At 32.8% G+C, this 227,338-nt stretch overlaps 3 protein-coding genes and 1 long non-coding RNA gene across 10 annotated transcripts; 3 read left to right on the forward strand and 1 right to left on the reverse strand.

The window, feature by feature from the left end:
- The first annotated feature begins 10,390 nt into the window (after positions 1–10,390).
- On the forward strand, positions 10,391–12,033 carry LOC130441468 (uncharacterized). The gene is made up of 3 exons (XM_056775169.1): positions 10,391–10,582; positions 10,645–10,734; positions 11,875–12,033. Exons 2-3 carry the CDS (start codon positions 10,648–10,650, stop codon positions 11,959–11,961), a joined length of 174 nt encoding a protein of 57 aa, XP_056631147.1. The 5' UTR covers positions 10,391–10,582; positions 10,645–10,647; the 3' UTR covers positions 11,962–12,033.
- A 3,883-nt stretch (positions 12,034–15,916) lies between these two features.
- LOC130442199 (E3 ubiquitin-protein ligase HERC2) lies at positions 15,917–116,684 on the reverse strand. Of its 4 annotated transcripts, XR_008909677.1 has the most exons (54): positions 116,250–116,282; positions 115,888–116,125; positions 115,467–115,635; positions 114,306–114,577; positions 113,965–114,182; positions 113,496–113,666; positions 111,868–112,123; positions 107,191–107,401; positions 105,245–105,361; positions 105,098–105,191; positions 104,768–104,949; positions 102,031–102,209; positions 101,385–101,734; positions 96,459–96,558; positions 96,166–96,394; positions 94,251–94,461; positions 91,946–92,247; positions 88,873–89,222; positions 85,939–86,241; positions 83,396–83,578; positions 80,321–80,498; positions 76,352–76,987; positions 76,047–76,183; positions 71,188–71,820; positions 67,766–67,955; positions 65,062–65,816; positions 64,618–64,849; positions 61,851–63,185; positions 59,608–59,987; positions 55,309–55,498; positions 52,791–53,343; positions 50,526–50,910; positions 49,985–50,470; positions 47,697–47,825; positions 44,563–44,875; positions 35,858–36,016; positions 35,465–35,632; positions 32,041–32,289; positions 31,764–31,987; positions 31,427–31,698; positions 29,791–30,002; positions 29,474–29,675; positions 29,241–29,418; positions 28,911–29,164; positions 28,591–28,825; positions 25,850–26,206; positions 24,560–24,701; positions 23,526–23,712; positions 23,167–23,418; positions 22,874–22,933; positions 21,857–22,020; positions 20,552–20,796; positions 18,099–18,680; positions 15,917–16,852 (listed from the first exon to the last, which is right to left on the reverse strand). XR_008909677.1 is itself a non-coding variant. In XM_056776322.1 (53 exons), the coding sequence occupies exons 2-53, from the start codon at positions 116,110–116,112 to the stop codon at positions 18,531–18,533; spliced, it is 14,364 nt and encodes a 4,787-aa protein (XP_056632300.1). In that variant the 5' UTR covers positions 116,113–116,125; positions 116,545–116,684; the 3' UTR covers positions 15,923–18,530. The 4 variants fall into 4 exon arrangements, 3 of the variants coding, with proteins under 3 accessions (XP_056632300.1, XP_056632302.1, XP_056632301.1); XM_056776322.1 differs by lacking the exon at positions 116,250–116,282 and adding an exon at positions 116,545–116,684 and having other exon boundaries at positions 15,923–18,680; XM_056776324.1 differs by having other exon boundaries at positions 15,923–18,680; positions 94,251–94,458; positions 116,250–116,296.
- On the forward strand, positions 34,117–42,349 carry LOC130442202 (uncharacterized). Its single transcript, XR_008909678.1, has 2 exons — positions 34,117–34,536; positions 39,441–42,349. It is a non-coding gene; the product is annotated as an uncharacterized LOC130442202 (long non-coding RNA).
- Positions 116,685–116,729: 45 nt separating the features above from the next.
- LOC130442200 (1-acyl-sn-glycerol-3-phosphate acyltransferase alpha) lies at positions 116,730–206,398 on the forward strand. 4 transcript variants are annotated; one of them, XM_056776328.1, is made up of 9 exons: positions 116,730–117,025; positions 117,096–117,229; positions 139,876–140,057; positions 183,941–184,106; positions 195,863–196,070; positions 196,690–196,866; positions 197,230–197,363; positions 197,428–197,526; positions 204,568–206,398. In XM_056776328.1, exons 1-5 carry the CDS (start codon positions 116,841–116,843, stop codon positions 196,030–196,032), a joined length of 837 nt encoding a protein of 278 aa, XP_056632306.1. In that variant the 5' UTR covers positions 116,730–116,840; the 3' UTR covers positions 196,033–196,070; positions 196,690–196,866; positions 197,230–197,363; positions 197,428–197,526; positions 204,568–206,398. The 4 variants fall into 4 exon arrangements, with proteins under 4 accessions (XP_056632306.1, XP_056632304.1, XP_056632305.1 ...); XM_056776326.1 differs by having other exon boundaries at positions 195,863–196,866; XM_056776327.1 differs by lacking the exons at positions 197,230–197,363; positions 197,428–197,526.
- The last annotated feature ends 20,940 nt before the right edge of the window (positions 206,399–227,338 follow it).

Raw genomic sequence — 227,338 nt, forward strand, 5'->3', positions numbered from 1 at the left:
GTTTTGGAAGCTGATACATCCAATGAATTTGTTTTTATTTTTAAATATTTTTCAATATTATATTTATTAAGCAAAATTTCAAGTGAACTTAAACATTATTTAATTCTACACTGTACATTTTACTCTGTACCGTTTTCGGAATATTGTGATTTGAAAATTATGAAGTAATAACCGATGCTGGTATAAAGTATTGATAAAGTTCGGGATCCGTAATACATGATCATCAAATTGTTGTTTGTTTCATACTGAGGCCTCCAATAGCTCAATGCCCATACTTATTCAACTTTTAAAAACAAGATCCTATACTGATAAAACTGGATTTTTGTGAAACGTTACAAGAAATGAAAGCTCTCAGTCCCAATTTTTTTAAATGTATCCGTTTTATCGAACGGGGTCTCATTTACGCGACAAAAAATTAAACAAACAAGAAATCACACGATGAAAATTTAAAAAATGGCTAATAACATAAAATAAAATTCAATTAGAGTGAGTGATCAAAATGGCCTCCGTTTTCACGAATACACAATATATCCTTTTTTCTAAAGAATCCGTTAATCTTCTAAACGGTTGGAAATCAGCTATGAGGTGATTAGAGTGACATTGAATTCTGTCTTTTAATTCTTGAGATGAATTTACCTCTTTAACATAAACTTTTTCTTTAAGATACGACCAAACTATGTAATTCAAGGGTTTAAAATCGCATAACCGACGAGGCCAATGAATCGGAGCTTCTGCACCTCTACCAATCCATCGATTCGGAAAATCATTCCTCAACCAATTACGACACCTTCTATATCAAAGTGCGTTGGAGCTCCATCGTGTATAAATAATAGAGATCTTCGCTCGTTTAGAGTTAAATCTTCTAATATCTCGATTTCTTGAAAAATCCAGGTACATATCACCATTTAAATTTCCAGGTAAAATATGATAACCTAGTAATACCTAAAATTTTCAATTCACATAATGCTTACTAATTAATCATAATTAATAACTTTATCAATATTTTATGCCAGCATCATTTTCAAATCAATATATACCGAAAACAGTACACAGTCTCCAGTTCATTAAAAGTTAATGTTTAGGCAGCAATTTTAGGTAGTAAATTAATAGGTTATCACATTCTACCTGGAAATTTAAATGGATTTTTTATGCAATCACTTATTCGAGGTATTAGAAGATTTAATTTTTATGCACAATGGAGCTCCATCGCACTTTGATAGAAGGTGTCGTATTTGGTTGAGAAAGGATTTTCCGAATCTATGGATTGGTAGAGGTGCAGAAGCTCCGATTCATTGGCCTCCTCGGTCTTGCGATATTAATGCCTTGGATTACACAGTTTAGTCATATCTTAAAGAAAAAGTTTATGTTACAGAGATAAATTCCCCTCAAGAATTGAGAGACAAAGCAAACCCCAAATATTTTTCAGTTTTCTATCTATTCTAGAGAAGGGATCACTTTTTTAACACCCTGTTTTTGAATGTTCACTGGCATGTATAAATGAGCCTGTCGTTTCTGTCTCTTTATAACTTCTGTGGCAGTTCTGTTAGAAGTAATTAATTTATTGGTTAGGTTTACTTTTTAAATTAATCTGTCATTTTGTGTACGTCTTTTTCCCTTTTTAAATTTCTTACTGCGTGAGAATTTATTTTTAATTCCGATAAATCATACTAACTATGAGTGAAAGTGGAAATAGAATTAATCAATGTTATAAGGGAATTCAAAAAATTTTTAACAATCAAACTATTCAAGGACGCGCTAATGTAAGTCACAGCTGTTATATAATATCCATTTAACCGTAATGAGATATGATTTCTCATCAATTTTAGGTTTCATTGGTTACTATATTTGCTATTCTGATCACATTGTTGGGATTCCGAATTTTAAAGAAAAAACGGGGGTCTACATAAAGAGAAAATTTCTTCGTATAATACCTAATATATAATGACAGAGAAGAAAACTACTTTAACAAAATTTATCGTACAAATTGTAAGTAAAGTGTTAATTAAGAATGATCTACTAGTACTAAAGCTCTACAGCTTACAATATTGATTAAAGCCCCTTTCCTACGACAGAAGCGGTACGATAAGAAGTGAAACCAGCTGAACGCTTGAACGTTGTATCCTATATGGACTAGCAACACGAGCGACATGGGAGTCGGTAAACATTTTTGAGTAATTTTGTACTTTCGCGGTCCCCTCGTTTTTTGGCTCTAGAAAATCGAAAAATCATCCAATTTCGATGATTTTTTTTAAATCTTCGTTTTTACGGCGGATTTATGAAAAAAAAATGGGAATAAAAAAATGAAAATTCATATTGGTTAGGTTAGGTTAGGGGGGATCTGGTTTTGAAACAACGCCCCCCTAACCTAACCTAACCAATATGAATTTTCATTTTTTTATTCCCATATTTTTTAAACTCCCAATTCTCTCTCTAATAGTCACCCTTAGTAAGACACCATTTTTTTAATGGTGAAAATTTTCAATTTTTTTCATTGTTAACTTTTAATATTGTACACTTGATCACCATAAATGATTTTAAAAATATAACTTTAATAATTAGTTAATAAAAAAGATAAAAACGATTATATGTGAGAAAAGTTCAATTTTAAGAGAAATTGTTATTATTTTTAATTGTAAAAATATGATACATCAACATTTTTGTATGAATTTTTTTTCAATTTGTACTTTTTTTGTGTAGATCATGAAAAAAAAAATATAAGAATTTCGTTTGATTATTTGGAAAGTGTTATCAACAATTATACGTGAATGAGTGTATTTTCATGAACATTTAAAGCCCTGAAACCAATATAAGTTATTATTTCTTTTATTCCCATGATTTTTTCGTAAATCCGCCGTAAAAACTAAGATTTTTAAAAAAATAATCGAAATCGGATGGTTTTTCAATTTTCTAGAGCCAAAAAAAGAGGGAGCCGCGAAAGTATAAAATTATCCATTTTTATATGATCACCTTGAATAGGAGTATTTTGGGAAATTACTTCATTTATTACAACGGCGCGACCATTCTACATAAAAGTGTCTCACAATGATTATTACTAACAATAATAATTCCAATTCAAAATAAGTTATTAAATTTGGAAAAAATTTTAATAATTAAACCAATCATTACGACAAAATAAATTATAGTTTGAGAAAACAAAAAATCAAAAATCAAACTAAAAGGCTAAAAATAATTCTTGGTATAAGAATAAATTTACTGATGAGAAAATTAAAGTCACTATTATAAAAGCGTGAAGTGACATTTCTAAATTAACTTTGCGTTTTGTAACAATAGATCTCATTCTCAGTCCGGGGACTGTCCAAATGAGTTTTTCGATTATTGAAAATTATTCACTAAGAAGGACTTCCCTTTCCAGTATTTCTTTTTTTCCCCATTTTTTTAATAAGCTCGAAATAGCTCTTTACCGTTAGTTGGACGGGTTGGATGGGTTTTCTTTAGAATATAAATGTGGTACGTGTCTCTAGGATGGCTTAACTGGTATAACTTCTAGCGTGTAACCAATAATTACGGGTTCGATTCCTATTCCGGGTCGTCTGAATTATTTTTCCGTTACCGAAATAATTATTCTCTTTCCTTCATTCTCCATTTCCTCTTTTATCTAACTCGTTTAAAATAATCTTCTTCTTCTTTCTCCCATAATAGATCTATCGTCCATTCCTTCTTCAATATCTTTCGATTCGTCATCTTGTGGTCGTAAAAAGTGATGATAGATCTCTAGAACTCTTCTAGAGATATTTCTCAAAAATTTTGACTGTCGTATAAGTGTTGCCAATATTTTTTCCAACCGATTTCACTTTTCAGATACTCTAAAATCATCACGCATTTTTTTAACGTTGTCATTTTCCACGAGTATGAAGTTTGCTGCAAATCACGAGTGGGAAATTAGCATTTCCACGGCTTTAATAGATAATAGTGAAATGATATAACAAACAACATGACCTTCACAATCAATTTCATTCAAAATTTTCATTTAGGCACAATAAAAATATCAATTACTATTGTGTACGAGAGTTGCTACTTGAGTTTTGAGATGGACAAGATAAACAAATAAATACAAATATTCATAATTGGATATGGCTTTACGGTTTTTCAAAATATTCTCCAATAAGATCAATATACTTTCGCATGCGTTTGAACCAATTGTCGAAGCATTTTTTCCATTCCGATTGAGGTACCTCCAAAATATGTAATTTGAACGCATCAACCGCTTCTTTCGATGTAGAATAACGTTGATCTCGCAATTTTATTTTGATCTGTGGAAATAAGAAGAAAGGTTGTTTCTACTAATGTGTGGTGGAGAATGATTGCTGGTACACCATTCAGAATTAACCATTCTACGTTGCTCTAGTAATGGAACCTTGGCGACATGTCCAGTTATTCCGAAATTGCAGAAGAATTACTTCGTGTGCAAACAACTTTTCTTGGATTTGGCTCGTCTTTTAAGACTCATGCAGTCGATTGTTTCGGGTTCATATGCATAGATCCATGTTACCTATCATCATCTTATAGACGTCTTTTGAAATACCGCGATTCAATTTCTTCAGCATTTCTTTGCACCAATTGACTCGAGCTTTTTTGAGCGATTGTAAATCATGTATCTAATGCGAACAAATCTTTTTGACAGTCAAATACTCATGCGAATTGAATGTATGCGAGTGGAACTATTTTGGACGATTTTGCAATATCTGTTTATGCACCGCATCGATATTTTCTGGCACAACAGCCGATTTTGGACGACTTCACGAAATATATCCTGTAGAGAAGTACAACCACGATTGGAAAACCAGCGAAACGGTGGCTTGAGATCAGGCGCATAACACCAAATGTCGAAGCGAGTTGATCTAAAGTCATAGAGTATTTGTAAACAGCTCTTATAGCACTCGTATGAGTGCGTTCACCGTTAAAAATGTCAAACTGTATGATGGCAGTGTCAAATTTCACATATTCATATCTCAAAACTAAATTAGCAGCCCTCATAGTAATAATGAAGAAATTAAATTGAAAACATCTTCTTTCAAAATATGTACAACAAACTAATCAAAACGTCGTGAATCTACGAAACGTACATGCTATTATAATCATCTGAGATTATTTTGTCGAGGCATATGGTAGTGTGGGGACGGCCCTAGAGGATTAAAATATAGAGAAGAATGAGAAGAAATTAAAGATGCGGAATGGTAAAAACACAGTTCTCAGCTGCTGTACACTCCAGTGTTATTAATGGTTTTAGCTACATTATATTTTTCCTCAGACCTTGAAGACTTTCCTTCCAAATAAAAAAATTAATGAAATATCCACTTTTCTCCATGTATTTAACCTATTTTTTTTAATCTGACTCGCTACAGTTTTTCTAAGAATCGTTTTTGCAATAATCTGATCGGCTACCCTTAAAGCACACCTTTATGTTAAGGTTAATATATTGAGGGGATACATTACGGGTTTTCAACTCAAAATTCATAATTGGGCTCCACTTCTATAATCATCAATATTTATATCTAAGAGCTAGAGGGATGTAAGTCCAATTTTCATCAAAATGAATTCTTACTGATAATGTTTTTTTTTTCGAACTTTATAAAGCCATAACAAACTACATAAGTCCTCTAAAAAATATAGAACTTGAGTTCTGTTAATAAAAAACGCAACTCCATTTTCTATCCAACCTGAAAAACTTACAGAGCTTACATATTTAGAAGATCGGGACTTTAAACTGCATCAACCATAAGTTAACTGTATGGTCGGGTAGCTTACTTACCTTACTATGCGACGCTACAGCTCTGTGAGGGCCTTGGCCCCCTCATGAATGAACCTCCATAGTATTTTGTCCCTTGAGTTGGAGCACCATCCTGTGATTCGCATAGATTGGAGATAATTCGTGACATCATCCAATCATCTCATTTTTGATCTCCTTCCACTCTTCCTATTTTACACTTCAACAATCAGAGCTTTTTTGGCATTTGGGAGTCTTCCATAACAATGTCTTGGTTTTGTAAGATATCTCTTATCTCAAATTTCCATCCGATTCTCCACTCATCTCCCACTTTCACGCCTCCATATATTTTCTCGATGACTTTTCCTACAATTCATTTTAATCTTTCTTTAATGTTTTCTGTGAACATCCATGTTTCATGACCATATTAGACCACTGTGGGCGTAAGTGTTTTGTAGACCTGTTTCATGGCGGTGGGGTTTAGAAGTTTGCTCTTTAGTAGACTCAGATTGGTATAGAAGGTGCTGAATCAAGCTCCTTCATGGATAACTGCAGTGGCTTGAATATGTATGGTATTTATGTACATTTTACTTCTAAAAACATTTTCTAACCTCACCGAAAACAACCACAAATATCTCTTGGTTGGCTATACACAAATGATAGTCCACGGACGAGACTGCATCGTAGAAAGTGCAAAAAGAGCCAATGGTCCCACTCAATGTTTACATGAAACCATTGAGAAATTGTATAGCTAGCTGTGAGAAAAAGAACCCATTCATCGTTACAAAAACTAGATCATCACCCTAAATTTCAACACTGATGAAGAGTCCTTTTTCATATCAATAACACTGTGTGGCTTGAAACAAAGTATGGAGTGCAGCTCTACAAAACCAGTTTTGAAAAAGATTTCAAAATTTTTGATCTCTATCATGCACAATGATGAAACGGACTAATTTTTTTGCTACTGGCCATTCCTCCAATTCGACTGATAATAGTATTAAATAAAAATACCTCATGGCACTGCTCCAATGGGTATCAGATGAGTACCTCACTGAGTAGAAAACGTTCACGAGCTAAAGAACATCTTGCTATGTTCTTCATTTATAGGTATAACAAGCTAGCAACGAGTTAATAATTATATTAGTAGGTAAAATGCATCAGAGAACAGTAAACAGACTTAATCCGATCTCAGAAATGATTAAATCTGGGATATGCTTCAGGATAAAATTTGCTTTATAACTAAGCTGAAAACGAAGGTAGACCAGTTACCAGAACAATCTAAAGGGATTGAGACAGGCAAAGGTCCTCCTGGGCTACTATAACCAGGGAAGATCTGTTAATTGCATCAACCTAGGCAAAAACAATCTAAGAATACTAATAGGAGTCTTGTAACGAAATCTCTATTCATATTGTATTGAAGTGTAAGATACAATGGAAATCTGGAACAAGACATTTGGGACTATACGAAATTGAAGACGAAGATTATTGGTAACTACAGCCATCCTATTTTCTGGATTTACTAAGAGGAGTGGGAGTAATAGATCAGCTGTAAACCTTGAAGGCACAGTATACATGATACTCTGAAATACGTGCATATATAAAATTTTCTTTTCACCACAAACTACAATAATGAAGTCTGATCATTTCCAATTTTTGAAGGAAATCGTATTTTTCATAATTGTGGTACAACAGAATTAAAACTATTAAAAAAGACTACCGTCCACATTGTTCTATGTTTGTGTTATGAATTTTGAAAATAACGAGTCTTAAGGGGTTTGAAGTTTCTTGTAAAACTGGTAATTTGTGACTTACGTTCCTCTAGCTCTCATATACAGGTATTAGATACAATGAATATGAAAAAAAATTAGAGGAAACAGTATTTAACGTAGTTGATAACCGATATCACGTTAAAGTATATCAATTTATTATTTATCCCTTCATTTCAGGTTGCAAGCGGAGTTGCACTTGGTACTGGGTCATACTTACTCTTCGAATCTCTTTTGAAAAGATATTTTATCGAATGTAAAGCTACAAAAAAGAAATAAACTAGCTCTCTTTTTTTTTGTTTACTTCACCTTCAATTTAAACCTAAACAATTTATCACAAACGAAGCAACCATCTTTTGCTGCAAATGGTTATTTTCATAATTTAGACATTTATTTTTTTGGTCGCTCACAAGGGCCGCACGTTCCTGGTTCGCTGAAGTAGCAATACAAAGCAATTCCTCCTATTATTACAGCTGTTGCTGCTAGAGCCTAAAAATTAAGCAACTTTAAAGAATAAATACCTACACTATAGGTAAATGTCAAGCTTTTTTCCAATTTTCTTTTTAATTTAAAATGTATTATTTGATCTTCTAACCTTTTTCAAGACCCCAAATTTTGGTTTCTGACACGATCCGGACATTTTGCAAGAATTTTAACAGCAATAAAAATTCAATTTATGAAGTCAAATAAACATGTATGACATTTTATAAACAAGATTCAGTCAAATAACAAAGGAAGCAAAAACTGTATAGATTGAATACTATCCAATATCCAATCAAAATTCTATTTTTTTAATACCTATCTTCGTTTATGAAAAAGCTCAAAATATTATTTCTTATTTTGAAATTTGTTAATTTGCTCTACACAATTGTGTTCATACTAAATTATCAGTGGTATTTAATCAAACTGAAATGTTACAAAAAAAAACTTGGGCAACTGGACTTAATAATAGAGATGGCAACAGAGCAATTTGCCATTGTACCAAAATTCAACATAGGAAAGAATAGCAAATCATCTCCAACTTCAAACATTCCTCAAATCAAATTTGCTTTGCACCAAATATTTTCGTCGCTTAACTATTCAGAAAGCATCCATTGGAGGCACCGTAGATCCGACGACGACGTATTAAGAACTAGCAATGTCACTATGAATAATCTAATCTAAAAGTTTATAAGCGAATTTCATCCAATTTTGACGATTTCCAGTTTTAAAATAAAAAACAAGTTTATTATTGTGCCAATAGAGAGAAAAAAGAGAAGGTGCACTAAATTGAAAAAACTTAAAATTATTAAAAAGTATTTTTTTGGTAGTACAAATAAAACTGAAGCTAACCATGAGAGACTTTTCTATAAAATCAATCATTATACTGCCAGGGTAGAAAGGATCATATCAATCAAGCTACCTCTCTATATCCAAGGTTGAAACAACTTTTTAACTGAAGTTCAGAGCCCCAGATGTATCTGCCAACATAAGTAAATATCAAGTTAGCGAATTTGACACAAGACTGATGAATCCTTATCAATGGATTGTGCTCACAGACCTAATAATACAAGAAACCAAATTGTTAACTTTTCTAGAGTGAGCCATCATTGATCCTTCCTCTTTCTATCACATCACTCGTTAAGTCTTGTGACTAACGAAGAAAAACACATTTTTTGCCAAAAATCGATTTTATTCATCAATGTAATCTACTTCAAGAGCAATACAATCATACCAACTGTATTTTTTCGATGCCGTGCTTGTAGAAGGCTTCCGTTTCGGCAATTGCTTCTTCATTTGAGCTGAATTTCTTATCGTCGAGCATATTTTTTAAGATCAGCGAATAGCCAGTAGTCACTGGGGCCATATCTGTTCAATTTAAGCATGTGAATCGATGCATTGTCTTGGTGAAACAGTGATTTTTTCTTCGACATATGAGGCCAAATTTTTTGCATTAAAACGATCCAACAACTTTATGTAGTATTCGCTATTGATTGTCTCTTCCTTTTTGGAGGTAGTCGATGAACAATATTCCATGCGCATCCCAAAATACTGGAGCCATAACCTTCTCCTTTGGACGCGTCGGACATGGTTCATTGGCTGCAGTCCACTCAGTTAATGAACGTTTTGATTCCGGAGTGACGTGATGGACCCATGTTTCTTTCATCCATTGTCACATATCGACGCAAAAAATCTGATTTATCATGTGTGAACAGGACTAAACACTGCTCTAAATAATCAACTCGTTGTTATTTTTGATCGACTGTGAGTAAACGCGGCACCTACTTTGAAAAAAGCTTACTCATGGTCAAATGTTCATGCATGCATGAGGTACAACCAATTTGTGGACTTTGTGGACCAGAATGTTCACCATCATCGTGTCTGTATAACCACGTTTAAATTCAGCAAACCAATAACAAATTAACACTCGATATTCTTTTGAATCCGTTTTGAAAATAACAAAAATAGCTTCACTTAAATGTCTGTCACATTTTCTGACTAATCTAAATGTCGTGAAATTTCACGCATAGTCTTTTGAAAGCTAGCACTTCATGAACATCATATGGATTTGACAATGGCAGCGTCATCTGTGTGTCAGTCACACGACTTATTGAATAATGATATATGCTAGAACAACTGTTGTCACAGTGTAGCCAAATTTACAAACAATATAGTTCTCAAAATTTCATCTTTTGTGTTATTGTATCTTGAAAATATACCAAAAAAACACATAAATTTGAAAGTTGACTAGTTCTGAGATAACAGTATGAACTACATTCATATGATTTAAATTCCGCGCCATTAATAAATTTTAAATTTGCCAGTATTTTATGGCTATGATCCGTCACTGAACGGGATTCGGATTACTTGCCGCACACTCAGAACATGATCACAATAACTTGATATGATTTCCTTAAGCCCTTCAAGCGAATAAATCGCAAAACATTGGAATATTCTATACTATCAATATAAGACTATCAATTTTCAGCTATAAATTCTTCTTTTTTATCTGATATCACATGTTTGAAAATTGATTTGTATCACTAGCCATCAGTGATACTTCGAACTAGAATAGTAGTCTTTTGATTTTGGATTCAACTTAAAAGGCAGAGTAAGTTATTTTTTCAATATCGTAATAATTGAATAATATAAAGTTTATTTGAATAATTATAGATAATGGCTGGAGCCGAAAATGTCGATGCTTCAAAGCTAACTGGGATAAGCAAAATTTTCAATGGACAAACTATGCGAGGAAGGGCAAATGTAAGTAATGATTATTGGTTATGTAATTTGTAAATGCAATTTCAATGTATTATTATATTATATTTACATTAAATATGCAGTTGTAATTGAAGAAAGGTTAATAGGAACATGTAACAACTTTTTTTGGTTAAAATTAATTTAGAAAATAGTTAAAATAACCTAGATATAACTTTCAGAAATAAACTTATACGAGCTCTACAGACATTTTATTGGTTTAACATTTAACATTTTCTTTTCTATAGTTGTGTCTTTATATTTCCATATTGAAAACTGATATTTTTATTGAATATCTCTAATGCTGCATTTAAATTTTGTGTTGAACTAGCCTTAGTGTTCATTGAAGTTATTTTCATACTATACCAATTATTGTTTATACAAATAAGTTTATTATTTTACTTTGTGTTTGTGCCGTTGGAAACACCTGAAATCAGTTACAATTTACCTCCAGGTGGGATGTTAGATTGAATTTCTAACCACAATAAAAATTTCAATATATTAACGAGTTGTACCAGTAAGAAATCATAAGGAATTCTGTTATTTCATAATTTTGCGCACATATCTGTTAGTTTAACTATAACAATGGAATTCTCAAGTTTAGTTTGAGAGTTTCATCTAAACATACTTCTCATAGTCACTTTTCTCTATATAATTTTTTGTACAAAGATTACAGTAATTTATTTACCAAAGAAGAAAATAATAATTAAATCATGATAATCTGAACTAACTGATTTTGAGGCAAATAATAAACTGGTAGATCCCATAGTTTTAGCGTATAAAACAAAAAAATGTTCACCAATATTCTATGCAGATACGTCATTTACATATTATCCGCCTTTTTCTTGGTATTATTGCTGATATTTTCTCCTTTTATTTTAATACACTATGATTTTGAATTAATTTTAATTGGTTGGGCAAATTTCCATTATGTAGCTTATTTTCTGCAATATGAAAAAATTTGGTTATAGTATTGCTAACTCATGTATTCTCTCATAATAAAGAACAAACTTGGTGGCATATTATTGCAGGACACACAAATATGTATGTACCAAATTATCATTCTAATTGATTTTCCTCTTTTCAAGCAAATAGTAACTATGATAGAGATTTGAATAATTTTAAATATTTTTATTTTTGTTTCAGGTGGCTTTAGCTACTTATGTCAGTGTTGGACTTATTATTAGTTACTTCACTCTAAAACCAAAAAAACCGAAACAACCAAAATCCTAATAAATCGATAGTTTAAGTAGCATTTGTTTGTTATTTTTAAGTATCAATCAATAAATTTTAAAACCAAATGAAGTTTGAACAATAAATTTTAATTAATTTCCTAGATATATGAGAAACCTCTGGTTTTGATAATTACATTGAGGCTCTGGCTGTTTATATTAAAATATACAGGGTGTTGGGGACTTGATGCAAAAAATGCAGAAGTGAGTAGATGATGTGAAAGTAATGCTGTGACATAGAAAAATTTTCTCATATGTCCATGTAGTGTGTTTGACAGAATAAATAACTCTGCACTACTATCTGAAGGGCGAGGGGGTCAATTATTAAATTATTAGATCTATTATCAAACCACATAATTGGTAATAAATGTATGTAGTTATAAGATTCCTTATCTTTTAATACATGTCTCATAGCATTTTCCTAATTATTGCTTGTTAAGTGGACTCCACACTTATACATCTCGCACGGTGCGATCAGCATTTTTGGTGCCAGTATCACATAGGTTAGCGTTCGAGCTGCAAGCTAGTAGCAAGAAAAATGCTAGTCACAAAGTCACTTTTTAAAAAGATACTTCATTCAGCAAAACGACACTATTAACAATTAAAATTTAGTGTACATTATTATTGATTGGTCTTATATACAAAAAAATAAATGAAACTATGAACTAAAAAATATGTAATTCAGCAACTTTTGTTTGTTATGATGGCTTGAAGTTCAATACCATGTGTGACCCAGGGGTAGCAAACTGTAACTTCTCCATTTCCCAGAGAAGTTTTGTAAGGGGCGAACACAACTGGTTGTGATGGTGGTGTATCTTGTTAGCTAGAGTAAAATTGTGTAGTTACTTTAGTAATATTGAATAGGTGGGACAGAATTGAGAAGATTATCGATGCCTATGTTATGTCCTCCTCCAGTCTGGCTTTCTCTGCAACAACAACAGCTTCCTTTATAATTTCATCTGTCACTTTTTCCGAATTCTCACGGTGGTTTTTAATTAAAAGTAAAATCCTTTTACCGTGTTCCGAGGGTTTGACTACGTCCAAAGCTACAGATTGTAGTACGTTTACAATGGGTTCCATCAAAGCCGAGTATTTGGCTACCAACATAATCCCGACAATGAAAGAAATTCTGGAGGATCTTCTTTAAAAACTCTGATGGTTTTGCGTCTCTCACTCCATCTTGCGTCGCAAAGTCTGGAATCAACTTCCGCCTCAAAACTGAATCCCGAAAAAAGTTTATAGTATCTTTGGTGGTTCCCATGGCATTTCTAATTTCAGGAAGTGAATTTAGTTAATTGAGAACTAGATTCAGTAAGATCGCTTGTACCCCTTCGTCCTTTCCTGACATCGTTGAACAACCATCAAAACCAAAAGCATTTTAAAAACGGATGTCAAAATCTTAATGTTATTCTGAATATTTCAATACTTTTTACAATATACATTTAACCTTAATTTGTCATGCGATGCAGAATTTATTGAAAGGTAACGAAGTCAATTGCTCGTACGGCCTTAGGACTTTGGTCGCTTTGCAGCTAGCTAAATTTGATCTCTAGGGAGGGGAGGCAATTGCCCCCCTATCCCCTCTTGGCGACGCACTTGAACTGATGAAACATTTACCTAAATTCCTCCATAATTAGTGGCGTATGACTATTATTTAATATACACTGCGCGACCGTTATTTTTTATTCTTCTAAACTTTACATCATAAAATATTCTTAGAATAATTGCAGTGGATACGTGAATGAATTGAAATTTACAACCATGTTTTTTTTTGCTTTCATTGTGTTATCTTTTCGATGAATAAATGTGGGCTGAAAATGAAAGCGTTTTACTTTCAATGCAGTACTTTTACTGGCTTTACTACCATTATTGTTAGTAATAACGCAATAAGTTGTAAAAATGATGCCTTTACGACGATTAGAAATAGATCAGCTGGATCAATTGGAGACATGAATGGTTGCGGCTCAAATAGAAGTCCCTATGTGACTGAATGTGTCGCACAATAATGTAAGTCTGGCTTGGGATTGATATATAGAAACGGTATCTGTAGTACGCTAAATATCATTCAACAGTCCTGACTGCGAAAAGAAATAGAACATCCACCGAGTCAAAGATTCATAGCTTCCTCAGACAAGCTACTGGAAGGGTGATCTCCTGTTAAACTGTCAGAAGATGGTCGACGGCGGAGCATCGTACATGTTTTTAAAATATTGTTACGAACGCGTATCCGCCCTGGAGCCGGTCCTGTCTAGATGTATTGGAATTCTAAAATTCCACGAAGGCGCATATGGGGCCTTTGACATAGTTTAAATAAAGCGCAGAATCCGTTTGATGTTTGCTTTATATAAGTTTTATATTATAGCAGGCAGTTTATTGTCGTTGTTTCTTTTAAATAATTTCTAGGGATGTCTATTTACTTATTTGTTTTGTTCCTTTATTTTCTAGAAGTTTTGAGAATTCTTTTGGGATGTATATAAGGGATTTGTGTAGCTCAGTTTAGTTATTTTATAATATTCATAGTTAACAGACCGAAATAGAAAGTAATCGAGAATTTAAGTTAGTTAAGTAATAGTGATAAGTGAATTATATTAAAGTGAGACAGTGTTTATTAATTTACCCCATAAATAGAAATCGTATAAATAAAGGAGAAAAACATTAGAATATTTATAAAATATTAATTATATTTATTAGAAATTGATTTTTCATTTTTTTAAACTGTCAAATAAGGTCAATGAATTGATACATCTGCCTTTTATTTATTTAAATTATTCACATAAATAATTTCAATATTTTAATATCAATTGTGGAGGAGTGTATATTAATATCTGTTTTTCGTTTTTACTCGTTAAGTGAATTCACGTTTACATGCATTCTTACATTTTGGTGCAAATTTTAATGTCTGTGGTTATGATAATTTTAATCCAGCAGCCGTAAAAAAATTCTACAAATTATTTAAAAATAAAAATTTAAATAATAAATAACTACTTAGTACTTTCAAGATGTTACAAAAAATGAAATAGTGGTGATAACATTGTTGACAATAGAAAATCTGCAGTTGAAAAATTGGATACTTGGTATCCTTAAAAGGTTAATTTTGGATTTAAAAAACGAATTTAATTTGAAAAAAATTGAAAAGTAACAATATAAACTGTAACTTAAGCTCTTCATCAGATACTCTTTCCTCCTACGAGGCTTGTCAATAAAATAAGGTTTCCAACGGATACTCACAATAATAACATTTTTATTGGCATTGAATGACACGTGTTTGGAAAGCTTAGACTTTCCTATATTTTTGGACATAATCGCCTTTTAGATTTTTACATCTTTTTTATACCTAGTCATAGAAGTGTGCCACCGCGCAGCAAATATAACTTAAAACCTTTTCTTTTAGTTTTTCGTCAGTTGTAAATTGCGTCCCTCCCAAATATTTCTTTATTTCAGAGAAGAGATGGTAATCATTGGTCTGGCTGTAAGGGAGTATGAGACTGTATTCTATCCAAATATGTACGTTCCTATTTGAATTATCTACACCATTTGCGCGTACGTTGCAAAATTATTCATTTTCCCCATACACCTCACACAGTTAATTGTAATGTTTTTTGCCCACAAAAAATGAATCACAGTGCGTCATTCGCACCTGGCGTTAGAATCAAACGGAAGCTCCATCATTTACGGCTACCAAGACAAGGATGAATATTGTAGATAGCTCACCTGGGCGGAAACAGGGAGAAAGAGAGCCAAGCTACACGTCAATCTCACCAAAATCTGCCTAACAGTAATTTTAGCGCCCGAAGACAGAGGTTCTGTAAAATGAATTGTCAGCTACATCGCTGGACCTTATGCTGTTAGATTTTTTATATGGAGTTCCTTCAAGCACCAAAGAATATTTCACTGGGTCAACTAGCACTGTATATCTTCAAACAATTTTATTGGTGATGGGGGAAATAAAAGTAAAATAAATTCTATAATTTTTATTAGATAACTGACTAGTACGATACATCCAGAAAATAATACAATTAAGAAAAATGCACATAAATATTTGTGTAGCGATCCAAAAAATACACTCGGATCTGTAGCAAAATTTGTGTTTGTAGCAAAATATACAATAGCTTTGAAGATATAGTGAGTAAAAATGTCAATTGACAGTTATTAAATTCGAGGAATGTCAACATAATTTATTGGGAATCGATAACAATAAAAATAATGTATTTCAAGCTCTATAACAAAATAATCTCTCAATATAGAAAATAATACTTTATTTTAAAACAAATAAAGCCCAGTTTTGCAAAAAAATTTCGTTCGTTTTTCTCTAAAATATATAATATTTCTAGCCAATAGAAATATTTCAGTATTTCTTTAATAACTGGTAAATATATAGAAAAACGTATAATTGTTAAATTTGCTTTCTTTTATTATAGATCAAAGCTTTGAAAGGTTTTCAGAAGACTAATATCGACAAATCTCTTAGCTTTACAGAAAAATTTCCAATAATTTATTATTTCAGATGAAAAAAAAAATGTTATAAACAACAACTGTTATGGAAAATTTTGTTTGTTTTCATCAAATTTCATTAAAAAAAATGAAAATAAGGTAAAAAACAGACCAAAATTGTTGACCTTTATCTGTACCATCAGTACCTGCATATCAGTTTGTCGTTGTGTGTGTATTTGAGTTTTTGAACTATTTTAATTTTGGTCTGAGGCCAGGGTTCACGTTTTTGTTTTAACATCAGGCTTGTTTTATTTTTCTACGGTAAGGTTAGTTATTTCTCACGATCAATTTCATTTTCTTCTATGATGCCTTCGTTTCGACGATTTGACAACAAGAGAAGAAAGGAGACATTGTAACAAAATAGCTCCAATCAGAAGCCAATTTGACCTTTTTGTTGAAAACTGTAAAAACACATATACAATTGGAGCAAACACAATGATTGATGAAAAGCTCGAGGCATTTAGAGTGCGAAGTGATTTCAAGCAGTATATTCCAAGTAAGCCTAATAGATAAGGAATAAAAATATTTGCCCTAGTCGATTTCTCTACATCTTATGCTTCCAATCTGGAGGTATATGTTGGAAATCAGCCTAAGGGTCCATATGAACGACCTAATAACCCACAAAATATAGTATTGAGTCTAATAGAACCTATATCTGGAACTAATAACATATGTAGGAACGATAAAAAAATAAAAAAATTTTCAGAAAAGAAGATCAAATACCTTTTATTGTTCCAAAACGTTTCGGTGATATAGGAAAATACTCCAGGAGTTTTGGAAAAGGGAGGTAACCGAAGAAGAAGCATTCTTGACGGGTCTTCCAGAGTTGAAACAATCTGTTACTATAACATCCAAAAATATTTGGATCTTAGCACGAATGTTTGTTATTAGCTCGAAACCTTTTTGTCATGTAGTTCCTTAGAACTTTCATATTGCTCGATTCAAAAAGTATTAGAGTTTAGAAAGAAGGAGCACAAACGCATTTTATTGACCTGTAATCTTCTTTTAATTTAGGAAGATACTATAGGAGTTTTGGAAAATGGAGGTAATTGACAAAGAAGCACTCTGTTACTATCACATCCAAAAGTGTTTGGATCTAAGAAAAAAGCACAAATGTCTGTTATCTGTCCGGAGCCTTTTTGAGATGTAGGAAAATGTTCCTGTAAGAAGTTTCAGGTAAAGGGAGAAACTATCACGGTGCCTTCTAGGCTACATCACTTCAAACGTTCCTAAGACCTTTGATACTCCTTTTGATTTAGGAAAATTTTTCTAGGTCATCCAAAAAGTTTCTGCAGAACTTTAATATTTCTGAATCCAGATAGTATTTGAATCTACTGCTCCTTTGGAAGCATCTGATAAGTGCCAGTGAAATTCAACTCCTAATTAAATTTATCTATTTAAACGAAGGAAATATAAAGAAACCTAACATCCATTCCATAAGCTCAAGCTTTAATACAATTCGGTACAGAGATTGAGTAAAAAACAGAAATTTAATGAAAATAAATCCTTTTACTGACAGTAATAATGGTTAAAGAGAATCGACAATTTTACTGATTCTGTACAATTTTATAAAATAGTAGATCCCAAATTAACACATATTTATGAAATACCAAAAATGATTGCTCAAGGAATAAAATGTTTACATACCACTAAGCCAACACTCTCTGAGTATTATCGTCTCCAGAGGCTAAAAATGATAACGCGCGTCAGACAATGTAATGGTGAGTGTTGGTGTAGTGGTATTGCAAACATTGTGGTCAGTTTGCATATCACCAACGGTTCCAGAAATTCCAACTTAACCCCTATCAAAATCTTGTTTTTTTTCTTGTTAACTTTTTATACAGTATATTCAGTGGTTAGTGCGCCGGTAAAAAAAAACCTTTCAATGACAGCTGCGTCATTAATTGTAACACATAAAAAATTCTATCTCTAATTTCGCAAAACCGGTTGAAGATAAAAAAGGAGCAGTGCCATTTGTAAAATTGTCGAAAAAATTTTTTGATAGCGCTGCAAATTAAAACTACTCTTTTTATTAAAAATTAAAACAATAAAGTTTGGACGGGAAATTGGCTTCTTATTTCAATGACTGCTATCCATTTCCGGATCGCTTTCTGCATCTGAACTTGAACTGACAGCCAAATCACCTGTCATAGCCACTCGTGCGTATTCGTCCTTGTCAATGGATTTGCAAAAGTGAATAGCATACTTTAATTTTTGATGCAAAACATGCTGTAACAAAAGAATAAATAGTTAATTAATTTGGACCACATAATTCAAGATGGTTCAGAATTATGTATGTTAATTTCTGAAGCTATAGTACCAAGGTCAAGAAATTATTTCTTTTGGGTGTAATACTTCTATTGTTACTGTTATATAATATTTTATATATTTTTTCATTTAACCCTAAGCCAGATTAGATTTTTTTTCTTATTCTACCAATTGGTCTCAATAGGCCCTATTATTAAGCAAAGGTAAACTAAGGAGAGTTAATGTTATTCTCACTGGACACTATCCGGTGAACTATCTTCTGAAGAACATTGGAGAAACTTCCGGCAGTTCTAGTTTTTTCTGCAAGGAACCAAAAGAAACCCCAGAACACCTCCTCCGTGAGTGCAAGGCTATCCATAGACAAAAGTTACGGTACTTACATTCATCTTTTCAAAGTCAGAAGAGGTAAGCATAATACTTTGCAAAGTCGTTGCTGCCTAACTGGTAGACAATCCGGGGTACACAATAGTTCAAAGCATCAGTGGGGAAGATTCACGGCCTTTACACCCTATCTCATCTAATCTAAGCCAGATGTTTTTTTTTTAAATTAATTTTAGTTTAATAAAAATTACTAATGTAAATCCATAAAGATTATCGCTATATTATTCAATTATTCTTTCAGTAAATGGCGACTTTTTTACTAAATTTTCGATTTATTTTTTAATTTTAGTCTATTATATTGGGGTGTAGTTCATGTTTTTTAGTACCTATGGCCGTCTGAAAAGTTTACGAAATTTCCCTTCATGTCACTTCATTAAACGTTTCGGATTATTAGTGGAAATTGGAGATAATTTTGGTTTGTATAACACATAATGTATGTTCATGCCCGGATTTAGCATTTTGACGTCTCTAGGCCCAATAATTTTTTCCGGCCTTAGTCTGGTTAAATTCACTTTTCTAAAAACCTTCATTAAAAAAAAATAAATCCACGATGCAATTTTATCATTGCAAGTTACTTGAGCAATATATTTGGTTCTGGTCTTAACAAAATGCCTTCTTAAAACACTTTTAGCAATTTTATGTATTAAAGTTAAATAGCGAGCTCACGTTCGTGGAACTGAAAAAAAAACAATTTCAGGCCCACAAACATGAAATCCGTTGATTTTGAGTTATGGCTATTTATTTTTATTTCTAGATATTTTTTTCTCTTGGTCGTGCGCTTCCTGAGAGCTTACGCCCATAGACTAGGGCCTATCGGGCGTATGTTTGCTTTTTGTTGAAAATTAACAAAGGTTTGGGTACATATTCAAACTCTGGGTTGAATGGATATCAACTCTTCAGAAAAAATATTTACCACTGTTTAAACATTTTGACAAAAACCACTATTCATAAAAATGATCTACTAGTGTTTAAACATTTTGACAACATGCACTAAACAGTACAAAAGTTATGATTATTTTATAGTCAGTTTTCCCTAGCAGTTATTAGAAAATAAGGCAAATTTATTTAAAAGCATGACAAAATTACGTATATTTGAGTTAGTATAGCGCCCTATAGCGTTGAAATGGTAAATTTTGGTAATATCCAGCAGTTTATCTTTTAAGACTTATTATATTTCAGCTAGACTGTATTTGGCAGAGCCTAATCAATTATTTTAATCGGAATCTACAAATTCTGTTTCTAATTATTCTCAAGATTTTTCAAGTTCTATTGCATTAATTTTAGGAGAACTGCTATTGTTGAGCTTTGGATAATGTTTTTCTTCATTATTTTTCCCAGAGTATGTGAATATTTTGGTTGAATGTGATATACTTTTATCTCATAAGAAGAGTTAACAATAATTTTGGATCAAGATATAATCAAGAATTGTATCAGTAAAAATGTGAACTTACCTTACACGAATATCTAGGCATTTTAAGCAAAAAGAAGCAAGTGTAGCTTTCAGGTAGAAAGTTGTCAGGAGGGGTATACTTATCAAGTATCTGTATTACAAAATCTCTGCCTCTAAAATCTGCAATAGTTCTTGGTAGACGTGTTCGTCCCCAAACAAATCGTAAAAATAATGATCGTTCTTGATTGGTGAATTCTTCCATTACTTCCCAAAACCATTGTATCAGAGGAGCGCTACCGTCAATACCTGAAATCAATTACATAAAATAAAAAATTAGTCAATATATGATAGAGATAATCTCATTAGCTATGAAATTAACACTCTACAGGATAGGAGACGAATTTGGGAGACAGAATTTAAAAAAACATTAACGTTAAAAGTAATGAGCCTTAAATTTTGTAAAATCCTCTTTAAAAAACATGGATGACCAACAATAAATTAAGATGTCGATGTCGGAGTACGGAAGGTACCAGTGGACATAAGAAAATGGTTCCTGTTTTAAAAACTGCTGGATGGAGGTATGGAATATCTTTTTCTAAGATTTATTAGACAATGTTGCTATTATATATATATATATATATATATATATATATATATATATATATATATATATATATATATATATATATATATAGACCATAGAGACAATCTATACAAAACATCAAGATAAAACAACAGCCACGACGATTCCTAAAAGGGTATAAAGCAGGATTTCTTTACAGAACAATGTATTTATAATGGACAGTAAGAAGTGGCGTATGTTCCATAAAATGCCACAAAGAATCGTTGTGAGGACGATTCTTAGATAGGTAAAAGAAGCATCGATACTAATATGGACCATCTTGAAGAACATATATTTTGATAGTTTATCAGGCCAGACACCTATCTTGTTCCGTAGTAGCATAAACCTACAGTGGATTTGACGATTGGCTGCAATGAGGTTCAGTAAAATATAAAGCAGTAGAGGTCTTCTTATATTTCTGTTTTATTCATATCCATATCACCCCACAGTTTTGACAATTATGAAGAACAAAGTTCCCCTACAGTTGCCAAGATATAATTGCATAATAACGTGGAAAACGTCTAACCCAATTCGGCCCTGTTTTTTATGTAACTTGTCCAGTAAACTTAATAAGTAAAGTTTTCTGGAAATTTCGAGAAGCAATATCAGTGCTAGGTCTAGAGGAATTGGAAAGAATCTAGAATATTTGAGTCCGATCTGGAGCAATTTTAATATAAACAGCACAATGTTGCAAAATGGACATCATTAATATTACATCTAAATAGTTTGAATTTTACTATTTACCTTTGTATGTAGCAACTGATTTCAGTAGCGTCAAAGGTATATCTGGAGATCCACATACCATTGTCTCTAATTCATACCCACTGAACAGTGACAATAATGGCACTGGTACCACCCTAGACATACCATCTCTTACAGCTTTAACTTGTTCATCAAATTCGTGTAATCTGAAAATAAAGAAAGTTGAAGTCAAATCAACTTAATGTCTAGAGTATATGATCAGATTTTATTCATTTATAAGCTCTATATACCATTAAGACAGGTTAGATTTAAGTTGGCCTTCTATTCAATCGATGATACTTTTTACTATATTGTGACACTTTCCATAATAAAAACTGATTGAATCAAAATTGGTAAAATAACTTCTATTTATAATCAATTTCAGGTGTAATATCTTCGATTGGAGTGTAAAGGTTAAATGTTATCTGGTTGGTACAATTTAGAAAAGAATAATTGTAGACAGGAGATCAGCTCAATCTTCAGGGATTGAGATAGATAAAGAAGATCTGATGAATCTGTAACCTAGGTAAGAACAATATACAAATACTAACAGGAGTCTTCTTGGGAGATTGCCGCCTCAATGGACACCTGACGACGCTAGGTTTAGCAGAGAGCGCAACATGCAGATTCTGCCATGTAAATGAAATCTCTATCCTCATTCTTTCGAAGTACGAGAGACTACAGAACTCTAGATCATTACATTACACAGGGACACAATAGATTCTTTGGGTCGCAGTGTACATGAAACCTAAATCACGGTACTTTCTACAAACTCCATCCAAAATCTTCAAAATTTGAGCTGTTTCTAAAGAACGTCCGTTTGCTTTGACGTGAATATATGGCGAAACGCAAACAGAAAAATAACGGAAAAAAATGTTAGTTAAGGAGAAATCAGTGATCCAGGAAAAATTTAAAATTCAAAATAATTCGAGCACATGTCTTAAACTAATTGAAATATATCTAAAGGCAAGGTACTAATACTAGCTGATTTTCCATATATAAGGATCTACATATGCTTACCTAAAATTTAAAGCCAGTCTAACGTATTCGAGTCGATTTTCGTAGGTAATCCTTTTGTATCTGAAAAAATGTATGATTGTTATGTGATTGTGGTTAAAACTGAATATACTTTTCAAAATAACCCTGGCACTGTCATTAAGTTGGAATTTTTGGAATCGTTGGTGAACTACACTGGTACTGTAAAGGTCGCCAAGACAATGTTGTAGAATGAGTATTTCAATCAGACAATAACAAATCTGCCATAATCAGGATAGGAACAATGGACAAATAATTAAAACTAAAAAAATACTAACCTTGTACTCAAATGAACATCAGTTCCACAAGAAGATGGTGTCGAAAATGGCATTTCTAAATTCTGAAAAAGAGGTTCTTCTGGCGCCATGTCTCTAATACATAATAAGCCTGGCACATAATCCCGATCGATTTCAGTTAGATCTGCGGGTGTCAATTCTATTCCCGCTAATTGTTTCCATACGGGCTCGGCTAAATTTAAACTCAAAGGTGATCCGGTACGAATCGCTATGCCCATTAAAACTCCAAGAAATCTAAAATGTTATAATTGTTCATAATATTGAAACGGATAGAGTGAAGAAGTTCCATTTTGCAATTGCATAATTGATTTGTAAATATATCAGTTGAGCATATGGTATACCTGAACATGTTCAAGTGCAAACATGTTTTAGCCTGTGGGTTCAAAATAAAACAGTCTCTGTTTGCTCCAGCGTCATCTCTACCGTTTGGAGTGGGAATAAGCAATGGTAGTGAACCATTTTGAAGTTCATCGCACATTTCTGCTATACTTTCACTATAACCTCCTCCACAATCATCAACACTTTCACCTAAAAAAAATTATATAAAGTATGGTATCAAAAACATTATTTCAGTTATTACTATTTAGGTCAGCCTTAGTAGCCTGGGTAATGAGACACCAATGTTCTAAGGGCAATGAATAGGTAGACGAAATGGCCTTAAAAACGTGTGGAGTATAACTCCAGGTTATGATGAACGAACTCACTGTGGAGTAAATTCTATATCACTTCAACAGTTCATCGTAAGTGTGATTCCCCAAACTTAACTTAGAAAAGTCACCAGCAAGGAACTAAATGACACATTCAGTCTCTAAGTTGAAAGACTCCATAAGAAGAAGGTTGGAGTATGTAATGTAACGATAGATATGATTAGGCGGCAGTGGAATAAGTGACAAGCCACCAAAATAAAATCTATCTAACTAATCAAGTTGGCTACTAATTAAATGAGCCAAATAACAATGAATACTGTTTAAGATGAGAAAAATTGATAAAGGCTGAATGATTATGATTTTTGAGGGGATATTCACTTCGATGGTGCATACAGTGGAATTACACTCAAGTATAAACTATTTGTAAATGATACTTTACTTTTTATAAAATCAAATGAATAATCCAATGCGTTTAAATATTTTCCGAGGTCGGGGACATTATTGAGTGTATTAAGAAACAATAGATCTTCAAAAATGTTCTACTACCTAATTTAAAAAGTCCATGGATTAAATAATCCACACCAATCTTTGGATTAAGAATTTGATAGCAATAAAAATGAGTGTTTTGGATCAACTAGAAATTATACTATTAATAAAGTTTCACAATGATATGATTGAATAGCATATTTAAAAGATATATATCATTCCAATATCGTTCTAATACTAACCTACAAATTCAACTTTCCAAACTCTGTGAGGTAAAGCAAGCGTTTCTGATGTAAGTAGTGGGAGTTTAGAGACCATTTGTCCAAAAACTGATTTCATGCCATCTATACCTGCTAGGCCACCTCGGGATCTTGATCGCTTAACCTTAAACAATTTACATAGGTAAGTACAAACATTCTAAAAAAATCAGTGGTGTGATTTAGTTGTATATCAGTCGCAAAATTATCCAAAACAACTCCTTGTTAATTGGAGAATTATAAGTCCACTTCAATAAATTGTCTAAATCATTTATAATTTAATCCAGAGCTGCATTTTGAAATTAGAAACTTTCTTTATCAGTGAGTTTTAATTGGTATACACCATACCATAGAAATTTCTTTGCACAATAGAGTACTTGCATTTTTCAAAAAGTATGTATTTTGATGTTTATTTTTTAAGTTGTTGATATGAAATATTATCAGGAAGTAAAATATTTAATCAAAAGTGAAAAAATAATATTCAAACATTTAATTGAAAATCGCAAAAATTTCAAATATTCAACTACATAAGAAAACGATTCTCTTTGTTTTTCAGTTGTGACATCATATGTAATGAAAACATTGAGCAATTGTCTGCTTGATAATCACGAGGTTATCGTTGCCGGTAACGTAGCGTGTGCTGTTATAATACGGTTTTTATTTGAATGAATAAAACGTTTTTCTATATATAGGAATAAACTGCATAATCTTTTTAAAAGTTAAGTTCTCACATTATTACATAATAGCGTTAGAAATAGAAGGTGTTTTAGCCGTGGTATTTTTATATCCTGGCATAAAACTCGATTTATTTATCATTTTTCAGATTAATCAAGGTTTAATAATAACGCATAATTTAGAATAACTGTCGTATTTACTTTGTATCATATGTTCAGAGCTTATTTTATACAAAGGTCAGTTTTGCTCAAATGTCCAGTTGAGTACAATACAGGAAGATTTCTGTGATTTTAATGAAGAGACCAATGACTCAGCCACATTTGAACAATTTATGAATATCTGTCAAGATCCAAAAATCCTCAAATTTTGACCATTGATCCCGAATAACTTTGATAGAAAACATACGCTCGATGGGGATTTTTTAAACTTCATTTGTATAAATAATATATAATCGGCACTAGTCCCTTAATATACTTTTTTATATTCACATCTCATGATTATGATTACCTTTTCTTTCTTTTTGCTCCACAAATATTTCATGTTACATTATTTTATAAGATATAATACTTTATTTCTAATATAAGCTCTAAATCACCTTACCTGTATTCTATTAAGTTCAATTACAGGCCCATGGTGTTTGTCTCTAACCATTGTAGCTTGAATAACTTTCCTAAACGTAGCTTCCTTTATAGAATAAATCAAAATATTCCTCAATTCGTGCAAAGAATCTGGACCTGTGATCGGGAACATAGTTATACAAGGACAAATTAATTCTGCAAAATGATGCAGAAGAATCAAACGGCAATGTAAAACTAAAGAAGGAATGTCTTGAAGGAGATCATATTCTAACGGAGCTACAGTGGGTAAACGAGCACAGGCACTGCTGGCATTACTAGTAGACCAAGCCAACGTATGGGCGGATCCGCAAGCGACGTTAGTAATTTTTTTGACGTTCGCCTGAAAGAAAAAACATTACCTTAACTTATTAAAGGGTAGGTGAATTAATATTAAACAAATTTACAAATATTGATATTTAAATATTTTAACATTTATTACCTTAAAAATACCTGTAGTTAATAGGAACTGAAAATATAGGCTCACTGTTTAGTGTAATTGATAGTACAATTATATATGATTAAATTAAATTTAATACAAATTATTTATTTTATTTTATAAATAAATTACTATAATGATTATCATATTCCGTTTCATTGTCAGACAGATTTGATTAAATCTCATTAGTTTGTTTTTCATCTACTATTAATGCTTGCCCCTCATACTCTCTTTCAATACATTTCTGTTAAACTTTTTCTACATAATATGCACGATTAAAATTATGTATTTGTTACCAGTTTAGATCAGCTAATTATAGGTGATAAACTCTGAGTTAAAATATCAGATCACACTAGAATAGTATCACCAATATAACTTTATAAGCTAGACTAATGATGCATATAATTAAAGGTTTGGCTTCATAAAAATGTCTTGTTCCGTTAGCCAATGCTTCATGGTTGTTTTTGATGAAAAATTTGAAATGAGATCAATTTGTACATTGTAGCAGGAGGGTCTATCACATATAAAATTTGTGTTTTAACTATTGGGTAAGATTTTAATAGTTCATTTTGTTGGGGTAAGCTCCTATTTTACTTTCCAATTTGAATATATTTAATGCAATCCAAAATGTAAGATGATAAGACTTATTCCTTTGAATATTAGAGATCTATTTCTAACATTTTATTTGCCATTATCCTCTTTTTTGTACAGTACGAAGTTGTAGTTGTAGGGTTCATCGCAATATATTATTGCTCATCCTCACTGTTAAAAGTTATTATTATTGAATAGGTTTCGATTTAATGTAAATTTTTTTCTATTTTCTATTATATTTTACTTTTCTTAACCCCAAACTCTATTTTTTGTACTAATTTTATAAAAGAATATATATTGTCTATAAGAGGGTTGCTACTTAAGTTTTGAGATAAGGCAACCCTGATGTGAATATGTCAATTCTGACATTGCCATCATAATTTTTAATAGTGAAGTACTCTGAACTTGTTGTAATACGAGTGCTGTTTGTGTTATTTGCAGATACTTGTAACATTTATCATGTTAAAAAAATGAAATTAAACCGCGAACATTCTCGGGCGATGATTTTTATGACTTTCGACGTGGATAAACCAACAGTGGTGTGCCAGTAAATTCGCTTTTGATGATGAAGCACCATATTGAGCCACCATGTTTCGCTCCATTAGAGCAATGTAGAACAGTTAATTCTGAATGGTACAGAAGTGTTCGAAAAAATCAGGAAAATCAATCGCAGAAGACGAATCATTCTCCACCACGACAATTTGAGCACTCACACATCAGTTCAAATAAAAACGTTTTTGAACAGTCAAAACATCGAATTTATGGTTCATGGCACTCAATTATTTCTTCATATTCCCTCAGATCAAAAATAAATTGAGATACCAACGATTTTCTACAAATGAAGAAGCGGTTGATGCGTTCAAATCACATGTTTTAGAGGTACTTTAATCAGAATGGAAAAAATGCTTGGACAATTGGTCCATGCAAAAGGGTATTAATCTTAATTGAGAATATTTTCAAAAACAATAAAGCTTTAACCAATTATAAATATTTGTTTTTATTTCCCTATTTCAGAACTTAAGTAGCTACCACCATATAATTAATTCCCTCTAGATTTTGTGACAGCTTCAAAAAATTATTTCTGGTAGGCCTTCTATTCTGAAAAGTGAAAGCTTATTCATGGATTTCTTCTTTGGTGACTTGAAAGTAGGTTTTTCTCATTTTTATTAATTATACTTTTCACGTTGATGGGAAATCCACTAACCAAATCTCATTTAAGAGTCGATTGGAAGAATTGTTGAAGCTTTTTGTTCTTTTTTGGTTTGCCTAAACATTATTATATTATTTCTCAACTTTACAATAAATTACTTTTTGAATTTGATATTTGAAAATAGTGTAATTATCCAACTAAATTGCTTATCTTGCATGTAAAACTCTCATTTATGACTTATGACTTAGATAATTTCATTAAATGAATCATTGATAATAAATTAAAACTAGAACAGTATAGACGTTGATTTTCATTTTATACTCCTACAAATTGAGTGCAAAACTTAATAAATATTTAGTAGAAAACATTCAAAAATTAAAATGTGTATTTTGTACTTATATGAGTCGTATAGGTAAGAAAATAGGTGTCAAGTAGTCAACTTGCGTTTTTGGGCTTATTGTGCCTATATATTTATAAGTATAGTACGTGGTTTTAGGATACAAAAATCAGCTCAAGCATTATAACTTCTAGTCTTCTGTAAACATACCTGAAGGTGTGTTACAAGTCTTGGTCGATGAATAGCATTGGTAGTACCATCTCCTAATTGTCCCTCATCATTATCTCCCCAAGTATAAACTTCTCCCTCATCTGAACAAGCGACGCAATGTAGAGATCCAGTTGCAATGTTAATAATCTTTTTTCCCTGTAGAGCTGCGATTTTTTTAGGTCTTCTAACATGGTCTCCCGTACCATGCCCCAATCTATGGTAATCACCTTTGCCCCTAAAAAACGTTTCATCATATACAACTTGGTAAAACGTTTCTTAACCATATATAAATAAAAAGGAAAATTTATTTAACCACTTACCAAGTATATACGCTGCCGGATCTAGTTAAAGCGACCGAAAATTGGGAGCCACATTCAACTTTAATAACACCTAATCCAGCCAAACTTTCGATTTTCATTGGTACCTTACAACCATCAGATCCCCCTCTTCCCAATTTCCCATAGTCTCCATCTCCCCAAGACCATACATTATCATCGTCAGTTATACAGAGTGTTTGAGCATCACCAGAACCACAGGCAACATCTATTACTTTGTATCCCAATAAAGCTTCAACCTACAAAAAAAAATCAAAGAATAAACATCTTTTTTTCTCTTTCTCTGAATTATTTCTAATAATATTTTTTCCTTACCAGTTTAGGTTTAAATTGATCTTCACTATCTCCATGTCCGAGTCTACCGTACCGTCCTTTACCCCAAGTATACAGACGCCCTGAAGAGGTAATAGCAGCAGAATGGGCTCCACCACAAGCCACATCAATAATTTCATATCCTTGAAGAGCTTCTACAAGCTTGGGTATTTCATAAGCTCTACAAAAATCATATTAAGCATGCTGTTTTTCAAAAAAAGTACCACAATACTTACAATCGATTGCCGTGACCAAGTTTTCCATCATCGCCTTCTCCCCAAGAATAGACGTCATTATCAGCGGATAATGCTAAACAATGTTTCCCTCCAGAATTGACAGCTATTTTCTTAATGTAAACATGTTGGATACTTTCTAATAGTGTTGGTACTAACACTGAATCTGTTCCTCCAATGCCAAGTCTACCTCCTGCCCCATAACCTAAAACGTCGACAACGGAATTAATTAAATATATTGTAGAAAAATTGCTTGGAATTGAAATAAACCTAAATTTTTTTGACCAAAACAAACGAATTGTGTGATTATAAATTTTTACCAGTAGCATAAACTTTTCCATCTGCTGTTACTGCAAACAGAGTTTGTTCACCACCAACAAGTTGTACGGGTCTTAATGTAGAAAGAGCTTCGCATGCAGTGGGAATTTTAACTTTACATCCTTCTACGCCCCCTAACTGTCCTCGATGATTGTGTCCCCATCCATAAATGGTACCAGACCCGCCCCAACTCAAAGTCCAATCATCAGGTCGCCTATAAATAAAATAATTGAAATATATATATATATATATATATATATATATATATATATATATATATATATATATATATATATATATATTTCAAAGTATAGTAGGAAGTTTGAAGGAAATTAGGGTGGGTCATAATCAATATGATGAGAAGAAATGGGAAGTGCAAGGGGAAAAGCAAGAGATCAAGATGCTTAAGAATCTGGAGGAAAACCACAGAGTAGGTTTGAAAGGCGCCAGAAAAAAAATAGTAACTGTAGAATGAAATATTTAAGAAAAAGTTAGAAGCAGAAGCGGTGATAGGGTAGGGCGCGGAATTTGTTATCTTCGGAACCATAAAATGGAACATATTATCTAATCGCTATACTGCATGTAGCTCATTTTAACGGGTATATCCTATTATAGAGGAACACATTACCTATTTCTTTTAACATAAACTTTCGAAAAGAGAGATGGGCAGGAAGGGCGGGAATCCGCAACTAGAAATAAACACAAGACTGTTTCAAAAAAATCTATGAGTGTTTGTTTTCTTTATTATAACGAAAAGGTTTTTGAAAAAATACCGTGCAAATTAGAGTTCTTAAAATTAATTTTAAGAGATACCGAATCGCAAATTTCCAATTTCAATGAACAACGTTTTTTTAGAATTTGAAATTTTGTAACACACGATGGGCGCAAGATTTTGGAATTGTCAGATGTATTCTTGTAAAAAATTTAACGCTCTACGAAAATTTTTTTGATATATTCAATCATGTTCCAAAGTTATCCAAGGTTGAATTGGATCCATATTAAATTTCGACATTCTTCTATTTTCTAATAACTTTGTCAATCGAAAATAAAATTGCTGAAAACGTCAACTTTGATAACTTAATAAAAGATCTCGACGAGGCTAATAAAGTCAAATGGTTATTTTGATAAACGCTTTGCATTTTTTTCCTATAGATTTGAATAGCAGTTGCGAGGGGCTAAAACCGGCACCGAGTAAATGTGCTTAAAAACAACAGAATTAGTTGGGAGCTCAGAAAGCAAATTGTATCAACGGATGAGTAGAAGTCACCAGAATGGCAGAAACATAATAGAAGTGGGCAAAAGAAGGATAGAAAATTGTCAAAACAGATCAGAAGAGTAGAGGAAGCAAGTTTATTTAAAGACAAAGCTAGATTAGAAGAAAATAAAAAATTAGAAAACTTTCACAAAAAGGCAAAAACAGAAATTGAGTACGAATATACCAGAAAAGTATAAAATCTTTTTGAAATAGTGCAGAGGGTTTTGAATAAGACGGAAAGTTTATTATGTTATATAAATGTAGTGATTTAATAGTGAGTGTTGAGAAAATTACAATAATTATACTGCAGAATGAATTCAACTAAAAGCTACTGTATCAATCATGTTAATCCCAGTTGATCTTTAATTAGTATTTTACCTCACCTGTTCAACCAAATTAATAGCTGTTCGTCGTGTTCTTTTTTAAACAGAGTATGGTTTTCATGTTCCCAAATATCATTAGGCCCTTCTCCATTGGTATCTGCTAGTTTTTTTCTGACTTCTTGACAAAAACTCGAAGGCAATTGGGTTCTATGAATTAACGCCTTGGCGACTCTTTCTGCATGACAGTATCTCCTAAACCACGACCATTTGTGATTATCTACTATATTAGCCATTTTGTCCATTTCCAAATCGCAAGCGAGTGATACTAATACCTAAAATTTAACATTAAATAAAAATAGAATATTTAAAATAAAAAAGTCATTTTCACTATCCTTACCTTAAAAAAGTCAGAATGCATCAAATGTAAACCAGCTCTAACAGACCCGTCTTCATATTCGTATTGTCTTAATAAAGCTTGAGGTAGCTCTTCAAGAAGTAACCCTAACGCACTATCGGGTGCCTTAAGTTCTTGTAATTGTAAAGGAATTATCTTTCCTCTCTCGTCTTCTCCCACGAGAAGTCTATGTAGACGCTGGAGTGACCACATTCTTTGAGTTGGAGCTATAGAACAAAAATTTGAATTTCTATTCATGAATATCTGATTAAATACTTACAGAGAAAACTAAGTTGTGAACATGCAGCCAAAGCTGCAGCTAATCTCGACATCAACGCTGAATCGGCAGATTCGTACAAGCTGGGATCCAAAAGACACATTACCATATCCATAGACGGTTGGCTCAGAACGGCTCTATCAGAACCTAATTCACTTAAACCATGACTGGACATAACTGGATAGACGGTAAATCGCCATCCCCAACCATTAACTGAACTGTCTGTAGTAAAGGTCCATCTTAATTCGTCACCTTAAACAAAAGGCATCTATGTTCAGATTGCAGATTACAAGTTAATAATATGGTTATTTTATTAGATCTCATATAGGCTATGAAGAACAGACGAACGAACATAGAAACACGATTTTCGTAGCTACAGAGATATACAATACAGGTTATTTCCCTAAATAATCGCTTTGATGAGTTTATCATATATGTGAACAAGCTCTGGAATGCCTTTTTCATAAAATGTTCGCGCCAACTAGAAATGAAATGTGGTGGTTTCTTTGCTGCACCCTAAGCTAGGTCGGTTTCATATGATGGGTGTATCAAAATTTCCCATATAACACAACTTTTTTCTAGCAATAAACATTTGCCATAATCTTAGGGTTGTTTTGAACTTTTTGTTTGGATTTTTTAGGGGAATGTGTGTTGTGCTTGTTGTCTCATTATGTCATTTTGGCACCGATATATTATCACCTGACACAATTTTGACAGATGATATCATGGCGGAAACTAACAATATAATTATTGAAGTCCAAGTATATCGCTCGACCGAACCAATGGTGCCAAATTAAATGTTTTCGATAAATGAACAGTAAGCACTACAAGTTTTGGATCGTTTATTTCCAGCATCCTTTTTTGGTATACACAGTGGTGTGAGGTTATGTGTTATACTATGAATTACTACACTTCTTTCTTTTACATGTTAACATTTCGTTTAAATAACAATGGTTTGAGAAAAAAATAGTTTTATTTACTACGTTTGTTACATTTTTTTTGAATTCTTCGATCAATGTTAACAGAGAAAAAAATTATTGAAAATGAAAAAATTTTTCCAGGTAGGTAGTTTAAACATTTCAGTAAGGCCGCCATAATTTTTACAATTTTCAATTGAATATTTAGATATCATTTTTTCACTATCAATTAAATATTTTACTTTCTGACAATATTTCATATCAAGAATTTTTAAAATATAAAATATAAAATATATAACCCTATTAGCATATGTATATGCTTATCTACATTAATAGAAAATATCCTGGAAGTGCATATTAAGCACGTAGTCGTCTCTTAATAGACACCTCAAAGAAGTTCAGGATTTAGCTCATGAATTTGGATTTGAAGGAAATGAATGAACGAAATTGTAATAATTTATTTCAATATCTGAATATTTGTCATCCCTGTCAAATTCCTTGAATTTACAAAACTTAAAATCCAGTAACAATCTAGAGAACATTAAAGATATAATTTCTAAATTGGAAAGTTTAGACTTTAGCTGTCTTCGTGATGCAACAATAAGTAAAATTTACAACCATTTGTTAATTGTAAATAATCTGTCATGTTGTCCGAAGCTTTGGAATAATAAACAGAATGACTTTGAAATTGAAAATCCATAAAACGAGATATTACTCATTAGATCAGATTTGAATCAATTGAAAAGAAGAAAATTCATTCAAAAAACAACCCTTAAATGTCACTTACGGGAGGAAACTAACATTATCCAAAATCAAATTTTAGCATACTCAAATGTCGATTTTAAAGGACCGTCACTATATAATGTTCAAAGTTTAGAGCACGTAAATAATATATTTGAAATATACAAAGAACGTTTAGAGTTAATAGAGATCGTCCTAATAACTATGTGATGGTTGATACACGAGAAAGGTGTTAAAAACAATGAGGTTAACTGTAGGCCAGAATAAATCAATATAAGTGCATTTCGACTCAAACAACACACAATTAGAATTTAACAATATAATAATTCTTGTATCTATGTATATAACGTTCACCTTATAAACAATAATATTAATATTTGTATAAATAAATTTAAGAATCAGCAAACTAGACAGAAAGAAACATGAGGTGGTCGATAGTGACATTGCTATCAATGTACTAACTGATTAACGTGATGTCAGAGGTCGCTAAAGATAATATAGTGTAAGCGTTATTAAATGTGTAAGTTGAAAATATACCAGTGATTTGAAGATGTGGTTTTATTAAGTTTCTACTGATTGGAGGCCCTTGCCCTTTTACAACAGATGGCGATCCTTCAATCATCACATGGAGATTCTGCAAAGTTTTAACGGTTAATGTAACTACAACAGCTGCATCGTTCCACGATGGAAATTAGTTCGATCAACGTGTGTGATTTATGGTAAAGGACGATTTTTGTACAACACAGACAACAGTGTTATTATACATCATAACAGTTGTCGTGATAATTAAACTATTACCAGAAGTATAAGAGTACAGAACACCTTAAGTATTTTAAAAACTGTAAGTACCAATATAATGTGTTTTATAAATGAATTTATTGTATAATTTTGACATGTACCTAGACATAATCTTTTTAAATGTAAATTACGTGGAATAATTTGAAGATACATTAAAATTAATTCTTGAGGAAACTAATAAAGAAGAGAAAAGGATTTTAAAGAAGGAAATAGGTTTATATAATTAGCAAGTAAAAATTGGAATAATTTAGTTATAGTACAATGAAAAAATTAGAGATAAAACCTCTGGATGCACTAGTTTTATTACAACTAAACGCATCGGGAAACTAAGAAAATGCAGTATTGATAATTAGAATCAGATTAACAAGCAAGGCCAGAAGACGAAGAAAATATAATTGTAGACATTAGAAATAAACTCAAGTCTAGAATAAGAGGAGTTAGTCCTAGTCTTCTTTTTGTTAAACTAAACAAAGTACGTCAAAAGGGTAAGGATGTAACAAGATATTCGACTGAAGTGTAGAAGTTGGCACAGGCACTACAGGCAGTATACACAAAATACACAACAGAGGTGACAGTTAAAGTAGTGACAATGAACACTACAGCAAATCGACTCGATCAAAACACACTTACCATTAGAATTTAACAGCATAAAAATATAACAATCCTTGTGTCTATATAACGTTCAACAACTAAGATGGTACATCTGTCAGTTAAAAAAAATAAACAATGGAACAAGTTACAGATTACTAGATGTAAAACTTGTTATTATCCATTATAATTTATTATTATATTTAGAATAATGTTTTCAAGTATGTATTGAGTATATCTTATACGTTCATACGTTCATTTTAATAAATTTAATTAAAAAATGTTATATTACGAAAAACTCTTTTTGAAAACTCTGACAGGTGTTGAGATTAATTCACATAAAGAATCTAGATTTTAAAAAGTGTATTTCGGTCTAACTATACCTGGTACTCTTAATTCAGAAGACCAATCGCTCCATTCTCTTCCTGACATTGTTGCTACAATTCTGCCGGACCCATCCATAATCTGCAAAGGATCGTGTCTTCTTTCTGTGGAGCATCGTCTATCAAATTCTACTCTCAGTGCATCTGCTCCCGGTAACCGAACGTGACCTGAAATATTTTTATCCTAAAGATGAGGAGTTCGTTAAGAGTTAAATTAAGTATCAGAAGCAGTAAGAGTTACTTCTGAATAAGACTTCAGTAAGAACTAAAAGAGGATGAGTTCTTGAATGTTTTTATTACAGAAGTAAAATGTGATTTTTTTTTATTTAGATCGACATGAAGTAGATAAGGTATGATAGTTATTCGATATAGAAAGAATAAAATGGTAATTACCTCTTAATGTAACATCATCCACATAAGGATGGCTAGATTCCTGTACAACTGGATGCGGCGTTGTAGTTAGACTTTGTGTACTATTGTTAGTGTCTTCCAATTCGGTAACGCACAGTTCTAATAACATAGCTCCTATAGTGGGATTTGAACTACCCATAGCTAGAAAATAATTTAAGAATTATGATTTGTGACATTTCTTGATCTCTAGATAGATAGGTATAATTAGGAATTGTATTACACTGCAACTGAATAGAGATGAGAAAAGTATAAGTGAAACGATAACAATAAAAGAAAAAAGCGAAGAGACTATGTAGGATGAAACAAAGAGAATCTTTAGGAGAATAAATAAAAACTATAGAGGAAAAATATCAAAGAAAATAATTAAAAACTTTTACAAAGATGTTGAAACATATAGAAAAACAAAACGAGATAAAAGACAAAGAAGGAAACCTTGTAGGTGACGAAGAAGAAGAAATCAGAAGATGGAAAGTAAATTTCGAAGAAATATTTAATGTCAAAAATGACAGAAACGTAAAAGCACTCGACGAAATAGCAAATGAAGAAAACCTTGGAAATCAACTTTACGGCTTTACCGAACAGAGAAGAAGTTGAAGAAGTGAAAAATAAGATGAAAAACAATAAAACTCCTGGAGATAATGAAGTAATAAAAAAACGAATAATACATGGTGGAGAACAGGGTAAAAAAGAAATTTTCAATTCGCTTTATCAAATTTGGAAAACCGAGAAAATGCCAGAAGCATGAAGAAAAGCTATTATATTACCCATTCACAAGAAGGATGACAAAAAACTGTGTGAAAATTATAGAAGAATAGCCTTCAGACATTGCATACAAAATCAATTTTGAAGAGATTGGAATTATACGCAGAAAAATTGTTAGGAGAATACCAAGGAGGGTTTAGAAAAGGCAGAATAAATTTTTATGATAAAACAGCTAATTACTGGCTATTATGAATATGAGATACCTCTTTTTGTTGATTTCAAAAGAGCTTATGATAAAATATTACGATAATTAGAAATTCTAAACAAACTAATTATTCAACTAGTTAAGAGGACAAGATGTCAAGAAAAGTGAACCTTTCAAAACACAAGAAGAATAAGAAGAGCCAGTATCAACAGAAAGGGCATGATATATGATGTGACGTTGATAGCAAGAAACAGAAGAAAGCTTGAAGAAACCACAAAAGAACTATTAACAGCAGCAGAAGAGATAGGCCTGCACTTCTATAATGACAAAAAATTTATAGAAAAAAAGAATAAAAGTGGAAGCAAGACAAAAAAACAATTTCAAAGTACATGAACATGATTGGACGTTAATAGAATTCGAGGAAGTGGAGTATTCCATGTATTTGAGTATATTACTGGATAGACAATAAGGTTATAATGGCTAGGTCACTTCGAACGAATGGACGAAGACAAATTCATGAAACGAATTGTATGAAAGATACCAGAGGGCAAGAGGAGAGGAAAAGAGGTAGACCAAAAAAACGGTGAAGGGAAGTAGTTGAAAAATACCTTAGAGAGAAAAACATCCAGAGCTGGAGAGAAAAAGCAAGGGACCGAAAGAAGTGGAGAGAAATTACAGGGCTATGGACCTTAATGGTCTTCATATAAGCCTATATATATATATATATATATATATATATATATATATATATATATATATATATATATATATATATATATATATATATATATATATATACAGTGCTTTTCAGATAAAAGTATCCACCTTTAATAACTTTTGTAATACTGGTATTTAGAAAAAATCCAAAAACACGTCAATTTATGTTGGAAGGGGCAAGCATTATGGCTTATTTGAACTTACTGGAAAAGCCACCCCCTCACCCCTAGCAGCATCCCCTTTATTTTTTTAAATTACTTGTCATATTTTTTATGTAAAATTTGGATACTCCTCTTTGAGCTGATTTCATAAATATATAATACTTGTAGGTTAAAGTGGTTAGTTTATGAGATAAACAATTTTTCTTTTGAGAGCACAAATTTTACTTATTATTTACTTTCACCTTATTTGCCTGTACTAAAATGGGTTGTACAACAGTTCAAACTCTTTAATCTTTTTAACTGTGCTATTTATTATGAAGTTACAATAAGTGTTCAAAATGAGTACCATTCACTTCCATACAATGGTATAATCTATTTTGAAATGCCTCTCTGACATTGCTTAATACGGCTGGATTTAATTGTCGACATTCATTTTCTATCCTCTCTCGTAAATCATCCAGAGATTCTGGTTGGGTAGCATAAACTTTTGTTTTTAAATACCCCCATAAAAAGAAGTCATGGGGTGTTAAATCCGGTGACCTAGGTGGCCACTCCATCATCTGTCCCCTTCTACCTATCCAACGAGCGGGGAATGTTTCGTTTAAAAATTGTCGGACAGGCATAGCATAGTGTGGGGGAGCTCCGTCTTGTTGAAAAACCAGTAAATCTTCGGAAAGGTTATCATCATTTTCTATTATTGTTGCAATACGTGGGTCAACCCCTTCCCTGAGTAACTCAAGATATGATTCAGCATTTAAATTTCCGTTGATGAAGAAAGGTCCGACAATGTGGTCACCTAGGATACCACACCAAACGTTTAACTTTTGGGGATGTTGTGTATGGAATTCACGCATAATATGTGGATCACTTTCAGCCCAATATCTACAATTATGCCTACTTACTAAGCTATTTAATGACAATGAGCATTCATCAGAAAAGCAAATATTGTTTAACAATTGTGGATTGTTATTGATAATTTGCGACATTGATTCGCAAAACTCTAGACGACGATCAAAATCATCTTCATTCAACTCGTGCACCAACTTAACTTTGTATGGGTGGTACTTGAATTTATGTAGAACTCGGAAAACTGTAGAAGATGAAACACCGATCGCTCTACTTATTGTTGACAACGATTGGGGTTGTTGAGCCTCTGTCAAACTTTAATAAAAAGTAGAGTTTTTTGTTGTTTGGATTTTTTAAGTAGAATAAATAGCACAGTTAAAAAGATTAAAGAGTTTGAACTGTTGTACAACCCATTTTAGTACAGGCAAATAAGGTGAAAGTAAATAATAAGTAAAATTTGTGCTCTTAAAAGAAAAATTGTTTATCTCATAAACTAACCACTTTAACCTACAAGTATTATACATTTTTGAAATCAGCTCAAAGAGGAGTATCCAAATTTTACATAAAAAATATGAAAAGTAATTTAAAAAAATAAAGGGGATGCTGCTAGGGGTGAGGGGGTGGCTTTTCCAGTAAGTTTAAATAAGCCATAATGCTTGCCCCTTCCAACATAAATTGACGTGTTTTTGGATTTTTTCTAAATACCAGTATTACAAAAGTTATTAAAGGTGGATACTTTTATCTGAAAAGCACTGTATATATATATATATATATATATATATATATATATATATATATATATATATATATATATATATATATATATATATATATATATATATATATATATATATATATATTACACTGCAATTTCATAGTTTCATAGTTCTCTACTATATGTTCTGGTTTTAAGGTTAAATATTTGCTCCTATAGGTACGCTTGCAATGACTAAGCATTTCAGAACTAGGTGAACTGAAGCTCAACCCTCCCCGCACAGAATCTACACTTATCAGTATCTGTTAGACCTAATCTCATCAGGTGTTTCCTGAAGCCTGCAAGGAGCATAGATTTAGACATTTTTGGGGATTAAGTAAGTATGGTAGCAACATCTTCATATACCACAGAAAGACTACCAACCGGTGTTTGTATTCCTCTTTGCTTAGATCGAAATACTTGAAAGAACTGAAACTAAGAAGTAGATACAGTATAACTTACAGGCACGTTATTTTCATTCATTTTCAATTTGTGATAGATTCATTATTTATACTAATGTTAAGCGTGCAATTTTGAGCAGTGGTTATTTGAATACCACTAGAAGTGAGAGCTGGAGCCAACGCAGTTTTAGTGTTATTTTTAATAACATTATTATTCAGCTGGTATCCCCCGGATGTACTCGTACTTAATTGATTGCAATCAATTAGTTCAAAATTTTTCGCTTTTTTGCAAGAGATTGCTACAGATATCCTTCAGCGGTGTTCGTAGAGTTCCAACTTACGTGTTGTTTTAAAGCAAGAATGTCTCCTCCAAAATTTACAAGTTAACTTGCCGAGGTTCTTCTGAAACTATGACCAGATAATTTATGGCATTAGGAAGTTTTAGAAATTTTGCAATTTTTTTAGGAATTGTAGCAATAGTATTTTTTCCAACCATTTAGTTGATACATTTTCCTGCTCTATAGCAGACAAATAAATGTGTCTGATCTGTTTTAGAGCGTAGCGATATATATTTTCGATAAATGTCAATATAATTAGAGCCATCCATGATGTTACTTTTACCTTTTCTCCCTAAAGAGGAAAAGTACGAGGCCAGAAATATTCTGGGAAGTGTATTTCTTTCTTTGGATTAGAGTCTCTGTTAGTTTTTCCATTTCATAAGTTTGTTCCAACACACTTGCTGAATCGATGACTTCGGAGCAATTTGCTTGACTATCGGAATAAATCCCTGTGTTATTTCTGATCTAGCGTTATTTTAGTGTATATTTTAATTGAAAACATTTTTGCCCAAGCCAGCTTTTGTGGTGAATTTTCTACCATTTGCGTACCATTTATTGATATATCTCCTTAAAGTTTGGATGGACTATTTTTTCCCAGTCTTACTTCTTACTTGGTATCATCGTAAAGTATTTTTTGATATTTATTTTCTCAATCATATCTTTAATAGTAAAAAGCATTTTAACATTAAATGTACACAGAGGGATAATAACTGATATCATATATTTTTTAAATTCTTTTAAAAATCACTATTATTGGAGTAACAAATATAAATTAACATCCTAATAGTAGTAACACATCCCTATCCATTTATAGGGTGTTTTCAATAAATATTCGTTTCTGAGCAAAACTATTTATGGAAATTGATCATCCAAATAACTGTTTTAATGGGATTTTTTTAATTTGAAACGCCGAAACACTAACACCTAACCTAATCAAATTGTACCAACAATTCAACCTCAACTCTAACATCTAGAAATTCAGTTGAGGACTGCAACCATCCCGGAATTCCATAGATAAACTCCCAGTTTTATCTTTAATATATAAATAAATCTGAGTCGTTTTTAATTTATATCTGCTTTTATTCATTGTGCTCTTTTTGATACGCAATTAATGCGAATTTACTATTTTTTCATTAAATTTATTTGTTGCTAACACTTTTTTTATTGTTCATAGCAATAAATATTAATTTGGATGACCGTGTCCGAGGATAGTTTTATATTGTTTAATTTTTATTTTTGTTTACGGGGCTGACCGTTCATTTAAGTGTGACTTAAATTTAGCCTTGCTATATTTGAAATTCACTAAAATAGAAAAAATAATGACTAAAAATTGACTCCATGTCAGAGTTTCTGTGTCAGATAAATCAATCAGTACGACAAACAATCATTTGGAAAACAGAGCACAACATAATAAAAACTTTTTACTTCTTACGGCTGGTTTCATAATCTCATCCTAATTGGCATTTAACTAAAGGTTCCTTTAAATTAAAGTTCTTTAACTTAGTTTTTGAAGTGAAGTGGTCCCATAACCGATTTGTAACGGTCTGTTAATTAAAGGCTCTTTTAAGGCGTTAAAAGAAGGTCGTAGTTCAAAAGGTACTAAGACATATTTTATACTTTTTCAATATATGTTGTTAGAAAAAAGAAACAAAATGAAACGTAGAAGTGTGTGTTAAAGAAAGTTTGTTTTGCCACTAACATTTATTTTGGCTCGAACTTTGATGGCGTGCTGTTGTGCCTATTTAAATTCTTCAATTCAATTATTCGATTCAACAATTATTTTTATTATTTATAATCGTAGGTATTGAAAGTTTCACATGATTGATGCACAATTATTATTTTTGATTGTAATAATTTTTTTATTCAAGTTTATTCTTGACAATGATTGCAAAAAGAGTTCGTATTACCAATTTTGGGAAAGAAGAATACCTAATATTAATTGAGGGCGTGAAGAAATATAAGGATATTATTGAAAATAAAGTAACATTTTTTTGGAAAGAAAAGGTTAGACTTGAAATGGATCTTGATACTAGTGTTACATCGAGTTAATTCACATTCATTCACTTTTAGAAAGAGGCATGGAAAAAAGTGGATTCAACGCGAAGGTCTCCAAGCTAAGTACGAAAACTTGTAGAGAGATGCAAAGACTAAGTTAAATGAGGTTTTGTATGTGATACTTTGTGTTTAGCAAAGTACATCTATTATACTACAACTAAAATCTGTTTTAACATAAAAAAAAAATAATTTTTCCTTAGATTTTTCATTTCAAAAATTTGTAGCAGCTATCAGTCAAATTATTCGTAGTTGTATTGAAATTTATGAAATAGAAACATAAATTTTACTTGATTTATTTAGATCTTTTTTATTGTTACGAACAAGTTTGCAAAATGGTTTCCTAGGCCGGCCCTGTCCAGCTACTATGGAATTTCAAAAATTCGGCGAATTCGCGTGGCGTCTTTCACATTTTTTTATAAATGGCGGAACCGCCTTTGATGTTTCTTTTTAGAACTTTTTATTATAGCGGTATTTATTATTTATTTGTTTCTTCTTGTACTAAAACTTTGTAGAATTCTATTTGTTGTATATAAATAATTTCATTTCTTAGACCTTTTAATGTTTTTCGTGATAATTTTTCTTGACTTTCTTTTCTATGAGAATCAGTTTGAACATGTTAAATTGACATTTCGACTTATTTCCGTCAATTTGAATAATTATATTAATCAATAGATCACCTACATCATGAATATCAAAATAGAAATCTGTTTTGACATAAAAAATTAATTTTTCCTTAGTTTCTACATCTCAAAAAATTATAGCAGCTATATGTCAAATTATTCGTAGTTATATTGAAATTTATGAAACAGAACTAAAAAGTTGACTTGATTTATTTAGGTCTTTTTTATTGTTACGAACAAGTTTGCAAAATGGTTCCCTAGGCCGCCCCAGTCCAGCTATTATGGAATTTTAAAAATTCGGCGAATTCGCGCGGCGTCTTTCACATTTTTTTATAAATGGCGGAAGGGCCTTTGATGTTTCCTTTTAAAACTTTCTAATTTAGCGGGTGGTATATTTCCAGTATTGTTTAAAAATAATTTCCAAAAAAGTCTATTTATTTATTACTTTTATTTCTTCTTGAACTAGAACTTTGTAGAATTCTATTTGTGGTATATAAATAAGTTTATGTATCGCAGTTAGTTTAGTTTAGTTTTAAATAAATAGTCGTAATGAAAAGAACGTAAAAGTAATAGCGGAAGTTATTAAATTAAATTAAATTTATAAGTAAATTATTAAAGTTAAGTGTATTGTATAGTGTGTAAAGAAATTAAGAACATGAGAGACAGTGTTTATTTTATTAATTCATCCCACGAATAGAAAGAGTATAAAAAATACAAAAAATGTTACATTATCATTGACAGTTTTCTCATTTGTATATGAACAACTGAAAGAATTTTCCAATATTTTAATTGAATGTATGCTTAATCATAGAAAAAGAGAATTTCTAGAAATTGTTTACAAACAAGAAAGCTATCAATGATGAAAAAAGATTATGGATAAGATAAGGGTGTATTTGTGAAAATACTTAAAGATGTTAATAGCCGGAAAATTTTCTTTTATTTGATCTAGACTTTTGGAACTATGTCTTTACAATGTTAAGGATCATAGAGAACGAACTACTTACAATAATTTTATTATGGTTGTCCCTTCAATCTTGGGTCTGTATGATATATTCTATATTTAAAAATATACCCGGTTTTGAGACTCAAAAACCTTTATCTTTACTTCTAGGATTTACTAAAATAAATTCTTTTACAAGACAATGTGTTTTTACCAAATAGAAAACTTACACTTGCAAGTTGTAGTGAACTAAAAATATGAAAAGTATAATATCTTAAAAAATGAGGACTCATCCCGAATTGGATTCAATATTGCCGTAAATGTGGGCTTAGTTTTCGAAACCCTTCGAAAAAATCTATGTCTTAGTATGTTTCCAAATAATTATTTCTGTCATTATATTTTTCGTCTTCGGACAATATTTTCTTCTTCGGATGAGCTTGGGCTCGATCTTAATATATGCAGGGTGTTATATTTAAAATAACAAAGTTACAGTGGTCTTCCGGTAGAACTGGAAGTCGGCTATCTTTGAAAATATTTTAGTTAAAAACATAGTATCTGAAAACACAAACATAGAAATTTTCATGATTTTACTATGAGTATTTTGAGATATATACAGATAGTTTTAACTCGTTGTGGGACAACCTGTATACTAGTGTATAATAATATGTTTATTTTTTCAATAAATAAATGTTTCACAACAACACCCAACAAAAATAACATCATAATCAATGCTTAGATAAAAGTGTTATGTTGGAGAGCAACTCAATGAATGTTTGTTTGAAAATCTGTTGCTAAGCTGATGTTTTGTTAGTAATGGTTTGCTTTATCACCTCAGATAAATTGTGGAAGATGGCAAAATCATTTTAGCAACTAATTAACTATTTATGTAGTTGTAAAAATGTATCACGAAATAATTATTTTACATTACTATCATATGAACTAACTTACTTATAAGAACAGACGATAATATATCTTTAGCTTGTTCGTCCTCGATTCTATCAGTGACTGCCAATTTTAACAGGTCCACCAATAATCTAGCATCGTTTTCCGATAATAAAGAAGTAAACTCATCTAGGCCTGAAAGCCCACCGTCGCCTATTACTTCAGCGTGTGAAGTTAGAGTAGCAGCAATTACAGACATTGCACTTGTAGACATAAGAGAATGCTTTGACGACATGCTTGCTGAACAACTACTCGCTGTCATGGATTGCAGTAATGCTACAGGAATCTCTTCTGTTTCTGGTGATATGGGATTGGGATTCTAAAACATAATTTTAAATGTGGAATTTTAGATTCTCATATATATAAATTTCAAAACTTGAAATTGAAACTACGTAGTCATATACTTTGATTCAAAACTCAACTGTAAAATATATACAGAGTCAGTTTTATGTATGGAACGCCTCAATTATCTCAGAAACGGCTTGTACGATTTTTCTAAATGGTGGTATTTACGTTGTTGTCAGATCTTTTTTTTTCCGGAAAAATAATGAACATCTACTGTCAGTAAATTCGTAAAAAAGTTGAACGAAACTGGTTCAGTAAATGATTTATCCAAATAAAGACTGAGAAAAACTGCATCAACTGAAAACATATCTTTAGATGTTTGTGTCCTGTTAGAAGACGATCCACACTTGAATACTAGACAAATATTCAGGAAACTTGATATTTCGCAATTAAGCATAATTATAGATACTGGTCACGTAACAATCCTCGTTGGATGCGTGATCCCACACCAGATATCCCGAAAAAATGAATGTATGGGCTGGAATAATAGGCCACAAAATAATTGGTCTTTTTTTCATTGAAGTAACTTAAATGGTCCGCCGTATTTAGATTTATTGGAAAATAGTATTATATCTAAATTGTCTCTGATATTTTCAAATCTAAGTAAGTATCTTCAATATTACATTTAAAAAAACTTCAATATTAGAAATTTTAAGTCAATAACAATATCCCAAACGACAATATTTGGCTACAAGATTGTGATCATTATTCGCTTGTGCTGAGGCAATACCTAAATAATGTGTTTCCCAGAAGATGGATTGAAAGGCCTGGTTTTATCAAATGGCCCCCGCGATTGCTCGACATGAATCCTTTAGATTATTTCATGTGGCGTCACTTTAAAAACATCGTTTGTAAAACAAAACCTGCCAATATTCAGGAACTAAAAGATAGGATTCCCACAGAGATAAGAAGAATTGAGCAGTCAGAGATGTTGCAAAATTTTTTGCAAAGTTGTATGAGCATCTATTGTAATCGCCTTTAGTGTTTGTTTTCTAAAATTCACAATTTTTCTACTTCACAAATGTGGATCTACTTCTAACAGGACACAAACATTTAAAGATTTGTTTTCATTTTTCAGTAGGTTTTTGCGCCATGATTTGGATAATTATTTTACTGCACTAGATTTCTTGAACTTTTCACAATATTCAAATTAAACGAGTTTATTTAATCGTACATGTACAATATTTATCGTAACTTTGGTGGAGAATATTACATGAAAAATAATCAGTATTTCTTAAGGATATCTAGAAATACAAAATATATAGGGTGATCCATTTGAAATAATAAAGATATTATTTTTCTGGGAAAAGGAAAGATCTGACAACAATGTAAACACTACTATAATACCGGCCGTATCACAAGACACAAAAATTTATAAAAATCGTAAAAGCCGTTTCCGAGATAATTGAAACGTTCCATACATAAAATTGACTCTGTATATTGAAGAAAAGAAAACTGTATTAACAATGGAAGGTATACTCGTATTTATAGGTAGAAATCAATTTTGACTTTAGAAAACCAAAACTCTACTCCAAAAAGTTATGATGACTTAATTGAATACATGGAAGACAGTAACCCTTCTACATCTACATGTACAGTAACAAGTTTTCATATTAAATCGGGCATTTATATCACAAATAATTCGAAAAGGGTCATTTTTTATGTAGGGTAGTTTAAATATCTCACAAATTCATCTTTCTATTACAAAGAAATGTTAAATTGTCTTGCCATATTTATAAAAATGTTTGTAACCAATGATAAAGTGGTTCAAATGTCCTAAATATATTTACTGTAACATTTTCTCATTCAAATTTATTCATAATTCCAAGGTGATGTTAAATGATATCATTCTGAACCCTTTTTTCAATTTATTTACTTAATGAACCATGAGAGCACATTTGTGCTCTGAGGTATCGATATACAGGGTGTTCCGGGACTTGTAAAAAATTCAGGGAGTGAGTAGATGACGTAAAAATAATGCTGTGACATAAAAAAACTTTTATACGTTCCAATTTTTTTTATTATGAAAGTAACACGATGTTCGACAGTATGCAGTTCAATTAGAAATGTTTGATTGTGTTTTAACACCTCCTGTTAGTATTTTCAATAAATAATTACAATTTATGATAATTTTTTTCAGAATGTCTTTTTATGGTGAACTGTTTCGTTGGAAATGTACAACCATGTAAAAATCTACATATCTCCTAAACCATAAATTTTATGAAGTTAAATAAAGAGTACCTTTTTGTCACAAAATCTATTGAATAATTAATTTCGAATTTTTTGCATCAACATCCTATTAATGCTTCAACTTCATAATACGCTTCAAGCCAAACAGTTTAAATAACACAACTATTGTTTAAAAAAAACTGTTTGAAATGTATACAGGAACAGTAGTTTATATCTGGTCAGCACTATTATTGAAAAAACCTACTACTATTTTCAACAAGTTTCAAATTACCCCCTATAATGACTGAGCTATTAGGTTATAATTGATGAAAGTTTTATTCAATCCACCCCACAGCTTAAGCTTAGACTTGACTGATTTTTCAACTTCTTTACTTACACACATATTAAATGATACATAAATACAAAAAAAATTGCATATGAGGGTGTACATCGATATACATCATACAAAAATTGTATAAAATAGACTTAACAGATGCTGTTAAGCTGTAATTGATATTAGAGGAGAAAATAAGTGCTATTAAAATAGTTTTTTTTAGTTTTATTTCAAATTCCTTCTCATACTTTTATCATCAATTTTCAAACACATATGCGTTGATCGTACTTACATTTACCGAAGTAATTTCGGTAATGGAAACAGGAGCTTCTCCTCCGCCAAAAGCAATTTCACCATCTTTGTTCAATGATGATGCGTTGATCACCGATCGATCCAAGGGCGTATCAGATGAGCATGTCTCCTACAATAAATTATGATGTTTATATTTATCAAATTTTATAAATCCACATGACATTTTTCAGTACAAATGGAACTGTATAAATACGAGTACATACATATACTGAATTACTTTAAAAAACATATCACGTAAGTTACTAATTTAGGTTTCAAAAGTGTAAGCTGCATACTGTTCCTTTGTTTCTCATTTGTGTTAAATCCTTTTAGTTTCATTTGACTGATGTTAGTGTTCGATAGTCACTTTCTAATATACAGTCAGTGTTTTTCGTTAAATATTTTTTCAGTCGCCACTATATTAACCACTTTCAAGTTTTTAAATAAATTAATTTGTTTGAGATCTCACCATTCGAAAAGTTTAATAAGGTTTTAGTGTCGATATCAAAACGTCTTTTAGATATATAACGCTTACCAGAGGCAGAATTTTTAGTATATATTAGGTGAAAATGTTTCTTATATTCGCCACATCACCTATATATAAAAGAATTGATGTGATTTGACCTCAATTGAAGTCGATAAACATGAGAAGCCATCAATCAACATGAAGTATCAATTAACCTCAAGTTAGTCGACAATACCTGACAAAAGTTGACGCCAGTTCACTTGAATATATAGGAATTGATGTGACTCGACCTCAATCGACGTCATAGACATCAGAATCAGTTTTTATAATATCTTTTTAACATTGATTTTTATATATAATGCTTACCAAATTTCTTTTTAATTATTGTTGGTGATCTTTTATAATATCCTTACCTAACCTAACCAAAAAATTATTTCAAACAAATTTTGTAAATTCGAAATGTGTATTTGTTTGGAAAACAAAACGAATAGATTGAACAATTTTCTGAGCGGTTATATTTATGCCAGGATAGTACATAAGAAGCAGAAAACTAAGCAACCAACAGCTATACCACTACATCGTCATGTCCACTACTTGGGCAACATTTGAGGGATGGAGCCATCCCGGTTTTCCTCAGATACGTTCCAGTTCTCATCTCTGTCATATATAAGACATGTTTTAATTTTTAATTAATTTGTATTCGTTGTGCTCTCTTGAATACGGGGGTATGCGAACTTTATTTCCTTTTTCATTAATATATTAGGGCTGAGACCTTTTTTATTGTATATTAATTGGGATAATAGTTTTCGAGGAAAGTTTTATTTGTTTTAATTAATTCGATTATTTCGGAAGTGTTTCCAGCTTTTCACCTTTTTTAATTTAATTTCGTTTTGTTGAAAAGCTGATATTAAAGTTAATTGATCACCCCACCTAAGTACCAGTTTTTTAACTGGGGCCGAATACCATTTCCTGGGGAAGAGTCTTCAGTCAGGGGCCTTGAAGTCACAACTTGATGCCAAATGCTCAAAGACTATCTAAGTATCATCAATAAACCGATTTTGAGAAAGGCCGAATTATTGGTCAGCACGAGAACAAGTTTTTCTTAAAGGGAAGTCGCTCAACGACTGAACAAGATCGTCGCTAGCTTTGTCCTAGTTGTGGGCAGCCAATTTCGAAAGAAAGAGGATCCATACAATGGGCAACAAAATATAAGAAACATTGGGCAAGGATACTAGCCATACGACAAATGTGAACTTTTTTTCTGAACATTACACAAGCTTGGTCTTTCCGTTGGAAATATGAGTGGAATATGGTCATTTTCGACATAAATCTAGATTTTGTTTATGATGAATCCATCGTCACGTCACCGTAAGAAAATACGAGGATCATAATATGTTTTGAACCACAATTCTACATTTACCAAAATTTAACTTCTAGAGATTGCATGGATAGTGTCTTGAAATCAGTTTATCCACGTTACTTACTGATATTAAATAATGTACTCTTCCAGCAAGGCAATGTCTTAATACGACAACTGTTTCATTACAGTACGTAGAGGAAACCTATATCAGTCTACTCCCTTGTTTGGTTCAAAAAAATCCATTGGTTATAGAGAGCATGTTTGAGATATGATCAACCAAAGCATGCTCTTGTATAGCTATCAATGCCATACAAACAGCATGCAATTGATGCAAATATACTTGGATAAGGAGCGAAATGTACTTAACTTCTATATATCAGGTAAGAAACAATCGAAATTGTTAGAAATCACTTCTATATAAAAAAATTTTAATTGTTTTGTTTGCATTTAAAGTGTATCTTACCTTAACATTATTCTTAATGTAGGTATGACTACACAGAGCCTTCACTATCGCCTGTCTTAGTTGTTGTATATACATGGCATTTAAAATGTGTTGCAACGCCTGCTGTTTCGCAGTATTACTTTCCAAAGACATTACAATGCTGCTTAACGTTGGGGCATTTTTATCTTTTATTCTCATTTGAGATTTCTCGCCATCATATAATCCCAGAATAGAAGATCCTAAAGGATCTTTAGCGACAGGAAATATCACTGGTTCAACTTTTGATGTAGCTTGTGTATCTTGTAATGTCCATGCAATTGAATGTGAGCTACCACAAGCAACTCGGTTAATATGGACGTCTTCTAAACCATGAACGAGTGCCGGTTTTCTATTGACGACAGTAGTACCATTGCCTTGTTGACCGTGATCATTATCTCCCCAAGCATACACCTGACCGTTTTCAGTAACTGCTAAACAATGGAGAGCACCTACCGCTACATGGACAATCTGTGAAAATCAAATATTATTGTGAAATGAATTTTACGTGACAGATTATACTTGCCTTTTTATCTCTCAACGTATCTATGATAGTTGGCTTCCGAACATGTTGATCAGTCCCGTGCCCCAACCTAAAATAATCTCCTTTCCCCCATGTCCATATTTCTCCAGTTTTGGTTAATGCCAAAGAAAACTGAGCCCCGCATTCAATTTGTATAACTCCTAATGCATTCAGTCTTTCTATATTGTGAGGAACGTTGCATCCTTCAGATCCTCCTCTACCCAATTTACCAAAATCTCCATCGCCCCAAGAAAATACAAGACCTTCGTCAGATAAAGCTAATGTTTGGGCATCCCTGCTACCACAAGCGACTTGGATAATGCGGTGTCCTATCAAAGATTTTATTAGTTTTGGTTTCAGTTGGGTTACATTGTCTCCATGGCCTAACCTACAAAGGAATAATTAGTTTTACACAAGTATAATATTGCTTTGAATCAAATGAAGTAAGTTTGATTTAAAGGTTCTTAGTACTTGTAGTTTTCTGTTAATCTGACATGTACACATAGATAGTTTTTTCAGACCTTCTAAGGATTATGCAACTGATCACTAGCAAACTATGTTTGTGCTCTTCTACGTACTGGTGGATCACCTATTTATTATTATTTATGCCTTACAAAGACTTGGAGAAAGACATTATACGGGACAAATCTTTGTCTTGGTGTTTTAAATCGCAAAAACCAGCCTAATTTGCATTAGTTACGAACCCACTGTACTGACCTTGTTTTTTTCCATATTTTCCACCTCTAGGAATTTTCTTAATGCTTGAGAAAATGTTGACAGTGCAATATAGAATATTTCTGCTACCTGTACTTGTGAGAAGTCTTCTCCACCTTGTTAATGTTCTAGAAAACTTCGATTTTGTAATATAAAATCTTTGTATTACTTGTTCTTGTGAGAAGCCTTCTCCTTCTCCAGTACACTTTTCAGGAGTAACACTATGATTTTACCAAAAGATTTCGTTAATTTCAAAGCTTTAATAAAGGTATAGACCTAGGTGGTGTTCTTTGAGAAAATTTCATTGAATTAACAAATATGCATTATTTTTGCTGCAGAATGTATTTTGAGACAAAAATTCTACTTGTCTACCATACAATTTTCTAGTTTTTTCACTTTTATCATATATTGAGATCATGTTCTGAGATTTTTCTTTCCTGTCTATCGTTTTTCTTGTTTTATCCCATTTATATGGGATGGAAATATACTTTTAAAGTTCAATATTTTCCTGAATATAGATTTATCTTTGCAACTTTTACTCAATTACTGATTTTATAATTTTATATATAATATTGATTTGTCTTAGTGCTTAATGTGAGTGCGACTTCAACTGCCTTGAACTAAGAGTATCAAAACACCTGAAATCTTTTATCATCGCTTTATTACAATCTTACACTTATTTCCTTTTTTATCACGGCTTTGTACCTGTCTTATTTATAATTAAATATTTATCTGTATATGTTATTGATACAGCATTACATCTTTATGTTTATTTGCTAAATGTCAATTCTGTGTACTGAACACATTGTTTACACTACCACTACACCAAAACTCACAATTACACTGTCTGATATGCGTTTCGATAACCAAGTTATCGTCTTCAGAGACTGAAGGTAAATAGTTTACTTTGAATATCACCGGTTCCAAAAATTCCAACTTAGCTGAGTTCTGTGTACTCGAAACTGTTTCGTTTCAACAAATGTGTTAATTTATATTATAATTACATTTTATTTGTGGCAATCTAATTACACATGTTTGCTTTAGTCATAGTTCATGCTCGGTCGATTTTTATTGCATTGTTTTTTGTTCTTTCTTTTAACTTGCATACTTGCCATTGCATTTGCATTGATGATTATTTTGTTAATTCTAGTGGTTCAAAAAAGCCAGAGAAAATTCAGCAGATAACCCATTTGTAAAACTAGATGTAATAATGATTGATTGTGAAATATTGTAATTGAAAAGAATTATATATCAAGTTATTTGTAATGATGCGATATTAAACTGGTGGTCAGTCTTCTGACAGGTCACTGCCTAGTCAAACATCACCTTCGATGATAGGCATAGCATAGCATAGACAAAAACACCAAAAAATAGCCTCCTTTTGGGAGCAGAAGAATATTTAGAGGGTTGTACAAAATATCTTCTAGATATAGGCAGAGTGGCTGTAAAGCCAAAACGACTCTCTAAAGAATCTACAATCTATTTGCAATGGAAACTACATTTTAACTAAATCATTTATCAACTACTAGAATAATTATGAAACCATGAACCTACCTTCCATATTCTCCTAGGCCCCATGTATATAATTCTCCGCTACTTGTGATAGCGGCTGAGTGAGAACTGCCACAAGCTATATCTCTGATCTTCTTACTCTTTAAAGCTTCGATCATTCGTGGTTTATCCAAATTAAGTCTATTACCGTGTCCCAGTTTGCCATCTTCTCCTTCGCCCCACGAAAATACCTTACCGTCTAAAGTAAGAGCCATCGCATGTTTTCCACCAGAATGTACAGCTACTTTTTTTATCACATATTGACTTAAAAATGGTATAGGTCTTGGTGTTGGAACATTGTTATTATGTCCCAAACCCAATCTACCATTAGTACCTTCACCGCAGGCATATAATTTTCCTTCCTGTGATACTATAAAGAGAGACTTCGAACCACCGGCGATATGTGTCGGTTTTAGTTGACTGAGATAGTCTGAGAGAATTGGTAGTTTCACTTTCGAACCTTTCATTCCGCCAAGTTGGTCCTTATCATTTAAGCCCCATACATAAACCTTGCAACCATTCGTGTTCTGAGGAAATTCCCCGTTAGCTTCTTGAGCTAAAAAATAATAAAATAAATATGTACATTATGCTGACTTGTATTGAAATATTGTTATCTCATTTTCCAACGGTATTAATAAATAAACAAAAAAAATGAGATAATTTTCAATAAATCGATTAAAATGATAATAGCAAACGATATAGCAACAACGGTATGAAGACGACAAGAATCGGACAAAAATTTTTTAACATAATCTCTAATTATACAGAATCTAGTCGCATTAACTCAATCTTGTTGGAATTCATACTAGCAGAGTTTGCTGACAAGACAATAATATATAGTGATGGATCTAAGATGAGGGATGGAGTTGGATGTGCAGGGTACATTTAGAATAGAAAGCAATCTTTACGAATCAAATTACCCGCTATATCTAGAATATATACTGCGGAGCTTTATGCTATCTTATAGGGTTTTTCCTGGCTGAAGTCAAATAAAAAAGATGAGGATGATCTAGATTAGCACTGTGCGCCATAAAAAAACTCATCAAAGAATGAAATGTCCTATTTTATGTGACATCAGAACTATATTATTAAATTTGAATATAACATTCATTTGGGTTAAGGGACATATTGGAATTCATCGTAATGAAAAAGCTGATCGATTAGCAAAAGATTCAGTACTTAATGCAGTTTTATGGTACGTATATAAAGGAAGACATGCGATCAATTCTATAAAAGATGAAATATACATATCCTAACAGAACACTGGGATACCGCTTCACGATCCTCAAATAAAACCTATTTTCAAATTTATCCTACCTTACCCTCTATCCTACCTACCCAACTATATTTTGAGATACACAACTTCGAAATTTAACTCAGCAAGTTTACTTAGAATGAAGACTGGTCATGGGTATTATACAATCATCAGCCTGTACCTGCGAGGATAATTCTTGTGATGATCTAAATCACATTTTGTTCGATTGCAGCAATCACATTCATGAAACAAACAAGTTATTACAGTCACTTGTTAAACAAAACTACTCCCTACCTCTAAACCTCGCACACATTTTAAACATAGATAACAGACATACTTTAGATCTATTAGTAAATTTTGTCAACGATAATAACATTAATATTTAAATAGTATTATTGAAAAATTCGGTGGCTGATAGACTTGCTTCCAAGTTATTGTCTTACACACACACGCACACACCCGCACACGCACACACGCACACACACGCTCACACCCGCACACACGCGCACTCACACACACAAATAACTCGATACTACTAATACTAATAATATAAGATCAAACGGACGATAAAATGTAAGGTGGAAAGATCAGGAAAAATCGAACATCAAGAAATTATTATTTAAAAAAATGGAAACACCAGGCACCAGGGTCTATAGAAAGAAAGAAAGTGAAAGACCTTGGATGATAGTTTGCAAGACAAAACATGTAAATATTGAAAGATGAAAGAATTTAGATCGGAAATATAAATAAATGATAATCTAGACAAGATTCTTCAAATTAGCTCGTTGCCAGTTGCTTTTTACAAAATACCTTTTTCTTTGTGGAAGAAAACATAAAGTGATACCCATTAACGCCAATACCAATAACCAATAGCAATTATCTCGCAGATTGGCTTTAAATATTTCAATAATGGATTTGCAATAATGAAGTTACACAATTTAAAAATAATTATGTAAATGAAATGAAAACTTCATTCCTAAATACAAACGTTGCTGTTAATCGTTTGATCATAAAGATGTCTGAAAATAAGGTTAATTATACTTAATAAATATTAATAACACAAAATTATTGTTGGCATTAAATTTTGTATTTAACAATTTTATATTTTTTATATTTTTATTTTATTTTATACATCATACAAGACGAAAAATCTTTGAACAAACTATACCTAAGCCTTCCTAGTGAATCACTTGTATTTAGCGACTATTGTTTTACAATATGTAGTGATTAATTTATCACATTGTATAATATTAGAATAATACTTACTAATCGTAACCATTGAAGCTCCTGTACCAGAATCTTGGGTTAGATCCCAGTCGTTGGCCAAAAATGACACAGATGTTTTCAATTCACCATAAGATGGCCTTTTTATACCCACTATTGTAATTCCATGAATTTTACAGTCTATACCATTATTCCGACATTTTATTATGTTTATTTCTATCAAAGGATAATGCTACAATTGAGATGAGAATTAATTTTGGAAACAAATTTGTAACCATATTTATAATAGTCTTAAATTATGGACAAAATGGCATTATTTCGCTGTAATCAATGGTACAGTGTGGAATAGTGACATCAATTCAAAATTTTTATTAAAACCTACATTCTACTATCGGATATAGAAATATGGAACCTGTAAAACTGAAGATGTGATCTGAAGGCAAATTTTAAGTCAAAACATTCATAATATATATAGGTACTTCACGCAGGCCTTTTTGGCCCATAGTATGGAAGTGCTTCCCTTCTATTTTTTCCTATTTTTTGCTTTCGTTTTCCAGTCCTGAATTCTTCTCTCTCTTAGACCCTCCATCACTTCTGCGTATCATCTTTTCCTTGTTCTTCCTTTTTTTCTTGTTCCTCCTTGTCCATCATTTTTGTTGCTCTAAATTCTGGCATTCTCTATATGTGATCCAGCCACTCTATTCTAATTTTGCTTATCTTCCTATATCATTATTTCTTCTTCTCGGCCATATATTTCTTCTCCTCAACCACAAATCTTTCTCCTTTTTATCGCCTAGTATCTTTCCCATATATCTGACTGTTGGTCTTATTATTGTTTTGTATAGATGTAGCTTCGCCTTTCTGGAGATTTTTTGGAATCTTATTATCGCATTCAGCGCTCCCAGCTGTTTACTTCCCCTTGTCATTTTCTCTTCCAGATTTTCTCTCTCGTCACCCTCAACCGCCCCAAGATATACATAACTTTGAATTTGTTTCTTCGTTCAGTTGTATTGACAAACTTCTCATTGCTCTTTTCTATTGAGATTTTATCATTATAATGAACTTCGATTTATATTCGTTGACTCGTAGATTCACTGTCTCTGGCATTTCTATGAAGGCTCTGCGGGTTTCCTTAAGCTCGGTTTCCGATGTTGAAAGGATTACTACATCGTCTGCGTATACCAGTAGTTGCGTTATTCTTGTTTATAGTGTCCTTGTTCTGTTCAAACCGATTTCACGTACTATCCATTCTAATACTATATTGAACAGCGAGTGGATAAAAAATCTCCCTGTATTAGTCCTGTGTTGGTTTGGAAACATTTTGATATTCTTTGATTTGCCTTTACCTTCGTTTTTGTATGTTCGAGTGTCATTTTCGTTATCTTTATTGGAATACTAAGATCGTTCATAATGCTGTACAAATGGTTCCCGTTCACAATATCGTAAACTTTTTGGAAATCTATCCGAGTAAATAGGCATATGGTATTTTGCGTTTGCCTCAGAGTGAAAATGTGGTCTGTGCCTGATCTTCCAGATCTAAGTCCACATTAGTAGACTTAGAACAAGTTTTCTCCATATACTCTCAAACATTTATCTATGGCCTTGGTCAAAATTTTGTAGGTTGTATCTAGTAGCGCTGTACCTCTATAGTTTTTGCATTAATTTCTTTTACCTTTCTTGCATTGGTACCATTATTGCCATTTTCCACGTTTCTAGTATTGTCTTTTGTTTCCATATACTGCTTATCAAATGATATATTCTCGTCTTCAGTACAGTTCCACCATACTTGATTAATTCTGCTCTATTTCGTCCTCTCCCGTGGACTTGCCTTTTTTTAGCCACCGAATTATTTCTAGTATTTCCTCCTTTGTTGGTGGCAATATATTTTTCCCCTTTGTTATTTTTTATATAAATAGTATTTCAATCACCTTGCCCTTTATTGTATTTTATTTTGACAAATTCTTCATTTCTTTGTTTTGAAAACTTTCTTCAATACATTAAATTCTGGTCTTCATTCCTTTGTGTTTCATTGATCTACACGTTCTTCTTTGTTCTTTGCTCCTCATACAGTTTTTTATCTTTATCTGTTCAGGTCTCAGGTTCAGGTCTCAATTCCTTCTTTACATTTGGCATCAAACCATTCGTCCCTTTTTCCCTGCTTCTTTTTCTGTGGTATCATTTTACTTGCCGCCTTCTTTATGGTTTTCTCTTAATGTTTCAATTCTTCATTAATATTATAGCTCTGTTGTTCTATTAGGGCACTCTCCAGTGGTTCTTCGTATTTTTTCTTTGTTGTTTTATTATCTATGAGCTTTCCCACCTATAGTCTCTTTTGATTTTTCTTTTCTTGTTTACTATTAAGTGCTTTTTTGCAATTACTAAAAAATGGTCGCTGTCCGCATCTCCTCCTCTGTAGGTTCTTACATCTTCTACTATTTTCATTAATAGTTGGTCTATTAAGAAATGATTGATTGGATTAGAATAGTTCCTGCTTGGAATAATAAACTAGAATAAAAACAACAAAAAATAGGGTACTATTAGTAAGGATATACAAAAATCTCGTAAGTATACTAACATTAACGAAACAATTAGATAACAAGATAACAACATAACAAGAATGTGGTTTGCTTTTACAAAAGTGATACATGTTGTCATCCCTTCACATTAACCATCCTGGAGTCGTACATACTTGCTCCATCTCTCCTCTCACTTCTGTTAGCAAACCCGGAAGTCTGCTGGTGTTAAAATTTTATAAACGCAGTAGTCTGCTAGTAAATGGACTTAATCGACTCATACTAATTCCTTTTGATTGGCACTTTCATTTTAGGGAAATAGCCTTAAGTCCGTCAAAACCAGACTTGGTGTAGGAGCATTGTAATGTATCTACTGGCCAAAAACAACTGGAATTTAAAATAAGAATGCAAAGATCTCGGTCACTGTTTGTTCTTTTGGATATCAAAGAAGCGAGAGATTGAGAGATTGCAAAATTGTGGATTTTTGGAAACCTATTCTACTTTCCTCGTCACACTGCTTACACTGACGCCAGGTTTCTGGGTCATAAAGGTAGACACCGCCGGTCACTATAGTCCTCATCTATCGTTTGGAATGCGCTCAGGAAAATCCTCAAAAATTGTACGACGCAACTATTTTCCTTAGATGTTTTTGGCACACAGCTTATGTATCATTATGTAATTGTAAAGTATTTGGAGGGCGGTTTTCTTAGAGTTCGGTAGCCAACATGCGGATTGTTGAACGACGGTCAAAAAGGATTAACACTTGAAAAAGCTCAACATTACCTATTGTGTACACTATGCTTGTTTTCAAAACCTACCTACCTCCTCTAAATGACTGCCCATTTATACACACGAGAAGTCGATAAATATCTCTATCTGTAATTTATTGCAATTTTTGTACAATTACTGATGGCTTCTCCCCCAAATTTGTTAAAAATCACAATTCTTCTCTTTTGTCGCCACTCATTTTGCTGATATGCAATCTAAACACACTTACGGAATTTCTGTATAATAACGAACAAGTTCAAACTTGTAATGTGCCTTGAAAAACTGCAGTGGTTACCGTGGAGAGAAAGAAATTCTCATTATTTGATAGCCTCATATAGAGAATATAATCGGAAATTGACAACAGGCTAATAAATATAGGACGAAAATAAACACAATGGAAATTTGCTTATTGGGTGTTGAGCTTGGGAGCACTATGTCCTGGCATAGTCACGTGGCCCAATTAGCTTCACAAAAACTTGGAGCCCTCTTTGAGACCAAAAGCCTATACACTCCGAAATAGTTTCTTTTCCTCTACAAGGTCCAGATTCGTCCATCTTTGGAGTATTGCTGGCAAGTTTGGAGTTCGGCTCTTAAGCATACCTTTAGATGCTAGATTCAATACAAGAAAGAGCAACGACACGCAGTTCGCCTGCAGACGCCAAAAACGTTAATTTATCGGGATTCCTTTCTTTGGAGAAGTGTAATCCTGTGGAATCAGCTACCAAGGCACTTTTTTCCCGATTACTACAACCTGCAGAAGTTCAAGATCAATATCAACAGGCATCTCCCCACGGCAGGCACGGCTCCAGTGAAATAGGGAAGACCAAGAAAAAAAGATTAACCAAATAAAGGAAATAGAGATAATAAGAGAACAAACTGACAAAGGCAATGACAAAAATAAGTACACAGAAGACTTAAATCGTCATCTGACACCTGAAGAGATAAAAGAAAAAGAGAAGAAACATTACAAATGTGATGAAAAAGTAAGAGATGCCATCTTTTCCAAAATATTTTTGTTAATGAATAAAGTTAAAAATTATTAGTTATTATGTATACTAACCTTTTCCATATTAGACAATAGCAACACCGACGTATCGTGATTTTTGACATTAACAACATTCAGTACCGTCATAGAATTCATGGCATATCCTCCATTTACAACAATAACAGAAGGCATGTAGCTATTATCTCCTGGATCTACGCCAACTTTCAAACTCTTTACAGTAACATCTGGATAAACTTCCAATCTAATCCAATGTTTTCCTTGTGAACCGTTACTTTGCCAGATGGTTCCAGGTATTTCAAAACGAACAGCATATTTTGATGAAACTGTAACGTTTTTTACTATTCGTCCCCATTCTGTTATCAACTCTCCATCAAGATCAATGGTATCATGTCTATAGTATCGACCAGCTCTACCTGCATGGACTTCTGGTGACCCTATAAACAAAAAAAATGTTTTGTAGCAAACGGTAAAGAATAAAAACTGGATATTGTTTATTATGTTGGTAGCAAAATAAAAAAATTCTAAGAAATAATTTGACGCATTTAGAACAGCTTCGTGCTAATATCTAGGTAGGTATTTTCCTGTAAAAAGTTCTATTTAACCATCAGATTAGAAATTTAATGTTTGTAAAGCACTCTAAATTATTAAACTTTTTTTCTCCTAAATAAACATATGTGCTGGTACCCTGACAAGAAAAATTTTCTTTGTCTAGTTCATTTAGTGCCTCTAGAAATTCAAACACAAACTTCGAGTTGATTATTTGTGAGTTGATCGCTTTACAACCACTTGACTGTCGCATAACGTTCCTACATCTTATTTCTAATAGGTCTAAGTATTGCTATCCCCATTCCATATTGTTTCATTTTTTGATGTCTTCATTATCTTTAGACTCAACGTGCAGCGTTAGACATATCATGAGGCTTGTTCAATGTGAACAAAAAATTTGAACAATTCCATACTTTGGAGGGTGCTGCGACACCTTCTATTATTTTAAAAATGCATAGCTGTATATATTTTCGTTAAAGTGAAATAATCTGATTTCAAAGTAAGTTTAGTGAAATGGAATACAGATGAGTTTAATAGTTTTATTTTGAGACAAAGTTTTTTACAGATATGGATGATTTTATGTTTGGTTCTTATCATGATAACTTCTTCCGAGTTAGTTGAGAATAACTGAAGTGGTCTGGCAGAATTAGGGCTAATAAGGGTTTATCCACAGTATGAATATAATTTCCATAATCAACCAAAAAGAACAAAGATGGTTAGGTTAGGTTCAAGACTCCTAGAAATACGAATGCCAAAAATATATTGATGAACAAATAGTCCTGAGCGAGGGCTAGAATATTTGTACCTGCTACCAAATGTTCACTACCACTAGATTAATACGCAAGACATAGCAATCCATTATAATAGTAAGGATACTATCAAAGTATGCAAATTCCATGTCAACGATTCAAAGCTGATCTGGGAATACAGTAGGAGACCCAATGAGGAACATATGAAATGAAGAGCCAAAAAAATATTGCAAAAAATTTATACTAGCCCGGAACCCTTTTATAGTATCGAGAAAAGTACCTAAAAAATAGTTTCAGAAGAAGGAAGAATCTGAAAGAGAATTACTCTGTCGATTTTTTCCAGGGACTGCAAAAAGTTCTTTCGGATTTTTACTACTACGAAATCTAAGGAATATCTGGATTTTAGTAAAAATATGGTACACCCTTTCACTGAATTTTTGATCATTACCGTTTCAAGAACTATCTAATGAGACTAGGTCTAGCAGAAGCTAACAATTGCAGGCTCTGTTGGGAAGTGGAAGTAACAATGGATGATTTAGTTACATAATGGGTTGTCATCAAAAGCTTATAAAGACAAGGTTTTGAACGAGAATGAGATATGGAAACGTGATCTTGAAGTAACCACAAGTAGTTGAGGAAGAACTGTAGATGATTCTACGGAAAAAACTAGCTCTCATAGATTGTAATGTTATTCCTATACATAATCTAATTTCTTAGCCTGTGTAAAAATAAATATGTACTCCCTGTGGGCATGTTATTTATAATTGTACTACTATGGGAATAAGCTGAGTATAGTTCAGCAAGTACCATCTACAAATTTTGCCATTGAATTGTTATAAAGGATTACAGAAGAGTGGAGGAAATACGATCAAATTTAGAAAACATTCTGAAGAAAAGTTCACAACTTTATAACTACTTTCAAGAGACTGATATGAGCAGCCGGGGACGTTTTTCTGGCATAATCTATTACTTTTTATTGATATTAGTTTGCCGTCATCTTACCTGGTTCATCGATTCGTGAAAAGGGATGCCTGTGATTTTTCTTTGTGTAGAAGCAATTATCGCATAAATCGAAACTGTCGCAGGATTTACATTTAAATCTTGGTCCTCGTATCGGTATTATACAGCATCCGTTACAACTAACGCCATCGTGGCAAGATGGTACTATTTCCATTTCGGTGATCAATCCAGTCCAATTTTGTTGTTTGGGAAAATCGACGGTCAGATCGTGTCCGTTTGGAGAAATTGCTGAAACTACACCGACACTATCATGTGTGACATAACCCCATTTATATCTAGGAGTTGTAACATTGGGTTTCACACGAACTTTGTCTCCTACTTTAATTGTAGATGGTGCTGGTAAAGATGGTGGAAAACCCAGTAATTCTATATGAATAAATCGAACCCAATAGGTGCTGATCTTATGCTGCCAATTAACTTGCAAGTTCAAGTCGTGTAAACCTTCTCTGTCTATTTTAACGATTTTTCCAATGTCACCAAGTTGGACTTCTTCGTAACTTTTACAACACCTCACTAACATACCTACTTCGGCGTTATCTCTAACATACATAGCATATTCGTCGTTTGACAAAAACTGTGATCTTCTAGCGTAACTTTGGTGTTTCTCATCTCCGTAAGTATTCATGGATTGTGCCCCAAGGGCATTATCATATGATATCGATTCCGTTTCAGAGTCATAAACAGAAGATAATGAATCGCTATCTTCAGCGGCTACTTCGGGATGTTCTAGAAGCCAACTAACTATTGATTCTGGTGTGGTGTAGCTATCGGGGGTTATTGCTAATGATTTAATAGCCGCCTCGACAGCATTTTTCGTGAAGCCCATTTCTACTATTTGTGATACCATGGGATGAGGGGGAGTTTCGTCTTCTAATTCTCTTCTCTTGTTGGTACGCTCGCTTACTACACTGTTTACAGAGCATTCGCTATTTGGTGTGGCTAGTTCACTGTTACATCTAGTGCCGTTTTTAGGTGTTGGTTTTTCGTTATTAATGTTATTAGCGGGAGTTTCGAAACTTCCTTCTGCTGCTAAGAATTGGCTTAAATTTAAGGCAGCTAGTTGCATTTCTTCAATTGTAAAACCGGGTTTTAGCGGACTCGGTTGTATACATTTAGAAAGCAATTTTTGTATCAGCAGTATTGGTTGTTGATTCAATTCCTCTTCAATTGACTGTTGTTCTTGAGATTGATCCATACCATTTATTGGATATTTTAATACTTTGCGTAACTTGTATTGATTTGTATGTAGTATACTAGTGGCATTTAGCGCGTACAACATGTTCTGTTGAGTTCTCAAATAAGCCAAATTCACTTGACCTATAATAGAAAAGCAATTTAAAAATTTATTCCTTATTAATATTACTAATAAACAGTAAACTACACGAAACAGAATTATTTTGTATACAGGGTGTTTCAAAAAAAGGTGATCCCGTTTCTAGGATAGATAGAAAACTAAAAATATTTGGGGTTTGCTCAGTAAAAAATTTTCGTAACGCCATCCGTATTCAAATAAAGGATGTTTTGGAAGCTGATACATCCAATGAATTTGTTTTTATTTTTCAATATTAGATTTATTAAGCAAAATTTCAAGTGGCCTTAAACGTTATTTAATTGCTTGTACAACAAAAAGGTACTTTCGATAAAACTCGATGCTGTGTACCGTTTCCGGAGTATTTTGTTTTGAAAATTATGAAGTAATAACCGATGCTGGTAATGATAATTAAACAAAAAGAAAATTTCGAAAAAAGGCTAAGAACATAAAATATAAAGAATTCACTGTCCCCCATTTTCTAAACGATTGAAAGTCAGCTATGAGGTCATTAGAGTAGCGTTGAATTCTGTCTTTTAATTCTTGAGGTGAATTCACCTCTGTAACATAAAGTTTTTCTTTAAGATACGAAGAAACTGTGTAATCCAAGGGATTAAAATCGTATGACGAAGGAGGCCAATGAATCGGAGCTTCTGCACCTCTACCAGTCTATCGATTTGGAAAATCATTCCTCAACCAATTACGACACCTTCTATCAAAAAGCGACGGAGCTCTATCGTGCATAAAAAATAGATATCTTCGCTCGTTTAGAGTTAAATCTTCTAGTACATCGAATAAGTGATTGCCTAAAAAATCCAGGTATATGTCACCATTAAAATTTCCAGGTAGAATGTGATAACCTATTATTTTGTTACCTAAAGTTGCTGCCCAAACATTAACTTTAAATTAGTGCTTGTAATGTGATACCCTTTTGACATATGGATTCTCATCACACCAGTGATTGTGGAAGTTGAACATACCTTGTCGCGCAAAAGTGATATCGTCCATAAAATGAAAAACTCAGATATCTCTAAATTTTGTAGATTTTCCATGTTTTTACCAACTAATATAGTGAATATAAATTCCCCTATTTTTTAACTTAGAATCCACTGGCATTAAGGAAAAATAGAGCCGCTATTTGAAAAAATTGAGTTACCAAATTTTATATATAGTCCAAATCAGCACCAATTTTTGCCAATTAGTTTGTAAAAAATAGAATTTTTTTCTGAAGGTTACATCTGTCATGGAACTAGCATCTGAAACCTTTTAGTGACATAATAAGATTATATGTAAATTCTAAAAATTGCAATCCAATTTCGGTGGAACCAATAGTCTTAAATAACTGAAACAAGTTCCTTAAAAAAACTTTAGTTTCTAATATATATAACTCAGCTCAACTGTACTCAAAATGAAAATTTTAATTAACAGACTTAAGCTCACCATGAAGTGATTTCCTATCGTGATTATTAAAAGAATGTCTAAACATCAATAGATTTGCCCAGGTCTTGACGAAATTCTCTCCCAGTAGCATCCTATCAAAATTGAAGTCTGGTCCCTGTACTAATTTAATACTATTTATGGGAACTTTCTTAACTTCTCCGGATTCGTGAAGCTGCACCCACAGTTTTCCTTTCGGAGTTATTCTAACTACAGTTCCTTGAGATCCCTCGACCTAGAAAAATTACAAAATTTTTTAAACTTCATTAAAATTTTTACACATAAATTGTGCCTAATAACATCTAATGTACAATAACCTCTAAATATAAATTTCTAAAAGGGGATACTTGGTAACTTCTATCTGATTTTTGAAGAGCTACTCACTACATCAGAATGAGATAGATATTATGTTACAACAATGTTTTGTATTCTGATATATAAACTTACCTCCGCCAATGCTCCAATTCTAGGTCTAATATCCCAGGCGCCAATCACATTCAAACAAGCAACCACCATGTAATGTTGCTGATCACTAGCCGGTGTTTCAGAGAGCATGGACGTCGACAAGCAAGAGTCACTCAAAAAATATGCTGCTAAATTCAATTTTTGTATCAAAATAACATTCAAGATTTGATTCCAGCCGAGTATACCGTGCAACATCCTCAATAAATTTATAATTTCTTGTGCCAAAGTACCACTATGAGACTGTGTCAACAATACCGATGATTTAGTAATAGTCAGTGGTTTATTACAAGTGTCATATGAGCAGGTCAGAATAATTCTTCCCAATATATTTAGGAGTTTTTCTAAAAGTACAGGTATTTCTGGATTATCCATATCCCAGGATTTCAAAACAATTTGTAGCAATCTCACTGTCAGAATTTGTTTGAGAAGAATAGATTCGTTCACTCCCGTATTACTAGATGGCGACAAAAATCCTAGAAGCATTTTTATCCAAGGTTTTGTGCTAAACGCTCTACACAGTTGATCAGTTTGGCATATGCTACGGACCAATGTAAGATCCACCCATTCCGAGCAAGTAGAACTTAAAGACGAACAAAACAGACTACTTAAACCGTGTAAAGTATTGGGATGGAGATTGTTATTTGTTAAACCAGTACTTATCGCTATGTTTCTTAAAAAGTTTATACTAGCATCCCTCAATAGTCGAATCAGTTGATTATCTTTTACCAGTTGAGTTCCTAAAATAAAAATGTTGTTATTAAATTGAATAAGTACAATATTAATTACATCTATTTTACTTTTTATACAAAAAGAAAATTATAAACAAACAAATATTCAACGAACTTCAGTTAAAAAAATATAAATATATAACCAGTATTGGTCCAAATCTGATAACAAGAATATTGCTATGTAACAAAATATTTTTATTCAACACAAGTAGATTCATAACAATAATGTATCCTAAAAAAAGAAGTAAAGATGAAGATATTATGTTCGCACAGATGATGAATGTGACAATGAGATACAATAAAAATATGTTAAGCGAATACGAAGACAAAACAAGAATACTACCACATATATAAAAGACAAAGAAGGTAACCTTGTAGGCGACAAAGAAGAAAAAATTAGGAGATGGAAAGAATATTTCTTCGAAATATTTAATGTCGAAAATGAACGAAAATTCACTCGAAGAAATAGCAAATGAAGAAAACTTTGAAAATCAATTATACGGCTTTACCGAACAGAGAAGTTGAAGAAGTGATAATTAAGAAGAAAAACAATAAAAATCCCGGAGAATAACAAAAGAATAAATAAAATATGGCGGTGAACAGCTTGAAGAAAAAATTTTCAATTGACTTCGTCAGATTTGGGAAATCGAGATAATGCCAGAAGCATGGAGAAAAGCTATTATATTACCCATTTACAAGAAAGGAGACAAAACATTGTGTGAAAATTATAGAGGAATAGCCTTGCGTAGTTACATACGCCGCTGAAACAATGAGACTAACAAATATAAACAAAGAACAATTAAAGATATATGAGAGAAGAATAATTAGGAAAATTCATGGACCAGTGAAAGTTGGAAATAATACGTATAGAAGACTTATGAACTATGAAATTAAGAATATATTCGAAAATGACGATATAGTAAATACAATTAAAGCAAAAAAGAATACAATGGTACGGACACATTGAAAGAATGGAAAAACGGCAGAGTACAAGGATAATTACAGAATGGACACCAAAGGGAGAAAAAGATTGTCAGGTAGACCAAAAAAGAGATGGGAAGAACAGATTGCACAAGACAAGCAAAATCTAGGAGTACGTAACTGATTTTCAAAGATTTTCACATTCCAATCTAAATAAACTCAGACCGACACGATTTATGGTATTACAGAGTTTTTAATTACTTAGTGTTATTTTTTTATAAATCGCTCACCAAAAAATAATTTTTCACGGTATATACTCTTTTTCTCGTAGACCACTTTCAAAATTCTTATTACTAGTTTTAGTTGATACATTTACACCACTAAGTTGGAATTTTTGGAACCGTTGTGTAGTGGTGGTGTAAACAGTGTATTCAGTACATTTACACCACATTACCAACTCGGCAAAAAATCAGTTCTAACTATGGAAATGCAGGTACACTCCTTTGAGAATCACTGGATATTACAAACACTTGTTAAAAGATTAAATGAAAAAATAAATAGATGAATCAACAAAATCCATCAAATAGATAAAGAAAACGAAATCGATGCATTTGTACAAAGAATCTTCTATGTGTAAAATAATCCATATTGTGACTGGGACTCAGTCGTACGTCATCTGACGGTCATAAGTTGTAAAGAGGAGTAAAGGAAAGTATGAAAAAATTGATGGATCAATTGGGTAACCATTGAGATATGTTATATATTTTTGGATGAAAATGGATATTACGAGACACTCTGAAAAGTTTTTCTACAACGTTCTAAAGCATGGTAAAAGTAAATACAAGGCAGGGCTTCGCAGTATAGTAGGATTAACTTTTACATTTTTATTGATAAATCTTATTCGCATATTAACTATTGGTCCCCATCTTTTTATTGATAAAGGTAATTATTCAAATAAGAAAAAAAATGTTATAAATAATATTCAAAAAATATGAATTAAACCAAAAATTGAGTGGAAGTAACCACAAACATTTCACCTGGGTCACTGGGTTCCTCCGATTCTGATTCTGAAGTTACAGGTGATGGGGGCGAAGCTAAAGTTAGATCGTATTTTCCTTCTATGCCCATTCTATAGCTGTTTGTGGTACCGTTACTCCATTCCACTCGAACCCATCCGTCGTCTCCTAATTCTCCTATTACTCGACCTTCTCCAGGCGGGTTACCATCCTGAATTGCAAAATAATATAAATATAAATCATTAAAAATATTGTGAGGAAATGAGGCAAATGTTTTACCCTAAATATTGTGTATTATACAGGGCAGTCATGAGGAACTTTACATACTTCTTTCATATGTAGACCCTCGGGGAGGACATCATGAGGCTATTAATTGAGTGATTTGGGAAATTGATCATAAATTTGTGTGTTTACACAGCTTATTCATTTGAATGTTATCATGATGCAGTACACTATTATCAAATATTCGACTGGTATTAGCGAATTTTAGAGATTCCAGGACCGGTTTTAACAAAAACAATTTAGGTATACGTATTGAAAAATTTGCACATACATAATATTTTTTAAATGCAATAAGTGATTTTTTAACTACATAAATAACCAATGAAAACGCCATCTGTGACAATGTTGTAGCACTTTTATTCAATTTTTAGTGAACAATCAAATCTTACAATCAACTACATCTTTACTATCGCTTTTAGTACGGCAGCGACGGGAGGTCCCTAGCCGTTTCATATTCTCCTCAGTTTTAGAGCGTTTTCCTATGTTTTCTTATGCGCAGAATCGATTTTTCGAGGGTGCCGAGCCCAAATCTGATCAAGTAATTTGTTAAAAACAATTTAATAATTTAAAAAGCTATACCTCTTAAACAAAGAGAGATAAGATTTGTTTTAAGATCTACAGTTTTTTTGCAAAAAATCAATATTTAAGAATCTGTCGTCAATATAATGCAAAATTGACATTTTTCTCACTTTATCGGTCATTACTTGTTCCTTACATGATGTAGAAACATTTAAAGTAGCTCAGTTTAAACGTTAAAGTTTAAGCTTCAAAATGAGATGTGGTAGATTTTTTAAATATTATCTGTTAAAAAGTTACATAAGTTTGAATGTACAAATTTCACTTTTACTTCTTTATAGTTTCTTTTGTCATTGATACAATTGCCAAGCGTAATCAGTCATTGGTACACCCATGATTCAAGAAATAACTCCATATAAGAAGTTTGAAAAAACAGTATATCCATTTCAATGACAATTCTAATATACTCCCACGTAATGCAATGAAAGGTGACCGGCTTTTCAAAATAAGACCTGTCATAGAAACTTTGAATAGGACTTCTTTTAGTAGAGTTCCATTAAAAGCAACCTTTGGGTGGATGAACAGATTTATTCCACTAAAGCAAAAATTTGAAAAGGTATAATTCCAAAAAAGCATGCAAATGGAGCTATTGGATTGCGCCCATAAAATAAAACCTGAAACAGGTGCTCAAAATTTTGTACTCCCCAATGTACAACAGTTAGGAGCATCTTCAAACATAGTAGTCAGAATGGTACGGGGCATACCAAGACATAAGAAATATCAAATTTATTTTGATAATTACTTTACTTCCTTGGCATTACTGGAATACTTAGCTAAAGAGATTATATTGAGTCTTGGGACTGTACGACGCAATTGCCTTCCAGATTACAAACTATGCGCAACAATAAAGTAACGAAAAAAGAACGCGGATTTTCCGTTAAGTATTAATGGAATTGATGTGTTAAACATTATATGGAAAGACAACAATGTTGTAGCACTGGTGTCATATTTTGCTGGTGGATTGCCGAAGACCCAAGACAGACGTTATGATGAGGCCAGAAGTACATCGACATTGATCGCCCCCATATCGCCGAATAATATAATGGGCATAGGGGAGGCGTAGATTTGATTCACAGTATTAGGAGAAGGTATAAAATTTTGATATGAAGTAAAATATGGCATGTTTGGACGTTTTATTACTTATTGGACCTGTTAGTGATAAACAAGAATCTTTAGCAGATTTTCGACTGGAGATCGGTGAGACTAGGCTTGAATCTTAAGATCAATACCCGAAGTTCAAATGAAAATGTAATTCAAGCCAGAAAATACAAAGGCAGCGCAATAATTATACTTTTTTGTAATACTAGTGGAAACGATCCCCATAATATCCATGATTCAATGAAGCAACTAACATTTCGACAACAAAAATGTATAGATGCTGTTGGGTTTCATTTCGAGAATCTTGTTTAAATTATTTTATTCTTTTTACAATTATTGTACAGTATAGTATTGCACAGTTTACTTTTTAGTAGAAATACCTGAAATTTATAAAATTTATTTAAATTAATACCTTATTATGAGATATGTCATTATGGTTGTTTATTTTTGGTAAGATTTTATCGCTCACTAAATATTGAACAAAAATCACTTATTGGATTTGGCACAAATATTTTACAGGAGGCAATATTCAATACAAATCCCTAAATTGATTCCTCCAAAGCCGGTCCTGGAACTTTTAAGTTGAGCTAATACCCGTTGAATTTTTGGTAGTAGTGGACTACATAATAAAAAAATCAAAAAATCAAAAAATCAAATAAGCTGTGTAAAAACTATAGCCGATTAAAATTTATGGCCTATTTCACAAAATTAATAAAGAATAGGAGTTGACACTTTTAAGTAGCCACATTATATACTCCCTGAGGAAGCCATATGAAAAAAATTCTTTGGCCTGACAACCCTTTTCTTATGGGGTAAATGAAATTAAAGTTTTGAAACAAACAGCGGTTTCACATATAAACGAATTAAAAATTGAGATTGAAATAAATTCCATAGCCCAATTACAATTTTTTTTTGAAAAATTTTGGGACAACGATCAGTATTTTCAATAATAATTTTTTATTTAAATAGTGTACGAAAGATGTTCAAAATTGAAGATATGACGTTATATCAATGGCAACAATGAATTTGAACTATTGAATTTATCTCATATTGTATACATATTGTGACGAACGCGTGTCCTCCCTAGAGACCGTTCTGCCTGGATATGATGGGATTATAAAATTCGGCAACAACACGGCGCCTTTGATGTACGTTGGAAATACATTGTTTCTTTTGAATCATTTCTAGGAAGGTATATTTATTTATTTGTTTTGTTTCTTTATTTTCTAGAAGTTTTAAGAATTCTTTTAGGATATATAAGTAGTTTGTGTAGCGCAGTTTAGTTAGTTTATAATAAATAGTCGTAGGGAACAGACCGAAATAGAAAGTAATCGAAGAATTTGAATAAGTTATTAAAGTGTTAGTGATAAGTGAATTATTATACGTTAGTGTAGTGTGTGAAGTAATAAATTAAGAACGTAAGAGACAGTGTTTATTATTTCCCCCTCGAAATAAATAAATAAATAGGAAAACATTTCAATATTCACCTGATCTCCCCATTTCCAATCGGCTCCCCTTACCACCTTGGTTCCCAATTTCATTAAATTGGCCAATTCTTGTCCCGACAAACAGCTTGTTTTTGGTTTGTGGCTTTCTATCATATCGGCGTAAAGTACGTAAAATTCTGATACCTTCCTCACTATTTTCTGATCAGATCCAGCTTGTTTCAATAGACCTAATACTGAACTTATTACTCCACTATTGATAATCGGGCTGAGTTCCAAAGCATTATACCTATTACAGGATAGTATTCCTAGTATTGCTAATAACATTCTAGCTCTCGGTACGTCCCGCAACAAAGTGTAAGTACCCAGATTCAAATTAACTTTGGCGCTGGTGCTCTTAGCTTTGCTACTTTTGGATGGTACGTCTCTCAAAATCAAAGCTCTTAATGTTTCTATGCACCATTCTGTTACGGCTAATTGAGAGAGCAAAATGTCGGTTTTTAAAAATGGCGTTACCAAATCTATGTTATCTAAACAGTGATGACATTTCTCGTTTTTGTTTAAGGATAAGTAACCATTCATAATGGCATATTTGACGGAAGTTAGGAGGGTTGCTTCATTTAAAAGATTATGTATCATTTGAAGGCCTTCTTTTCTTGTTTTGCACCTTTTTACCTGGAAAATAAGAAAGTTTTAGGTATACGTAAACAACTTAAACTTACAATGCCTACACTTTACCAGAATGAAGTGGAAATGTGTAAGTGAGAATTTCTTTAGTTCGGTTTTCTTTTTGCTGATGAGTTTTACAGTAGCTATAATTTGAGTAGTATTAAAAAAAGTGTACAAAATATGAAGTTAACCATTGATTTTTAATACAAACAACTTTTTTCCAGTAAAAATATTAAGCGGATGAAAAGTAGTGAAATTATCGTTTAAAAGGATTTTTATTTTTAAATAAACTTACGATTGTCTGAAAAGTTTCCGAGCTCAATCTGAAGATGTCAGCACAAATCAATATAGTCCGGAAATATATTTGCAAACGCGTTGAAAGAGTATCACCAAAATATCAGCCATTTTAGACACTTTTCAATATGAAAATCGTAAAAGTGAGTCGTGAAGATTTTTTTGAAAATAAAAAAATTGTGTATCGAGCTGCTATTAAATATTTTCTTTTAAAGGGCAATAAGCCAACGAAAATAAAAGAGGATTTATAAACTGTTGGAGGCTTCGTACCATTATTTTGTTGCCAGGAAAGGGGGCCATGACAAGGACCCTGCGGCTGGTGGACATGTGGTGTCAGTCTGAAAGGCTAAGGATTAATCCAAGGAAAACCGACCTCCTTCTTTCACTAGGAGGCGCATAAGTGTCACGCTCCCAAATATAAATTTGGAAGACGTGTCTCTTACGTACTCTACAGTCGTCAATTATCTGAAAGTAACTCTGGATACAAAACTTCTCTGACACGAACAAAATAAAAAAGGCCACATGCGCCCTCTGGGCATACCGAAAGGCTTTCACTGGATTTATACCTCACAACGGGGACATCATGTGGTGGCCCTGTACGGAGAAAGCGAAAACAAGAGTACGACTGGACAAAGTTCAGCGCCTCGCGTATCTCAGTATCACAGGGTCATGTGTACGTCCCCAACTAGAGCCGTCGAAGTTCTACTGGGCCTCCCAACTTTAGATCTAGCGATAAAATTCGAGTCCATGAGGACGGCATCCATACACAAACGGCTCCAGGAGAAATAGCTTGGTCGAAGCAAGCTTCTGCTAATAATTTTCACTTGGGGAACAAGCTACAGTCTTCCAAATGGAGGTATTCGCTGTGATGGAATGCGGACGAGCGATACTCAATCAGATATATCAATCTGATCAGATAGGAGAGCTGCCATGCAAGCCATACCGACCGAAAAGGTTTGCTTTAGGCTAGTGCTGGAGTGCAAGAGAGTCCTACAGAATCTGGTGAGTGATGGCTGCAAGAATCAGCTCGTTTGGGTGCCCGGTCACTCGGGTAACAAAGGCAACGACGAAGTGGACTCACTCACCAGAGTGGGATCGGGGAACTCATCATTGGGTCCAAAATCCATCCTTGGTGTAGCTAAAAGTGTTACTATCACGTCTTTTAACGGTCTACTTGCAGGGCGGGCTCGGCAAAGATGGATACAGACACCTGGCATGAGACAATCAAAGGCACACTTAGATGGACATTGTACGTCTCACACCAAATAACTGCTCCAACTAAATAAGCGCAAAATCCTACTAATTACCGGACACGGTCATCGAAGACATCATATCACACCATGGGCATCACAGACGATCCGGAGTGCACGGAGAAGAATGAAGCTGCAGACTACATCATCTGCGAGTGCCTAGCACTCACATGAGCGCAGTTTGAATACTTGTGCAAGCCCCACATCTTGCCTAATGACATCAAAAGGTTCAAGCCAAAGCACCTGATTGGTTTCTCAAAGGAAATCGGCCTTTTGTTACGTCAAATTGGGCGCCAGACGAGCTTATATGAAGGACTATGTACTATGAACTATTAACCATTATTTTGGTTAGCTGAATGCAAAAGTGACTCTATCAGCTTAACTGACGACGAGCGTTCATGACGGCCAAAAGCTGCAACAACCAGCAATGTCATCGGAAAAATTGTTCAAATGCTATTGGATGATCGTCGAATTGAGGTTAAAGAAATAGAAGAGGCTGTACTTTCAATAATAGAATTACTCCCCAAGTGGTACATTCAAACGCCTCAAACATCACCAGACTCATCTCAAAATGATTTTTCTTTTTGAAATAATGAAAAATAAATTGTTTACTGACATGGCTTTAAAAGGGCAACAAATCTTTATGAATACGCCACATTAGTGTAATATAGAAAGTTAGAGTAGGTTGGTTTCAGGGTTCCAAACAAATAAAAAAAAGTATTCAAGACGACAAATATTTTAGATACTCAATCAAGTTAAGTAAACGGATTATCATTATATAATAATATAATAAAAATTATTTTATTTAAGCCGGAAACATCCAAGCATTTGGGTAATTATGTCAACTATTTTTAGTATTTTGGTTAAGTGAAATTTTTGAATAGTGCATTTCAATAAAAGAAGGTAGGTGTAGTGTGATTAGACATTTAGTGTTAAGAACTGGCAACAAGGTCAAGGGTAGACAACCTGCGTAAAAAGGACAAGCTGTCAGCAGTGATCTAGGGGAACAGAGGTTAGAAATGACAGACAGTAAAGTTATAATTCATAATTCAATTGTACATAGTGTAACTAAAACTAAAACAAAACCGAAACGTTTGATTCATTAATTGAAAAACCAACAAAAGTAGTAGTACTTAGAACAGAAAATATGGGTATAGTAAGGTATCCTTAAAAGGTACATGCCATTGTGGGAAGGAATGTTCTACCATCCATTGTTTCTGTTATATTCAAAGAAATGAGACAGATTACCCAAAAATCCCTCATGAATCATCCTGTTTATTGGTGTGAACTACATGAAAATTCGTTTAGAAGTGTATTAAGTTTATTGTGAACAGATATACAGACAGGCTCTACGGAATACTTTGTAATATGAAACGATTATGTTTAATCATCGTGTAAATATTGATGAACTAATTTGAGTTGTAAATTGAATTTTTCTTGGACATGAAAACTTTCAACTGAAAATCAATATTGTCGAATTAGGAAAATATATGGCCAATATATAAGTTTAACCATTTTTTTATTATAACAAATTCAGTAGTAATATATATATATATATATATATATATATATATATATATATATATATATATTATATATATATATAAAAATATATATAATAAAAATGGTATATAAGTAGCCAAGCAGCCATTAGAGTTTGGGATTGTCTACATAAATGAAACGAGCTAGGAAAGAATAATAAAATTACCCTACAATGAATTCCGGGAAACACCGGAGCGAAGGGCAGAACAATGGGAAAAGCGCTAGAAAAGAAGGTAGATAGGAGCAAAACCAATTATTGGGACAGCCTACAGGGGCTGAGACAGGCAAAGATTCTTCTAGACTACTATAACCAGTAGATCTGTTGAATGTATCAAGGAGCTACAGAGCACTACACCTGGGAACGCTTAAAATAGAAGACGAAGATCTCTGGCAACTACAACCATCCCACATTTTAGACTATATAAAAGGAGTGGGATTAATGGATGTAAACATTGAGTTTTCCAGTCTCGCAGCAAGAAAGGGGGACACAATAGATCCTTTGGGTCGCAGTGTATACGATATCCCAAATCTATATAACATACATACATGGACTATGGACAACAGAAGGGCGAGAGATAATAAAGATGAACCATGCAGGAGAAGTGGCGAAAATGTCAACAGAATCCGAGACCTTGTCTGTTGTTTGATGATCAAAATAATCGAGGATCAATTAATTTTGAGTCACACTACTGTTTATCAGGTTTTGACTAAAAAATTGAAGTTGATAATGATCTGCGCAATTTCAATAAATTGGTTTTTGGTAAAAAAACCTTTTGTGGATCCTGCACCTCCTCACTCACCTGATGTGAGTCCTATTTCCCTAAAATGAAAACTAGAGGCATTATTTTGGGTCAATAGAAAAAATTCAAATGGTTGTAACTGACTAACTGAAGCTATAAGGTATGGAAGAATCATTTTCAACGCTACGTGGTTTCCACAAGGGAATTACTTTGAAGTAGACAACATTAAATTGTGAGTTTACTATATTAAAACTAAGTTAAAAACACTCACTACTTTCATTTCTACCTCTCATGTATATATTTATGTTAATATGTTTTTACAAAACGTGTGACTTGTGTTTCAAACACAGTTATATAAAATTCAACATTTAATTGATTGAAATTATAATAAAATGATAATACTAACTTGGTTATACATGACTTTTCTCAAAATTTCCACATCACAAGATGAGTTTGTCACAAATTGTATAATAGAATGTATCATATCTAAATTTTCATTACTGACTCTCTTCATTTGCTTTTCATGTAGTTTGGTAACAATACCTGAAAAATAAGAACACAAATTTATCACAAAACGTAATCAAACCAAAATATTTTTAGAAATTATTCGATAATTGAAATTGATCGAGAGAGGGGAAGGATGAATGAAACAAATAAGAAGGGAGAAAAAACTTTTACTTTTTTTAGTTTCTAGTTTGAACTATACCACACCTGTTAGAATCATGTGGCTTTCCATTTTCTTTTCTTTTTCCTGTTGAGTAGGTTCAGAACGAGTCATAATCTCTGTTTTTTCTACATTCCATTTTTCCTCTAAATCGTTTTTAATATCGCCACAATTTTTACTCGGTTTTGGTGTATTCGAATTGAAGGTATCCACTGCTTTTTGAGTATTATTTTTAATTTCATTATTCACATCGTCTGTTTCGCTTTTTGACTCTGAAATTTTACCATCAGAACTCGTCTTGCGTATTTTTGTGATGTCTTCACTTGATTTGTGTTTTTCAATCGATTGCGATTGGATAGTGGCGTTTACTATATCTTCAGGTTTTTGTATTTCCGAAGTATGTCTGCCGCATTTTAGGTCTTTGATAACTTTTCTAACCAAAGTACGTACTCTAGGTTCTTTATATAGGACGTTGACTTTTTTGAAAGCTTCCATTTCCAAGCTTATTGCTGGCTTTACTTCGTACAGCAAGAAGCGACATTTTTCTAATAGGGGAATGCAAATTTCTTTGTACCCCTTATTCACTTCTTGACGTGTTTTTATCAGACTCCACTTTGTTTGATGAACGCATTTTATTACCTCTGCTACAGATTTAGGAATTTTCACTGTGGATTGAGTTGCATCTAAAAATGAATAGCTATTTATATTCATACAATATTCTCAACAATAAATGAAACAAATGTTGGCATTCTAATATATTTTAAGTAGTAATGGTCCAAGAAAATATATATATTATTTGGAGAGAATCTTGTGTCTTGCCCTTACAATTATATTCCAATAGATTTTGAACTACAACGGATGACGTACAAAAGATATGTAATTTGAACCATGCACTTGCAGGTATCTGTTGGAAATATTGAAAATATGATAACAGATCACTATATTTTGTGTACCTCCGACGATCTGGCCAATCTAGGAGCTACTCAATCACTGACAGACCCCGAATCTGCGGTAATAATCCTTTAATCGCAGATTAAAGAACATTTTTAGCTGTGGGAAAGAGAAAACACAAAGAAGAATGGCTCCAGGATACGGACATGCCACAACCTTCATAAGTGAAACAAACACCTCAGACTGGACGGCAAATATACTGCAGTTAATCAGAGGGGAAACAAAGACTCTGGTAGGACTAATCACATAACAAGCAGGTGTGGATATCACAGATACAACACTGCTGGTTCTGTGGAATAGAGGAAAAACTATGATAGACATCTTCTGCAGTTGTCAAGCTCTTATTATAGGAGGAAAATCCTGGGATTTGATCAAATGGAAGCAAAGCACAAAGGATTCCAATGGACTAAGGGAAGATAGAAACTTGCAAAGGGACTACTCTGGTAATTAAAATCGACAATGCCTCCCCGTCCTTAATATTAGTTCTGGTACTTTCTGACTTTAGTGTTTTGATTCAATCGTTAAGAAAACAATTTAACAGATTAGGTGAAGTCACTTTACCCCTGAATTTTACTAAAGATCCAATACTGCGCAACAGCCATGACAATAAAGTCGCTGAAATTTGTGCTAGTACGAATTTATGATATCATTGCTAAAAAAAGTAGGACACGTATATAGTATCAATTTCGAAATAGTATTAAAAATGAATACAGATTTTTGACACAAAAAATTTTTTACTACTGATGAACCAGAAGAGAAAAAAAGTCTTTTTTTTTAATTCTGGTACATTTATCAAAGTATTAGGTCTCATACATAGAAAGGTATTTAAAAAAGAATGAAAATTATATGAAAATTTGATACACTGGCTGATTAGTCTGGGATAATTTCCTTGATATTGTCTACCGAACTACAATTATTCCTTTATCGATTGTTCTACGAGGAAGGTCCCAGAAATACCCAACCTGATCTAGAGATGGATTGAAAAATACCATTGTATTAAAAAGTACACAATCTATAAAGCATATGTTTCAAGTTTGAAGAGGCCACGTTGTTTAGTATTTGTTTGGCAGCCATTAATAGTGAAAGTTTTCAGGGAATTTGTAAACATGAAAAAAATTTGTTGTCGTTATGTGATAAAATACTTTTATTTGAAATCAACCAATATATAAGCTGAATTAGATACTATTTCAGGTGAGACTACTCCTTCGTTATCAATAATATTATCAATAAAATATTGGGTAGCATAGTTTAAAAGAGGCCGTACGATCTGGGAAGACCAGCATCGGAGTGGTCGACCAAATGAGGTGACGACTAAAGAAATCCAGAATCGGTACTGGATGACGGAGAGTGAGCAAGCTAGCAGACATACTAGGCATTTCAAAATGTGCAGTACATCGCATATTAACTGAAAATTTAGGGCATGAGAAAACTGTGCGCAAGATAGGTGCCGCGTTTGCTCACTATGGAACAAAAACAGCGTCGTTAATGTTTTCATCAAAGATTTAGCAGAAATAAAGTCGAAATTTTTGTGCCGTAGATGAAACGTGGGTCCATCACTTCACACTTGAAACAAAAGAGCAATCAAATCAAAACAATTGACCGAAAAGGAAGAACCGGCTCCAAAGAAGGCAAAGACCGTTCCATCTGCAGGCAAGGTCTGGCGTCGGTTTTTTGGGATGCGCATGGGATAATTTTCACTTACTATTTTGAAAAAGGAAAAAACTATCAACGACGAGTAATATGCGAACTTATTGTAACGTTTGAGCGAAGAAATCAAGCAAAAACGGTCGCATTTGGCTAAGAGGAAAGTTTATTTCATCAAGACAATGCACCAGCTCACACATCCGTTACTGCAATGGCCAAATTATTATTATTTTCTGTTCTGAGACTAAAAAAAATGGCTCGGTGGTCAAAGATTTTCCAACAATGAAGAGGTGATCTCGGCAGTTAATGGCTATTTTGGGGAGCTTGACGATTCTAATTATAAATAGGGTATCCAGCTTACTGAACATCCAACATAAAACATCATCGATTTGGTACACGTCGTTTGAGATCGTAAACTGCTATGGCAGCCTGTTTTTTACAACGAGAAATATGCCGAAAAAAAGGTACACGCGTGAAAGTTTCTTCATATTACTGTAAGAACAGTAGTGCAATAGTTCCAGAAATGTATCTAGTTGAAAAATCCCTGCCAAAAGCGACTCAAAGTTCCGGAAAATCCATAACTTCAACAGGTTTTCACTTCCAGTAACTTAAGGATACATGGACCAGTATTGAGCGAGCAGAGCGTGTGGCGTACAAACACCGGGCTCTAGCGGCTCTATGAAGACCCCAACCCGGTGACAGAAGTCAATAGGGCCAGATGGCTGGGCGTGTAGTTGTTCGTTCGATTAACGAATAGAATAGTTAAAACAGCATTTACAGAAATGTCGAATCTTCTCAATTTCCACATCACTGTGCCTCAACCGTCCTAGTCTTAACACTCTCCGGGTCAAAGTTCCCTCCCAAATTCCTCGAATAAACCGTGCCAACCGTCCAGAGCCATCCTCAACTACAAGGAAATTCACAAACAAGCATCATGCCAATCAGTTGTTATGTACCTCTTGGAAGAACACTGCCTTCATTTCTCTAAACTCACACGCTGTTCACCACTTGCACCATTCCTATTGACCATCCTTCGCCTCATCCCTACCTTTCACTTGAATCGCTGTCAAATCCAGACTGGCCCTTTGACGTCGCCTCCCAGTTTTATATAGATGTCTCATTTAAAATTTTCGATTGGAAAAATCTCTATCATTCTTTTCGGCTACAACTATCAAACTAGACTAGACAAGATGCTGAGCTTGTCATGTCACAGCTAGAAAAGAAATAATAGTTTCCCATCTCGTCAAGAGATGGCGCCAGATACCTCTATTCTATATATGTCACAATTTTTTTACTACATAATAAATTTATTCCAAATTAGAGACTCATATTCTGTGCCTCTGGTGTCAATTAAGAGTATTACATGTTAAGGTAAAATATGGCATAACTACGGATAATTTCTAACAAAAATAGACACTTACATGCTTCTATTATAGGCAGCAATACATAACCAAGTCCTAAATGTTTTAATAAAACGGCGTAAAGCACTCTACCAATTTCTTCTACTGGATGTTCAAAAGAAAAATCCACTCTAGTTAAGAAATTATTTGCCTTAGAATGCTGTTCTACAATAGCCAAAAACGCTATCACATATGGATCCTATAAAAAATTACTAATTAAAATTGAGTAAAACTAAAAAAAACTTGAAAATATTCCTTATAGACATAATTTGCAGAATAAATTTTTTAACATATTTATGGGACATGGGACAATTATAAAAAATTAATTAATCTATTATTAATTATTTAGATTACTTTCTCTCTCTCTCTCTCTCTCTCTATATATATATATATATATATATATATATATATATATATATATATATATAGTCCACCAAAGTGGACTAACTTCAATATATTTTCCGAGCTTTCGAATACTTATGTATTCATCGTCTGTGGAATGATTAATTAAGATTTTTGGTGGTTTGGAATCGTATTATTGTAAAACATTTTAAATCTCATAGGTTTCAAAATTCAATATTCTAATTGACATTGATAGAATTAATGATTATTTATTTTGATATATCTTACACATCTCATTTACTAACGGAATCTATACTATCGGCGACTACGCTAGATTTCTAACCTTTCCAATGGTTCGCAGTTGAGAGTACGGATGGTGCCAGTTACCGTTCACTGGGGAATGTTTATCTACATGAACCAAATATCGTCACTTTTTGACGTTGTCTTCAGTTCGGCTCTCACGCCCGAACGAGGTTTGTTAAACCACTCTGATAAGACGTAATAACGTCGAAACTAGTCAGTAGTTACAAACCCCTTCTTGCAGCTACGAGCTATTGCGGATGTTAATAACGACAAAAAGGTCGATTGACATCACGTTCTTCAGAGAAGATTGAATTTCGAAATTATTTCAGAGGTGAATAGTAGATATTTTGATACATAGCAAAGCAAAACTTCAACTTTTTTATTGAAGATTTGTCAATTTTGGATAAATCGTCCTCAACGCATTAATGAAGCAATCCTTGGTCGGCGGAAATATCATTGTGATGGGATCATTCGAGGAGCATGGGTGTTTATCCAAAATTTTCCATTCCTTTTTTCAATTTTCCAAAATTGGAAAAAGTAATGTTTTATTGATTTTGCGAGTTTAATTACAAAGCACTTGATACATAAAATATATTAACCAAGTGCTAAAAAGAAAGATCAAGAATTTACTAGTTCGGAAAAGGTGGTTGAATAATTAAAAAAAAGGGTGATTTCTCAACGTCTATTTACTTTTGAGATTATTAGTGGTTGTACTTGTGCCCCGCTAGATAGTTGATGTGATTAAATTAAAAACAAGCCTACAAACTAACTACTTTAAAAAATTAATGTAATGGGGCTTCGCATGTTTTTTCTCTAAAGGGTTAATATATAAAGAGTGGTATGTTTTCAAATTAACTAACCATATACGAATAGTTTCTGATAAAATAAATATGAAAAGATTTGGTGAATTTAAAAATATTAGAAGTATTGGCATCTGCTATAAATGATCTATTTAAGTTTAATAATTAAAATTTAATAATGAAATAATTATATTGTATTTCGAAAAGACAATCTTTTTAATAAAGAATAATCATTCTGTATTTTGGAAACACGATATCAGTTTATCATTATCATATTTCATCTGATTTATTTCATTCAACTATTTGATGTTTCTGATTATGACAGAATACATGCAAAATACTGATAATACCATATTTTTGGAAACAGAATAACTTATTTTGGAAACGAACTAGAACGCATGCAAAAGTATAAATATTGAGTTGCTAAAGTAATTGACTGACTCATTTTCTACTAAATGCAGTCGAAAACTCCAAAAAACGGGTCAATTTTCATTCTTGGGGTTCACGAGTCATGAGGGTTGCTTTTTGCCCCCTGTAGCGCGAGCGCCACCTAGTAGTCAGATACGACAACTAGGCGTCTACCATATTGTTGATGCGTTTTTCGTAATCATAACACCATACCTTTGTCTTTTAATACTTTTAAAGAATAACTGAAAGATGGTGAACTGCGCTGTATTGATAGGACACATAAATGAGTCGTGGGGCGCTTGAAATTTCTATCAACTTCTTTTCAGAAGCCTAGACTGATGGAAAGAAGTGTTAAGGATGGTACCAAGGACTAATTACCCATATTGCTTTTTTTACATCTACTATACACGAATCATTAATCTGTATTCCTGATGAAAACGTTCAACGTTAATAGTGGGTTTTTCGCACAGGAAATAATGGGACTGAACAAGACTCCGTAAAATACTGGAAATATCGAAATGTTAAAGATGATCTGAGACTCTGAATTTATTAGTTATACTCAAAATCATATTAACATTTTAATACTTTAAGTTACAGAAATTATCATTTGAAAAGTTTAGTTTTAGAAATTCCGAAATAAATTTCCTTGAAAGATCCGATTTTTTGGTAAAAAAACTAATATTTAAGTCAACCTTGACAGGTATTTGACCAAGAGCTACTGTTTAATATATTTCAAGTATAGGGGCATTGGAATCAGTCAAAAAGGGATGATTCGTTGTGTGAAGCAGGTATTCTGACACCATTGGAGAATTACCTGAATAAAAGAAGAAATAACCAGCCTACTCGCTCTCTTCTCCTAAGAATGACCTTAAAGCGTAAGTCAAAATGGAGAGAAGCTCCAAAATTTCCCCATCTCAATATATGTGTATATATAAATCGGTATCACTCGGGATCTATTTTCTATTAATTTTTTTTTTTAGGATAAATTATTGTTTTTAGGAGGTTGAAGGAATAGATGAATATTTTTAAAGTGTATTTCCATATACAAAAATTAACCCGTTTAATAAGTTTTCAATCGCCTCCATAGTTAGTTATAAAATCAATTAATCCTTTACTGTAAAACCTCCCAGTATATGTTGAAAAGAGAATCGTTCTGTACTACATTATTTTTCTTTAATTTATACAAATCCTTAACTGGTTTTTAAATTCGCTATTTTATTAAAATTATATGACTAACACTTACTGATAATCTACTTTCTGCTAAGGCATTAATGAATGTTTTAATTCTCTCAGTTGGTTGCTGAAATACTTTCAAAGTCTTCTGAACCATATTGACTTTTGGTTCCGTTGGAGTGTTTTCTGCTGTCGAATTGGTACTCCTTGAATCTCCTTTTTCATCTTCATAAGGATTTGGAGGTTGGTCAATCTACAAAATAAAAAAATTAAAATAACGTGAAGCAAAGTTTTGGATTTAGACATAAAATATGACATCTATAAAAAAATCGTAACCATAAAGTAAAAGTCTATAATGAAAATGATTTATTATAGTTGAATTGAAATGCGTATTTTTCTTAAACACAATAACTTTCGTAGTTTTCTCTCTCATTCTAATTCTTTCCAGTGCGGATAACAAGAGAAGAAAACCAATTTAGATACGCTCTTCACAAGGAAGTAAACTGGAACAATATTATATAAGTGATATGAATAGTGAATTTGTATACTATAATTTGATTTGATATCATTGTAAACTGAAGACTGAATGGGTTCAAGAGTTGTAAAATATGCTATTTGATTGGATTTTTGTATGTTAAGACTACATACTCGTATGACTGATATGATGAGCCAATTAAGTATTTAAATAAAAAGTCCTCAACTTTTCTGCTTGAAATGTACAATTATCTCAAGAGCTTTACTTAAAACCAATTGCAGCCCTACCTACTTTTACGAAAAAATGACTTTACTGCGTTTTTTTATCAACTATCTTTTATTAAAAAAGAATTTTCCTTTTAAATTGTTTCAATAGAAAATTGATTTTTCTGATTTCAATTTGTTCAAAAATTGGCTTTTCTTTGTACAGTTTGTTTCGATCCACTGAAACAACAATTTTTTAGAGATAATTTTGTAAGAGAAGTTTTCCGAATTCAACTTTGTCTGACCTAGGAGGGAGATTGATAAAGGTTTTTTTAGATACTGTAAAGTAACAGTTCACACATGATTACAAGTAATTATCGAAAAACAATTAAAAAAACCTTGTTCAAAAAAAATACTGAATTCAAAATAATCAAATTATTCTGGATTGAGGATTTGCTGAATATCAAAACCCCAAATTAGCAAAATTTTATTTACCAAAACGTTTGTCTTAATATTTTTGGCACAAAATATTCAAACATATAGTTTTGTAATAAGTATCTTTAATGAACTTTTTTTTTAAGTGCTACAAATAACGGATTAGTAACTAATAAAGTTAATAACTTAAACTAAATGGAGATGCCCTTGCTCCTCAACTAGACATAATTTTATGTGAACGACTATTTCGCGTATTTTTCTAAAAATTCTACGCCATAAATGTTCCGCATTTTCAGATTGACACCCTCCATCATACAATTTTCGAGATAAAACTGCCCGTATCTTCAATTGGACACGCCTAAGGTGAATTATGGAGATTATCTTTTGTTTTGGAACAAAAGTAAGTTATTTTGAGATAGTCAATTTGACTTGCCCTTGCATAATAGCAGGAAGAAAAATCTGGCCTAAACATTATATCATCTCAAACTTGATGTTGACTACAAAATCAACTAATTTAGTCAGGCAGTTGTTAATATACCTTTCAGAATCTACAACTTCCCCCTTACTCAACCCACATAAGGTCTGGATATACCTCTTGTCAAACTTTAGCAGCGAATTTGGCTTTTTTTTTTCTATAATTCACATTGTTAAGGTACTTTTCTATATTGTCCATATAAAAACCATCGCTTCATTCCGAATAGACAAGTGTGAAGTATTTTGCATCGTCCATAACAATGACTCTCTCATTCGTAAAATTAGTTGACGACAGGGCAATTTTGTCTTTTTCGGTATTTTTGATCATTTCTTGCCTTTTCCTACGATACGGTATTTTTTTACTGAAACCCCGACTTGTCTTCTGTTCTTCTTACGGGTCTTTCTGCTTTGTCGAGTAAACATTTTTGGTTCTTCACTTTTAGGGAAGTTCAGACAGGATATTCCTTTTTCGTATTCAGCTATAGCACGTTAAATTCTTGGTTTTGAAAAATGGGAACTATGTCAGGCTTAAGGATCAGTCCAATCATATAAATGTTTTTTCTTAAATCCAATTTATAATACATTTTAATTCAACTCACATAAAAAAGGATTTTTTTTTTATTTACAAAGCCATTTTTTCAGTGTATTATTACAGCTAATTTTTGAACTCTTTAATTTTATGAAAAATTATTGGAACATACGTTACTTAATGAGGCATAAACAACTATTAATGTTTGTACGAACAAAAACAACCTAGCCTCAAAGAATTTTATGTACAAATAACTTTTGCTGGCTTTTTTAACTCAATTTGGTGAATTTTTAGCCAAGAAAGAATAGTGATATACGTTTCTTCTTATTACTGTAAACATGAGTATGGACATTATCTTATTGGAAGATTACGTTATATAATGCCTGTACAATAACTGATTACGAGACATTGAAGGGTATAATCTAACAAAATAAATTCTTTTGAAGAATATTTAGATTAAAAGGCTGTAACTTTTATATTTTAAAATGTAAAATTACCTGAAGGCCTGCACTTAAAAAGGAGGACTGTAACCATTGGCTATGGGATAATTCTTCTTGTGCCAAAGACATACTTTGTCTTAAATTGAACGAATGCAAACCTAATAAATAACCCAAGTTTCTTTCAGCATCTAACAACATTAGACACACATTTAAATTATTCAGATTATTTTGTTTAATTTCATTTTCTGGTTGACAAAAATTACCGACGACATAGTTTTCCATTTGTTGCATTAGCTGGCTACTTTGTGGGCTGTTATTCAAAATATGGCCTACATCTTTACCCGCATATTTCTGAAGAACCTGAAAAAATATTGGTAGGTCAATTATCTATCTATAAGGTTTCATTGGAAACAAAATAATCCGTTGAAATGTTATATTGCACCTTGAGTTTCTCAGAAGACGCAATTTCATTTTATAGATGTGTGGGGGTTAGCTTAACTCCAAGTTTGATAGAAAAAGGGGTGCAAACACCTTTTTCGTTGTATCTCGCGAACTATTCACCGTATGTAAAATTTGTTAAGACATAATTTATGGCAAATCGCTTTGCCTACAATTATTTTTTTAAAAGTTATAAACTAAATAGTGCAAAAACTTCCTTTTTTGTGCTACAACTTTTTTTTGATTTTACAAAACAATTACCTCAGTAAAATCATTTAGATCGTCTTCTGAGGATTATTTTTACCTATTTTTTTTTAATTTGAGTAATTTTTGAGGGACATAGAGCGCTCCAAAATTGTTGAGTCACTTCAATATTCAAACATTGCGGCAAAACAAGGCGTTTGCTTTAATTTTATTTGTTTTTTTTTCAACATACTTTTTCAGATTTTTTGCAACATTCCTATATTATTTATTATTTTTGTTGACTTTCGTTTTTACCATGCAACCTACGATATTTTTGTTACCATGAAGGTACAAAAAAAGTATTTTGGACTCGGTTTTGAAACGTTTTGACAATGAGGCAAAGATCATTGCTGATCGCATAGATAATGCCATCGAGGATATTTTTGCTTACCTGCACGATAATAGTGAAGAGTACCAATTTCTAATGACGGATTTAATGAAATAGATTGAAGGAGATTACATTATACAGAAACGTACGGTCTTATGACATTGTATTTTTTAATGAAAATGGACAAGGTAGTATTGTTTTCTTCAAAGGTTTTATACATAAAGTAGTAACTAAATCATTTTATGAAAAAAATGATTATCATGAAGAAAGACTACAGAAAGTCAGAGATGCAGCTGCAATTATTCTGGAAGATATCACAGCGTTATAAAACGAACCCATAACCACCTTCAGATGATTTTTTATCATCATACATTAATACCAGAAAATTATAGGTAAAATTAATCCTCAAAAGATGATCTAAATGATTGATCTGAGGTATTTTTTTGTAAAATCAAAAGAAGCAGAAAAGCAAATTTTCAACAAAATTTTGTAGGCAAAGCGATTTGCGACAAATGTCTGTAGAAATTTTTCAAACGATGAATAGTTCGCCAGATATAACGAAAAAGTTTTTACATCCCTTTTTCTAACATAGCGGACAAGGGTTGCAGTCCTACAAACTTGGAGTTAAGATCCGACTGAGCCCCACAGTGGAATAAGTAGCTACCATTAAAAACTAAGTTAGTAACGTTAACAAAATATTTATATTAAGGAACTACTATCTATATGGGGACTGAATGGTTAATTGATTCTCTTGGGTTAAATTAAAATTAAAAAAGAAAAAGAACTTTTGACAAGGTAATTAAAAATGACTACATATACTAATTGAGCGTCAATGTAAAAAAAATAAGTAGTTACAGAAACGTATCCGTGAAATCCATATTCCAACGTTAATCCATTATTGTTGTCTTGTGTTTGACCAAGTACGAGCCTTACTGCAAACTCAAGACTCCAATAGATTTCCTATTAGTTGAGAACGTAGGAGCAGAAAGACGGAGAGTAAACATATCGTCAAGTTGATGATGACTTGAAACGTGATCTGCTCATTCATGACTTTTTTCCATTCCAAGAAACCTATCCAAGGTGTCAATTGTAATCCTGAACTCAGTTCTTAATTTTGACAAAAACTGGTCCATTTAAGATCTATCCCCAATCAGAATCCTATCCGTTAGGCTACTGAGGGCTCTGTCTTGAGGGAGAGTTGACGAGTCCGCCCCATCAATATTAATTCGGACAGTTTAGCCTGATTCAGCCTCTTCAATTCGACATTGAAATCACGCTGAAGGAAGAAGAAGTGAGTTTCTCATTGGTAGCATTCAGTGTATTCGCCAAAAAGAGCTGAGCAAGCGAGTCCTTGGTTTCGAATTCATCCTTATTCGAACCATCAGCAGCCAATGTCAACTTACCATTTACGAAACATCCAAAACCTTTTAATGCTTCAGCAGTAAGGTGATTTGCCTTTTCCAACGCGACCAGTTGCTTTGTTCCTCCAGTTTCTCAATAGAAGCCTTGATATTAAATGATTCTGACGTGCTCATGATCAACTATCACACAGTCATACACCAGCTCACAAAACAAACTTGATTAAGGCACGTCCATGTATTCAACTCCTACAGTTCGCGTAAATCTGGGCCCATAATCTCTTGGGTTAAATTGAAAAAGGAATAGAACTTTTGACAGTGTAATTAAAAATGACTACACATACAATTTGAACGTCAATGTTAAAAAAAAATAATTACAGAAATCTTTTCGTGAAATCAATATTCAAGCTCTAAGTCCATTGTTGTCTTGTGTTTGGACAAGTACGAGTTAGGTAGCTCCGACAGATTTCAGTGAAATTATAAGAATGTACAGAGCAAATAAGAAAATAAGACTCATCGGATACTTCAGTGATAATACAAGAACAATTTCCAAATTATCTTTACAACATTTATAAAAGATTCATTCTAAGCACTTAAAAAATATATAATACATTGGAATCTTACCTCGTTCACTGAAGGATTATCACATCTAAAATCCTGTACATCATAAACTTTATTATTAATCACAACCCATCTACCACCATCCAAATTGTGATTCTCCAGATCAGCTTGTCTTATTAGAGGTAAATCATCATATATCTTGTGACCAGCGTTATTTGGTTTAGTTTGAATGATTCCCTGCCAAGCTATATCATCTGCATCATGTAATTCTATATCAGGCATTAATCTGCAGAATTTGTCTATGGATTTTAAAACGTCATTAAATACATTTAACCAGTTCATGGAACTCAGAAACATTTCCATCTCTTGCTCGAGTAAAATTAAGCATACTAATAATTCAGGAAGTAGTATACCTACGGAAATAAATCAAATTAGAAACGAAAAAAAAAATACATAATAAATGAGTTTTTTAGTATCAATAAACTTGCTTATTATAGTTAACACAGTTAGATATGTCATTTAACTGCGTAATTTGAATTACATGTATGAGGAAAAAGGGCGAGTCATATATTTTTTATAAATGAAATGGATAATAATAATTTCAATATAATAAATTGGCTACAAAAAATATTCAGTATCACAGACTTGCTCCTCATTTTTGATAATATAAAATTTATCTTGTATAATATCGTTCACTGAAATCTGTTACACAATTTAATTTTACCATAAAAAAACTATAACAAAAGAACAAGAGTAATCAACCCCAATAAAGGGATATGTAAGCTTCCTAAGTGCTAGGCATAATCCAAGAAATTAAACGGCATTATGATGATGATGATGAATATCATTCACTGAAATTTGGCACACAATATAATGTTTACAGCATATTTGACGATAGGTGATTGCACCATTACAATCACACTGCAGTCATATTAGCCAATTACGAGGTTTTCATAATTGTATCTGTGCATCTAATAGACACCGACAAAAGTATGGAAATGGAGGACAAGAAATAGAATCAAAACTGAGTTTTTAATTTTTCTATGCTTAAGGTTTCAAAATTTGATAGTTGGCGATACTTGCGCCGTTTGCATTAATGCTTGAGTCAACACTACTTAAGCTTCTACTTAAGATTTTAGTTTCTTTTTTTTTTTAAATGAAAACTGAAATTTTTTCACAACACACATGCTTATATCCTCAAAATCAAAGCATGATATCTTGTCATAGTAAAACACGGATTCCTATTATAGAATATTGATTCATGGAAAATAGATCAATGGAAACGAATCTCTGGTTTACTGTTGGAGCGTCTTGGTATCTTGGAATATTCCAAACTAGATGTTACACCATGAACTCCACATTCCGACAATGTAAGAAAAAAGCCACAAACACTACCAAAACTGGAAAAACACAACACCTTACTACTTGTACCAATCCACGAGGCAACAAAAAGGGTCTTGAAATTAAAAATAGAATGATGTATCCCTTGACTGTCTCCGGATTAAACTATTAGTTGGCAACTAAGTATTTTCACTTTTGACTGAGAGAGCCTTGCTTTATTTTTTGAATAACTTATGTTCGTGCTGTACTTTGACGTTTGTCACGTGATACTGGTCACATTGACGCAACTTTAGAAGCAAGTTACGTGTGATTTTTATTAAAGCTATTAGTTGTGATTTACACACAGAGTGCACGTGTCAGAATTGGTATAAAAAATTTCAAATTTCGTTTTTTCCTTCAAAGATGAGCAAAGTTCTGGTCGGCCTACTGAAGTTGATGACCAAATCAAAGTCATAATTGAAGGGGATGAAGAGGCTGCGAAGAGGTTACATGTATCGCACACAACAATTAAAATGTCTTGGACTAGTTAAGAAGCTTGATATTTGGGTTTATCAAAAATTGAAAGAAATTCATTTAACACAAAGAATCAATAGTTGCGATATGCAACTTAAACGAAATGAAATCGACCCTTTCTTGAAAAGAATCATCACTGGTGATGAATAATGGGTCCTATACAGTAACATAGTTTGAAAACGATCATTGAGTAAACAGGATGAGCCAGTACAAACCTCATCGAAAGCTGAAAAACAACAAGAAAAAATCTGCTGTCACTTTGGTGAGATTACAAAGGTGTTGTATTTTTTGAGCTGCTTCCAAGGACCCAAACGATTAATTCTTATATTTACTGTAATAATAATAATAAGCAATTAATGAAACTAAATGATATAATCAAAGAAAAACGGCCAGAATTGTCAAATAGGAAAGGTTTAGTGTTCCACCATACTAATGCAAGGCCTCACACATCTTTGCAACTCATGGGAAACTGTTGGAGCTTGGCTGGGAAGTGACGCCACATTCCCCATACAGCCTTGATCTAGTACTATCTGATGTCTATTCATATCAAAGTTTACAGAATGCTTTGAATGGTCAACTTTCAAAAATGACATTGACCTTCAATCGCAACTGGTTAGGTTATGTTTTTTACAGTATAGATAAGACTTGATCCTGTTAGAGTTAACAGATGATTTAAGTCTATAAAACTAAACAGTAATTATACCGACATTTATTAAAATAAATATTATCAACAAATTTTATCAACTGTTACATTGAACATAACTGTTTATATTAGTTTAAGTTACTTTTTAAGGTGAACAAACATGGCTAAGAGAATCTCGCCATGTTTGCTCGCGTCTCCAAACTGATGAACAGGTGTCAGATTACTTTGTGCTTTGTATTACTTTGTAATGTAATGTACTGGTAAATAAATAAATAAAATGTTCATTGAATATACTTTATAAAATTATGTCAGAAATATAATTACATACTACTTAAATTTCGAATACATTTATCAAAAAAGCGGCCTTTTTTAAACCCTGCATACATTAAAATAGTTTCTTTCTTGAAGAATTTAGAATGTATATTATTTAAAATAATTAATTAAGAAAGTAAGCTGATCTGTATTTTAGTTTATTATTTATTTTCCATAAGGAAGATAGTGAAAATGCAAACCTGTTTATTGGGTTACGTGGAAAAACAAAAATTGAGATGCTATTGTTCTTCAATATGAATTGAACTTTAAATGTTCGCAAAATATACCAACAAAACAATTAGAGATTTATTTTGTTTATAACATTACCAATAATATCTTCTTTCAATATCTGCAGGACTATCAAGAAGTTCTTGGGATTTGCCACGCAAACATCGTATGCTGTATTTAAAGTCATCGTTATGAAGCATGTGAAACAATCCAAATACTTAATTAACAACGTTTCAGCAGTATCTGCATATTCGGATGTTTTCAAGTGTAGTTTGCCAATTAACAACCTCTGAAATCGTTGTAAAAGCTTTAGACTTGGTGATGGTAAATATTTTTGAGATGGTAATTTGCCTGTTGCACCAATTTCTTTGATAGTTGACTGCGTAACGACACTAATGTTCCTAGAATAGAAAATAATAAAAACTGCATAATTAATTATTGCTTTAGATTTAATCTACATACATCATAGTTATCAAGGATGTTTATAGGTATAAGAACAAGAGTTAGGGCTTTAAAACAAAGGAAACTTTTCCATTAAACCTAACTAACACTACTATATGGGAAAAGTCTGAAAGTAGGACTGAAGACAATTCCCATTTTTACGGACCGCCATACCGCACTCTATTTGTAGAGATTAACTCAAGTTCCAATTTTGTGAAAAGTAGCCCAAATTATACTAATCCCTCTTGAAGACACTACATCTTACAGACCAATAAGCCTATTACCAGTTACGTCACAACTTCTTAAAAAACTACTGATTGAGAAAATAGAACCGATTCTAAAAGCTAGAAGACTAATACCTACCATAGAACAAGTTCATCGAGTGTCAAAAAAAGTATACCACAGGGAAGTGTACTTGGCCCGATCCTTTATCTTATGTACACAGCTGATATTCCCACAAACAACAACGTAACTACCGCAACATGCGCAGATGACACCGCCGCGCTAGCATCTCACCAGGACCCAGCTATGGCCCCTGATATATTGTAGACAAACTTGGAGACCATTGTGGCTAAAACCTTGAGGAATAAAAGTAAATTAAAATAAATCTGTACATGTTACCTACACCCAATGGAGAGGAACCCGTCCAACTGTAATATAAAACGGGCACCTTCTAAAACAAAATGAACGAGCAAAATACCTTGGAATTCATCTGGACCGACGACTAGCCTGGAGCACACACATACTAACCAAGAGAAAGCAATAAGGTCTAAAACTCAGCAAACTGTATTGGTTAATAGGTCGAAAATCCCAACTAACAATCGGAAACAAGCTGCTAATATACGAAGTTACACTAAAACCCATCCAGAGTTATGATATCAACTATGGGGCACTGTATCTAGCTCAAGTATAGCGATTCTAGAAAGATTTCAATCGAAAGTACTCAGAATTATTGTAAATGCTTCTTGGTATGTACCCAACAGTATTATTGCTTGTGATCTCCAAATTAAATCAGTTAAAGAAATATCTCCCTTCTCCCAAAAATATTCTTACCGCATCGAAACCCTTCCCAACACATTGGCTCAACCTCTAATGAGACTTCCCACCCACCGAAGGCATCTTCCGTGTGATCTGCCTAACAGATTTAAGTGTCATAGTGATGTATTGTGTGGTTATCCCTCAATCAAATGTTTTTTCAAGTGAAGGAAAATTAGCACTGAGTAATTCTCCTACGACTCAGTTTATATTTGCTCAATGTAAAATTTTACAGATTGCAAATAAAAAAAGGGGTTAAAAAAAACTTAAGTAGACATCGGTATTCTAAACATGTTGGGTAATTATAGTAGTCACAGTTAACTGGTTATTGGTACATCGAGGATTATGAGTGCAACGCCAAAGCAATCGAAACGACCAATAGACTGCAAGTGTCAATGCCTTATGTTAAACCAACCCCTTTTGCGACGTTGTACAATCAATAACTAATATGGTAATAATGGATGGGGAATTCCCCAAGTCAAAGAATTGCAAAAACAGTTAATATTATAATATCGTTAAAATACATGGAGGATCTGATAAGTAGAAACTATCAAAACTGTTTGTTAACTGCTCAAAAGGTATCTAAAATTGTAGGGGGTGTGAATTGTGGTAATTATTAGAATAAACTGCGGAGTACACTTTGCTCTAGTTCTCGGAACCACTGCGAAGGTTAGTGAGAGATCAGTAGACTAAATAAAAAGGAAAACATTGGTATTTACTTTCCAGTCCTTGATCATTAATAACTAGTTTAAAAAAATTGTAGAAAAAAATATATATCTTAAGATAGTTTAACAAATTTTAAAGTATCTAAATGACCACAACAGGTCTGAAATAGTAGCAGTGGATTAGGCAACAAGCCAACTCCATGAAATTGTTATATGTCTATATACAGTAGTTACCTTGAACTATACGAAGTTTAATTACTGACCTGACTAACTGCCTGACCAGGTATAATAACGGAATTGTTATATGAGAGGTCATTTGATCGAAATTGTCATCACTACCAGCCAATTCAGAAGATTCAGAAATTAAAGCTTCATTTAATGCCAATTCCAAGCCTCCATCTGCCATCAAACTCCAAACAAGTAAATCTGTCATAAACCGGTGACCTGACTTGCACATCTTTGGTTCCACATCTACTGTAAATTAATTATTGGTCAAAGATTAGAAAACATGCAGTGAAAATTTCTAGTAACCATACATCAAAAATATATTTGATGAAGGCTACAACATTTGAATATGTAACTATAAGCATTGATGGAGCGAATTCATGTCATGACAAATACTACTGTTTGGTTTAAATAATTTAATTGATAATTATTAGGGTTGAATTATTTTTTTACAAAAACACAAAGGTATTGAAGGGATATATTTGTCCCTGCCAATCTCTACATATAGGAAATGTATGTATGAAATGATTCTTATTTTAATGCGCGTTCTATTAAAGGTGTAATATACAGGGTATGGCATTAAAAGAAAGATTTTGATATTTACAAACTTCGAAACTCATACTGTGAAAAAAGACACACCCAGTATGATTCTAGCCTCGACAATCACGAAAATTCAATAAATCTAAGTTTTTTGTTTGAAAATTCATTTTGTAAATGATACCAGTTAGCTTCATTTTTATTTTGTGGAATTTTCCAAATACAATGATTTTGCAATAAAAATTCAAATATTTCCCAAGCCGTGCGAAAATCAAATAAGGTGTTCCAAGTTGTTGTCGATACTGAAGAATTAGGACACCCTGTACTTTACAACAAAAGTTTTAAAATAAGTTATGCAGTGGCTCGTCGATCAAAATCCAAGCTGAAGTGGTTTTTCGAGAATAAAATTTCAATTTTACATCACATTATTTTTATTTGCATAATGCCGTTGCTATTGTCGCAGCAGGGGCATCTAATAAGTAAGAGTTGTGAAAATTGAAAATCGATTATTTAGATAATTTAAATTCGGTATTACTGGTGAAATTAGGAAACGCCAAAATAAAGAAAACCAAGAATGTTCACTAGATGTGAATTTTATAATATATATAGAAAAATATGATGCTTTTGGATCATATTGGGAGAATTTAACATTTTTCGGCTATAATTTAAGTAAATGTAGGAGGGGACATATTAGCGCCATTAACTGTGGAAGTGCGGTACCATGGTAGAAAGAAAGAAATCTGGGAAGCCTATTAAAAATAAAATTCTTTAATTTCTTACTTTATCTACTTTTTGATATGTTTATGTTTCTAAATCTTCTTGATTTTAGGTCTCTTTGGATTTAAAATTAGTTTTTATTGTATGATTGAGAGGCGTGTAAAATTGAACCTGGAGAAACATCCTATTTCAGCAAAGAGTTCTAGTGATTCTTCAATAAAGTTGATAGCAAAATTAATTTTATTTTCAAGTTTCTAAGTCGTCTTGGGTCTCTTCTGATTTAAAATTCTTCTGAGACAGATAAAAATTTGACGTTGCGGCCTCTTGCAGTCTTTATCAAAATATGGTTTATTTTGATGTATATTTTGATAAAAATTACAACAAGCCGAAACGTCAAATTTGTACCTGTCTTAAAAAATATAATAATAATAATAATAATAATAATAATAAAAACTAATTTTAAATCAGTAGAGACCTAAAATCAAGACGATTTAGGAACTTTGCTTATAAAATTTTCAACTTTATTGAAGAATCACTAGAACTCTTTGTTGAAATGGGATGTTTATCCAGTTTCAAGAGATTTTACAAGCCTCTCCCAGAATCACATAAATGCGCTACATTTGGATTTAGAATTTGCGATGACACATAATTGTTGGTCTTTTTCATTAGAAACTTAATACTTCTCACAATGTTGCTGACCTGTATTTAATAGTAAAGATGATAAAGTTCTCGCTCTTCCATTAGCAGTAGGTAATAAAACGGACCAGCCCGTTTGTAAGGCTGCTTGAGCGGCAGCTTGTACTGTCGGTAGTATTTTTACGGCGCTAGCTAGATAAACAACTTGCGATTTTAAATTAGCTAGAAGTTTACTGTTAACACCCAAACCAGCTGTTTTCGGATCCAAATTATTGGATATAATGCTGTGCAACTAAAAAAATACAACAAAAACAAATAAAATCGTTAATCGGAAATTTGTAAATAAACTATATTACCTGTAATTGTAAAAGTTTTAAAATTGAAATAGCAAGACATTCTTTTTCTTGTGAAGATGGATTATGAACTATAACTAATTCCAGAATTTGATCCAGTAACCTAAAAAATACAATTAATAAATTTATACACAAAAATGTAAAGCGATAATTGGAAATATACAGTTTTAGAAAATATTTTATGTTATATAATGTACCCATTATACGTCTGTTAGCTCGACTTTAATAATACCCATTAATCACTGCAGTTATTGATGAATCAATTAATTTAACTATAATATTGTATATTTTGTTACAAAAAAACTGGCTTCTAAAAATTGTAAATCACTCAATATTTTCAATTCAGTTCTGTATACAAATAAAAAAAGTGATTTTTTCTAGATTAGATTCTAACCCGGGAGTCGCAGTTGGAATGCACTGAGCCATCAGCGACTTGGAATATATTTTTCGAAATAATGTATAAATCTGAGTATCTTTTGAAACTAATTAAATTTGACTCAAATCTTTAAAAATTATTGTTTGTAAGCGTTGATTTCTCAGATTTAAATGAGATAAGATGCTTCATTAAATTTATTGCCGGATAGTATATAATATAGCCTATGAATATTTCTTGAACTGGCAAAAGGAAAAAACCCACCTAATTTTCTGAATCGACTTTGTTTCAGTGCTATGGACCTATTATTCAACTTACATCAAGGTATAAATTTGGAAATTTATAAACATCAATAAGTTTTCAACTCTAGTATCTAATGATAAATACTTAGTAACAAAGATAAAATATTAAGTATATCTTCCACATAAAAACAGGCAGGGGTACACAGGGATCATGACAACCCCACCCCCTCCCGAAATTATCTTATTTTCAGGAAAAAATTTAGGGAAGCATCAAAGAATAGTTTGAACTAAGTGCCGAAATTGAATAATGGTAACTAAGTAATTGCCCAGGGCGTTATATGGATAAAAGGTCATAAAATAGATTTCTCATTGCCTTCTTATGTACCAAAGACATGTATCCATCAATTATCATTTTACTTCGCATCCTTGCTATTTTATCAGTACGCGTCGCTTGAAGTGAACAAAGCTTTTCAACTTTACAGCGGTTAATAAATTGGCTTCGAGTATCCATGGGAGAAGAACGCATTATAGGACTCACCTTCATTATGCAATTGTGAATAATATAATATTAATGAACATAAAATGTCTAACTTTCTAAAATTCAATCTACCACTATAAATTTCAATAGAACACCAAGATAATTTATAATTAATTGTTCCAATGAATTCCTATTTCATTATTGAATTACCTCACTTTCTGTAATTTATTAGCATAGATATCGATCAGTATCACAATAAGAGCCGGAAGGGTGTATCAACGTTGAGAGAATGGGAATTTTTTAAGCAATAAAATTTAACATATTAAAAAAAATTCTCTTCAAAACATGCCACTAGTAATTCAACTTGAATATAAAATGATTAGGAATATTGGAATGAAAATACAGTAGATTCTAAAACATAAATAACAAAGAAATGCTAAAAAGAATGAATTATTAGATTTTCCTCTTTAATTTGTGAATTATTTTACCCTTTCAAAGTTATATTGAGAAAAATTTTGTTGTAAAGAAAAAAATTATTTGGAAATAAACCTAATAATCTCAGAGGTCACTTAGCAGCACGAGAAGAAATAATTGTATTGAGGAAAGTATTTTCCAAATAATTTAAAACTCATTCAAACAATAATTGGTTTATAAAATTTTTATTTCGAATCAGAATTTGAAAAGCTTCTATCTGCTTGGTATTGTCCTCGATAAATAGTTCCTGGGTTATTTGTACTTTAAAGCGAAAATTTTATTTTTTGTATAAATTTTTTAGACTTAAAATATCTCTTTTCATGGCGTTTCATATTTGAAATTGATTAGTGATAATATGGGTTGGCGACAAAGTAATTTCGGTTTTGTACTATAAAATAAAACAAAGAATACTTTTTAATCAATTATATATTTTCCATTTTGGTCAAAGACCTTTTGCCAACTTTCTTTCAGCTTCATGATTCCGCGCTCATAAAATAAGAGTCAAAAACTTACGAGGATGTATTGATATCTAGTTAGCCTAGACCAGTTCCATGCATAAACAAAATATTGCGTTACCATAGCAACGAACAATAACTTATTAAAAGTGTGAGTGTAAAGTTTGACGTCAAAACAGTAAACCAGAGTTACGCAATAAATTAAATGAAAAAAGATATCCACCGAAATTGTGAAAATCGAAAAATTGGAGTATCAAGTACTTGTATTTAAAAGGATTAAGAGATAAGCAGATTTACGAAGATATGTTTAATACCCTTAGTGATTAATGTCCTTCGTATGCGACCGTGAAAAATTGGACTGTAAGCTTCAAAAGAGGTAAATTTTCCATTGAAGATGATGACCAATCGGGGAAGCCAGTTTCTGTGTCAGTCCCCAAAAATATTGATGCAGTTCATGACACGATATTATCAGACCGTCGAATTGTGCTAAAACGGATATCTGAAACACTGATTATTTCATACGAACGCGTTCATCATAAAGTTCACGTCAATTTGGACATGAGAAAAATTGCTGCAAAATGGATCCCCAAATGATTGATTGTTGACCAAAAGCGTAGAAGCATCGCGTTCGATCTGTGCTCGATTTGAAGACAATAAGGACTTCTTAAACCGTATTGTTACTATGGATGAGACTTGGTACATTTCTACGATCCAGTAACAAAGCAACACTCGATGGAATGCACTTTGGTCTTCCAAGACCTTAGAAGTTTCTTGTCTAAAAATCTGCTGGAAAAGTTCTTGCTTCAGTTTTTTGGGATTGCCATGGAGTAATTATGATTGATTTTTTGGATAAGGGTAGAACAATAACTGAAGATTACTATTAGACATTACTGACCACTCTACAGGAAAAAATTAAAGAGAAAAGACACTTAAAGCTATCCAAAGGTGTTTTGTTTTTGCAGGACAACGCCCCGCATACAAATCTCATGTTGCGTTGCTAAAAATTCGTGATTTAGGGTTTGAATTACTAGAACACCCCTCTTATTCACCAGATTTGGCTCCGTCCGACTATCATCTCTTTCCTCAACTAAAAAATAGGTCGTAAATTTTCTTCCAACGAGGAGGTAATGAAAGTTGTGGAGGTCTGGTTTGCAGAGCAAGAAGAAACATTTTTTGAGAGGTCTAGAGATATTGCAGGTTCGCTGTAATAAATGTATTCAATTAAGAGGAGAATATGTTGAGTAATGAAATATTTTGACATTGAAATTCTGTGTGGTTCTATAGTAGGCTAAGAATTTTTCAATATATCCTCATAAACTGAGAATCCAGATAAACAGTTTATTGTAAATTATTGTGACATTCGATTAAAGCTTTGGTAAATTGTAATTGAGATTTGTAAAATATTTTCCAATATTTGTTTATGTATTTAAGTGAATAATTTTCTATTATTTATTAATAACCATTCAATTTATAGATCCACCAATATTTTAGTTTGGGAGTAATTTCATGTTCTTCTCAAGTAAAAATTTCTTTTCACACATTTTTTAAGACAGTTGCTTTTCAGTTTTCTTATGTTTTGGTTTTTTCGCACACGAAAATTGTGGTGTTTTATAAAACACCTCCGAATTTTTTCTTATTTATATAAAGCTTAGAGATGATTAACTTTGTTAGATTATAGCTACATTTGTTTTATTGACTAAGTCCTATCAAATGATCTGTACAATATTGTGCATGGTAGAAGTATAAATCTCAGAATCACAGTTCATAATATATTTTTGAGTTAAGTGTTTTTTCCACATAAGCTCAGAGAGGAAATCTATTCCTAGATATTACGTACTTGTTTTTTAGAGTACTGAATATTATCTGCAAAAATGACAGTGAAATAATTTTTATACGCTTTTTTAATACTTGGAAATTATTATAGCCCCATGCAAATTGTAACTACATTTTCGTGCCTCACAAGTATGACAGTGTCAATGGCAAATGTTAATATTTTCATTTAGGCAGGACTATTGTTAAAAAGTAACCTCTAAGGTTTATCGTGATCTGCACTAGACTTCCTCCTTCTTCCTACTCCTGAAGGGGTAGGATTCTGTAATAAAATCAGTGAAGGAGTGAAGATTATTTTCACCAAATATTTCTTCTTGAAAGAATCCACCAGAGTAATTTTCTTTCATATTATCTCTTTGTTGCGTTTTCCTATTTTACAGAATGATTTTGGGGTAATAAAAACTTTTGTAGATGCCTTTTTTTGTCTCATCGTTTCCCTTGATTCTCCAATGACTGATCAGTTTACAACAGAATTTGGTTGCACAATGCTTTGATTGCAGCTGGACTATCAGAATAGATCGCTATATCATATTTTTGTTCATTTCTTTTAGGGTTAATTTCCAGGACTATTGTGCACAAAGTTGGATTCTATGAAAACCATTTCGAGAGATACCATGCCATCATTGAAAAAGTTTAAGATATTGAATGATTTTGTAAGTCAAGTACCAGACCTTGTTGGCTAACATTGAGAAATGTATTCTTTGTTGTTCAATAGTGAACAATTCTGTGGACTTGCCGCATTCCAGTTTTGAAAGAATTCTATTTGCATCCATTTTTCTATGCCTGAATATCATTTATCATTTCTATATCAGTGTACTAGTTATTGAAGAGATAATTGTTTGAAGACACGTCGTCTCAATTAAAATTATGTTGTCCAATCCAATGGCATTTTGGTCTGACAACATATTGATTTTCCTTGGAAAGTTGAAAAATAATATGGACGTTCTTCTATTTCAATTCTTCATAGAACAAAATGTTGAAGAATTTATTCCACTAATACAATGGGTGAGATACAAATTGAGAGTAAGTATGTACATTGGAAAGTCACAAAGTTTCATCCTATGTGAAAATACTTACTTAAAAGTATGCTCTGTTAGATCTATAACAAACGGCAAGGATGTTTTAGGTACAAAAGAATTAACGTCAGTCCAACAAAAACTTTGCGATGGGCCACAAGATATACCAACAATTTTTTGGCCTTTAAGAGCTTCCAGTAATTTTGGTTGTTGAATGTAAATATCAGGAGTGTCGAATAACTGTTTGTTTTCATTTTTACCCCAACCATAAATTTCTCCAGTATCCATTAAAGCCAAAATGTGCCCGGTGCCTACATCTACTGAAACTACTCGTTTGTCTTGCAAAACTTCTACGGGTTCGGGAATTCTTATGTGATCTTCGTTAGGATGCCCTAACCGCCAACCTTCACCCTTCAAATAAAATATATTAGTGCTAAATACTTTTCAACAATGAAAAAGCAAATAAATTTTACAAATTGAAAAACAAGTGATGTTTTAATGTTATCAGTTCAATTAGATACCCACCTTATTGGAAGTTGGAACTATCAAATTTAAAATGAAAAGTGGTTTGCTTCAAAATAACAATAACAGAAAAAATCAGTTTCAAGAGCCGCATAAATAAAAAGTATGCAAGATTGACATTTTTATTTGGGAGATATAAGTTTCTGATTTAATTGAATTACTTAGATATTAAATAATGTGCCTACCTTTCCCCAAGTAAAAAGTTTTCCTTCTTTGGAAAGTGCGACACTAAAGTGCGCACCACAGTAAACTTCCGAAATTTCGATGTCTTGTAATTTTTCTATCAGTCTAGGAATTTTCGAGCTTTCTGATCCACCTCTACCGAGTTTTCCATAATCTCCGTCTCCCCAGCTATAAACTTTACCTAAAATGAGTAAATAAATTGTAATATTCAATAAATTTATGCTAGATAGCACCGAAATAAATATATATGAGATCGAAAATTGTTCTTTACTCCCCACTTGTCTTGGTCCCTATCTCACTCTTTTTCAAGGGCGGATTTACAGATATGCTGCCTGTATGCTATTCATTTTTAGCCGCTTCCACTCACTTCTGAAATTCTATACCTTAGTACACAATTATTTAAATTACATTTTTTTATGAAAAGAATTTCAACTTTATAATTCTAAAATTAAGGTAAGTAAACCTCTCTCACCTGAACAATTTGTCGCTATTATAGACATATCAATACGTGTGCTATATCAAAGATGTATTCTGTTCGTGCAGAAACAAAGGTAGGCTTGAAGTATCAAAATTCTTTCAAGTAAAAGATAGCTTTGAAAGTATATTTTCCAGGAAACTAGCTTTTTCGCTAGAGCCAATGGTAATAAATCAATCAATTTTGTAAGAAATTTCTCGGTAAATCCGTTATAGGCCTCTTACCGGAAATGTATGAAACGAGAAACGTATGTTAGCAGCTGGCGTCGTGCCTAAGACCCTGCACTATAACATCGCCAAAAAACACCTTCGCCGATATCCAGAAGGTTGTAATATTGAATACTTGCCACACATTGCGCAAGTTTATTTTGTGAACTAAGCCTAATCCTTTTGATACTTTGTGTCCGGGATAGGTAACTAATACCGGCTCTAAGGGAACAATAACAAGGAGAGAAAATGTTATTGGCCCATTTACATTTAGGAATATTTTAACTGTGATATAACTTTTCAATACTCAATAATACAAAATCTAATCCCATAAAAACTAAATGTTGCTTAAGGGATTACATTCTGTTCATTTAAGTATCTATCTAGAATGTATAAGGTAGTAAATAAAAACCTAACAGCATCAATATTGCGAATTATTTTTTCCACTTTCTTCCCTTTCTACCTCTTAATCGATAATGTTTCAAAAGTTCACTTCAATCCGTATTTAAGAGAAGTTTTTCAAACACACATTTTATAAAATCTACATAATTAATATTTTTTTAAATTTGTCTTATACATTTTAGACGAGTAATTATATAGTTTTGCTTTGTTTTAATGTTTTCATTCTGTAGCTCGGTTTGGTAATAACATCGGAAGACCTCATCCTTTTACCTTCTTTGTTTCATTGTAGAGAACTATGTGCGTTTTTCCTAATGCCTAAGGAGCACAGTTCGACAGGTGTCCATATGAACTTATGCTCTTTTAGGTCAATTCAGAAAGATGGGAGTTGTTATAGATACAACAAAAGAAATTTTTTAGTATTAGTGAGTGATGGACTTATTGCGCTTTAGTAGTCTTCAGAAGAAAAAATATACTCCGCTGTATTTGTCAAGCATACCTTGTAATGAATACCTGAGTCAGTTGGATAATTATGGTATAATGAAAATTTTTTTGCAAATACCTAACATAACTTATATTGATAAACATTGCAATAAATGCCAAGTAAATTTACACAACTAAAAGATTGCAAAAATCTGTCCCAAGATACGTGTATGCTGTTTCAATGAACAGAAGTGTACTTGTAAGAAGTTGTCTCGAACCAATGCAATTTGGTTAATACAATGGCTCATTTCAAAGCTTTGAAAAAGTTGCAGTAGTAGATTGTATACTTAATAAAAGTATTATGGATCGATCTTTAAAACAATAAATTTTTATGTTCATGAAATAAACACAACTTTATTGAATATATAAATATTTATTGCACTCATCTGCCATTATAGTAAAGAGGTTTATGATGAAGACAAACATAAATATTCAAATGAGCGAAATATTTAGTCCTTTTTCTGTGAGATTGTAATACGTTTCAAAGAAATGCGGATTTTATTTTATTATCAATCATATTTATTATGGACTGGATTACGAAATTACTAAGCTTGGGCAGTTCTAGAAATGTCAGTCATTTTTTTTCATGAATGTAGAAAAATATTGTATGTAACTCGTGCAAAAAGTGTTTAATGCAATCGACGAGTTACCAAACTGAGCCTAAGGGCCTCGTTAGAAATATTCACGTCGCGTGCAATAAACACTTTTTGCACTTGTTGTAAAAATAACTGTTATTTGATGTAGACTTTTTGTAAAATGAAGCAAGTAAAAGTTTGAAGAAAATAACAGCGGTAATTTTTCAGCAGAGTGTATTTTGGAATAATAACAAATGACATTTATTGTAAAATCAAATGTGCATAGACTGAAGAAAATTTACTATTAATTGTATTCTAACTTTAATATTGATTAGTTTCGTTTCACTCTTTTCTATTGTTTTGTGTATTCTCGTTTAATGCTCAGTGCATTCATTACTTCTATATTCCACATGGAAAAAGTTTGTTCAGAGTTGATATTCTATTCTTGAGTGGCTGTACTTTTGTGGTTTAGAATAGTTGTGATAGATGCAAACAAATAACAATTACCCTGCAGCTATCTAACCAAAAAATTAGAATCTTTTAATAGAAAATGTCATTCGAGACAATCACTAACTTTACGATATTTTTCAACAGGATTTACCTTGACTAGTAACACAAAGAGTATGAGCATCTCCCGATCCACAAGCAACTTTAACGACATGCTGGCCAGATAACCCCGCTACCAAAGTGGGTACTAAACAATCATCACATGTGCCATGTCCTAATCTACCATAATATCCTTTGCCCCAAGTGTAAAGTGAACCATTGGCCGATATGGCAGCACTGTGAAAATATCAATAAAACATATGAAAAAATAATTGAAAAACTAAGTAATAAACGAATATCAAACAAAAATATACTAATAAGTTATTTATTTTATTAAAAAGAATTCTCAAATTTCTAGTTTGACTGCAAAAACTAGAAAAATTACCTGTAGGTAGCACCACATTTAATATCCACAATGTCTTTGTCCAAAAGTGCATATATTATTTGGGGTTCCTCTTTAAAACTCGTATCCCCGTGACCTAAAATGTATGAATAGTGATAATTGATTCAAATATTTAATATAAATACTTACCCAACCGCCCCCCATCGCCATTACCCCAAGAATATACTTCAGATTTTTTTGTAAGTGCCATAAAATGTTTTCCTTCAGTATGTGCAGCTATTTTTATTATTTCTATTTCCTTTAGAGCTAAAATATATATAATTATTATTATAACAATTTCATATAAAAGAAATTATCCTTAAAATGTTATTCGCCAATAATTCATACTTAACTGAAATATAGTAAAATAAATTGCTGCAAAAAGTATAAAGCTATCTCAAACTGAAGAAGCCTTGAAGGAAACTGAATGGGCGGAACAATTAACTGTACCAAATAAAGATAAAAATGGAGTAAGGACCAGAAAGTATCAATAAAAGAATCAATTTATTTAACTAGAGTCTCCAATTTCCAAACACATTGATTTAAAAAATAGACCGAATAAATTGAAGAAGTGGATAACAACTTAATTCTAAATGGATTATGCAATAAAAGCATCCAGATATCAAGAAGTCACAAATATGATGTTACATATTGTAAAAAAAAAATCTGAGATCCATCTCATTTAATGGAGAAATACTAAAAAAAATTGACTAAGTATGAAAGGATTTAAATTTGTTACATATATTCAATTCACTACTTAAGCATATCTACTTTCAGAAGCATTATGATTTTAAATTAAAGTGGTTTAAGAAGCGACAAATAAAAGCTAATGGGTCAAAGCTGATCAAAGTAACTCTTTGAACAATTATCAAATACCACAAGTATGCAGCTAAATCATACTTTAGGCACACGAAACTTGACTTTAGAAACACTTATTTAAAAAGAGGAAAAAGCTAGGTCTCAAACTACATAAACTTGAATAAACATAAAGCTAATCAGTAGAAAAACTAAATTATTACTCAAAATAAGCAGCTAGTAAAAACAATTTTCAAATCAGTATGAACCCAGAGTATACAATTATAGGAAACTGTAATTCACTCAAATATATAAAGATTTGAAAGTTATGAGAACAAGAATTACATTTCAAACAGAAAGATGGTACAGTTACACAAAACTTAAACAAAATTGGCACCCCAACTTGACTAAAACTAACTAGAAACTCTTCTAGAAGCAGTATTTATACATGCTTGCTCCATTGTTGAACAAAATTTTAAACAAATCGACGTTAAGCAATAGCCAATAGAAACGATGGAAAGTAAAAAAAAACCACAAAATAATTTAAATTTTCTCAACATATAATGATATAACTAGGGTTCACGCCAGCATGGCGACATAGCGACAATTGTCGCCAAATCATCAAGAAATGTCGCCAAAATCATACTCATCGACGACAAATTTGTCGCCCAAAATATTTTTAAAAAAACCTATGTTTTATATTTACTGTGCTGTTTTTGCATAAAAGAATTTATATATGCCGTAAAAATATGTATAAAAGTGTATGTAGCATGCATATGTTAATTTTTTTATATTTGTCTACCACGTTATATTTTTGGACCACTAAATCATAACTTAGGTGGTCCTTTTGGACCACTAAATTTTCATTGCTGGTGTGAACCCTAGATATAACTGACCTATATTTATTCATTTTGTGACTATACTTTAGGATTTTTACTGTAAAACTTAGACCACTATATTTTTTTTATTCCGTTATGATATACTTCAATATTGTTTGTTAATTAAATAAATATTATATTAGAAATCTACGTGCTGTGCTTAATTATATGTTAGATTCTATAAAATATGAATTCATGCATGAAAACAAGGACAAAAAAAATTTTTTTTGCAGACCAGTGCAACAGGTTAGACAAATGATTAAATTATAAATATAAAATATTTGACAGGAAAGCAAATAATTTAAAAAAAAACTGAACACAAAATTTACAGAAATTTGAATTTGTTACTAGTTCACATAATATATTTGTATGGTTGAGACTATCATACATCTTGCAGTTTATCACTTTGTAATCAACACTTACACTCTATTATTTGAGGGCACTGTGTCTCAGAAGAATAGTACATAAAGTACACTTTCCCAGAATGTGTTAATATTAAAATTCCCCTATCCGAGCAACACAATTCCTTGATTGTCAAATCGGCTATTGCATCGCAGTTCTGAGGTCCAGTCTCGGTAGCCCAAGGGAGCCAACCCCAGCCCCATACTCTCTGGCCATTATAGTATTGAGATGACTAAAAATAAATACGAAATTAGACATGCAAAAATATGTAAATTATGTATATCATATAAATAGAAGCTAGCTTGAAATGCACTAAGAAATCTATATTTATACTTCTACTACACTTGAGTTTGTCTTCAGACTTTTTAGTAGTAAAAGAAACTATTTTAGGTCTTTCCAATGACACCAATTATAGATAATTAGTTATCATTATACTCAGTAGGACTTTTCTAAAACAATAACCCGGGATCAATTAGATCACCTATCATCTGATTGTGGATTTAAACCAAGACCGAGATTTAGATCACAGTTTCCGAACATCGCGTTCAATTTTCGGTGGAAATTTCAAATTTAAGACATGATCTACAAGAACTTTTGATTTGTATCACGTTTTTGTACGTTAATTCTTTTATGATATTTATTTAGTTATATAATAGATTCTAGATGTTGTTATAGGGTAGTTATCAACGATTTACCCCCTCACACGGATTTTGTACCAATAATATATTTTTATGCTGAAATGTCGAAAAGTATAAAAACCTTAAACCTCAGTAATCTATCAATTGCACTGATGAATAAATGAATACATTTTGAAGATCAAATAGCCCACAGATAAAGAAACAACCCGTCAGCTGATCGCATTAACCCACTGGTCTACCAGGAAAAAAGGATCATGTCATATTACTAAGACGGGATTGAGTCGATAATTTTCCGAAAAAATAATGAACGTGATCCGGGTAAGTTTTCGAACATTCAGATCAAGATTATCATAGTTCCTGGAAAGTCCTAGTGTGATTCATAGTGTTGCAACCAGAATTTGCAGAAAATGTTATTAACATGTGCTCAGAAGAAAGTTGATATTATGTCTACCGACCCTGTAACTAAATAGGGTACTGTACATATTTAGGTATGAACAGAAGGATGTGGTTGTTGTCTGCTTGTGGCATCTCTTTCCAAACAACTTTTATTTATTTATTTTTTTATTTATTTACATAGCCCTACAGCCCAAGTGCCAATTAAAAGGTGGGAAAGACATACATAAAAGTTAATTGAATAATTAAAGTTGTAAAGTATAACTACACAATGGTAAATTTAGATGAAGTGTAAATATTATACACACAAAATTCGAAAAAAGTAGCAGTTCTAGAATTCCATGATAACTCTGCCAAATACGAATAATGAGAAAATTATAGAATGGAAAAAATTTTCTTTAGAATAGTGCCGCAAAAAATATCCAGTGAGTTCTGCATTTGACAGTGACATTAGTTCTAGCAACTGGAAAGTAGAATAAAGAGTGGGATCAGGTGACAACTCGAGGTGTATGTATCCTTAAAAGATACACATACGTCTAGTCGCCAGATCGCTAAGTTAAAGCGTTCTAACTGTGTATTTCTTTTGGTCGATAAGTATTGTCAGACCTGAACCATATATATTTAACATTCTATCTGTGAATATTATTTATTTTTCTCATATGAGTTTACTAGCTTGGGTCCCATAAAAGAGAAGCATATTCTAGTTTTGTAAGAACGAATGCATTAAAAAGTAAAGGTATGGTTTCAACTTCGGTAAGCAGCCTAGAGTTTCTCAGTACGAAACAGAAGTTCTTAAAGGCTCCAACAAGGATAATATTGATATGCTCAACAAAGTTTAATCTACTATCAAATGTAACACCAAGATCTTTGAATGCTGCAGACGTTTTAAACACATTATTAGAAATGCGATATTTGAAATGAAGAGGATAAAGTTTTCTATTGAAAGATAAGGTATTACACTTTGAAATAATGAGAGGAAGTGCATTTTTATCGCTCCAATTACAAATTTTATCTATATCAGATTGAAGTAAGTGGCAATCATCAATGTTCGATATGGAATGATACAATTTCAGATCATCAGCTTACAGGAGAACATTTGAGTTTAATCCTGAGATGATGTCTTTTATAAATATACAAAATAACAGTGGCCCAAGTACTGAGCCCTGGGGCACTCCAGAAGATGCGTCAATTTTTATGGAGTTGACACCATGGTAAGTAATTGTAAGTTTTCTAATTGTGAGGTATGACATAAAAAAGTTGGTAAATGAATCAGTTAAATCAATGTTGGATAGCTTAGTCAGAAGAATACCATGATCCAAGCGATCAAAAGCTTTATAAAAATCTGTATAAATGACACCAACCTGACCACCCCTATGCAATAGTGCAGCCGTATATTGCATTAAGCACATTAAATTGGAGACAGTAAATCTACCAGGATAAAAACCATGCTGTTCATAACATGGATAGTTTCATGTAGTGGAAAAGAACTTTATAAAACCGAGTTTCAAATACCTTAGAAAAGTTGGAAATAATTGTGATGGGTTGATAGTTCTCAATAACAACCTTATTATATTTTTTAAAAATAGAACAAATTCGTCCAGTTTTCCATATCAAGAACAGACGCAGTCTCATAATAGAAAGGCTGGTAACCTATTGGGACCAGATAAAAAGTTTGGTTTTAATTTTTTGAGGCTAGTTAAAAGTTCAGACTCGGTAAAATAGGGAGTAACACAAAGCAAATAATTTTTTCTTGGATCACTATAGTCAAAATAAGGTGTAGATGAGGTAATATATCCTGACTGAAAATAATAAGCAAGAGAATTTACAATGACATCTGGTTGGTTAAGAGGTTAGTTTTTTATAGAAGATGCTATTAGGTATGCTAGTAGTTTTCCTATTGGTATTTAAATAGGACCAAAACTTCGTAGGATCATTTGTTAGCTGTTGCTCTACATTTTTCATGTAGTTATAATGACTCCGACGTATCTCTCTCTTTATTTTGGCCCCAAATTACTAAATTCAATGTGGTCATCATTATTATCGGTAGTTTTAAATTTTTGTAACAAACGATATTTCACCTTAAGGTTACAAATAGTGTCATAAAACCATAAAGACTATTTTTTTAAAGATTTGGAAATTGTTTTGGTAACACAAGCAGAGACTGCTTCTTGAATTGACTAAAAATATTCGCAAGCTCTGTCAACTTTGTTTTCAAACAATAATTGATTCCAGTTGATATTGAACAAATCGCTGTAGAGTTGGGGGAAATTAGCCCTTTGAGAGCTGTACCTCGGATTCACTGGTGATGGAAATGACTCATTTGCATTTTTTAGCATGATAATGATTTCAAGGGAGGGGTGAAATCCATCCTCATGAGTTAACGGATCAACGCATCTACTTACTGAAAGTTGATTCCGACTGAAAACTAAATCAAGAGTACGATGGTGAGAGTTAATAATTTTGTTCAATTGTGTAACATTAAGAAAGTTGTTTAAGTCACAAACCTATTGTCATTAGTTGAGTCAGCATGCATCCTATAGTATTGGGGAATATTAAAATCGCCAATAATAACAATGCCATCATCATTCAACAAGTGAACATAGTTTGTGAGAGTTTTATAGAATGTATCATATACATCTGAGCTCAAATTTGCCCAGCAAAACAGTCCTGATTCCAATAACATCAACTATAGGAAGCACGTTAGTTATATCCGACACGTCGAAACAGTTAGCACTTCAGTGCTTTCTTAATGCAAACAAAACTCCACCACGATCTGACCTGAATATTACTAAATCGTCTGTAAAAAGTTCAGATTCAAGAACGGAGGGATTCAACTATGTTTGGGTAATAGCGATTAAATCAAAGGAACAGTCTATAGAAGCATTTCGAATATCAGGAAGTTTAGTATTCATGCCTCAAACATTTTGATAGTAGATAGTGAACCGTTTTTTTAAGTGAAAAATTGAATAGTTATGTCCGGTAATAAGCAGAGCCTCCGCTGGAGTCTACATGACCACTCAAATCCAGTTGTAATTAATATTCGATGCCAAACATTAGATTTGAATTTTTCGAGTTTATCTATAAACCATGGGCATGAAACATACATACAAACTTTCACTTTGTCTGTAGTGGATACGTCAATTGGATAGTCTCCTCTCCATTATATCCTCTCCTTCTTGGAGACACTCCATTATTCCACGTATAATATGTTGACATGTTTTCTTATAGTAAAAAGACATAGACAACATCAACATAATGCCCAGCTGTCATACTGCTTCGAATACACAGAAGGTGAGTGGCTACCATAAGAAATAGCCATCAAAACCATTACTACAATAGTCTCTCAGTTATACCATTCTCTGCACCAGCTCAAACATAAGCAGATGAATAACTTTCTTAAAAAATTATGTTTTTGCAAAAATAGTTAAACATTGTTATTATTATTGTTATAATAGTTAAACAGAATTTTCTTTAACCACAGTTGCAATACTTAAACAGTTTCTTTGGCCCATTGTAGGATTTTAATCTCACACAAGTATAAGCTTTTGAGAAATTTGTAATTTTCTTACAAAACCATTAGAGAGGCATAGATTGAGACTGAGCCAGGTCTATAGAACAGAATTTATTTTATACACATAGAATAAATGACAATGCAAACAATACTAACCTTATTGAAAGATACAGGAGGTATATGTGGATTTGCCAGTCTATCTAAATGTGCCATTATATAAACAGCAGCTTGTCTTAAATCTATTTCACAGTCTTCATTATCAGGCAGCTCAAGCAAATCTAAGTAAACTTTTGGAATACTATCCAATTGATCACTCTCATCTTTATTAATAAAAATAGTTTGGGAAGGTTCTATTTCGGCTAATCTTCTAATAAATGGCAATAGTGGGGCACTGGCTCCATCCTCAGTTGATCTAAACAATTTTTTTTTATTTACAAACACTTCAAATTTTATAAAAGAGTGGCCAAGAACTGACCGTAGTTATAATCAGATCAGACCATGAAATTTAACTAGAAAGTTTATACTTCTCTTTACATTAGTGAAACGAAAAATAGAAATAAGAATACCATTGCCATCGCCTACGCCCGAAAATGACATGCAAGATCTAGATACCTAAAAATGTTCCACAAAAATGTCAATTTTCAAAGAAGAATTAACAACAGTGAAAGCACAAGCATCAAGCTGATAGTATGTATGTATTTTATTGGGGTATCATATACAGCACGACTCAAAGAATCTATCGTGTCTCCCTTTCTTGCTGTGCCATTGGGGAACCTAGTGTTTACGGCTGATCTAATAATCCCACTCCTCTTAGAAATTTCAGAATGTGGGATGGCTGTAGCTGCCAGATATCTTCGTCTTCTATTTCATACACTCCCAGGTATAGTACTCTAGAGTCCCATGGTGTCTCAGGTTTTTTGTTGAGGCGACAGTGCCCTAATGGAACTTTTGTTAGTATTTGTAGATTGTTTTTACTTAGGTTGATACATTCAGCAAATCTACTCTGGTTATTGTTTCCAGAAGGGTCTTTGCCTGTCTCAGCCCCTGTAGGTTGTCCCAATAATTGGTTTTGCTCATATCTACCTTCTTTCCAGTGCTTTTTCCATTGTTCGTTTCCCTTCTCTCAAGTGTGTCCTGGAATACATTGTAGGGTAATTTTATTTTTATTGCTTAGCTCGTTTAATTTTTAAGGGCAATCCCAAACGAGTTTGAATTTTATGATATTGGAGTTTAGAGCTCTAATGGCTGTTTTATTATCGGACAGAATGATTATCTCCTGTTTGCAATAGTTCATCGATAGATTGAACAATTGCATAGGTTTCTGCTTGAAAAATGTTTGGTGCGCTATCCAGATAGAGTGTTTGGTTCTGGGTCCGTACACTTCAATTCCAGTTCCATCTGCTGTTTTTGATCCGTCAGTATACCATCTAATGGCACAGTTTAATGATGAACAATGAAATGTTGATTTTCCAATTGTAATTGTTTCCTATAAGAGAGATGCATTAGCCCGAAATATTCAGTGTATATATGTGGAATGCATTAAATAAGTTTTAGTTTACCTCTGGTTGCCTAGTTGTCAAAACGTACGTTAGACAGTGTAATTGTGACTGTTACTGTAGTGGTAGTAAACAGAGCGATTGTAGTATTGATGGCATAAAGAGATAAAAATGATTTAAATAGCACGAAATTATAAAAAATAGTAGCATTTAATTAAATATGAAATTAGTTGAGAAACTCGATATATCCAACCCTAGTGATCACCACATTAAAACAAAAGATCTCACCTGTTGTCCGTAATGTGAGTTTTTTTATTCCATAATGTCAGTAACAATAAAACTATGTCTAAAATGCTGCTTAAAGTTGCTTTTTGCAAAGCGAATTCTAACAGTAAATTTAAAGAAATATTTTGGTCTTCTATTGGTACATTACAGTGCTGCCTCTCACTAGATAAATCCCTAAAAATCAAATTCTATCAATAAATCAAATATTTACTCATTTCAATCGCTAAACTACCACAGGAATTCTCTTAATTTTCCAGTAGCATATCTAACTTCATGAAAGTGTCTATATAAACGTATTGAACTATTAATTTTTATCAAATTTTTATATACTCATAGATTAACTATAATAACAGGTCTCAGAGCACAAAAGTGAGTTTAAAATAAAAAATTTTACATTTCTCAAAATACTACAGAGGAAAGTTTAAATGACTAGTATATTTTGAACTGTCTTTTTATATGATATAAATCTTACCCTGTTACAACTTGTTTTAAAAATTTATTGGATCTTTCTACTACTTCTAACCAAATAGGTGAAACATTATTTTGTTCATATAAAGTAGCAATTGGTAACAGCCTAAGGGCCTCTAGAGATTCATTTAATAGTTCACTACAAAGGTCGACATCTTCCCCTAGTCTCCATGCTCTTTTCAAGAAGGCAAATGAGAAATTCAATGCTGCCCTGGATCCCACCTTTAAAATAAGTACAAAATAAAAAAGAGGAATAATAAAAATTAATTAAAAAATTGACGGTAATGCCTAATGTTAAAATGAAGCACAATAATAATTATTCATTTGAAGTTATAAGATACATACCCTAGCTAAACTAGCTGCTGGACCCAAACTAGACAATATAGTTTTACTTTTGGCTGTCAATTTGGGATCTAGCTGTTCTATACTCCTTGTTATAATTGAATGTTCTGATTCTAAAGGATGGGGAGTTCTATTTAATGCAATAAAATATCGTTTGAATATTAATAAACGGTAATAGAGTCGTATGGAAGATAATGTTGAATTGGCTGCTTCGGAACATAATGATTCTTGTTGTTGGTTCAAACTATAGATGCTCTGAGAAAGCTGTTCTGATGCTGTAATAAATAACAAAGTCAGATAGAACTGTTTATCCAGTTATTAAATAAATAAATTGTAGACTGCTACCATATTGATCTAAATCTTCAAAAATCAACAAGACAAGTTGTGACAAAAGATTGAAACTATTAAAAAAAAATAAAATATATTTCAGTTCAACAAAGTCGGATGACAGGTCCACACTTGTTCGAGAAAGTACAATGGTGTCAATCAATATAGTGAAGACGCAGCTTTAGGCCTTATTTATTATGATTTTAATTAATTTCACAAAACATAACAATCCATCTGCAATAGTGGTTACATATTGGTAGAAATATTGTGGTCTTCAGAACATCCTAACATTTAACATATTAATATTGTCTCTATTCAAAAGATGTCTGCTACTGTTTGACATCAATAATTTCTTTTGAACAATGTAAATCGCACAAATACATTGAAAAGCTCTACATGTACTTTATAGAAAGATATTTGTCCCAAAATCACTACAAATTGAAAATATAACTAGATCAGAGTTCACTTAATTACAATTGATTAAATATGTCCACCTACTGAGAGACTAAGGGTATATGCCCTGTTAAAAACCCAACGAGTTAATATAAAAGAAATAAACTGGACAAATTTTGAATTTCCAGGCTCAGCCAGTTCAAAAGTTTTTTAAAATTAAATGAAGGTTTATGCTTTCAAAATAATTTCATTGCCATCTCAATACCATTATTTGAATGAACTCAATAAAAGGATGGAAAATTTATTAATAGAAGGTCCTGGCCTTGAAATTACAAGCCATACCCAGTATATCTATTTACTAGGATTATATATTTACAATATTTTATTTTTGTACTAGTAATATGAAATATTTATATTATTTCTTAGATTTAAGCTACTACTTACTACACTGAGGTCCCCAATCCCATCTATAGAGTAACGTTTCAATGGATGGCAATTTTTCCTTGTTAGAAATGTTTTGTGTGGATTCTTCAGCATCAAGTTTCTGGCATGGTTGACAGTTACAACCACAATTTGGACCACAAATTCCATCACAACAGGCACAAGTTAGTACCTGAAATAAAGTTATGTACATTTTATATTTACTGACCACTGTAAACTCATAAAGGATCAATCTAACAAAATGAGGTATTCCAATTTTGAGTTTTATGGATTACTTTGAATGAATTCTACAATAAAAATAAATCACCTCCCTTTATTTTGAATCAGGCAAACTATTAAAACTGACTGAAAACAGTATGGCAATTTAATAGCATATTGTGGTATGTAATTAACCAATTAACTGTGAATTTAAAGAATCACTCACCCTTTGTCCACAGTAATATTTTCCGAATTCTCCTTGTCTTGCAGTTACCCCAGCACTATTTAATCTTCCAACAGAAAAATCCCCTGTTAATTCTCCATCAGTTATCAACCCATTCCAAGAATTTATTAAATTATCTTGAGAAGTAAATAATGTTTCTAAATTAGTTTTAAGCCATTTGATGTCCAATCGGGGCTGCGGTCTCAATGTAGTCTCACTATGAGACATTTTATATGAGTATCTAGAAATTAATATGAATTAACGTCACCATATATCTTGAATGTACCTTGAAAACGTTAGTATCGTAAAAGTAAATTGAATAATAAAACGACAATGTTTATTCAATAAATTAATGTTCAAAATACCTGGTAAATTGTAAACATTTTTGTCAAGGAAACATTTGACGTTTGACGTAATACTGTTGGATTTTGACAAATAAATAAAAATTTTGAGGTGTGTTCCAGCATATATGGTTCCAGCATCAATTATTGGTATTTAAATGCATAACTAAGAATAAGTCATAATTTTTGCTATTTGTATAAAATTGAACCATTGAATGATCCACTCCACTTGAGTTTATTAGTAATATATGGAAGCGAATAGAACGAGTAAATACTTCGATGGTGACTTATGAGCGTACGAGCAGCTGCTAGAGATTACCTTTATAATTTATAAAAACAAAAAATCAGCATTTTCTATACATTGCGCTAGTTTTTTAGTATCAAACGTTATATACCATAGTAATATATATCAAAAACTCTCCTTTGTCTCTACTGGTATTCTATGAAACTATACTGTATATGGAGGGGGGATTAATAAAGTAGGAAAATAAACAAATATTTGACATTGCGCAGGGAGATCCTATGGTTAATTATCGTTAAGCGCACAGCATTTGAAAAATTGATTTATTTCGTATTGTTTGGTATGTGTTGTGACTTATCAAGAAGGTTTTCAGCATGTCTGTAACATATACTGAAATACTTTTAACTAGTTGTATATTTATCATCCCTTTCTTATACGAATCAAGTCATGTATTCCGGTATTACTTAAAGTTTTTCCTTTATTATGCCATTGTGATGACAAATTCTGTAATTCTTATTCCTGCATACTGTTTCAAGCCTGGAAATGTAAGAAATCTACTGTAGGTATCTAACTTTTGGGAATTATTTACAAGTTTTGTTATAGTTAAGTTATAAGAAGTGTTATTTTAGAGTTGCAAGTGATTTCTGTGGTTGGATAACTACTCTTTTGGGACTTAGATGGATTTTGAAAGGAAAAGAAAACTTGGAGAAGGATCAAGCCTGTATAATTGTTGCCAATCATCAAAGTTCCTTAGATATTTTAGGCAAGTACCTACATTTTTTTTTCGTTTATTGAAAATTAAACAATGTCTGTGTTTGATAAGAAATATATCAAAAATAGTAATATCATGTCACTAAAAATTTTGTTAATATTTTATAGTAAATGTATGTTTAAGCAGTAGGTATTTAAAAATATGTATTGTTTTAAAGGAAATTAAATGTTCTCAGAATTCATCACAAACTGGAAAAAATTAATATACAAAGTCTAAAAACTACTTTTTTACTGAAAGTAAATATATTTCAATATATTTTATCATGCAATCTAGGTATAATTATTTGGAAATTATCTGCAATTTTACCACATCATTTTATATTTATTTATGAGATGTCCCCATTTGGACAGAAGTATACAGAAATCAACTAAGCTTGCAACCAAAACTAGATAAGAAACAACTAATAAATATTCTATTCTAGTAACAAGCAAGATACCTAAATTACATAAACAAATTACATTTTTATTCTAATCATTATTCATATATAGACTAAGACACTGTTTAAACTTAGCTAGATTAGTATCACTAATATATAAACAGATTAAATTCATATCCTCAAAACTGAATTTTTTCAAGAGGAGATCATATTTACCATAATTAGTGTAAAGTTGTATATTGGTATATTTCGAAGAACTCAATTAAATACTACACCTAAAATATATGAAACATAGTAAATCATGAAATTTATATTTTGTTAAAGATAAGTTTGGCATATTGATTTACAAACAGCAGTCCTTTCTAAATTTATTAATACAAATAGCAGTATACAAAAATCTGTATAAAATGATAACTGTCTTATTGAATGTCATTGCTACAACTGTTATTTTTTATCCAGAAAAACTTGTCATATGCTACAAAAATAAATAAAATTCTATGTAAAATAATCTTATTGACTAATTCTAATAGTTATATTATTGAGGAATTTGTATGTAAAGATGAAAATTATAAAATTCATAAAAATTATGAAAACCAATATTTGACATATTATTTTTATGAGTGATAAACGACACCAAACTAACAAATATTACCTCCATAACTTTGATTTCTGTGACTTTCAATAAAAAATGGTATTAATATGACAATACTACATCTTCCTATTTGGAAAATGAGATTGTAACGTTTTTCGTATTTATTTACACTCTTTCTATTCATGGAATGAATTAATAAACACTGTCTCATATGTTCTTAATTTATTTACATACTATACTCTATATCACTTTACGAATTCGTTCTATTCATTACACAAATCATTTATGTAGGTACCTAAATAAAATTCTACAAAGTTCTGGAACAAAAAGAACCGAAAGAAATAAATAAATAGACTTTCCTACAAATTATTTAGAAGAAATAAGGTAAATAAGCCGCCTGCTACAAATAAACATTTCGCTGTTTATAAAAAAATTTAAGAGACGCCTCCCGAAATACAAAACGCCGGGCGAATTCGCCTAATTTTTAAAATTCCATGGTAGGGGTATAGGGCCGGCCTAGGGAACAATTTTGCGAATTTGCTCGTAACAATATTGTAAACATTTGTTCTCATCAAGATTCCAATCATTAGAAATCTAACTCTTCCAAGATTCTCTAACAAGTAATTTCCTCACTTCACTTGTAGTTTTTCACTGCAGGACACTAGAATTGATTGCTGATATCAGATTTAAACATGAACACTCAACATTCACAGATTGTACTCTGTTCCTTAGATGACTTAGGAAACCTATTATATGCCACAAGCAAGACACAAGCACGGATCCATCTAAACCTTGATTAATTAACTTGGTTTTTTGTTTCAAAGTCGAAGAGGAATTGAGGTTTAAAGTAAAAATTCGTCATTATGCTGTCAAAAACAACGTAATTAACTCATATTTTATGGGTCTTCTTCTTCCAGTGCCTGCTTCATTCTAATGAAGGTTGGAAATTATCCTTTGGAATTCCTCACAATCTTCAGTCATGCTTATCAAATTTACGGCATCACGTACATGGTTTTTGAACCATGAAAATCTTTTTTTACCCAGGCCGCGCCTGCCTTCTACCTTTCCTTCCATGTTCAGCTGTAATAAGGCATATTTTTTATTTCTAAAAATGTAGCCAAAGTAAGAAGCTTTCCTTCTCTTTACAATGGCTAATAGTTCTCGTTCTCTGTTCATTCGTCTTAGCACCTCGTCGTTGGTCACCCGATCCGTCCATGGTATTTTAAGGATCCGTCTAAAGAGCCACACCTCAAAAGCTTCCACCTTACGCATGCTGGAGACCTTCAAAGTCCAGCTCTCAAGACCATAAAGTAGGGTAGAAAAAACATAGCATTGTCTTATTCTCCAGCGTTTTCTCAGGTTAAGGTCATTACTTGTGAGAAAAACGTGCTCCTGGCTACCTCTATTCTTGTCTTAATTCCTTCATCTGGGTCCCACTCGTCATTCTGCCAGCTTCCCAAATACTTAAAACGATGTACTCTCTCTATGGGTTGGTTATTAATTGACAGCGATACATTTTTAATACTAGTTTTCGATATCAACATGAATTTCGTTTTACTGTAGTTCATTTTAAGTACATAATTTTCACTGATAGTATTTACTCTGTTTAATAGCTGTTGAATATCTTGAATGGTGTGGGCTAGTATTACAGTGTCATCTGCATACCTAATATTGCTTAAGATTTTTCCATTAATTTTAATTCCAATTTCAATGTCTTCTAGAGCCTCCTGGAATTTTGTGAGTAAAAGGCTTAAAATGCCATGTCTTTCGTGGAGGATTCGTCCTAATACTTGTCAAGACCCTGGATCCGCCCTTAGCAAGACATGGCCGATAGTGTCAAAAGCCTCTGAGAAATCTATATAAATGAAATTCATCTCATATGCACATTTAAATGCCATGTAGTAAATTGTTTTTGATAGGGATAGGCAGCAGTATGATAGAGATTTGTTGAGAATTAATTTGAAGTAGGTAAAGCAGAATGCATAACCACAGGCTTGTAATTTATCATATGAATTCAATCGTCACAGTTGTAAACAAGAGTTATGTAGGAGGTGTGTAGAGTTAAAAGTGAATTAAATAATATTTGTGAAGGGTTTGAAAGGCTGTAGAAATATATCTTTTACAAATATATAGGAATTCTGTCAAGACTATAGGGTGGCTTTTCTTGAACTTTTGATACTTTCCAAAAGTTCAAAATTGATAAACGAAATATGTCGTAAGCTTATTAATGACACAATAGAGTTACTAAAGGCTACAATAACCTTGCAGTATACAAAGGAGAACCAATTAGCAAATAAGTTGCCTCTATTGTTACTTGAATCGGCTGATTTATGTAGCACTAGAATTTTATTCCAGGAATAAAAGTTATGTCAAAACTTTTTGGTGTAATAATTAATTGACTAAATTATATTAGCAATAAAAGCTATATATAGCAATAGTTCTATACTGTCTCAGAATATTGTAAAACAAAATATAATCAGCACCTGTTAAGTCGAGTTGTAATCTTGAAACAAGTATTTTTAGTACGGATTATAACTTTGTTTCTAAGTTCAGAAAGTTTAAAATTTTTCTTCGAGGATTCTAATTATTAAGCTAGTCTTTGTAATGCAGGTTTTAAAATCCACTTTCTGATTTACTTTATAGTCTGTTATTGAATTTTGTTGTTTCTGTAATATTAATTATTCGCGAAAATTACGAAGTGGGCGACATCTGCTGATTTTTGTTCAAACTTCATTAGAGGTGAACAATAAAACCAGAATGCGAACTAGTTTTGTTGTTTTATAAGGAATAGAAAGTGTTATTTGAAAGTCTAAATAGTAAAATAATTTATCTGTTTAAAGTGATTTTCTGAGATAAAAACAACCACACATCCATAAGGTGCACTTCGAAAACAATAAAAACGTCGTAAAAATTGTATTACAAATTTACTATTTGTTAATATCCTATTCTAGTGGCCAATAAAACTTTTGTGCACGTTTTTAGTAGTTTCTTGTAGATATTCAAGTCTCTTCCTCCCGTATTTACAAGAACAAATGCATTTCTAATCTTTAACTACACATTCAAATTAATTGTCATCTCATGAGGCTGGGAAGTTAAACCTGACGTCTGTAGACATAAATTTTTAACGCTTTTTGAATGTGTTCCTTCTAAGCCACACAATACTATATGTTCCACTTCAAAAATCACTTTCTTTTAGTGGTCAATTTCTGACTTCAACATTTTCCATCATGTTAAAAAGGGTTACTTCAATTTTCGTCATTTTTCGACCGATTCTTAATCACAACTTTTTGTTCTAACCACACAAACATGTTTAGGAAGTAACGGAAATTACAAAAATATAGAAAATTCTGTCAAAATCACTAAAAACACATAAAAAAACTGAATATCATCAAACACCCCTACAGTTTGTATTTTTTTATTAAAAAAAAGAGCCGCGTCAACCATGAAAGGTTATTGGGGGCGGGACACTGAGTAAAGTAAAGTAAAGTTCACAAAACAATTAAGCACTATATTAATTTGTACAGGTTAGTCAATTTTAGAAACTTAATCGTTTTTTCACTGTTGACATAGTCCAGCGCACGTGACATTTCAAGTGGAAGTTCACTTTCTAGTCGTTCCTAATGGTAGAGTGGACATTCGACAATAATATGTTCTACTGTTAAAGGAGTATCGCAGGCAAATCACAGTTTTGCAGCAGGCATGGAATCCACACGAACTCGACTTTCATATTCATATTGTCGAGTGCTTCAAGGTCGGCTTTAATTTGGAATAACATTGGGTGATTTGGGTATACCCTCGATATTCCTTGTATTGCACTTAAGGAATCAGTAAAAATTACTGTCTTTGATTTGCACTGTTGTAATATATGGTGCAAGGCGATTGCTACCAATTCAGCCGAATATATGGAATATTCCTTGGATTGGCCCCGGTTTTAGCTGCGTATTGTAGACTCAGTTTGTACCTTCGGATTGTAAGAGGGGGCTCGTTAGCTTCCACATAGAGGCTTTCCACTGGACTGGGTCTGTAAGCTCCAAGTACAAGTCTTAATGCAGTGTTTTGTATGACGTCCAGTTGCTTCAATAGGCAACCTTTGGCTGAAGAGTACACTATAGAACCAAAATCTAGCTTGCTTCGAAATTGTATTTTATAGACAGTTAGTAATTGTGTGGTATCGGCTCCCCAATTATGACTTGCTAATACATGTTCATGTTTTGCATGTAGTCTTTTTTAAGTTGTTGAATGTGACTGTTCCACGTGAGTTTTGTATCGAGAGTCATTCCCAGGAATCTTTGTTCTCTTATGTACTGCAAATTCTCTTTGTATAATGTCTAATTGGGCAGGTTTATTTGGTTTTTTACTGAGAAACACATTGATTTGGTCTTGTTTATAGAAAAACGTAGACCTGTTTTTTTACCATTCTAGATACTGGATGGATTGTTGTATTATAATTGCAGCCGTGTGAATATTTCTGTTACTAACATATATTACAACATCATCTGCGTATAAACCAGTTTGTACCGGAGTATTAATATGGTCTACTATTTGATTAATTCCTACTAAGAAAAGTGATGCACTGAGTGTTGATCCCTGGGGGGTTCCATTATCTTGACCATATAAGTTTGAAATATAACTCTAAAATTTCTCTCATAGACAAAGTTTTTTACGAATGCCAGGAAGTTTCCATCTATACCCTAATACAGTTTGTATTGTTCACCGCTATAGAAGCCTAATTCAGAGCCATCTGTATAATTCCAAGTTATCAAGAGTTCCCTAGAAAATCTCTTTATATTTTAAATTAAATCTATATATATATATATATAGTGCTAAGAGGTAGACCAAAAAAACGGTGAAGGGAAGTAGTTGAAAAATACCTTAGAGAGAAAAACATCCAGAGCTGGAGAGAAAAAGCAAGGGACCGAAAGAAGTGGAGAGAAATTACAGGGCTATGGACCTTAATGGTCTTCATATCAGCCTATATATATATATATATATATATATATATATATATATATATATATATATATATATATATATATATATATATATATATATATATATAGTGCTTTTCAGATAAAAGTATCCACCTTTAATAACTTTTGTAATACGGGTATTTAGAAAAAATCCAAAAACACGTCAATTTATGTTGGAAGGGGCAAGCATTATGGCTTATTTAAACTTACTGGAAAAGAGACCCCCTCACCCCTGGCAGCATCCCCTTTATTTTTGTAAATTACTTTTCATATTTTTTATGTAAAATTTGGATACTCCTCTTTGAGCTGATTTCAAAAATGTATAATACTTGTAGGTTAAAGTGGTTAGTTTATGAGATAAACAATTTTTCTTTTAAGAGCACAAATTTTACTTATTATTTACTTTCACCTTATTTGCCTGTACTAAAATGGGTTGTACAACAGTCCAAACTCTTTAATCTTTTTAACTGTGCTATTTATTATGAAGTTACAATAAGTGTTCAAAATGAGTACCATTCACTTCCATACAATGGTATAATCTATTTTGAAATGCCTCTCTGACATTGCTTAATACGGCTGGATTTAATTGTCGACATTCATTTTCTATCCTCTCTCGTAAATCATCCAGAGATTCTGGTTGGGTAGCATAAACTTTTGTTTTTAAATACCCCCATAAAAAGAAGTCTAGGGGTGTTAAATCCGGTGACCTAGGTGGCCACTCCATCATCTGCCCCCTTCTACCTATCCAACGAGCGGGGAATGTTTCGTTTAAAAATTGTCGGACAGGCATAGCATAGTGTGGGGGAGCTCCGTCTTGTTGAAATACCAGTAAATCTTCGGAAAGGTTATCATCATTTTCTATTATTGTTGTAATACGTGGGTCAACCCCTTCCCTGAGTAACTCAAGACATGATTCACCATTTAAATTTCCGTTGATGAAGAAAGGTCCGACAATGTGGTCACCTAGGATACCACACCAAACGTTTAACTTTTGGGGATGTTGTGTATGGAATTCACGCATAATATATGGATCACTTTCAGCCCAATACCTACAATTATGCCTACTTACTAAGCCATTTAATGACCATGAGCATTCATCAGAAAAGCAAATATTGTTTAACAATTGTGGATTGTTATTGATAATTTGCGTCATTGATTCGCAAAACTCTAGACGACGATCAAAATCATCTTCATTCAACTCGTGCACCAACTTAACTTTGTATGGGTGGTACTTTGAATTTATGTAGAACTCGGAAAACTGTAGAAGATGAAACACCGATCGCTCTACTTATTGTTGACAACGATTGGGGTTGTTGAGCCTCTAAGCTGACTTGCCCTAAAATTGCCACTTGGATTGCTTCGTTATTTACAAGTCCCTCTCGCTTATGCACTTTATTGCAAACAGACCCTGTTGTGGTAAATTTCTCCATCAGTTGAATTACATACTTATGAGTTGCATGTCTTCCGTCATGTAATTCGTTAAATATTCTAGCAGCAGCTCTTGCACAATTATTATTTTGGTAGTATAAACCTACAATTTCAATTCTTTCTTGCAAAGAGTAAACCATTTCAGAGAAACAAAATAAATAATGTATCAAATTACACTATCAATAGTGACTACAAATTCTAGTTGACAATGTCAAACTTTAATAAAAAGTAGAGTTTTTTGTTGTTTGGATTTTTTAAGTAGAATAAATAGCACAGTTAAAAAGATTAAAGAGTTTGAACTGTTGTACAACCCATTTTAGTACAGGCAAATAAGGTGAAAGTAAATAATAAGTAAATTTTGTGCTCTTAAAAGAAAAAAGTTATTAAAGGTGGATACTTTTATCTGAAAAGCACTGTATACATATTACGAAGTTTATGAAATATATATATATATATATATATATATATATATATATATATATATATATATATATATATATATATATATTTCATAAACTTCGTAATTCGAACGAAAAAATCAAGGATACACAATAAAACGACGCGTTAATTCGGCGTCAAACACTCTACAATTCGTAAAGAATAAGTCACTCGATCCTCTTATAAACAAGTCCGAGTAAAACAAATTGAAACTTGACATACACTTTCACACGAATAATAAATTTGATAGCTTTTTAAAACATTTATTTTTACAATCAATTGAAAACATGAAGAAAATTACAATAGAAATATATGTTACTGAACTGAAAGCGAATTTAAGACCGCCTCTTATATTATTGCTCTTGAGGCAATCTTCGATCCTGCTGGAGTTTCTGAAAAGACTGATTCGGGGAAATCGACTGTGGGATGCGTGCAGTCAGCATTTTCTTATGGAAAACTATGTTGGGTGACGACATAATTCACGAATTGGTTTGTTTAGTTAAGTTTCAGTTACTGTTCAGATTAAAAAAAAATCTGTGTTAGTTATGAGTCCTAAAAAGTATAAATGCTTGACGATTGCTGAAAAGAATCGAAAAGTAAAGTCGTAAAAGAATTTAAGATTTCTCTGAGTACTCTCTCAACCAAAATAATAAACAAGGAGTACATTTATGCTACTCTAACTGTTGAAGTACGGAAAAGAACTACTAAAGGTGAATTTCCTCGTCTGGAAGCAAGCCTGGTCATTTGGCTAAGACAGTGTAGAGGACAAAAAGTGTCCATTAGCGGAAACCTGTTAATAGAAAAAGTAAAAGAGGTAGCGTCTACTCTACGCATCGAAAATTTTACGGTAAGTGAAGGATGGCTTACAAATTTCAAAAAGAGAAATGAAGTTGTGTTTAAAAAAGTTTGTAGGGAAAGGGAAAGTGTTAACAATTGAAGTTTGCACAGATTGGCGCGGTATATTGAAGACTGATTGAAAACTATGATACCCGAGACATTTTTAATACTCATGAACTGCCCAATTTTTCAAATGTTTACCCGACAAGACGTTTACTTTGATGAAAAATGTCATGTAGGAAAACATAGTAAAGAGAGGTCGAGAGTTTTACTTGCAGTGAATAAGGGCTGATCAAAAAAACTTGAACCATTAATGATAAGAAAAGCAATGAAACTGCGATGTTTCAAAAGAATAAAATCATTTTCTACTGATTATCAAGCTAATTAAAAAACTTGGATGACGACAGAACTTTTTAATAATTATCTTTTAATTTTAACATTTATTGGAGACATGAAACGACAAAAGCGGAAAATGTTACTTACTTTAGATAATTGCGCTGTCCACAACAGTCCTCCTACATTGTCCAACGTAGAACTATACTTTTTTCCGCCGAATACAACTTCAAAATTGCAACCATTGGACTAAGGGATCGTCTATAATTTTAAGACGTTCTATCGTAAAGAAATTTACAAGCTCGTTTTAGAACCGCTCGACAAGCAACTAACTGCGAATGTCACGGTTCTGACGGCTATTTTACTGATTGACAAGGCATGGAGATCTGTAACACCCCAAACGATTTTGAACTGATTCGAAAAATCTGGTTTCATAAAAGAAAAACGGGAAAATCTTCCGATAATTACGGATGAGGAAGAACCAGCAATAGAACCATTGGTTTACATGAACGGTGTGAGTTTTTCCGATTTTGTTCGAGTAGATGAAGATGTTGTTCTCAGGTTTACTAAATGATGGCGAAATTTTATCTGCGACAGATACAAAAAAAAAAGAATCAACGCTGAAGATGAAGACGGTACATCAAAACCCAGAAGTGTCAGTTAAGGAAGCAAGAGGCTCATTAGACATTTTATAAAGAAATGAAAAAGCATTCCAGGCACTTTTTCTCTTAAGAAAAGTTATTGAGCAGTCTGAGCAGCACTATGTTTTGACGTAAACTAATATAACAGATTTCTTTAGAAATTTTAATTAATTCACATTATGAATATGTACACGTATGTACCTCTTAACTTTAGTCATAGTTAAAGAATAGCAATTGCTAAATAATATGTACTTGATTATAAACACTCAATAATTGGAAGTTTTATTTCTTTTCTGTAAAAAAATGTCGAACTATTTGATATTTCTAACACTAATTACATCGCCACACCTAATGGGAACCATTTAAGATCTGTTAAACATATAATAAGTTATACAATACGTCTCTTATTTTATTTAACGTATCGTCTCGAATTTTCTAATTTCTGCCTTACGATGATGTATTGATATCTTCTTAGCCTATACCATCATCTGTATTTAAAAGGGTTAAGAGGTAAGCAGATTTACGAAGATATACTTAATACCCTTGGTGATCAATGTTCTTAGTATGCGACCGTGAAAAATTGGACTGCAAGCTTCAAAAGAGGTTAATTTTCCATTGAAGATGATGACCATCGGGAAGGCCGGTTTCTGTGTCAGTACCCGAAAATATCGATGCAGTTCATGACCGTCTAATTGGGCTAAAACGGATATCTGAAGCACCGAATATTTCATGCGAACGCGTTTGGACATGAGAAAAATTCCTGCAGAATGGATCCCCAAATGTTTGAATGTTGACCAAAAGCGTGCAAGGCTAGATGCATTGCGTTCGATCTGTGCTCGATTTGGAAACAATGTAGACTTCTTAAACCGAATTGTTACTATGGATGAGACTTGGGTACATTTCTACGATCCAGAAACAATGGATGGAATGGCGACACTCTGGTTTTCCAAGACCTAAGAAGTTTCGTGTCCGAAAATCTGTTGGAAAAGTTCTGGCTTCAGTTTTTTGGGATTGCCATGGAGTAATCATGATTGATTTTTTGGATATGGGTAGAACAATAACTGGAGATTACTATTCGACATTACTGACCACTCAACGGGAAAAAATTAAAGAGAAAAGACGCGGAAAGCTATCCAATGGGGTTTTTTTGCAGGACAACGCCCCTGTATACAAATCTCATGTTGCCATGCAAAAAATTCGTGTTTTAGGGTTTCACCAGATTTGGCTTCGTCCGACTATCATCTCTTTCCTCAACTGAAAAAAAGTTTAAAAAGTCGTAAATTTCCTTCCAACGAGGAGGTAATAAAAGCTGTGGAGGTGTGGTTTGCAGAGCAAGAAGAAACATTTTTTTAAAGGTCTAGAGACGTTGCGGGTTCGATGTAATAAATGTATCCAATTAAGAGGAGAATATGTTGATTAATAAAATATTTTGACATTGAAATTTTGTTTGGTTCTGTAGTAGGCTAAGAATTTTTCAATATATCCTCGAATATTAATGTGACTGCGAAGAATCATAAATCTACCTATTTAACTTTTATTTACTATTGTATCCGTTAATATTTATTGTAAACTGAGCTTCCACAACATCTTATTTAAGCGGTTCTATATGTCTCTTAGACACTTGAAGTTCCATTCACTTATCAAATTACTTATTTTATTAATGTAACGTGACGCCCATAAATACAATTAATTATAGATTTTGTGTAGAATATAATTTGTCTACAAAGAAAATCCAAGAGGTGTATAAGTGATTAACTGGCATGATAAACGTGATGTTCTCGTTTTGTCCACTAAGCACACTGATAGCTTCTAAACCTCCGAAGTTATACAAGACCTATAAATGAACCAGATGCTCTAATTAATTATAATGCTGGAAAATCATCAATCGATTTGTCAGACAAGATGTTAAGTTTTAAGATGCTTTCCAATTCAAAATAAATTTCCAGTATAAATTGTCAATGACTTACTCAACGATGGACCAGTATGTAATTATGTTGAACAGGTCGAATGTGAAACAACAAGAAAGACTTTGAGAAAACGTGCATTAGTTAATAAAGATGGAATGGAGTAGTTCCCAATAAATCGAGAATCTCGTCCATTAATTTATCAAATTACTTACCCTTATTTTTGTATTGATATGATTCTAACGACAATAAATATAATTAATTATATCTTTAGTATTTAATCGGATTAGTATTTGAGAGAGTATAAACACGCATAGTTGTTCTTAATTGTTTGGACATCCAACGAGAACAGTAGTCAGAATATTGAAACCACTTTATTTATTTATATTTTATGTTAATAAATAGTTTTTCAAAGCTGTGAATTAAGTTATTTAACTGGCGCAGTCAGATTGGATCTCCATAATTGTCGCATATTGAACGTAACAATTTTGTTTCAACGATTAATTGGAAATCGAACCCGGTGTCGAGATTCGTACGTGGAGGCGTTCGGAGTGGAGTAGTTCCCAAGAAATCAAGAATCTAATCCATTAATTTATCAAATTATTAACCCTTATTTTTTGTTTTGATGTGACTCTAACAACCATAAATATATTTAATTATAATTTTTGTATACCGGGTGTTCCAATAAGAATGGCTCTCGGCCATATCTCCACCGCCAGAGGGCGTAATTAAATACCAAAAATTATAAAATGAATAATTTTCAAATTTTGCCTAATTAAGATGCACTTAAACTATTATTAACGTATTCTTCAAGAAATTCAGTGTATATTTGATTTTACAAGTTTTAGTCTTTCTCTTCAAATAAGAGGTGGGGGGAAGCGGGAACTTTATTATGAAAAAACGCCTGTAAGTTCAGTTTTACTTAATCTATCTATGCAAACTTAGTCTTTTTAAAGAAAGCTCCTTTCTACGTAAGTTATAATTTCGAAACAACCTAATGAGTAACGTATACGCTGGAGGGCGCTATTTATTTATTTTTTTAAATCTAGCTATCCTTGAAAAATGTTGAATGGAAATATGCAGTTTTAATCAAGGAATATAAAAGTAGACCAAATTAGCAACAGAATAGCGTAAACCGCATGTCGATATCTTTTTCGCATTACGAGATATCTTAAGAAATGTGTAAATTTTAAGCATTTTTCTTTAGACGTAAATTACTCCGGTTTGTGTGAACGGATTTTAATATTTGCTTGTTCTATTTCTATCAATGATAGCTCCAATTATAATGTCAATATTACTTATGCTGTCACCGGGAAACTGCGTTATGGAAGTTAAAATGGAAATATAACTTAAAGTATCTTGCTAGTGACGAACTAAATGTTCAAATTGTCGCCATCATTTTCGATACAAGCGTTTATTCTTTAAAAAGTATATTAAACAGCAGTCTCAATTTCTGCTCTCGAAATACTCTGAATGGCGTTTCGTATCCTCTCGATCATGTTATCTCTTATAAAGGGTCTAATTGGACAAACAACGTCTTTAATCTGGCCCCAGGGAGAGAAATCTAAGACGGTTAATTCTGGTGACCTGGCTGACCAAAAAAATTAGCCTCAACGTCCTATCCACCTATCAGGGTAAAGCATTATCTAAAAATTCTGGAGAACTTGTCTGGAGAAATGCGCCGTGCTGAAACAACATCTCTTATAAAATTTAGGTAGCGTTCCCCGTTAATTGCGTTGTCAAAAATAAAAGGTCCAATTATCTGACCATGTACAATACCACACCATACATTCACCGACCATCGCTCCTGATACTGAACATCCATACTCCATCCAGCGTGGATTATTCTGTGACCAATAGTGCATATTATGCCGGTTAACCGTACCAACTACCTAACCACTACTAAATGTAGCTTCGTCTGACCACAAAATACGTGACAGTAATTGAGGGTCGTCATATACCATATGTAGTAACCAGTTGTAATAATCCAACCTTCTGTCATAATCACGATCAACCAATTGTTGACGCAGTACTATAGGATATGGATGAAATCTAAAAGAAATATAATGTCCTATTAAATATCTTTCCGGAATGATAAATAAATTATTATGTTAACATATAACCATGCCCACAAATAATATGCGCGCATATTTTGTTTAAGAAATATATCTTTTTACATCATAATTCACCTGTGTCCTCTCAAAATACGTTGAACGGTGGTTCCCAAGTCTCTAATTTTTGCGGGTTAAATTGCACATATCCCTAAACATTTATTGTGTTTTCCTCTGAACGACCTCTGCCGCGTCTTCTAAATACAAGAAGATTAACATTTCCAGTCGTTCTAAAACAGTGTATGAGTCGACGAAAAACTGCTACTGGTATGACGTCTTTGGGGATATTGTATGGCATATACCCTAGCCGCAACAGTTGCATTTCTCATACATTCAAAGTAAATGCCTATCATATCAAATGCTTCTTCGTTTCTAAGAATCATCTTAGATATAACTTTTAAGTAAATTTTATATCGAATTTAGTGCACACAAATCGCAATGACACGTAATTGAACAAATTACTAGGTTTATTAATTTGACAAACGTCATAACTTTTTGTTTTGTTTTTTTTTTCATGGCCCACCACTTGTTTTTATAGCATAAGTAATATTAACATAATAATTGGAACTATTATTAATAGAACAAGGAAAGACAATTTTGAGGAGTCAAAAAATGTTAAAATCTGTTCACTCAAACCGGAGTAATTTATGTTCAAAAAATGCTTAAAAAAAACTAATAAATGTTCGAAGTGGATACCTAGACACTTCCGGAGTCTACGGAGGATATTTCTTTCCAATCGGAAGAGTATTCCAAAATTCCGTCTTATAGCGTCACAATGGAAGTTTATTCTATCGATCATTTCGTTCCTTATGCCTACAACCGGTGTTGCGTATACCAAGCTTTTAAGATATCTCCATAAAATATATCTATTGTATTTAATTGCGGGCAATATCATGACCATGCAAATAGACCTCCTCGACCAATCCACCTATTAGGAATAATGTTATTTTTTATATTTTAATTATTAATTTCTTTTAATAACTCCCTGTAAGTATTTTCAATAAATAATTACAATTTATGATAATTTTCTTTATAATCTCTCTTTATGGCGAATGGTTTCCTTGGATGTACCGGGTGTCCCATCTTCCAATTCGAGTGCATTAGATCCGATATAAAATTTACTTAAAAGTTATAGCTAAGATGATTCTTAGAAACGAAGAAGCATTGGATATGATAGGCATTTACTTTGAATGTATGAGAAATGCAACTGTTGCGGCTAGGGTATATGCCATACCATATCCCCAAAGATGTCATCCCGGTAGCAAAATTTTTCGACGACTCATACACCGTTTAAGAACGACTGGAAATGTAAAGATATGTTTCTTAAACAAAATATGCCCGCATAATATTATTTGTGGGCATGTTTATATGTTAACATAATAATTTATTTATCATATAGTACTGTATCAACAATTGGTTGATCGTGATTACGACAGAAGGTTGGATTTATATTCCTTAATTAAAACTGCATGTTTCCATTCAACATTTTCAAGGATAGATAGATTTAAAAAAATAAATAAATAGCGCCCTCTAGCGTATAATTAACTCATTAGGTTGTTTGTAATTATAACTCTCACATTGGTAGAAAGGAGCTCTCTTCAAAAAGACTAAGTTTGCATATATAGGTTAAGTAGAACTGAACTACAAGGCGTTTTTTCATAATAAAGTTTCCGCTTCCCCCATCTCTTATTTGAAGAGATAGACTAAAACTTGTAAAATGAAATATTCGCAGAATTTCTTGAAGAATACGATAATCATAGTTTAAATGCATCTTAATTAGGCAAAATTTGTAAATTATTCATTTTATAATTTTTGGTATTTAATTACGCCCTCTGGCGGTGGACCTACAACTCTGTAAATAATTTCCAGGTTTTTCTCGAGGTCACTTTTGTTATAAATTTTTGTTTCCTGAAGCTGTACTATAAACGGTTCCCGAGATATGGCCGAGAGCCATTATTATTGGGACACCCGGTACAATAGGATTACTATTTAAGATAGCATAAACATGCATTGTGTGTTCTTAATAGTCTTCACATCCAACAAGAACAATATTGAAACCATTCTATTTATTTATATTTTATGTTAATAAATAGTTTTTACATAGTCGTGAAAACTTTTTTAACTCACTCGATAATTTGTAACATTTTAAGACCCCTTCGAGTTTCGAATCAACGAAAATGTTTCTTGTAGACTATTAGATTTATTAGTCTTTTTGTTCAATGTAGCCTTTGAAGATTATTGTTTCCGCATATTTCGCAAAACTTTATTATGATTATTATTGACTCATTCAAATATAAAAATAATCAAATTCCATATAAATGGTGTATACATAATAGGGATAAAATGAAATTGGTGGGTGTATCGTTATGTTGATAAAATCTCTGAATACAATTTAGATTGATAAGTATCAATAAAAATAATATTTTAATTGCCTGATTGTCCCATTCTTTATGACTGTAATTCAGTTTCCTCTAAATTGGAAAATTGCTTCCGAAAGGCAGTACTAATTGTTTGTCCTTATATCAATAAATTTGTTGTTGGAACTGTTGTTGGAATTGTTTGATTAATTAATCATTAATTCTATAGGCTATTTTCTTACTAGAAAACTGATTCGTTTGGAATTATTTTGCCCTTTAGGGAATTTTTCCACAGAGAAATATTCTTTACTGTATTTCAGGTCTACAGTCCATTTTGATGTAGACTTTGTTGTCTTTATGGAACTATTAGTGATATTTATACTGAACACACTGTTTACTGTTACACCAACACCCACAATAACACTGTCTGACGAGCGTTCAATGACCGAGTTATCGTCTTCAGAGACTGAAGGTTGTGAGCATTGGTAACAGTGTGCTCATTATAAGATGATTGGTGTGAGTTTCTTGGAATTTGGTTTCTCATTTCTTTTATATATCTTAGGTGATTTCTCCTCCATACTACAATATCGTTTTTTTAATTTTTCTCGGATGCTTTTTCCAACGAAAACCACCCATAATGTGTCTGAACTCAGTTCAGGGTAATCCTCATCATCTCGATCTGAGACAAACACTAAAGAAAAACGCACCTACTTTACTTCGAAGTATTTTTTTTTAAAATATTTTCTATTGAAACAATTATAGAGGAAAGTTCCAAGGGCCCAAGCTTGGCCCAGATTTGGTCCAACCATGTAGAACTCTGGGCCAAGCTTGTAAGCCAGGCTTGGCTCAGTCTTGGTAAAACTCTGGAGTGATAACGATGGGCCAACCTTGGTCGCCAATATTGGGCCATGCTTAACTATATTTAACAATATTAAACGCTTGTACATTGCCAAACACGGAATGTAAGGCGGATGACCCAACAATTAGATGTTTGTAGAGAATGATTCGTCTTGTGCAATTGGTTTCCCTGATTTTTTCGATGACTTTTGGGAAAGAAATGCTAGCATATCATTCAGAATTAAGCGGTCTACGTTTCTCTAATGGAACGATGGTGACATGTCCAGAAAAAATAGGCGACCATTTGCTTCGAACTGCTACGTGCTCAACTTTTGTTGGATTTAGCTCTTCTTGAAAGACCCATACAGTCGATTGTTGTTAAGTTTCGGACTCATATGAATAAATCCATGATTCGTCGCCAGTTACGTCTTGAATTTTTCAACATTTCTTTGCACCAATTGACACGACTAGTCAAGTTATGCAGTATCCAAAACTATCAAATCTTTTTGACAACCAAATGTTCATGAAATATTGAATGTATGCGAGTAGAACTAAGGCCCAAGAATGCCTCCATATCAAGTACGCAACCTCCAGCTTGCACCCTCCAATGCAGCGTCTGTTCACACTAAACTACAGGAGCTCATACATGTAGAGAATGTGGATGTGCAATCTACGCTATTTGCGCTGTTGCTGAAGAATCATCCGATGAAGGATTGTATCTAAAGTTTTGTGTCCACAATGTTCAAAAAAATATAAAGTACAAGATAATCGTCAAAGTGCTAAGAAAAGCCTGCAACAACAGGCTTAAAAAATGCTGTACTTATTGGCACTTCTATACGAATTGCAGTTCCAGAGGTTGACAGAAGTCGTAGTGATGCCCGAAATATTATAGGTGTAGTTTTGGCTAAAACCGATGATGAGCTTTATTAAATTGGTATCAAGAACGGGATCTTAAAACAATTATATTCTCGTTCTCAGATTAATGTGTGTCCAAGAGTTCTTCTTGATGCAGAGGATGTACCGAGTACGGAGATAGCACTATGGTCAGTTGCTAACCTAGAATCCACTGGAACCGGCTAGGGATTTAAAAAGTACCTTTGCAAGAAAAATTGTACTACAGCAAGATGTCTGTGCTATAAAAATAAATTTTTGTGTACCTCCAAGTGACATTCTGGCTTACACTTCAAAAATAAATAGCCATATGACTCGTTTACATTTAACATAATATAATAATATAAAGACTTACCAAACGAAAGTTTGACTTTATAAGAATATGCAAGAATGTATTGAAAAATTCTTAGCCTACTATAGAACTAAAGAAAATTTCAATGTCAAAATATTTTATTACTCAACATATTTTCCTCTTAATTACATTTATTACAGCGAACCTGTAACGTCTCTAGACCTTTCAAAAAATGTTTCTTCTTGCTGTGCAAACCAGACCTCCACAGTTTTTATTACCTCCTCGTTGGAAGAAAATTTACGACCTTTTAAACTTGTTTAGTGATCAGTAATGTCAAATAGTAATCTCCAGTTATTGTTCGACCTTTATCTACAAAATTAATCATTATTACTCCATGGTATTCCTAAAAAGCGGAAGCAAGAACTTTTTCAGCAGATTTTTGGATACGAAACTTCTTAGGTCTTGGAGAACCAGAGTGACACAATTCCATCGATTGTTGCTTTGTTTCTGGATAGTAGAAATGTACCCAAATCTCATCCATAGTAACAATTCGGTTTAAGAAGTCTACATCGTTTTCAAATCGAGCACAGATCGAACGCGATGCTTCTACCCTTGCACGTTTTTGGTCAACATTCAAACATTTGCAGCAATTTTTCCATGTCCAAATTGACGTGAACTATATGATAAACGCGTTCGCATGAAATATTCAGTACTTCAGATATCTGTTTTAGCCTAATTCGACGGTCGGATAAAATCATGTCATGAACTCCATCGATATTTTCGGGGACTGACACAGAAACTGGCCTTCCCGATCGGTCTTCATCTTCAATGGAAAATTTACCTCTTTTGAAGCTTGCAGTCCAATTTTTCACATTCGCAAACGAAGGACATTGATCACCAAGGGTATTAAACATATCTTCGTAAATCTACTTACCTCTTAACCCTTTTGAATACACGTACTTGACGATGGCTCGATAGTCCAATTTTTCGATTTTCACAATTATAACTCTGGTGGTTTACTTTTTTATAAAACAGAGTGTTGTCTGAAACGCATTACTTAGAGGAAAAGGTATGCGTCAGCGTAGTTTCATCAATGATTGAGACTTGTCGATTTACTTCACGAGTGTTCGAGAACTGTCGTTCCGCTGAACTTGCAAGTAAACCCTGCTTTACAAATATAATGTATTTTTCGTACTAAAAATCGGGCTGGTAAACCGTTTTAGTTTTCTAAAATTATGGTCACCTTAAATATTTGATGACTATAAAAGAAACCTGCTTTTAGGAATCCAGTACTCAAGCCAGGAAATTTCTATGAAATAAACTGAAAAAATTCACCATTTTCCTTGAGAGATTTAACAAATTGCTTCATTAAACCTAATTTTATATATAATGCTGGAATAATTATTTTTTCTCTTGAAAGCAACATTTATAACATTTCTTAACCTAACAAAAACAGCATTTCTTGTCAGCCAAATTTTTTGAGTCCAAAGACGTGATTTGGCTCTAGTGTCTTATATTCAAATGAAGTATAGGCATTTGGTATAACCACTCTGTTGGTCTGATAAAACATTACCCACTTGAAATTACCTCATATTCTTTTTTCATACATGTTAAGTGAGCAATTGGGACGGCAGCATATTTATTTTCGTTATGTAGAAGAACTGCTTTGAGATTTTGTTTACTACTTTCTACTACTACTGAAAAGACACTATTCATTGGACTAATTAATCGGCAAACCCAAAAAAGCCAACAAACCACTCACATTACACCAATAAACAACATTTTCATCAAACTGCAATAATAGTAATAAATTACACAACAACAATAATTATCAATGTCCTTGGGTTATTTCTACTGAAAATATCGTTTTTCAAGTATATCTTTTCACCCTTCAATTTTACAGAAAAAAATGTTGGTAACTGTCACTCTCTTCAAACAGATCTACAAAACTAGATTTTGCACATCAAAAAATATCGATTAGGTCTGAAGTTGTGAGTAATATGCAATTTCGTCGGAATTGTTAGTTGTAGTTGTAAAATACAATATACTGGATGCGCAATGAATTTTGGAATATTACGTATATTAATGAAGCATGAAAATAGCTTCAATCTCGTCTAGTTTTCTTGAGAAACAACAAAGTGATAAACTGTCGAAGCTTAAGTATTGTTCAATAATTTCAGGAAAAAAAAGATATTCATGGTCGAAGCACGAAGTACTTTCTCTGTTCAAAATATGTATTCTACATTGCAATTATTAAATAATTTGTTTATTTAAACATTAACCCAAATAAGTACAAAATACGAAACTTGTTTATTTTATTTATTATTTTTGAACAAATAATTACGAGTCTGTATAAATTGGCATAATTATTATATATTAATTATTCTTGTAATGTTTTTCTTATTCATTTACAATATTTTTATTCGTGGAGTACCCTTTATACTGTACTTAACTAACCTATATAATAATTAACTTATCATTAACACTCAACTAGCTTATAAAATTTATTTAAATTCTTCGGTTACTTTTGTATTTCGTTCTGTTCACTATGACTATTTATTATCAACTACGAGTAACTCCGCTAAACATGCTCGATATATATAACAGAAACGACATTTCTAGAAATCTCAAAAGTAAACAAACAAAAACAAATAAATAACAAGACCTTCCTAGATTTTAGTTGAAAAAAAAACTGTCCGCCTACTATGATAAAAATATATATAAAAACAAATATCAAACGAATTCCGCCGTATATCAAACGAATTCCGCCGTATATCAAACGGTCCGCGACTTAGCCAAATTCTAGAATCCCATTATAACCTGACAGTACCGGTTTCACAACCTATATCTTCGACATGTTCGAAATATTACCCCCTCCTTTGAGGAAAGTTCCTCCTGGAACGCATTGATAGCCGGGACTGGATGTTTAAATCGGCAACTGGACCTACCCTTTGTATAGCTGCAAATCAATATGTGAGCCCCGATATCCTGGAAAATCACCTCAATCATGTTCTTAACGACTCACCAATCCAACTTGTTACTCGTTATCTTGGTCATTGCCAGATTCTTCACGTTGGCTTCCATCATATGGTTGCAGAGGCTTTGATGCGTTTCCCTTACATCGCAGCAGGTAGATTAATCTTGAAATTAATTTCTGATTACCAGGTAGAACCTCCTTCGAAAAGCGTCAGTCGGTTTTGGTGGATTACTTTCGGTTTTCTACTGGGGATCTTTCTTATGCGATATATCAAATCATTGATCCTTTTCTTTATTAAGTATGGACTTTTCCGTGATTTTTGTAATTTTAGAGAACATTCTTTTCTACTCTTTAAAACCGCTGTCTGTGGCTTCCGTGTCTTATGATTTTTTCATTTTGTCGCTGGAAACTTTGAATGAACCAATTCGTGTATGTCTCCATTCTTCTCAATTGGATCACATAATCTTTTCCAGGTCGATAGCCAAATTCTAGGTCACAAGGAGCCTCATTTCACGTCCAAACATAATTTTCGCAAATTTTACACCGATGCATTCATTAAGAGCAGATCGATAAGCCATTGCAAATAGGGATAGATATTGATCCCAATCTCTGGTGGCTGGAAACTACTTAGGACAGATATCTGTCCATTATCTCTGATTGTGGAGTAATGCCTTCGTCCTAGTTTTATTCATTCCCAGCTGGTCATAGATTTCCTGGAACACATGGCTTTCGAAGTTTCTTGAACGCTGAGAACTTTATAAGCGGACACAATATCGGCTGATTTATTCTCTCACCAATACTTCCGCTGTTGTCTTTTGATAAGGAAACGCGTAAATTTCCATCCATTTTGTAAAATAATCTATAACAATTAGGATCTATTCACCACTATTGTCTGCCGTTGCAAAAAGTCCAACGATGTCTAAAACAATCCTTTCGAAAGAACTTCCAACATTATACTGGGTGCCTTTCATTTGCGATGTGCTCCATTACTCGTAGCACAAGTTCTTACTCTAGTCTCTCACATCGTGAGAGCTGTTCATCCAATAAAAACTTTCACGGACTCGCAGAAGTGTTTTCTTTACTTCCACTTCCTCTTCCAGAACAAGGGAGTCGCATGCCCTTAGAGCCTGTGAAAAACTTGACAGTACTTCGGGAGTCGCCCATTTTCTTCCTTCCATTGTGGAATAATTTTTAGGTGAGGATCATTCTCCTGATCTTCTTTGAGCCTTGTGGGTGTCTGCGCGGATTAGGTGGTAAGGTGAAGATGATAGAAAAACATCGAACATGTTCTCGAAGGATCTAACCTCCGCTCAGACGAGATTTTTATTTAACAAAAAAATGAATATGTATCACATACGACGTCACTACTTTGACACATAGACTTTACAGCAGACACGACAGGTGCCACATGACGGGTAGATGGTTGCTAGATGGCGGTAACGACAAGTGACAGAGGGCGGAAACGACAGAAGACACCACAGTTGACAAATAACACAGAATACTTGACAGGTGACGTCCAAGATCGCGTCACTTCCGTTGACTTTGATATCCAGTTGGCGAACTCTTCCGTTTTCGCACGCCCTATAATGTATTTCCGTTCCAAAACATACATAGCCAATCTGCTCATGATTTATTATGAATTTTCATTTTCAGGTATGTTCAATTTTTGGCGAGTGATGGACAAATGTACAGTGATTGCAAAAAAAGAACTTTTATATGCAGGTCCGTTCGGCCTTGCGGCGTATCTCTGCGGCATAATATTTATACCGAGACTACAAGGAGCAAGAGCCAAAGTTATCATGAACGAGGCAGCTAAAAAAATTAAGACTGATAAGGTAAGTGCTAAATTTGTGATAATATTGATACGGCACCAAGCAATTGTTAATTTTCTATTCAAGTATATTATGCGCTTTATTTTATAAGTTCAATAATATATTGATCTTACTTAACACGACTGCTTCGCTCAGTCGCACGGTGTTTCTAAACCGGTAATTCTCTGGATATGGATTTAACAGGTGGGCTGAAAAGTTCGTATTCTAGTATAGAAAAAATCTTTTTGATATCATTATTATGGCAGTTAAACAATTTACCTTAAGCATCAAAATAGGCTTCAATGTCGGTGATAACCTCTTCATCAGCGCAAAATTTTTGTCCAGCGAACATCTTTTTGAGGTCCGAGGACAAGAAAATTTGCAGGGGGCAATGGAGAATATGGCAATTTTGCCATCGATATGCGTTGTCTTAGAGAAACAGTACTTTCTCTTTCAAATGGAGCCGTTTTCGACGCGATTTTGTCCTTCAAACGCTCCAATAACATTACGTAATAGTCGCTGCTTATGGATTTTCCCTTTTCATAACAGTCGTGAATATTATACCTTGCGCATCCTAAAATACTGTTGCCAGCCGACTTGTGCGTCATTCCACGCTTTGGAGTCAGTTTATCTCGTGCAGTCCACTTGGCTGACTGTCGATTGGACTTTGTTTTGACATGATAGAGCCACGTTCAATCCATTATCGAATATTGACGCAAAAATTTGTGGTTTATTACGATTGAACCATTCAAAACAAACGATCCGAATCATCGGTTTGTTGTTGTTTTTGGTCGATTATGATGCGACACTCACTTTGAATAGAGCCTTCGCATACTTAAGTATTAATTCACGATATGTCTAACACTTTTCCTTCGATATCTTTAGTGACTTAGCTATCTGGATCAGCTTCACTTTACGATTATCCGAAATTGATGTTTTGATGTTTTCGTCGGTGACTGCTTCTTTAAGGCGTCTAATCTGTGTATCGTTCTTGGTGCTCATTTCGCCTCTTTTAAACGTTGCAAATCACTTCTCGATCGTCGATTTGCCTGGGACAATGTCCGAATAATGTTTGAAAAACACACTATTCATTCAACTGATCAATCGGCAAAGCCAAGAAAACTAGCAAATCACTCACATTATACCAATAAACATTTTCATCAGATAAAAAGAAGTGTAATAAGTTTCGTTCTTTTGTCAAGGAAAGCAAAGCAACAAGCTTTTGAAATCTGTCGTTCAAAACAAATGATCCGAATCATCAGTTTGTTGTTTTTGGTCAATTGTGAGCTTATGCAACACTCACTTTCAACAGAGCCCTCGCATACCCAAGTAATAATTCACGATATGTCTAACACTTTTCCTTTGATATCTTTAGTGTCTTAGCTATCTGGATCAGTCTCACTTTACGATTATCCGAAATTATTTTGCGGACCTTTTTGATGTTTTCATCGGCGACTGCTCCTTTGGGGCGTCTAATCTGTGTATCGTTCTTGGTGCTCGTTTCGCCCCTTTTAAACGTTGAAAATCATTTCTCGATCGTCGATTTGCCTGGGACAATGTCTGAATAATGCTATCAGCCCGAGCCTTGGCTCCAATAGTATTTTTTTTAACAAAAAGCGATGCTTTATTAACACACGGAATTCCTTTTTTGAAAGTTGGAAAAATTCGACATATTGTGCTCACAGGTCAAGTGCGGAGAAAATTGCGCAACAGTATTCGTCAAAACACAATTTGTAGAGCAGACAAGAGACTGATTTTGTCACTAGAACAATGCACCAGCACACAAAACCGTCTTCGTTGAACAGTTTGGTAAAAATCTCGTAATTACACTGTTCTACGCCTCTTACTCGCCTGATTTGTCTTCGCGTGATACGATAGAATCAAGTTACCTTTTAGTAAATTGAAGGTCAAATTATGTTGACTTAAAAGTTCTTACAGGGTGTTTAAAAAAGGTGACCCCGTATCTGGGATAGATAGAAAACTGAAACATAATTGTGGTTTGCTTAGTAGAAAATTTTACACATACAAATACACATTTTTACGATTTTGCCGAAACTACTGCAAAGTTTATACGAAGGCTGCTACTTAAGTTCTGAGAAAAGGCAACACTGATGTGAATGTGACATCGCCATCATAAAGCTTGACATTTTTAAAGGTGAACGTACTATACGAGTGCTATTTGAGTTGGGCGATGATTTTCTATGAATTTCAACGTGGATTAAACCAACAGCAATAGGCACGATCAACTTTCTTCGTTTTTGGTGATGAAGCACCATCTCGTGCCATCGTATTTCGCTGATTTTCTGAATTCAATCGTGGTCACACTTCGCTACATGATGAATTTCGTGAAGATCGTCCAAAATCGACTGTTGTGTCAGAAAACATCGATGCTGTGCGTAAACTGACATTGCAAGATCGTCATGTAATACAACGTGAGATTGAGGCATACTAAGGCATTAGTTCCATTCGCATACATTGGGCTGTCAAAATATTTGTTCGTGTTGGATAACGCCCAAAAAAAAGCTCGTGTCGATTGGTACAAGGAAATGCTGAAAAAATTCAATCGTGGTGCTTCCAAAGACGTGTATACGATCGTAATAGGTGACGAATAATGGATCTACATACAGCTCAAGATAGAGATAGATGGTTTAAACTAGAGGAGGCCTATATCCAGCAGTGGATGGAAGATGGCTGATAGATGATGATGATGAATGGATCTATGCATACGAACTCGAAATTAAACAATAATCGACTGTATGGGTCTTTCAAGACATGCCAAATCCAATAAAAGTTATGCGCGCGCGAAGCAGTTCGAAGCAAATGGACGCCTGTTTTCTTGGAAACACCACCGTTCCATTAGAGCAACGTAGAACGGTCAATTCTGAATGGTACACTAGCATTTGTTTGCAAAAAGTGATCGAAAAAATCGGGGAAACCAATCGCAGAACGCAAATCATTCTCCACCACGACAATTCGAGCTCTCACACATCAGTTCAAATCAAAACATCTAAATGTTGAGTCATCCGCCATACAGTTCTTGTTTGGCACCCAATGATTAGTCCTTATTCCTGCAGATCAAAAATAAATTACGAGGTCACGTTTTTCTACCCCTGAAGACGCGGTTGATGTGTTCAAACCACGTGTTCTGGAGGTACCTCAATCGGAATGCAAAAAATGCTGAGAATTTTTTGAAAAACAAAGAAGCCATATTCAATTATTCTCATACATCCCACTCTAATGAAGGGGGGTTAATTACACGGTTCGTATTAAGTAGTATTAATCAATATTTCTAGTGAACTTCGGAATGTTTTGATTTGAAAATTATGAAGTAATAACCTGTGCTGGTATAAATTGATGAGGAAGTTATAACTCGTTCCGTCCGAAAATATGGAATTCATTTAAAAAAAGTTGATATAATATACATGTTAATTTTTAGTTTTATTATATATATATTTTTTGCAAATGTCTACCATATTTCCGGACGGAGGGAATATTATTAATAATTAGTGTGCATTATGCGAATAAAATTTTCTTTTCGTGAAAATCTGACCGCATCGATACATGTAAAAAATTGGGATGGAGGACTTTCCTTTTTTGTAACATTTCACAAAAATCTAGTAACCAGGATATATTGATTTATTTAAGTTTGCTATAAAAAAATGCAAATAGATTTTTGAAATCTTGTTATTTCTAAAATTTGATATTAATATGTATTATGAGTGATAACTTGAAATTGGAGAAAATTCAAAAACGCAGTTGATAATTGCGGAGAAATCCAAGAAAATTTGTTACTAACAGTTCATGTATTGAAGAAATATTTAATTATTTAGGACGACCCGTAATTTATCCTAATTTCATAATTAATTGCGTTATAAGCTGGGGCGGTCACGTTTTTGATATGAAAAAGTTAGTAGCAGACAACGGCCGGCTGGAATATGTACTTGGGGTAATAAACAAAGAAAAAAAACTTTCGATGAAGAGAAGTAGTGAAATCCTCGTTATTTGTCGCAAAAAAGACAACCTAGATAAAAGTGTTTCATGCAAGAGTTGTAGATAATGAAAAAATCTAATCACTGAATATATTTTTATATATACATAACCTTAAAAGTTGAGAAAAAATTGTTAAAAACCAAATTTTTCTGTTTTTATTTTTTTTCGCATGAAAATCATTCAATTTTAATGAAACTTTGTGAAAGTACGTAATTATTTACACATAATAACCATGAATTTTTTTCAATTATAGAAAATGAATATTGATGAATGAATGAGCGAACAACTTTTTGGATTTTTATGTGTTAGTGCTAATTTTTTCGTTGTGATCTCTACTTCCAAATGATATATGATTTACTGTTATTTAGCAGTTGAAAATTAAGAAAAACCGAAAAAAAATTTTCTATTCCGGAACTTGTCGGTTTTTTACATTATATTCAATTTATCAGCATATCGAAGTAAATAATTCATAATATTTTTATGGAAAAACTTACTTTGGTATAAAATAAATAAAGTTGATTGAAGTTCATCACGAAAAGTTATGGAAAACTCAACATTTATATGCATGCATATTAAATTATTCTAAATATATACGATAAAAAACAACATACAATTTATTTATATTAGCTACGAATTCTTTACTTTATTTACAAATTTCTACCTTATTAATATTGTTTGCATATAGCTTATAAAAAGAAAAATCAATAAAATGTAAAAATCTAATAAATTTTATCCCCCTTTTGTTGTTGTTGTATTATCTTCAAAATCATTGGCATTTTCAGGCACCTCAACTTCGATGTTATTATTCTTTGCTGGCACTTCATCAATATCTTCAGAATCACTCAAATTTATCTGTTTGAACTATTTTAACAGTTCTCAGTGCATGTTTTGGTACATTTTAAGCCGTGTTTTCGACAGCCACACCTTTGATTATTGAATCCACTTTCAAAAGTACATCTAACGCTTTTAACCACCTTTCCGAGAATCAAATCGGAACTGTCAGAGATGTATTTCAGCACGAGTCTTCCTAAATTTTCGTCCTTTGCTTTTTTATTGTTCTGGTCGTTGTCTAAATGATCCAACCAAGTTTGCAATTGGTAGTAGACTCTGTAGGAATGTTGTGCAGCTGCTTCTTCAGTTTGAGGAAGTTTTTCCAATTTAAAAGTGGATTTGTTTGTAACTTGCTGATACAGCTCACATTGTAATTGATTTAATGAATAATAATTTTTTTACTTTTGTGAATACTAGCTGTAATTTAAGATCCACTTTTTGCTATGGTTATGTGATCTGCATCTTTTTGAGAATAAGCACTAATAATAAAACACTTACATGCTTAATTTATCCTACCCCCTTCACTCCCCAACCTTTAGTCGTTTAGGGAGGGTATTTCAAATACCTGTACGCTGTGAGATTTGTAATTTTTTTTGTTTAAATACGTAACAGTATTTTTTTATTTTATTCAATAATAGCATTTTTTCCAACATTCTAAATTTTCTCTTAAAAAAACCTGACCAAATTTCATAACTTATGTTTAGCAAATGATAGGATTAATCTTTCTGAAGATATTGACACTGAATTTTCGAACTTTCTCGATAAAACTCTAAGGTGTTTGAACACAGAATTTCCCCTTCCCCTCGTAAAAATAATCATCGCAAGTCATTGACTACGAAAGGAACACGTACTTTATCCCACAATATGAGATCACTCTTGTATATTAAAAAGTTCACAGACAATCCTCACATTCTCAATTATATCAAAAACTATAAATTATTGTATCTGAAAACTATCGAAACTATTGAACAAAACTATCACATGAATCACATCTCTAGAGTTAAAAATCTTCGAAAGAAACTTGGTCCGTTCAATTATTTAAGGGACAAAAGACGTTCATCACACTATTGACCTCGATCAAGATGAACTTAAGAATTATTTCGTGAACGTTGGTAGTCGTGATGCTTTTTCTTTCTTTGTTCATTCTAAAAGTATCACTGACCTTAGACTTAGAGTTAGAGCAAACCATACTCAGCATTCAAAACAAGACTTCCTGGGCCTTCGATGGGTTATCAGCTAAGGTTTTTTAAATTTTTCCGAAGTGGTGATTAACGTTTTATGTTCTCTAATCAACGAATCCTTAGAAAATAAGTTTTTCCCAAGCTGTCTAAAAATAGGTATAATTCTTCCCCTGCACAAGTCTAATGAAAAACCGTCGGTTGCCTTTTCTTTTTAAATCTTGAAAGCTCAACAATTTGGTTTCCTACCGAATAAATCTAATAACGCTGTTTTCTGTTTTTAATGAAATATATACCTCACTTAATAATAAATTTTATATGGCTCAATTATCTTACCTTGAATGTAGAATACAACTGGTACGAACAAGCTAGTGGTAAAGTTTCGAGTAATTTGCCAGTTGGCAGTGGTGTACTTCAGGGTTCAGTTTTAAGTCCAATTCTTTTTTTGGTGTCACAGACTTATGCATTATAAGTAAATTCACTTTTTTGCGGATGACACCAATGTAACCTGGTGTGGAGTGTGGAGTGGTTCGTATATACAAGCTTTACATTAGGCAAAGATCTCATTACTATTAAGTTCTGGGCTAACGCAAATGGACTCTATTCAAACACTAAGAAAACTTTAGTTTTAGCCTACAAAGGAGTTTTACAAATTCTAAAACTCAACAATGGCTTAATACGATCCTCAACTTCGATCAAATTTCTTGGTCTACATATTGACGGTGTCCTTCAATGCCTAACATGTAGAGACCTTAGCTAATAAAAATTATCCTCTGCTTGTTGTACCATTAAATTTGTATCTAAATAGTTCGATTCTCGTACTGCTTTAACAGCTTTCTGTGTCTTTCTGGGTGTCTTGTAGTTTGCACCTCTTCGAATCTATCTACAAATTACAAAAAAAAATATTCATTATATTTATGATTTGAGCACTAGAACGCATTGCGAATTCTATTTTAAAAAATACAAAGCAGATGTTCAGTGGCCTAAGTACAAAATTGGAGTTTGGAGATATAGGCAAATCAAAAATTGTGCAAAATTATAAGTCAGTTTCTCGATTTTATAATATCATTTTATTCGTAAGTAAACATTTAGTTAGAGGTACATACACCTTATTTGAGAATGACCATAGAAAAATGCAAAAAAACATTATTTTCGGAAAAGAAATCAGTTGGGCCACTCTTCCAAATAGAAGAGATGTAAAAAAAGTCAGTACACTTGAGCCCTTGGTTTTTAAACTGGTATAGAAATTGTGGCAAACGTATTTTCATCCATTCTACTTTGATGTCTTGTTCCCCCTTTTTTCTGTTGGTGAGTAGCACTTCTAGCCTAATGGTACGAGGATATATTGAAAAATTCTTAGCCTACTATAGAACCAAACAAAATTTCATTTTCTCCTCTTCTCCTCTCCTTCTTCTTGCTCTGCAAACCAGACCTCAACAGCTTTTATTACTTACTCGTTGGAAGAAAATTTACGACTTTTTAAACTTTTATTCAATTAAGGAAAGATATGATGGTCGGACGGAGCCAAATCTGGTGAATAAGGATGGTGTTCTAGTAATTCAAACCCGAAATAACGAATTTTTTGCATGGCAATATGAGATTTGTGTGCAGGGGTGTTGTCCTGCAAAAACAAAACACCTTTGGATAGCTTTCCGCGTGTTTTCTCTTTTTTTCTCCTAGAGCTGGTCAGTAATATCGAATAGTAATCTCCAGTTATTATTCTACCCTTAACCAAAAAGTCTACATCGTTTTCAAATCGAGCACATATCGAACGCCTTGCTTCTATCCTTGCACCCTTTTGGTCAACATCAAACATTTGGGATCTATTTTGCAGCAATTTTTCTCATGTACAAATTGACGTGAACTATATGGGGAACGCGTTCGCATAAAATATTCATTACTTCAGATATCCGTTTTAGCCTAATTCGACGGTCTGATAAAATCATGTCATGGACTTCATCGATATTTTCTGGGACTGACACAGAAACTGGCCAATGAAAAATTTACCTCTTTTGAACCTTGCAGCCCAATTTTTCACGGTCGCAAACGAAGGACATTGATCACCAAGGGTATTAAGCATATATTCATGAATCTGATTACCTCTTAACCCTTTTAAATACAGGTACTTGATGATGGCTCAATACTCCAATTTTTTGATTTTCACAATTTCGGTGGACATCTTTTTTCTTTTAATTTATTGCTTAACTCTGATTTGTTTTTTTGACGTCAAACTTTACACTGACACTTCTAATAAGTTATCGTTCGATGCTATGGTAACGCAATATTTTGTTTTTGCACGGAACTGGTCTAGGCTAACTAGATATCAACACATCCTCGTACTTTTATAAAGCCTTCAGGCCTCATTGTTACCAACTGAAATTTATTGGGTTCCTTAGCGCTGAAAATAACTTTTACCCAGTCATCTGGCAAAAAATATCTTTTATAAATCGTTTCTGCTTCTCGATCATCCCAAAGTCTCTATCTCACGGCAAATATGAATGGCCCGAAACAAGAAACTTGTAATGTATGACTATGGGAGTGAACCCATTGGAATGAAAAAATAGATGCGAATTTAATATTTCGATTTTGTCTGCCGTATTGGTCGCAGTATAACATTACAACTGGTGTTGTTACATAGGTTCTACATAGTGTAGAATGAAAGAGCCAATTTCTTGCGGACCTCTTGAGGCCACACCCATATGCCATACATACATCTATGGCATGAGCCATGTGCTTAGGATGCCCGAACACTATGTCCACAGCTGTCGCTTATAATATGCTACGCCAGTAGATATACTGGGAGGTGCTAAGGTTTTCATTAAATCAAACGCGATAGTTGTTGTAGTGTCTTTATCTTTGGTTGCATCTTCCTTCAAGCCATTTAGAATTTAGAAACTTTTACTTTTAGCTTCTCGCTTTGTACATATACAATTCGTATAGTTTAGTAATATTTAAATCGGGTGAGCGATACTCTCGGTTGGGATTGTTCTGGCGGCTATAGTGAGATGCGTACTTGGCAAATCTAGTTATAAAACTTTTCACGTTTTGAACAACCTCTTTCTTAGCTTTATTCTTAAGAGGGTGTCTTCCTCTATCTACCGGCGGAGTGGTAGGCCCTGGTAAGTCTTTCATCCGAAACTCTCAAACAATTCTTAAAAAATGATTTACAGTTATCATAACACCTGACTCTTTTGGTAATGTATAAATTCTTGTCTTTGAACGTTTATTAGGATTTTGAACAGATAAACAGATTTTAACTGCACGTCAATGTAAGCAGTTTGTAAACTGAAATTAGATAATTTTTAAAAACTATGGAAGATATTTCTTCTCTCTTCGATAGTCAACAGCAAATGGCACTTACGATGGTAGCTACAAATACCTTCAAAAAATGTCTTTTTAGGTACAAGATTACCACGAGACTTAAGATATGATTTGCCGGAATTTCTTGCTATCTTTGATTTTTGTTTCGCCCAACCCTGTTTATTTGGTTTTCTTTTTTTGCCAATACTCGAAGTAGGTTCATCGTCAACTTGACATTTTGAAGCTGAAAAAAATAACTCAAATTAATTAATTGGGCAATTATATAATTTTCAGGATATAATAGATATGACTCTCGCACTTTTTCCATAAAATGAATTTTAGGTTATAATTTTTAAGATGAATACTTTCAATTCAAACCCTTAATAAAATAATACGAAATATTTTGTATATAAAATACTTATCTACTTACCATTACATAAATCTGCAAATGTCTAGATATAATAAAAAGCACTTGAAAACAACTGAAAAAACTAATGAAAGTAGGACGTAAATACGACAACGTTCCCGAAAATAAAACGTCAGACTGGCCCAACTGCCACTTGGGCCATGTTTCCCTATCAAAGAGTATTAAAATCCCGATGCGGCCTAAGTGTGTTTGCTGTGCCATCTAGTAGGTAGTAGAGAAAGGTTGTTTGGGTCACGGTGAAATAAAAATATACGCAGTATAGTACTTATTGTTGGTTCTAACTCAAATATGGAAAATTTTCAGTTTCCGAGCAACTCAACTCTCCACGCTGTTTACCTGTTAGAATCCGTTTGTTTGGATCGCAAACATTTTCACAACTAAAGTGAGACACCCATTCATAGTTACTCTACTAGAAGAAAAAAATTGGACATTCCTTTAACAATACCCACCTCTGATCTCGTCAAAAATTCCATCATCTTCAATGTCAAAAAATTATTCAGCTACCTTCAGAGCGTAGAGCAATAAATGCTCATCATAAATGCAAAACCCTGAAATTTTTAGTACCGTACTTTACGTCCAAAATATTTAAATATGCCAATGATAAATAAGTAACTGGACAGAGATATATTTTCCCCATAATTGACCGTACTAAAATGTAAGCGGTTACCTAAATAATCCGAATAGCCATCCTTTTCTTTCCAAAATTGAAGAATAATTTTATTTCTCTCTCTATTTTAATACGTTCACACCAACCTCTGAATCTCCTCAAAAGTAATAGGACCCTTACCATCATAGCCGTTGCAATGGGTTTTTCATAATTAATAAAATATTATTATTGCTTTTTAATATATATAGTTATTTTTATTCAATTATTTACAAATACGAGTATATACATGTAAGTATGAAAAATAAAAATACAAAATATACTAAACTACACATTACTATAATATATACACTATATACATACTTATATACTACACATTACTATATTATATACAACAGTCTACAAATATTTCCTTTAACATATTTAAAGTATGTACATATTTGCAATATACGTGTTTTAATCCGAAGAACTAGCGGATAAATAGTTTAAATTAATCATGAGAGGTTCTACAGTTTGATCAATAATGCTGTCGAATTCCCACATTTTTTCTTCCTCTTTGATAAAATGCATTTTTGCCAGTTTTCAGCAGTAACGTTTTTTAAAGCTTCGTTTAGTAATATTCTAACGTCCTTTAATTTAAATTTTGTGTTTTTCCGAGTTACTTCGCCTCTAACTTGGGCCCATATCAATTCGATCGGATTGAGTTCACAGTGATAGGGAGGAAGACGAATGATAGTGATTTGGTGATTTCTTGCCAGTTCATCAATATTATATTTCTTGATGTCGTAGGTAGACTTTCAACTTGTATCGAGTGGTAACTGGCGTTGTCAAGAACAATTACAGATCCGGCTGGAATAAGAACTAGCATTTGTATAAAGTATCCCTCGAACATATCTGCATTCATATCCTCGTGATAGTCACCGGTTTTGTTTATTCAAATAACAGTAGGTCACTATCAACAAAACCACTGTCACTGCCAATATGTGTTACTATTAATCGTCTGCCTTTCCCTAATGGAGCTTTCAATCCTGTTCCTACAAGAAAGCTTGTCTAAAACTGTTAACCGTCTTATCTTGCCATATTTTTCCCACAGTGTGCCCCTCGTTAACCCAAGTCTCGTCCAAATAAAAAATAGTTTTTCCTTCCTGCCGGAATTTCTTAATCGTCCGTAAATAAGACCTTCTCCAACACACGATTTCTTCGGAATCTTTTAAATATGAATTTTTACGTTGTTTCTCCCAACAAATATTTAGTAAAATGAGTGGACTTTCCTGCGGATTGCATATTTGTAATCTTCATCGATTTGAACCTTTGGCCTTTCTGACCGAGACTTTTGACCACTTAAACATCCACTTGTTTTCTTTTCCTTAAGAAGGTTGTAGAACGTTGATTTTCCTAGACCTGTCATCTTCGAACACGTACTTGTTAGATCATCCACTATCACTGAAGGGTACTGATATTTTAATGCACCATATACATTTAAAGCCATGGCTTTTTCATTAACAGAGAGTGCATGCGTCTTCACTTTATGTATTGGAGTATTGTTTTCAAAGGTCGACATATTGAATATTCACTAAAGTTTATATATGTGACTTTTTCTTAAACTGGAACTTGTCAATAACCATTTAAGTATACCTCATATTTTTATCTTGTATTACCCTCTTGCAAAAGGTACCTAATTATCATTTTACCTAGAAAACGTTTTACAAATCGTTTTCAAATTAATCTGTCTGGTATAGGTATCTTATATATTAAAAAAATTGATGATTTCCATTCAGAGTCCGTTCAGGCGTTTTACCCAACCGATTTGCTTAATTTTTTTTTTCATTGAAAGGTATTGATGCACAGATCAGCCATCAACCATCGGATTTCATCTAATTTTCACCATTCTCAAGTTATATCTTAGGTTCTATTCAAGATAGAGACTTCGTTTTGGTTTAAGAACACTCGCTTCAACACTTTCTTTCTTTTGAGTTTTTGAACACTTAAATCGGTTGAGTTGGAGAGGAGCTAGGCGCGGACATTCAATGTGGAGTTATGGATTTTTGAAGGTTTTTGGCAATTTTTCTACATTCAAAGATCTATATCTCAGGTTCTAATATAGCTACAGAGTTCGTTCTTTTCTATTATAATGATTTCTGATACTTATTTAATGGATTCGATGCGAGCGAAGCCGCGGGTAAAAGCTAGTATAGTATAAAGCGCGTGAAATATTTACCTGTCAACATCATTCCGTTATTAAAATTCTTAAACGTACTTGTAAATTTGAACTCGATGCAATAAATTTCTTAGAAAATAAATAATGGATTCATTTACTAAGGTTTAATAAAATAAAATAATAAATTGTTCTTAAAAGTGACTACGGCTATGGTGGCCAGGAGAGGGATTGATTTATTACTCTACACTCTTTCCGAATGGAGTATAATAAGTTCCAGAGATTGACGAAAGCGTTTTTTTACAACTGCTATGAAAAGTGACGTATTTCTCATAGCTAACTTAATTTCAAAAACCACATACATTTATATGAAGAATCAACAAAAATTAATGTAAATTTGTTGTCTATTGTCAACTTGAAATACAACTGAAAGATTATAGAAGTTTTTTAATTTCTTAAAGTAGTTTTCATTCGTGGTTTGATAAAAATCGCAATTTCCATTAAATTTTCCATTTTAGTAGAACATAATTATACCAATTTATAATAAATAATATGGATACTAACAGTAGTGACGATTTTGATAATACTCCGCCAGAGATATCGAAAAAAGCAGCAAAAGTAACTTTAGATTTGTTGCCTGAATTAGCATACGAGAAATTTAGGGAATGGAAAAGAAATACAAAAAAAGATCATTTTCGGAAACTGTTATTTTAGTATACTTTAAAGGGTTGTCGAAAACCTTAGAGGCGTCTACACTTTTGTCACTGTTGTGAAGTACTATCAGTATAAAAAATAAAATTGATATATCCACGTATCAGAAATTACGTTAATTTTTGAAAAGAAAGGCTTTCAATTTCGTCCCCAAAAAATCAAACCAAGCAGAACAAATGCAGAGATTTTTAAACGAAGCTCCAGACAAGGAATATCTCCCAATAAAAGAAAATTTATTTAGAAGGAACTATTTTTAGAATTTAATTTCATTCTTTCTTTAAATTAAGATAGATTTTTCGAATTAGTGGGTTTTTCAGTAGATAAAAGAATTAAATAATCATTAAAAATTCTATTGCCAATTATGGTAGACAGATATTCGTACTTTTAACCAATATATTTAAATCAATGGTGCAGTGGATAATTTGGCCGTTTGGAACTCAGTAGTCCCAAGTTCAAAACTCTCGGATGGCAAGAACTTTTTTTGTAAAATTTTAATATTTACATAATTTAGACGATTTAAATTCAGCTTTTCTTGTGAACTTAGATAAGACGAAAACAAAAAACCGAAGAACGTTCTCTGTAACGTGAGAATTTTATGAGATTGATTTGCCAGAAAAACGTTTCTTTTTAAATTACCAACACGGAAAATGTACTAGACAAGTGGTTGGCATTAACAAATTAAGGGCTATTAACCTTAAAGCACCATGGAGGATGACAATTCAGTACCGTGGCAGAAGGATACGTCGAAGAGTGTATTAAAAATAAAATTAACGTTGCTAATAAAATCGTAAACTCCATTGAAAAACCCCTCGAACCCTTTACAGAAATGGAGGCAGAAAATACACCGTATATGAACGGTCAACCCTCAACATCTAAAATTAACATAACAGGAAAATTAATAAAAAGAAACGACGTTCCGGGTTTAACTATAAAAAAATTGTGAAAATTTCGCAATTTGAAATAATATTATTTAACAGTTAAGAGGATACTTGAGTATTATTTTGGTTTTACTAATCATAAAAATAAACATTAAGTTCCATTACTTTGATTCTTTCAATTTGTGCAGTTGTAGAAAAAGTATAGTATGCAACATGTGGGAAAACTACTTCCACACTCGTGCGAAAAGTTGAACTTTTTCCACTTGTTGTACAATATACTATTCTGGTTGTAAGACTATTATTCTGTGGCAGAATTCTACAATCTATTATAAACTGGTATAATTCGATATTTAGTAATTATGGAGTGAGATATTAATTAATAATTTATTATAATTGTCTCTTTCTTTCAATACATAAATTCATTCAACCTTATCTATTTTATACCAAAGTAAGTTTTTTCATCAGAATTTTATGAATCATTAATATTAATATGATAAAAAATTGAAAACAATGACACGACAAGCACGAGATTCAGAATGTTTTTTTCGGTTTTTTTTTTCAATTTTAAGTTGCTAAATCACAAGAAATCATTCGATATCCTATATATATATTAGCTCGAAAAATATTCATTTTCCATAATTGAAAAATTTCATGCTTATTATGTGTAAATAATTACGTATTTTCACAAAGTTCCATTAAAATCAAATAATTTTCATGCGAGACAAAAATAAAAAAAATCGGGTTTTCGAATAATTTGTATGTAATAATATAAGCTTATAAAAGGCGTCGCTCATTTTCCCTTCAGATTTGATAGAAATAACAACTTTTTTCTATAAATAATTATTCATAATTAACTTCAATTTGATAGTTTTTAATTTGTATTTTTTTATCGATAATAATGTTTCAACAGCAGAAAATTACTTTGTTTATTTGAAGTGTTGCTATTAATGTAATTTGCAAAAAAATTTTTCCTTGAGACCACACTTTCAAAGTGTTACTACTAAATGAATATCCATATCAAAAGTTTTTGTACAAATTTCTTGATATCATCCAAAGTAGATAATTTTGAGTTGAAAATAAGTTGTAAGAACGTAACTTACCTTTTTCTAAATCTGTACTTTGTGACAGAAACTTGGTGGTACAGGTTGGCGCAATAGAACGTGCGTGTATTAAGTATAAGCTAAAAAAATAAATACATAAGGTATTATTGAAATAAAAGATATGACGGCCCTCTCGAAGACGGAACGCATAGCCTAACGGTAGTCTGCATAACATTTTTGTACGACGGCAACTGCAATGTCTAGATTTAAACTTACTGCTCTTTCAAAATCGTTTTTAGCTTCTTGAACCTGTTCCATCAAAAGTTTAACTTGACACCTGTGATGAAATACATCTAAAAAGAGTTAAATTATCGGTTTAATGTGGAATGCGGTGGAGATATTAATCCAGATTTAAATCTAATGAAGACTATCAAATACATGACATTACTGCATAGCAGTGAAAAATTAAAGTTACAAGAATGTAGTGGTGAAAATGAGTGACAGATAGTCAATAAACGAGGAAAGCTTTAAATAAGATATGATAGAGCCTAAAAAACGGTCAAGAATAAAAATTGCAGAAGTAGAGGGAGTACATTAAATAACCTGACACAAATTAGTCATAAAGTTCATTAATTCTAGTAAATCTTAGGAAATCTATATACATAAGCAAGAACTAGCTTAGAAATGCATTAGTTGAATGGGTTTCCAAACCGTGACATTAAGATCAATAACAGAATATACTGTTAGAATAAGCCCTGATAACTAAATTGAGAAAGATCTTATTACAAAGATTACATAATGGATTTTTTTTCACATATAAAAACTTTTTCCACTATTTTCTACTGTGACATTTCCACCTAGAAGTTTTCTCTAGTTCTTTGGTTAAATTATTGATAAATTTTAAATAAACTATACCCCAAACAATAATATTTACTCTCATCACATATCTGTAGGATGATGAGTTGAACATTTATTTTATTTAGAAAATCAAATTCAAAATATTTAGATGTGTCAAAATGTAGAAAAAATATATATAATATAAATTTCATAAAAAACCAGTTACTACAAATTTTGTAATGATTAAAAAAATATGTTTTCACAATTTCTCTTTGAAAATTGGCAACGTTTTTTTGAATGAGGAATCATAATTTGCACTCTTATTTAACATTTCTAATAGAGGGCGCTAGTTACACTTGTTTGTGTTAATTAAACCAAATTAACCTTTTTTAGGGCTAAACTTACAAAGAAAAGTTACTCTTCTTTGATTCGTGTAACTCAATCGGTTATCGAGTTATTTGCTTCTAAAAAGTTCAATAAATTTTAATTTTTTCATAAAAAATTTTATTATTCCTTAAATATGTCAGAAAAGTTGTGCTCCGTTATACAACCTCCCCTACTACGTCTGGAATATCTCCAGCGAATCCTACCTAGGAAGAAAATTACAGATCGAACTGGATGCTTTTTCTCCGACAGAGGAATCAAAATTCTTAGCAGCTACAATACCTAAAGGTTCCTTGGCAATTTGGTGTTGTAACTGATTAACTTGGTTCACTTAATTACATGGTAAAATTAGATGATTGACGTGTGCTGAAGCTACACATTAATCAACTTTGTTCGTTCAGGGTGCCAATTCAACTGAAACAAAGACTGATAAAAGAAGCTTTCAATCTCCATTTGTGTTTGGAATTCCTCAAAGTCATCCCCTGCTACTGAGAGTCATGGTTCAGTCAATTGCCTTTCAAGCAGCAGCAGCTAACCCAAGAAGAGCAGCCGCTGCCTACGACGCAGGAACCAAAAGATACTCCTGTGGGCCGTTCCACCCGCACCAAAAAAGCCTAAGCTTCCTCAGAGTACGCAGTAAAGTTTATTCGTTCAACCTCCATATTAGTAGAGGATATCTGTTGTATCTACACTTATTGTGGCACTCCTGATTTAATCAAGTAATCATTCAATTTGTCATTGTCATATTATTATTAGTATTCGATTCAGTTTCAATAACTACAAGACTGTAGATATCTTTAAAGTGCTTCTTATAATTTTCTTGTTTTATTTTAGATTGTTATTATTTAGTTCTGTTTTGTGTCTTCGTTAGTTCAAATAACTTTCTATTGTCTCTGTTGTTTTCTCATATTTTTTGCATTATTTTTCTTTATTATCTAGCACATTTTGGTTTTTATCTCACCCAATTTGCTGGCCTTGTTTTTATTATATCTACACTTTCGCGGCATGTAATATCAAACAATTATATGGTTTTGGATTCGCTAGTACTATCGAGTTTTTTGCTTTCCTTTATATGTTTTTTGAGTGTCCTGTGTGGTTAACCATTCTTGTGATTTTTCTGACGGAATCTATTAATTGTCTCATATAACATGTTCTTCTCTATCACCACCAGGAAGTGGTCCGAGTCCGTTCCTCTGAACGACCGTACATCATGTGTCATTTTCAAGATACCAAGATATGGTCCATCTATTGCGGAGGCATCTCGAGAAAATTGTGTGGCGCAGTTACTTCCGCATATTGAAACACAGTTTTCGTTACCAAGTCACTGCTGCTTTTCGACGAAGGTAGACGTGTTTTCTCCTCTTTAAATTTTTCTTGATATGGATCACTTAAATTTGAGCTCTGAGTCGAGTTTTCAGTATAAGTGACGACAAATGAAATTATAAAAAAAGTAAGTGAAAGTAAATTCTGGAAAAGTTAGTCAACTGTATTAGTTATAAACTCTTTTTAAATGAAATTTGGAGGTACTTAGCGTTCCTTAAATTAAGTTCGGATGCAATTGTTATCCATATATCTTGTTTCAATTTAATTTTCAATCAATTTCTCTTCACGAGATTCCAATTTCCTAAACACCTGTAGGCAATTGTACGAATGTGTTGCAGTTTCTGTGCCCTTCTGGGGTACTCAGTTTGAGCGAATCTTCAAAGTACAAAAAACAGCTGTTAGATATTTACTCGGACTGAACAGCAGGTCTAACTGCAAGGACTTCTTTTGAAGATTAAAAATTCTGACTCCTTATTAATCCTTGAATCCGTTTGCCTAATTCGTAAGTACGCTTCTCCAGAAAGGTCGTTGCACGGCTATCTACACGTTCAGAATTAGTTGAGGGCTCAATATTTTACAATGCAAAAAAATGCACAATCACTTGCCAATTGAAATCATATCGATATCATGTTTTCCCGCATTCCGCAATAATTTGAGGGCATATTTACTGGAAAGTGTCTACTACCTGATAAACGACTTTTATTCTAATAATATTTAATCCCGGATATGCTGCATACTGATTAAATTTTTGCTATGAACTTATATACTAATTATTTCCTATTATTATAATCTATAATTTTGTTACTCATTGTGGTTTTTTTGTTTATATTGAAATTTGTATCTTTATTTAGTAATTTTTATGTTTATTTTTTAGTTTTTACAAGCTTTTGTCTACAGATTGTAACAATTTTTTTAACAATAAATCACATCTCTCTAATCTTCACAACTTTTGATCGTATTTTTCTTATAAATAGCACTGTAGAGAAAAATGGGATTTTTGAAAATTACCAAATACTTAAATATTTAAAAACTTATCTTGTGTTGTAAATTACTCTTTAACCAAGCAGGGCTGGACTCTGAAAAGTAGGAATTTTTTACAAGAGTCTTTTTACCTATCCGGGGACACAGTTTTTAACGACGTGTAAACAGAGTACTTCAATACACAGTCTACGTGACTGTTGGACAAAAATAATACCTGGTTTATGCAGTTGTAGTAGTTCTAAATATAAACGCAAAATATATAACTCAAGTGAATACAAATAGCAATAATTATTCGATCAATTTGTATAACAATAATACTCTAATGAATTAAGTAGGTTCAGGGCTAAGAATAGTCCAATCGAATATTAGCAGCCTGAAAAAAACTTATCAACGTATCTATGTAACAAATTACAAAAGTGATATTTTATTTGTATTTTAGGAAAAAAATTAATCATCACCTTTTATCGATGTAAATGTGAAAATTATGTTTTTAATGGGCGGAGAATTAGATTTTGTTAGTAATATCGATTAAACAAATAAATAATGTAGCAGAAATATATTTTTTAAATTTGTTAGTTTCAGACTATCGCGTATTTTTACTTAGTTATCGTTTTTCGGTTTGGTCATCTCTTATTTTTCAACCTAGTATTGGGAGCAGTGTTCCTGTCAGCCGGCTACTCACAGTGGGGTTAAATGGCCATATAGCGGAAAAAATTCAATATCTCGAGAACGGATTAACATAGAAACCTGGAGTTGGTTTCATTCAACTCAGAGTAAAACAATACATCAAGTTAAACTATTTTTTTTTGAACTGATGAGAAATTGAAAGACTATTGGAAAGATAAAAATTTTCTAGATAGATTATTGCAACAAGTATTTGCAGTGTAAATTTGAATTAAATAATGCTTACATTTAAAAATTCAATGAAGCTTAAAAACTGGAGACTTTAGTAAATAATAGAACAAGTCAAAAGTCAACTTGAAAAGAAACTTACTATTCCAAATTCAAGGAAATTAGATTAACAGTTCCTCTGTTTTTTCTTTGCTTGGAGTCTCATGTTCATAATAAAAGTCTCCAGTACCTTGTGGAACACGTCTTTGTTGGTAGATATACAAGACATTTTCCACCAGTTTCTGATACTGAAAGTCTTATTCCTACTATCTTTTTCCGACTGGGAGTAGCGACTTCAGCACTATGCAACAAAATTTTATGTGCCGACGGTAGCATGTAGTACCGTGGATAGTTCTCGATAGTCATTTCTGCTGTTTTTTTAAGAAGAGCTGGTATTTTTCTGCGTCGATCATTGCTGACTTTCACTATGATAGAAATGTACTATTTAAGCTGATCGGGTGAATAATGTAGTGCAACAAACAAAGTCGTACTCTAATCCTTTCTTTTCTTTGCGGTATTATTATCGGATAGGCAGATAAAAGCAGATGATTTTTGTTCTAATCTTTACTTTAACACGTCTAGTTGGAAAAATGATCTTCCACATCCTGGAGGAAGCCTTTTTTGCATCATTGCTGCTCTTAATGCTTATTTAAAATCTGTAACTAATAACGTTATAGAGCGCTCTAATTTTTTTATGCTCAGTGTGACTGATGGGTGGATCAATTGACTATCGTAGAGCAGAGAAAAATTTTTCTCCCTCTCCTACAATTATATATCTCTTATTTATAGTAGTGTGTAATTTGGACAAACTTGCATTATTTCTTAAATTTCTTATTTCTTAGACCTTTTATAAATGTTCATATTTTCATATTGTCTTGATTTTAGGTCTCTTATGTTATAAAATTAGTTCATTTTAATAATTTTGGAAAGATAGTGTCAGTGTCAATATTATATTTTGATAAAGAATTAACGAAAAGTCGAAACGTCAAAATTTCTTATTTCTTAGACCTTTTGATATGTTTATGTTTCTAATTATTCTTGATTTTAGGTCTCTTCTATTTCAAAATTTTGACGTTTCGACTTTTCTTTAAATCTTTATCAAAATTATCGAATTATTTTAATAAATATGATAGTATAATAAAAAAAACAAAAGAAGTAATATTATATATCTAGTGCCTTGTATTAATTGTGTTGCTGTCTTCATAGGGCAGACATCTCAATATTTAGAAAAGAGATTAAGAGGTCATCAATACCATATAAAACTAAAACTGCATTAACAAACCATGAAATAGCAAAAAACATAAATTCAGTTATAAAGAATCAAAAATTCTTGAAACGGAATCATCTAATTCACATAAAAACGAAAAATCTTAAATGATAAAAAAGACCTAAATAATTTAAGTAAAATTTACAGTTGAGAAAAATCAATTTTTCTTATTAGAACAAAGCTCTAGTATGATTTTATTCTTATTTTGATAATCATGATAAAGGAAATCTATTGATCAATGTAAATAAGCAAATTGTCAGTATAAATATCATATTTTCATGAATACTTAAAAAAAAGTCATATTCACATCTTTCTTTCAAAAAATTATCAAAAAAAAACTAATTTTGAAACAGAAGAGACCTAAAATCAAAAATATTTAGAAACACAAGCTTCAAAGTTTTCATCTATCATTCAAAAATTATTAAAAAAAACTTCATAACACAAGAGACCTAAAATCATGAAGATTCGAAAACATACACTTCTATTATTCTGACAGTGGGCCTAAATTATCGGGAATACCCATGAAACAGGAAAAAAATCATGCTATTCCTAGATTCTGTAGCTTATGTAGTGTGAGAATCACAAGGTAGATAATCAACATAGGCGTTTTCGGAAATCGAATTTGTGAGACATCGCGACGAATTCATCAGTTGCTTGGAACTTGGAAGACTTGAAGATAGCCGGGTATCTGAAAGATGTAGGGTTACTAGAAAAGACGATGTATTCTGTTTAAAACACTCTATCGATCACACCCTCAAACCAACAAAAGTTCTCGCACAGTATCAGCGAGATAAATGTTTTAAAACTTATTGTTCTGTGTCTTGTAACATAAATCGAAAACAGCTATATAAATAATAAAACTGTTTACACTACCGGTCAAAAATTTTTGCCCACCCCATAATCCATTCATTAAATTTCAAAATTACACATTTTGACAATTTTTTTTTCATGTTGTCAACTCAAAAATAATAATGTCCGTTATTTGTTTATTACTTTATACGAGCGCGACGAGCTGAAACTTGCAAGTACCGGATGATATGTTCATGTACATCCAAACTATCTTATGAATCGCTTTGATCTGTGTCCTGAGTTATCCTTTCTAACTTTTATCTCTTCATCATTCAGCGTACCTCTCAACTTCCCCTTTTGCTTCATAAGTACGCATTGGTGTAATCATTCGATAGTGAATCTTCACCATCAAGTAATAATGTATGAACTTCAACCAAGTCTTCTTCATTCATAATATTGTGAATCTTCTATGTTAAGACTCCATTTTCAATCTGAACGTAAAGTAAAAGAAAAGATTATTATAATTATCCAAGAAAATCGTGCAACAAATGCTAGGGGTTATAGTTTTTATCTGTGAGATCTTCTTTCTTCTTTTCAGTGCTGACTTCTACCGAAGGCTGGCAACTTCTCTTTTTTGCGCCGCGCACGAAGCTTCTGGTATTTGGAATCATTCGCGTAGGTTTTTCAGCCAGGATTTTTTCTTTCTACCTAACCCTCTCCGACCTTCTATCTTGCCATCCATGATAAGCTGTAGCAAACCGAATTTTTAATTCCGAAAAATGTGGCCTAGGTAGGACGCTTTTCTTTTCATAATAGCTACAAGCAATTCTAGATCTTTAGACATTTTTCTCAGTACCTCCATATTGGTTATTCTATCAGTCCAAGGTATTCTTAAAATTCGTCTATACAGCCACATTTCAAAAGTTTCTAATTTTTGCATTGTTGCTACTTTTAGTGTCCACTCTTCCACACCACAAAGCAGCGTGAGGAGTACGTAACATTTCGTGGCTCACCATCGGGTAACCAATGCTTGCCATTTCAATTCTAATCTTAATCTCTAAATCATGATTCCATTCATCATTTATTGTATATTCCAAATATTTGAAGTGGTGTATCTCAATGGGATCAGTTTCTATATACATTTTGTATTTTTCTCTTACTAATCACCATAAATTTGGTTTTCTTTCTGTTGATCTCAAGCTAGGTTTTGTCACCTATTGTTGTTACTCTATTGAGAATCATCTGTAGATCTTCGACGTTATCTGCTAATAAGACATCTGCATAGCGGAGATTGTTGATTGGTACACCTCTAATTTTGATGCTCTTATCTCAGTCTTCCAATGCCTCTATAAATATTTGCTCTGAGTACAAGTTGAACAGCAACGGCGATAGAATGCAATCCTGCCTAACTCCCCTAGCAATGACTATGTCCTGACTTTTCATGTTTCCATATTGGATATGTACTGTTTCATTCCAATATAGTTTTTTTTATAATCTGAATATCCTTGGTGTCGAGTCCTCAACGATATAATAGTTCTATAAGTTTGTCGTGGTTGATAGTGTCAAATGATTTCTAGTAATCAATAATGTAAGCATAAACATCTTTTCATTGATCTAGGTATTTTTGAATCAAGACCTGCATCGCAAAGAGGCGCTCCCGTGTCCCATAGCCGCATCTAAATCCAAACTGTGTGCGACCTATACGCTATTCTAATTTTCCTCTTATTCTGGACTGAATAATTCTTGTGAATACCTTCAGAGTGAGGCTTATTAAGCTTATCAGACGATATTCGTTGCACTTTTTAGGTTAAGTTTGCTTTTTTAGGGAGTGTTATAAACGTAGATTTCAACCAGTCGGATGTAATTTGACCGGTATATATTATTAAACAGGTTTAACACGATATTCAGATTGTTTTCATTGATAACTTTCAAAAATTCAACAGGTATTTCATCGCATCCTGTTACTTTTCCATCCTTTGTTTGGTCTAGGGCTTTTATTTACTTCACTTTCCATTATCTCGGGTCCATCCAGATGAAGAGTGTTCATTGCATGACGATTATCAGTAAACAAATTTTTGATGTAGGTTTCCCATATCTCCAACTGCTCTTCCCTATCTACCAACTTTCCAAACTGTCTGTTCCCGTTAGTATAGATAAATTCTTTGACTCTTTTATGTACGTTAAAGCTGTCATGTCTCCGTTCCAGCTCTTCTATCTCTTGACATTTTTCTTTAGTCTCTTTTATCTTTCTATTGGCAGTTCGATTTATATCTTTATAATGCTTGGGATTGTTCCTATTTTCTATTCTTTCCTCGAATAAATGTAATACTTCATCTGTCATCTAGTCATTCTTTTACCAATTTCTTCTTTCGGGCTATTCCGTATAGTGTCACGTAAATAAATCCAGTCCTTTTCAATATCACCGGTGGTAGCTGTTACTGCCAGACTATTATTAATGCTTTCCATAAGCTTAGCTTTTATTTTAGGGTTTCTGAGCTGACCCCTATCTAATCTTTTGTTTTTTGTTTGGGATTTTTAGTCGGACCCGTAGCTGAGCTACAACTGGGAGATGATTGGACTTTATATCGGCTCCTGAATATGTTTTGGCCGCTATTATTACATTAAGGATTCGTTTGTTTATTGTTATAAAGGCTATCTAGTTTCTAACGATCTGTGAGATACAAAGAGGTTTTACCATACCTTACCATTACCATAATAAAAGTAATTGTCCAGTAATTATTGGTCATACAAAATTATTTTAAAGAAATAATAATATTAAATATAATAACTATATCTAATCACGTTGTATCTCTCAGATACAATTTTGCTGAGGAGTGGAATTGGTTGTCAGTATGGCAAATCAACTGAAACTGCTGTGACATGCTCCCTGGATTGGGAGGGTAGTGGCTGGGGTGATACTGAAACTGTAAACATCTTCTAGATGTTACTTTGTCACCTTATATCTCTCAGCGCGAGTAGTGGAGTGTTTTAAAGACGGCGGATCGCTTCGACTGAAACTTAGATGCGTTGATAACATAATTTCCATTTTTGATTCACTTTTTCATTTAAAATTGATATTTTATTGTCTAATCAAGCTTTGACAAAACTTTCGGCAGATACGGAACTATATCATAAATCAAATTTTTGCCTCGATACTCCAAAAATTATGTTAAACGAAAATTGCTACTCAAGTTTTGACATATGGCACCACTGCTGTGAATATGTCAAATCGCCATCATACAGTTTCACATACGAGTGCTATTTGAGTTGTTTACAGATACTTGAAACATTCGTCTTGGTGCCGATCAACTAGCTTCGACTTCGATGATGAAGCATCATCTCGAGCTACCGTGTTTCGCTGGTTTTCCGAATTCAGTCGTGGTCGCATTTCATGTCGTAATTAATTCTCATGTCATATTGCATTGCGATATATTGCCTGAACAGTTGGCTGTAAAAAGATTTGTTCGCGTTGGATACCGTATAATTTGACAATCGCTCAAAAAAAGCACGTGCCGATTGGTGCAAAGAACTGCTGAAAAAATTCAATCGCAGTTCTTCACAAGACGTTTATAAGATCGTGACAGGCGACTATATATGTATATGAACCCGAAACTAAACATCAATCGACTGTATGAGTCTTTAAGATGAGCTACGAAAAGTTGTTCGCACACAAAGCACTTCGGAGCAATAGTTGCCTGTTTTTTTTTCGGAATAACTGGACATATCGCCACTGTTCCATTAGAGCAACGTAGAACGGTCAATTCGGAATGGTACAGCAGTACAAACCAAAACGTTTTTGAAACATCGAAATTATGTCTCCATTCGCCATACAGGGTGTTTTGCATCCAACGATTTCTTCTTCTTTTATAAAAAATGCTTCGACAATTGGTTAAAACGCATTCAAAAGAGTATTGGTCTAAATGGAGAATATTTTGAACAGCAATAAAGCTATATCCAATTATAAATATTTGTTTTTATTTGTCTATGCCAAAATTTAATAGCAACCCTCGTAGTTGTAAATAAAAAGTAATATTCCATATTTTTTGCCTATTATCTAAAAATATAGGTACGAATACATGAAATAATTGGAACATTTGTTCTACTACCAAAATATGAACGTAATCTGATGTCACGCGAAATCTATAGATCATGTTTACATTCACTATGTATACAAATTATTAACTCGTGTTTCAATATATGATAAGATTATTTTCGAGAAAAGCACAGTTTTCTTTATTGATCTATTTGCCGGCTTCATTTATAATTGACCCTGATGTAAGGTAAACAGATGATTATTTCGATAGTCTATTTAATAATTAATTTTTTTCTGAAAATCGAAATAAAATCAATAGATTTAAGGATACGAGATTCTATATTATTTAGAATGTTAAAAAAGACAGGAGGGGGCTGTAAAGTTCGTAGGCTAGCGCCAAAAAATATGTTTTAGCTTGAGGTTATATTGTCCCCGAGACACGTTGAATTTTAAAATTAGTTGGCTATGCTGCACATATTTAAAAATTTATATATCACTTCTTATTTATGAATTTAGGTTGAATTGTATTATATTATAACTTAAAATATTATAAATCGTAAATATATATTGATGATAATTTGAATAATAACACGTGACAGACAACATGTTTACATTGGTTACTGAGCTTGTGACGTAGAAAGTAAGTAAATACTGAAACGTGGTCGCCGCGTGTCGCCTTTCAAACGCCATTGTTATGAGTGAAAGTAATTAGTTCTTTAGTGCGACATCAAATTCTCAATTAATAATTGTAACTAATTTCTTTATTGTTATACTTTTATCCATATTTTGTTATTGTACCATAATTTCCGTCTCCGATAATGATGCCACAATACCAGGTTTGTAACCAGAGACTAGTTTCGACGTTATTACGTCTCATTAGAGTAGTACAACAACTCTCGTTTGTGCTTCAGACCCGAACTGAAAACAACATCAAAAAATGTCGCTATTTGGTTCATGTAGCTGAAGAACGGCAGAATACATTTTCGAAATATTAAATTTCGAAAGTATTTCAGAGGTGAATAGTAGGTATCATTTATTTTGATATATATTTTACAAACCTCATTTCCTATCGGAATCTATATTAGGATGACGTTTCGACTTCAATTAGTCTTTATCAAAATAGAAGTATAAACATATCAAATAGTCTAATATATATATATATATATATATATATATATATATGTTAATGGGAACGTGGCAATGAAACACCAAAGTGGACTAACTTTAATATATTTCCGAGCTTTCCAATACTTATGTATTAATCGTCTGGGACTGAAATTATGGTCAAATACGGATATATATATATATATATATATATATATATATATATATATATATATATATATATGCTTCTAAATGTTCTTGATTTTATGTCTCTTCTGTTCCAAAACTAGTTTTTTTAATAATTTTTGAGAGGATGATGAAAAATTTACGATTTTAGTAATTTTAAGTCTTTATCAAAATATATTGACACTGACAATTGTGTATTTATATCAATCAATAGATCACCTAAATTATGAACATCAATTAGAAAAATTAATTTTTTCTTCAGTCCTTACATCTCAAGTAGCAGTACTTAATCAATCAAATTATCTGTAGTTTTATTAAAATTTACAAATTAGTGTTATGAATTTTACTTAAATTATTTAGATCTTTTTTATCATTTTTCGTTCTTATGAATGTGAACCATTTCTAAAAATTCTCTTTTTCGTGTATTAGATTCCTTTCCAAGAAATTTTGAATCTTTATAATTGAATTTATGTTTTTTTGATATTTCATTGTTCATTAACGCAGTTTTATTTTTTTATCGTATTGATGACCTTTTAGTCTATTTTATATGTATTGAGAGGTCTGCCATATGTAAGCGCAATATTATATATCAAGTGACGCTGTATTCATATGGCAGACCTCTCAATATATAGAAAATAGACTAAAAGGTCATCAATTCGATAAAAAAAATAAAACTGTGGTAACGAACAATGAAATAGCAAAAAAACATAAATTCAATTATAAAGATTCAAAAATTCCTGAAACGGAATCTAATTCACGAAAAAGAGAATTTTTAGAAATGGTTCACATTCATAAGAACGAAAAAGCTGAAAATGATAAAAAAGTCTTAAATAATTTAAGTAAAATTTATAACACTATTTTGTAAATTCTAATAAAACTACAAATAATTTGATTGATTAAGTATAGATTAAGTAAGACCTAAAATCAAGATGATTTAGAAACAAATATATATATATATATATATATATATATATATATATATTCACAATTTATCATCCAAGGATTTGTATAATTCTTTGTTCACAGCTCAATATAACTGACTGACAGATAAGCTATCAAGTTATTTATTTTATTTAGGATAGTCGTTCATATTGTAATAATACCCAATTTCAAATATCTGATAAGAAAATGGAAACAATTATTTGACAAGCATTTGTCATCAAATATTTAGTAATTTTGTCGTTCGTTTTGTAAATATCAATTAAGAAATAATGAACTCATCCGTTTATCTATTATCAATTATCTAATAAATGTTTTAAACAGAAGCCGAGCCAACAATAAGTTGATCAAATTCACTTGAAAGTTAGAAAAGTGTTACATTAAATTTCGACGTTATAGTCTAACCCTATTTTTTTGGAGACTGTTGTGGAGGGCCTAACTAAATACCATCTGTGAGGTTTAGCCCTGATGCCGGTTGTAAAGGACTATCAAAATGCCCCAAATCTGTGAAAAACGGGCTTGTTTTTATTATTTAGAACACTCCCAACATGTCGCGAAAGCAATTCATCATACTCACCCAACAAATATAGCTAACAAATTTAATAACCGTTACCAACAAGAATTGGTTAAAAGAAGAAACATAATAATAGAAATAAGGCTTGAATACTCAAGACTTGTTTCTGTATTTTGCTAGTTAACAGTTTATTTGAAGAGTGTACCATATGGTACGTCTGAAGACCTGCTTCATGCCCTTCAAAATAGGAATAGGTTACTACAGACGATGGTAGAAGAGACTCTTCTCGTTCTGTGGTGTATCCAGGACATTTCACAGAGAGTTGCACCGGGAGAGTAGGATCAGGAAATAGCTCTAGAAAGTAGCTTCTATGGAGGTAAAAGGATTATCTACGCTTCTACAATTATTATAAGCTAAGCCATGCGTTACATAATTGGTTATAAGCGCCTACTGTTTACTTAGAGGGTTAAGTAATTTTTCATTAGGTATTTGACTAAGAGTTCAACTGACTTTGACCCTGAAGCCAAAAGCAGTGAATATATATTAATGGGGGCTTGATTATACTTAAGCAGATCTTTGTACAATTCGTCATTTTGTGATGATCTAATCGTGCATCCAAGAAAAGTTGGTTCAAGTCTCCTAATTGTCCACAGTAAGGATCTTCCTTGGCATTTATTTTATATAGATGTTGTTGGGTGTTGCAATGTGTTGATCTCATTCTGTTGATAATTGTAATCGCTTTTCTTGTTAGTTTAGCATTTTTGAACTATGAAATTTTCCTAGGCGTATTTTCTATAGAGAATAAATTTCTTCCTTTGATTTTGCTCTCACTTCGATAAAGTTGAGTCCAATTTTTCCATAATTCTTGACCGTATATCAACGTAATGTAATTTATATTCCCTTATTAAATTCTGTTGTCTTCCTTGGTTGGCTATTTTATCCGCTTTTTCATTTCCTGTGATTCCTGAATGACTTGGTGTCCATAATAATTTGACGTCTTTTCCATTTTCTATATTAGACATGATTAGTTGTCTGGTATATAGAGTGATATTATTTTTTTTTCGCCATTAAATGAGAAGCAGATAATTTTTGTAATGCACTCATCAAATCCGAAACGCTTATAATTTTATCCTGCTTTTCGCTAATTTCTTCTAAAGCTTCTTTAATTGCAATCATCTCTGCTGTACAAATTGGAGTTAGGTTCCCGATTCTTCGAGCAATATTCATTTTTTGGTTCCTTTAAGTGATCCCAATTGCGTATGCTCCCGATCTTTTGTCTAGAGAAGCATCCATAAAAATAATAGAATATTCATTGTACTCCTTCATTATTTCTAAAAATTTTTCATTGCAGCCTATTGAGCCCTTAGAAATGTTGGAATTTGACCACTCCAGTTTCCGTATTTGGGCCAGTATTCGTAGTTGTAGCATGGATATCCCTCTGTGATTTTCAGTTTATCTATAAATTGTAAAGCTAAATGCATACCCTATACTCAAGACTTAATTTCAACTAATGAATTTTTCAAATGTCATTTCCGATAATGGTTTGGTCATCAAATCGGCTGGTTCTTTATCAGCGGATAAAAGTTTAAAGAGTTACAACCTTTTTTTTTCCTTATGTGTTAGGCCCTTTTATGATTGGTTGGATTGTTTGTTTTGCTTACACATGCATTATGATCCTCATATATATTATTATCACCTGAAGATTTACCAATTTTATACTAATTGTTAATCCTCTTAACCACTCCAGCTTTAATTAAGGAAGCAGCTACTGATTGTTATTTCTTGATATTCCAGGAAACACTGCAATCATTAAATACTTTGAATAGGTATTCGGTGGTAATCTATAAATTCCACAGCATGTACAATCTTAAACAGGATATCTAACTGTTACATCATAATTACATTTTGTATACGTTAGGTTCAAATGTATAGCAATCATAAAATATCTTTCCATAACTCTTCATTATTATTATTTGAGAACAGAAAAAGTTAGCATGCTCAAAAGATTAGTTACTGTCAGCTGATTAGCCTGACGCCTACTCTTTCAAAGGCGATGTCTTCTGTGTCCGTTGACAAACCAGTATAGCCGTGGCCTTCGTTAGTATAGGGGCTGTTTTTTTGTTTTGTCGTAAAAATGATCGAACTAAAATTAAAACAATGAATTGTTCTGAAATTTCACATGAAACTTGGAAGAACTGCTACCGAAACTTGTAATTCATTAATTTAAGTGTATGGCAATGAATGTTTGTCGCGTCCGCGTGTTTTTGAGTGGTTTAAACGTTTTCAAGATGACCGAGATGATGTTGAGATGATTCACGTTCGGGTCGATGTCAAAAAAAATGAAAATATCGAAAAAGTCGGTAATCTTGTTCGATCTGACCGTCTGCTAAGAATTCGTGTGATTGCCGAATCTGACAAAGAATGTGTGAGGCCAATGTTACATGGAAATTTTAACATACGAAACGTGTGTGTTTAGAATTCATATAGTATATATATCCATTTATATAGAAGCAAAAGACATAAAATCAATAAGCAAATTACCAGTGGTATCAAAAATCCTAGAAAGACACATATACAACCAAACAAGCGAGTTCGTCTACTCGTCTAGCAATGTACGAGGGTGAATCAAATATAAACAAGACTTATTTTTTAAAATATTTATTTTGATTTTAAACGCACAAACAATCATAGTTTATTTTTCTACATAATCTCCTGATTTAGAAACACATTTTTCCCAGCGTATAGGTAATTTTTTAATTCCTTCCAGGTAAAAAGAGTCAGGTCGTGTTTGTAGCCAATTGCACACATATGCTTCAACCTCATTATCGCTGTGGAATTTTTGCCCTCCCAAAGCTTCCTTGAGAGGACCAAAGACATGGAAGTCGCAAGGAGACAGGTCTGGACTGTATGGAGGGTATTCCAGTGTCTCCCAACCCAGTTGCTCCAATTTTTGTACTGTCAGGGCTGCCGTGTGGGGGCGAGCATTGTCATGGAGGAGAATCACTTTTCTCATTGGAAGGAGTCGTCTTTTGCGGCGATATGCAAGTCTGACCTCAGTCAAAATTTTGCAGTAGTACGCCGCATTAATTGTTCTGCGCCCATGCAAAAAATCAAGGTGCAGCAGGCCACACTGGTCAAAAAAAAACGGTAGCCAAAACCTTGCCAGCCGATAATCGTGACTTAGCTTTCACTGGTCCGGTTTCTCCTTTCTTCCTCCACTCCATACTCGCTGGGTGTAGTGATGGGTCTCCTTCTTCCCGAAATCGAGCAAGAAGACGCTCACACACTTGAAAACGATTCAGTTTCTGGTCAACTGTCAGAAGACGAGGAACCCACCTGGCACACACCTTGCGATACCCTAGCTCCTCTGAGAGTATAGAGTAAGTGCTCCCATAACTTATTCCAACCTTAATTGCAATATCCGAAGTTGTTAGACGCCTATCACCTTCAACAAGTTGACGAACACTGTCGATGTTGCCCGCTGTAATGCTGGTGCGGGGTCTGCGGTCATGGCTCTCATTTTCAACACGTTCACGGCCCTCCACGAACTGTTTATGCCAAGCAAACAGTCTAGCTCGCGACAGCGTCTTTTCCCCGAACTGTGCAGTCAATCTTCTCAAGATTTCGGCCGGTTTTACACCTTCTGCAGCTAAAAACTTTATAACAATAGGTTGCGCAATAGAGGGAAGTACCTCCTGCTCGGACATCGTAACGATGGACACTGAGCGAGTCTATGATGATGAGTCACGTGCTTCCCCCACTCCTGACATACCAACGTAACAGCCAATAACAGCGGAACGTTCTTCCATCACTATTGCGCGCGCAGGTCCAAAAGTCTCGTTTATATTTGATTCACCCTCGTACTTGCCAATCAATCAAGCTGTAGGAAATTTTTCGGTACGTCAACAATTGGTAAATGACATAAGATCTAGACAAAATCTAGGAAAGGTTATTTGCTTTCCGCTTCTTGACTTTAGCAAAGCATTGATCATAATATGGTTCTAACCAAATTAAATTATTTTGGCTTTTTTAAACCAGCTAAACAGATGTCATTGCGTTTTAATTAAAAATAATGAGGTGGTAGACTAATCAATATATTTGCCACTAAAAACGGGAGTTTATTACCACTAATCTAGAGTATATCTGCGTCAGAGGTACAGAAAAATCTTTCAAAATCATGTTTCAACAATATTGAAATATTGAAATAATGAAGTCCACAGATGCCCAATATGCGCTCTCATTCTAATCCGCAGGTTTCCATGTTACTATCTTACTTGTACTCGCACGGACACGTTTTTAGCTCTGAAAAACTGTTGATTATAGAATTTCAATCTGGTATTGTATATTATTAATTGTTCACTTATCATGTTTATTCTGATAAATTTAAAGACTGATGAAATAACAAAAATAGATTTTTTTATAAATATTAATAACGTTCTGTCCAAAATTAGGAGAGCTGTGAATGCTCTGGCAAAAATTCCATGAAGACAAAATATAGTCGAAAGTAATTTTTTTAAATTTTATGACGGATACTTTAATTAAAATAAATCTTATTTTTCCTAGTCTACCCCGGCCACACAGGGTTGCCGGAAATGGCTTTTCATTTTCAGTAGGCATAGAAGATTTACTGTAAAAAGTTTCGTGACTTTTGAAATGACCACCTGAAATTGGTTACTGGCTCTTCCGCTAATAATTTTGTTCAAATTATTTGCCCTTAGTCAAGAATTATAAATCCACTAATATATACAAAAAAATTTCACAACTTGAAACAACAACTGTCTTTAAATAACGTTTTAAGAAATCGTCTGTTTTTTTTCTATATCTTTTGATTGTGTGAATGTGAACTAATTGTATCTAAATTATTTTTATTTACTTCGTCTTATCTGAGACATAAAAACATTTTTATAAATAGTGATATTTATGAAAATCCACCAGTCCTTATCATCTCGATATTCCATAAATACGAAGTTAAAAATAACAATAAAGATTAACAAGAAATAGCTATTTATATACCAAGGAAGGAAAATGATGCGTTTTCTCCTGTGGATAGCTTAATATCCTACGCAGAAAACGCTGCAAGGCAAATAAGGTTTTGTTTGGTATCAATAATGACGCATTATATACAGGGTCCTTCACGACTAGCTGAATCGATATGTATATATGGGAAAGTACTGGGACTAGTGTTCTGAAAATTTACTTGCATGGGTTTTCCGAAATGCTCGTTTCAGCTAAAATAATTTCAGTTTTCTAAAACTTCCGATTATACTGGAAGTGGTCCCAAAGATTATATCAATTTGCTTGTAATATACGGGGAATATTATAGGGTTATTAAACAAGGTTGCGATACTTTCCGTTCGCGATATCCGAAAGTTGGGGGCAACCATTTCGAACATTTACTTTAGTTTAATTTTTAGTTTTGTTCTTCTCCTCTTAGTGTAGTATTTTAATTTTTGTTATTCGTTGTTCGCCATCGGCAGGCGACAATTAAAAACTATGAAAATTTCAGTTTTTTCAAGTTTCAATATAAAAAACGTTAATTTGAGATATATGAATTTACTAACGAAGTTCCCTTAATTTAAAGCGTAGAATCCAATGATAAAGAGAAAAATGGGGGTTGCCATTTGAAAAAATTAAGTTTTCGAAGTTCTTAGATAGCGATATTCTGAACACCTTTCATAAATTTTTGTCAAGGTTTTCACATATGAGACCTGACTCACTTAAACTTAGAAATATAAGTTTTTTAGTGGAGAGTTGCATGTTTCCAAAAAGTTCAAAAATGTGAAATAATTCGATGCATTATATAAAGTTATATTAAATTGAATTTCGCGTAGATTCCAAAAATTTAATAAAAACCATAGCATTCCGTTTAAAATAACGAAGTTTCGGTCCACTTCCGCTATAACCGGAAGTTTCAGAAAACTGAAATTATTTTAGCTGAAACGAGCATTTCGGAAAATCCATGCAAGCAAATTATCAGAACACTAGTCGCAGTATTCTCCCATCTACATATCAATTCAGCTCGTCGTGAAGGACCTTATACATTGGTATCATAATTACCTGGTTGTGTGGGATTCTGATAATACAGGGTGCGGCAGCATAACTTCCTTTTTTAAAAAGTTCGCCATTTAGTCAGTAGATGTCGTAACGGAGTGCTAGTGGTTTCGTTCGAGAGGGGGGACTATAAAGTTTTGTCCCGGCACAGTTCAGTCGCCATCATGCGTTGGAACAGTGAGGAGCGTGCGTTTGCCGTTGAGGTTTACTTTTCGAGCGGATGTTCTGTGATCGCAACCCAGCGCGCCTTTCGGAATCGCTTTAATTTAGCCCCCTTGGCCCCTGTCCCGGACCGGAAATCAATTGTTACGTGGGTCACTACGTTCAGACAAACTGCAAGTGTGACAAGACGAAGAACTGGAGTCCCTCGGCCCATTAGATCACCGGAGAACATTGAGTTAGTTAGAACTTCAGTGTTGCGATCACCACGGCGTTCTGCGCGCAAACATGCGTCTGCCCTTGGACTTTCCGATCGTTCTGTGAGGAGAATACTTCATGATGATCTTCATTTTCATCCATACAAGATGGCAATTGTGCAGGAACTTTCTGAACGTGACTTCAATTCTCGGAGGAACGCGTGTGAGGTTTTTCTGGAAGTCGTTCCTGAGGACGCTATTGTTTTTTTTAGTGATGAAGCCCATTTTCATTTGTGTGGATCCGTAAACAAACAAAACATGCGCTACTGGGCTGATACCAATCCTCGACAATTGCATCAACGGCCTTTGCATTCACCTAAAGTTACAGTGTGGTGTGCAATTTACTCACGTGGAATTATTGGTCCCTGGTTCTTTGAGGAAAATGAAGTCACAGTGACAGTGAATTCGCACCGGTATGTAAACATGTTACAGGAATTTTTTTTCCCACGGCTAGATGAGTTGGACTTAGGGGACACTTGGTTCCAACAAGACGGAGTAACGGCACACACTTCAAGAACATCGATGGCTGTTTTGAGGGAACACTTCCCAGAGCGCCTTATCTCAATTAGGGGCGATTTGGAGTGGCCAGCCCGCTCTCCCGATTTGACCCCTTGTGATTATTTCCTATGGGGTTTTTTGAAATCCCGTGTGTATGTGAACCGTCCAAGGACCCTACAAGATTTGAAGACGAACATCCAGGAAGAAATTGCCAACATAACGCCTGCTATGCTGGCAAGAGTCATGACAAACGCCAGAAATCGGTTTACTCAGTGTATGGAGAATGGGGGACGTCACCTAACTGATTTGATCTTCAAAACTCAGTAAAACAAAACTTTATGTATGTGCCTGTATTATAAAAAACGAATAAAAATTTTCTGATTCATACAATAAGTTTTATTAACTTTTGAAAAAAGGAAGTTATGCTGCCGCACCCTGTATATAAACGAAAAGCTGTCACGTAGGATTGGGCGTTTTTAAAATTACGAACAAAGGAACTAAGAAATGAGTTCAAGCGAAGCCGAAGCCGACGTATTAAAGGATTCATTCTAAAAAAACAAAATTTGTGGTATTGAATCTTCTTAAAAACTAAAATGTTACATTTTGAAAATATAGTTTGAGCGAATCAAAAAATTCTCCTTCGCCACAAAATCCTTTTTCCCCGGCACGATAACCGTCATTTTCAATCCTGATTGATCGATCAAATATAACATTTTCTTTATATCTCGGTCGAAAGTAGGCATATTTTGCAGCTATTTCATAGCAAACCTCTCAAGAGCAGCTTCCCCAATACACGAATCTTTTCAAAGCAGAAAGTTGAAAATTCTTGCATTGGTCAATCTGAAACATTCTCTGTAACAGCGGGAGCAAAAAACGGTAAACCAAGGTACAATTTGGCAGTGACACGTGTGGAATAATTATAAGCATTTATAGAAATATTTAGATCAGTATAGTTCATCAAATATTAATTGCAGAAAACAGTTATGCGGAGAACAATTAATATTTCATAAATACGCACGGCACTCTTACCAAATTAAGAAATGGGAAATAATGTTTACTCCTCGTATGAAATTCAGTAAACATATAACAAACCGTCAGTCTACGTGGACTCTCATCTCCACTGTTTACATGGAATCGTAAACATATATTCATTTCTATTGGCACAAGCTCTATGTACACAATTTCTTCGAAATATTTCTGTTAGGCATTAGCGTCGATTGGCTAGATTAATTTATTTAATAAATTTCTTTAAATAAATAGAAATATGGGCGTTATTTGGACCATGGGCGAATGATGAATTAAGAATAAAGACAGGTATGGATTTAATAATAAAGATTTAGATATACAAACACAGCAAGTTATTTTAAATATAATCGAATGTTTAAAATAGGAAAATATTCAGGAATCTGATAATGCAATGCAATCATAATAAGAATCGCTGAATTAACTAGAGTAAATAAATTTTCCATTTATCGAGTAGTCACGAAAGGGGTTGCTGTGGATTATAAACAGAACCGAAAAACATGTAAAGAAAAACTGAAATAAGTTGACAAAGCTACTCAAGATTTTATACGTAGGACATTACAAGTAATACAGCAAAAGATAGCAGATTATCCGGAAAACAATTATTCCAGTTTAGAAACATTACGTCAAGTTTTGTCAGGATGTAGCTTTAAACACAAAAAACTGAATAAACGGATGGCAATAACCAAATCGTTAAGGATAGTTCGATGGCGACAAGATGATTTGCGTCAGATAAAACAAGTTCCAATAGACACATAATTTATCTAGATGAAATATGGTTTGACAGTCACGATATAGTGAATTTCGGTTGGGTTGACCATAGTAAAAATTGCTATTTGAATGGGTCATGGGTTCTGAAGGGAAGCGCATTATAATAGTACACGCTGGAAGCGAAGACGGTTTCGTGCCCAATACTTCATTAATATCTGCTAAAAAATTAAAAACATTGCAGGTGAATATCATGAAGGTATGAGAGCAGAATTATTTGAAAAGTGGTTTATTGAACAGTTTCTAACTAACAGTCAGTAATCGTTATGGACAACGCATCCTACCATTCGCGGCAACTCTTTAAGATACCAAATAATAGTAGTAACAAAGCTCAAATTTCACCATTTATGCCTGAAAAAAAAATCTCATTCCAGTCAGCGATCGTAAAAAACGCCCAACAAACGAAGAATTGCTTACTGTTATTAAAGGTCTAAAGTTAAAGAAAATTTCTAATATTGACAAGCTGTGCAAAGAACAGGATCATACTCTTCTCAGACTACCTTCTTAATATTGCATATCCAACCCTATAGAGTTCATTCAAGGAAATGTAAAATCAGAATTACGAAAATGTAATCAGTCTCCAGAACTGAGTAAAGTGGTTATAGAACTCGTAAAGAAAGTTCTAGCAGCAGCCCGCCAAGAGATTTGGAAAAACTGTGTTGAACATGTTATCAAAGAAGAAAATGTGGTATCACTCTCTTTACAACCCATCATAATTCAATTAAATGACTCTAGTTCAGACGATTCTGTCTAGCATTATTATTTATAAAGATAATTGGGAATTGAAATGTTGTTTTTTCTTTTGTTTTATTTGCAAAGAATTTATTTTCATTTATGGGTTTTGCTTTGAAATTTCGTTTTCCAGAAAAAAAAACGAATGGGGTACAAGGGCAGAGTTCACGTCTGGTACTCTGTTCAAACCAAACGCGCTTACAGGCAGGTACATTTTACTCGTCTATTTACGTTTTATAATTCAATATTCAGATGTGGCAAGTTAACGAGGTATAATAATGATTTTTTTCCAAGTTTCAAGAAGGACTACAATTGAGTGCATCTGTCTAAATAACGGCGTATAATGCCATCCAATTTACAATGATTCGATTGCATTTTGACGAATACTTTGTCGCATAAGATATTCAAATTTTTAAAAGTCTTTATTAAAATAATAAATTTATAAAATGAAGTATCCACGCCTATGGTAGATCAATCAAAATTGTTGACAGGGGTTGTTATAATCTGCAATTGATATTGGAAGAACTATATCAGCACTGGCGTCTACAACAGTTATCTCTTTGATCGACAAATAACTTTGCTGTTGAATGACTAACGATTATGAACTACTTGCAACAGCTTCAGAAGACTTGCCACATTGGGACATCATATTGGCAGTTTTGGTTGTATTCTCCATTTAGTCCAACCACATAACCTTCTGCCACAGTTCTAGATTTGTATCCTCCCAGCCTTTTTAATTGGAGTACATTTGCACCGCTGTTAGCAAGTAACGTAGCGGCAGCTCTTCTTAGAGCGTTGTCTGTAGAGCCTTTCGATTCCTCTAAATTCAAAAAAGTAGCAATTTTTGGGGAAAAAGTAGCTATTGTACTGTGCCCAATTGATTATTTTCTTACTATTCCTGCTTTAAGCTGAACAAAAACTAGAGATTCCTATGTTCGTAATATCAGTTTTTTTTTTTCAATTTGTAGCATCGTTCGAATCATACTCTACATTGCCCACAAAGTGGACGGCTTCTTTTGTCTCGATTGTGCTCCAAAATATGCTAAGAGTACACTTTCGGAACTGGTATTCTTCACCTTTTTTTCTTCATACCACTTGTTATATAATTAAATAGCTTCTAGGAAGCGATGCATACTGACTCCAACCCGTGTGCTTTCTGGTGGTTTACATTCCATCAATTCTTCATCGGAGAACAGTTTTCTCAATTTATTATTCGCGAACTTAATATCCATCTATCTAACATTTATAATAATTTATGTAATATTTTAGGTGTGTTCAGAACGAATAATTTTGATCAAAATATGATGGTTGCAAATAAAACAGTATACAAACCTCCGTAGGAAATTGTCTCGAGATCATAGCTAACCTTGACGCTTCGCGTCTTGGTTAACTATATCTAATGTCTCGACAGTAATGAAATTCTTCCCACCACGGTGTGTATTTCAACCATTGTTTCTTTTTGTCACAGAAAATTATAGACGAAAAAAATACTAGATATTAGCTTTCGTTTTTTGTCTCATATAAACTCAAACTAAAATCTAGTACTTTTTTTCCCTTGTATAATAAATAACTATATATAATTGATACAAAAAGCATTTTTGTAAACTTTAATCTTCCTCATCTGAAGCAAAATCTCGCCTAATTCTTTTTTTTAAACTATTCATAGTTTTTTAGTTAATGTTTTTGTCATTCCCATACTGGAAACCCCAGAGTTGACAAAGGGGCCAAGCCTGGGCCAGTCCTGGGAAGCCTAGCTCCGGCGTACCTGTATTAGCCCATGCGTGTTCCAGGCTACTTAACTCAGCTTCGGCTATACCAATGATTACCCAAGCTCGGGCCAAGGCTGGAATACCTAGCCTTGGCCACCCAGGCTTGGGCCAAGGTTGGTTGACCCAGCCTGTGCATTGAATAGAGAAAAAATTTTAACTCAATAGTGAACGGGCAAAGCTTAAATAATTTAAGTGTGAGTGAAGATAACGATAGTGGTACAGACTTGTGCAATCTACAAGCGTTTAATAATCATAATTTGGATACTGATGATAATAATAATGATTCTATAAATTCTAGTGATAGCGATTTTTACAGCAGTAGTAATAATAATTTAAAAAGTAATAGCAGTAAAGATAAAGAAGAAAAAGTTATGTAATGAATAAGTCTTGGTCCGGCAGTTAAGCTTGGCCCAGTCCTGGCAGTTAAGGTTGGCCCAGTCCTGGCAGTTAAGGTTGGCCCAGCCTTGGCGACCAAGCTTAACCCAGAGTTCTACATAATTATGGCAAGCTTGGGTCCTTGGAACTTTCCTCTTTGGGTTTACTCCTGAGAAAGTAATTGACAAAATTTATGAAAAGTACAATATTTATTTTGAAAAAAAAAATACGTCAACAGTTTATTAGTATCCCGCGTTTTTTCACATAAATAAAAAAAATAAAACGTCAAATTATGTTATGTTATGATGTCATCAATATTTTTTTTACATATGAAACTAGGTTTTGTTACATTATTTGATGAAGCCTGCTTTTCTGCATTTCAAACAAATAATTTGAGTAGGGGTCACATAAGAAAAGAACGTGAGGGTTAAAAAACTATTTCTACATAGAGCAAAATGATGGTTGACCTGATTTACAATCAATTTTCAATCATCTCCTGGATTATTCGAGGCATTTCATCTCTAATTAATTCCATTAAGTTTTCTGAATTGCTTTGTAGTTTAATATAAACCCGACTTTTCAAATGTCGCCATAGAAATATATCAACGGGTGATACAATCAGGTGACCTAGGGAACCGTTCCATTGATCAACGTGTTTTCAAACAAGTTGTCCAGAAACCTTTGAACATTAAGACCATGATTTGATAGTGCGCCATGTTGCTGGAATCAAATACTGAGATCCAAGTTTTCCTATTATTTGGATCGGGGAATGACACAATTAGGTCCGGACGCAATGTCATAGAAAGATGTTCCAAATATCTCTTAGTTCTTAAATTTCCACGAAACAAATAAGGACCAATCAATCTCCCCCTAACTATTCCTCAGCCCCAAAAATTAATTTTTTGGGGGAGTTGAGTGTATTTTGTCTGAACCCAATGTGGATTTTACAGAGTCTAGTAACGACGATTCTGTCAATTTATCTGAAAATATTAAGAAGATTTGGATTTTCATTACAATGCCTCATGAATATTTCATCAAATTACAAACGTATAAAATTCGCTACAAATATGACAAAACAACTTCATCCAAAAGTTCAAACCGGTCTCTGACCACCCAGTCTCCAATTATAATCTAGCACGGAAAAACTATAACCTCTTTAGAGAAATGAAGGCGTGGCTAGGTGGACAAATACCAACGAAGAGGCTCAATACGCTGCAAGGACTTACCTGAGTTCATGGACTGGCAGACTTCTTTGTAGAGGATACTGGAAAGCTGGTCTTTTGTTGTGAGAAATGCCTCAACCTTCATGATTACTTCATAAAAAAATAAGTATGATTGATTGTACAAATTTTTCGGTAATAAAATTATCGTATTATCTCAACGTCTCTTATTTGCGACCTAACGAAAAAACAACAGTCATATTATTGATGAAACAAATGAAATTCATATTGAATCCTTCATGAAATAATTTGTTGTAAATTATGTGACATGATGCAAAAAATTCGGGAGTGAATAAATGACGTGAAAATAATGCTGGGACATTAAAAAAATTTCATACGACCCTTCGTTTCTGAGTTATAGGTGTTTAAAGCTGCGAAATCAGAACTTATATTTAAGTATATTTTCTAAATTATACATTCGAACATTATAATTTTTTAATGGATGATTACGTATGTCCATGTAGAGTGTGTGTGACGTAATAAATAATTCTACACTACTATCTGAAGGCCAGGGGCGACTTATGTTCAGTACTTACTGTCGAACATCATGCTAATTACATATGGAAAAATTTGAAATGCAGAAAAATTTTGTTGGTTAGCCTACAAATTATCAAATAAAAACTGAAAAAAAAACTAATAAATGTTTGAAGTGGATACCTAGACACTTCCGGAGTCTACGGAGGATTTTTCTTTCCAATTGGAAGAGTATTCCAAGATTCCGTCTTATAGCGTCACAATGGAAGTTTTATTCTATCGATCATTTCGTTCCTTGTGCCTACCAGTGTTGCGTATACTTAGCTTTTAAGATCCCCATAAAATATATCTATTGTATTTAATTGCGGGCAATATCATGACCATGCAAATAGATTTTCTCGACCAATCCACCTATTAGGAATAATGTTATTTTTTATATTTTAATTATTAATCTCTTTTAATAACTCCCTGTAAGTATTTTCAATAAATAATTACAATTTATGATAATTTTCTTTATGGCGAATGGTTTCCTTGGATGTACTGGGTGTCCCATCTTCCAATTCGAGTGCATTAAATCCGATATAAAATTTACTTAAAAGTTATAGCTAAGATGATTCTTAGAAACGAAGAAGCATTTGATATGATAGGCATTTACTTTGAATGTATGAGAAATGCAACTGTTGCAGTTAGGGTATATGCCATACAATATCCCCAAAGACGTCATCCCGGTAGCAAAATTTTTCGACAACTCATACACCGTTTAAGAACGACTGGTTGATCGTGATTACGACAGAAGGTTGGATTTATATTCCTTAATTAAAACTGCATGTTTCCATTCAACATTTTCAAGGATAGATAGATTTAAAAAAATAAATAAATAGCGTCCTCTAGCGTATAAGTTACTCATTAGCTTGTTTGTAATTATAACTCTCACATTGGTAGAAAGGAGCTCTCTTCAAAAAGACTAAGTTTGCATATATAGGTTAAGTAGAACTGAACTACAAGGCGTTTTTTCATAATAAAGTTTCCGCTTCCCCCATCTCTTATTTGAAGAGATAGACTAAAACTTGTAAAATGAAATATACGCTGAATTTCTTGAAGAATACGATAATCATAGTTTAAATGCATCTTAATTATGCAAAATTTGTAAATTATTCATTTTATAATTTTTGGTATTTAATTACGCCCTCTAGCGGTGGACCTACAACTCTGTAAATAATTTCCAGGTTTTTCTCGAGGTCACTTTTTGTTGAATTTCTCTGAGCAAAATTGAATCCTATTTTACAAATTATTTGTTATTTTAGTATTTTAACATTATGCTTAGATTTTATGTTTAAGGAAACTTAACATTTAGTTGAAAGATATTTTAGAAAAGGAAAAGTAAGTCCTACTTCTGTTTTATGACCCCGGACACATGGGATACACAAAGGACTCTTTTACTTTTCGGAGTAATGCATATATTTTAGTAAAACATCTGTAATTTTACGATTCTTAAGGAGAGGCTTAGACCTCATTGTAAATATTTTATTATCAGTTTTTAGTAGTACAAACCGACTCTTTCAAGCGTGAGGACGCTTCTCGAAAACGTAGTCTTTTAAATAAAGACTTAATATATGAATGTTAACCACTGTGTATTTCATTTGTAAATATAAAACCTAATAATCACGATTACCTATCCATAACTTTCAATACTTTTGTTATAAATTTTTTTCCCGCATCTGTACTATAAACGGTTCCCGAGATGTGGCCGAGAGCCATTCTTATTGGGACACCCGGTACAACGATCTCAAAATCTAAATATTTCTTTTCAACAAAGTACCATTTTGTTAAAAAATCGATTGAAAAATTAATTTTCGCTATCTTTTCTCCCTCTAAACGATACGGATTGTTAATCATTGGGTATGAGCCGCCCCTGGCCTTCAGAGAGTAAAGAAGAATTATTTACTCCGTCAAATATACGATATGGACATACATGTAATTATCAATTAACAATTTATAATGTTCGAATTCATAATTTAGAAAATATACTTGAAGTTCTAATTGCGCAACTTCAATGGCCTATAACTCAGAAACAAAGGGTCGTATGAGAATTTTTTTTTATTTACAGTACTATTTTCACGTCATCTACTCATTCCCGAAATTGCATGCATCAAGTCCCGGAGTATCCTGTATAACAATCATAAATCAACGTAATATAAATTTTCTTTTTTTACTTGTAGATTAAGTTGTGGGTGTATCCCGAAGGCACAAGAAGAAACGATGGAAAAATACATCCATTCAAAAAGGGCGCTTTTCATATGGCTGTAACAAATAAACTACCAATTGTACCAGTCGTATTCTCCAGATACTACTTTTTAGATAGGAATATTAAAAGATTCGATCACGGTGAGTTTTTATTGTCGTTTCTTTACATAATGTAGAGACCTCATAAATCTCAGATGTAGATTCAAGATAAAAGGTATCCAAGATCTTTCCATGTTTTGGTCTATCTAATATCGCGTATGAAAAATTATTATTTTACTTAAAGAAATCCTTCTTCTTAGCGTGCCGTTTCGAGTCCCCTCGACGTTGGCGATCAGCATGGCAAAACTCTCTCTATCTAAAGCTAGTCTAAATAACTGCTTCTCTTATCCCAGTCCATTCTCAAATATTCTTCAACCAGGAGATTTGTTTCCTTCCAATTCCTCTACGACCTTCAACTTTACCCATCATAATCAACTGGAGGATACCAAACCAGCTACCACTCATTATGTGTCCCAAATAAGATATTTTCCTGCATTTAATATTATCCACCAACTCATGAACCGCATTTGCTCTGTTAAGGACTGCATCGTTTGTTTGCATAGCTGTCGGTATCTTGAGCATGCGTCTATACGAGTATGTATTGATATCTAGTTAGCATAGACCAGTTCCATACATAAACAAAATATTGCGTTACGATGGTAGACTAATCCATATATTTCCCACTATAAACAGGAGTGCCCCAAGGTTCCATTTTAGGTCAAATACCACCTTAAGGACATGGCAGAGGACGACAAATGCAGATTCTGCGAGCAAGCCTCAGATACAACAGAGCACCTACTCTGTGAATGTCCTGACAATTTCTCTTCAAGGCTCAAGTACCTTGAAGGAGTAGTACCAACACCTGGGGAAGTGGGATATAACAAGAAGTTAAAAAAGCTTCCTTTGGGAGGAGTCTATATATTTTGTATAACTTATTAGAAGTGTCAGTGTAAAGTTTGACGTCGAGAAAGTAAACGCAATAAATTAAAAGAAAAAATATGTCCACCGAAATTGTGAAAATCGAAAAATTGGAGTAACGAGCCATCATCAAGTACATGCATTTAAAAGGGTTAAGAGGTAAGCAGATTTACGAAGATATGCTTAATACCCTTGGTGATCAATGTCTTTCGTTTGCGACCGTGATAAATTGGACTGCAAGCTTCAAAAGAAGTAAATCTTCCATTGAAGATTTGAAGATGATGACCAATCGAGAAGAACAGTTTCTGTGTCAATTCCCGAAAATATCGATGCAGTTCATAACATGATTTTATCAGACCGTCAAATTAGGCTAAAACAGATATCTGAAGCACTGAATATTTCATACGAACGCGTTCATCATATAGTTCACGTCAATTTGGACATGAGAAAAATTGCTGCAAAATGGATCCCCAAATATTTGAATGTTGACCAAAAGTGTGAAAAGGTAAAAGCATCGCGTTCAATCAGTGCTCGATTTGAAAACGATGTAGACTTCTCAAACCAAATTGTTACTATAGATGAGACTTGGGTACGTTTCTACAATCCAGAAACAAAGCAACAATCGATGGAATGGCGACACTCTGGTTCTCCAAGACCTAAGAAGTTTCGTGTCCGAAAATCTGTTGGAAAAGTTCTGGCTTCAGTTTTTTGGGATTGCCATGGAGTAATCATGATTGATTTTTTGGATATGGGTAGAACAATAACTGGAGATTACTATTCGACATTACTGACCACTCAACGGGAAAAAATTAAAGAGAAAAGACGCGGAAAGCTATCCAATGGGGTTTTTTCCAGGACAACGCCCCTGTATACAAATCTCATGTTGCCATGCAAAAAATTCGTGTTTTAGGGTTTGAATTACTAGAACACCCCCTTATTTACAAGATTTGGCTCCATCCTACCATCATCTCTTTCCTTAATTGAATAAAAGTTTAAAAGGTCGTAAAGTTTCTTCCAACGAGTAGGTAATAAATGCTGTGGAGGTCTGGTTTGCAGAGCATGAAGAAACATTTTTTTGAAAGGTCTAGAGACGTTGCAGATTTCGACCCCTATAAACAATTCGGAAATAACCAAAGCCACGTCACACTTATATACAGGATCCGTCACGACGAGCTAAAATGATTGCAGTTCTCTGGGTGTAACCGGAAGTGGAGCCAAACTTCGTTATTTTAAACCAAATGCTATTGTTTTTATAAATTTTTTGGAATCTACGTAAAATTTCAATATAACTTTATACGAGGCATAGTATGCCTAAAGTCCACCATTTTTTAATCATTTCACAAAACTGTGCTGAGTGGCTGCATTCCGAAATCTTTCCTGGCAGTTTTCTTTTGTAGCTAGCGGCGAAGCATACACGATATCTTTTATACGACCCCAAAGAAAAAAATCTAATGGAGTGATATCCGGTGAACGGGGAGGCCATTGATGCGGTCCATCGTGTGCTATCCATCGGTCCTCAAAATAAGTCTGAAAAAAGTTATTTACAAGCGCACTACCGTGTGTGTAAAAATAATTTTCTAACCTGAAATAAACAAAAAGTTGAAGTAAATTCACCCTAAAATTTAAATAGTATGATTATAAATGTACCACCAGCATACTGTAATTTTTTATAGCAGCAAAAACATTGAAATTCCAGTACCCTTGAAACTGTCTTTTGGGCAACATGTGAGGATTAGATCACTCCATTAATGAGAGTTACGTCGGTTAAAAATTCCAATCTGTTGTAAAAAAATTTCATCTTCTTGAATTTTAATTAATATAAATTGACAAACAGCATTTTTTCTTTAATCGTCACCTGGCTTTTAATTTTGTGCCAACGAGATTGAATACTGATGGAACTGGTGTTTTTCGAGAATCCTGTGAATACTTATCTCTGATATTCCCAAATCTCTTTCCGCATCGGTTAATGAATTTTCAGGATACGTACGCTCTGAAGTATCCTAAGACTGTAATTTCATTGGCTTCATTGTCGACGATAGGTTTCAATTTGCTTCACAGTGCTACAAACTGATCGTGGGTTTTACAATTATGAATGAGTCGCGTAAGTGTATCAGAGGTGGGTCGTGGTCTATCCGGATATCGCAATTGAAATAATTTTCATTAATAAATCCTGAACGGGACATGATGAACACTTTTGCAACGCTTAAACGTCAAGCTGTTTTCATTGTTTGTTTGTTGATATGTTAATTTTTTTTAATCGCTCCAGACAACCGACAATTAAAAACCACGAAGACTTCAGTTTTTTCAAGTTTTTATCAAAACCGTTAATTTGAGATATATGAATTTACTAACGAATTCCTCTTAATTGAAAGCGTAGAATCCAATGGCAAAGAGAAAAATGGGGGTTGCCGTTTGAAAAAAATTTTTTTTATAGCGAAATTCGGCACCATTTTCTGAACACCTTATATAAATTTTCGTCAAGGTTTTCACAGATTTTGAAAGCTGTAAGTGTTATTTGTGAAAATTCCAGAAATATTACACCTGACTCAACTAAACTTAGGAATATAACTTGTTTAGTGGAGAGTTGCATGTGTCCTAAAATTTCGAAAATATGAAATAATTAAAAAATGGTGGACTTTGGACATACCATGCCTTATATAATGTTATATTAAAATTTCGTGTAAGTTCCAAAAATTTAATAAAAACCATAGCACTCAGTTTAAAATAACGAAATTTGGGTCCACTTTCAGAAAACTGAAATTATTTTAGCTGAAACGAGCATTTCGAATAAACACATGCAAGCAGACATATGCACTAAATTTTCAAATGGAGACAGGTTTCAAATGATACTTAAAAAACAAAAGTTTTAAAATATTTTTTTTTATTTTATTCATTTCTATATTCGACCGACTTTATCACAGAGAGATATCAATAAATGATTCATTTCGATATAGGAATACGAACCCTTACGGGGCCTAGTTGCTGAGATATAGGGTGTTCAAAATTTTAAATCAAAATAAAAAATTTGCCATAAATCAAGAACGCCTTCAAATGTTTTTTCAAATTCAGTGACCAATATGCTCCTTAATAGTAATATTATGACATAAACAAACTTTGGAAAAATTTAACCGGTGACGCTTGTCAGGGTTAGTTGTCACTTTTATCCCCCTATTTTTCATGCCACTGGAGCAAATTCATTTTGTAATTTTGTTTTAAATTACCTGATTATTTTTAGTTGAAAAACTAATAAACTTTTATGGAGCTAAAATGAAAGGTCTTGTATCTTGTAGAAATTTGCCTATAAACAAAAGTCTGCAGGTAATTAAATACGTTAAATATTAAACGCTCACTCCTTTCAACAACGTCATATCTCAAAAAACAAGATTTTTCAGGAGATTGAATTTAAAGTTTAAAAGTAGAATAAAATGAATTCAAAATAATTTTTCAGACTCCAATTGATTTTTTACTATGCGCATCACCTCTTTTCAGATAATTTTTCTGTGGTTGTACAAATTTGTACAAAATTTATAAATATTAAAAAGCTGCTTTTTATTCATTTTCCCAACTTTCTGATGAGGTGCTTGGAGTATGTCAAACTATGTCGGTATTGTCAGTGAAATATTAAAATTTGAAAGTTTTACATTGAAGTATCTTGAGCTAAGCCATTCTTGCAAAGATAAATTAATTCCGAATAGGCAGTTATTCCTTATATTTTAAATAATTACTTTTATTCAATCTTCCAATGAAATGCTGTCTAAAACAAAAGAATGAATTTGGGAAAGACAACAGGATTTCTGTTAATCAAAATACAAATAAAAGATATATTGTTTTATTTTGTCATACAAATTATCGCAGAATATAATTATGGTAGAAAAAAAAACTAAAATTAAACAAAATAAGAAAATATTATGTACTTACAAAAGATAATCATTCAAAAGTTATAATAGGTAAAAGTATTTGAATATAACATTTAAAAATAATTTTATAGATTCTCATAAAATGTTTTATGAACATTTGGTATGAATTTTTTTTCAATCAGTCGCATATTTTGGGTTTTACGTCGAAGGCAGGTTTTATTATCTTTGCTTTTTCTAATGATTAAGGCTTCCATGAAATCAGGTTCTGCATAAAAATGTTTATAAAAAACAGAATTTGGCGAATCTTGTTGAACTCTCATTACTTTAATGTCTAAGAATTTGACTGGTTGATCTTGCTTATTTTTTACTAAACGAAGAGGAGCTAATCAGAGGCTAAGCATTTCAAGTCAAAGAAATCTTCATACAAAAGTTCATGAACATGAAATGAATGTTGTGAAATCTCATATTATAGTCTATGTACCTTAAAATTTTCTTTCCTCCACTTTCTGATAAATTTTCATTTTGATCGATGTTTAAAGCTAATGCCTAACATTTTTTTTCCTCGAGACGTCATCATAATGATCAAATGAAAAACGTTAATTACTAATTGAAGACAATCCATAAAGTAGCAAGTTAAAGTAGGTTTTTTACTGACAATAATGACATATTCCAAAATAAACCTGCACATTTTCAATATACCATTTTGTATGAGGAAAAAAGCATTATTGGCAATAGTGTCATAAGTCAAAATATGACAATACATTTCACAAACTGACTGTGCAAGAACGTCATAAATCAGATAAAAAACACAATAATAAGCTTTTCATTTTCCATACAATACTGTCCTAAATCCAATTATACAAAAATAAGAATGGAAATTGCACTTACCTTTTGTACAATACTGTGTTCTGAAAAAATAATCCAATTTTGCACTAAAAGGCACTGATATTTCTTCCTAAACCACTTAAACCAACTGGCTTGTGACGCTCTTGAAATAAACACTACTGGTCTCTAGAGGCCAAGTATTGAGTTAAGAATATGACGATCTTACAAGGACATACTACTCTTTCAGTACAATCAGAAAATAGTTATAACTCGAAATTGTCGATTTTTGAGATATGACGTTGTTAAAAGGAGTGAGCGTGGTTTCAACACGTTGGGGCATCTGTTCATTTTGCTGCAGGTGAGGGTTCGTATTCCTATAACAAAATGAATCATTTATTGAGATATCTCTGTGATACAGCGTTGTCGGTCGAATATAGAAACACCCTGTATAATCATAAGCCTTAAAGAGATAATTTCGATAAGATAATCTGGTATACACAAATTTTTTCAACCTTTGAAGGATGTAACAAAGTTACATTCTCCTTTCAGTCATTTAAACGAAAATTTTGTTGTGTTCGGAAACCAGACATTTAAAAATGGCGATTGTACGTTACCACTAATGCAGCGTAGAAGATGCAATAGTGTTGCTTACCAAGTTAGTATGGATCAATGACTGGAAGAATATTGAAAGAAAAGTATATAGAAAAAGAGATGAGAAAAAACTGTACAGAAAGAAGAAGAGCTAATGGAAAGAAAGAGAATAAATATCTATTTATTAATGCAACAAAAAGATATAAGAAATTCATATTGTAAATGATGATGAGGAAAGCATTTTTACCAAACAAAACCCAAATTTTCAAAAGTAAAGGAACTTTAGTAACCGATTGTAACATGCCATTCGGCTATTTTATTCTTCGTTTACCTATTGTGGTCCACCACAGTCTTGCATGTCTTATGTACTTGACCACATTTATGTCTTTGTACAAAGTGGCAAGTTCTTGATTATGACGTATCTTCCACTGATTATTTTCTCCGTGTCATATATTTTTCTAACAATTTTACTTTCAATGACTAGGAGCTTTTGCTCCATAGTTTTCGTCATCATCCAAGTACCCATAAGTCCAAACTGGGCTTATGTGAATTTTTTAGGAGGATACTTTGGTTCCCAAACAAGAGAAAGCGTCTTTCAAAGCTGTTAGTGATCTACCAATAATACACAGATCATCAGCACACGCCAATATTTATACATTTTCATTGTAGTTCGTGCCGATGGTATTAATACCAGCCTTTATAATTATAATTTCGACCGCCAAGTTGAACAGCGAGCAGGCAAATGTCTCTCTCTCCCTCTCTCGGGAAAAACTATGACGTTCGTTGCTTGAAATCAATAATCTGCATTTGCGTCTGTACATTAAATTCATTGATATTTTCTATGATCTGTCTTATGGTTAACATTTGATCTACAAAAGACTTTCCTTTTATAAAACTGTATTGATATGACCCCTCTGCTTGTTTCGCATTTGGTCGAACTATTGAATCAGCCATCTAGTTCTGGCAACCTCGTAAATAACGTTTTTAGACGACGCCATCTGAACGCTGTTCGTTCTGTATTCATTTACATACCTAACTTAACCGAAAGCGATGCAGCCGTTCTTAATTCGTTACCGGATAAATCTCGTGCAAGGTACGAAAAACAGTACGAGCTCTTTATGAAGTGGTGTCACTAGAAAAAGGCGAAAAACTCAACGGAAAACATAGTGCTCGATTATTTTTCAGAAAAATCTAAAATCTGGAAAAGTTCTACTTTATGGTCTACATTTTCGATGATTAAAAGTACTCTCGCAATAAAACAAGATGTTCACAACAACAAATATCCAAAACAAAGGGTACACAGCAAAAAATCAAAAACTGTAACCAGAAAAAATATAATAGAATTTTTGTTACATTCTTATGCGTCGTCTAAAAAATGTTGTGTACGCCGCGGCTGAAATACTACTTTGTTGGAATAGTAGCACTTTCAGTCCTTGGCATACAAATAACTATTATGTATCAGGCATATTATTCCTATTATACATTTTTCCGGTATTACTTCTAGCGTCCACGCCATTAGTTGAAGTTGCACCTCGTCAATTCCGGGCGTTTTATTGTTTTTCAGCTGCAAAATGGCGTCATTATTAGACGGCTCGAAATCACCTCTGCAGAAATACTCATTATATGTTCAATCCATCTTTCTTTATCTTGTAACATACCATTCGGCTTGTTACGTACCACGCAGTAGTCACTTCTGATTTATTCATTCTAACATTCGAGTTTTTGAAAAAATTAATTTGTTATCGACCTCTCACTTCAGTCGAAAAAATCAATAAAACCTAGGAATGTGTTCGAATTCTTCCTCCACCTATTTACAGTTTAAATCAAAATAAATTTTAGTAAATTTGTGGTGATTTTATTCTTTATATGTTTCCCTTTATTTTTTTATTGTGAGTTTGTTTGTTTCTAACTTTCCTTAGTGGTTTGTTATTGTTAGTATATCCCATCACTTTAATGGCATTAGTTAGTCGAGCGGTCTAAGGCGTCAACCTCTGGATTCGCCGGTATTGGGCTCAAATTTTTTTAGACATGATAACTGCAAATTTTCCCTTTACATCGAAACAAATTTTACTACTGTCTGCTCTCTGTTGGAGATTTACTATACTACTTGCATCTGTATTATTTTAGAATTTAACACCTTAAATTTTAATATGTTGTTGTGGAAAATAAATATAGTTTAAAAAACACTTCTAAATCACATCAAACTAAAAAGTTGAAAATCATTTTTTTAAAATAAGCTTAAAACAGTAATGAATGAAAAAATTCTAGTATTATTGTGAAAAATGCGTGTGGCACTCATTAACGTTATTTTCAACTTTTTAGTTTGATGTGCTTCAAACGCGAGTTTTTTTAACTTTTAACACTTGCCTGCGTAAATCAGAGTTCTTACCTAATGTTACTGTCATTTCTAGTTACATATAGTTCAATAATTAATTATTTGAATTCATTATATAGAATAGAAGTGTACTTAATGCCTTCTTGGCTAGCGCTTGGGTCGCCCACAATTCCCTTTATTGGGGTGGATTACTCCCCTTGTTCCTCTTATATAGTTTTTTGTTGGTCTTAGCTTCGTTTGTCAGTTTTCTGCATTCTTTTCTGTTTTTGCATTCTGCTTTCCAGTATTCTGGTATCTTCTTCAATTTGTTTTTTCCAAGTATTTCTTGGTCTGCCTCTGCCTCTTAGTCATAGAGGTATCTATTGTGTTATTCTCTTCACCATTTCTGAAGGTTTCCTACTCATAATGTGTCCTGCCCAATTTAGTCTTTGTGCTGTTACATGACTTATTATATTTTCTCCTCCCAGTTCTTCTTTCTATTTCTTAATTTTTCTTCAACCTTCTCTCTCTATCTCCTGTAATATATGGTCCGAGTATAGTTCTCAGTATTTTTCTCTGGATTATCTTCTTCCTTCTGATTTATGGCGTACGCAATCACTGGTCTTATTGATGTTTTATATATTTTTATTTTGTTCTTTTTACTAATATTCTTGCTTTTGAGAAACTTTTAATTTTTTCCAAATGTTCTCTCTCTTGTTCTTTCTTTAGACGTGTGTCCTATTCTCACTTCTAGATAATTGAACGAGAATACAGTTTCAATACGTATTTGTGTGTCCTTAGGTGATCCATTTCTCTTTTATCTTGTTTTACTATCTTCATGTATTTGGTTTTACCTTGGTTGGTTTGTTTGTATACCGACTTTTCCTGCTTTTGTTTCAATTTGTTGATTTAATTTTGCTTTTTTCGTTACGTTTTCTAAAATCATATTGAAGAGAGTTGGAGAGATCGAGGCGCCATGTTTGACTCTTTTGTTTATTTTTATTTCTTCTGTTAGTGTTTCCAGATATCTTACTATGGCTTTCTTGTTTTGTAATATTACTTTTATTAATATCTTTAACTTTCTGGTTATCTTTAGAGTTTCTAAATCTTTTTTTGTGAATTAATTGAGTAAAACACTCTGTAAAAATCTTATTAAAAGATTATTTTTAGCTCTCTATTGTTTTCCCATATTTTTTGTATTATTTGATCTATTGTGTAGATTGCGTTGATTGTGGATCGTTCTAGTCTGAACCCATTTTGGTAGTCTCCCAGTATGCTTTGAGTTTTCTATTTATCAAGTTGACGAGTATTTTATTTGTAATGTTAGTGGTTATGGCTCTCTAGTTTTCACATTCCTCTTTATCCCTTTTTTGTGTATAGGTATAATTACTCCAGTATTCCACTCCTCTGGGACCTTGTTTTGTTTCCAGATTTTCTCGATAAGTTGATGAATTTGTTATCCTCCGTATTTTAACAGCTCAGCTTCTATTCTATCTTCTCTAGGGGCTTTTCCATTACGTAGTCTTTTCATTTCTTCATCTATCTCATTTTTAGTTGCGCCTTTTACTTTTTTTTCTTTCATCATTTCTGAATTTTCCTCTGTTATATTTTATTTAATCTTCGTAAAATTTATTTTTATAGTACTCTTTCCATATTTTCCCCATCATATTATATTCTTATCTCTTATCCTTTTTGGGTTTTGGGTTTTGGGCAGTGGTTTGATGTTTTATCTCTTTATAAAAGTCTTATATTCGTTTTATATTCCTCTTTCTTTCTATCTTTCCTAATTTCTTATACAGCCATTCACTCTTGTTTCTTTTATTTTATATTTGCTATGTTTCTTTGCCTCTGATAATATCTTCTGTTTTGTTCTTCTCTTTTATCAATCAAAATGTTTTTTTTTGTTTTCTGGATTCTTCACATTCTTTGTCGTATCAGTTTATGTTTGTATTATTGCAAGTTTTCTTCTTAATACTTGTTCTGCAGTTTGTTCTTGTCTTCTCAGTTAACCAAAATCCAGAAAGTTGCCATTATTATCAAATTAGAAGATAGCTAGTCTATCAGAAGACGTTTTTGTGAATACTTACCTGATAACTTTATATTGGTAAACACGGCAACACATACATATATATATATATATATATATATATATATATATATATATATATATATATATATATATATATATACAGCTTAACAGGTCTTATAGGCACAAGACTTGAAGACGCTCTACTGCTTTCCTCCATCTATTTTCGTTCACGGCTGCTTCATGCCAGTTCTCTATTCATATTCTTTCTAAATCTTCTCTACATTCATTTATCCACTTTTTCCGTGAATGCCCACTTTTCCTTTTCGCTCCTTCTCCCCTTAACAAGAATCTTTTCACCCAACTGTCTCCGTCCATTCTGGCTATATGCCCCATCCAACGGAGTCTTTTTTGCTCTGACCACATATACCATCTCAGCTTAACCATACAGTACTTTGATCTCTGCGTCCGTTCTTCTTCTCCACTCGTTTTGCTCTCGCACTCCTCCGAAAATCCTTCTTATTACCTTTCTCTCCCATATGTTTATTTTGTTTTCTTGTGTGTCAGCACTCGCTGCTATACAGCACCGTTATTTGTATATCTGTCTTGTAAATGTGTAAATTGGCGGCTCTTGAAATATCTTTTGATCTTAATAGTCCCGGTTTCACCTCCTTCGTGTGTCACTGTCACTCCCAGATATTCGAACTCCTGTACTTTATCACATATATACTCCTTGTTTTGCTCTGTCGTCACTTCCAATTGTTTGCAGCTATTCAGATCCCTTCCATCACCATATATTTGGTGTTTTGTTCATTAATGCGCAGTTCATATTCTTTTGTTTTCTTTTCAAAGGGTAGAAACATGTTTTCTAGAATCTTTCTCGTTCTACTTATAAGTACCACATCATCTGCGTAGGCAAGAATTTGTGTTTCGTTATTGTAAATCATAATACAAGGTTAAACAGCACTGTTGATAGTGGGTCTCCTTGCTTTAAACCTCTTTTTGTTTAAAACTTTCCCGATAGGCTTCCTTGGATAGCTACTTCATTCTCGGTGTTATTCAGTGTCTTTTTGACCAAATTTAATATTTAATGTTTTCTCCTTATTGAATCATATGCCCGCTTCAAATCCACAAAAAGGAGTTTCAGGTTTAATTCTTGGTCTTAGCTATTGGATATTGGATTGCCTTCAGTATGAAAGTAGTCCAAACCCAATTAATTTTAACTCAGCTAAAAAATTGCAAAAATCGGTCCCAAGATTCGTATGCTGTTGAAAACAAATGTAAATATTTCCGGATTACCTTGTATAGTTCCAAAATCTATTTTTAGGCAAAGTAATTGTAACGGCATTACCTCCAATCGACACAACTGACATGAAGATAGAGAATGTCGAAGAATTAATGGAAAACGTCCGGAATATGATGCAACTGACATTTAATGAAGCTAGCAAAGAAGTAATGGACGGATACATCGCGGTTTCCAATAAAAAAATTACGTGAAATTTTCCGCGCAATTTTTCATTTTTATTAATTATGAGGTAACTGGAATTTGTTATAAAAATAAATCTACACATCTTTCTGGTATTATGACGTTGGGTAGTTAGATGTGATATTGTTTAAGGGACTAAGGTTTTTAAGTTTATTTATTCTGTATCTTCACTCAATTGAAAAAAATCACTATTTGCACATTTCTAACACTAAAAGAATAGTTGAATTGCAATTTTTATTCATTATAAGTTGTTTAGGCATTGTAAAATTTTGTGATTTTCAAATTACGAAAAGATTTTGAGATTCAAATTTGAGAAGAAATTATAAATGTGAATGCAACTTATAAATTTAGAATGATAAAAAGGGTGAGAGCACTAGAAAAAAAAATTGTACAGATCTACATTATCTTTAATTTCAACTGAAAACACATATCTTTGCATATAAAAAATTTTACTTGGTGACTATAATTTTTGAATATATGAAATATTTGATTTTATTAAACAAAAATTGATCAAAATATTATGCAAAAATTAACATTGATATAAATACAATTTATATATGGTTATTAAGGCGTAAAAAAGTTTCCGTATAAGATATGTCCGAATTTGAGTAGGATGTGTAGGAATGCTTCAACATACTTATAAATAAATTTGTCTTTTAACATTAAAGATTTAGCAATTGCTATCGAAAATACGACTGGTGACATCCCTAGATTGAAAAAATTTTAGGCTGGAATATTTGTGGTATCTTAGAGATTAATTGAAAATGAATATTTTCACTCTATCTACAGAATGATAAAGCACGTTGAGAGAATGTGTAGGAACTGAAGAAAGACACTATACTTAGGTAAGTAAAAACGTTATTTTACTCTATTTTTTTTTAGGGCGAGTACCTTACAATACTTGAAATATTACAATTTTTGGAGAAGATATTGATAATCGTTGTTTTGTTCAGGGTTATTACCCTTTTCTTGTCAAGTTTTATTGTGGGTGATTTGTCCTGGAGAATCTATCACTGATTATGAAGAAGTCATATGTGATGAAGTTGTGTCCTTCGCAGGAAAAGAATATCTTACCTAACAGCTTACCACTGGTCACTTCTAAATCCTTTGCTATTATCAATAAGAACCCTACATTGATTTTTAAGTACCTCATTTCATTAGTTGGAAGTTTGGAAAAGTTATACATTGCATTTGTTCTTTCGTTGTAGCTATTTTGATAGAGGACACATTTTATTGTGGGACCGTTGAGCACATAGGCTATCTAATAGACCCGTTGTGCTCTTTGAAAAGCCATCCAGGCAGAATTTGAACCTTTTGACGTCATTAAGCGAACACTTATGAGGTATAGCGTCTTAGATGGTTAAAAGGCCTATTACTAATCAAATTTTGTACCTATTTAAGAGTAGCAGTTGTTGGTAAAAGAGGCAGAAGACCCATCTAAGTGTGCCTTAGCTTGTCTCATATTAGGAAATGTAATAGCAATACTTATGGCAAATATTAGAGAGGTAATGGTCACTTTGGGTTTATACTAAGTTTCTCTAAGGGTTGTATAGACGCATTTTTCGTCATAGCTACATCTAGTTTTGCTTGTGAACTTGTTGATGATTCTGTTTTTGTACAATACACGTCTCTCAAGATTATCGACACAAGGCATCTCGTCGTTTCAAGTGTTTCTCTCTTCACTTTGGAATATAAGACTTTCAATTATTAAGGGAAAGTACCCAAATATCGGATAGCTTTTGTTTTTTTATGCCACTCGGTAGGCTTCATGTTTTTTTTATATTCAAATAGTCTAAAGTTATACTTTCTAATACTGTTTACAATATCTGAGACGTTCAGAATGATTAAACTAAATTTACTACATTTCTTGATTTTTTTCACAAAAGCTGGCACTTTCCCTCTTTTGAAAAATAGGTTCCTAATATCGGATGATAAGTGCTCCCAATATCGGATAGAGAAATAAGGTGCAAATATGGGTTAAAAACAAAATAAAAATATTTTATTATAAATTTAATGATTAAATCTAATATTAAAAAGAACAGTATAAAATGACAAAACAAATAAAACAAACAAAAAATAGTAAACTGTCATAAATCAACACGAATATTTTTTGGCTTATTGGATCATACAAAATTGTCTTTTCTTTTGGCTGATTTTTAAATAGTCTACTTCTGGCTGCATAAGTCAACCGTGAAAGTTTTCCAACCTTTCTCGTGACATCCAAAACAAAGTTGCATATTATTCATTGCTCTCCACCTGTATCATTTTTGTATAGTTGAAAGCAGTATACACATTCTTCATCCGCGATGTTTTCATCATCCGTCGATACATAAGGGACATCCATGTCGTCCTCGTCAGATGAATCACACACACATTTTGAAGGAGCTTTAACTTTGGCCCTTTTTCCTTGCTTGAATAACAGTTGCTACAACTTGACTTCTTTCTAGATTCATCGGGCTTCTTCATAGACTCTCTCTTTGGAATATCTAACCCCTTAACCATATTTATAGCCATTTTTTATATCTTTTGTTTATTTTTGTCAAGGAATTTTTTATCTATTTCCTTCGACTTCTTGATTTGGTTTTCCAAATTTTTCTTATATGAAAGAATTTTCCTGGAAACTTTGGCAGAGGCTTGAAAACGAAAGGTGAAACAACTGTCTTTGAAGATTTGCCTCCTTCAACATGAGTTTTAGGAGACGTAATTGAGGGATGTGGGTCTGAAGAGGTCGAGGCCTGCGAAGTTGAAGATGTTATGAGGCTATAAACTGCAACGGTAAATGTTTGGCTTTCTAGATTAGTACACCTATCCATGGATGTGGGCTTCGTTTCATCCTCGTTATCTACAATAGGAATGAATTAAGAGTCTTGAAATCGGCTTATAAATGCCACGTCCATTAGCTGGAGTTTGTTTGATATGTGGGGAGGGAGGCAAACAATGATAACTCCATTTTCTCTGGCCTTTAAAATTACATCAATATTTCTTACATGGGCTTCATGACCATCTAAAACTAAAACAGTGGGATCCTCTGGGGTCGGTTTGACAATGAAATACTGCTACTGCTACTAAGTAAAAATATGAGCTTGAATTCATCCAGACTTGTAGCATATTGCGATGATTCCTGTCTCCTCGACATTGTGGTCTCATTTGAATTCTTCTCAGTTCAGGCTCTAACAAGTTATAGAAACGAGTAAAGTTTTCCCTAGAAAACCCTAGCTTTTGCTAAAGCTATGGATTGAGGTTTCTGCATGGATAGAGTAGGATGTCTCTAGGGTATGTAAAGCTATTTTTTACAACAAGTTGGACAGTCAACTGCTTAATATCGCGTGCCTTAACCCCAGAGAATCTTTCGTTTATTTTCTTACAATACAAAACTAACTCTTCTTCCAATTCAGCTCCCAATACACACCTTCGACCCAAAGGTATTTTACACAGTTCTACAACCTTTTCGGAGCATTTTTTAATTTTTTGTCTTAGATGCCTTTAAAAACCCCACTGATTCTCTCTAACAGCTGTATCAGCTCTTTTCTCTGATTCAACATCCCATTTCTTCCTCTTCCTTTCTATGATTGGCATCTGAAAATAATATGAAAAATCTGTCAAGGTTGATCCTAATACCAGATATCTGATATTAGCGACCTCAAGCTATCCGACATTAGGAGCCGCCATGTGCACGAAATGAACACCTCAAAAATGCCAACTAGAATAGGATAAACTAAGCCTAGTTTGAAACTAACACTCTTTCTCTAAATGTTACATATTATAAAAGTTTGGTAGTGATAGTATACAAAACAAAACCACTCTGCAAAAACTGTTAACCAACAAAAACTTTCCCAAAATTCTCTCAACAACAGAAGCAATAGAAACACATCGGCTACTGCAGTGTGAGATTTTGGAAGCGAGGGCTTCAAGTTAACATGATCGCCGCTGGGCTGCAGCACTTACTAAAGTCAGAACTTAGGTATCCGAATTTAGGCGGTTATCCGATAATCGGCTACTTCCCTCTATTGTTGTTAATTGTCTATTAGGGTGTCCGTTATTTCCCAAAATGGATTTTGTTCTGTTCAAATTTTTAGATTATGACTTAAAAAAAATATCAGTTCCAAATCAGCCTTTAATATCCTCATTAATCCGTGTCTAAATCATGATACATTTTCCATTTAAATAACATGAGATTTTTGCCTCTTTTTTGTATTAATTTTTTTTTCAATGAAACAGTTGTAGTTAGTTGAATAGTTATTTCTTGTAAGAAATTTAACGCTCTACAAATAATATCTGATTGTTTTTTTCGATAAAATTTACCCTTTAAAAGTTAATCAATGATAAAGTTGTATTTATAGTTAAATTCATCATTTTCCTATTTTTTATTTACTATTGCTTTTTTTGCAATAAAATTATGTAGTAACTCCGTATATTTCGTATTTCTGCATAAATTTGAGTGTTACATAATTTTCTTTTTTAAAATTTTTTAATTCAAGGCAATTAAACAAAAAGCTAAACGTAGTCACGATTTAAATTTATTTTTTTTTTGTAATCTAACGCCATCTGTGAGCAACCTGAGAGAACTTCATGTCATTTGAGTCTATAACGATTATATTTATGAACTAGATAGATAGCTGAAAAAAAACCTATTAGGTATTTGTTTAATTATGCTTCTAAATGTTCTTGATCGTCTTTTCTGTTCAAAAATATAACTTAAATAAAAAATTGTTTTTGATTTTGAGTAATTAATCTATTGATATAATCTTGTGTTAATTGAAGATCTCTTTCGGTTAGATTGTTTATTACTCGAAGATTATTTTAACAATGGCCAGACCATTTAAAAAATAAACATTTTAACCCACGTATCAACATTAGTTTATAAGAAATCTATCGAAAAAATTTAACAAATTCGAATTAGTAAAAAAAATCAATATACTTCTTTTTTAAATTTACAACTTCACTATCTGTATTAACCTTCCGTAGCTAACATGATTAATTTTAACAAGAAAGCTAATATCCGCCTCTGAAACCGACTAAAAAAAACCTAACCAACAAGTGGAAAAAATATTTCTTGTTATATATATAAATGTTATACTTTAGGGTAAGGTGGTTAAAAAGAAAAAATGGAAAAATTGTGTTTGTTACACGATTTTTAATAAGATTAAAATAACAAACAAATTGTGGTAGAAAAAAAACATACTATTTTTAAAAAGTTTATAATTAAAAACACAAACATCAGAGTCGTCAAGATGCATAGTTGACAGAAGAAATACGTTTTTTCGTGGTTTAGGGAAATACTTGATGTGTCTACATAAAATGGCTCCTCTGGATGTTGACCAACATATATTTCCATTTTCGCAGTATAGAACATTTTTTCATCTACTAATGCATACACTTTTAGGCCATATTTGTTGAGTTTACATGGTATATGTACTCGAAACTCACATCCTGCTCTGAACGCCCCATAACATTTCATGGATTGTTGTATACTTGGAAAGGGAGAAGAATTTTGGTAGGTTATTGTTAAAATTTTGAAAGAACTCTCTAATCGCTGCCAATGTATCATATTCTTCTCTTGCAGGTCTTGTTTCTTTATCGTCCAAACGAATGTTTCGAAGCAAAAATTTAAACTTCTCTAAGGACATGGTTAACCTAAACATTTCTAAACCCATACCGTCTGATATGAATAAATCAGCAGCATTTTGAAAATTGCTTTTCATTACACCACCAAGATATAATAGCCCCAAAAATGCTTTCAGTTCATCGATATCTGTCGTTTTTGCTGTTCTATATGTTTCTGAATAATTTTTTGCCACGATATAGTTGTTGGTGTAAAGAAAAATAATTTGTAACATTGCATCTGTAATAAATAAACTCCAGATTTCGATTGGTGTTTTTTTATTCTTTGCTTCACCCTTTACTCCCGGTAACTGGGTTACGATATTATGGCGTCGAGTTTTTACATTGGGATATCGGTGACAATGTTTTTTCCACTTGGTTCCATCTTTTCCCATAATGTAAGGTATACGAGTTTCTCTTCTCTGTTCACAGCTTCCACTTCCATTTAGTCCGTTATCTGTTATGTCTTGTTCACTGTCGGAATTTTCTTCTTGAATCTCAATATTATCTTCCCCCAAACTTGAATCGCTATCTTCTGCTACGTCTACGTCCGTTTCAACTTCATCAAACATACGTTGTAGTCGTCTTTGTTCTTCCTCATAAGTTAAAGAAGTCATATTTACGGAAATCTCTAAAAACAATTGGTAATTAGTACAATTCTTACAAAATAAAACAAAACGTAACTTACCACAAAAGTTACACCACAACTAACATCCGTCTCAGAGACCGAATACTTAATAACACACACTACAACAATTCACCTCCGTTGTAATTTTGATACTGAGTCCGAGTCTAAGATTATATACTCGTCCACTAGTCCTAGAAAATCAGCAATTAATGATGGCCAAGCGCGTTCGCGATTTCTTTGGGAATAATCGGAAATTTTTTTAGGACACTGGAACTAAATACCGATTTTTCGGATATTGCTTTCTAAGTGCTACGCTACTAACACAAACAAATTTCACTGTATTAAACGACAAGCCCAGGAATAAGGGAAAAACATGGAATTTTAAAAATAATTTGTAAACAAAGTTACTTTTTTATTTATTTTTTTTAGCAATTTGTAATGTGAAGTGTGCTCCTACAAAGAAAACAGATAGAGATAAATATGTTTTATTTTGTACAAATACACATTTTTTTACAATATGTTGTTTACCACCTCTCTATTTACAAACAGCCAAACACCGCTTTCTGTATTTGTTATTGTGCCCAAAGTTGCAGGTTGTGGCAGCTAATCTCTTCGAATAATTCAAGTAGAAAACCTAAAAAAACAATTCAACGAGTCGATTTTCGCCAAACCTTGACAGAAAAATTACAAGTGAGATTTTATCGAAACAACCCATAATTATTTTTTTCCTAAAAATATTTTCGAGGCGATGATTTTTTTTTTATGTTCAAATAGGGTCTAAAAGTGAATTGAGTAGAAAGGAACATGGGTAACACCATTCTATGAAAATTTAAATTTACTTTTTTTCGGTTGGGGTATTATCCCCGTTTGTATTTTTTCCTCAAAAAATATTAGTTAATTGATACTTTTTCAAATTTTATATCGAGTAAATATTCTGTAAGGATTTAAGAACGAGTTAATACAAAAATTAATGAAAAAAAAATTTTTGTTTTTTGTCAATGTCGCGTTTTACCCATTAGTCGTTCCAGTGTGCGTCGGTCTCACAGACACCGTGTTAGCTACGGAAGGTTAATAAAATACCGTTTGAAGAAATCGAATTCTTAATCTTCACAATTTTTTAACAGAAGAGACCTAAAATCAAGAACTTTTAGAAGCATTAATATATCAAAAGAAATTTATTTGTTTATTTATAGTGTTTATCTATGTGCTTTTTTGATTTGCGGTGCCTCGTGCAGCATTATCCTAAAATTTAGGTTTACAATTTTTAAAAGTCGTTTATCAATACAGAACAATTGATGAAAAAATTACGGACGCTGCTTTATAAAAATTTAAAAATCTCTTATGGTACTTAAATTCTGAAACAGCTGCACTTGCATTTTTTATCCCAACGTATCAGCTAACATTAAAAATGGTTATAGCGTTAAAAAATTGTGAAGATTTAGAATTCGATTCGTTTAAAGGGTAATACGGATAGTGAAGTTCTAAATTCAAAAAAGGAGGATATTGATTTTTTTATTATGTCGAATTCGTTAAAATTTTTTTATAGATTTGATATTAGTATACGTGAATTAGAAATAATAATTATTTAAATGGTCTGGCAATTATCAATGATCTGCAAGTAATAAACGATCTAACCAAAAGAGATCTTCAATTAACACAAGATTATATCAATAGATTAACTACTCAAGAAGATCAAAAACAATTTTTGATTCAAGCTATAAATGAATTCATAGACAAATATTCTACTGCAACTAAAAAATGTTTGACAAAAATTGTAGAAATTTAAAAAGTACAATACAATAATTTACTTTATTTTTGATCCAAATTTTGTATGTATTTATTTTATCACTTATCTGTGCGTATTTAGTTTGATATAAATATAGTGGAAATTAAAAAAAACAATGAATTTAATAATTTTATCGTTGATAACTTTTAAATGGTAAATTCTATCAAAAAAAAAACATACAAATCTTTTTTGTAGAGCGTTAAATTTCCTACAAAAATAGCTGTTTAAATATTTTAGCTACATTTGTTTCAGTAGAAAATAATTAACTTCAAAAAAGGGCAAAAATCTCATGTTATTTGAATGGGAAATATATCATGATTTAGGCACGGGTTAATATGAATATTAAGGGCTAGTTTGGGTCTGATATTTTTTTTAGATCATAACCTAAAAATTTGAGAGGCGTTTATTTGTGGAACAGAATCCAATTTGAAATAATGGAGACCCTATTGTCTATTGCTTTTATGAAATTTATTATTTTACAACTAGGTTGTCATATCTTGGATCTACACTTACCGTTCAATTTTTTTTTAGATATCTTTTGTTATATGGCATGATACCCTCCGCAGAGAAATGGAAGGAAATAACATGTAGTTTCAACGAGTCCTGGAATATACTCAATTGTACAGAAGCAATTGATGACAAACACATAAGAATACAGAAACCAGGATTGACAAAATATAATTCTATAATACTTCTGGTCACCTGCGATACCAATAGTATATTATCCATACTGGTTATGGTGGTTATGACAGTGGTTCCAGATTATTTCGAGCCTTGGTCTTAAGCTACTGGTAATAAATAAGCGGCCTTATCGATGAAACGAAACAGGGGATATCGTGGCAAATACCGCATTTCCACTGAGGTACAATATAATACCACCTTATTCGGTGGTGTAATTAAAGAAGAATAGAAGAAGAAAAACAATTGAATAAACTTTTGCTATTATGACGTAAATATTTCAAAAGTTCTCAACATCAATTCGAGGTTGAATTATAAAATTATAGTCAACATAATAAAAAATATGTGTTACATAATATTTATATAATATAGGTGATACACGCAGGCTTTTTAGGCCCATAGCATGGAAGTGAATCCCTTCCACTCTTTCCTATTTTTTGCTTTCGTTTTCCAGTCCTGAATCCCTCTCTCTCTCAGGTCTTCCATCACCACTACGTAATCTATTTACCTTGGTTTTCTTTTTATCTCGTTCCTCCCTGTTTTATGTCATATATCATTTGTTTGTTGCTCTAATATCTGAAATTCTGTTTAACCTTGTGCAACTAACAGGTTTGATTGTAACATACAAGCTAACATCAGTCTCAGAGACCGTTCTTATTCATTATCATTTTCTTTATTCATCATACATAATTATATTAAACGGAATCAAACAAATTTTTAGAAAATTACTATTGTAGTAGAATCCAAAATAAGGATTCCTTAAACGTCACTCTTACATTGTAAAAGCACAAACTAGAACAATCCTAATTACTGACTTGAAATTTTTATGTTAAAATTAGTCTACGATTTCAATACAGGTTATGGGCCCAGAGTGTTTCTCTTTCCAATAAAAGTTTTTTTTCCATATATTGAAAGGTAATAAAGTATTTATTTTCAATACAAAAATGCCGGATGACATGGATACCTCTATGACATTGCCAAATACAGTGTATATGGATCCTGCTGGAGTTCCTGGCGTAGAGAAATTGGAAGGCCATAAATATTATGATAACTGGAAGTTTCAAATGAAAATGGTACTTATCGATTATGGTTTATGGAAGTGTGTTCAAGGCGAAGACAATGACCGAGATAAAGACCAAAGAGCATTAGCCAAAATAAGTCTATCTGTAAAACCAGTATGTGTTAGCCATATCCGTAGTGTTAATTCCTCTAAGGATGCATGGAATAACCTTGAAAAAGCTTTTCAAAGTGCTGGACTAAGTAGACAACTTTTTTTGAAACGAAAGTTATATAGAACCAGATATGAAGATTTTCCTTCTATGAACGAATATGTAAGTGGCATGCTCTCACTTGTACATCAACTATCAGACATCAAAGTTGCTATTGATGATAGTGAAATAGGAATGTTACTCCTAAGTGGTTTACCTGACTCATATGAATCAATGCTGAGTGGTTATGGTGCCACTCATACCACAATAACCTGTGTATTGTATTATAAAGGTTGCCCTACCACGTGTAATTTCTCTTATAATTTAATTAAATTTAAATAAAGTACATACATAAATAAAGTATTTGGATGTAAATCACGACAACTAAATTATATCACAAACTATAATTGACATGTCGCTAATAAACTTTGTAGTTGATGCGACAATAAATTTAAAAAAAAAAAAAAGAAAAAAAATTTTAATACGCTTATTTATAAGCAATAATATACTTTATTTTTGATCCAAATTTTGTATGTATTTATTTTATCACTTATCTGTGCGTATTTATTTTATCACTTATCTGTGCGTATTTAGTTTGATATAAATAAAAATTATAGTGGAAATTTAAAAAAAAAATTAATTTAATAATTTTATCGTTGATAACTTTTAAATGGTAAATTCTATCAAAAAAACATACAAATCTTTTTTGTAGAGCGTTAAATTTCCTACAAAAATAGCTGTTTAAATATTTTAGCTACATTTGTTTCAGTAGAAAATAATTAACTTCAAAAAAGGGCAAAAATCTCATGTTATTTGAATGGGACATATATTATGATTTAGGCACGGGTTAATATGAATATTAAGGGCTAGCACAATTCTTTGTATACTGGCGTTACGTGTTCCAAACACACAATTTTTTTTCATTTATAGCACTTTTCTTCCTTCTTTTTTTACTCGAACAATAACAACATCGGATATATTCAGAATCTGGCGGAGGGAGCCTCATTTGCAGTGACAGAAATTTTGTAAATTTACCCAATTCTCATATTTATGATTGCTGGTTGCCCTGATTTTCTAAGAACACTCTTCTGGGTTGTTTTGACTGTACATTTGTTTTATATATCACATATGACTTAATGGCTGCTATATTTAGTGCGCCATAAAAAATCACCATCGATCAACGTCGCGTAATAAGCGCATAATTTATCTAGGGTGTCTACGCCACCTTTAGTTGACTTATAATCAATGATCGTATCGGTCTTCCCAGTTGCTCTGTCTATGATATCACCTCTATGCATGTTAGAAAGTACATTAGGAATACATTTTGTTTTACACTACACTAGAGTACATGTCTCTTGAAAAGCCAATATAGAACTTTTTTCAGGCTTTATTAACATCATCTTTTTTGGAATCTGTGGTTTATTCTTCCTCGCGGTTCCTATGAGTATTAAGCTGTTGTCCTTGAGAAGCTTTGGAACCAAATCAGAGCTTGTGAAAAAATTATCCATTATTATGTTGCGTTTAGATCCCCACACTGGTTCACACAACCTGGGAACTGGGGAGATATATTCGATGTGTCAAGACAATACCTCAATTTTGGCGGTATAAAACATTTTTGCATCGATTAGAGACTATTCCGTATTTACTGAGCTTACATAATATATATACTCTGATTCCACAACGTCCTTGAAATGCCCACAACATTTCGTCAACAGTTGCATATTGGAAAAAAGAGAAATACTTCGGTAGATTAGCATTACATACATCAAAAAATGTCCTCACTGCTGCCAGTTTGTCATATTTTTGTTGACATTGTCAGCCTGAATAAATCGAATCCCATACCATCTGTTTGAAAGAGATCGAAATGTTGGGATGATTGCTTTTCATTTTACCAGCAATATAAAGCAATCCAAGCAGAACTTTTATTTCATCTTTATCCGTTGGTCTTGCCGCTCTGTTCGTTTCTGAGTATTGTTTCCTTTGAATCTCCATATTTGTGTGTGCTACCAAATTTTCTATCATGCCTCTGTGATAAGTAAAGACCATATTACAGCTGCTACTGCTGAGTTATAATGTTGTCAGCACAAATTCTGAAGTTTGAAAATTTTCCTAAATTTTATTCCATTTGGTGCCATCTTTTGATATAAAGCAATGCTCACGATGTATTCTCAATTCAAATGCATCCATCTTTCTATCAGATAAGTCTTGTTCTGTGTCAGAATTCTCATCTTGAATTTCGACATTATCTTCTTCAAGACTGTCATAAGCTTCTTCAATTCCATCTGATTCATCCCAAAGTTGCTAGAGTCTTTTCGGTTCGTCTTCATAACTTCCTGAAGCCATTTTCTTCAATTCTAAATAAATAAAAGGAGGTATATTTCAAAATAAATTTTTGATTTACTTTATTTTCAGTGTGTAGGATCGAGCACGTATTAAACGAAAGGTAGCATCCGTCGTTAAGACCGAATTCACTCAAATCCACTGATACGTTTGACACATGCAACTCACAATTTTGTAATGAAGAGAGATGTTTGGGTTGGGAATGTACTGGAAGCCGTCGGACTACAGCATTGCATAATCTTAAAGTTTCGGAAAAATTGTAAATTGTCGGTCTCTGGGACGGCATGTTAGCTTCAGAAGGTTAAGTGACCTAGTCACTCTATTCTTTTGGATCTTATTATTCTGCTTAGTTCTGCTTCTCCGAATAAATTCCGTATTTCATTATTTATTATTGTCAGCCATAATTCTCCCTCCTTTTTATCCCCTGGTATTCTACATAGTATTTTCCTTTCCCATATATATATATATATATATATATATATATATATATATATAAGTTCTCTTCCTCTGCTTTGTTAGAAATCCACGTTTCCACGTATGTGACTGATATTCCAGATCTGAACCGGCCTTGATAGTCTCCAAACAAGTTTTCTCCATATTCTCTCAACCTTCTATCTATTGCCTTAAGATTTGCGTCCAGTTTAACGCGCGAACTCAGAGCGAGAATTGAGGGAAATGGAGCAGCAAAATTTTGATACTGATAAAGCTTGGGAAGAATTGGTTTCAATATTCTGATAAAGATCATTTCGAAGAAAAAAACAGATATTAGTGAGTTGATCAGTAACAAACAATAAAAACTAAATAATTTCGCTCGTGACAGTTTCTTTCAACTACATGTTTTCGATTGACTGAATCTGTCACCAAATGCTCGGACGGTTTTTCAGGACGCCCGAGGGAATCGCGGCGAGTTCGCCCTTTCTGGACGAAGTCTTAGACATGACGCACCTACACTATTTTTCGTCATAGATCCTGGTGCTTTGCAGGCATTTCTCATAGTTTCTACATATTCTCTTCTTAGAATGTTTCCACTTGTGTATTTAGCCGTATGCGTTCAACACATTACTGCTGTTGCTCATCTGGCCACCAGTAAAAGATTTCTGCTGGGAAAACAAATGAATGTCGATATGAGCGAGGTTGAGGCTATATAAAGGATTGTTGTTTTTTAAAACCACCATCGTCGCTCACCATCGTTTCTCCAATTACCTCACATATTTGTGGAATTTCTTTAAGCGCGGTGGAATTTATAATCTACTCTGCCATTTCAACACAAACAACACCAAGTTCAAAATTGTGTAATGACTAGTAGTAGTAACATATCGAAAGACCACCAGATCCCTCTGCAATGGAAAAATCAGTGGTAATAAACAAAGTATAATAATAAATACGGAAAAATGTTGTTGTTGTTAATATACTTTATCAGGATCGCTGAATATACTGTTTACACCAACACCCACAATTTACACTGTCTAATGCGCGTTTCGACAACCAAGCTATCGTCTTCACAGACTCAAGGTAAACTCTTAAAATGTCTTGGGATAGTTAAGAAGCTTAATATTTGTGTACCTCACAAATTAAAAGAAATTCATTTAACACAAAGAATCAACATATGCAGATACACCTTAAACGGAATGAAACCGACTTTTTCTTAAAAAGAATTATCACTGGTGATGAAAAATGGGTCCTGTACAGTAACATAGTTCGAAAACGATCATGGAGCAAACACGATGAACCAGTACCATTCACATCGAAAAACAACAAAAATGTTCTGCTGTCCATTTGGTGAGATTACAAAGGTGTTGTATTTTTTTAGCTGCTTCCAAGGACCCAAACGATCAATTTTTATATTTACTATCAACAATTAATGAATTAGGACGAAGCAATCAAAGAAAAACGGCCGGATTATCAAATCGGAAAGGTTCAGTGTTCCATGATTATAATGCAAGACTTGACACATCTTTGGCAACTCGTGGGAAACTATTGGAGCTTGGCTCAGAAGTGATGCCACATCCCCCATACAGTCCTGATCTGGCACCATCTAATTACCATTTATTTTGAAGTTGGCAAAATTCTTTGAATGGTCAGCCACTTTAGGCAAATGTAGGGGTCTCTGATGTTTGTGTTTTGGATTGATTGCACTCCAATGAATGCAATTTCGCTTGTTGACTTGTCCATTAAGATAAAAATGGGTTTTATCTGAAAACAAGATGTTGGTAAACGTTTCAAAGTTCTCAATTATCTGGTTTGCGATGTCAAGCACTTTTAAAGCAACATTTCCGAATAGCCAAGTCAGGCTCGTCGCGATCAAACCGAATAATACTTTATACGTTTTAGAAGACCTTGCATATCAGGATTTTGGTATATCTAGTGTTAATTCGGTCTTTTCAAACTTCCCGACCCATTTTCCAATCAGTCGAGCGCCTGGCGCATCATTTAAGTCTTTAAGTGACGAACTTTGCGAATTGAAGAATTTTCTAAACAGTACGGTCGCAGAATTACTTACAATTAAACCCACAACGCACGATTCGGTCCCGAGAAAAGCTCCATAGTGACTAAATTCCCAAGAGCGAGGCTACCGATTGATATACCTCCTTGTATTTTAACAAATTTGTATTATATTTATATTGGAAATAAATCAGCTAAAAAATCAAATATTTCTCTTCATATAATATAATATATTGCAAGGATTGTGTGTTGAATAGTTGGAAAAATCTATTTAAAAAAAATGTATGAACTAGAATCATCCTAGATTTGTTGTGTTGTAAGACTAAAGAAAAATAATGCGCATCTTGTGAGCAAAAAAGCAATAATTTTTACATTTCATTATTAATACTGGCATGTCCTAACTTTTCATTTTTTTTTGTATTGAAGCAAATTATTTTTTCATCAAATAGGGATGATTTTTCAAAGTTTCCAACACATTTAGTTGCCTGTAGTTGACCGTTACAGTGAATAAATCCTGCAAGGGATTTTTTTTTTCAAACAATTATATTGTTACACAGGACCGTCTTTCAAAACTAGGGGGCCCAAGGCTTAACATAGAGTACGAATATGTATGTATGTAGTTTTGGGATTTCGTATACACTGCGACCCAAAGGAACTGTTGTGTCCCCCTTTCTTGATACGATACTGGGAAACACAGTGTTTACAGATGATCCATCAATCCCACTCCTTTTAAAAAGTCTAGAATGTGAGATGGTTGTAGTTGCCAGAGATCTTCGTCTTCTATTTAATACACTCCCAGGTGCAGTGCTCTGGAGTTCCTTAATGTTTCACACTTGGAGAGAATGTAGATAGACATTTCGTCCTCAAAGAAAATAAATTCATGCATCTTCATTAAGTTATGTATGAAGTTTCATGTAAAAAAGAAATTTATGCAGTATCAAAACAATTTTTTATTATTCTAAATGTTCTTGATTTTAGGTCTCTTCTGATTTGAGTCTAGTTTGTCTTTAAAAAAGTATAGAAGAAATTAATTTTAAATTAGAAGATACCTAAAATCAAGAACATTTAGAAGCATAAACATATCAAAAGTTCTAAGAAATAAGAAATTAAAGAAACAATTTTTTATTGATACGTACATTGAATCTTGGATAAAATTTGTTTTAATGTTATATTTGTTTATAATTGATTTTGTCGAACCCTTTTATATATTTCATACAAAAACTCCATGAATTATTTTTTTAGTATTATTCGGTCCTTAAGGGGCCCCTCCAGAGCTTGGGCCTATGCATAAAGACGGCCCTGTTGTTACAGTTTCTCTTACCACTACACTAAAACTCACAAATTACACTAGTACACTATCTAATTACCTTTTCGCAAGTCAGAAAGCGTAATTGATGTAGTGGAAGTAAATATCACGTTTTGTAGAAATATCTTCAACGGTTCCAGAAATTTCAACTCACCATAATACCCGTTTTGTATTCATTAGATGCATAAGGCAAAATAATTTAAGTAACAAAAATTTTGAACAAAACAAACGACAATATTAGTTAAAGGTTTGATTCAGTAGTGGATACTAAAAAAAAATTGTTTTACGTTATTTTGAGCGATTTTAAACTATTTTTTGATGAAAGTATTTATGAATATAAATTTTATTGTTATTGATTGGATAACCATAAATACTAATTCAAAATAAATAGAATTAAACTTATTTCTGGAAAAAACTCGACTATTAACATATGGTTATCCAATGAAAAATATTTTTAAATATTTTCATCTGAAATTTATATTATAAATACGTCCATTATTTATATGTTTTTTGATATGTATTATTCAGTATTGATGATTGATTGGCGGTGAAAGTAAAGGGACGAGATTGATTCCTATATATGCCCTTACGTGATATGAACGCCATTAGGTCGTTACCTATGTTGTCAACTGTGATATGAAATGTTGCCGCCATATGTGTGTGCCATAAATTCTGCGATGTCGTTATTTTAATCAAGAATTAAGAACAAAAGTAAATAACTGATTTGTTATATTGTATAAACATTTCATAATATTTAGGTACAGTCAACTCCGGTCACTATGGACTACTCTGGAATATTTTTTTATATAATTTGTGAGCTGCATGTTGCCAGATGTTATGGATATATTGAATGAGTGACATTTCAAGATGCTGAAAATGAATTTGAAAATTTATTGGAATAAAAGTGTCAAATATATCTTGGGGTAACATTAAACCACCTAAGATAGTATTTTAAATATTTTTTTTTCATACTGTACTGTAAAGACGATTTTAAAGCACTAATTTGAATCCGGAAAATAGTACGGTATTCTTATACTTTACAGTACTCTTAAATTCTTCCGATCCCGCTTGAAATAATTAGAAATAAAAAATCAATTAACATCGATAACTAAACTTTTATTTTGTTACCAGAAACATTTATTGTAGGAATTACTGGATGTACTTCTTTACTTTCAATAATGCTGGAAGATGTGTGGTTTTGGTTTAACACTTGTAGAAAAGTTTCACCCCCTTGTATTCTTGCTATTTTTTTTGCTCTTGACGGATTCTTCCACATATTTTTCAGCAACTGATGAGCTCTTCCATTTGCCGTGCCGTTTTTGAAACATTGATATCAACCCCAGCGTTATCCAACAGCGTTAACGAAGTCCTTTTGAAGCAATGTCCGGTGTTTTTTTCTGGATGCTCAATATTGAAGAATTGAGAATTTTTTGGTGCCCCGCCGACAGTGTGTATTCCAGCTCTTTGATCTACGCATTTTCCTTGTCTGTAGCCTACCAAAAGTGCTTTTAGTGAAAGGAGTTTTCGCAAATTTTTATATGTTTTAAACACATCCAAATATTGCACCGCAATGCTGTTGATCACAATAAAAACCCGTCGAACATGGGTTTTTGTGTGATTAATACGAACCACTAACTGAGAACCAGTATCCTCTACATCTTCCCTTCGACAACCTCCGGCAATGCCAATTAATGTGATAACTTTCACCAGTAAATAAACTTTGTCTGGGGCGTCCCTCATAAACGTTTCAACTTCTCCCTTTGTTTTTTTTTAAAGCTATTAACTTAAACTAACGGGAAATGTTGACATTCTCATTAACCATAATCATTGAAGAGCTAATTGATATTTTTGACTGAAAATTTCAGGTTTGAAAAGAATCCTTCTAAAAAATAACTGTTCTTACCAACATCACATTTACAGTCATTATTTCGGAAAATATTTTTTGTATTTCCAAAAATTCAACATGTCTGCCTTTGTTGTCAATGTTACCTTAGTAACTTCTGTTGATTTTTATTTTTTTAAATAATAAGAGAATAATCAAAGGAGCTATTTCTCAGTAAAATTGTCAAATATGACATTTCATATTTTAATATAATTTTGCTTTTTATTTAAAACCGAAAGCAGTATGAAAAAAAACATATTACGATATACGTCCGTGAAGTTATTATTACGGTACTCTATTAAATATTCTTGACTCGGCTCCTTCGTCGCCTCGTCCTTGAACATCTATTTCGTACCGTACTAAATCACTTCCCGAACTCATAACTATTACCATTTTGATTAGGAAAGAGACTGTTCAATATGTATATTTAAACCAAATAAATAAACACTAAAGAAAAACAACAAAAGCTAAATGTCCTTTCACATTTTTCTTCTCTTTATATCATTGTTTATTTCTCACTGAATCTTCTACCGAGACAGCTTTGATTTGAATGTTGAGGCTCTTAAATATCACAAATCCATTTCAAACTTGAAATTTTTGGTTCTTGATAGTCTATTTTGATGGAAAAAGCTCGATCTGGTCTTAATAATTGATTAAAATGAGTACCATAACTTCCACGGGAAAATGAATATTTTTGGAACAAATACAAACTTTAGAAACTTGATAATGAACTCTCTACATCAGTAACTCATTATATTGTAACTTCTCATTTATTTAAACAGTTTTTATACTGTGGAATTAATTTATACACAAAGTTTTTTACTTATTTACTTAATTTATTTATACGCCAACACTAAATTCACTAAACTATTCACTATTCTCTCAAAACTACATTTGTTTGAAATCTTCCAGCGATAAAAAGACGAATGTGCTTTTAAAAAAAATGAATATATCCAAAATTTTGTCAGATAACTTAAGTTGGTCGTTACAAATTATACTTATGGCAGAAAATATTCAACATCCCACAAAAAGCTTATGTTTTTCTGTTATTACGAACTTTAAAAGCAATTATCTCGAATCTATAGTTTTGCATAGTTGGTATGGGACCGATGAGGTGAAAAACTATAATTTAAATAACAGGTCTAACCTTCAATTGACAAATGTTAACTCTGAAGTTTATTTCTCCTGATTATTTGAATCCGAGTTTTTGAGTAAGAGATATATTCAAAAACGGATGGAGACTCAATAGTTGAAAAAAATTGTTTGTTGTGGTTCGATGTTACCCCTATGGTCTAATAGTACCCGAATTGACTGTGATAGTTTTGTATGTTTTTTATTATATTCCAGTCGAATAATTGTAAAATCGCTCGAAATATAGACGAAATACTGAAATTTTATTGAAAAAAAATATATTATTTTCATTGTGTGCACTTGATTGTAATCAATTTACTAATTTTGGTATGTTGTTATATTCAACTTACTGATTATACCATTTCATTTTATCAAAACTAATGATTGAAACAAGGTGTCATAAATATTTAATTATAAAAAAAGGTTATGAATATTTAAATTTTGTGCTACCGTTACTGTGTTTTAATTTTAAATTCGGCAAACCAATAACAAATGGTTCTTTTCAATCGAGCAGAGTCCGGATAACACTTTTAAAGCCATTGCTGAGCTTGTACAGTATTTTGTTCATCAAGAAGCAATGATAAATTAACACACGAAATTGTTTTAAATCCATTGTTTTGAAAATAACAGAAGTAGCTTCACTTAAATGGCTGTCACTTTTTTCTGACTAATGGAAATGTCATGAAATTTCACACATAGTCTTTTGAAAGTACTTCGTAAACGTCATATGGATTTGACAATTGCAGCGCCATCTGTGTGTCAGTCACACGACATATGTTTCAATAGTATAGTGTAACATTTAAAAATTTACTTCATTGTCATTTATTTAGACAATTTATTGATTCGTGATTAGGAAATATTTTGTCTCTAAGATGACTACTACAATATGCCAAAATTTTTAAAAATCAAATTACCTGTCATTTTTTTATATATGTATAATGTGTCCTAAATTGCAGGTTATCTCAAAAATACAGGAAGTTTGCAAAACATATCTAAGCTTTGGAAGTTTGAAAGCATTACATGCACTCACATAATATTTTTATAAGAAGGGTAAAACCCTTACTATTTCTTGAAGGCAGCCTGCAAAATTCCAATTTAGAAAATCTTGGAATGATTAGATATACCTAATCATATACTCAGTCAAAAAAATATCGCAAATAAATTTATGAAAATGATTTATTCCAATTTTAGCTATTTTCAAACAGCAAAATTATTAACGATACATTAATTCTTGCTACAAAATACAGAATATGCTAAAAGTAATACCTTAATTCAATATAATTTATAAATTTTATCTAAATCAAGATCAGAAACAGACTGAAAAAAGTACACTGAAATTAATAATAACAATCTAATAAGAGATTAAGTTTTTTTATCTATGGTCTCTATTTGTCTAAATCAGGGTTCTGCAACCTTTTTTGGTCGCTGGTAAAATCAACCAAATGCGAGTATTAAGAGACGTTTGGGTCAGAGATATTTTCGTATTAAAACAGCATTTTAAGAAATAATAAAATATATTTTATTAAGAAAATAATTACAAAACTAGTTGAATAAACTTTCTCTGCGATATTAATGGCTCCCCTGTTATTGAACTTTTGGTTTATAGTCGTTTTAAGTTGAACACAAGCATCTGAATTTTTAATAGTTGACCTACACCTGTTTTCACTTAAAATAAATTTCATTTGTGAAAATATTTGATTACATTTTTAAGTGGACCCAAATGTGGACAAAATGGCTAAGCCAATTTCTTTTAATGATGAAAACCTCGTGGGAAGTGATGCCCAACATATTGATAACATGAGAAAATGATTATCTTCTGTATTTTTCAAAACGTTTCACAATTTCTTGAATTTATCCGTCCATAATGTCGAACTTTTAAAATCAATAATTTCTAAACTAAAACTGTAAATTCTTAGATATTGAACATACTGCAAATTTATAACATTTCGTTCTATTTCATCGGCCTTGAAACCGACTTTCATATTCACTTTCAACGGAAATACAACTTTTGAACATATTTAGATTACGTTAATCGGTATTTTCTTTTTCATGTTCCCTTTTTAACAAGGGAAAGAAATGAAATTTTTTAGTTTTTATGTCAATTTCAAATAATATCAATTTTGAAATAAAACTCCTCTATTCCTCACAAATTTTCAAAATTGTGTGGTTATTTCCTTGGAGTCGTACGTTGAAATCATTATCTTGGTTCATTTTGTCTGTTAAGAGCAACAGTCTTAAAAACCATTGTTTACCATTAAGTTCGAAATCATTTTCACCGATTTCGTGAAGAAATATTTGTATATCATCAAAACACTCTACAAATTAATTAAGTACTTTGCTCCAACTTAACCATCGTATTTCAGAATGTAATAACAAAACTTCATATTTCAATTCAATTTCCTCCAAAAAAAAACTCTAAAGTGCCTGTTTTACAAAACAGTTTTTCCTCTCATACTTGGAGCACCGTCAGTTGTTATGGAAAACAATTTACTTTTTAAATCCAATACACAACGCCGACTGACGTCTGAGTCAACAATGGCGGAGTGTGTAATACGAGAGCTTCAAAGTCGCCTACAGCGCTTGCCCGCCTTCTTCTGCCCTCGTGCATCTACACAGAGCTATCGGAATCAAATATTAAAGAAATTATTATAAATTTTCGTTATTCGTAATTTGTGATTAATAACAGATGTTGGAAAATAGAATTGAATTCTAAAATACATGTTAATATTATTTAATCGGTTATAAAAATTGGTTCACCTTAACCTTTAAGTACACGCGTGGTTTAGGTTAACATAACGTCACGCGTGGGTCTAGAAGTATCCCCAATATAAATTTACTTATAAAATCATTTTTTTAAAATATTTTTCAAGAGTCGTTTTAGATTATAAGAAAAGACATTATAATATTTATGAAAATTATTTATTAATTATAAAACAATCAGTATTTAGACAGTAAGAAACATTCTTATAAAATTAACAATCTTCTACATATAATTTTTAAGGCACATGTTCAATGTACTAAAATTTAACAAAAAAGTCAACTTCTAACTAACTTAATATTTTTTTCTAATAAAATAAGAATCAAAAAGAAGTAATTATACGAGAATTAAACAATTAACATTATAGAAAAAAAATGACAATACTTGAAACGTACTACCCTAAACTAACGTTAAAAATTATTCTTTGGGTAGGCATGGTAAACAATAAGTAATTCCTACTGAATGAGGCTTGCAAATAGTTTTCTTGCAAGACTTACAGACAATAGTACTTTTTTTATCTTTAGATCTGGGACAACTATAACATCTTCGCTTAATTTTTGGGGCACTAGGACCAGGTTCATCTGAGCTAGGCAAAGTCTGCTCTTTGTCGATCAACTTGATCATTATCGCTCTTACATCTTTGGTCAAGTTAGTATTATTTTCCAGTCTTTGGCAAATGTGTGGCTTTATAAGAGACATTGCAATAGACTTTATGTATTTTCGTCGGCTCTTTTCCTTATTTTGATTGGATAGAACCCAGAGAACATAACCATTAGCAATTGAAACATTCATTATAGCACCAAAAATTGCGTTTGTCCATCTCCGTGTTCGACGTGAACATGAATAATTTGAACATTTCAAATCCAAGGCATCTACTCCTCCTTTAGTGCTGTTATAAAATTCTATGATTTCCGGCTTTTTGGACTGCTCATTAACTGATATTTCATGGTGCATTGATGAAAGTAGAACTACACTCTTGTTCTTTTTTGGTACGTGTGATACCAATGTTTTGTCACGTACAAATCCAAATAAGGAAGATTCCACGGGCCTTGTCTTATTGGGGAGAAACTCACGTGGAATTTCTCGTTTATTTTTTCGTACGGTGCCAACATATGTGAGTCCTTTTTGTAAGAGAAGATCCACTAGTTCAATCGAAGTGAACCAACTATCTCCAGTGATATTTCTATTTGATCCATACACCGGTTCAGTCAACTTCAAAACATCCTGAGCTGGTACGGATTGTGAAGAATTTCTTTGTATTAGAGGCTTTCCTGTGTATATAAAAGCGTTGTACAAGTAGTGGGTTTTTGCATCACACATGCATTGAACTTTCAGCCATATTTTCCAGGCTTGCTTTTGATAAACATCCTGAACGAGCATCTACCACGAAATTTCACCAACATTTCATCTATACATAAATATTCCGAGAAAGTATAGTTGTTACTGCAGTTTTGGATAAATTTATCAAACATTTCGCTTATCAAAGCCAGTTTGTCAGTGGACTTCCTTTGTTCCCGTGTGCTAAGGTCATCAAATGTGATATTGAAATGAATGAACAAAAATCTGTTCAATCCCATTACGCCACGAAATATGTCTCTACCAGTGTAATCAGATGCACAAAATGATCTAACATCTTCGTGATTTGACTTGAAAATTGCAGTAAGTAAAAGTAATCCAAAATAAGCTCGCAACTCACAACTATCTATGTTTTTGGCATAGTAAGGTCGTATCAGTGGTGAAATATATTTAGCTTCTAGCTTTTGATTAGTATACTGCACTATAAGTTGGATTATATCATCAGTAAGCAATAGTTCCCATGTTTCTATTGGTGACATTTCATTCTTAGAAAGAGCAGGCCCTTTCAAACCCGCGCGCTCTTCGATAATGTTGTGCTGTCTAATACGAGATGAATGTGGAGGAGTTTTGCTCCATTTGAACCGGTTTTTACCGTAAAAACTATTACTGGTTGTATCTTCTGCGGACTCAGCGGTGGAAGACTCATCGCTTTCCTCTATTTCAGACGCTGAATTATGTTCGCTATGTATTGATTCACAGTCACTTATATCACCTACTTCTTCCAAAATGTTCTCGTGTCTCCTATGCCTTTGCTTTCCGAGTCACTAAAATCGTTTATAATTTGCGCAATATGATTTTCGTTTAGTCGGCGATTCATTTTTCATTTATACAACACCAATTCTGAAAAAGAAACAAATAAAAAGATAACCAAAGTGAAAAAAGTAACTACGTTAAATCACGGGTGGGGTCTGCAAGTATCCCCACGTGTACAAAAATGGAACTTACCTTAACAGAAGAGTGACGAACGTCCGCTTGTCGAAAGGCCTCACGGCGCACTGAGATTAGCCGGAAACGCGCGATTGTAAGGTGTCAATTTCAAAAAATACTCATAATAAACAGTGCGTGGGGTCTGCACAGACCCCGCCCGTGACGTTAAAGGTTAAACAACGACAATTTGTAAAATTAAATTAAAAAAATATATACATCCTGTCTATGTCTAATGACACTATTCTAACTATTATGACGATCTAGAATAACCAAGTTCATTACGGTTTACATCTCAGTCCAATATATCTATCCTGAATCTATTTGTCTTCGATGACTCGTACTGGAACCTCAACTTTAGAATCTTGTGCACATTTCAGGAATTTTATTTGTTATTATTTTTTTATTTAATTAACCGTTAAGAATCCATTGATCCTATATACACTTTCGGGTTTTCTTTATTATTTCCGTAACTCCCCGTTTAGGTTTTCCGTTCACGATCTATAAATCCGTATTTTTTATTTATTTCCCGTAACTAAACGTTTGGGTTTTCCGTTAACGACTTGAACTTTGAAATTTTTATTTATCTTTTTCAATTATGTTTTTCGCGATATCTGTTTTTTGTGAGATATTAAGAGTGTACTCTCGTAATTTCTTTTTTTTTACAGGGTTACAGGTTACAAAATTGACAATGGAAGATGCAACATTAATTTATAGGTTATATATCATTATGTTATTTTAAAAATTAATGTTGATTCCTTCATCTATATAATTAATTCTCTGTCTATACATAATCTTTATTTAGCATTATTATAAGGTTCTTTACTTATTAATTTTGCTGAAACAGTGTTCGTGTTGTGTAAAGAATTCTTCAGTTTTACGCGCTACCGTCGTAATTAATTACAGTATATTTTCTTTCATGGTCTCTGTTCTGTTTATCTAAGTTCATAGTTACATTGTGGGCGGCCCAGGAGCCGTTTAGCATATAAGCCTTTAGATAGGCCCGTCGTGCCCCACTTGACGTTACTAAAGGCCGATGGCCGATGGCTATGGTGAGAAGATGGCAATGTCACCATGTCCGGTCACTAGTCGGATATCGCGCCTATTTAGTTGGAGCAGTTGTTTGGTGTGAGACGCACAAGGTCCATCTATATATGCCTTCGCTTTTCTCATGCCAGGTGTCTCTATCTATCTTTGTCGAGCCCCCCGTTGAGTTCGCTGATCCCAGTCTAGCGAGTGAGTTCGCTGATCCCAGTCTAGCGAGTGAGTCCGCCTCGTTGTTGACTTTGTTTTCCGAATAACCGGGCACCCAAACGAGCTGAACTTTGCATTCATCACTCACCAGACTTTGTAGCACACCTTTTCAGACGTTATGGCTTTTATAGCAGCTCTACTGTCTGTTCAGATTGAGATTACTGTGTTCATGTGGCGTCGGTTGAGTATCGCGCGCCCGCATTCCATCACAGTGAATACTTCGGATTGGAAGACGATAGCATGTTCTCCAAGCGAAAAATATTCGCTTATTTTGGCTTGGAGTCACCATTCCACTGCTCCCGCTCAGTGATGTGTTTCCCCAAACACTTATTGATAACGGTCGCTGGCGTTATTTGGTCACTGCCCATCGAAATGATTGGGCGTACACCTGTGACCTGCATCCATATGTTCGCATGTCCAGTTGAACCAGCTTGCAGTTCTTTGTGTTCAACCTGTAGGCTGTCCTCTTATCTTCGAATTGTATCGCTAGATCCAAGGTGGGAAGCACAGTAGGACTTCAACTTAGTAGTAAACAATTCCTAAATATACAATAACTAATTCTTGATTGTTTAAAATGGTTTCTATCAACCTTGTCCTCGCAATCAGTTCAACTCAGTTCATATTAGTTTTTTTGACCTACGACGTTAATAGTCACCACACTTTGACTAAGACTTGTTATATTTGGTTTTGATATGAAGCGTCGATACTCATAGTATGGATCATTTTTCATAAAACCCAGTAATTATATTTTTAAATACTGCACTTGATACTGTTGACTGGTTTACACCTCGTACCTCTATCTCCGTCCATTTTCAATAAAATAATTGTTCTAACCACTTTATCTCTAGTTGAATCCTTGATTGTGGAACGTTTCATAATCAGTATTATGCACAGTATTTAAACACAAATAGAGAAAAATATGGACTGACGGTTAAAAAAATTAGTTGAATGAGTTTTATCAATTTTATTCATTAAAAATGTAAATTAAATCTTATTTATATACGATATTCTTAGACAAAAAAAAAGAACGAAATTGATTATATATGTAATTTGATACTTTTTTGACAGAGTATATTTACCAATTGACAATTGTATATGTATCTAGATTAATAACTGATGCATGCTATTAATGTGTACTATAAATTACTAGCTTAATAAGATTTAGTTCCAATTGTCTGAATTTTTGGTACTTCAAATAGTGATATGTTTTATACATTATACTATATTGAATAATAGGAATATTCATAATTGGACAATTATTACTAATAAACCTAAAAAGTCGCCATAATATGAGTTCATAATTGTAACAATGGGTCCGAAGGAGTATTTTGAAATACCATCAATAAATTCTCGTTAGGTTTTTTTCGGAAACTATGATCCTCGATTAGATAGATCACCTATCAGCTGATTGTGGATCCTAACCCAAACTGAGATTTTAATCACAATTTTTAGTGGAAATTTCAAATTTAAAACTTGATCTACTGAACTTTTTTTGTGCGTTAATTTTTCCATGATAGTCATTCAATTATATAATAGATTCTCCTTTTATGAACCAAAAAATCCAATTAGGCTATTTTCTATTATAACAATCTGATCATGAAGATCAATAAACAATTTTTCTAACCTAATTTAGCTAACGTAAAAATTCTTAAATGCTGAGGTCCTAGTGGTGGTCACATGAGGTCATTAGTATACTTTAATATGCAATAATTTTAGCATCACTACCTTTTACGAGTTATTCGCACTTTCAACTAACACAATCATTAAAACTAGTTCAATAGCTCAAACGGCTTGATCCTATTAATCCTTCTTATAAATTGGCATTGTCGAGGAGATTCCCATGTTGTAGTATCCGTTGTTCATGGTTACTAGTGAATTTGGCTACGATCTGGTCAACAGTCTCTACATCGAGGTCCCCATGGAGATCACTGTTACAGTAATACCCAGCAACGGTCCTTCTTGATTCGGAGGGCCGTTGGTTCATGGAGGAGGACGAAACCGCATACCACTGTGAGTGCTCTGCACTCTTAAGAGCCCGGCTTAAACTCATGGGCAAGCCTCACAACTTGCCTAATGACATTAAAAGGTTCAAGCCAAACCGCTTGATCGGCTTCTCAAAGGACATGTCATTCATAATTCTCTTTTCATTCTTAATTGTTAAAATTATAATGGCATTCCGCTGAATAGGATATGGTTTCAGCAAGATAGAGCACCACTATATTACAAACACAATGTCCGACAGTACGCCGGAATTGATAGAAAGGGTAGATTTTTTTCTATAGGGACATCTGAAGGGCGTTGTGTACTAAACCTTCTAACTATTTAAAAGAACAAATAAAGCTAGAGATTAGATCGATAATGCTTGATATGTTAAATAAGATTAAAAGACTTTTTCTGAAATTTAGAATGTTGCCAAGACGGTCGCGGTGAACATTTTGAACATCTACTCGATTTTCGTTCATAGTTCTTTCTAGTGTGCACAAATGTTTGGTTTTTGATTTATTTCAGCCAATTTCTATAATCATATGATTTTATTTCTCAATTGTTCCAATAAATTTTGAAACTATAACAATTTTGAATAGACAATGAGGGGACCTTTCTAATGGTATATCGCAAGCCCATGTTTCCCATTTAAAAAAAGCAGGGGTTGTATCTGTAATTCGAAGGTGCTTGAAGGTAGTGATGCCATTCTCAAGTTGAAGAATGAAAATTTAGATTTAAATTTGACGTGTTCTGAGATTTTTCATATGCACTGTATACAGAAAGATCTTTTCCTCGAAAACTCAATAATATACGCAATTGGAAATCTAAATCTTACGAGCTAATATGGCGATCCTAGATTAATTACTGTCATGTAATACACGTATGTAATTTGATAAATTTGCTCATTAATTGTAAAACAAATTATACAAGTAAGGTGCCATTTTATAATAAAATCTAGTCAATTTTATATTGCCGAATATATTATAAAATTTTAATTTCAAGTGTTTTTGTTTTTACAGTCTTTTACACAGTAACTATTCACTAATCACCAACATTTACACACTAAACTATTCACTAACACTTATCACTAAATTATTCACCTAATTTAATAAAATCCACCGTTTGTTTACTTCCTACTATTCCGAAGTAATTTATTCAATACTATATTCCTGAAAATCTAATTTGCTGTGAACAAACGAAAAATCCTTCTTAGAGATTGTTCCTATAAAAGCGGTCGCCACATAATGTAAACAGGTCACAAAAAATACACATTCACCAAACTTTAGCTTCCATCAACATAATGGGACAGGACCATTTTCACGGTCTATATCATCAGTCGAGTTCGTAACACATGATTTTATAAATTGACAACTTACTATGTTTATAATCTTTATCAAATTTATTTGCGATTTCAGTTTTGAAAATTTTGCTTAAATACCAGTGCTCTGGAGATTACGATTGTTGTTTGAAAAGTTTACAATCTGAAGATATAAACACTTGTGGGCGATTGTGTCATTCCTCAAATCCTCAAGAAGATAAAACAATAAGAGTAGAGTATCACGATAAGATAAAGGAATAAATTGCAGAAAAGCGACCGCATGTAAAGAAAAAAAAGTGCTTTCCCTTCATGTCAGCGCACTTTCTCATACCTGGTTGATCATCATGGCTAAAATTCATAAATTACACTCCGAATTAGTCAATTATATACGGTATTTCTCAGATCTGGACCCCAGCGACTTTTTCCTGTTTTCTAACTTTTAAGTTTCACTCACAGGAGAAAAATTTCCATCAGATGAGCACGTTATGTGTGTAAAGTATGACCCTTTTCTTTGCACAGCGTGTCAATATAATAAATTGTCTGTAACAACAGTACAGCTCGACCAATGTAGCTTGAGACTTCAAATGCGCAGTCAGAGAAGAAAGACAGCAAACCAAAAATAATGATAACGATATTATGCGTGCGAGCTGGCTGATACGGAGAGCGGGGAGACCAAGAGCGACGTCACATTGGTACTTTTGTAACAAGGAGGACTGATTTGAAGACAAACACTCTGTGAATTTATAACAAACATTAGGTATTAAAAATCAAAATATCGACGAAAGCTAAATACGTGTGGTTCGGTGCGAAACAAATTGTTTTTTGGGGATGGAGTCGCCAAGGAATATAAATGTGCATTTTACTTGAATATAAATCCGCGCTTTATATATCAGGTTACATCTTGTAATTGTCTTGAAAGCTGAATAGCCTGCAGGTTAAAAAATCCTAAATAGAAGTCACTAAGTATTTCTAATAATAATTTGTTTAAATCTTTAATTAATTTGAACTAAAGCTCAATAATATTAATTTGTGGCGCGTATCGCTAACACAGTAGCTTTGTCAAACGAGTGATGGTATAATGAAATATTTTTAATTTATACAGTGCATAAATACGGGATTAGAAGATATTGACAAAAGTATTACTAATTGTTTATATGGAAATAAAATGCAGAAAGTGTCTTAATACGGAATTCTACCAAAATTAACAAAAGTATGAACAATTTTACCAGGAAATTAAATCTCATAGAAGTCCTTGAGATAAATAAAAGCAAATATTCTTACTTACTAGTTCCCGACTCTGACCACACAAAACTTTATTTTTTAATTTACTTCTAAACTCCATGTTGATTCAAATGTATAAGAGTACAACAAAAAGAATAATTTCACACCGAAATTTTTGCTACGGCACTGGAATAGGCACAAAATGAGCTCTCGACATATTCCGACCCGCATGAGCATCGCGCATCCAAAACTTAAGTCTCAAGCTACACTGGTCGAGTTATAAGCATTTGTTTGTTTGTTGGGCCGTTTTACGATCGCTGACAGGAATAGGAATATTCTCTTCAAGCATAAATCCTAAAATTTAAGCTTTGTTACTACTATTATTTGGAGTTGCCGCGAATGGTAGGATGCGTTATCCATAACGATTACTGACTGTTAATTAAAAACTGTTCATTAAACCACTTTTCAAATAATTCTGCTGTCATATCTTCATGATATTCAGCTGCAACGTTTTTAATTTTATTAGCATATATTAATGAAGTATTAAGCACGAAACCGTCTTCGCTTCCAGCGTGTACTATTATAATGCGCTTCCCTTTGGAACCCATGACCCATTCAAACAGCAATTTTTACTATTGTCAACTCAACCGAAATTCACTACATCGCGAGTGTCAAATCATGTTTCATCTAGATAAATTATGCCATCGGACGATCCTTGAAACTAGGGTACCTAACCATAAATTAATTCAATTTTTTGTGTTTAAATTCTAGCTTTAAATTAACTGGTATAATTATAGTCTGGATAATTTCCTATCATTTGCTGTATTACTTCTAATGTCGCAACCCTCTTATTGCATTATCAGATTTCTGAATATTTTCCTTTTTTAAACATTCGAATATATTTAAAATAATTTGCTGTGTTTGTTTATCTAAATCTTTATTATTAAATTTATACTTGTCTTTATTCTCACTACACTGTGAAATTTAATCGTCTTCATTCGCCCATGGTCTAAAGAACGCCATATTTCTATTTATCTAATGAAATTTATGAATTAAATAATTCAGTTCGGACAAAAGAAACGCATTTATCCATCCATCATCAAATCCACGTGGACTGACGGTTTGTTAAATGTTTACCGAATTTTATACGAGGACTTAATATTATTTTTCATTTCATAATTTGGTATGAGTGCCGTGCGTATTTATAAAATATTGATTTTTCCTCGCATAACTGTCTTCAGCAATTAATATTGGAAAAACTATATACTTCCGGTAGGTAAATTGGGTATCAGTTACCCATTTTTTGTAATTATCAAAATTCATATTATATTGAAAATTGACTGCGCAAGAACTTCATTTTCCCCTTCGTTGTCTTATTAAAACTCTTTCAACGACAGACTTTTGTCGAAAGTGTTTTTAATTGAAACTAAATTAAGAAATGCAGTAATAACGTCTACCTCTCTTTTATTTATTAATGAAGTCATGTGTATAGTCTATACGG

Source organism: Diorhabda sublineata, chromosome 3, assembly GCF_026230105.1.
Source record: "Diorhabda sublineata isolate icDioSubl1.1 chromosome 3, icDioSubl1.1, whole genome shotgun sequence".
Classification (NCBI taxonomy): domain Eukaryota; kingdom Metazoa; phylum Arthropoda; class Insecta; order Coleoptera; family Chrysomelidae; genus Diorhabda; species Diorhabda sublineata.

What these genes read in the sequence shown, in the direction of transcription:
- LOC130442199 (XM_056776322.1), bottom strand. Translation starts at nt 116,112, where the DNA reads ATGTCTCATAGTGAGACTACATTGAGACCGCAGCCCCGATTGGACATC. An exon ending in GGATTGGGGACCTCAGTGTA is followed by an intron (nt 114,578 to 115,466) that starts GTAAGTAGTAGC and finishes TATTTATTACAG; the next exon opens with CATCAGAACAGCTTTCTCAG. An exon ending in GAAAAGTCATGTATAACCAA is followed by an intron (nt 71,821 to 76,046) that starts GTTAGTATTATC and finishes CTTATTTTCCAG; the next exon opens with GTAAAAAGGTGCAAAACAAG.
- LOC130442200 (XM_056776326.1), top strand. Translation starts at nt 116,841, where the DNA reads ATGTCTGTAACATATACTGAAATACTTTTAACTAGTTGTATATTTATC. An exon ending in AAGTTCCTTAGATATTTTAG is followed by an intron (nt 117,230 to 139,875) that starts GCAAGTACCTAC and finishes TTTCATTTTCAG; the next exon opens with GTATGTTCAATTTTTGGCGA. An exon ending in TATTAAAAGATTCGATCACG is followed by an intron (nt 184,107 to 195,862) that starts GTGAGTTTTTAT and finishes ATCTATTTTTAG; the next exon opens with GCAAAGTAATTGTAACGGCA.
- LOC130441468 (XM_056775169.1), top strand. Translation starts at nt 10,648, where the DNA reads ATGGCTGGAGCCGAAAATGTCGATGCTTCAAAGCTAACTGGGATAAGC. An exon ending in CTATGCGAGGAAGGGCAAAT is followed by an intron (nt 10,735 to 11,874) that starts GTAAGTAATGAT and finishes TTTTTGTTTCAG; the next exon opens with GTGGCTTTAGCTACTTATGT.